Source organism: Scleropages formosus, chromosome 20, assembly GCF_900964775.1.
Source record: "Scleropages formosus chromosome 20, fSclFor1.1, whole genome shotgun sequence".
In the NCBI taxonomy this organism is placed as follows: domain Eukaryota; kingdom Metazoa; phylum Chordata; class Actinopteri; order Osteoglossiformes; family Osteoglossidae; genus Scleropages; species Scleropages formosus.
The window spans coordinates 1-285462 of NC_041825.1; the positions used below are offsets into that span (position 1 = coordinate 1).

Below are 285462 nucleotides of genomic sequence, written 5' to 3' on the forward strand. Positions count from 1 at the left end.
ACTGCGGTAATGTTCTGTGCCACACACGCAGGACACAACCTTGTGTCGCTGCCTCACCGTTACTCCTACTGGTATCCTGAACATTCTACAGTAAAAGCATGGTACTCTTCCGTGATGCAGGGGTACCAGGAGACAAAGTGGATGCTGCAGGTGCTCCTTGCACTTGGCTCCATGTTTTCTTTGACACTCCGGGTTCCAAAAACAAGTTAAAACTTTTCAGAAAACAGCAGCTGATGCCGACTTCTTCACTGACTTCCTGCCTCATGTATCTGATATTCATCTTTTATGCGCGCACACACACGCACACAGATACAGTATATATATTTATACATACAGATATATTTGAGTAGCTTTATATGTTTACCACAGTACTTCCCCGGAGTGCTGTACACAGTGAGCTCTTTAATTTAACCACGATTTACGCTGCTCTCTACCCTGTTCCTAACCAGCCCCAAATACAGTATTTATGCAGCGCTGTGCTGTACTGAAAAATGCTCTTTCGTTCTTGACCCTATTCTGTACTTTTACCATGTTATTCTCAGTGTTCTACACAGGCCTCTTGTCACCCCCCCCACTCCATGCCACACTCTTCTCCTTGGTCGTCAATGCTCTAAACCAGCTCACAGTGCCACACGTGTCCCACAAACCTCCATTTCCTTCCCATTCCTATTAAAAGAAGTGTGATGCGATTGGCTGACGCTGCGTCCCTGTGCACCTCGCGCTACGGTCTGCCGCATGTGGGCCTTCACCAGGGAGCGAGGCTGTTCGTCTCGGCATGCTGGGAAATGGCACACGTTTCCGGGGCTCTGGACCAATGGGCTTCCCGATCTCCTGTCTCGGGATCCGTTCACAAAAGGGGGGGTGGGGGGCACTGAGTGTGCATCACACGAAACAGGATACATGGCTTGTAAGTACGGTAAAAATGTGAACAAGGAGCTTGAGGCATAAAGTCATACATGCTGCAGTTACCGTACATCCCAGAAGCACAGATGCATACACACTTTCAGCATATTATTTCATGGCATGTTTGCTCTTTGTTATTCTCCATTCACAAGCTCCAGTGTACCATGGGTACCGTGGTATTATTGGATTTTAGTTCAAAAGGTGGCAGTGCTCACCTGCTCCTGCCTGTAGTAACAGTCCTGTTTTGTACACAATACCATGGCTGTCTGAGTACCTGTGCACACTTAGGTTTATTCATGTCGTAGAGGTGTTTCTCCGAATTGACGTACAACTCCGTAAACTCAAAATGTGTTTCACCAAAGCACAGAGAAATAGGTACAGACACAGGACTCACAAAGTACAGTGACTTAGTCCAAAAGAACAGTTTCTGCCAGCCTGAGTTTTTTAACAATTGAACAGATAATGTACTGAACGTGTATGGAGCAATTAAGGGACAAGTGGGTCCAAAAGAGATGGGTTTTGACATTCTTCCTCAATGCTGAGAGGGATTCAGTAGTTCCGAGTGAGGGGGGAGGTCATTCCACCACACTGGAGCCAGAACTGAGAGCCTTTGAGCTTATGAATTTGGACCCGTTGTATGTGGGACCGGCGCCGAACAGAGGTGGAGGAGCAAAGCATCTGGATGTGGCGTAGTGAGCTATCAGGTCTTGTAGAAACTGCTGAGCCAGATCTCTTGATGCTCCTGTAGGCCTGCAGGACCTGGTCCTTTGAGTTATTCCTCCTTACTACTTACTCTTTCAGAAGACACCTAGTAAGAAGGAACTTGAGAAGAAGTTCCACACATGTCCAAATTTGTTCACTGTGTGTGGGCTTGTGGTCGTGTGTGTTGTGTTTATTGCGTGTCGGGGGAAGTGACCGTGTGTTCTTCACGTGTATGTTTGGAGAGGGGTACATGTGAGGGTGGCCTTTGTGTTGCAGCGAGATGGAGCCAGTTTATGGACCACAAACTCTATAAGAAACAGCAAGGCCTGCCGTTCTCTGGAGAGCACGGCACACACCCAAACACAGCTGCGTAGTTCTGCTTCGTTCTGGCAATGTACAGATTATTTTTTTTTAATTTTTTTTTTTTTTTTTACAACAGCCAGAGATGCTTTCTGTTGGCGGTGTGTGCGTGTGTGTGTGCCTCTTTGGCTGTGCTTTTCACTGCAGTAGTGTCAGGGAAGAGACGCTGAACCCAGATGAGCCCCGGTCCTGGTGAGGAGGAGGGCTTCGGGCTCCGGTTGTCTGCACGGACTCTCATTTGCATTTATTCACTTAACTGATGCTTTTCTCCAAAGTGACTTAGTGTTAAATTACTCTCATTGCGTGTGAGATACAGAGCTGTGTAACTTTTACCCTATGAGATCAGGGTACTACAGCAGGAGGCGACAATGGGACCCTGGTCCTTCAGGCGCAGTGCTGTAGTAGTTTGATCGTTGGTGTTTTCACAGTTTTGTGCACCAGAAACCTAAATACGCCAAATGAAGTTCGGCAAATAAGAAATAATTTGGGGGCAAACATCTTTTGTGCTGCTGCAACACTTCAGACAGGGCTGAGCAGCGCAGGGGTCAAATGAGAGGACACAGACTAAGGTTCTTCTGCTCCGTCAGATGCCAGAGCTCCTCATCCTCGGGTCCTACTTTCAGCGCCGGCATGCAATTCCTGTGGAGTCAGTGCACACCTAGTCTCATACCGTGTAGATGAGGTGCTGCTGTGGTACACCACCAGACGTGCGAAACGCAGCCACAAGGGTTTATCTCCTGGTGTCACCTGTCATATGATACCTTTCTACTATATCTAATTATTCCATAATAGACTTTGAGATCAGTATATTTTGTCTAGCGAAGTATTTGTTTTATAGAATTTCTGACTAAGCACAGTACAAAGGGTGTTTCACATGGAATCCAAAAATATTTATATTTGAACTTTGCAAAGAATGAAAGTCCTTGTTCCTTAAACCATTGCAGAAAAAGGTACAGAAAATATAACGTACACAGTTGGACACATGCCTGGGTGTGATAACTGTGGCTGGAATTCGGAAGATGCTCTCGATCAGATGCAGATGTGCTTTTCGGCTGTGGACACGGTTTCAGGATGACCATCAGCTCTCCCAGGGCCACAGCTCTGTCCTGAGGGTGGAGAGGGTATCTGGGCAGGCATCCATTTGCACCGCTGGCATGAGTGCACGCCTTTAAATACTACGCCTTGTTTCCAGAGAAAGTTGGATACATTACATGATTTTATTCATTAGTTAAAAATGAAATGCTTGCAAAAAGCTTACGTGCCAAGACTGCTTACCTCTGGCACTGTGCACACTGGTGTATGGTGTTTGTACAGTATAGCATGTAGCACCGACTGTGTGCTGTATAAACACATAAACTGACCGCTGAAGGACCGCATGGACATCCTCGCTAAAGGGAACTAAGGATGAGCTGACCATTGTGTAAACAGCTAGGGATGGAAACATGCAGGGTCGCCCTTCCCCCTCCACATGGAAGATATTGAAATACCATCATTGCGTGCTACTGTAAAAATTATGTGGAAATGAGGAGCAAATGGTATAATTACTAGGAAAGGACATGGACCACAGGACACGAGGAAAGACGATCCACAGAGCTGGGGGTACAGAGGAAGAAGAAGGTGGCCACCGCAGGACCACGAGTGGTGTCGACACGCACACTACAGAGTAGTAAAGCAGACGCAACGCGCTGCGTGCGAGTCCTTGGCCGGAGAACGGCCCCCGTTCCCACAGTAGCTTTGCTCGGAGCTCTGTGGCCGAAGGCATGGAAGCGGGTCGCTGCCAGTCGTTTTAGTGATCAAGTCTTGTAGTCGTTTCTCTATTCCAAAAAGAGAGAAACTTGCCAGCCGTAGTCGCGTTTAACGAAAGAGCCGACACACAATTTAAGCGCAGCGAAGAGACGGCCCTTACTTTTGTTCGCTGTTCTTGGAGCTCCGTTTGGCAGGTGATGTTTGTTTGTGGTTTCCACCTCGTCCAAGATTTTCAAAGCTCCTTTCCGTGCCGCCTTTGTCAGCACTATTTGTTATAATATTGTCACTGTGAGGCAGGTCTCGCTTGTGCACCAACAAGAGCACCAAGAAGAACACTCTGCGCATCAGTGGTGATGCCATTTGGGCTTTTCCACGCCCCGATGCTGCGGTGCAGGGACTCAAAAGCTCGCAATGTGTATGAACCAGTACCAGTTCCTCAGGCATAACAATGTAGCAAACTGGTTAAAACAGCGAATCGGATGCTTCGAAACAGTCTGGCCAAGAGCTTCAATTGCTAACACATGTCTTTTATTCTTAACAAGTACGGCGCAATGGAGCGAAATGCTTAAACTGGCACGCAAGCTCTGCTTGGAGACCCCCCCCCCCCCCCCCCACTACGGCCTTGGCTGTAAACTGTTTAAAAGAAAGAAAGAAGGAAAGAAAGAAAGATTTTGCTCCCATTGCCCATCACAGTTCCAAATACAACATTGTGATTCCTGTGATTACGCTTCACTGTTTGAGGTACAGCCACAGTGCTTTCCACACCGTCCAAATTCAGCAGCTGCGTGACCATCGTTCCGGGTTAAAGGGAAGCAGCAGCATCTGCTCCGATGCCGAGAGTGGAATTTGCGAAGCTGTGTCCGCTTCGAGGACGCAAGGAGTAGGAGTGAGCGAGGACATCGCTGTCCGTTCGGCAGGATGGGCTGGGTGGGCACATGAAGGAAAGGAGTCGGGGCTGTAGGTGGAGGGGCCTCTCTGTTCGGAGCTGGAAGGAGGGCCGGTCAGCCAGTCCACGCGACATGGTCGGTTCCGGTGCCACAGCAATGGTTTCTGGGGACTTGGGTGAGACTCGATTCGACACCCCTTAGACTTCTACTCTAAAGTAGTAAAAGTAGATGTACCTACACATGTACTTGTGTGTGTGTTTTGTTCCGTATGGGTTAAAAAAAATTTGTTCTACATATATACAAGTACACTTTACAAGGAAGAGAAAATAGTTTTAATGTGTAAATATAACCTTGTTTTTTATGCAGATACATATGATAAGACACAGGTAGATGGGCGCGCACACCGTCTGAACCGCCCATACGGGGTCCCGGGGAGGTGGAGCCTAACCTGGCAACACAGGGCGTAAGGCCGGAGGGGGAGAGGACACACCCAGGATGGGATGCCAGTCTACCGCAAGGCACCCCAAGCAGGACTCGAACCCCAGACCCACCGGAGAGCAGGACACGGTTCAACCCCCCGCCCCACCACGCCCCCCCCGCCCCACGTAGACGCACAGAACGCAAGGTTACGCTTTAATGATTGCAAACGGACTGAAACCTAAACTTATTTCCAAGGGGAACAGATAATTTTTCATTATTTAGTGTGTGGAGCAGCAATTCATTTCAGAATAAATGTTCCATAGAAAGCTGCAGTATTTAAGGACGCAGGGCTACAAAGGCTCATACCATGTTTGCGCAGCATACAAGGTGGCAGATCCTCAGTATTGTCATCAAATTATTATTATTGAACAGGTTTTTTTTAAATGTATTTTTCCGTTTTTGCAGCAAAATGCAGAAGCCCCACATGTGGACACCCCCAGGCGAGGGCCCAAATTCGCCCGAGTCTAAAAGCTGGAAAGTGTCCACAGTCTGTCCACTCGGTCCTTTTGCGGCACTTTCCATGCCTGTGCCCTGACCATGTGACACTTTTCTTTTGCACACAGACACTATCCCAAGACCTCCTTCACCAGTGTGGCCGACACCCCGGAGAACTTGCGGCTGAAGCAGCAGAGCAAGATGCAGAGCCAAGTAGGTTTGGGGCCGTGTCCTCCTGCCTCCGCCCCCCCACCACCACCATCCCCGCTGCAGCCATCCAAAGCAAACAGTAGCTGCCCTGTTCGGGGGGGTCGCCTGTTTCAGTTGAGCGTCCGTTTCTCCTTTCCTTCTCTCCTTCGCTCCTCCCAGCAAGGTGAGTCGTGTCCCTCTTACTCCCTTTTAGGGACCTTGTCTCCCAGGCTGGACACACACTTTGACCTCCGCTCTGAAAAACTGGCTCTCGTCTTCACTTTTCACTTCCTTTTCACTTTTGCATCTGTTTTTCTCTGAGGCTGGAAAGGAAAGTGTTTCTGGAAGTTCTGTCCCCGTTTCGTCTTTCCGAAACACCATCGCTCTGCATATATTTCTGTTGCTCTCGAAATAAGCGTGCTGCCTCGCTGCTGCTATTGTCCCAGGCACGTCCGTCCATTTTCACCTTTGTCTCTTGTATGTGTAGGAACAGGAAGTGTTTTATTTCCGGCGCATTCTCGGTTAAGTGCGTTGTACCGCGACGCTGACCTCATTTCCTGTCCGGTTGCACCTGCCGCTGCATCTGTAGCCGCCTGCCTTCCTCGTTTCCTCTTTGTGCCTCTCGGAGACTCTGTCTCGTTGTCGGGCAGCGATGCGCCTGGTTAGTGGACTCCGCTGATGTGGACGGACACACGCACACACGCGGACACACACGCACAGGAGTCTGTAGAACTTGAGCCACGCGTGGAAACACACACACGGTGCAGTGCTTGTTGGTTGCATCGCTGCACTCGGTTCGACGGGACACAATCCCACTTTGCGTTTCCGCTGTTCCTCGTCCATGAGCTCCCGTCCATCATCGCTTCCAACTGTTCTGCGTTTCTCTTCGGCCCAGTAAATTGTCCCGCAGAGGACAGCAGGGCAGACAAGTGTGACCTGCACTTTTGTGCACGCCTGCAAGAGTGCAGCACTCCGCGCTGTCGAACCCGCAGCGCTTACACGCAGGATGTGTACTCTGCACAGTAGACTGTGCCGCTTCGTCCTGCCGCTGTCATGCTCACTGTCGGAGACAGACGTGTGTGTTTGGGCGAAGAGTGGAAGTGCTTGCAGTTAAAATGTGAACCGAAGTTGAAAAGTGCACCAAGGGAATCCGTACGATTCGGTGTCATGAGAAACAAAATCTAGCGAGGTTCTCAAACCTGGTCCACATGAGCCGGAACAAGTTCCCACATAAGGTCATATAACTTCTGGGGGAAAATGTGTCTCGGCATTTCCCACCGTTCAAGTGAACTTGTCTGACACTGGCATCTCACTAATGCACTTTGCAGTGTCTAGTTGTGACTAATGCATATTTCTAATTCCTGCTGGGACGCATATTTTCTACTTCTAGCAGCAAACCGCAGCAGAGCTACAACCATCACTTCTGCAGCGAATGTGGAAAAGATAGTAACCTGCATTGATGCATTTTACATATTTTAATACTGGCCAAAAAAAACTGTCTTTTGATGATATCAGTACAGCTCTAATCACTATTATTAATGTTCCTGTTTCTCTGGGGACATGTGCTGCCAGTGTGGAGGGGCCTCTGTCTTTGTCAAGGGGGGGTGTCCCTCGCCCCCCCACCCCCCTTGTTCCTTCAACACTCTAAGAGATTGAGTGAGTGCGAGCAGCAGCACCCTCTCTGTCTCTCCTGGCAGATGCTGAGTCGGACAGGCATGTGACCCGCAGTCTGAAGGACGCTGTGGTCGAGGCCTTTCGCCCTGCAGCCCCGGCGAGCTGTTTGGTCAATACCTGGTAAAAAGATCATTAGCTGCCCTTCCTGCTCCTCAGCCACATCCGTGTACACCCCTGCAAACAGAAACACATCGCTCTCAAGGAGTGTAGTCCAGCAGCTGTACCGGCTCTCAGTTCCCCTCATGTCGCCATGGCAATGGTGTCCACATGCACCCCTGGTATGTGTGTAGCTGTTGCTGTGTGTGTGCATGCATCACTTGTGACGGAGCACAGGCAAAGATACGCTGTGCTGTCCCACCTCTTTGGCTGGAAGTCCTGCTACAGGAAACAGTGTACCGTCACTAGAGGACCACTTCCTTCTAGGGCCCGCCCACAGGCCCCTTGCTGCACAGTTTCTTGTGGGGAAAAGGACGCCGATAAAAGGGTAAAGAAGGCAGTACTTTATCAATCCCTGCAGGGAAACTCGATACACAGCAGCCAAACACCACACAGACAGCTACAAACTACAGTTGTTACACAGTGTAACAAAGGTGCACCACACATACATGGACCATAATGTGTGGGTCACTAGTGCAGTAACTCTACACAATGTACTGTAGTCACTACAGTCTGTTCTTTGTGTCAGTCTTATTGTCGACCTCCCAGGAGGGGATAGTTGGCGACGGTTTGGGGATGCTGGGCCACCAGCCTGGTCAGAGACAGCTGTAGCTTCACCCATCAATTCACCGTTGAGTAGCTCAGCAGTGCAGAGTAGCTCAGCGATTCTCCTTCATGGGTACAACAGCAGGAGACTGTAGAAAGCGCAGCCTCCTCAGCACACGCCCAGTTCCCATTGGCCGCCCAGGCTGCTGCACACATGTCCTCAGCCAGAGTCGCAGCACAACTTCCAGGGCAGGAGCGGGTTGGCAGCGCGTCAGCTGGAAATGTCATCATCGTGGTTCTCCAGTCGACAGAGAGGGGCTATTGGCTTCCCTGTCCCACGTCGTCAGCACAGCATCCCGTGTCAGCAGAACAGGCTGTTAATGCCCCCCATTCATGTTCGCGCTGGACCGCCGAGTGCCACCCACATGGGCCCTCGCTGTGAGCTGTGGTACTCACAATTGAGCTAATTGTGGTGAAAGAACGCAAGTGACGGCTATTAAGACCGAGCGTAGTCGGAATGGCGCAGGAGTCTGAGAAGCTGTGAAGCACTTCTTTGTTGTTGCATGCTGCTCCTTACGTGTGTGTGTGTGTGTGTGTGTGTGTGTGTGTGTGTGTGTGTGGGTGTCAGTGTATCTGTATCAGAACCATAGATACTGAAATTCACATGTATCTGAGTGGGCCGACCACATACCGTGCAGCTGTAGGCGGCGGGGGGGGGGGGGGGACTGCATTTAGACACACTGTGGGGTGAACCACACATTCACAAGGTGCTGGTTTAACAATGAAAGGAGCGCCGCTCCTTTCACCCTCTGCTGCAAAGTGCGCTCTGAGAAGAAGTACATGAACCGTCGGTGACACGTTTACTCATATTCGGTCTCTCTAAGCTGGTAACACAGGACCTGTATTTACTATATTCCTCAACATGACTGTCTGGATTGACTGTGCTGTGTGCATGGGAGGCGCACGCAGGCTTCGTGCAGCTCGCTTCATGTCCATGAACATGGGTTCGTGCTCTGTTGACTGGGCGCTGATGTCATTTACCGCGTTTGCTGCTGTGTTACAGGTGCTGTACAAGGAAGACTTTGAGAAGAATAAGGGCAAGGGCTTCAGCGTGGTCGCCGACACACCCGAGCTGCAGAGGATCAAGAAAACACAGGACCAGATCAGCAATGTAGGTCCACACTCCCTTTGCTGACCCACTTTCATTTGGTCCGTGGAGCTTTTTTCTTGGCACGTCACACCTCCGTGTTTCCAAAACCGCTGCATAGTCGCAGAATGAGTGTATCGAGGTGCCGGGAGTGCGTACAACTGAGATGTCTCTGAAAATAACCTACGAAGAGAGAGAAGATGCAGATATAGCAGAGCGAGGCAGCTGAATTGGTTGAAGTTTTGTTCCTGGACGCTGAGGGGGGTGCAAGCAGGGTAGACTTTACCACATTTCCCTGATGCTTCGTTGTCACTGCAAGACAAGCTGAAGTCACGTTCCCTGCGCATAACACAGTGCAAAAACGTAACAGATTGGTTGTTTCACACACTGTGGTTCAACAGAACGAATTAATGCTGCTAAGCGACTTTTTATAGAAATTACCAATTGGTGACCAAAGGTTTCTCTTACTTGCTCAGAACTTACCACCATTAGATCTGCAACTTAAACGTGATACATCCACCTTTTCCACCGCTTTTCCCAGAGCCCAGATTGACTTGAAGTGTTGGGGGGATCTGGGTTGAAGGTAATAGGAGATAAGGAGTGATATTCCAGTTAATCTCCAGATATCTCCCAACACCTCTCCAGGTACTCTAGAAGAGTGCTGAATACCACAGTTTTCAAGTGGAGGTGGAATCTTAGGGAATTTTTGAATATGGCACAGATAATTCACCCCGACTCCAACCAAGTGGTCACCGGCTGAATTTGCGCAGCCCTGTGGTCCAATTTCGTACATTAGGTAAAGAAGGAGCCCAACCCATCTCTTTGAATTGGGAAAGGCTGGAAAGTTTCATGCGAGGCGCTTTATCGTTCTTGACAAATCTAGAAATGAAGACATAAATTTTCATGAAAGGAAACAAAGTAAAATATTCATCCAAACAACATTAATTCTCCCAAATAATGTCAGGTGCAGGCGGTCCATGCTGCCAGTTCATGGTGGGCATCGAGCAGGTGATTGAGATCATAGGTGAGAAAAATTCCCTTATCCATAAAAGTGGTGCACAATTTAAAATTTGGAGTATTTGACTCAATTGCAAGTGATTTAGAGAGATTTTATAATGTGAAAGTTAGCTTGAATAGGATGCTAGCTTTAGAAGTGCTACAACTGTTTCTGGGTTCTTCAGGTACAAGAGTACATTGTCAGCAAAAAGGGAAATGCAGTGTTCCTCTTCCTCTTTCCATTCTCAACGCCAGAAATAGCTTCATTGCTCCTAATAGCCTCTCCCACAAGTGGAGGAAGAGGTCGACTTGCCACAAGCGCGTTCTGCCATTTGCATTAAGTTGTTTGCTCGAAGGTTTGGAGTTTAAGCCCAACTAGGATAATAAAGATATTCAGCATCTTAAACATGTTTGAAAAAGCCAGTGTGAAACTCCTTTCTGCTCTGACTCTGCCGGGTTTTCCTTCGAGACAAATGACCAAGGCAGACGCCAGCTTCTTATCCGTAGCAAAGTAGGGCCATGGTTTGGATCCAAAGGTTGCAGGTTCAAGTCTCACCTCCAGCTTTAGTACCCTTACCCTAAAATGCTCCGGTTAAGTTACCCAGCTGTATGAATGGGTAAATAGCTGTAAGTAGCTTAACAAAGCAAGTGGCTTTGGAGAAAAACATCAGATAAATGAATAAATGTAAAATGAACAGCTAACTAGACAAGTCAATCAAGTCTATTGTCATGTCTTTGTTGCACACGTGGACGTGGCCCAAGTACTTGTGCCTCCTGCAGATGGTAAAAGTTAAAGGCAAACTAGGCAGTAAATACACAGACAGTAAATACGACACCCAATAAAGAGACAGTGCTATAACACTGAAACACATACAACAAGACAATATGTGGAGAAACACACATCGGGACAGTGCAGCTGTATGTATGTATGTGTGTGTGGGTGTTGAGTGACCTTATGTCTTGTGGGTGGAGACAATCCCTGAGTCCTGTAGTGCGAGAGCTCGTAGTTCGATACGTCTTGCCCCGAGGGCAGAAGAGAGAAGAGGGTCACCGAGGTCTTCTGCACTGCCATTTGCCTTCCTTAGGCAGCATCTCTTGTACCTTGTTAAGCAGGCAGCTGAGTTCCAGCGCTGTTCTGGCCTAATCTCAGCACCCTCTGCAGTGCTCTGCCAGCATGTGACGCAGCTGCTGAGGATGGACTGCGCAGTGCACCTGTAAAAGCTGCTGGGCAAACAAGGGCACCTTTAGACTTTCTGGAGGTGTCTGAGGACTGACGGTCAACAATGCAAATAAGACTGTACACAAAAAGAACATGTGTGCCAGGAGAGAGAGAGACATCACGTCGACATGACGCTGAAGAGTGGCGACAAGTGTCACAGTTTTGGTTACAATTTTCAACCAAACTAAAGGGTGAGAAGGTGGAGAATTTTATTTTTTTTTTTGTCTTTCTTTAAAATTACACTACTTACAATGAATTTGTTGTATCTGGCACTGTAAGTCATCTTAGGTGTTTAAAAAAAAAAAAAAAAGGGGTGTTTGATGATAACACTGCAAACTTTTTATTGGAAGTAGCTTTGGAGGAAGCGTCTGCTAGGTGAATAAACGTAAACGTAATTGTGGTAGCGTTCCAAGAGTGAGGGATATGACCCTGACTCTTAAGCGTGATGTTCACTGCTGCCTGTAAGACTTGTTTTACTTTGCGTGTTCAAACTTGTACAGCTACAGATAACACTAGTGGCCAGGGAACACAGTGCTGTGGAAGGAGAGTGGATATGAACTCCCTCTGAATTAGGCTGAGTGATGTGTATTCCCCACTCTGAACAGAGGACTGTTGAGGGAATGATGAGTAACTTGATCTCTTGTGCTGTAATTATGGAGCAGATATTGTTTATGATCAAAAGGGAAAAGAGAACCACCCAAAGCAGCGGGGACACGGAGACAGGACCACAAAGCACTGTGTTCTCACCATGGTCCTGTGTCCTGCAAACTCTCATTGAGAACACTTGACAGGTGATGAAATACAATCATAGTTAGAAAGCCTTTGTTTGCGAAATGCTCCATTCTGTCCCAAGCTGTATCCCCCACTCTTGGAACTTGGATTCTCTTACTTTCAGTTTTATCCATGCATCCATTTTCTTGACCGCTTGTCCTGCTAGGGTCGCAGTGGCAATAGGGAGAGCAGAGCAGCCCAGACCCCTGTCTCCGCATCCACAGCTGTTCCCAGGCCAATTTGGAGATACGATCCCTCCGGCGGGTCCTGGGCCGACCTTGGGATCTCGTCCGAGTTCATCTTGCCTGGTATTCCTCCAGAGGGAGGCGCCCAGGGGGCATCCTTGCCAGATACCCGAACCATCTCAACTGGCTCCTCTCAATGCGGAGGAGTAGCGGATCTACTCCGAGTTCTTCCCGGATGTCTGAACGCTTCGCCCTGTCACGGAGAGCGAGTCCCAACACCCTGCAGAGAAAACTCATTTCAGCCGCTTGTATCCGTGATCTTGTTCTTTCGGTCATTACCCAGTTTATGACCAGAGGTGAGGGTAGGGACGTAGACCGACCGGTAAATGGAGAGCTTCGCCTTATGGCTCAGCTCAGCTCCCCCTTCACCACTACATTACTGCTGCCGCTGCTCCCAGTCTGCAGCCGATCTCACGCTCCCTTCTTCCCTCGCTTGTGAGCAAGACCCCAAGATACTTAAAGTCCTCCACCTGGGGCAGATTTTCTCCGATAGTTGGCGCACACTCTCCGGTCCCCTTTCTTAAAGATAGGGACCGCCACCTCAGTTTGCCAATCCAAAGGCACTGCCCCAAGGTCCATGCAACATTGCAGAGACGTGTCAGCCACGACAGCCCCACGGCATTCAGGGCCTTAAGCAATTCTTGGCAAATCTCATCCACCCCCGGTGCTTTGCCACCGTGGAGCTTTCCAACTACCTCAGGGAAATGGACTCTGACAGCCCGGAAGCCTCTGGCCCCGACTCCTGTAAGGGAGGCATATCTCTCGGGTTTAAGAGTTCCTCAAAGTGCTCCTTCCACCTCCCGACAATGTCCTCATCAGAGGTCAGACTTTCTCCACCCTTGCTGAGCACAGCCTGAGCGAAGCTCCTCCGACCCCTTCTGAGCTGCCGGATGGTTTTCCGGAACATCTTCGAAGCCGACCGATAGCCATTTTCCATAGCCTCTCTAAACTCCTCCCACACTCCGGATTTTGCTTCTGCAATCGCGGCCGCTGCTGCCTTTTTTACCTGCTAGAACCTATCTGCTGAGTGAGGAGTCCCCAAAGCCAACCAGGCCCTAAAGGCTTCCTTCTTCACCTTACATTTACAGCTTGATGGCTTCCCTCACTGCTGGTATCCACCAGTGGGTTATTGTGACTGGCACCAACAACCATTTGGCCACAGCCGTACCTGGCTCCTTCCACAATGGAGGTTTTGAACAGGGTCCATCGCACCCGACCCCTATGTTGGCCCTTGCGGGTGGTGGGCACACATGGCCCCCCTTCCCACATTGTCTTTTCGGGCTGAGCGTGGCCAGGTTACGTGGGCTGCCCGGCCACCAGGCGCTCGCCTAGGAACCCTACCCCCGGGCCTGGCTCCAGAGGTAGGTGCTGGTGACCCTATTCTGAGCAGGGTAAATGTTGTACTGCTTACTTTTTCCATGGGGATTTTTGGATCGTGTTAGTCTGCATCTTCACTCCAGATCTGTTTGCCATGGGAGACCCTACCAGGAACATATTGCTCCTGATGATACTGCTCTGGAGATCCCTATATCACGTAAGCCCTTCTGCTGCAACAAGGCCCCGATCCAGGAAGGGCTTTCAGTTTTATAGAAAGACAAAAGCTCCTCCTTTCATCCAATTCATTTGCTGAACTGAGATTTAATAACAGTAATGAACCTTTGGTGCGAAGGCTCCACAATGTCCTCCTGAAAATCACCAAACTGCATTTGTTAAAGCCAGGTTTGGCTCCAGTAATGTACATTATGTTGTGCCTTAAATATTATAAATCTGGTTTTTTTTTCCCCTCTCTTGATGCAAAAAAGGCATTTGACAGCATATATGGGTAATAAGATGTGTAATAACTTCATAAACCAAATTAAGCTCTTATGTTCAAACCCTTCAGCGCAAGTGAATACAAGCACGATTCCCGTTGAAGAGTTTCTCCCTTGGAAGAAGGTGACGGCAAGACTGCCTCTTCTCGGCTTTGCTAGTCACCATAGTGAATGGAGCCATAGGAGCACTAAGGACGTACCTGGTGTAAGAGCATGAGGAGGAGGACTGTCAGGTTTCTCACTGTGCTGGTGATGTGCTTTCATACGTGAGCAATCCTGAAACTTCACCTGAGGCAGTTTTATAGGTGATAAACTGTTATTGTAAACGCTTGCGTTGTAAAATCAGTCTCTCTAAATCACTTGGCTCTGCAGCTGAATAATCCTCCTAATTCCAGTTGACGTTTTCCACTTAAACGGTCACTTAAACTGGCTTCAGATATCTAGGAATTTTTGTTACTACTGATCTTCCAGATACCAGCTATTGATCACTAGTTAAGAGGGTAAAAGAGGATTTACTCTTGTGGACCTCAGCCTTATTCAACTTTTGGTAGATTTAATGTCGTCCGAATGAATGTTTTACCTCGCCTGCTATACCTATTCCAAAATATACCCTGCTAGCTGTCGGCTAACTTTTTACATTACATTAAATTAGACACCTTGGTTTCTTGACTTGTCTGGAACGGTAAAAGACCCAAAATGAAACTCCGAGCTGCGTCAAGTGAAAGCGAAGGCCGGCGCCTCGGTACCGAATATGAGATTTTAAACACGACTGACGGTTCCAGGCCGGAGCGGATTCTCTCCGGGTGGCCGTGGAGTCGGCCTCGCGCTACCCGAGAGCGTTAAGGTCTCCGTCTTTATCCGAAACGTTCGTTGTATTCGACACGTGTAGTTTGGAGATGTGCGATTTGATTTGCGTGACGGCTCTAAGGAATTGCGGAATGGCTGGACAGCCTTCTGGAAGTTACTAGAAAGCGCTACGTGGCCACAGCTGCGATACACTGTGATAGCTCTGTGTACGTGGACATTTCTGCAGTCCCTCAGTGTACAGTCTCTACCTGTGCGGTGGTGTGACCCTGCGCTGTTCGTGAATTAAGAAAAAGAAGAAAAACGCGGTTAACGTTACCACGCGGCAGGTCTCGTTCGTCCTTAGACGTCACGAGCGAACGTCAAATAGTAAGGTTGATGGTACGGCCAAGTCGCACGTTGAGGACTGTGTGGACGCTTTGTCTCGGAACAGGTCTTACTGACTGCCGAACGGTGCTGTTGCTCTTGGCGCTGCACGCTGTCATCGTTCTGATGAAAGTAGTAAGGCAAATTGTCTTGCTTTGCTTTACTCTCCATTGCTTCTACCATCACAGTACACCACGGGTGACCTCAATGTGCTGTCCGCAGTGGGGGGGCACGGTGTTACATGGTGTTACCATGTTACCCGCTGAGACATGGCGTGGAGTAGAGCTGAGTGAGCGACCGAACGAACGAACCGGGTTATCCCCCATGTTCTGTAATACGTTCAAAAGGAGGAGGAGGATCTTAGTGCAATAAAATGTGGTCCTAGGTGTGGCTATGTGTTTCCTCTGTGAAAAATTCCTGGAACAGCCCCCCCCCCACCCCCCTTTCCTGCAGGTATAGGTACAGACCTGCCTGTCCCCAGAAGGGAAGAATTTTCTGGAAAAGGGACCCTATAGTTACAGCCCTTTCGATGTGGGCTGTTGGCATGTGAAGAACACATCATGTCTACTCCATAGCGCAGCAGTGTTGTTCCTCTTGTCTTTCCAGAGCTCTCTGTGTGTGACAGTTGCTCATTGTTTCCCTCGTAAGCGATTCAATGGCTTTAATGACTGCCTGCGCACGCACACGCGCAGCCTTCACCGGACAGTGTTTTCACGAGGATTACTTGTGTTTTCACACATTCTTCTTGTGAAGTGAGACATTGCCTCGCTGCTATTTCAGGTGCTTCTTCACGAGGTGACTGACTCACGCTCGCTGGGATGTGAGACTCATGTGGATGAGCTCTGACTTGTTGCCCCACCCTCTCCTGTGGTCTCTTACTCATTACCTGTTCGCCGGGTCACATGGTGCTCATTGGCAGCGCGGCGCCACGTCATCCCCGGCGCTCGTGTCCTTCTTCCAAAAACGGACTTATGTGCTGCACTGTACCTAATAAGGAAGGAGTTGGGTGTGGGCGTGGTGGTAGGGGGGGCTTGGGGCTGCTGGGAGCTTGAGTGCCCCCTGCTGACAGTTTCATGGAGCTGCGACATCCGTTAACGTGACGGTTTTTTTTCTTTGTTCAATCAGAGCTCAAGAGTTCGGGAGTGAAAATGAAAACAGGTTCCCTGGAATCCTGCAGCATGCGTTTGTATCAACGCTCCTTCTTGCTCTGAGGCTTCAGTTCGGTCCAGAAGGTGTCGACTGCATCAAAATCTCTCTTGACTCTAACGGTGTACAACCGTACTATGGCACGGTGTCGCTCGGACTGCGGGGCAGCTGAAAAATACGCCGAGTTATTGCTTATTAGGGAGTGTGAGCGTGTGGTGCCCGGTGCCCAGAGTCGGTTCTCCTACCCGAGGTTTACTCGACACCTTTGTGTTGCAGATTAAATACCATGAGGAGTTTGAGAAGAGCAAGATGGCCGGAGAGGTGCCTTCCCCTCAGTCCAATGCCTATCCAGGTGCGTTCCCCCCACCACCCAACCTGCGGACTTTAAGCGGGTTGCACGGATCTGCAGTGCTCGACGCAATGGAGATCTCCTACTGGAAGAGCGGCGATTCCTCTTCTCAGAGGACATGTGAAAATATTAGAAAGACGCACGTCGTCCACGTGCTTCTTTCCAGTTCGCAAAGCACGTGTTTGCGCAGCGCTATCACTTGAAGTGTGGGAATAGCCTTTGGGAAGTCGGGGGGGGGGTGTCCTTCCGGCATGACTCCTGCTGCCTTTGTGCCCCCAGCTTTTCAGCAGCAGCCGGCAGACGTTCAGAACTACCACGGCGGTGCGGGACCCGAGCCGACGCGCCACGCCGCCGCTGCGCCCCCTCCAAGCACCGGGGTGAGATGCTCTCTCTTTGCGGCGTGCCGCCGAGCACAGACGGACAGGCACTTGGCGTTTGCGCACAGCGCTAGTTAGGAGCGTCACTCTTCCTCGTCTGCAGGACTCGTGTCCATTTACATTTGTTGTACTGTGCTGTGGATGAGGCTCCGCACGCGGCGTGTCTAACTGAGCATCTGTGTGCAGAAACGCTACCGGGCTGTGTACGACTACATGGCGGCCGACGAGGATGAGGTGTCCTTCCAGGACGGCGACGTGATCCTGGACGTGCAGCAGATCGATGAGGGCTGGATGTACGGCCGCGTGGAGCGCACCGGTCAGCAGGGCATGCTGCCCGCCAACTATTTGGAGGCCATGTGAAAGACCGGCGGGGCGGGGCAGGGCGGGGGTGATGTAGCGGTTGGGGTTAGAAATGGCGAGAAGAGCGCCAGAGCGGTGTGTCATCTCATACAAACACACATTCCTTTCTGTTTTGCTTCTTTTCCCTTACCGAGTTGTGTTTACGTTCAAAGGGCGCCACCCACTCCCAGCTATCCTGAAGCTCCGCTTTCGCCGCACGCTCCCTCCTGCCGAGTCTTCGTCCGCTTCTCTGTCTGTGTCCTTGTTCACCTGAAGCGCAGAGTCTCGAGTGGAACTTATGGCTTAGGTGACGCACAGTGGCCGCGAAGCGCCTCCCTCCTTCCGTCTGTCCTTTTCTCTCGCGCTCCTCCGAAATATAGGAAACGCCCACATACGACATACAATGGCAGAACGCAACCCGCAGCCTTCGCTTGTCACTCTCTCGCTCGTTGTCGTGGTTTGAGAGAGCCCTTAAAGTGGCGCAGCAGGTTCGAATCCCACCTACTGCTGTAGTACCCTTGAGCAAGGTACTTTACCCTCAGCTGCTCCAGTAAAACTACCCAGCTGTACGAATGGGTACCGCGTAGGTGGCTTGATGGAGGAGAAAAGCGGACGTCCCCTGTGCTGCATTCCACAGCTCTGTGGCTCTTAAACAGTCGCTCTGCACTTTCATCATTGGACATCGTCGCTTCGCAGTCCAGCGTCCCGTTTGTTCCCTTAAGCAACGAGAATGTGCTCTCGTCTGAGGGATCTCGTCGGGGTCGCGATCCCTTACCTTCATCGGTGCCCGATCTTTTCCAGCAGCAGGAGCACCTTAGCGTGACGGCAAATCGAAAAACAAAATCTTTCCAAAGTGTCATTCCGTGGGGCGACCGACTTCTGCGCTCTGTCCCTCGCTGCCGAAATGTGCTTTTTCTCAAACTGTTTTTTTTATTTGTTTAAAAGCTCTTTGCAGATGTACAAATGTTTGTCAATCCATATATAAAACATTCCCTATGCAAAACACACGAGTGCATTTCTTTGCGTCTTTCCTTCTCGTCAGTCTGGGGATCATCGGTGTGCTTTGGGCAATTAAACCTGTTTTTTTTTTTTTTTTTTTTTTGAGGTTCTGCTTGTGCGGCAGCAGCAGCATCGCGTTCCCACTTGTCACGTAAGGCATGTTTTCCAACAGCTCGGTTTGTGAAAAGTGAATCCGTCCAGCGTGAGGCGCGCAGTCCCCTTCAGAAAGGTTTGACAAAAGGCCTTTGATTACCGAGTGACAAAACCAACACTCGAGGCCACGGGAGTGCGAACCGACCAGCGTTGCACTGGACGTTAACTGCAGCTTCACGATCCGCTGATGTATGGATGAGTGACCCGGTGTAAGTAGTGCATCTAGAAGTCTTGCAAGTTTGTGCGCCACCGTTTCTGACCGACAGGAGCTCCCTGCGAGGCGTGCGGTAAAAGAGGTATTTGAGCCATACCGCGTTGTGTCCTCTTTATGCCCCCCCCCCCCGACTTCCTGTGCGCACGGAAGGAGGACGCAGGCTCTTCCGGAGACTTTGAACATTTTACAACAAAGTATATCTGAAAAAAAGAAAGATCGTCATCTAAAAATGACCCCTTTGTCTCACCTGCAAATTTATACGCTACTTAAACTGTACAATTTCAGTTGCAGCAGCTGTGCAAAAGCTCACGGGGTCACACGTATTGGACTGCGTGCTCACGGCTTCAGGAGAAGATTAAAGGACACGGAAACAAGGGATAAATCTCATTAATATGCCAGTGGGATTTACAGGCTAATGTTTCCGAGGTGGATCCACACGCGGAAGCGAACTCGCTTTTGCTGCTGCCACGTGGTCATTCTGAACAACGTGTCACTTTGGCGCCACCACGTGGTAGCGGTGAGAATTAGTCAAGACTTCCATTACCATACTTTTTACCGCGATGCGTTAAAAGTGCCAGCTGACTGCGTGTTAGGTGTGGAAATTAAAAATAACGCAAAAGTAAATAATAAAAGCAAGTCGTCAGTGTGGGAATCGCGAATAGAAAAGTCATAGGTTCGAATCCCACCTCCAGCTTGAGGCACTTACCCAAAGTTGCCGCAGTAAAAATGAGCCTGCATACAAATGGGTCACGAACAGTATGTGGTTTACCCTGGTAAGTGGCTGTAGAGAAAAGCGTCAGTTCAGCGGCATGCTGTACCCTGCTGAGCACTTTCAGTTTCACACACAAGCTGAAGAAGGGGAAAGGAAGACACCACTGGAGCAGCAACTGCGACACGAATAATTCCGTCTTATTAACTTTTATGGAGTTGAATCCACAGAAAAAAAGAAAAAAGGAGTTAAACGTGACCTTTTCCACATCCGCACTCGGGTGAAACACGAACCGAAATTGCGCGCTATTTTCCTTTTCTCCACCAGGTGCACATTTGCGACATAGTTTACCGTTGCCATGGCGACAGTGAGGGAGGCGTGCAAACATGCTGTACTGGTGCCAGTCACTCATTCAGTCCCTCAGTCCCTCAAGCAGCGGGAGAGCGAGCGGCTCAGTTAGGCGCCCGTGTCCGGCGTCCCGTCCGGATCAGCAGCGAGAGGGGAACGCGGGGGCCCCGGGTGCGAGCAGTGACATGGAGGAGACGTTGCGTTCGGGCAAAGCGCCCAAGAGCCCCGCGGAGCACAAGACGAGCGCCATGAGCGTCTTCAACGAGCTGCGTCTGGAGGGGAAGCTTTGCGACGCCGTCGTTAAGGCCAGTGGCGTGGAGTTCAGGGTCCACAGGGTCATCCTTTGTGGCTGCAGCTCCTACTTCCGGTGAGCTTTGCGGGGCGTCTGCACCGGACGCGGCGCCCGCTTTCTCCCGGCGGGGGATCCGGCGCTCGGCTGTGGCGCCCGGACACACCGGTAGTTAGCGGTGCGGAGAAACACGGCGTCCTCCGTAGCGTCACTGGACACTGTGCACTAAACGCTGTACAGTATAAACACTTCACACTGTGCACTATAGACTAAACACTACACACTGCACAGTATACATTCAACTTATGCATTGTGCACCGTACACTACTTGTAGCAGACGTCCCTTTAGGCAGGAGTTTCACGCAATCGGGACATTTTCCGCTTAAATTCCCGCGGAAGCTCAACAGGAGCTCAAGGCCGCGAACCTCGGTCTCCGCGTCACCGAAATAATTCCTGTGGACGGAGAGACGAGTAAATGGGCGAGTGAGTGACGCCGCTGAACTGTCCCGCAGCGCTCTTTTCACCAGTGACTGGTGTGACACTCAGATGGCCGTGTACAGCTTCCCCGGCGTGTCCCCCGAGGTGATGAGGCTCATCGTGGAGTACGCCTACACGTGCGCGGTGCCCGTGACGCCCGACAACGTCGAGCGTCTGCTGGCGGCCGCCGACCACTTCAACGTCATGGGCGTCGTGCGCGAGTGCTGCCGCTTCCTGGAGGGCCAGCTGAGCCCCGACAACTGCATCGGCGTCTACAAGTTCGCCAGCCTCTACTTCTGCCCCGAGCTGCGGCAGCGCGCCTACCTCTTCATCCTGCACCACTTCGAGGAGGTGGTGCGCTCCTCCGACGAGTTCCTGGAGCTCGAGGCGCTGCAGCTGTGCGACATCATCGAAAAGGACCACCTGAACATCAAGCGGGAGAGCGTGGCGTTCGAGGCCGTCCTTCGCTGGATCGCTCACGCGCCCTCGGGCCGCAAGCGCCACATCTCCCTTCTGCTCTCCAAGGTGATTGACCGATCGCGGCGAAACGACGGCGTCCGCCTCCGGCCCTCGAGAGGCCCGTTCTCGGTTGCTCGTTGGGTCGAGGCCTCGATGTAAATGTTCCGCGTTCGACAAGCGAGCGTCGGCGGTGAACCGGAGAGGCGCTGCCGTTGGTCGGAATGATGCTACATCTTTACGTGCGTTTGGCACGCCTTTACTCCGCAGACACGTTTCTCCACAGCGACGTGCGGCGAGTTACCCAGCGTTTACCCGACACTGCGGTCGTGGAGCCCTTTGTCCAGCAGAGCAGTGTGACGCACTCATTCACGCACGTGCACACGCGCGCCATGAGCAAGTTAGATTGCCCGCATCACGTCTCCGGACTGCGGGAGGCACCCGGAAGAAACCCACGTGAACGCGGGCAGGAACATGTACGCTCCGCGCAGACCGAACCGGGATCGAACTTATCTCCAACGGTGCAGCGAGGCGCCAGCGCTACCCGCCGTACCACCTTACACTAGACACCCGGAAATGTAACCCGGAGATGCGACACTGCCAATGTTCAACTAAAGCATGGTGTGTGCGCGTGTGTGTGAGAGAGATGCTTTGTTCCTCAGTCAGCAAGCGCTCCCTCCCCCTCTCTCTCTCTCTCTCTCTTCCTCTTTGCTCAGGTGAGACTGGCGCTGATGGACACCAACTACTTCATGAATAACGTGAAGAACAATGAGATGGTGAAGCACAGCGAGGAGTGCAAGCCCATCATCATCAACACCCTCAAGTCCATTTATCACCTGACCACGAACGAGACGCGCGGCTCCGACTTCCAGAACCCTCTGACCCGGCCGCGCCTGCCCTACTCCGTCCTGCTCGCCATCGGCGGCTGGAGCGGCAGCAGCCCCACCAACGGCATCGAAGCGTACGACGGCCTCACCGACCACTGGCTCAACGTGACGGTGGAGGAGGAGAGCCCCCGAGCGTACCACGGCGCCGCCTACCTCGACGGCTTTGTGTACTGCATCGGCGGCTTCGATGGAGAGGAGTACTTCAGCAGCGTGCGCAAGCTGAACCCCGTGACGCGCACCTGGCACCAGGCGGCCCCCATGCACTCGCGCCGCTGCTACGTCAGCGTGGCTGTGCTCGAAGGCCTCCTCTACGCCATGGGCGGCTTCGACGGCTACGTGCGTCTCGACTCGGCGGAGCAGTACGACCCCGAAGCCAACCAGTGGACGGTGGTTTCCAGCATGCACGAGCGCAGGAGCGACGCCAGCGCCACCACCCTTCGCGGCAAGGTAGGTCACGGCGCGCTCGGCCCCGGTCCACGCGAGCGCCGACGCCTCCGTAGATACGGAGGAAGCAAAGCGCTCTCGCCCCGGCCGCTCCGCGTGGCAGTGTCGTACAATGAGTGGATTTTGCGCCGAGAGAGAGAGAGAGAGAGAGAGAGAGAGAGAGCCCCATCCAGGGTGCGTCCTTTGCCCCACCACACGCGTTCGAGATGGGCTCCGGACCACCCCGCCCTGCGTTAGGTCGATCAGTTGTCAGTAACAACGGATCAACAAAATATCTGCTGTCGACCAGCAGTGAAACGATGTCCGTAAAAAATTGAGGACAAAGTAAATTAGACTGAGGGCTGAGAGCGTAAGGAAGACTCTTGAGTGTTTCCTTCTGCTCCAAGGTGTACATCTGCGGAGGCTTCAATGGAAACGAGTGCCTCTCCACCGCCGAGCACTACAATCCCGAGAGCAACCAGTGGACCCTCATTGCCCCCATGAGGAGTCCCCGTAGCGGAGTCGGGGTCATTGCGTACGGAGAGCAGGTCTATGCAGTGAGTACCTAATCCCGCAGGCCTCCGACGAGCAAAAACGAAAGTGGCGCGACGGCGCGGGGTCCGAAACGGGATTCCTTCGCCTAAGAACACGTGGGAATGTGGAGAAGGCAGCGATGCCGGGAGCGATGGCTGCGCGCTCGCCCTTTAAACTGGTGCTCGACCCTCGTTCTCTCCCAGGTAGGAGGCTTCGACAGGGCCAACCGGCTGCAGAACGCTGAGGCCTACAACCCGTTGACCGACAGCTGGCGCGCCGTGCCCACCATGTTCAACCCACGCAGCAACTTTGGGATTGAGGTGATGGACGACCTTCTCTTCGTAGTGGGAGGCTTCAACGGCTTGTACACCACCTTCAACGCGGAGTACTACGACCAGAAAACGGACAAGTGGTATAAAGCCCACAACATGGGCATCTTTCGCAGCGCGCTCAGCTGCTGCGTGGTGCCCGGCCTTCCCAACGTCCACGAGTACGTCGTCCCCAGGGACACTCTGCAGAGTCCGCGCAAGAAACTCAAGCTCTCTACCTCCCACTGCATGCTCTCCATGTGACCGACTCACTTACAGCACAACCCTTTGAGCTCGCAATGAAAATAAACCATCCGCGTCAGTTTGCATCATGGGAAATGAGTGCAGGATTCTGGATGCGTGCTTATTCCTCCAAATGGCGCAACCGCGTGTCCGGAATCACTGGGCACGAGGGGGGTGCGTGCACCCTGGATGGGATGCCATTCCGTCACAGGGGAGTCATACATTCGCTCACATTCACACGCTACAGGCCATCTGGCATCACCAGTGCATCTGAACTGCATGTGTTTGAACGGTGGGAGGAAACCGGAGCACCCGGAGAAATCCCACGCACACACGGAAAGCGCACAGCTGGTGTCCCGCAGGGCCCAACGGTAGAGTATAAACGTTTCCAAAACAGTAACAGTACCAATAAACAAACTAACAGTGACAGCACACGGGAAGCAGTGTACAGAACTGGTAAAAATGTTTCTAAAACAGTAACATGATGAATTTGTGTTGTTTTTTTTTTTAATAATAAACTGGGGAATATCCGGACATCCTTTGTACCCTCTACTTCGGTCCAGGCAGTGCAAGCGTTTCCGACGATAATGGTACTTGCTGTCTGCAACGTTTCAGTAGCTTCGGCTTAATTACTACAGAGGAAATTACCGTGGCAATTGGCTCTATGAAAGGTACAACCTGTCCTTTAGACCCAGTCCCCACTAAATTACTGAAAGCCGCAGTTTCCGTGCTTGCAGAACCTATTGTTAATATTAATACGTCGCTACTAAATGGCTGTGTTCCAAAAGGTCTTAAAATCACCATTATTAGACCTACTGAAGAAATCAGATCTGGACTGTAATAACCCATGTAATTACAGACCCATCTCCAATCTACCGTTTTTATCCAAAATTGAAAAATATCTTAATCATAATATATATGATTGAGAAATTTCAATCTGGTTTCCGCACTGGTCACAGCACTGAAACGATGCTCAGATGTGTTGTTAATGATATTCTCACCACTTCTGATGCTGCTCAGATCTCTATTCTTATGTTACTGGACTTGAGTGCTGCATTTGACACTCTAGACCAGGGGTGTCCAAACTACGGCCCGCGGGCCAACTGCGGCCCGCGGGTCAGTTTTTATTGGCCCGCAGCAAATTCTGAAAATATAATTGAATATGGCCCGCACATGGCGCTTGAGCTCAACTCTGTTGCACTTCTCAGTTTCAACACTAGATGGAGCCAGTCACAGAAAAGGTGCTTCTCCACTAAACAAAATTAAGCAAAGAAAAATATTTACCACGAGTCACCAGAAATGGCAGCACCGAAGAAACGCAAGATAGCAAGTGAGTGTAGAAGATTTCAAACACGGTGGGAAAATGAATATTTCTTTAAAGAAGTGAGGTAGAAATACACACAGTAATCATGTGTCAATATGTCACCTCCTGTGTGTGGCCCGGGCCGTTGCTTATTTTTCTGTATTTGGCCCTCACCAAAAAAACTTTGGACACCCCTGCTCTAGACCATAGTATCCTACTGAGTGGACTTGGACACCTGGTTGGACTGAGAGGTACGGTTCTGAAGTGGTTTGACTCGTATTTAGCTAACCGTGAACAATTTGTACTGAAATCTGATGACTGCACCCCCTCCATCTCAACTACGGTTCAGTATGGTGTGCCTCAGGGCTCTGTGTTAGGTCCATTACTGTTCTCACTCTATATGTTACCATATTATTTGCAAATGGTGTGAATTTCCACTCATGCCAATGACACAGTTATATGTTTCATTGCATCCTGATGATCCATCACATGTAGTGTGTTTCACCAGTATAAAATTATGGATGAGTAAAAATTTTTCCCTGTTGGATGGGAAGCTGTCATTTGTATCTCATGTAAATGCTTTGACTAAGTTGTGCTTCCTTCAGTTAAGAAGCATAGCTAAAATGCAGCAATTCCTTTGTAGACGGGATTCTGAGAAACTGGTTCATGCTTTTGTTTCCAGCAAGCTGGATCACTGTAATGCTTTGTCGTCAAGTTGTCCGTACCAGACTGTATCCAGGCTACAGTTGGTACAAAATGCTGCTGCGCGAACTGTCACTAGAACTAGGAAGTTTGACCATATAACACCGGTACTTAAATCACTGCATTGGCTCCTGGTCACATCTAGAGTCGATTATAAAATCCTACTTTTGACATATGAGGCAGTACATGGCATTGCTCCTGCATACCTTTGTGACATTGATTCTTATGTCCCAAGACGATATTTTTGTTTATCTAACTCCTTTTGGCTGTGTTCGTTTTCCCCACCTCTAAGCCACTGCATATTAAATTTACTTGTTTAAGTTGCAAATTACTATTTCTCAGTGAACACTGTCTCCCTATAAGACCTGAGGAGGCCCACCGGCGGTCACAGACACACCCCATGCCGACTAAAGATGATGAGCAAATGCCATGATGCCTTTCCTCCAAAGCGATTTCCAATTAACTGTTTCTCTAATTCTTTTTGAGATGTATGTTGCTTTGGAGGAAAGCATCTACCGAATAAGTACATGTAAAAAGCTTTAACTTTATTAGTTGAAGGAGTTTCAGCAGGTTGTCTGTGATTCATCAAACTTAAGGTAAGAACCTCAATTAAAAGTACAGCAATAACAAGAAAGGGATATGAACCAACAACCTTCACCCTACAAGTGAATAGCTGTAAATGCAACCTGAGCCCATTAATTTGTGAATTTCTTTGCATCACCTTATGATAAAGCCACAAGTCAGTTCATTTTCTTCCATACGTACCAACTTCTAGAGGGAGCTTTAGCAGCTCGATGTGATGCAGATAGTCAAGACTGCAGCTCTCACACCTTCCGACTAACATACAAAATTAACCACAACCTTCTTTATTAAACTAGAGTTTCATTTGTACATTTGTTCAGATGACACACAAGCACTTAACAGTACTTCACATTAAAATCAAGGAAATAAAAAAAGCATTGTCTTCCAAAAAAAATCTAGGATTTGTACTCTGATCTGCCGAGCGCAAACACCAAGGAGCAACAGGAAACATGGAGAGGAACGCTTCTTGGATGACAGCGTAACTCGGAGAATAATGGGGGTGACACTCACCCAGAAGCCATACTGACAGACACAGCCTTCCATGTTCCCTAAAATAGTGTGGAGTGCTTTCAAGGGCTGTTTTCATTTACCTGCTGCATCATCTGAATGGCTCATCCACCAAAGAAAATGTAGTTTCTCCCAAAGTACTTTTATTAATTTACTGCATCAGTTCAATTAGTACAATTAATACTTTAATACTTAAAAGAAAAGGGGAAAAAAAAAACAGGATGCCGATATCCCAACTTTGTTCTGCGTTCACATGGGGGGGCGAGCGGGGAAAGGCAGAGAATAAAAAGCCGTGAATCTCCTGCCTTACCCACAAAGTACTCAGTGCTCCGTCTGCTCCTGGTCCCGGTCCCGGGCCGTATCCAGGGGCCTCGACACAGAGCAGCACTTTTCCCAGCACCCCGACCAGACGAGCTTGATGGCACTAGCAACTCAGTATGGTTTATGCACGATTTCATCTTCACTCATAACAATGAAAACTTCTGTCCAAGTCAGCATCTTCTCTGGCATGTTGCACACACTCAGACCACAGAAACACTTATATGGCTATAATCTAAAAACAACATTCTCAGTTTTCATATTGTGAAGGTCTTCATTGCACTGTGTGGCGGACAGCTGAAAACAGATTTATAGAGCCTTCTTTGGAAGAGTAAAAGAATAGATTCGTAGTGCCAGCAATGGCAGCGAGGCCAACTAATTGGTAGTGAACAAGAAAACAGGCAGCTTTGGGCACATGAGCAGCACTAGGGTCTATAGCACAACTGGCTTCCAAAGACATTAGTACACTGAAGACCAGCTCATAAGCAAAAAAGAAAAGAAAAATTTTGCCCTGCTGCAAATGATGTAGTCTTTGGGAAACAAAATCCAAATCACCACCTTATAAATATCCCTCTGTAGTGACAACCATTCTGGATCGGACTCGTTTTGGTACGTTTCTTCAACTTGCACCTTCAACTGAACTAACAGGACAAGGATGTTCTTCAGGGCTGGGTGGAGAACAACAGCCTTTGTCCTCCAGTGTCACAAACCCCCTCCCTTTGCAAAAAAAAAAAAAAAAAAAAAAAAGAGCTACAAGGGAAAAGCAGTCATCCTTGGCCTTGTCACCGATGAGAAATGGTCCCATTGACATGGTTACATGGACATGTGTTCCGGAAGGACATACGAAATGTCATCCCAAGGATGGCGGTACAAACCCTGCTTAAGTCTCTTCTGGTCAAGGTAGTGTCCTGGGGGCAGAAACATTGATATTATGGAAGGCTTTGCTGTTCTCCTCATTACAACTGGGAGTTTGACATTTTCACGGATTAGAGAAGACGACGACCGCGCTGTCTCACCAGTGTGAAGCGCTCTATGAAATACAAACAAATGACCAAAGTCTACATATCCTGTGAGCGGTACTTTTTTTTTTTTTTAAAAAGAAAAAAAAAAAAAAGTTCCCAAAATCACAGGAGGATGACGAGATATCATAATTCAGTAAGTCTCGAATCACAGGCTTGAGAAGATTTCCTGTTCCTCGATTCAGGGTACAGACAGTGCGATCGTCCTCGTGAGACTCACCAATGAATCCCATGCTGCGGCCGAGGACAAAAATTCCATTGAGAGCACCAATCTCCACAAACTCATCTGCCTCATCCCTGCAACACAGATGGTTAAGACTGTCACTCAAGGCCAGAAGTGATGACACTGGTCTGTTCTCTCTCCAACACAAACTCAGACACTAAGGAGTGCATGGACCGAGAAAAGAGACACTGTACCTTGTGAAACCCCCGCACGTCCTGAGGAGATCCACAAAGGACACCCCTATTAAGCCATCTACATTCAGGATGAGGTTTGGTTTCTGCGACAGAATCAGGTCATTACAATTGTTGAGGAAAAATAAGCAAGTTTTCCCACATATGGTGTCTCCCAGACATTGACTAATGAAGAAAATGAAGGTGCTCTTACCTTAGAGGTGGTGATCTTCTCAACATCCAATGCATAGTCCAGCAGCTGAGTAGAAGGGAAGTGCTGCTTCACAAAGTCTTTGAGGATCTGGACTCTCATGTCCGGGTTGTTGATCTGAAAACATGCAGGTCACAAAACAACGTTCAAAGCTTCGACAAACGTTCTACGAAACATACCATGGTATGCAACGCAATCCATAGACAGAACAACTTTTCATGATGATCACATCTCGGTGTTTATTGAAGAGCAACGATGCCGCTCCAAGACAAAAGCAGCAGCAGTTTTACAGTAACAGCCTACTCTCCACAAGTCTTTACGCATGGCATATGAGCTGAAGTGCACGTTTCCATAACCCCAGTAGGCTCACATGTGACAGGTAAATGGGAAAACGACATCAGCATGACACGAAACTCGTGTCGGCTACATTCCACCCCCAGTGTTTACTGTTTACATATTCATTCCATCATGGAGTAAATGAGCTGAAGTTGAGGTAACGCAACTGAGTGCAGGAGTTTGTGTTGGAACACACATGACAACACGCACAACCTTCAGCTGTCCCACATGCGTCGTGCTGATTTTATGTTATTTTTACAAGATCCCTATTAACAAAAAAAAAAAAAAAAGAGCATGCAGGGTGAGACGAAGGCACGTATGAAGTACACTGGTGGTCATGAGTACTCCAGGCAGTGAGTGTAAAACAAACACTAATACTTGATAAACAGCTTGCCGTTATAAAAAGTTTCAAAAGAACAAACATACATACGGTCCTGCACGCACGGCTACCATAAAGGAGTCACTTATGTTCAAGCTGTCCTCACCTTTCCCAAGGAAAAGTCCTATATTTACTGTAGTATTTCTCCATTTGTTATGAATTTAACATGTTTTAGAGTGCGCCAACATTTTTAAGATTGTTGCTACAATTGGTAATGCTTTGGTTGTAAACTTGTTCACGTCTCCCGCAGTCTGCCCCCACCCTGTTTTTACTGTAAGTCCTTCTACTGCATGTTTTCCATAACATGATATTTGACAAGAACACATCTATCACATTACAGCAGGAAAGAGTATCTGACAACACATCATATTCCATGTGACCGAGTGAATACTGAGGAAAAATCCAGCAATACTTAGAACCCTAGTTATCACGATTAATGAGGTTTAACCTCAATTTGAATATTGTGAATATTAATACGTTTATTTGTGCCATGTTAGGTTTGTCAGCTCAAGTAAAGACACAATGATGTGGTGAAAGGAACTGCGTTGGGGATTCTCACCGATTTCACCCTGTGCCCAATGCCCATGATCAGCTTGCCATCCTTCTTCATCTTGTTGACAAATTCCATGGGAAGCAGGCCACTATCAAATGCCTTGCTGAACTGCTTGGCTGCAGCATCAAGAGCGCCTCCAAAACGGTCACCCTGGAACAGGCCATTCATCAATTCATTTAACTCGGCGAATCAAGAATGCCCCTAAATCGTTGTATGTATAGCCAAATTAAGTGAGAAACACACTCCCTGTTGTTGCACGGCATCCGAAGCGGTCAATATAAGGATCATTAACAGATTGCACCACTTCAGTTGCCACCTTAAAAGGTAACGTTTGCTGTGAATCAATGGATGGTTGGTCCATTTCAAGAACTACAAGTGTGGAGTGTACAAAGAGTGCCAGATCGGGATGAAGAGTAAGCAAGCGCTCAGCATTGCCAGGTGCTCCCAGGGGCCACAGCACAAAGAAAGAGGCGTTCACGAGTTCAAAAGGACAAGGGCCAAAAAGTACGCAGCTGAGCTTGTGCAATACGACGACACTTGCCAATAAGGCTTTCTCCATTAAAAAAAAAAACAAAACAAAAAAAAAAAAAAAAAAAAAAAAAACTGGCTCTTCAATCTGACGATGACTGGGAACAGCCAAGGCAACAGCAAGAGCCTGGCCCTGCTCTGCGTGGCACTACTCACAAGGCCTGGTTACACTGAGGAAATGAAGGAGGCTCATGAGCACAGTGAGCTGAGAAACCACCTGAAATCCCACTGGAAATGTCATCAGTGAACAGATCTCAAAAGGATTTATAGCAGGATTGAAAACATCCCAAGTGGCAATCCAAATGGAAGGAGAGAAACTACTGCAACACAGAGCACTGTGCTCCAGAACCTTTTGTACTATTGTGAAGTAGCATCTCAGCTGTACACTGTTGAGAGAGAATCACTACTGCAATAGTGGCAAAAGGCTGCGGAGCCGTTTGCAGTGCGGGGAGCGGGTTCCGGCGAGGACCTGACGGGGAGAAACTCACAATGGTTAGCAGGCCTGAAGTCAAGCTGGAGATGAGGTCCTTTCCAGCACGGGCACAGACAATGGTGTTATGGGCACCAGAGACAGCGGGGCCATGGTCTGCAGTCACCATTAGACACATCTCGATGAACTGGCAGGCATATCGAGGTAATCTGTGACAGAGGGAAAGGGCAGGACCAACATTTTATGCGTGCAGGATCTCATACGTGTATGTATGGAGAAAGGGCGAGGAGATTACAAAACACAGGTCATCAGTCAAGACTGCTAGCCGTCTGAAATTAAAGGCCATAATAATGTAAATATTTAAGTGCCTTGACATCCTCTATGTAGGTACTCTCAGTGCCCATCATCTATTTGGCTTTGACTCTAATCATGCGCTGACCAAAAGAAATAGGCTACACTAGCACTACAAAACAGCACCAAGACACATGATCAACCTTATTTTTAAGTGAGTTGTTCGGCACATATTCCTTCACTGATGGACTGAATAGCCAAACTGATGGAACGTCAGATTCTTTTACCTTCTCTGGAACCAGAGGAGCCCCAGCACCCCTCCAAGGCCCATCTCCTCCTTGAAGACCTCTGTGATGGGCATGCCTGCATAGATGAGCTCCTGGCCACGCTCATCACAGATGCTAGTCATGAAGGAGGCAGGCTTGCGGATCAGACCAAGCTCCTACACCCAAAAATAACACTGGCATCCATACCATGGTTCACGTAATACAGCAACAGTTACGCATTATGCATCACACACACTGAACTATTTACACAAAAAGAGTTTAAATAGGACGCACACACAACATGTTCGGCGTTAAGAGAAAGCAGACTACACCGCACCCACCCTCGCCCAGGAGTAATCCATGGGTACTGTCGGAGGGGGCACCTCTTGTGCAGGGACAATGATTCCTTTCGCAACGAGGTCATCATAAACCGTTCTAGAGAAAACACAAACACACAGCAGAATAGCGCATTACTGAAGGTGATATGCAAATCTGAGGAGAATATAATTACATTTACACACATTTCAAAGGAACTCCTAAAGAGCATTAAGCTGTGAATTTGCATTTCATTCAGTGTAGACAATTAAGCAGAGAAGCGAGAGTCACATTATACCACTTTGCCAAGTGTTTCTGTAAGGTCAAGAGCAAGGGAGAAGACTGTGGACATGGACTTGAATGAAGATGTCCCCCAATGTCTGCACATGCTTGTCTCCCTGAGCCACATGATTTGTTGCATGTATTACTTACTTAATTACATCTCCCAGCTCATCAAAGCTCTTAGGGACAAAGGCTCCAGCTTCCCTTAGGGCTTGGTTTTTGGCCACAGCGGTTTCAGACGCCTGATTGGCACAGGCCCCAGCATGACCAAACTGTACCTGAGAGCCACCAAAAAGAGGCCAACAGGGTTAACAGCACTCAAAGTGCCTTTTACAGTTGCATGAAAAGCTCCTAACATGTGATCTAATCTTCATCCAAGTCATACTAATAGACAGTGTACATAAGACATTTAACAAACATAATATTTAATATTTCCATATCTATATTGAAAAAAATGGTTTAGACAATCAAAGTAACTGACAAAAAAAGTATGATCCTGCAGAATAATGAGAACTTGAAGAGAAAGTAATTTGAATCAGGTATTGCAATCAGTGAGTCAGGCATTCCAATCAGGTTAGATGTACTGCTGTTATTTTTAAATACATAAAAAAAAAAAAAAAAAAAAAAAAAAACAATTTTGGTTAGTGCTCTTCAAAATAGAATCCTGTTGAAGTGCAATATAGTCCAATCGAAAGAAATTTCAGACCTCAGAAGAAGAATATCCCAGAATTATCAATAAACTGAAATGGTTCTACAAAGAGGAATGGTGTAAAATTCCTCATAACTTTTGTGCAAGTCTGATCGGCAGCTACAGGAAACATTCGGTGGAGGTTATTTCTGCTAAAAGATGCTGTACCAGTTACTAAATGCAAGGGTTCACATAGTTTTTCCAGTCTGGACTGTGAACGTTTAAATGTAGTGTATTCAATATTAAGAGGAAGTACAACTGTTTGTGTTTATTATTGTGAACCAGTTGAAGATCAGATTGATTAATTAATGCAGAAATCCAGGCTTCATGAACCAAAGGGGTCACAAACTTTTCCTTTTTTGCAGCTCTATGTCTTAATGACTTTGAAATGCTTACCCAGAGTGACTTATGAAACACTATCTATTCCTACAGCTGGAGGTTTCGCTTAATCAGATAAAAGCAGCTAATGTTTGATGATACAGCTGTTTCCTTCAACACCACCCAGTAGATTTCTACTATAAATTTTATAATTCTGTCAGGCTTTAGAATACTAGCGATGGTAAGAAACTAGGTGCTTCTGCCCGACTTCACAACCTGCTGGTCTAACACTTACCTGGAAATCAGTACCAGATTGTTGACAATCACATGAGCACATACCTCTGAGGAGAACATGGTGGCACAGGTCCCAATGCACCAGCAGACTACAGGCTTGGTGATCCTACCCTCCTTGATGCCCTGACAGATCTTATATTCTTCAGTGCCACCAATCTACAGTGAAAATAGAGTCCAGCCACTGAGAGCACCGCAGAGTGACAACATTTGCTCAGATTTAATCAGTCTTCATTGAAATAAATAGTTAAACACTGCTTAAAGACAAATAAATAGTTACATCATGGATCATCTTATTACACAGAGCGAAAGGCAGTCCAGAACTTGATCTTGAGCTTACAGAATTTCGCTAACTAGCTATTGATTTTTATGGTGAGTTATTGTACAATACTCACTTCACCCAGGACAACAATCATCTTCACTCCAGGAGTGTCCTGATAGCGGAGCACGTGGTCCATGAAAGTAGAACCAGGGTACCTGCAGGACAGAAGTAATGAGTTAATCACTGTGTGAAAAATTTTCCTTCACTATAAAGGTACTTGTATCCAAAATGGTTTAAGTGCAACTTGCACTGCATTAAAAAAAATTCTGTTCCGTCAGGTGACAATGCAGCCACAATGAATTCAAGGCAAACCTTGAGCAGAAACATTACTCACCTGTCTCCACCAATGGCCACACCCTCATAGACTCCATCAGTGGTGAGAGAGATAATGTTGTTGAGCTCGTTGGACATCCCCCCAGAGCGGGACACATAAGCCACACTGCCGGGGCGATACAGCTTGGAGGCCAGGATGTTGTCCAGCATACCTCCTGTGTTCCCAATCTTGAAGCAGCCAGGCTTGATACCACCTACCTGTTCAGAGTGAAACACGCCATGTCCCACTGTTAGAGGTTTCTTGCTAGCACTGTGGCATACTGGAGAGCCGTGTGTCCTTGACCCAAACAGAATGTCCGTCTTGAGCTCTTTATTAATGCACATACTGACACTGATCTTCAATTCAAGGTTCTTAGGAATTAGTAATACCCTTGAGCAAGCTACTTACCCTAAAACTGCTCCAGTAAAATAATAATTGTAAGTAGCTTAACGCTGTAAATTGCTTTGGAGAGAATAATGAAGTAATGTAAATGTAGTAATAGGCCCGCCATGATGATGATGCAAAGCTGAGGCTTACCGTTGCTGGGCCAATGATGGTGACACCTTTCTCATCTGCAGTTTTGATAAGTTTCCTGGTCTGTGCTTCTGGGATGCCCTCTGCAATAATGGCAATGGTGTGTATCTGGAGAAACATTTATGTTTTAATAAATATACATGTAGCAGGCACAGGTGGCAATTTAGACTGAGAACTGAACTCCTAAAAGAATAACGTACAGAGAACTGGGGAAAATTAAAAAGTAGAAGCAACAAGGCCATGCACGAAGAGTTCCCAAAGGCTGCCCTTTTCACCTGGGGGTACTGCATGGTCTCCATGGTGCTGTCAAAAGCAGATCTCAATGAGGCAAAGCTGATGAGCACATCCACCTCAGGGTGTTTCTTCATGGCATCCCCCATGTTCTTGTACACCGGCAGTAGAATCTCTTTGTGGCCCCAGTAAAACTTCTGTTTGTGGTCTCCACTAAAACAGACATGTTGGAACATTGACTATCACTAAAAAATGTGATGATGATTCAAACTCAGAGCAGTAAACCCCTGACAGCTGTTGTCGTCCATGGCCAGGAATGATGACTGTTGTGCACTAATCACCAACACCAACCACTCATAATACAAATGTGTATGACCCTAACAAGTCCTAGACTAGTTTAGGTCAATTTATTCCATCAATAGGGACTTCAGGTTATGAACAGTAGCTGCCAGATTCAAAGTGCCCAATGAATGCTTTAACAACCACTATCCCATCAACCATCTACTTCAAAGTGCAAACAGCAGGACTCCTTCAACAGGTAGTGAACCCTAGAACCACTTACGTGAAAGGGTAGACCATGGCTGCCACAGAGGGCTCATCGCGAGAACACACGTAGTCGAAGTCCAGCATGCCCTGCACTGCCCGCGTCTGCATGCCCCATATGATGGCTTTTGTGTGCCTGCTGAAAAGTGTGGTAGCTTTTGCTGTATGGATGGAGAAAGAGAAGACCAAATCAAACAAAGGGAACAACTCCACATACAGTACTGGGAGTAAGTGCACAGACCTTGCTCACACCTCTCCAAGGCCAAAAAGCAGCAAAAGATGCATTTTTTTTTCTTCCCAAAACACCGTCCCTATGTGATCGATAACTGTACGGTATTTCTTTCCTTTAGTGTAAATGCATTCAATATCTCAGGTGTCTGTCAAGGAAAACAAGAAAAAAAAAAGAGCCAAGGCAAAGGGATAGAGAAACACAACACACAAAAAGTATCAAGGAGGTCAAGGAGATATCCTTGGCCAACTGGCCTCAAGTTCCAAGAACTTATGTTCTTCAGCAGTTCAGGTCCCTGATTAACCAAGGTATATATCTACAACAAATTTATATAAACATAAGTTAGGGGATATACCCATCACAGGCAGTTACATTCTTGAGAACAGATTGCACAAAACCAAAAAAAAACCCCCTAACAGGAATAATCCCAAACACGCACACAAAAGTCTTGTTCCTCCATTCAAAGGGCTCAGCTTGAACATAATTAAGATGCCCAAATGAAATTAGTCCTCAGCCCTTATCTGGAGGAAATGCGGAAAAAGCTTATGTCAGAAAGTTAGGTTATATGCATATGTAGTGTAGACAGCCAAGACTCACAGTGTCCAATTTAAGTGGGATGGAAATGCTACACACATGACCCTTCCTCCAGCTAAAAACTGACCCACTCTCAATTGAGTATACATACATGCTACAGCAACATCGCCAAGAAAGAAAACATGGACATGTATCTTTCTGGACTGAAATTGGTTGAGCAGAATGGGACGGGGTAAAGAACGAACAAGAGTGGCTGCGCCACGATGGCTGACGTTCCACTAAATGGAAAGCTGTGCTGCACATCACTGTTCAGTTTCTTTCACTCCATCAAAATTTAGTGCGACTGGCCAACTGAAGGGTGTCCCATTTCACTTGAAGGTCTGGGCAAGATCAACCTGTGCATTCACTGCAGTAAATGTGTATTTTTTTCCCCATGACAAACCTCTCTTTAGGGCAAGAGGAGTCATTAATGGCATCATTTAGATTTAGTGCAAGTGAATTAATGGGGCACACACTGAATTGGGCACAGCTCATACAAGTGTAGCGTACGATGAACGTCAGCCACCTTGGAAAGTGCCGAATGGCACCAAAACACGAAGGAGCAGCAAGGACCACACAGCAGCAGCACCTTAGTGAGGCCTGAGGGTCAAAGGTCAGCTAAGGCCTTTCCTACCTCCAGCTTTGTCTGATGAAGCCTGTTGTTCTGTAAAATGACCAGGCCACAAAAAGACAACACAAAAGTAGAAACAAAGTTTAAATAAAACAGGTAAAACTTAAAAAAAAAAAATAAAAATAAAAAAGCAAACTGTATATATAAGGGAGTAGCAGGTTGCACTTTGAGGACAGAAACAAAATTTTGAAAAGGCAGAAAACTGTGCTCTACAGACACTGATACAGGGACTTTGCAATAGTCCCCTAAACATATAGCTGCACATCACAGCACAGAAAGCAAAGGCGCAACAAATTTCTCAGCACACACACTAAACAAATAATGACAACACACATTTAATAAGTGACCGGTGAACTGAAAACTCCCAGGTTGCTCATGAAGCACAAAGAGCAAAAGTGATGCTGAAGCTGAGTACAAAACTGACCTTCGGCATTTAGAACACACAGTACATTAGATCACACGTGATTTCTGCCTGACATAACAGACTTATGTAAACTTGAACCTGTGTTAAAAATACCGAAGGGTCAATGGCAGAAACTCCAAGCGACGGTTTTTGTTTTTTTTTTTTAAAAAACTGTGCATGTTAACACAGTTGCCACCATGCAGTGACAAGGGTGACATGCAAAACAAATGAAACAAACACGCATATAAGATACATTTTAATTATTTATACTGCATCTGGGTACATACGGTGGCTCAAGTGCATGGCACTACCGTTTCCCAGCACCAGGATGGTGCAAAAGAATGCAAGCTTTTATTTGTGTGGGGTTTGCATGTTCTCCACGTTTGGCAAGGTTTCTCCACAGGGATTAACAGAGTATGATTATGAGCACTTGTGTACAGTAATGTACTGTGTTTTATTTATGATTTCATATGTAGTACTGTGGCCAGTTGTGGGCCAGACAGATGCAGGAGAAGTTTTTTGCAGCAAAATGGGGTTTATTTGCAAACAAAAGCCAAAAAACCCTATATGGAGAAAATTACCTCCTCAGCGTGAGGAACCCAGAAGAACTAAAACAATCACAGATGAAGCCAACAAAACCCCAAGAGAAACGGTCCACATATCCCCACCCTGGACCCCTCTCAGAGAATCCATCTCTTCCCAGTCAAACTCCCCCAAACAGTCCTCCCAAATCCTCAGACCAGCTGCTTAAAAAAAAAAATAGAGTCTTTGACAAGTGACAGCTGTTGGTCCTTATCGCTCCACTAGGCCTGCGATGGGCCATTAGAAACTGTTCATCAGGAAGATTCCACCTCTTGCCCTGGGATGCACCACCCACAGAATTCATCTATAATATATTCATTTTACTGTATACTCAATTTTTTAAATACTTCTATACCTGCAATATACAATACAGTAGGGTACATCGTTAATACTGTAATTGGTATGTTATTTTTTACACTGTCAGAAATTGCTAGTAATGACAATTACAGTGTGTGATTAACAACTCCTCAGCTATAAACACACACACACCCTTAATGGAATTTTTAATGATCCTTTTACATACAAGCAGTTCATTGTTTAGGATTTAACAAATTTTCATTTATTTTTATATATGCGCGCGCGCACACACACACACACACACACACACACACACACACACACACACACGTCCCTAAAGCTGAGGACCAACTGCCATGATGGGCAAGACATAACTTGATTTCCCAGTTCACAAAGGTAACATACAGCAACGATACTACTATTATTAGTTGTAAACCGACTTAAGTCATTTTTAGTCTAAAATGCCCAGGTGGGGGGTTTAGCCACTGGTACTTGGACCCTGGAGGATTTTCTTCTCCCTTGACTTTCAGCTGGGAGTTTCCGAAAGGTAAAGCGCGGAGGTTCTTGGTTCAGGCTCCATTGGACAGTGAGGGACACATCATTGTAACTGAGCATTTTAGCTGACTTGTGTGCTTACCTTCTATATCTGCTGTGACAGCATTCTTCAGAGACCAAGTAGGGCAAAGAGCTTACAAATTTGATCATGAAAAGAGAGTCAATGTCACAGAAAGGAAGAAAAACATGAAATGGGCAAATGGATTGGAGGGACAGAGCAAGAAAGAAAGGGCAAACTGAGGGAGGAGACAGTAGGCAGGAATTGGGACAGAAAGTACCGTCTATACAAACAGAACCAGGACGTGTGTGCGAAGGGTTTACATATGTGATTGATGGGAAAGGGCAGCAAGTGCTTCTTTTTGGACTGGTAAACAGAATAAAACACGTGTATATTCCATCAGGAGACACTTGCTGCACAGCCGCGTTCAACAATCAGATTCAAAGCAGTGTGAAAGCAAATGCAGACAAAAGTCAAACAGACCCTGCTGTTATGTGAAAAGCTGGTCCCCGACATAATGACCTCTGTTCAGCTACACTGCGGTGACTTTAGACTGATAAAATGTGCTGTGAATGAACCAGTGAGCAAATGAAGGCTGTCAGAGCAGGGCAAGCAGCACTTTGCCCTTCTGTTAAAAAGAGAAATCCTACCAGACATATTTTCACATCAGGGAATAAAAAACTGAACTGCTAGTCGGGGAACAACACAGTGAGAAGCTACCTGGTGGAACCCCAGGCTTGGACTTTTTTGCAGGTGTAACCTCACTGGGTGGACTGGACTCAGAGAAGGAGGCAGTCCTGGTGGTGGCTGGAGTCTGGAAGAGAGACAACCGTTGGAAAGAGATAAACACAAAGCCAGCAGTGAACTAATCTGTGCAGTAGGCCACCAGTAGTGGACCTACAGAAAAGTGTTGCAATCAGGAGAAAATCACAATTAGGTGGGGCCAACTAGACAAACGAGAGAGAGCGGGTAGCACTGCTGCCTCAAGGGTGCCTGGATGGTGCAACAAAACGTGACTTTGATCGATGTTCAGTCTGCATGCATGTTCGTGTTTGCATGTTCTCCAGCGTTCATGCAGCTTTCCTCCCAAACACATGGGTTTGGTGCTGTTTCCTCATGATCGTTAATGAAGCTTGACTACTGTGTGATTTCTGCACTGTGCCTGTATATGTGTGTGTGGTTCTCATTCTATCAAGTATTAGAAAAGAAATGCATCTTCTCTCACGAACTTCATCGTGTACACCTCTGTTCCCAGGAAGTGGCATTATAACAATTAAGATGCTATTTATGACACACTTTTAAAAGCAAACACATTGCTACCTCATCATTACACACAGGCCTATGCCAAATAGAGCGGGACAAACATGTGTGAAATTCCTTTTTCAGGTGCTCTTCAGCAAACGCACATACCGATACACTGGTGCTGGAGTTGAGCAGGAAGTTGGCTGTGTGGGCAGCCACAGGTGGTTGGTTGGGGATTGGTCGATGGCCCAGCGCCATGCCAACGATGGCGGTCATGTGTGTTTCAGTTCCAAACACATGGATGGGGATCCCAGTAGTCTTCCCTGATGAGTTAAAGCATAAATGTTAAGAACTGAAAAGGAAATCAAGTTATGTGGATTTCAGGCAGTGACACGGTATATTCATTCATTTAAGAATCATCATCATCATCATGACCCAAAGGACTTCAACTACAGAGCAATGATGGATGTTTTGGTCATCAGTTTACCACAGCTGTGTCCAAACTTTTTTGGCAAATGCTACAGTAATTATTATTGTGCCACAAGTGTAAAAATCAAAGTGACATTCTGACTCTTAAACGTCAGAAACCGAGAAACTTACTTATTGAAGACTGTAACCAGATCAAACACGACTACCTGCTTTAAAAAGGCAACATTGAAAGTCTCTGGAGAAAAGCACCAGCTAAAAAAATACATGTATACGTTTGTCATTATTAAGTCATTTATCTGACATCTAGATATAGCACACTTCTCTTGCCAGACATCATTTTCCTAAGAGTCTAGCAAAAGAAACTTGTTACCTCCAAGTTGGGCACACAGGAAATAAACACTGCAATAACAACATTGTTATTGACTGGTCAATAAGGAGAACCAGTGTGTCGTGATGAGCCACTCAGGACATATCAGAAACAGCCAGGAAACATTTTTCTTTGTGTCACTCAGTACCTTTAGCATTTCCAGCACATACTGTTCTACCATATACATAGGAAGAGCCCTGTCTACAGAGAGCAGCTCCATTGTGGGCTCCTCTGTCACTCAACATTACCCCCACTCAATGTGCCTCTCACCGCGTGGTTCAACGCAATGTATTTACGGTACACACAGTATAATGTACACATCAATCATTTACAAATGTTCTTGTGTGCCACATGATGTGAGGTAACAGTGGCCCATGGACTGTGGGCTGGACAGCCCTGTTCTACCATAACTGAACTTGGACTCAAAGTCAACACAGAGACAACCTGTACTTCCATACAGTGATGTAGACTCTCAGGTTGATCATTGCACCCTTTACAATAGCTGACTCACCTACTTCTCCCATCACCCTTAGTCCCTCCTGGTAGTTGGGGCCACCGCGGCGCACAAAGATGGTGACTTCATGCTCCTTGAGGGGGCCCTGGTAGTCCTTGATGGCGTGCACAATGCCCTGCGTAGAGGGAAAGGAATAATCACAGTGAAGCAAAGCCTAACCCAAGGAAACAGTGGGCTCTACACAAAGACAGCTGTAGCAAAGCACCTGAAAAGAGGCACTTCAACACTGCTACTCTTACCTTGAAGGTAGCCGCCACATTAGTGAAGTTAGCAATGCTTCCACCTATGATGAGGACTTTTCCTGTTAAAAAAAGAATCATACAGATTTTGAGATTAAAAACCTTGGGTGTGTTATGGTCCATTTATTACCATGAAACACTGGCACAGCCTGTAGCACCAGTTCCACACAGCTCCTGGGCTGGGATTTTGACTCTGGGTTTGATTCCACCTTTGCTGCATGAAGTCTGCAGGTTCCCTCTAGGTTCGCGTGGGATTCCTTCCGCAGCCGAAAGACGTGTGGAAGAAGGCAACAGGAAAACACTTTGCGCCCTCCTTACCTTTGAAGTCACACAAGTGGTTGTCATGAGTTCACTTGCAGCTACGGCACTTACCTTCCCTTCCCTTCATATGTCTGTGTCCTAGCCATGCAGGAGCAGTGTCTCTCAGCAGTAAGTCCGTTTACACAGTTTAACTCAACTTTGCATTTAACTGCATGATGCATCAACTTCAAAAGCATGGTATTCTACCCTTTTACCCATCTGTTTATCTGCAAACCACACAGAGGAAGCGGGGATTGAACCCACGTCCTCTCATAGCACCCAAGTGCTGAGACACAACAGTGCTACGTATACATTTTTCATGTTGCACTACTTTTTCCCCTTATACTAGGCATCATTGTTGGTTTTTGTGGGGTGAACTTGATGGGGTTTGGACCAAATCAAAATTCTTCACCATAATAAATAATGAAGCAGTCATTTCATTGTGTGGTTTTTTGAGAAAAGGACCAAATAACGGGATGTGTATAACTAACTCAATAACATAAATCACAGAAACACCTTTAACAGCATGAAAATACAGGCACAGACAGTGACTGTGTGAATTTCTGTATATGAGAACAGTGTAAACCAAACCGTCTAAATGTTTGTGTGGTGTTTACCGTCTCACACCCTGCACTTGTTGCTCTACAGGGTGGAGTATTCTGCTTCCTAGACTCTGGACCTCTGCAACCCTCCACTGGACAATGTTTGAATGGAACATTTAAAAATGAAGTTTGTTAAATGAGTGCAGCAGTTCTGATAAAGCCCACAGGCACTCGAACCACGAGCAGAAGTTATGCTCTGGGAATGAGAAGACCTACCGTCCTTGTGCTTTTCCCGGGTCATGAGGGACAGGATGGTCTTGGCATAATCGTATGTCTGCTGCTCACTAGGTGCCCCCGAGTACTCGCCGTAGTTGGCCAGCTCATTCACACCACCCAGATCGCAGATGGTGTCACTGCAGAGCGACAGCAATTCAAGCAGCGTACAATCCGTCAAGCTTGATCGAAAAGAAAAACCTGGAGTCTTTGCTGCAAAGTGAAGTTTAATGGACAAGCATTTCTAGCAAAACTCACAAGAATCCAACAATTATTTCCTTGTTGGGTTTTCAACACATTTTACTTTTCCGTTTGGTGGCAACTTGTCCACAAAAGAAGTTGTGCAAAATTCTGCAAAGAACTTTGCACAGAATTATTACGATGAGATGTTCACCTGAACCAAATTTTCAAAAACCTCCACAGAAGGAACCTCTACATCCACAGGCTCAACACTCAACAAGAACAGCAGCCGTCACTATCACAAGCCATATGAGCCCATGACAGGGCTCTGCTGCAGTAGGTGTACTTCCCAAAGTGGATGGCTGGTTCCTTCCCTAAACTCCCCATGGCAGATCCCATGTTTTTTTGCTCAGTCAGAGGATCAAGCTATGACTTACAAAAAGTTTAACGATGCATTTCTAGCATTAGACAGAGCAAGACCAAGGTACTTAGTCCGTCAGATTGGAGAAGGACCTTAATGTTTCACTTTCCATCCAGTCATTACTCAGAGCCACTTTTCATCAATGACCAGAGTGAGCAGGTATGGAAAATGGGGAGTAGAGGTGGCAAAATGCAGTTGTAAAACAAAAGTGGAGCAACACAATGTTTCAGGAAGAAAGCAATTGCTCTGCATCATACCTGTAAACGACAGATGCCCCTCCTCCAGCCACCATGGTCCAGATCCTCCCACTGGGGTTGATGAGAGTGAGCTTGAGACTTGCGCCACTCTTGGCATCCAGGTCAGCGATGTAGGCCTCCTGCACACCAGTCACACACCAGCATCAGTACCCATCTCAGAGCAAACATGGCGCATGCAAACAGATCACATGGCCACTTGTCACACCGCATTGAAGTGATGTCAGCAAAGGGCAATGAAGTGTTCAGAGAGGCACCTAGAGACCCGAACATCGAGTGTGACTCTCAACCCCTGCGTGTCACCCTGGCTAAAGAGAGGAGCACCTTCAGTGAGAGTGATCCAGCTGTGCTTTTCCAGGGAGGTCATTTCCTCCATCCAGTCACCTTTAACCTTCACAAATGCTCAAGCTGTCCAAGTACCAGCACAACTGAGCTCTCAGTACTCTACTTGATTTGTTTGCATCCACAGTATTTTTGCCATATTCTTTCACTGCTGCACGTTTCCAGTCTTCTGTCCTATTTGTGTATATGCTGCTGCAGCCCTGTGCATCTCCCTGTGGCATCAATGTTTTTAGTCCAGCTTAGCTTCATGTCTGCCCACATACAACACTGCATAGGAAGTTGGAAAAGCACTGTTGGGTTGTGGAGAGAGATTGGGGGGAAATCACTGTAATTTCTCAATCTCTACTGTTGCTGGCAAGGCTGTGGAATCGGTACACAAAACCTTCAACTTTGACTCCATTAACCCAACAGTTGCTTCCGACTCCAACTCCACAGCACTGATCACCGGAGGCACAAGCAGTCGTTTAAAATCTCTATCGTTCAACTTAATCACACTTCTCACTTCTAGAAAGTCAACTGGAAGAGAATATGTCCAGGCAAATGATATTTCAACCCTTTCTGAATATTTCAAGTAAGCCCAAAATAACTGCTGAACTTTCAGCTGTGAGATACCAAGAGACTCACTCCATCTTGTCCAGTTCAGTGTGTCTGCACTCAAGGGTGGACCAGCAGATGCCACAGAGGAAAACCAGAGCAAATCATTTATCTTACTGTTACTGTAGCACATGTCACCCAGTAACTAATAGTCTTTTCTGTGGGGCAGTATTTATGGCTGCTGTTGACATCATGGTGCAAATTGCACACAGCATCTAGTGATGTGGAACACAGACGAGTCAGCAGCAAGAGACGCTGGCAAATACAGGTCACACACTTTTATTGATAAATCTAAATACAATAATACAAATACAATAAATGTGAGGGAAGCAATATAAAACAAAGATGTGTAGAAAATATTGGTGAAAATCTAAAGAAAAGTGTCAGCAGGACACCAGTCCTGGACACTCAGCTGGAACACCAGTGGCATAATAATACTGCTATAAAGCTTCGGTTACACCTGGCACTAAAGTTCAATGTTAAAGTAGCACAAAATCACTTGTTACTCGATATAACACACAATGCAGGTCTCACCTCAGGGTACGCCTCTCTGCCAAAGGGAGGGGGGAACTCCACGTCACCCCACTTGGCCTTGCACACGTAGTCCGCAGTTGCGTCGATCTTGGCTGCCATGTCCAGCACATAGACGCAATCCTCGGTGACCACTGACATTATTTACGTAAGAGAAATTAAAATGCAACATTATTTGGCTATAAACATTAAAGTGGACACTAAAGCACTACTACATGAGGCTCTGAAATCACTGCAGAGGTCATTTGTTTTCAGAGTGAGCAGCACAGTAGAAGGTGGAACCCAATGAAATGTATTTGTAGTTGTGCAAGTAGAGCACAACCAGGCACAAGTGAGACTAAGAGCTCTCAGACATCCCACTGGAATGCTGTGAACATTCGCACCAATAGTTGTGTGTGCGGATCCCGGCTCATTCGAGATGGGGACAATCCTGTCCGTCCTCCTTAGAAGGCGGGGACATCAAAGTCGGGGGCTTAAACCTCAATATCTGGTGCAAATCCTTAATAGACTTCAGAAATGCACACTCCTGCACAGAAAGGGGCAATTAATTAATTAAGGAATTATTCATCATGTTCTTTCCTTTACATCCAGTTCTCAAACTATTCAGCTGCTTTGGAGCAGTTTTATCACCAAGTGCTGACATTCATATTTGGATTTAACTTTACCCTTCGTTTGCTTTTTAAAGCAACTCTGACAACAGACCATGCTTTACTTTAAAGCTGTAAAGATATGAGATTCAGCAACAAGATGAGATATTTAGTCAGAGGCACTCCAATGGAATGACGAAATCCAGGAAACAATGCAAATGATGTTAAAAACCTAATTAACTGGGTTCTTTCAGGAGATGCCATAATAGCATTTTAATTATGGAGTCGTTTCAGGTAACCGACGCTCAAGGGAAGTGACTTTTTCTCGGTTTTTGCACGTGTCACCGAGCCTGGAATACTTTGCTCCATGAAAGGTAAAGGAGAGACATACCCAAAGGGTTTATCTCCAGATATGTGAAGTACAGGTCTTCGTAGAAGTTGAAGAGTCCCACTAGGAAGCTGGCTAAGACCCTGCAGGAAGACAAGATGGGCAGGTTAAATCAAACACTCCAGACACAGGCACTACAGCCAGTACATTGAGTGACAAAAGGTAACCTGACATTGTTCTTTATCACTGAGTCTTTATGTTCCAACTAGAGACAAGTAAACATTTCTCATTCCTTCATTTTCTATTGACAGGTAGGCTTACATGTACATTTATTCACTGATCATTATTCATTTTACAGGACAGGAGGACAGATTTGGATCCAGACACATGACTCTAGATCCTTTTCAATAACAAATTAAGATACCATTACAGCGTTGATTAAATCATGTTAGGCCTTATAAAGCCAATCCCCAGTCAATTTGATAGGTTCTGCAAGAACAGAAATTATAGTTAATATTTTAAAATCTGGTGGCAGCAGTGCTCTTCAAAAATGAACTGTACTGAACTGAGTCGAGACAGTTAAACAGACCATCCGAAAAACCACTTCAGCCAACCAAAAAGCAACAGAGAGCCTTTACTTTACATTATTTCATTCATCAGACGCTTCTCTCTAAAGCGACTTACAGTGTTACGGTACTTACAATTAACCCATTTATACAGCTAGGTAATGTTACCGGAGCAATTTAGGGAAAGTACAATGCTCAAGGCTACTACAGCTGGAGGTAACATTCAAACCCGCGACCTTTGGGACCAAAGGGAGCAGCTCTAAACACTACGCTACCAGCTGCTCCCATGTCCCTAGGGATATGGGTTTAGATCGGCTGAAAGAGCATTATTTTCCAGCTAACTGTATTTCCTGGGTCGTTTACAAGAGCCGCTCATTCACAGCCAGTGTCGGAAGGGCTTTTCTCCAGAGCCAGTGTGTCCGAGAGCCTCCTGCTACCACCCTGGAACCACACAGGAAGCAGCAGAGGGCATGTCTTCGTTTTTCTTGTCAACTTAAGCCTTTTTCTTGGATTTTGTCTTTTACATTTAAAAAAGGCATGAATAAATGAGAGAAAGGAAGAGCTGCCAAGGTCCAAGCATCTACTGCCTTGCTCTTATTCCAGTGCGACTTACTCTCTCTTATGATCAGGCACATGGGACAGCAGGTGGCTTTTCAATGCGCTGCTTTCCAGCTTCTGGTCGACTCCCACCAGCAATCTCTGCGCCTTGGCATCGACGTCGCCCACGTCCACCCCACCCTCGTGGTGGAAAAGCACATGGTCGCCCTCCCGGGTAGCAAAGATACACACATAGAACTCCTCCTCCTGAAGAGATTGCAGAAGGACATCAATAAAAACAGTGAGGAACCTTGGAGAATAGCAGAGAATATATGCGTTTTGCTCCAGCCTGCAGGCGTTCGAAGGCCGATAAATGCACTACCTTAGCGCACTCATTGTAGCTTTTCCTCTCGACTCTCCTAGCACAGAAGTTAAGAAACAGTAAGGGAAATACTACTGCTCCGGGCAATATGCAAGTTACCCAAGAGGAAAAGACAAAGGATTAAAAAGCCATAATGCCTAGACAGACATGAAGGGAACTCAGCAAGGACAGTCACTCCCACAAGTAGTGTGACCAAAGAGGAGGATGGGCAAAAGAAAAGCTGAGCACAAGAAGCTTACCTGCTTGTGGGCTACAAATGGCTCGATGAGGAAGTTCTTCAGGAGGCCTTTGGCCTTCCCCACCTGGGGAAGAGAAGTCATGAAAGCTGCAGAAAGAGGCTCTTTGTCGCTACCATCCGTTGTGCCGAAACGAGCGTTCTTTCTCGTCGCCCCGTCCTTTCTCATTTCTCTTTTCTACACTAATACTTCTCTTTAAGACACAGAGACTTCTACAACTTTTGCAAATGACAACTTTATCTTTACCGAGTTCACACCCTGCGACTTATTGCGAAAAAGCCAAATTTAATAGATTAAACTTCACAGCACAGCTTTAAACCCTGAAGCTGAATGCGATTTTGAGGAAGTCTTATTTGGAGTCACACTGCTGGCAATAAGGACAGAAAGAAAGGGGTGGGGGGAAGAGAGAAAAGAACCGCTATGGAAAAACACTCCTGTGAGAGAGTACAATTTACTGGCAAGTAAGCGAAAGGAGTAAAGTGACTCTGGAGCTCCAGATGAAGACAAGAGCTGGAGGAGGGCAGAAAAACACAGACAGAGGAAGCTGAGTGAAGTATGGATGAGCAACTGTAAACCAGCCACAAAAAACACATGCAAAGTCTTTGAAAAAACAAAATGACAGCAAAAAGCATCTAATTTTCTATAGCTATAACTCAAATACCGGCTATGTGTTTTAATGCCACAAAACTAAGAACTGTGACACAAGGAAAGTTGAGAATTTACATTTATTAATTTAGCGCATTACAGTTACTTTGATTTACTCATTGCTGAGTAATTTTTACTGGAGCAATTTAGAGTAAGTACCTTGCTTGAGGTACTACATGTAGCAGGAGGTGGGAGTCGACCCTGTGGTGCTCAGATCACTACAGTGACCAAGCCGACTCAGATGTGGCTGAGAAAAGACATTAATGTTACTGTGTGGACTTATTACACTGGGGACAAGAAACACTGAACCAAACTCTGTGTGCGCGCGTGTGTGCGCGCCCTATAAGAGCCTGCTAACGTGCCTGGAGCAAACAGAAGTGGAAACACGCTGTAAGCCACAGAAATGCATGAAAATGGGCTTTAGTCTTGCAGAAAGGCACAGGGACCCATATAAATAAACAGTGAGAAGAAGAGAACCAGATTTGCTCTCTTTTCCCAGGGTGACCACACAGTTTGTGTTGCACCATAGGACATATGATATGTTAGAGTCCTAAATCGTTAATTTGCTGACTGCACACTGACGACGGTTGATATTCCGCTGGCAAGTTTATAGACGTATGCTGGCTGTTAATGTCAGTAATACAGAACAAACTTTCCATGCATTTACAGTTACAAAGTGATGCAAAGCACAGAAAAGCAGGTGCTGCACTCAGCCAATTACGGGGTAACCTGTCTTGTCAGAGATGAGGGTAAAAATGACCTGTTAAGGATACAGACTTCACCAACAGTGTCAGTTCTAGCAAAGCTCACACAACACACACTGACACTTGCCAACTTGACAGCACAGAGCCCACAAGAAGCCCCGCGATGGGGTTACAGCGCTGAAATGGTCCAGGTTCTATCTACTCAGCGACCTGTTGACATGTCAAGGAGACAGAGACTCAAACTGGAAGACAGACTGCCTGCTCTTGCCCTTGATGGTCGTGCAAAAATTTCTCCACATACATCATGCTGCTCGTCCGCAAGTGTAAGAGACACACAGCGGGACAAAGCAAATGAGCAAGTGGCTGAATCAACAATGAAGATCGTGCTTTGAGGCAATCATTAGCCGGAAGTTATCTGCGGTTGACTTCACACCTCACCCCACCCCATAAACAGGGATGAAGACTCCACTGGATTGGGCACCAGCAGAAATCATGAAGAGATTTCATCCAAGGCCTCCACGTATTATGACCTTAACAGGAAACTTCCTTTTTAATTATCTGGGATTGCTGGTACTGCGTGAGCCAACGTCGTCACTGTCGTCTCATTCCAACAGGACTCGATGACGATCCCCCATTCACTTACCACGGTCTCCTTCATGAGGTGTGACTTGAGCCACTCCTTCACGCCCGTCAGGTCGAGGTCAATGCCCACCAGGCCCAGCTTCCCCCGGCGTTTGATGAGCTGATCTGGCTTCACCACCAGTCGCTGGATGGCGCCGTGGCAGAAAACACCAGTCACCATGAAGACAGTGACACACACAGAGGTGCTAAGTAAAAAGTGGTCATCACTCTGACTGCCACTTAATGAGTATGTTTTCCAAAGGTGTGGCTGCATTCTACCATTTAAAAAGGAGGTTTGTGGGGTACGACTATAATGGCGACAGTTATTATTCCGTTTCCAGCCAGTTTATTATAAGGTCCTCAGCACCCATTGAGTACAACACCAGCAAGAGCATTGGGGGGAGGGGGCTCAAGGGATTAATTCAGGCACCTAACCTGAGTTGCCTGGGAAACCTATGACATCGAATATATGAACAGAAACTATGACACTTCAGATAAACACTATTATAGCAATAAAAAAAAAAGAAAAAAAAAAAAGTCTCTCTCATCCCTATATTAAGAATGTTTCATACTCACACGATCATGTGCGAAGACATAAGAAAGAAAAATGCTGAAAATCTTCCCACACACACACACGCACATGTACGGGGGCCTCGAACAGAGCACAGGCAGAGCAGAGAGCCATGGTGGGCCTGCCGTACCTCAGCGAGGAGCCACGGGTGCTCCTGGGTGAGGCGCTCCCAGTCCGTGTCGCAGCCCACCCGAGCGTACTTGAAGCGGTTGTGCAGCGCTGCTGACGTGCAGATGTACTTGTAGAGGAGCTCCTTGCCCGTCTGCTCCGAGATGGCCTTGGCCGACATGGCGTGTCTGCAAGAGAACAGGGCGACATTACAGATACGCCGCTGTGCAAGAAGCGAATGGCAAGCGAGCGCCCTTCTGCCTGCGTCCCGAAACCTTTGCGGCTGACGCGGTGATACGAGAAGAAAGCCAGTCTCCCAAAGAGAGGAAGCACCGGGTCAAAGGCAGCACGTAGCAGAGCAATTGCGGGAGGAGGGATGAGCGCGAGCGCGCGCACGCGGCCAGAGGGAAGGCTCCGAGATGAACAAAGAGGCGCTATTATCAAGTGCGGAAAGGCAGGAGCTCACCGTAGTGTCCTTGGCCATAACAAAAAGCTCAATACAAAGACCGTAAAACAATATGAAAGTGCAGGACAGGTCACCAAAATAGAGTCACTACTGGATTATGGAAGGAGCTGCTTCGCCCTTCTGTACAAACACTACGCTTTGTCACTGTGACACCGAGTGGCCTCTTGGTGCCTGGGCATCCGCACTTCCAAAACACTTTGCTTTGTCATTCTTGCCGTTTCCATCTTTCTAGGAGTTGATGTGACAGAAATAAAAAAAATTAAAATTAAAAACAGCGCCTCAAACTGACACATATCAGGGAAATCATGGCCAATCTTGTCTGGGAGGGACATTCACCTACAGCTTGGTAGGAGTCGTGCGCCTCGTCTTCGCCTGCCGACCGCAGTGGGACAACACAGTCACCCGAGAGCCATCAAGAGCTCTTTGGTGATGCAAGCAGAACCGGCACGGTCACAGTAACCACACCAGTGTAAATGGCTGGGTTACAAACGCAGGCCACTGGCCTCACGAACACACGCTGCATTTCCTCAAAACACACCAGTCACGCATTTTGTTCCACAAAAAAGCCATGGAAATGTTGCTTCATGCAGTTCAGCTCACTTGTGGACATTTTGACCTGCATTTGTTCCTGAGGTCATCTGCTGTGTCACAGTACTCATCTGCAGGATGTACAAACACGGGCACTTCCCCCAAAGCTGTGGCTACACCTCCGGCCCATCTCTCCAAACTGGCCACGCATGATGTTTCCAGACTGCGCAAGACAGAGGCTGCTGCTCAGTTGAAGCTCTCAGACAACCAGCAAGAGCTTCGCAATCTACGATCCAGTTAGTTTCGTCCGCCTCCTTGTCAACTTGTCCTCCAGCCGTCGCTACACCCGTCAGTCCCTCCATGCAGCTTCTTGCGTCGCTGAAGTCGCAGCAAGGTGCAAGAAGTTCACGGCTCTGGACCTGACGGGAGCAGGGGAGGCCGGTTTTCTTCAACACGAGGTTGCAACTACTTGACACTGACAACTGCTTCCTGGAAAAGACGTGAGATTTAAAAAGTGAGAATAAACACGTTAATCACACTAAACTGGCTGAATTGTTTTAGATCAGCATAAAAGCTCACCCTTAAAACTCACCATTAACCGAACTCATGCATTTGTAACAAAAGTTGCGCATCGGTGTTACCCGCTGTTAGACCACCATGGAATGAGTGTCCCCCCTCAGCGAAGGGCTTTCATACACTTTGAGTCGTGTCATTCACCGAAGGAAGCGTTCAACAAAGACCGACGAACGACACCAAGCCCAACGGATCGCACACAAAGCAATCAGTCCGGCTGGTGATCGATCACCAAACATCTGCTGCTGCGACCCGCTGACCTGGGAGTGCCAAAAAAGGGCCGTATTCCTAAGGAACCTTGTGCAAACACAGAGTGACACAGCTGCCCTACATCCCTTAATACCGCAGTACGTGCGAAGCGCCACTTTTTCGAAAGGCATCTTCTTGGGAGATTTTTGCAGTACAGAAAAGCACTTGAGTGCTGCGGGTCAACTTGGACCTGCAAAGCAAACAACGTGTGTGTTGCCGTCACGATGCACGATGATCCCTGCACGAAAATCCGTGTTGGAGCGCGAGCTGAACCCTCGGGGGTTTCACAACATCCCACAAGTAAGGGAAGGCAAATGGAACTAAGGAAGTCCTGAACCGGGGGTCTCCTTTCAACAGATCCTGTCGGAAGACCCCGGGAAATCTGTGGGTTTTCCAGTTAATTTCCCAGTATAGGTTGGTATATTTTCTGTGAGATATTGAGAGTACCACAGTACTCCTAATCCCATTTCTCCAGTGCACAGCTGGAAAGCATGAAACAAACACACACACACACACACACACACACACACACACACACAACGTATGCATGAACACTACCTTAGAGGAAGGGCAAAACGGTACCGTCTCTGCTGTGCTGCATGTTTGTGTGATCACACACCCTGCCAAGGAGCAGCGCTATTAATTCACCGACACCTGAAATGTTCACTCGGACACTGCTCCTTTCCTCAACATACTCCGTTCTTCCATGCCTTAATGTCAAGCTGCTTTGGAAAGCTGTAACGGAAAGGAGCCCGAAAGAAGGTCGCACGGCAGGAACCGCTCCATCCCCCACAGGCCGTTTTCACTTGTCCTCACTCTTGCAAGCACTAAAGCTTCTAAAGTGCACTTTTCCCAGCATGGAGTCACAAGCTTCTGCACCTCTGCCTCTACGTAGATGCGACACACATTCGGGCCACAGAGCACTCTTTGTGCTTGAGCGGCTCCAGCACCCTCCGCACACAGCTGACCAAATATGACCAGAGTCTAGGATACGAGCTTCCGAGTCACAGTAACTCCACTTGACAAGGAGTTTCGCTTAACATGCCTTTTGTCTTATGACAAAATTGACAAATGGAGTTCCAACATGTAGCGCGAGCGTTTGCACACACACGCATATATAAAGGTCATTTAGATGCGCTCAAGTCTCGCCTGCCTGCACCTCCCTCACTGGACCTGGGAAGATTCCTGGATGCTGAGCGTCACAGGATGTTCCTAGGGACACCGCAGGTTCCTTTGTGCGCAGCACCTCTCCAGTCATTTTCAGAGATTTATTGGAGGGATGCAACCACATACAAGCTTACTGGACTGGCTTGAAAGCGGTAATGCAAAAAAAAACCTTTAGCAAAACATTTCTCGCCAACTATTCTCTTGTTGAATCACAACCCAAACTGCGCTCTTACAAAACGTGGAATAGAGATTTATTTTAACGCTGTGGTCGACACCTGAAGGTCCCCTAGTAAACATGTGGACGACACAAGTGTTCAAATCCCTGCCACCTGAAACACTGACATTTTGCATCACAACTCCAGTGAACTGTGCAATACCTGGACACCCATCTGGAAGTTACGAGGAAGCACCGCACAACCACACTTGTGATGCACTGTAACCCTTTGAGCCCTCGCTCACCTATGGCACGTATTTCTCGGCAATATGTCTCACAAAAGATTCCTTTCCCAATTACTGACATGCAGCACAGAGGGCAGTAACCCTACACTGGGCTTGAGTAAACATCACTGTCAGTTCAGTCATGCGACATAACAACTACAGTTGAAAGGTAAGCTGGCAGTAGGGCTGTGCCCATGGAAACTACCAAAACAATCTCAGCTTCACACTAACTCCATGGCTTCACCGGCAAGGCACAAAGCACAAGAGCTCTGTTCAGAGCGAAATTTGGAGAGAAAAGTGCAGCACCAGCAGGAAACAGGAGCCATGTCAGCTCCCGAAGGTGAGGAGAGGTGAAGAGAGGAGAGGAGGGTTGCGCTCGTTTTCTCTGCTGCCTCTTTACACGTTCCGCTCAGAGGTCTCCTGGTCCCACCAAGAGCTCGGCCCACTTGCGGATGCAGCTTTCAGCGGCACTTAACAGAGCCAGTTAGAAATCATTACAGTTCAAACGCTCGTGTCGCAACAAAGCATGGCTCACCTATACGTTTGGCCTAAAAGAGGAGGAAAAGCGTGAGGAAATGATGGTATGGAGGTACAGAACACTTCAATCAGGAGTGTGCAACTGTGGGATGCAATTCTGCAGATTTTAGAAACTATCATAACATGTGTGTGACTGACACCTGAAACACCAGCAGAGCAGAGCAGAGCTGAGCTGAGGTGACATGAGGTGAGGTGGCATGTAGATGCACTTATTGAAGATAGCACTTTAGAGCTGAATTACTCCAGACTGGCACATCCTGCTGGACTGGAGCAGTTCATATGCACATCCTGTTATAGGGGTGTGAGAACAGGGTAAACCAGGCTGTCGCTCGGTAACCTTGCCGCACCCTTTCGGAAAAGATATGCACCGTAAAACTTACCTGGACATGAGCGCAAACAATGAATGATGCAAGAAAAATGTGAACTGGTTATCCATTCAGAGTTTAACCTCCTCAGTTGGACTTGACATTCTGCAGGTCAGCAGAACTCTAAATTCAATTTTTGTGAAATTCAAGGAACAAATGGAACGGGGGGGGGGGGGACACCTCACATGATGTTCAACACAATTTAATGAAGGAATTAGAAAGTTCCTTAGAAAGATCAAGTAGCTGTGCGATGCTTACACAATAAGTTACTACCATGGAGAGTGAGAGAGAACATTGCAACACGAACCAAAGTGCATCGCATCATTCCTAGCGCTTCCCGATGTAAGACGAGAACAGGCTCCTCTAAATGTACCAAACCAGAAGTGAATGAGAAGGTTTTCCAATAAAAGTGCTTGACACGCACACGCGCACGTGCTTTCAAGCGTCACTACGTCTTTACCAGGGATTCGCTCACGCAATACATTACTCAAAGTTTTGGAATAGTAGAGCGAACCCCGAAACCACCTGCATTCGGGAACCGGAACGGCAACATTTTTCCCAATGATCCGGCCAGTAACCGTCGCCGTGAGCGCCGTACGCGATGCGTCACAAAGCTTTCAAAGGTAAAACAGGTGCGAGATTTTAAAGTTTTGGTGGAATCTTTCAGAATTTGCCAAGGAGAGAGAAGTTTGAGGAGCGACCCACCTCTTATTCTAAGGCACTTGGCAAAATGTTGGTTTTACAAACATCGCTAAACTAAAAACTTTCCACATCACATGGTTCATACGGAAAGAAAACTAAAGTAACTGCACTTTAGAATCACGGCTCTGCATCTAAGTGTCTCTTTCTGTTAATGTAACGAACACACCGTCTTTCCCAGGGACGGTTACTTACACACGTATACAGCTGGGGAATCTTAGTTACCGGAGTAATTCAGGTAAACACCTTGCTCAAGGGTACTAGAGGCCAGAGGGGGGATTCGAACCTGCAACCTTGGGGTTTGGTCCAAAGTCAGGAGCTCTACCACTACGCTACACCACACAGTACCGGCAGCTGTCAGACCCAGAGTTGGTGTAAAGATGATGATCACGGGTGTAAATATCATCATGATTAGGCACTATTACTACTACTACTAGTAGGTTAGCTAGAGTCTAGAGAGAGTCAGTGTGAGCTCGAAACTTAGCGAACGATTCCCACGATCATCATCATCATCATCGTCGTCGTCGTCGTCGTGATCATGCCATGGCACCAGATGACATGATGATGATGCCGGTACCGAAGCGAAGGAGCCCCGCCGCCGCCGGGCGGCACAGACACAGGAGGAGCGACTAGTAGGACAGGAGCGTGGAGGACGACACGACGACGGCGCGCAGACGGGAGGAGGAGGAGCAGCTCGACTCGAGCGAAAGAAACGTCGACGACACTCACTGACTGACTGACTGACTGACTGACTGACAGGGCTGAGGGAGCGAAGCGAGACGAGGCCCGGCCGGCGGCGGTCGGTGCCGGTCGTTCCCTTCGTCGGCCGCTGACGGGAGCGACACAGACACGCGGGACGGGGCGGCCGGGAGACGAGAAGCAGCGCGCGCAGAATTCAATTATTCGCACAACTCGGTCGGACACGCCGCCGCCGCCGCCGCCGCCGCCGCCACCACGGTCGCGCGGCTCTGCGTCACGCTTCTCGTCATTGATTCGCGGGTCCCGACCGATGCAGAACTGTGCGACACAAGTCAGTCGGACGCAAACAAGCCAAGGCCGTTCTAATCTTACCTTCGCGAATCAAGAGCTCCGCACCGACCGAGTAGAAGGGAAGGAAACGCCTCGCGCTCGCGCCGCTGCCCGCAGAACCGGCTCTTCCTGCCGCTGATCCTCCTCCCGCTTCTCGCCTCGCGTCCGCTTCGCTCTCCTCACCGTCTGACGATGGGGATGCTTGACCTTCGCGCTCTGCCATTGGTGCGGGGGAATCACGTGACCGCCGTGCGCCGTGACGCCCGCGGCCACGTCAGTTAGGCGTGGTGTGCGCGTGGAGGGAGCGTGTACTCGGCCTCGCTCCTTTACCCTGGACGTGGGGGGGTGAGGTGGTGTAACGCGTCCCTCGAAGCGGATGCCGCAGCGCGCTGACTTGACTTAATAAACACGTCAAATTTGAAGGTGAAATTGCTTCTCATTTCTCGAAAACGCCACAAGGTTTGCGGTCGAACGGTTCAGTGCAAAGAGACGCTGTTCAGCCGGTGGTTAAGTCACTCATACCACACTTGAGACTAGTCTAGTCGTGTGTGTGAGAGAGAGAGAGAGAGAGAGAGAGAGAGTGTGTGTGTGTGTGTTCCACTGGATGAGTGACCCACTGTAAGTAGTGTATCTAGCAGTGTAAGTCACCGCGGTAAATAAATAAGCCTTAAGCCTTAGGTGTGTGGACTGATAACACTACATAACACAGACTCTTTGAAGGAAAAAGTGCCTGATGATGATTAAATCAGTGGCGTAAAAATGTGAGCACGAGCCCAATCAGTCACTCTCCCCTCACTCGTCCACTGTCGATGGGGTGTTGCAGAGTCGCCGCTGTCCGGAGCCTATCCCGGAAGTATAGAGCGCGAGGTTGAGGGTGCCACACCCCGGATGCGACTCCAGTTCGGCGCGCGCGCACACACACTGGCGGGGGGTCGAAACCCAGTTCTCATTCGGAATGTGTTGTGCGAACACGTGTAACATTTACATTACAGATTAATTCATTCATCAGACACTTTTCTCCAAAGCAACTAAGACTGAACACCATGTGGTGTTACCAGCCCACGCCTTTTTACCAGGGTATCGGACACTGCTAGACGCACTATTTACACTGGGTCACTCATCCGTACGCCAGTGCAACACACACACACTCTCTCTCTCTCTCTCTCTGTCACTCACACACTAAGAACAAACTCCCAGTGTTCAGCGCCACCTAGTGGCCAGTCAGGGTGCAGGAAGAGAGCAGCGTCTGCTGCACGTGTCCGCGCTCAGAAACACCCTTGACCTGATTGTGAAGGCAGCCACTTCCATACTTGAGATGTGCACCTCCAGGTCCTTGACCTAACGCAGTAAGGAACGGACGAGCGCGGCGAAGGCCGTTCGGCGCATACAACGTGCCGTTGGACGGTCCGCCTGCTCATCGTGTGGCCGGAGGAGGAGGCCGGTGGGTGAGCAGCGGTAGGAAGGTTTCAGCCCCTGTCCGGCGATGGGCTCTTTGCCTGCGGCACCAGTGACCGAAACCCCTCGACATGCTGACGCGTCACAGGTAGTCGCCGCTCGGCCGATGCCGATGGAAGTCATCGCAGGCCGAGGGCAACGGAGCGAAGCTGCGAGATCTTCCACTCTGATGCCGAAAGCCGTAGGGGCCGTTCCCTTGTACGAGGCTGGTGCGGCGTAGGCCCCTTTCCAGGTGTCGCTTGGGTCACCGACCGCAGCGCAGGCTGAAGTAAATGTCAAATACAGCGCGGGTCTCGTCGATCATATCCATCTTGTGGCGAAGCGTTTCTGTTCTAGTTGCGGCGGAATCTTCCGGAACGATAACGTCCGCATCCGCAGAACAAGTCAGAGGTCAGCGAGGGGTTTGAGGAGCATGAAAGCAGTGTAAGCTGTCGCTGCCTTGGTCACCCAACCTCAAGCCACCTGAGCACAGGTGAGAGATTACGGAGCAGCGTCTGAAACAGTGTTTTCCACCACCATGAGAACACCCTACCAAATCACTTTACTGCAGTTTTTTCAGTTGACTTATTTAGCGGGAGCTTTTCCCCAAAGCAACCTAGAAAGTCCAACTATTTGCAACTATTTTCCCCATTTATACAGCTACGTAATTTTACTGGCGCAATTTAGGGTAAGTACCTTGCTCAAGGGGTGCGGTGGCGCAGTGGGTTGGGCCGCAGTCCTGCTGTCCGGTGGGTCTGGGGTTCGAGTCCCGCTTGGGGTACCTTGCGACGGACTGGCGTCCCGTCCTGGGTGTGTTCCCTCCCCCTCCGGCCTTACGCCCTGTGTTGCCGGGTAGGCTCCGGTTCCCCGTGACCCCGTATGGGACAAGCGGTTCTGAAAATGTGTGTGTGTGTGTGTGTGTACCTTGCTCAAGGGTACTACAGTTGGGATTCAAACCTGCAACCTTTGGTTCCAAAGCAGCAGCTGTAACCACTGCACTATAGCTGCCCCTCAAGCTTCTTTTTGGCTCTCACCTCTTTGAAAAAACAGAAACAAGACTGAAGCTGAAATACTTATTACATGATGTATATCATTTTTTCCCTGCTTGTTTCCTTGACTCGCAGAACCAGACTAGAACAGACATTTATACCGGCTTTCAAAGCCATTCTCTGTGACTAAAGCAGCTCATGAGCATTTGAAATGCGAAACGCCATGTCAGTGTTAATAATAGTGATATCTTTACCACTCCCAAAATCCTTCCCACTGACATCACGCATGAGCTCTTTTCCATAATGAAGTTCTCGTGAGAAGCAGGGAGTGTTATGAAATATGTCATTCCAAATTTCTTTCAAGGCCTGGTTACTAAACGCTTTAGGCTCTCACACCGTACAGTGATTTACAATTTTACAGCCATGGTTATGGTAATTTTTCAACCACTGTCCTTAATTTGGGAAGTGGACAAACTGTTTACCGCAACACATTTTATCCACATTTCCAAATAATTACATCTTTCAGGCGGCCGCGTACCGTAATCAAAGCACCGCTTTCCGTGCAGCTCCTCTAAGAATCTTTGAGCCGAATATCTACAGATAGCTCAAGTGCAACAAGTCATAGTTGTCAAGCGGACTTTTCTGATTCTGTACATGATTTTTTTGAACACATTTGTTTTTGCAGGAAGCGCTGTAAAGGGGCATGTTTGTCAGAGCCTGAAAGTTGCGTAATGAACGTGCCTAGAAAGGTTCCAGCAAGCTCTTCTCACAGCCTAACGTTACTCAGCTCTTCTGCCCCCATTTCCAGCTGTGTGAGAAGGTGGCTCATTGTCCTCCACTGTTTTCTCAGTTGGTGTGTACAGAGGATGCGCTATTTCGGAGTCCACATGCTCAGTCAGCGATATTCTTTGTGCTGCACCGTTGGCACCGCCTTCCCATTTCCCAGCTTAATCCTATCTTATTGCTCACTCACCAAGACTTTGTTTTTGCTGCTCTTGGGAATAATTTTTATATTTTGCCAAAAATAACAAGGAAATGTGCATAGTTATAGTTGTGGGGGGGATTTAAATCAGAAGTGGCCCCCTCAAGGGCCTCAGTACTACAACCAACTCACAAGTGCACAAGTCATTGCTACCTAAAGGAAAAATAACTGCATTTCCACCTAAAATTCATTCACTTGAATAAAACATTTTAAAAGCACAACTACATGAACATCATAATTTTATCTCCAGATTCTGACTCTACAAAACTCAAATCTTTTGACTGCTACACTAATTAACAGTAATTCCAGAGTGTCAGTGTGACTCGAGAGAACTGCAGTAAAGCTAAGAAATACGGTCATACAGAGTCATGTCACTGGCCCAAGGGAGGGGGGTGCCAACGTGAAAAAGGTTTGCCATCAACTCTGGGAAGTGTTAAATGAGGAAGAGCACTCCTTAAGGGTTAAGTTAGTCGTAGCTCCTTTGTGCTACATGGGATGATCTGTTAAGTTCGAGTAGCACTGAATGTGATACATGGAAGAGTTTGTCGTACACTCCTTTAAAAGTACAACTTACCTACCAGTACAGTCCATAATCCACATCCCAGTTTTGTTGTACAATTTATGAAACTTTTCTCCAAAGCGACTTACAATTATTTACCCATTTATACAGCTGGGTAGCTTTACTGGAGCAATTCGAGGCAAGTACCTTACTGAAGGGTACTACAGGGGGAGGTGGGAACTGAACCAACCTCAAATGCAGAAGCTCTTACTGCTGTGCTAGATGCTCTACCTGTATGCACAAAAATTTGCACCCGTCCCTCAGAGGCAATGAGGACAATACTGCTCATTGCAGGTTGGCATCTGAGATCACTGACTGAAAGCAACATCCAAAATAAAGATGAGAAATATGATTTAAAATGCTCCAGTCCGACAAATCTGAAGGAGACGTCTCACACTTATTGTCCATCGTACAGAAGAACTGTATTTCTTGGTAGGCAGAGGTGACACATAAAAACAGGAATTACACAGTTTGTACTGGAGCAGTGCAGAAATATTTCACCCTCAGAACCAGCTACAGCCTTTATTTGGAATTGCATCATGCAAAAGGTGTACAAAGTGCTACTATATAACACTTTACAGCATGTGCAAGGTTTAAAGAAAAAAAGTTTTCGGCTAAGTCAACACCGCTCTAAAAAAATACAGTGACAATAGCAAACTTTTTCACAAGGTCAAAACAGCCTCCACAGTCTGAAACAAAGAACCCCACAACCTGTCATCACCCCACGATGTGCAGGGATGAGAACACAACTTACCAAAGTGACATGGCGCAAACGGCCCCTAAACAGGGCATGAAGTACCGTGATGCCTACACCACAATTCCGTGTTGCGATTCAGCCAACACAAAATCATAACAGCTATACTGCAGTCTCACTAAAACCAATTAAAGATGACAGGAGGGGTATGAGGTGCTAATATGGTAAGGATCTGGGGAAAGGGTAGTGAGATAGCTCTGACTCTACACATTGCTAAAGGAACCACTAATTCAAGACATTTTTGGTTCTGAAAGTCCATGCTGGAGGTGCTGCCCTTTTTAGTTACTTTCCTCAACAAGGCTGGAAACCAACTCCTCCCCTCACCCCAGTAGATGAGTGACAAGTACATGCAGCACCTACACCTCAAAGCTGCTCAGCCAAGATATCCTCCCACTGCATTACTGGATGATGCACTTCTTTTTCTTCTTTTCCTCTCCCTCCTTCTCCTCCTGCTCCCTGCGGCCATAAAAGCTGGAGAAGCATGCAGTGGCTAGGAAGGGCTCACGCAGGCCCAGTACCCACATGCCTTTGCCAAAGTAGGTGAGCAACCCGAGCTCTGAGTCCTGCACAGTCTCGCCTTCCTGGCCCTGTTGCTGCAGGCGCACGAGCTCCAGCAGGTCCGGGCCCGTCTGCAGCGGGTCCACACCCTCAGCGTAGCTCAACGTGATGTGGGCACTGCTGCCCTGGGATACGCCTTCCTCCTCTGCATTGGCTGGCCACAATTGCAGCTGCTCCTCAGTGAGGGTCACTGTGGCACCCAGGGTGCGAGGCGTGACGAACAGGGCACTGAGTGTCAGCTGGGACACGCAGCCATAGCTTTCTTTCACAGCCTGCATAAAGCACATGAGGTTTGGGCGCAAAAATTACTTCCCTTGTTGGTGGCAAGGAGAGATGTGCTGTTTGTTCATAAGGAAATAATATTTTTTGGCTCAGAAGAACAGAGACGGTAAAATATTCAGGTAGAAGTGCATTCTGTTGCATCTCAAAAAACTCCTTTCCTCTAAGACAAGTAAGTGTGACTATCTGAACCATGTAACAAGGAAGTCCTTGTGCATACATGTCATCTGCTGGCCTCCTTGTCAACATACACATGAAATTCTTCAATATGAAAACCAATCTGCTTTTGTAAAAACATACCTAATGTCAAACTATTCAATAACACATCTTCATGTCCTTACACCCAGCACACAAGTGTCCAAAATAGTGCACTAACATGCACTCCTTCAGAACACCCCCCCCCCCCCCACACAGATACAAACACACTCAAAATCATTAAGCAATTCATCATGGTGGCTGTCAGTAAGGAGCTGGAAATGGAGGAAATTAGCAAAACTCAACTTTTATCAACTTCGTTGGTGCAAAAGACCCTCCTTTCTCCACAAGTTGACCTGAAGCAAGTTTATATGCAAATAAAATGACAATAGTCCTCATCTACATCTACTTACCTGATTCTCTGCATATTCTTTGGCACCATCAGCTTTCCCATACTCACAAAACTTTGTGGTGCAGTGCAGCATGCCTTTATCATGAAAATGCTCCTTCAGATCTATGTCTTTTTCTGCATCTTCTTTAACTGCAATATAAAGCACATCATGTAGTCTCAGACTGACTTGCTCACTTGAGTTCCAGACTCAGTAATGCCATCTTAACAGTTCAGGCCAACTATAGCAGTTAATATGGTTTGGACCACTTAGTGCCAAATCAACATTCTCTGAACTGATTTACTTACAATCAGTTATATTTTTCCTGAAGGCCTCCAGGCTAACTAGGGTTTTGAGGAAGTTGACTGCAATGCTTCTCAAATTTTCCTGGAAGGGGTGACACACAAACCAGCCAAAGAAGAGAGGTAGTGATGTCTCCTCAAGACTGGTCTTCAAAGCCTGCATTTGGTCTTTGTTCAGCCCCCTTTGACTTTTCTGGACCAGCTGCTCTATGTCTTCACTCCATTCGGTGCGAGGTTCCAAAAATATTGCACAGTATTGGTGCTGCTCTGCCAATTCAGCCAATCTGGCCAGCCGAATGGGAGTGTGGTTAGTGTCATCCACCACCACCACTGCCATGCCAGAGGTTAAGCAGGTCAACACTGCTTCATCCAAGGCCTTATGGCCCTCCTCTGATGTTCCGTACTTGTCAGGTTTGATACCGTAGTCATCAGCACTGACAACAGAACACAATTCCTCGTAATTTTCTTTTATTGTACTAGCAAGATGGCTCTTTCCACTGCCAGGCAGGCCTTTCAGCACGATGAGTGTACGGGACACGCGTAAAATTGCCTTAGCGGTTTCTTCTTCAAGAAATGCAAATGAACGTGAGCTTGGAATAGCACATGCTGAGGTCTGCTGCTTTTCCACCTCCTCTTCCTTAGATATGTGTTCCTGTTTATCATCTTGACCTACTTCCTGCTCTCCAGTTGCCTCTGTTTCTTTATTTTGTCCAGGCTTTGGCTCTACCTTTTCTACCTTCTCCTGTATTTCATTCCACTGTTCCTCAAACTCAGGAATTTGTTTCTCATCCTCTGAAGTCTGTCCTTCCTCTCCACGGTTCTGCAGTTCCTCCTCCTCCAGAGTCTGTCCTTCCTCTCCACTGTTCTGACATTCCTCCTCTGCCTCTAGAGTCTGTCTTTCCTCTCCACGGTTCTGCAGTTCCTCTGCCTCTAAAATCTGTCCTTCCTCTTCACGGTTTTGCCATTCCTCCTCCTCCTCCTCCTCCTCTAGAGTCTGTCCTTCCTCTTCAAAGTTCTGCCATTTCTTCTCTTCCTCTAGGGTCTGTTTTTCCTCTGCACGGTTCTGCCATTCCTCCTCCTCTTTTTCCCTGGAGGAATACTGTTCCTCCTCTTCATTTAAATCCTGATTTTCATCTGTAGGACTTTGCTCCTCCACCTCCTCAAAATTGTGATGTTTCTCCAACTTGGGATTCTGTTGTTCCTCAGGCTCCAGCTCAAGGATCTGCTCTTCTTCTGGCTGCCACTTTGCTTCACCGTCATCTGCTTCAGCATCTGATTCTGTTAATCCCTTTGCCTCTTCTACCTCTTCCCCATCCTCTTCATCTTCCTCATCTTCATCCTCCACCATGTATACCTGCACCTTGTCCTCTTGCTCCTCAGTTTCCGGCATCTCCTCCTCAGACGCCAGCTCCTGCTTCTCCAAGGTGCTACACACTTGCTCCATCTGCTCTGGTTCCATATCCTTCTTTCCTCTTCTGGGCTCAACAAACAACGTGTGAAGAAGCACTTTTGCCAGATGTTAATTTTCCTACAGTGTAAACAAACAGTACAACAATCCCTTGTAACATTTTCAGTATGTTACATAACACATGTGGTTTTATTCACAGCTCAGACTGTCCCAACTCATCAAAATTAATGCTGTGTTGTGTCCGAGATTAAACAAAGAATCAATAGAACACAAGTTTCAGAATTCACACATTTTAAACAAGCGGTAACATCCCCAAAGGCCAGACAGCTGTCCGATCTGGGAAATGACACAGCAGTAACAATAAGTCCTGCAAAATGGAGATGCACAGGTAGAAAGAAGGTTTTATAAGTGTTAAAATAAGGACATCTCTGGGATGTCCATTACAAAATAAAAAATGGGTATACTTTGTACATAGTGGCATCAACGTTAAATCAGACTTGGAAAAAAAGGAAGAGCACTAACCCTAACCATGCCGCAGGCAGAGAGTGAGTGTGTGCGTGTGTGTGTGTGTGTGTGTGTGTGAAACAGTGAGAACAATGAAAAGAAGAAAGACGCGGTGTGTGTGTGTGTGTGTGTGTGTGTTGCTGCACGGAGGACCAGCCGGACAAACGAGAAAACAAAGAAAACGGCGAGTCATGATGGCAAAATTCACTAAACAAGAAGAGAGCAACAACGAAACCCTGACAGAAGAAAGCCTCCTGTTCCGAGGCACGGCAGAAATTCCGCTAATTAATTATATATATATATATATATAAAGAACTGAAGTAGGAACACCTGAGGTAATAAAACGCCTCAAGAGCTGCGCACGAAACGCCACATACGAGCTCGCGGAACTCGTCCTCGCGCCCAGCAGTCGCGTGTCCCCTCGCTGCTCCACTCAGCGAGCGCTTCTGGCGAGGCGCGCGGAACACACAAGGTCTCGAGCCGTAGCCGCCGCTCCGAGTTCCGCTCGCGAGGCGAGGCGAGGCGAGGCCAGGCGCTCCGGCCCCGCCCACCCCCACGCCCAGGAGCGCGAGGGCAGCTCACGTCTCGCGTCGTCCCTCGCGCATCCCTCCTTATGAAAGTAGTTAATAACGACGTTCTTACTCATACAGTACTTTAATAACAAGTAGTTAGTAATACTACTTGTGTGAAATGTGGCGACGTTGATTGAACGCGTCCGTTTCGAAACTAAGCCTCGCTTGAGAAAACCCGTAGGAAACTAAACGCGCTTTAAGACTTTGTGGCTGTACGATACTATTGTTGTTGCCAGAGAGTTATGTTTTAAATAGCAGTAATTGCGACGATTAAAGCTGGACAAACAGGGTTTTTTACGCCGCCCCCGAAAAGGTTTTAACTCCACGAACCTGCTATTTACAGCAGTGAGTGGCGTAATAACCTGTCGGGTAAATACATGATATTAGCTGTAGACCAGTGGAGCTTCGCAATAATATATTTGTCTGTGTGTCTTGGGGGGGGGGGGGGGGGGTCTGCTCCTGTACTGGTTAGGCCTGTGCTCACATGAGCACTAAAGAGCGGTGTTTACCACAGTGAGAGCTGTGCTCACGGTGTTCAGTCTCTACTTGTCAGGGTTGTGTAAGCGAGACACTGTTCAGCGCCAACAGGGCGTTTCTGTGGAAGAACTTGCAGACGAGGTCCGAAAAGCTGAGTTTGGAGAGATGAGGTCCGAAAAGCTGAGTTTGGAAAGATGAGGTCCGCAAGCTGAGTTGGGAAAGATGAGGTCCGAAAAGCCGAGTTGGGAAAGATGAGGTCCGCAAGCTGAGTTTGGAAAGATGAGGTCCGCAAGCTGAGTTTGGAAAGATGAGGTCCGAAAAGCTGAGTTGGGAAAGATGAGGTCCGCAAGCTGAGTTTGGAAAGATGAGGTCCGCAAGCTGAGTTTGGAAAGATGAGGTCCGAAAGCCGAGTTGGGAAAGATGAGGTCCGAAAGCTGAGTACCATGCTCAGGTACACGTATGGTTTAGAACACTCCATGCCTCTCATTTCAGAATTTCCCACTTTCAAATCCGAGCACAGAACACACTATGATGATTGCAGAAATATTAGAAAGGTATAATTGTTAATTGTTGGAATAAGAATGTCCTCAACAAACCAAAAGATTGTTTTACGCCTACATTTATTTTCTTTCCTCGTTACTCATCTCAATGAGATGACATGTGTCTGATTTAAGAGTCCTGCTGGCACACACTGACTCAGCAGTGTCCTATTTCAGATGTTGTTCTCTCATTTTTAACAGTGTTTGTTCCAGCATGCCACACCTCTTCAGTCTCAACTAACACTCACTGAGCTCGCAGGAAACCCTGACACATGTGGCCTCCACTAATAATGCAAAACCAGCAGCTTCTCGGGAGAAAAACTTTGGAGGTAGATTTTTAATTGACAAACATCTACAACCAGTGAAAATGTTTCACTATAAACAGTCACACATTTTGACTGGTTAAGGAACATGAACTATTTATTACTAATTTATGCACCTTGAATTCTTTCAGAAACTGTAAATTGCAAAGGTGTCTAAAATCACACCAAGAACACAAGCAATAATTCAGTTAAAGCTTAAATTAGGGCTACGTGAAAATAACATGCAGGCTTTGCCTTTCACTTAGTGCCGAAGGAAAAACCTGTCACTGGAGATCATTTTGCTAATCTTACTTATGTTTACCCAACTGACAGTAATCTAGAGCCCTCTGCAGCACAGCAGACCAACATGCCTGATCCACAATCTCTTTCGTTTACAACACTGCAGTATAGAAGCAGAAACAACAACAAACTAAAAAATGGAGTAAAAGTTGAGTATTTATTTTCTATTACTAAAATAACAAGGAAAAGGTACTTTGGAGCTTCCGGCATATTAATTATAAAAAGGTGGTAACAACACTTTACACTGTACAGTATTAGCTTGTCACACAGTGGTAGGCACATGGCAACGATGAAGCAGATGCAACCTCCCGCAGTGTCTCTGAGCCCGATCATCTCCCGTTCTAGATGACAAAATCTGCATCTCCTAAATGACCCACATGAGATGAGTTGTGTTGTCATGCAAGTTGAACTGGTGCATGATAATGACAGCACACATACATTTATCCTCCCTCTCACAAACACACACACACACACACACACACACACACACACACACACACAACTGAAGAGTACGTTGCATCGACACATTTATGGTACTTTGGAATCCTCGGTGCAACCAGGATAAGACAAAGTTCTAAACAGATTTGACAGCAATTTTCCTGAAAACAAAATAAAAATGAAAAAAGTGGGACTGTCAGTGGTTTGTCCACACTGGGTAGCTGTGTTGACATGATGTACACTGCATATTTAAAATAAATACATATTTATATAGTATATATATAAAAAATTGAAACTAAAAAAGATGAACCATCAGTACAAATAAGCACTTTACATTCCAATGAAATGTGCAATAGAGAGATGAGACAAAGAAAATATTAGACAATCTGCAGAGTGAGGAACACTGTTGAGGTAAAGGCAGGAACTGGACATAACCGTCAACTGCCTGCGACACCCTGGCAGTCATCTCGATTTTTATCGTTTACCTGCCATTTCCCAATGAGCACTCTTCATGATCACAACCTGACGACGAAATTGCATTCACAAAGACGTCCAAGGCTGATTCTACATAAGTCCGATTTCACTCTCGTTTAGCTCAATATGTACAAGTTGGACATGCGTACGTACCATCTACATCGGTATTCTCCTTGAGTCTGCAGGCATTAAAAAGGTCACAAGATTCAAGTTTTTGCATTTCTTCCTCTGCATACTTTGTCTGTGCTACTGAGTTGTTCAGTCAAGAGTTTCCTTTAGCACCAATGAGCTGCTGACGACTCTGAGCTGGACTGGGATGTACAGTTCAGCCACAAATCACTACTTAACATATTTTTGGATCCATATTTTAAGAATTAATCATTCCACATGTGGTTTTTTAGGGAAACAAGAAAGCAAATTTAAGTTGCACATAAAACAATATTAGGAAAATTCAGTTTGAAATGCTAAAATTGTAATAAAATGTTTTTTTTTCTAATTATAAAGGAAGTGTATCAGTATTTCCATATTCAGATGTATTTAGGTTGATACTTGTTTTCACATGAAGGCATCCATTTGACATTCCACTGAGAAACATCAAACATATTAAAATGAGATTGGGGAGGTGAATCCATAATGTCCTTGACACATCTACAATGCACACTTGGACCTTTCACTTTAGCCAAACTGGAAAAAGAAATTTCCTGGTCCAGATGCTGGAGAGAGGAAATATAAACAGCGGTCAGCATTTAATTACATATTCCAAATTGCAATTAATGTAAAATTAGAAATAGAAAATAGTAAATTTGTCATATACATACATGAACTTCCTTCAAAACTGAAGCCTCCAGGGCCTCCAAAGAATGCCCTGAAGATGTTGTTGGCATCAAAGTCTGAAAGAGATCACAATTTGTGTGGATTTACAGCAAGTTTTTGGAAACCAAATATTGAATTCACTGTACAGCTAAGACAAGATAAAGCCAAGAAATGTAAACAGGTGAACTGAGATAAGAACTGTAATTAAATAAACCTTTTCAACAGCAGACTAACAACAGCTGCTCTGATTAGGTCCCCAAACATTTGCCTCAACAACAGCAGCTGAAAGCCACTGAAAATACTGACCCATATTGATGCCATCATCCTCCAAGTCATGGCCGCTGTCATATCTTGACTTTTTCTTGGGGTCGGACAGCACAGTGAAGGCCTCACCCACCTCCTTGAACTTCTTCTCCTCCTCCTTCTGCACTTCAGGAGTGGCTGCACTGTGGCGATCTGATATGGGGAAGTGCGATATTCAGTGCTCTTGCACTTTAGACATACTGAACACTTGAAGACGACCATAGTGCACCTGAACCCTCAGGAGTACGTCACTTGGACGTGGATGGTCTACAGATTAAAGCTGATGACCACAGTTAAAACACAAAATATCACCGTATATTATTTATACAGCATTTAGTAAAAAAGCGGTACAGGACAGGACAGGACCAGCTGGCGTGAAATTACTTGCTCTCTTCTTTGCCAATATCAGCCCCTCCCTGTGGGAGGGATACTTCTGAACCAAGCGATGGCTGTCAGGTTGGGTAATCACAAAACCTATGGCTGACAAGACATAAGCGTGGTCAATCCAACAGGGAAACACGGTTACAGCGGTCAGTGTACCTGGGTGGTGCATAAGAGCCCTTTTGCGGTAGGCCTTCTTGATCTCGTCCTCTGTGGCATTCTTGCCCACACCCAACACCTTGTAATAATCTTTCCGTTTGCTCTTCTTCAGCTCCAGCTGGGCATTTTTTAGGAGATGTTTGTGTTCTACAAGGAAGGAAACAAAGGAAACACTGGAGTTGAAACGCTAAACCAATCAGAGCAGGGAAATCAGCTGAACACTTCAACAGAAGCTACTGGAATATTTATTAAATGTGTTTCAGAAAGACCAGTAAGATGTATTCCTAAACTGGATTTACAGATTATCACAAAGTTGTTGCTTTTCTTTTAAGCAGGAATTTAATTTTATACAGGTCACTGAATGGGCCTGACTTACCCTTTGTCTTCTCTGTCTGATACACCTTTTCATAGTCACGCACAGCTTCCTCGTAGCTTTCTGTGTCCATGTAACTAAATGTAAATTTAAAAAAAAAAAGTCAGTGTTCCACTGTTTTTCGGGTCCCATCTTTGAAAACAAGTCAAGAATGATGACAACACAAATACCTCAAGTAATAATTCTACAAAATTAAAATGTAAAAATACCATCTGAACATGTAACTATTCGCATTTCTGTACAAATGAAAGAACCAGTTTCTAACCACTGCGCCCTCCGCAGGTAGGCCTTTATATATGTCTCATCCAGCTTAATGGCGTTGGTGCAATCTTCAATGGCTTGCTCGATTTTCTTCAGCTGTGGAAAGAATGAAGAATGGGAAAGGGGTTGGCTCCCTCCTGGGGCGCGTCAGTGAGTGGCTGTATGGGTAGAGCTGCCAGAGCAGTTCTTACACGCCTGCATATTCAGGGCGGGCTGCACAGCACTGTTTCACAATGTGCCAGAGCGACGCAAGCTTGCTGGGAAAAAAAACACGATAGCTGCCTGAACAGAGGGGGGGACGATAAATCTGGGGTGGGGTGGCATAGTGTGTGCTCTTACTCTGGCAGCAAAAGACCGAGGCCTCACCTTGGAGCCCACCGTGGCCCTATTGCAGTAAAGCTTGGCGTTGGTCTTGATGTTGTTGGAGTCTATTGTCAGTGCCTCGGAGTACAGCTCATAGGCAGACTCGTAGTTCCCCTCCTTGAATGCTTGGTTTCCCTCCTCCTTCTTGGCCTTCAGGGCTTTGGCATTCTGAATTGACCAAAAACATAGCAGCACAACCATCCTGGGTAAATATCACTGGACAACTTTAGCATGTGGCTGTGAACAAACACAAACATTCTCAGCAGAACTGCCACTACCCAGAGGGCATATCTGTGTCCACGGCATGACTGGCCACATAATGAGCCAATAATCAGCAAAAGGCCAACACAAGGTTCAGAGTTATAAGTCATTCTGTTCCAATTTTTGTCAAGTTTTATGGAAAATTATAGCATAAACCGCAGAAATGTAGTGTTTCCCCGCTTTATGAAGGTAATGTGTTCCTAATGTGAATTCTCCGTTGAAGACAGTTGCTATCAGCTTCAGTGGTAAAAATGTGCATGTTCCTAAGCCATATTTGTGGAAAAATATCACTACATCCCATTAAAAAGGACAGTTACTACAATAGTTCACATTAGTTATCATAACACAACATAATGAAGCAGTTTCCTTCCATTAACTGCACTGTAATAGTGTATGAGTCTACCTGCACTCATTCTGTTCTTTCACACTTAAGGACCATTCAGTACCTGATCATCTCCTGTTCTAGATGACAAAATTCACGTCTCCTAAATGCACATACATGAAATGAGTTGTGTTGACATGAGAGCTGAACTGGTCTAACTTGAATGGGCCTCTCTCGGGGTTTGACTGTATTAGAGTTTGTAAGGCAAGAGCATAGAAACGTGGTACAAGACCCTTCACTACAGCACCAGGAAGTGCAGCGGTTGACGTGGATTAACATTCAAAGACTGCAGGTTCATGTCATAGGAAGCACACAGCTGCTGCAGATCATCCTTCAATTGAAATGCTTTAGACAAAATATCCATAGTGTACAGTGGCTGAAGTGTAATGCGCGTGCTCTGCGTCGGAAACATGAAGCCACACACCACACAACAAAAGGAGCACTAGGAAAAATGGATGGTTTTTTCACGCAGCGGTTGGAGCACTGACCCTGCAGGCAAGCCGGGCCTTCTTGTGGTCAGGAGCCATGCGCAGGGCCTGCACAAAGAACTGCACCGCTTTGTCAATGCAGTCCTCATAGTAGAGGCACAGGCCACGCACATACAAGGCGTCCGCATTCGTCGAGTCCACCCGCAGAATGTCGCTGCACACAAAAGAGCCACCAACATGTGTCAAGTCAAAGAGGAAGCTGGGAAATTGAGGGCAAGGTTCTCTGGGGTTCTGCAGACTCAAAGATACAAATGGTGGTGGTCTTTAGGGAGTCAAGTTTTTTCCAAAGCAATCAAGCAAGTATTTTATGACACCATGACTGCATTTCCTTGCAAAGCAATCGCACTTTTCTTTTGTGCTAAGTAGTGTGTTTAGCAGTGTAAGTCACTTAGGTGAATAAGGCGTGTGGGCTGATAACACTACACAGAGTTCATTGGAAGTCGCTTTGGAGAAAAGCCTCTACTAAATAAATAAATGTAAACTATTTTTCATGCCCCTCCTTGGAGAAGAACACTGAATACAAAGGTATGAATACAAAGGGCAGGCATGTTATGATTTGTAAACCATTTCTAATTGTAAAGCTTATAAATCTTTATGATTGTATTACTGAAGTAATTTGGTGAAGGGTAAATGAGGGCCCACAGGAGTGGTACCTGGCCACAGATTGAGCTTCAGGGTAGCGCCCTATCAATGCCAGGCATTCCGCCTTAAGGATCTTGAAGCGATGACAGGCAGACGCGAACTCCAAGGCACGGTCCATACAGTAGACAACCTGCAAGAGGACAGCAAACCAGAATGACACCACCATCTCAGTTCTCACATTTGCTTCTGCCCCATCACTCAAAGCATATCCAGGCAAGCTTGACCAGCCGAACAAGCAAATACTGTTTGAAAATGTACCTTCCGAAAATCTCTCTTTTCAAAATCCAACTCTGCCATCTTCTCGTATTGCAAAACAGCTTCGGCGTTCTTATGCTGCAGTGAAACGGAAAAACAGGAACGCTTTTACAACATGCAGCAGGGCAGGAGTGAAGGGCACAGTAACCATGACCACTTTCCTTGTGCAAAGTGGAGTGGAGAACCCTGTCCTCAGGAACCACTGAATATTCCCTCTTACTCTTAGTAACTTGGCCTTGGCAGGAATTTTTATCCTTTTATTTTCAAACCTTTCACAGAACTCACTAATTATTCAGCCATAGAAAATTTTAGAGAACTGTCACAGGAATCTCAAAATAAAAAAGTAAAACATTCAATGAAATTTTAGAAGAATTAAACATCGACAAGTTATTGCCAGGCATGGTTCACCTCCTGCTGTGCCTGGCCATTGTCAGGCTCCAACTGGAGAACTTTCTGGAAACAGCGACTGGCAGCCATGGCGTTGCCCAAGGACAAGTGGCACTTCCCCTCTCGCAGATGCCCCTGTCATTAAATATCATCTGTTTAATGCCCCATAATTCAGCGCTATGGAAAAAAGTCAAGTAAGGGCTGTGATGCTCATCACTTCAGACAATTCAGTCAAGAAAAGCCTACCAGTCACGTGAGTGACAAACTCCCACAGCTAATAAGTTTTTACATAGCTTCCTTAGGAAATGGGTTCGGGAGAAACGGCAGATAAGAAGGAAGCGCTCTTTCCTGTTATCTCATTTATCACTTTCATTCATTTCCCTTCATTCACCCCTGGGGTGCTGTGTTTCCCTCTCCCCGACCTTCATAAAGCAGTCATCCAACCGCACAGCCTGCTGGGAGTCCTCCAGTGCCTCTCTGTATCGGTTTAACATCATCAGGGTGGCAGCTCTGTTTCCATAGTAACTGGCGTTCTTAGGGCATGCATCTTGACAAAAGACATGAATAAGAACATATAAGTCTTAATGAGAAAAGCACCAACACAAATCATAAATTATGTTTCCGGAATCTGACTTTCTTGCTCTACTAAAGGTATCTGGGTTCCTTGCCATTTTCACTACCAGAAGTAAAAGTCTGCCTTTTTTTTGTTTTAATTTTAAATTCACACTGAAATTGAACTAGGTTATGGTTAGAACAATGTTGCACATAAAAACTTGTTTAATTGTGATGCGTGCTGAGGAAACTAGCTTTGTGAAAAACAATTAATTGTTTTTCCTAGTTCAAAACAATTTTAGAATCCTATGTACAAAAGAACCCACTGGAAGAGCTGAGTGTTTATTACTGCAGTAAGCATCAAAATATAGCACAATTTATATACAACCTTTTCCTTTATTTTACACTTGTTACATCCCCATCCATCTATGACTGCCATAAAAGGCTAAAGTAGTGGGGTTCCACTATACAAAATATTTACCTGGAGGTTGCCAACCTGTTTAAAACCAAGTATCCTTACCTATGGCTTTTGTGTAGTAGTTAAAAGCTTCATAGTAATCCTTCTTATTATAAAAGGCATTCCCTTGTTCCTTGAAGCATTCTGCTTCCCTGAATGGTGGAAGAGGGGACACATAGAAAAAGAAAGAAGAGTTATACCAAGCAGAAATATCTGCCCAACTGATGGGCAACAGGGCACCTCAACTGGGATTGACATGGATGATGACAAAACGTGATTTACCCAAAATGAAAATATGGAACATGTGGTGTTGATAAAGATACTACGTAACCTGAAAATGACCAATGTAAGTACCCACGTAAGGCCTACAATAAATATCAAATTGCTTAAATGAGAAAAAGTGTCAGAGCACATGCTTAACACATTAAATTTACTGCAGACTTGGATGAACTATATAAAGTAGCGCAATTTATTGAAACAGGTAAAGGAAAAAAACAATTAAATCCAGTAAAAGAGGAAGAAACAACAGCTGATATATACCTAATGGTACACATTAAATTTATGAGATATTCTGGAAAAATATAACTTCAATACATCTATTTGTAGTGCACCTTGTGTATAACTACAATGAAACTTCTGACAAGTCAAACTAGTCGCTCATAAGCACCTCTTGGTGAAAGAAAAGGTGCCCTAAAAAAACAACAAAAAAAGAAAAAAAAGAGTAAGTCATGGAATCAAAAACACCTCCTCTTACTAGAAGAAAGAAACACGAGTGAAAAGGATTCTCATGCAAGACACAATCACAGTGGTATAACGACATGTTAGCAAGAGAAGAGTAATATATGTACTGGACTGTACTACAACTGTACAATACTATATCACTGAACTATATACTGTACCATACTAGTATGGACGACACAGAGTACTATACTGAACTGGAGGACTGTGCTGTACGAGACTGTACTGTACCATTCTGTCCCATTCTGTACTACTGAACTGTGGGCCAAGCTGTACTGGACAACACTGTTACACGTCACGTGACTGTACTGTAGTGGACTCGGTTATGACGTCATGCCAGCAAGAAGTTCTTTATTAACGGCGCGCGCAGCGCACGTCCAGAGTCCAATTTTCACCGTCTTCTTTCAAATTCAGGTTACGACGATGTCTTTTAAAATAAGTAAAGGATATTTGTGACGAGTGGTAAAGCCAGTTTATGAAGCGAAGCGAAGCGAACACGACGCCGGCGTGTGACGCCGGTGACGGAGCGGCGCTGAGTGAGCGCTGTGAGGCCCGCAAGTAGCAAGAGACTGAGCGCCAAACGCTAGAAAAGAGTGAAAAGACGGACTTCCGCTGTACTGCAAATAGCAGGCAGCTCAGCGAACGCATCGCTACAAACAAAACCCCCAACACTACGACGTGTGTAGATACCTCTCCATGTCCTTCTCCGTCACCACTTGCAGCTCCGACTCCATCGGCACCTCGGTATCAACAGCAGCCATGTCCGCGCGGCGGGCGGAAGGAACGGCGACACTTCCGGGAAACCCCTGAAAAGGAATATCGCAACAAGAACAGGAGCATAATAATAATAATAACAACAACACTAATAATAATAATAATAATAATAATAATAATAATAATAAATAGCAATTTATTAGTTCGAGTCCCCCTTGGGGTGCCTTGCGACGGACTGGCGTCCCGTCCTGGGTGTGTCCCCTCCCCTTCCGGCCTTACGCCCTGTGTTACCGGGTAGGCTCCGGTTCCCCGTGACCCCGTATGGGACAAGCGGTTCTGAAAATGTGTGTGTGTGTGTGTATTATTATTTTTTTATTATTTGAAAAATCGTGTTTATCGTGCCCTGCCCTCCGAGCCGCCAGGGGGCGCTATGCGCCACGGACACTCGCACTCGCAGCTCCACTTCCAGTGCGGAACAACAACACAGATCTGTAAAACGGAAGCTGGAGGGGAGGTGGGTTCGTATGGACGCTTTCATTTTAATCATTAATGCAACATCTGTAAATTGTTTTCACAGCCTCACGGGATGTAGAGACTCGCCGTGTGGTCTGGGGAATGTGGTGGGAGAGTCACCGAGTCAGTCAGTGTGAGCGTTAAATCGGACACACGGCGGCTCCGCTCGACACACACAGTAAATTAATTTAACATGATCCGATCGTCGTGTCGCCGTGTGTCGGGAAACTCACTGCACTCGACTTGACAGTTGACTGGTACTATTGTAAAAATACTTCTGTAACTACTGTACTGTACTTCTGTTACTACAGTACTGCCGCGTAGTACTGTAAAACAAAGCTAGTCCCAGTCCTGTGTCAGTCAAGTACGGAACTGGCACACAACTGAACTGACCTGTCTTCCTCGTGTCGCGTGTTACTAACACACTACTCACTGTGTTGGTAATTTGGTATTTTTTGTGAATGATGTGATGACATTGACGTGGCACAAGCGCGGATCCGGTCCAGTGTGTACAGGATCATGATGATCATCATGTTTATCTGTTTGTGTGTGTGTGTGTGTCAGTGGCGATGGGTAAGAGCTGTAAAGTGGTGGTGTGCGGCCTGTCCGGCGTGGGCAAGACTGCTGTGCTGGAGCAGCTGCTGTACGCGAACCACGCTGTGGGTGAGTAACACAACGAACAGAATAAAAAGAGAGCAAAACTAGCGGAACGGAACCGCTTGAGGCCACAGACAGGCCCGTACACTGCAACACTGCAGAGCAAGCAGACCGAAGACCGAAGACCTGGAGCTCATGCATGCAGTTACAAAGACTCCGGAAACTTGTTTGCTTTGAACAAAACAGTTGTGCTCAAACAGACAAAGTGTCAGCGTCGCAGTGAGACTTATCCTCACAAAAGCGTAAGAAAAACAGCGTGTTGACCAAAAATATTATAAGAGGAACGTGAGTTGTTGTGACTGCATCTGCCCCAGATTTTTGTTGCACGCTGTAACGCTATCCTTTCTTTAGTTGTGCTCTTGCGTCTCGTAGCGAAGGTGGTGTTTTTGTGAACGTTCGTACGATGCGAACTGAGTCAACGCGATCTGTCTCCGAAGGCTCCGAGCCAATGGAGACCTTAGAGGACATCTATATCGGCTCGGTCGAGACCGACCGGGGTGTGCGCGAGCAGGTGCGCTTCTACGACACCCGGGGCCTGAAGGACGGTCAGGAGTTTCCACGCCATTACTACACTTTCGCAGATGGCTTTGTGCTCGTCTACAGCATTGACAGCAAAGAATCCTTCAGACGCATGGAGGCACTCAAGAAAGACATCGACCGCTTCCGTGACAAGAAAGAGGTACGTTGCATAAGGAAAGGAGGAAAACCTGGTCGAAACCTGGTTTAGACCCTGCTGTGCTCTCCCTCCGCAAGTGCCAGTGTTCATAAAAGGTCTTCCTCAGTGGATAATTTACACATGGAGTGAAACACACTTTTACTCATTCAGAAAATATCCAGCACCCTTCAGAACCCGCAGCATTCACAAATATTAATATATTAAATGAGCCTTTGAAGTAGAGCCGCTGTAGAAGCTGTGCTGTGCTGCACTGGGTCAGCCTTTTGCCGAGGTCATGGATCCTTTTTGGACTTTTTCATCTCAGTGCATGACAGTAACATTCCCCTCAGTATAAAGACATCTTAATATTTGACTCTAGTAAGAAAAACAATTACTCTGAGGGGTTTGTGCTTTGGCCCACTGTTGTATAGACGCTGGCTAACGCAGTTTTGGACAGGTGACCATTGTCGTGTTGGGCAACAAAGGGGACCTGCTTGACCAGAGGAGGGTGGATGCAGAAGCTGCCCAGCACTGGGCCAAGACAGAGAAAGTGCGTCTGTGGGAGGTGTCGGTGGCAGATCGGCGCACTCTCGTCGAGCCCTTCGTTTACTTGGCCAGCAAAATGACCCAGCCACAGAGCAAATCCACTTTTCCACTGAGCCGCAACAAGAATAAAGGCAGTGGTTCCCTGGATGTTTGAGCGGGCTGGCAGCAGTCTGTGAGAGTGCAGAGTCACTCAGCTGCTCTCTGAAAAGATGCACTAAATGCATTGACTGATTGACAGATAGGCATAAACACAGTTACAGTGCAGTTAAGAGGCACGTGGAAGGACACACCCACATTTGTGTTATTGACAGCGTGTATGTGGTGGACACTTTAGCGCTGTGTACAACTCCAATACAAGGAAGAAGCATTAATGATACATTTTATCTAGGGAGAACATTAGTTTGATAAATAAACATTGTGTCTGGAGATAGAATAATCACATTATTTAAAACTGTACTTTTAAAGTTCAGGGTCATCTCAATGATTCGGTCTCCTTAGTGTTCCAGAAATATCATGCTGTCAAGAAACGAGGGGATTAGCAAAGTAAAACAACTAAAGTAAATTGAGACAAAAGAAACGCTTTGATTGCTGAAAAGACTGCTATTCTATTACTTAACTCTGTGAAGTAGTAGTTCCTTGGAATTAGCTTCAGCATTTCCCTGCCTTCTTTCTTTGAGTAATAGAAGCATTATTGCTGTAAAAATATATTACTCCTTTGAGGTTCAGTGCTACTTTAGATCACCGTTACCAGCTGCTGTTTTTCATCAAGAACTGCTACAGTGGTGTTGATTACATTCCTGTACTTGCATGTATTTATGGACAATTTCAATTTATGTCACATGAGAATTGCTATTGTTACACTAATGTATAATGTATACGTAGCGAATTGTGAGTCATGTGAACTGCTCTACAGTAGTCAGGATCTGTGAATAAAGCAAATATAATTTCATATTCATCGTGTGTTGAGAAAAGATACCTTTTCCACTGGAAATAAAAGCAGTAAATAAATCAATAAATTGTTAATGCCTGCTGATCAATTACAGTGCAATTAAGGATATACAGTATATTTCCATTTACTCCTTGACCAAGTATGTTCAAGTTGTTTTTTTTTTCCGAAACATGCAAACTTTTATATACAAAAAGTAATTGGGGATAAGATGAAAAAAATCATTTAGCAAAATTATATAAGAACAGCTTAAAGGAAATAGTTTCAGGATATATTGGAAGATCATTTGTCTTACAAGTGACTTGTGCAGATTTTTGCAGTGACAAGTGTAAGGACTTGTCAGTGACTTAATGAACCTCACTGCTAGATGTACTACGTTTCACTGTGTTATATGGAGCTGAGTACGAAGTTGGATTTTTCCCTCATGGACAATGAGCCTTGACTGCACCAGACTGAGCGCAATCCAGCCGCTTTACTACCAAACAATTCCTCCCCAGTGTAAAGATGAACAATGAAAAGACAGCATTTGCAAGAAACCATTTTCGCTCAGAGGCCACGTTCACTCTTTATTGTTCTGCGTCTCAGCCATCTCATCTCATCCTCTCCCCTCCCCTCCCCTCCCCTCCCCTCCCATCCCGTCACGACTTCTCTTTCTATCGTGTCGAAACATCTTAACATTCCAAAAGCTCTAAGATGGGACAGATGGAGATAGGCATGGAAGGACGTAAGGAATGATGATTCTCATGCTTTTCTGGAGACATCAGACAGCCTGTAGCGGCCTCATTAATGCAGAAATATGTAAATAGAAGTAGCTTTCCGGGTGACTCACGCATTTGATTTCATAAGCAGCGTCAGTCCCCACTCGCTCAAGGTGTCGCACGCCGATAAGGGGCTCCTTCCTGCCTCTGCGCCATCGCAGTGATTCGCCCTCGGAGGGAAGGCGACTGCTGAACGACAGGGGGCAGCCTTGTGCCTCTGCTCCCATCCTCCAACGCGCCTTGTAACTGCAAAAGCCGTGAGCGCCGTAACGAGTTGCTCCAATTCTCTGCGTTGCCGTGAGTTTACATGGAAATTCTGCACAACCTTTGAATCAGGCCACGAAAATTGGAGCCTGTGATCTCGGGGAGAAAGCGACACGACGGCCTCATGTCTTCCCTGACTGATGACTGAGAACAAAGTCCCCTGCTGAGGGCCGGCCGGCCGGCCGCCGCCGTCCTTTAGCCTCGGAGGCGGACTCGGTTGGTGCAGTGACGGTTCGCGAAGAAACAGCTGTATGGGAAGCAAAAGGTTCCCACTGAAATGCAGGTGCGGCGAGACGAGTCGAGTCGCCTGAGATTCCCTTTCCTCGTGAGCGGTGGCAGCGCAGGCCCTGTCCCTGGAAGGTCGCCCGCAACACCTCATCCGGCTGCACCTCAACAAGATCAAATAATTGCTACGTGAAAATGGGGGGGGGGGGGATTTCTTGGTGGGTATAAATGGAGGAGAGTTTAATGTCGGTGGGGTGAATCTGAAGGCACGTGGCAGAAGGAGTCCGGCACCGATGCGACACGACACAAGTCTCCCTGATGTCCCGGGGCGGGGGTGGAGGGGTCCCGGAGATCACCGTGTCCTTCCCGACTCCCACAAGTGATCCATAATCTCCCAGAAATTGCCCTGTTAAATTCAGCAAATTATTAAATTATAGCGCTGCGAGAGGAGGACAGCAGGCAGCGTAGTGGTTCGAGCTGCCGCCTTAGGACCCAAAGGTTCAAATCCCACTTCTAGCTCTAGTACTTACCCTAAATTGCTCCAGTAAAATGACCCATCTGTGTAAATGGCTAAATAATTGTAAGTTGCTCTGGAGCAAAGCAGCAGCTAAATGAATAGATGTACATTTCTTCTAACCCCCAACCTCAGATTTTCAAAGTCTACAAAATTTTTACTTAAAATGGGGGGCCCAGGCAATGTTTTTTTTCCCCCAGAATTCCTAGCTCGGCCCTGGGAGGAAGGGACCCTTGTGCTCGGTGAGTCCGTGGCCCCCGGCGACACAGGACACGGTGACGGCTAGACACCACGTCCCAGTGAAGCATGACGTGAAGACGATGAATTGGAAGCTCAGTTTATTCTTCCCTGCGGCCCCTCGAGTGCCACACTCAATCTCTGCGCTCCACATTACAGCTTTAACAATAAACGCAACTTATCAAAATACAGTTTGTGTTCTTTTCACCGTTCTCTTCTTTTGTTACATCCAAAAATTGTACAGAGAAACATTACAAAGGTTATAGAGTAAAATACTGGCCAAGACCCTGTACAGAATGTAATAATTTCTTATATTTATTGGTTCTTTCCCTTTAATATTCAACTTCATAATTTACATTTTGCTTTGGATCAATACCATTTTCAGGAAAAATATGACTCATGTCCTTTTATTTCCAGTGGTTACTCACAGTGATTCTAGGCCCATGGGTTGCGGGGTCGGGGGGGTTGATGGGTGCAGGAGCTCAGAGCATCTTCTTCATCCGTCGTGAACAGAGCACGAGAGTCATTTGCAGACATAAATCAGAAGAAAATGCTGGTAGCTGTGCTTTGGAACCTTTATCTAAATTGTTTTCATCATTAGTGCATAAAACAGTGAGTCTGCAGAGCTGCTGACCGGGTGCAGGGCAGTGGGGTGGGGTCCCATGGGGTATGGTGGGGTACAATAGGGTACGGAGGGTACAATGGGGTGGGATACGGTACGGTGCGGTGCGGTAAAGCACACGCAGCCAGAAGGTTCCCTCCTCCTCCAGTGTCTGTGGGCAGTGTCAGCCTTTCAGTGACCTCTTCATCTCAGACGAAGCTCCACAGCAGCTGCCACTGAATGTTAAAATTGAAGCTGATTGTACTTTCACAGTTAAAACACAGTTTCTTAACAAAGATTTAATGTCAGGCTCTACTTGCAGAGATTTAAAAACAAGAAGAACAAAAAAAAACTAGAACCTGAAAACACACAGTGAACTGGAAACAGGACTGGGAACCAGCAAATTACAGTATCATTTATTGCCATGATCGCATTATTAATAAACCTTTTGGCAAAGAGTGCGAAGTAAGAAAGGAAAGGAATCAGTAAAATGACCGTATGGTGAAAAAGCTCCCGAATTTCACCGCTCTTTTCTCTGCCACCACAAGGATGTTTATTTCACACTGAAGACGTTTTCTTCTCTTTCTCTCATGGGAACAAAACAAAGGCACCAGGAGATGGTTACGATGAGACAAACATGAACGGGAAATAATTAGCGAAATTTTCCATTTTCCTCACGATGAGTAATGAAAAGATGTCGATGTGTTTCACTCAAGGCGCTCGGCCCCTCGCTCGGTTCACAGATTTCATTTTTCATTAATAACTCTTCATTTCATTCTGGATACTTTACCGACGCAGAGTCATACATATTAAGTACATTTTTCAGTGCTGCGAGGGCAGGGTGTGTTGGTGAAGAGCCGTGGTAAATAACTCGTAGCAGCCGGGGCGGAAGGTCAAGGGTAGAAGGTCGAGTCCCTGCGGCGTTGAGTTGTGACGAAAAGGTGAGTCGCACTTGATGATTTATGATCCCTTTGCTCCTATTCATGTTGTCACTTACAGGCCTTAGAGCGTGGCAGTTTCCGTGTGTGTGTGTGTGTGTGTGTGTGTGTGTGTGTGTGTGTGTGTGTGTGTGTGTGTGTGTGTGTTTTCTCGAGCTCCTCCGCTACACAACTTTTACTGTAAGGTGAAAATGCAGGAGCTTCTGGGAGACTAACTGCTAGCAATTGAAGCCCAAGCGCACGTCCCTGTTGTTGTTATAGATATTAATACGGCCACGTGCAGTTACGACTACTGCCGTTATCCATACCATCGTGTCAGGGACACACGCTTCGGCACAAGTCGTTCCGGCCATTTAGCCACGTTGCCCCTTCGTGCAGTGGCTCGCTGAGACACGACCGAGGAAGTAAGGAAGGAAGGAAGGAAGGAAGGAAGGAGGGAGGGAGGGAGGAAGGAAGGAAGGAAGGAAGGAAGAGGGATGGATGGAGGAAGGAAGGAAGGAAGAGGGATGGAGGAAGGAAGGAAGAGACAGGGAGGGAGGGAGGAAGGAAGGAAAGAAGGAAGTGGGAGGGAGGAAGGAAGGAAGGAAGGAAGGAAAGAAGTGGGAGGGAGGGAGGAAGGAAGAGGGATGGATGGAGGAAGGAAGGAAGGAAGGAAGGAAGGAAGGAGGGAGGGAGGAAGGAAGGAAGGAAGGAAGGAAGGAGGGAGGGAGGAAGAGGGAGGAAGGAAGGAAGGAAGTGGGAGGGAGGAAGGAAGGAAGTGGGAGGGAGGGAGGGAGGAAGGAAGGAAGGAAGGAAGGAAGGAAGAGGGATGGATGGAGGAAGGAAGGAAGAGACAGGGAGGGAGGGAGGAAGGAAGGAAAGAAGGAAGTGGGAGGGAGGAAGGAAGGAAGGAAGGAAGGAAGGAAGGAGGGAGGGAAGGAAGGAAAGAAGTGGGAGGGAGGGAGGAAGGAAGAGGGATGGATGGAGGAAGGAAGGAAGGAAGGAAGGAAGGAGGGAGGAAGGAAGGAAGGAAGGAAGGAAGGAGGGAGGGAGGAAGAGGGAGGAAGGAAGGAAGGAAGGAAGGAAGGAAGGACGAAGGAGGGATGGAGGAAGAGGGAGGAAGGAAGGAAGGAAGTGGGAGGGAGGAAGGAAGGAAGAGAGAGGGAGGGAGGGAGGAAGAGGCATGGATGGAGGAAGGAAGGAAGGAGGGAGGGAGGAAGGAAGGAAGGAAGGAAGGAAGAGGGATGGATGGAGGAAGGAAGGAAGAGACAGGGAGGGAGGGAGGAAGGAAGGAAAGAAGGAAGTGGGAGGGAGGGAGGGAGGGAGGAAGGAAGGAAGGAAGGACGGAAGGAAAGAAGGAAAGAAGTGGGAGGGAGGGAGGAAGGAAGAGGGATGGATGGAGGAAGGAAGGAAGGAGGGAGGAAGGAAGGAAGGAAGGAAGGAAGGAGGGAGGGAGGAAGAGGGAGGAAGGAAGGAAGGAAGGAAGGAAGGAGGGATGGAGGAAGAGGGAGGAAGGAAGGAAGGAAGTGGGAGGGAGGGAGGAAGGGAGGAAGGGAGGGAGGAAAGAAGGAAGGAGCAGCTCCGAGGAGTTCCATTGAGAACATCCTCGCAGGTGACGACATATGTGGCCTCCAGCTCGCTCGGCTCTACAAACTTCACGGCTGTTCCCTGTATTTGCTGCACACTCATCTTCCAGCTCGACGAAAAGACGTCACCTCAAGCTCCAGGCTCCGCGCATCTTTGCAATTAAATGAGCGAACGCAGCGATGGGGGGAGAGAGAGAGAAAGAGAGAGAGAGACGGAGGGGGAGGCGGAGAGGCACAGAAAAGAGTCGCAGCCCCGTTCTCCCACACTGATCCCCTATGGCTTTAAGGAGGCTCTTTTTGAACGAGTTCACTTGTCCAGGATGCAAGTGTCCATGAACCTCTGAACCCCAACGGAGACCTGAGTCACGTGAGCCACGTGAGCCACGTGGTCACTTCAGTCCTTATTGCTGAGAGGCGTCGGAACGGAGCGAAATCACCGCGGTAACGACGCTGCCCGAGGCGCCTCGTCGCTACCTGAGCTCCTGGCCTTGCGTGTGGGCGCCGGGCGGAGCCCCGTGCACCGCCGCGGCCCTTCGCCGTGGGGAAGGGCCGCGAGCGCAGAGCGGAGACGGACGTTGCGCGAGATGCGATCGGCCGCCGACGTCGGTCACGTCGCCTCCGCGTCCTTCCTCTTGTGCCTTCCTTCCCGACGGACGTGCCGTTATTCACAAATGAAGACAGATTAAAAGCACCCGGCATCCTGTTCCAACATGTGTCTCTAGGTTCGCATCACTCTTGAAGTTTCTTCGAATGACGGAAAGACCTTTTTCGCCCAACCTGAACACGTACTGTATTGGCTTCGTCTACAGTTCTCTCGTAAATTTCTATTCAGTCACAATAAAAATAAGTGAAATCTATGTTTTTATCTATCAATGAATGTATGTGTGTATCTCTCGCTCTCTCTATATATACACTATATACAGTTTACATAGATAAATCCATTGTTTTGGCCAAACTTGTTCACAAATTGTTGTATTGTTGCGGCCTGTGGATCGGGTGCGTGCGCGTGTGCGTGTGTGTGTGTGTGTGTGTGTGTGTTGTCTTGCAAGGCTTCACTGGTGGAACCAAAAGAACAATTTATTGAGCTATGAAAGAACACGTGGCCTATAGGGAGAGCACGGTCATAGGGTTTTAACCGTTGCAGAATAGCCCATGTCTCTGAAAGGCCAGAGGCGTGCATTCACACTCACGCACACACACACAAACACACACGCACGCACACACACGCGCACACAGAGTACATGGGGGCGCACGCCGCCGTCTCAAAGACGCTTCTGAGAAAGGACGGCGGTGCTGTTGTAGGAGCCCGACTGCGTTCGCTGGAACCTGCAGGAAGGACGTTGCACACTGAGGACCAGAGCTGCGCGTCCCTGCGTTACGACACAGAGATTCTCCGCGAGCCACGTGTTACTGTCGGGGAGGCGGAGTGTCGGCAGCCGGATGCGTCCGAGGCTCTTTTAGTAGGAACGAGTTGCAAACGGAACTCAGATCAGGTGGAAACGCGCGCGGCGCATAGCACGGAAGGGAGCGTCGAGGTGCGAGTGCGCGCGGACCGCCCGCTGGACAAAGAGCGTGGCTGTTTGGCTGAGCCCCATCGATTGCTGGTCCTGGTACTGGTGTCCCTGCAACGTGTAGCAGGGCTCTGGCCCAATCCCCCACACCGGACGCACGCCGGCTGGCTCGCCGGCCCGCGGTCGCCGCTCTGCCCCAGCGGCCACCTCACCGCACAGGCGTCAAGTAAAGGGATCCGATGGGCCTCGGCGCTGCTGTGGCCGCGGACGGAGGTTCGCTTCTAGCAACATCTAATCACAACATGAGCGCCTTGTGCAGGTCTTGCCTCCATTGGCTGGCGAGAGGACCGAGGGCGCGCGCAACAGGTTTCGCTCGCTTAACTAGAGGAAGTGTGTGAGAATCACCTCCAAGGTATGACGTAACAGGGTGAGTACAAGCAAAGCCCGCGAGATGGGATGTGCGCGTGCGTGCCTCCGAGTTCGAGCGTCCTCCTCCGCCCGGCCGCACGGCTCCTCCTCGGTGCCCGGCTGCTAGTACGGGGAGAAGATGATGGGGGCGTGCGTGGCCCTCAGGGGCCCCGGGGCAGGCCGAAAGAGCGCCGGGCTCAGCAAGGGGGTCTGAATGAGGCTCGTGGTTCCGGCTGGGTGGCGCAGGGCCAGCGGGTTGGCAGCCATCGTGCACAGCGCGGCGGGACTCAGCGGGCTCGGCAGGAAGCTGGCGGTCAGGCCCTTGGTCAGCTGCTTCTGCAGGGCCAGTTTGGTCTGCAAGAGAGCAGGGCGGCCATGAGCCTTAGCACTCACGGGGCACACGCGCTCCCGGCCGCCCGCGCGGCGTTACGGCAAAGACGTGCGGCCAGCGTGGGGCTGCGGAGAAACGGCTGCCGCGGGCGTGCCCGACCGACGCGGGAGGGGTCCCGCCGCACGGCCCCTCAGCTTCCCAGACGGGAAGACGCGCCGCCTCGGGACGACGTGCTCCGCCGCAGCCCGACAAACGTACAGTTGCAAGAACAAGTTTGTGACCCTTTGGAATGAGCTGCATTTTTGCATTAATTACTTTAAATTAAAACTACAGTAAAATGTGGTCTGACCTTCAGCTGGTGAGAGGAAGAGACAATGTGCAGAAAGTAATGAGATAGACAACTGTACCGAGTTGCCTTCGCACACACGCGCACACACACGCACGCACACACACAGTGTGCATGGGGGGGGGGGGGGGGGGGCTCTGTCACTGTGTCACTTGTTCAAAGGAAGAAAACCCTTCACAGCTCCTGGGCCAAGAGAGCCGAAAAAGGCGACCCGGCGGTGCGGGGGGAACGAGACGGATTCGCCGAGCCCTTCCTGTGGGAAAAGTGTCCGAACACAAATGAGATTCTCGACGCCACACAACACTCGCGAAGAGAGACCCGAATACGTCGCACGTGTTTGTCCAACTTGTCTAATTACGGTGCGGCACGGCGTCCATCTCCTCGGCATCTCTGCCCAGGCTCCGTTTCGTCCAAGCGCCACGTGCTCTCTGTGACTGACATTAACGGTCTGCTGGCCACCGTAAGGGCTTCTGGCCCAGCGTATGCTGCGAGAGGTCACGGACCCGGTACAGGTCAACTGGGCGGCGCTCCGAGAGCGTCTCGGTCCCCCAGGCCTCACCTGAGGGCAAAGAGAGGTGAGGCTGTAGGGGCTGAACACTTTCTTCACGGCGCACATCACACCGCTTGTGGAGCCACTCCTTCTAGCGCTCTGCAGGGGGACAAGGTTGGAGGGGAGAGGAGGGGAGAGGAGGGGCAGGGTGTGAGAGTGTGTGTGGACCTGCAAGGGCAGCACGCTGCAAGCAGAGCGACAGTGAGAAATTTGAGACTCTGGGCTGTCGCTCGGCTGTCGCTCTTCTGTCCACTTCCTCCCATACAGGTGCGTACTGCGCGTGTGTGTGTGTGTGTGTGTGTGTGTGTGTGTGTGTGTTTACGCATGCAGGGCACTCACCGCTAAGAGGGAGCTCTGTGGGCCCTTGCTGTAGGGGCTGAACTTGGCCCTGGGAGGTTTTCCTGCCAGACGGTCCTTGTGCCTCCTGCTGCCGATGTGCTGGAAGAGTGACGGTACCGCGCTTAAACCCTCGACGTTCCACCATAACATCCCCCGTCGCTTCGTACCGACACGCTCACCCGAAACCACAACGAGCGGCTTCTCGTCGCGTCGTCCTTCCGGTCGCTGTGCTGAAGCACTCTGTTTAAGGACCGTCAGCCCTCACGCCCCCATGCTGCACGGCACGGACACCTCACGCTCCTCTTTTAGTCCGCATCCCCGATACCTCAATCTCAGCGACAACTCGGTGTTGTGCCGCTGCAGGACTTTCTTCCAAAAAAAGTACCTTAGCGGAAGGCGTCCGTAGGGACGGAGAACACTCACGCCTGTCTGACGAAGGCGTGAGTGTTCTCCGTCCCTACGCCAGACTCGAGCGGCCTTCACGTTAGAGTGCCCGCGGTGCCGGGGAACAGAGGGAGCTCTTAGGGTAGTAGTAACATCAGCCATCGCGATAATAACGATGATGATGATGATGATGATGACGACAACGATGATGCACACTGGGTGCTTCTGGAGTGTCCCTCACGCACAGCAGTCTAACTCATGGCAGTGGTGCGATGGGGGCTCATGTGATCTGTCAGTCAGAACGAAGAGCGTTTAAAGCAGCGTGCCGCCGGGGGTCTTACTGCTCACTCTCTGTTTCCACGTGAGTCCCGAGAGCAGCAGCAGAGTCGTATTTTCCAACAGGTAAGGGCGGATAAGTCAAAATAATAACAATTTACTAAACACATCCCTTGAGAAACATATCCCCGTGAAATTTACTATGATTTTAAGTGTACTATTTAGAGAGTCCCAATAAGCAGTGTGCTGTTTAAATGAACCCTGCAGGAAGCCTTACATTGCATTGCATCATTTATTTTCTTTGCAAATTTCTTCAAAAGTGTTATGTTTCTCAATTATAGGAATATTCCTGGAGCAACTGCACTCTGAGGCCGTGGGGTTAGCTACCGCACACCGTAAAAACCTTGCCAGCTACAGAAACGCCAAGAAGGAAACTTCATGACATCTCAGCTCTTAGGGATGCCTGGAGAAGCCTTGTTGGCAGCCTATGCCCTAGGAGGGGTGGAAGGCATAAGAAGAAGAAGAAGAAGAAGAAGAAGAAGAAGAAGAAGAAGAAGAACTGCACTCTGAAATCGACTCCCGGCCGAGTCCAGACTTAACGGCCCATCGCGGCGCCGCACCCACCTGCTTGAGTTGAGTCTCTGAGTTGACGTTAATCTCGCACAGGTCACAGTGGAAGGACTTGCTGAGGCCGCGGACGCTGCCCTTGCCGCCCAGGCGTCTGGTCTTGCAGGCCACCCGAGACGACACGACCTTGTTGCGGCGCCGGGGCTGAACGCTCTGGCCCTCCAGCATGAGCTTGTGCTTCGACCCTGAAACGCCACAACCACCGTGCCGTTCACACACAACAAGCGCGCGAAGCCGTCACTGTCACACATCGGGGCCTTGAAGGCACCGTCCGGGGCTTCCTAGCGTCAGCCTCTGCCTTCCCGAACGCAACCGACTGTCCTCCCGACTGCACTCGTCGGCGTTCAAGGGCAGCTGCGAAACTTGCCTCCAGGATGGTTATTGAGCGACTTTACCGTAAAGTAGCAAGAAACATGAGTGATGAGGTCACCGTACAGCACAGGCACACTTTCAATAAGCACACTGGAACTTGACATGAGGCGCAGTGAAGGAGCTCGGTCATACCACTGTTGTGGGCCTCCAGCTGAGAGCAGGAGTTGACGGTCACTTTGCACACAGGGCAGTGCAGGTGCTGTTTGTGCTTTCTGGGGTCCCTGTCCCCCTCCGCGCGGGGCTCTCCCTCGCTTCCGGCGGGCCCCCGAGAGCCGGGCTCGATAGCGGGAGCGGGAACCTCGGCGGCGCCGCTGTCCGACGCGCACTCCGACGGGTGCGAGGCCGGGGACTCCCGGGGCGACGCCGTAGTCGGCGCCTCCAAAGATGAGCTGTCTGGCGAAGGCGTGAGCGCGACGCAGCTCCCTGGGCTCTCCTTCAGCCTAGAGGGCTCCGACTTTGGATCCTGGTCTGGGGACAGGGGGGACTCGGTCATTTTGCGAACACATGGTGCCACGGTGCGCTGGTAACGCTGCTCTTTGCTGCTACGCTCAGACAGCTCGCACAGCTCACGCATCCGAGTCTCTCCTTCCGTTGATGTAACGACATCCTCGCGTCGCTCCCTGTGGAGAAAAGCATCTGCTACATGCAAATATAAATGCAACGCCACCAAATGCTGCACAACGTCTGTAATGAAGTGAAAGAAACAGTCTTGTACCCAGCCATGGTCCACTCAGACCCGTGAGCTCACAGAAGGTACGGGACACTTGAACGGATCTGCGCGTTTCACCTTGAGCGGGACTAAACCAGTGCAGTTCCTGTAGGACTGTAGAGCAGGAGCGCAGAGAACTGCTGTAGGAGCGTCCACCAATTCACAGCGTTTGTTCACCGACTTGTCTCAAACTTGCGTTGCGCGTCACGCTCTTCTCAGTTTTACATCTCGCTCGGCTCTGCGATACGAAGGAGGACAACGAGCTCCCAAAGCTCACTTATTAAGAGCAACTTTGCAGGCTGTGGCCGGGCACGTAAGCTCCGGCGGTTCCATTTCCCCCGTCCCTGGGGATGTGCGCCCTGGGATTACCCCGTGTGCCTCTGCCTCCAGAAATCCAGTGCGCAAGAGCAGGAGGTCACCCCCACGGCCCCCAACAACCGCAGCGGTCGATTGACTTTTGGAGTCCATTCGTTACGGAGATTAAGGGTTGGCCTTCTTCGCCCTGCGTGTAAAGGCGGAACAGAAATACGCCGAGAGGAGAGTGCAGTGGTACCGCGGTACCGAGAAAGGCACACCGGGCACGGGGACTGGACTCCGTCTCGTGTTCGAGGAAATGCACGGACCGAGCAGCCGGAGCGGAACAGGACAGAGTCTGAAAAGAGGAGAAGCCGGGAGGAGGGAGGAGAGCAGAGGCTCTTGGGCAAAGTGGAACCTCTGTTTCCAGGCGGGACCCAGGTTTCCGGGGATAAAGTGACACCAGACAGCGAGCGAATATGTGCACTAAGTCGGCCCTTCGACCGCATTTCAGGTGCTTTACTGTCTTATGGAGAGAACTCTCGATTTAATTCCTTCAAAGATCAATTAGAAACGGGTTGGTCGAATAGCAAAGGTCACTTTAGCTGATTTTGTGATTTAAGTCACAAACGTAGACAAGAGATGGTGAAGCAGAGCAAAGGCCTTCACAGCAACACGTGTCCTACCCTCACAGAACTCGTATGCTCTTTTAAACGCGAGAGGGAGAGATTATTTCCCCGCCTGCAATGAGCCAAAGAGCTGTGATTGCGTGGCGCGCCGAGGTGTCTGCAGGCCCAGACCATGGGACCACGCAAGGAGCTCCCGACCCACCGCTAACTGGAACCGGCATCGAGCTATCGCCTGTTCATCGCGATGCGGTGAAGGGCCAGGCTCCTTGTGGGGGTTGGGAGTGAACCCATTATTTTGGGTGCAGAAGGCGGTGGGATGATCGACGCGTCATAGCGAGCCCTCGCTTCCTGGGTCCGGTCGCCCCGGGATGCGGCGCACAACGGTGTCGGCTGTGATGCTGACGTGATGTGGAGCTACTTTCCAGCACCAAAGGCCCAGAATTCCACCGCTAGCTGAGAACACCGAGGACACATGATGGCTCCTCTCATAAACTGTCCTTTAGTCCCGTCCCATGTAATACGGCCCTTTGTCACCATTTACGTTGTTTTTCCGTCGAGTAAAACACCAAAGACACTTTGGGTGTTTTTACGTGCAAATGTGTCAAAGAAAGGAAATGAATGACAAAGTTAGACGTTAGAAGAGCCTCGAAGGTGTCCTACCAGAGGATGAGCACTCTAGATCAGCTCTCCTAGGAGCACAACTTCAACTCTTTGTTGATTTCAGATACGTTCCGAGAAGAACCATCCATACGCACTTCTCGGGATGTTTTTGTTACCCTGCTTGCGCTGATGTGCCCTAATGATGAGTGTCAAAGTTCTCAAAATGTCCTAAAGGTAACATGCAACCGGCCGACAGGGAGACAGGGTCGGTACCGCTCTTCCCTCACTGTTCCCTCACTGTTCCCACAACGTACCCGCACCGTTCCGATGTTGCGATGTAGGTTTGAATGGGGCTCAGTTTGTGTGGAGTGTCGTGTTCCCCCCAGAGACGGGTATTTTAGGTGCCCTGCTCACTCTGTGACGTTTCACTGTATTTTTTGGCTACCCTGCAATGGAGTGCCGACCCATCCAGAGTACCACCCCCTCCGTAGCCTACCACCTCGTTATTCCAAGATAGGCTCTGGACTGCCGGGACCCCGACAAAGACAGGAGTAAATGTGTAGCTACGGCTGCTGTGAATGCAATAAAGAAAACTACTTTAACAGTACGAGAAAATGGTGGGAAGGAGCTATAATCTACATTGCCCACGTGACCAGCCACTCAAAGGAAGACTTGCTACATACTGTAACGACCCGCGTTACTGGTATTTAGGTGAGGAGATGTTTTGTGTAAATAGTTGCATTGTGGATAACTTGTAAATAGCGTGTGTAACCACTGGGGGCACTTAGGGAGAAAATGATGGGGTGACTGTGTCTGCCGGTGTGTTGAGAGAGAGACGGGGGGGTGCCGAGCAGGCTGGGAAGGTTGGCTGTAGGCACAGGTCCTGGAGGAAACGGGGTCCTTGCGCAGAGAGCATTATATTCCTAGTGTCGGTGTTCGAATAAATCATTCGTGATGAATGCTGCCTCCGCATCCTTCTTCGCCCCATCTGAACCCATGGCGCCGCGCGCCCCAATACTGTATGTATGTTATTCTAGCAAACACTGGACCTTGGAAGAGCTCTGCAGAGTTACTCGACATTTCTGTTGCAATCCCATCAGCAGTTCCCTGTCTCAGATTAATTTCAGGTTTTGTCTGCGTGATGTTTGACGTACGGATGAGTGAGCCATCGGAAGTAGTGTATCTAGCAGTGTAAGTCACCGCGGTGAATAAGGTGTGTGGGCTGATAACTCTACGTAGAGTTCGTTGGAAGTCGCTTCGGAGAAAAGCGTCCGCTAAGTGAATAAATGTAATGTAAATGTAAATGTACATCAAATTCTCCAGCTTTAATTTGGAATATGGCTGCATTGCAAAAGCGGCCCTTTCAAGCACTGCCGCTGGAACGCTCTGTCCCGTTGCACTTCATCATGAGGCAAATTACTCTATTGGGTTTTTAAAAGGTCGCTCCTCTAGCCAAATTGCCTGGGAACGCTGACACTTTTGTAACATAAAACTAGTTCGTTCTTATCTCCCTTCATTCACTCAGTCCCTTTTTCAACTCCTTCTCTCTATTCCAGATCCCATTTAGATATGTTTCACTGCAGGAATGTCGGACTATTGCACTAAGAAAACTAGATTTGATGTTAAGAGTAATTTTTTGCTCTTTTGTCAGGATTTCAGACCCAGTTACAGGGGGCACCTGGCAATACGTAATACCTAATTTTTACCCGTTCTTTTCTGCCTTCGCAGTCAGCTGTATGCATTTTTAAATCTAGCATCTGAAGAAAGCAAATGATTTCTGCAGAGAGAAAGAACATTTCTGATGAAACTTTGCAGAATATTGCTGGTGGACATGAACTGAGAGTTCAGGTGATACATAAAGAATTGTCTTTTTTCAAAGGAGAAGTTCTGAACCAAAACCTCAACGTCCACAACACAAATCTTCCTTTCACGGCAGTTTCCACTCAGCGATAAACAGGTGAATTAATCGGTGCATAATGCTCAGGTGGACAGATACGTTGTTCTTGGAGGATTTCACAAACGAAGAGCTTGTGCAACACTGATATACACACGGATTTATTAAATGCATTTCTCCAAAAAACAGACTGACAGCAACAACAGACCCCCCTCCGACCATTCTACTAAATTACCCTGTTAGAACTCCTTCCGCCGTAATACTAATCCACCACGACACCTGTTGCAGGCTAGGAGGTGGACGACAGGTGCAGGAGGCTGAGGGTTGCAATCATCTTTGTGGGGAATAATGCCATTGTGCCTACAGACAGCAATATCTCCATGTGATTTCCCATCACACCTATATACAGCTTTTCCATATAATTGCCTATGAAAAGTATTCACCTCCTTTGAACTTTTTCATGTTTTATTGCATTACAGCATGGAACTATGATGTATTTAATTTAATCTTTTAAACTCATCAATGCAAGGTACTCCATAATGTCAAAATGACAACAAAAACAGACATTTTACTAAATTGAAGATGAACAACAATTAATTGAACTAAATTGGAAATAATTTAATGCATAAGTATTAGAGCTACGGGGGTGCGGTGGCGCAGTGGGTTGGACCACAGTCCTGCTCTCTGGTGGGTCTGGGGTTCGAGTCCCACTTGGGGTGCCTTGCGACAGACTGGCGTCCTGTCCTGGGTGTGTCCCCTCCCCCTCTGGCCTTACGCCCTGTGTTACCGGGTTGGCTCCGGTTCCCCGTGACCCTGTATGGGACAAGCGGTTCTGGAAATGTGTGTGTGTGTGTATTAGAGTTAATAAGAGATAATACTTGGTAGGACCACTTCAGCACACCTAACACTGAAATTTTTGCCCTATCTCCTTGGGAACTTTGCTGAAGTTGGATAGGGACCATTCGTAAAGAGCAATTTTTAAGGCAATCCACAGATGATTGGTTGGATTAAGGTCTGGACTTTGACTCGGCCACTCTAGGATATTAAACTTTTCGGCATGTTTTCGTAACAGGATTTTGCTGTACTTGACTTTGTAAATTTTTTCTTCTGTCTTCATAAGTTTTCCAGTCCCTACTGCAGAAAAGCATCCCCACAGCATGATGCTGCCACCACCATGCTTTATTGTAGGGATGGTATTCTCAGTATGATGTGCTGCATTAGGTTTGCACCAAACATAGGACTTAGCATTGAGGCCCACAAATTCAAGAATCTCCATCCAAATAGTTGAGTCTCTCACATGCCTTTGGGAAAACTCCAGCTGAAATATGATATAAGTAAGTTTCTTTCAAAAAGAAAAAATTCTTCTTGCCACCCATCTGTGGAAGTCAGATTTATCAACAGAGTGTATGCTATTGTTTTCTCATGCACAGTTTCTTCCATCTCTGTCATGAAGGACTGTGACACGTTTGGAGTGGCTTTAGGCCTCCTGATGACCTTCTTTACTATGCCTCTTGCTACTCAGTTTTGGAGGACGGCCAGTTCTGTTTTTTATTTAGTTTTTTATTTTTAATCAAGTTAGTAAAATGTCAGGATTTTTTTCACTTTGACAATTTTTGTTAATGAGCAGCAAAACTTCTTAGTTCAATACATCTCTGCTCCTTGCTGTAATACTATAAAATTGTAAAAAACCAAGAGGGTGAATACACACACACACACACACACACACACACACACACACACACACACACACACACACACACATTTTCAGAACCGCTTGTCCCATACGGGGTCGCGGGGAACCGGAGCCAAACCCGGCAACTCAGGGCGTAAGGCCGGAGGGGGAGGGGACACACCCAGGACAGGACGCCAGGCCGTTGCAAGGCACCCCAAGTGGGACTTGAACCCCAGACCCACCGGAGAGCAGGACCCGGTCCAACCCACTGCGCCACCGCGCCCCCATGAGGGTGAATACTTGATATCAATATTACATGAAAAATAACCAGATCTGTCTCAAGTCTTTTTCCCTGCCATATATTCATTTCATTTCAGCATTCAAAGGCAGATTTGTTTACACTTGGTCCTCAGACATTATGCCCTTAAGAACTTTGGGCTAAAATGTATAACTGTGTCATCACTGGCTTCCTATAGCTGCCCATATCAAATTCAAAACCCTGGTTACTGTGTACAAATGCATCAATAGAACTGCTCCCGGCTATTTACAGGACTTGATCAACCGGTACACCCCAGCCAGGCCCCTTCGCTCATCTACTTCTGCTCGCTTGGTGGTCCCGCGCACGAAAGGCAAAGCTCGGAGGTTCTCGGTTCTGGGTCCGTTGTGGTGGAATGACCTTCCCCTGTCACTCAGAACAGCGGAAACTCTGTCTGTTTTCAAGAAGGGTCTGAAAACCCACCGTTTCCAGATCCACTTTGCCCAAGATCTCTTCAGATCGTCTATGGTGTAACTGTTCACGCATCATAACTCCAGAAGCATCCCCAGATACAACCTTTATTCAGCCATTACTCTGGTATTGTTCTGCTCATTTGTGTATCTTATAATATTTAATTAAAAAAAATATTGGTATGAGTATTGGGATTTGGGGGTGCGGTGGCGCAGTGGGTTGGACCACAGTCCTGCTGTCTGGTGGGTCTGCGGTTCGGGTCCCGCTTGGGGTGCCTTGCGACGGACTGGCGTCCCGTCCTGGGTGTGTCCCCTCCCCCTCCGGCCTTACGCCCTGTGTTGCCGGGTAGGCTCCGGTTCCCCCGCGACCCCATATGGGACAAGCGGTTCTGAAAATGTGTGTGTGTGTGTGTGTATTGGGATTTGTCTGTGTCTTATGCACCTACTGGATCGATGGACCTCGGTGCTGCAAGTGGTAGGGAACAAACTAGGTTTGCTTGAGACTTTCATGTCTGCAGCTATGTCTCCTTCTCTCGCTCAATGTTATGCATAAATTGTACTTTTGCTGAGATGTACGTCGCTTTGGACAAAAGCGTCTGCTAAATGAGTAAATGTAAATGTAAATGTAAATGTAAATGTCATCATTCGCTGTCCACACCAAGATCAGGTAGCTCTTCCCATAGTCACAGCCACTCTTAGCTTCTGTGGCAGATGTGGGAAGTCGATACGCCGTACCACCGGAGCATCCTCGACCCACACATTCAGCCTGCTGCTTCTTTCACAGTACCATCATTTACTCCCCAACACACACTCGTACACACTCAACATCACAACCCTTCGAAGGCTGGTGTTTCCATGTCTTGGCTCCCTGAGATTTCACACTGAGTTTCTGGCCGAATCTGTCCTTGTTTGTTTCTAAAGACACACTTTTAGGTGCTCGACTGTGGCAAGAGGAAAGACAGTTAAAAATAACAAAGAGTATGAGAAATAGAGAAGATGATGGTAGCGAGTAAAGGCACTGGAATAACAAAGAGTAAGCAATAAGCAAGAAGTTACTTTCAGGAAGGCAGCAGTGAAAAGCTCAGATTTAGAGAAATGGTAAGTTTGCGATGATCACAAGGAGGCAGTCAGACAAGGTGAGAAGGTTGTAAACTCTCTGTCAGTTCTGAACTAGATTCCACGTAACGGGATTTGGTTTTTGAAGCCCAGATCTCAGTCGGCTTACTCACTTGTCCCCTCCATGCCATCCATCAGCGGGGCCAAGGCCTCCGGGACTCCCACCTTCGCCCTCTCTCTGTCCCGCTCTCTGTCCCACCCTAGAGATGCACCCAGGTTCCGCTGCTTGTTCTTCTGGGCTTCCATAGCCTTCAGCTTGCGGGCGTGCTTGTGGCCCTTGTAGTGCGCCTCTGCCTGGTTCTGAGGGGGAGGCATGAAGACAGAGACAGCGGCACAGTGGTTACTCTCTCTCTTTGCCTGTGGTTCGCAGTGAAGTCTGACTGTGAGCACCGCATCGTCCTCAGTAATGGACTGGTATCTCGGGTGCTCCATTCCAGCGCAACATTAATCTGTGCGTTGTAATGCACAAACGTGCAAATATCACTTAATGTTCATGAATCTTAAATAAGCAACTCATTGACACAAGTGTTACGTCAAATACAGACATATTGATGGGTACAATACAAGAAACAAGATGTAGTGAAAAAGGATCCAGTTGCTATCTCTAGTTGGCAGGAGAGCAGCCAAAGAACATACTCAAATTTCCTGTGTCTGTTCAGAGTTCCTTAATAACATCAGCAATCTACCAGTGGCCTAAAGGTTCCTGGCAATGCTTGGGATAACTGGACAACCAATGTTCCTGTAAATATCATTTACCATTTTGAGAACTGAGACCTGGACTGTGGAACGTCACCAGATCCCCAGAGCGCAGGTCGGCTGCTCTTCTCCGCTTGTGAACTGTCTAATATTTCTTTAAGTTATAAATTGCGAACAATTTCTTCTTGTTGAGCATTGTCTCCCTATAATAAGACCTGAGGAGGTCGGCCGGCCGTCACAGACGCACCCCATGCCGACTGAAGATGATGACCAACTGCCACGATGGACGAGACGTACCTTGTTGAGCTGGGACACCAAGCTATCGTACAGCAAGAACGACATTATTAGTTGTAGAATGCCCAGGAGGGGTGGGGGGTGGGGGGCAGCCACTGGCCCTCGGACCCACAGAGGTTTTTTCTCCCTCAATTTTCGATTAGGAGTTTCTGTTCCTTTCCTTTCCTCCGTGGCCAGTACACATACTTACAGCTTAATTGTAAGTGCATGGATACAGCATTTCTCTGGTGTACAGTCACTCACTGTCCTCTTTCTTTGTTTCTTTGCCTAGGCTTATGTCTTTGTTCAGCGCTCTGTCACTGCGTGAGAAGAGCTCATTGAAAATACACTGAATTGAACCGAATTGTGCAGATTTGGCCGAGAAGGACCGGAGCAGGGTGTGTGTGTGTGGCCCAAGGGGGCCTGACGAAGCCCAAAATCAGTTTCCATCCCACATCACCCTTAAGCTGAGCAGGTGCTGATGTTAAGGTGTTAATCCCCCTGATCATCTGAACACAGTTAGCGTCTTAATCGTCACCTGTTCGCATGTCATTTGCAATGATGTGCAGGGCAACCCGGTTCGGGGGCCTTCGGCGCACAGCTTGGGAAGCTCTGGATTGGACTGTGTATCCGAGAGCTTCTGGTGGCTGGATCACGCGAACGCCGGCGGGGGTTTCTGCGCTGGTGTCGCCAGGAGAACGGGCAGGAGCGCGAGCCATAGGTCCTGCCACAGTAGGACACGCGGGCACACACCATCCCACGCGCGAGCGCGGTGGGTGGCTGGGGGGGCTGGGCCAAAGTAAAGGGCAAACGGCAAAACGCAAGCGGCACGTTGCTTTTAACCCCCGGCAGAAGCTTTTACCCTCTCAGAGGGGCCTGCTGGGTTGCACTGACACTCAAGCAGGAGACACGGCAGGAAATGGCCTGGTTTTTTTGGTGCGGTACCAGACACGGAAGCGGAAGAGAAATCATGGGCTCGTCGCGTCACATCAATAGATGCAACAAGTCTCCTCTGGCTCTCACAGCTTCCAGCTTCCTCTAATGCATGGGACAGAAGGTGAAGAGCACAATGAGCAGAGAGATACACCTTTCTTCTTTGTGAGCTGCGGTACAAGTGGTGTACAATGCAAACCAGGCATTGCGGACCCAGCGGGCAGGTGGAGCGCTCAGCGGCGTGCATGGAAACAACGTGATGGAACGGTCAGGAAAACAGAGCTGTGAATGTAAACGGAAAAGAAAAGAAAAGAAAAGGAAAGGAAAGAAAAGGAAAGGAAAGGAAAGAAAAACCCGTTTTGGTCGAATCACAAAAGAAGCCCTTTGCGCAAGCGATCCGGACAGAGGGGATCTGCTCGCTGCTATAAGGGCTCAGACCCAGACGGCCGTAGAACCAACAGCAGAACTGCACCTTCCCCACATGGTGGTGGAGACCGAGGGGTTTCCCCCCCTCCCCTCTCTCTCTGTCACGCTTGTCCGTGTGCACGCTTTGTGCCTCGCACGTTTTGGAGTTTACTTTAATGTTGTTATTTCATCGTGAAGACAGCTGTGTGAAATATAAGTCATCCATAGCTGCCTACAAGATATTAAATGAAGAGCTTCCATTTTTTTCCGTGTCCGTCTGGGTTTATACACCTTTCTTAGGAATCCACGTGAGGATCTGGCCTAACTGAGTACTCATTAGCCAGATCGTTACATCTCACACAGCTGGGCGTCACCTGCTGGACTCCGGGAGTATTTTCACTCGGCCGAATGTTCGCGCTGACAGCTAAACGCACGTCCACGCGGCGCACGCGCACTTTGGCCGTCGCTTCCTCCAAGAAGCCCTCGGTATCATGAAAAGCAGCCAATTTGAAGAAACCGAATAAAACCGAAAACCTGGCAGAGGAGCTCAAGGGTTCGTTCCCAGGCGCCGGGACTCGGAGCGGCGCTCCGGAAATGTCCCGGCGTCCTCTGCGGAAGACGTCCTCGGCCTTGGCGAGCCGACGCTCGCTCTTGGCGTTCGGCTCTGCGTTTTCCTAGCAGAGAACCGAAAGAACACGCGCACGTTCCACCGAAAGCTGCGTTTGCAGGAACGCGCGTGAGAGACGTGTTTTCTCAGACGGCACGAGTGAAACGAGGGGCTCCGAACCGCAACTGCGAACTCTGCGTCGCTCCACCTCCGAGCTCTTCGGTGGAACGAGATGGTGCGAGATGGTTAAATGTGCGCCAGCGAGAGGTGCGGGAAATATGTTTCAAAGACGATGCGTAATGAGGGAGGAGGGCGTGTGGCGTTAATGAAACTGGAAGATGAAGCACGCGGGGCAGCAGGGCATCATGGGAACGGGGCAGCAGGGCATCATGGGAACAGGGATGCCACCACTTTAGCTGTTCCGCACACGGGGGGGGGCCGCAGCCTGATTACGCACAGGACGAAGCCCAAGGCCGAGGGGGCGGCGGCGCAGCGGCAGCGCTGAATGTCAGCGAGCACTAACCATTCAGCAGACAGTCCCCCCCACCCCCCCGCCACACCCTCCAACCCTCCAACCCTCCACCACGCCCATGAGTCTAACCTCACCGAGGGCCCCTCACCCGCACGTCTGCTCCCCCAGTCAGGGCTGCCGGCTTCGCTGCGGGTACATGGAGAGGGGAGGGAGAAGAAGAGGTTAATGGCGTCATTGCAAGGTCAACAGTCGCAGGCACACAGGTGAGAGGCCCTGTCCACCGAGCGTGATGCAAACCACACGACTGGCTCCACGAGACAGAAAACGGAAGCAATGAGGACGAGACACGGAAGCTGCAGGGTCACCGGTTGGTGGCAAAGGGGCTCCTTGTCATCGAGCACATCGAACACGTCCGCACGTCGCGTCCAAACGTTGACCGGCGGCCATGCGGGCGCCCAGGGGATTTCACACGCGTCCGATGAACGTGTGCAACCCCAGAAGAAGCACGCGGGAAGCCCCCGCTCATCCGAAGAGCCGCGGTCCCAGAATGCTCCGGCGTGCGGACGCGTGCCGCATAAAGGCGAAAGCGGGAAGCAAAGAAGCGGTGTAAAGAGCCGTGAGACACGCTCGAAAGAGGAGCTCGTTGAGTTGACGCCGCTGGACTAGTGCAGCACCGCTGCTTTTGAGATGAGCAACATCTCAAAGGCCTATAAATGGCATGCAGTTGTGTTGACACGCAGGAAGAAGAGAGCAACCTGGAACATATCATTAGCGGCCGAACGGTGCCTTGAACGCGCGCTCAATGAGCGCTGGTTCGAGGACGAGTCTCAAGTGGTCCTGAGAGGCTACACAGGGGAAGTCCTCCGTAAACGGCCATGACGCACCGTTTACAGTCCTCATTTTGTACGTTATAGTGAAAAAAGAGCCCACCGTGGTGCTGCTCACGCGTCTCTTTATGCCTCTTTGGCCACAACGTGTACACAAGGTGGTTGTGACTCTGCTTTTTTATTCAACGTTCATGGCATCAAAGCGGTGGGAATTTGGAAGGTGACCGACGGCGTCTCGACTTACTACCGATGATAAAGACAGCGGAGTCTCCTTCAAGGGCACGCCTTATTGGAATTCCCTACATTTTTTCACCAACCATATAAATGCAAATTAGTAATAAAGTCACTTATGGTACAAATCAAGCTGAAATTAATAGAATTTTCTATTGCAACTGCAACAAGGGTTTTTTTTTCTTAAGAAAGCGTGTAAGAGAAACGGATGCAAAATGGATTAATTTGTTCTCAATTTGTTTAAAATTACGCAGTGCGACGACAGGCATCATGCTTTTTACGTCTTTTAAGCGGGTAATGGAGTGATACGAAGACGTGCCGTGCTAAGGGTGCAGTGCGCTCAGCTCAACGCCCTGCCGCACAGTGAACTGTTGCTCCTTTCGTCTGTTGGCATCTCTCGTACCTTTGCAGACTAGACAAGGAAACAACAAGAACAAAATGAACTTAGTGCTGAAACCCACGCAAACACGCGCCATGACACTCCCTCCACCACTCGTCACTGAAGGGCTCACTGGGTGTCCCCAGTCCTTACCACGCTCTGCTCTTTCTTTCCATCACGCATCTCTGTGGATGTTTCGTCTCAGGATCTTTTTGGATCTTGAGATCTGCAGCTCAATCTCTGCAGATGAGATTTTGTTTCGCTCACTGTATTTTTTGGGAGTTTGTTCTCTTCATAAACAAACAGGTGACAAAGTCCTGCGATTCCATGTCAAGTGGTACCCGAGGACACGTCTTCCTCAGACCACAAGAGCAGTGCTTGCAGTCGTTGACCTCCATCCGTTCACAAGGGTACCAATAAACACTTGATTATGGGGCCTATTTGTGTTGAACAATAATTTCTCAAAAGAAAGTCTCAACTTGGGCTTAAATTTATCTCCTCTTATACAGATTAATAATTTGTTTATGTACAAACTGATTATTTTCTCTGTTCTTTCGCTGGTTTTCATCTCCGTAACTAGTCGACGTATTCATTTTCCAAATTAGTTTTTCTTTTTCATTTTGTTCTACTGACAAATCGATTACTCGTTTGCATTTTGCGGCACTTCTCGTGCTTCACGGGAAAATTGTACTCGCTCACCCTTAATTCAAAATATTGTAATCTCCTGCCCTACTTTTCAACACGTGCACGTGTTCTCGATTTCCGTCTCTGTGCCGCTGACCCAGGCCTGCTGCTGTTAATCGATAAAAAAGAATAAAGAACGTTCCAGAAGGACGACCACACCGTCGATTACATTCCCGGTACGTTCCGAAGCTGTTAGACAGTGGAAAACGAAAGCGACGTGACAGATAAAATGCAATGATGCTGCAAACAGCGGTCAGCAGACCCAGGGACACACGTGACGGGACAACGGGAAGGGCAAAATGTGAAGACGGAGACACATCAGCCAGGAGGAAATGTGACAAAGGAGCAGCGAGAGGAAAACCAGGCAGGTTCACTGACCGTAGAGTTGAAGCGGAGGTGGCAAATGTTACAAGAGATGATCTGCTTCTTTTTGAGGGGCTGCGGTACACCAAAGGTGTGGTTAATCACAGCCTTCTGCACGGGGTCCATCTGTAGGAGACACCAAGAGCGGCACCGCCGGTCAGATCCCTCGTCAGCCCCGTGCGGCTTCGGCACCGACGTTCTTTCGGTGCGTCCGGTTCGGTCTCGACGTCGTCCATCCGACACGGTCCCTGAGCCGCGACTCTCCGAGGACGGAACTGAACCCAGCCGCGGGCTGCGGGTAGCACACGGTTAGAGCTGCTGCCTTTGGACCCGAAGGCTTGAGCCTCACCTGCGGCTGCGGTACCCTTGAGCAAGGTACTTACCTTAAATTGCTGTGGTAAAATTACCCAGCTGTATAAATAAGTAAATCATTATAAGCTCAACACTGTGAGTCACTTTGGAGAAAAGTGTTGTAAACGTAATGTCTGATGACATCATCGTTGTCCTTTACCAGGGAAGGATCCGTTAAGCTCAGATGCTCAGGTCTACATACGTTGTGTGAGTTTAATAATGTGAATGAAAGTTGCTGTTTGGATTTAAAATGACACCACGTTACGGTGTGTGTGTGCGTGCGTGTGTGCGTGCGTGCGAAAATAAGCAGCTCACTGGAAATGCGCCCAACCCGTCAATTACCGACGCCGGTGAAAATCAAGTGATTTTACTTTATATTGAACAAAGGAGGGCAGAAACACAGAAACACAGAAACACACACAAAGTGCGTGACTCAGCAGCCCTTCAGCCTCAGCGTGATCTTCACCGGCTGAGATGCACTTTGGGTCCAGAGCTGTTTTTCCCACACAAACTCCATTAAATTCAGAGCGATTAGCGGAGCAGCTGAACACACCGGAGATGCGCTCCTCACGTCCGAGCTGCCGGGTGACGGGGTGACGTCCCCGCGTTTACCGCGGCGGCGAGGCTCACGAACGCACGCGGAGCCGGTCCTCGCTCGGCACGGCGGCTCAACTTTTCCGCCGCGCCGCCGTGGGCATCTCGGAGGGTAAACGCGAACAACTCTTTGTTTTAGGACTTTCGACAATGTGCCCTTTGTTCACGTGTGTGAATGCACCCATTGTCGGGGGGGCATTTTCTTCCGGAGGAAATTACGTGGCGGCCGGTTGCTTGCCCGGCAGAGACGCGTGATTGAGTTTCAGAAGGTTTCTTCGGGGGGCTCGCGGCGCTGGACGCCATTCGGGTAGAGAGACAGGTGCATTCATCTTAGCGGCACGTCAGGAACGAGGGGGCCTTTATCCGACCCGGGAAACAGGAGCCCCGGAGACGGGAGCGAGGGCCGGCGCCTCGCCTGCCGTGATGAACGACGCGCCTGTGTGTTCCGTGCCCTTCCGTCCCCCCAAACACGAACACACGCATGCGCACACTCACACACGCACACACACACACACACACACACACAGAGCGAACTGTGGTAAAAGCCCGGGGCCTGTGCTCCCCATTGTGCCGCTGTAAAGGTTTAATTAGCTGACGAACCAGTTCCCCTCCGATTCTCATTTCGATAATGTGGTGCGGCAGGAAGTGGATCTGTGTCCTCGGGACACGTGGAGAAGGAATCGGCGCTGCTCTGGGAGCAGAAGTCGTGAACATGAGGACTTTGGGAGCCCAAGCAGCCGCCCGCTGATTTTGAGCACCGGACTTGGCTGGTTGAATACATACAGCGAGGCTTTCAAAGAGCCTTATAATGGAGCTGTGTGTCTCCTTGCTGAACCCCTACGGTCTCCTCTAGACTCTGGGTTGTGTGAACCGCGTTCCAGCACTGCTCTGTAGCCCTTCCTTCTCCTTCTCGTTCCCTTCAGTTCCCTTCCCTTCCCTTTCTTTTCTTTTCCTTCTCCTTCTCCTTCCCTTCAGTTCCCTTCCCTTCCATTTCTTTTCGTTCTCCTTTCCTTCCCTTCCCATCCATTTCCTTTCCTTCCCTTCCCTTCCCTTCCCTTTCTTTTCCTTCTCCTTCCCTTCAGTTCCTTTCCCTTCCCTTTCTTTTCTTTTCCTTCTCCTTCCCTTCAGTTCCCTTCCCTTCCATTTCCTTTCCTTCCCTTCCCTTCCCTTCCCTTTCTTTTCCTTCTCCTTCCCTTCAGTTCCTTTCCCTTCCCTTTCTTTTCTTTTCCTTCTCCTTCCCTTCAGTTCCCTTCCCTTCCGTTTCCTTTCCTTTCCTTCCCTTTCTTTTCCTTCTCCTTCCCTTCAGTTCCTTTCCCTTCCCTTTCTTTTCTTTTCCTTCTCCTTCCCTTCAGTTCCCTTCCCTTCCGTTTCCTTTCCTTTCCTTTTCCTTCTCCTTCTCCTTCCCATCCCATCCATTTCCTTTCCTTCTCTTCCCATCCATTTCCTTTCCTTTCCTTGTCTCAGGCTCCTGAAAGCGAGAGGAGAATTTACCCGAGAGCGGATGAGGCTCAGTGTGAATGTGTGCTGGAGGAGTTAGAGGCTGCAAGGCTTGAGAAGCAGAAACAATCAAGTGATGTAACAGCTACTAAAGGATAAAGAAAATGTACTGAGTCAAATGCGTTGCGTGCGTGTGTGTGTTTGTGTTTGTGCTTGTGTTGTGTGTGTGTGTGTTTCTGTGCTCCATTTTCAGTGCACAGTTAGACTTGTCATTCATGAGAGCCTGTTCTCAGCTGAGGGCCAAGAAGGAGCGAGGGGCAGGGCGAAGGCAGCCTGCGGCGAGTCGCTCGCCTGCGGTGGGAAGCGGAGGAGCCGGTGGCGACGCACACGGTCACGCGTGGGTACAGTCTGCCCGCACAGCTCCGTTTCCTGCGCCACTCTAACACACCCTGTGCATTTTGACCCTCGGCGTCCCACGGAACTCCTTAACCGCTGGCCGCGGTGCACAACGGGACGGCGCCGCACACAAAACTCAAATATCGGCGCTTGCGCTTCATTTAGCGCCAGTTCCGTTCATACGTTTCCTTTGCCATATGGCCCTTTGCCATCGATACCTGTGCCGGTGTTTCATAAGGAAATACACAGCTTGCTCAGTTCTCCTTAGATGTGGCAGTTGCATAAAATATAATAAACAAACTATCTGTGGAGGGTGAGTTTATGTTCTTAAATGCAGATTTTTCAAGACTACAAAATAAAATCACTCTACAACTTACTGACATTTATTCATGCAGTTGACACTTTTCTCCAAAGCGACTTACAGTATTAATGTACCTACAATTATTTACTCATTTACACAGCTTGGTAATTTACTGCAGCCAGAAATCGAACCTGTGACCTTTGGATCCAGAAGCAGCAGCTGTAACCACTACAGTAGCAGTGAGAGCGAATAAAGAGCAGTGAAAAGGTGCACATCCAGAATCACACACACCGCACTTTGTTTCGCTTTCTCTTTTTCCTCTTACATGTTCTTACAGCCTCATGTGAGCGTTCGCTGCCCCAGCCGCCACAAAACTTGTTGCCCCGTGATGGAAAACTGCGATGCCGTGATGCCGCGATGCTGCGGTGCTGCGGTGTACGGTGTAACGGGCCTTCAGGAGGAGCGCTGCTCTAGGAAACCGTAGCCCACCTTCGTTTACACAAAGTACGATTTGCTATTATTCCACCCTGTCGACACATTTTACTTCTGTTATTTATTGCCCGCGGGTTTGACGTTTTCCGGAAATATCTTTCTCGACAAACTCGGGCACCGGGGTAAACGTGTGTAAACTTTGCGTTCCTCACGACTCACGTGCGAACCCTGCTCCTACCAGCAGCGGCGCTACGCCAGAGGTGCGCGCGCAAATGAGAAAACGCGGCGTGGCGCCGGGGCGCCTGGCACTTCGGGCGGCGGGCCCACGGAACTCACCGCGTTGAAGTTGGGGAACAGGCTGACGGGGGAGGAGCCGCCGAGACGAAAGGGGAGGAAGCGCTTGAGGTCCAGCTGTGGCTGCAGGGGGCGTCCCAGGACGGGCAGGGAGGCCAGCAGGGGGCTGTTTTGGCCAGGGCTACCTGTAGGGTGCAGAGGGAGAGCAAAGCGAGCGTGAGCACGAACTCTCCGCTGCAGCAGAGCGCCGACGTGTCTCTCCGAAAAGCGGCCAACCCGTTTCGCTCCTCCCCAAAGACACTCCGGACACATCGGACACTGGACTCACGCGGCGTGTTTCTTCGGGGACCGTAAGAGCTTTCGGCTTTTGCCGACACCTTCCGGCTGCGGAGACGCCCCTCGTCCCACTCGCTGTGCCAAGTCAAGTCCTGCGGGCACCGGGAATGTACATTTCCCTGTTCCGTACTGCAGTTTGGTGCTTGTGGATGAATGTGTCGCATTGCTCTGAGAACGGTAGAGTGCGGGGCACCGGTAGGTCGAGCGCTTGGCTCGTCTGGGCGATGGGCTCTGGGGGCGGAAGCAAATCCAACGGTGAAAAGCAGCGTAACAACAGGTAACGGCGCTCAGTGGGGTGATGGGTCCCAGCACACCCTTCGGGAGCAGGAAAATCCCCCAAACCGTGCAGCTCGGCTTTATTGCTTCCAGTATGAGTTTAGTTTTTTGGCAGAAAACCCCCACCCCCCTCCCTCCATTATTACTGCCGCTCTGTGGGACCCACGGTTTCCGCAGGCTGTTAAACGGGGGGCGAGGGCAGCTCGATGCTCGTTCTCCAGGGGATGTGTCTCTGCAGAGCCGCGCAGTTCAGCGGGGTCCGTAGAACCGACGCGCTTCTTCGCTCCGGGCTGCAGTCCGCCCGAGGGTTCGAGCGGAAACGAGTCTCATCTTTCCTCTATCGGCTTCGGCAGACGGGGGTGAGCGAGACGAAGACGCTGGCCGACGACCTCGGTGACGATGAAGACTTTAGCCGGACTGCAAAACTGGCCGAGGGACCTAATGCTATGTGACAGATAGCTGTGCTCCGCTCAGCCGCAGCCGCGTCCCAAAATAACAAGCAAGGTGCTCTGTAATGTCACGTCCCCCTTCGCAGCCAGAGCCCTGGGGCAAACGAGCCATGTGAGAGCGACTGACGCTCTGCTGAAACTTCGATCCTGTTTTCCTTGTGGAACGACGATAACAAACCATTACATTCCAGAAAACGGTAGTCAGAGCTGCAGTACTAAGAGCTTTATGGCCTGGTTAAGCGCTAACTTGTGATTTTGAAAAATTCCTCGTACTCGTTCCACGACGACAGGACATTACAGAGGATAAACATCCCTCCGATTTGGCATCACTTGATTTGTACGTCCCCACGAAAGGTTCGAGAAGACACGCCAATGATGGAGGAGCGGTGCTGAGGGTCCATGCAGTGATGGGTGACCGGGCAGCACCGGTTATTGCGGGATTCAGAGGGAAAGCGTGGAAGGACAGCCAGTCGGCCGCCGAGGAAGAGGCACGGACAGGAGACGGTGCGAGGCTCGTCGGTGCCGCGTGGAGGAAGCGAACCTGCGATTCTAATCGGCCGAGATCAGCGTTCTGGGAGCGGAGACCAGAGGACGGGAAGGACGTTGACGTCCTCAGCGTGTCCTCAGCGTTACGTCTCCTCTGTCTGCAGCGGCAGCGGCGGAAACGTACAGGAGCACAGATCACGACTCACGACGACTTTGTTTTCCATTTTCGCTTTGCTCCGATGATGAAAACACAGCCACGGTGTTTTTGGCACTGACCCCCACCCCCACCCCCACCCCCCACGTCTGCTCTAATCACACCCCAGCGAACACAGGGGCCCAACGGAGAGAAGACGGCACGGCGGCGAAGAGCGCCGCGTATTTTGGGCAGGGGGCGAGAGCGGTCGGGGGGGGGCTCTTCCGGCCCCGCAGCCACAGCTAACCTCCTTCCATCACATTGCGTGATCCTCTCGCCGCGCAGGGCCCGTCCCTGAGACTTGCACCCCCGAAGCACCCATCAGGCCACGCATCGGCGAACCGGCTGCTCATCCCGACCTCCAGCAAGCAAAGGGCACAAAGGTTAGCGGGGGCCGGGGGGCTCGACAGCGCCAAAGGTCTGCACCGCGCCACAGCGCGATGTGCAGCGACGGCCTTCACGCGGGACGGAGCCGCGGGACCGAAACGACTCGGGTCTCAGGACTCAGGACAAACGCACAGCAGAGCGGCGAGGAGGACGTCTAAACATGTGCGGCGTTAAATCAACATGCAGGCAGTTGCCTTCCGGTTATTTCTCTTATCGGGGGGGTTGTGTGGGAACAGCCTGCGAGGCCCCGGGGAATTACTGACCTCCCTGCTGCTTGACGTAGTGAAATGCGGGGGAGGGGACGGGCGGCAGGAGATGGGGGGGGCACCGTTTGCTCATTTGAATTTTGCCGAGCCGCACAGGGGCTATTTCTGTCTCTGACCGCCGGCGTGTGCCGCCATTCGGCCGTTAACGCCCCCCCCCCACCCCTCCCGTACACTCGTTCGGTACCGAAAGAAGTGCGTAAGAACAGAAGAATCGGGGTCGCGGTGGACGAGGGCGGAAACGCCGCTTTCCTGTCCAAACTCTCAAACTGACGTACATCCCGGTGGACATCTCATCAGCTCTGCGGACACATTCCCGCGGACGCGCCGGGCCTCCGTCGCGAGAGCTCGCGACATCAGGGCAAAGTGAGAAACGAGGATAAAGACAAGGTTCGCGCTCTGCTCCGCGTCACACTCTATTAGCGCAGAGCAGCCGAACATGCGGTGACTTCTGGGAAATTTAAAGGCTCGCGTGAGAAGCACCCCCAGGGTGAGTGCGGCGCTGAAGGACGACTTCCTCTCTGTCGAACTGCTTTCAGAGCAGAGCTCGGTGCCTCGTTCATTCTCACAAGCGGCAGCCGGTGTGAAGAAGTGACATGTCGGTGAAAGATGGCGTCGGCGGCACGGCGCTTTGATACCGCATTAATATCGAATAACATGTCGAGGAAAAGAAAGGGAGGAAGGGAAAAAAAAAGGGCACTCTCGTCTTCGGCGGAAGGGTTTCTACTCGGGCCTTTTCGCCGAGCATCTTCACGGAGATGCTACCTGAGCTGAGTTACCGAAGGAAATGTTTAAACGTGTTTAAACGTGTTTAAATGTTGCCGATTTCAGCAGTAAGAGAGTCGAGCAGGAAACGGATGCGTCCACGAGGAAGCGCTGCTCACCCTGCACATGACACTGTTCGCACAACACAAGGCTTCTCGGGCTCCGTTCAGGAAGCAGCAGCAACAGGAGCGTGTGGACGAGCTGAGAACGAACGCTTGAACGTCAGGTCTTAGGTGAGCAGAACATCGAGATGTTAAATCCTTCATCCGGGTAGTCGACGCCGTGCGGCCTGGTCCACTGGAAGGAACTCGAACAAGTTGATGCGCCACAAGAGGGGAACATTGGAGCACAAACTCAAGAGCTGCACAGCAGCGCTAAGTGAGGACCGCTCTCCTGCAGCACCATGACCAGGTACAGTCTGTCAGGTCCACCAGCGTGGGGACAGAACACGGTGCGGCCTGCTGGTGGGAAGGTCGGGTTGCGCAGTAAAACCGGTGCCGGTTCAGGGCTCCGGGTGATGGTGAAGAAATGGTAGCGGATGGTCGAATTAGGAAGACGACCGAGACTTGCATCACCCTCAGAGAGAGAACTTTATGACTGGACGTTCTCCTGCCGGCACAAGTCACCTGGTCGACAACTTACAGCCAGAACCCTTCGGATGCCAGTCGGAGGAGGTCGATGAGAGCAACGAGATGGAACTGGTGGATCAGCGTCTCTCAAAAGTCTGGAGGAGAAGGTGCGTTCGGTCTGCGCCGTACGGACAGATGATACGTCCGGGATACGTTGAGGTGGCCGCCCCCCCTAGAAAAGCCCTAATGTCCAGTGCGTGCTTCTCCGGCACTGATGTTAACACCAAGCATGAGGTCTGTGACACGCCCAGGCTAGGGGAGAGGGGGATGGTGAGGAGTAGTGATTTTACCCCACTTGTCACTAATAATCGGCCCTGTTTTACCCCGTCTTCCCGGACAGTAGGGAGACTTAGGCGGGAGCTCCAGACGGACGCCGGACCCGAGAGCCCGAGGAAACGCAACCCCGGACCCTGAAGTCTAGGCGCCCGCACCAAGAGCACAGAAGAGCGCGGCGCAAACACGAGAGAGCACGGCTACCCCGTGCACAGGTTCCCCTTCATTGACGTGTAAATAAAAACGTATCTTCCTTCACAAGCTCCTTTGAGTACCACTCTGCAGCTGGAACCATTCTGTTGCTTTTGCCAGAATAGGTTTAAGAAATGAAACACTTCTTGTTCCTAGATATTTGTTTCCATATTAATTTTGCATTATTCCCTTTACTCCCTCCAGCAAACACTGGTTCACAGGCATTATTTATTAGGAATGTAATTTACTTTGACGTCAGCCCAGTTATACAAACATACCTTTAACACATGTTCTCTACTAATATTCTGACTTGTTTATTTTCTGGCAACATGAAACACTTTAATGAAAGTGATTATCAGCTTCAGAGGTGCCCTGGTCTCTCCAAACAGTTGAAACATTTGTTTTAGCAGTAGCCACCCAAATATTTTAATATGGTAAATTTATTAGAGGGCAAACAAACTCCAGGAAAAAGATTGCAAACATTAAAAAACATATAAAATCAATGTAACTATATGCAGCCTTTTAGATGGAGAAATAATCGTCGAGCCCTGAATGGGTACTAAATTCTGTTAAGTAATGAGTTTATCTATTATTCATTAAATGGGTAAATCATCATAAACGGCGTAACTTGAAAAGTGCCACATAAGTACATTTGCTCCCTGACTTATGAACTTTCAGGTAACAACCTTTTCACAAACAGAGATTTCTTTAGTGAAATGTTTATTTTGTCCACAATAGTGAGTCAGAGTTTCTCCAGCTCTCCGACAGGCAGCGAAGAGCGCAAACGGTAAAAGCAGTAAGTACGTTTCCAGAGACCGTGTAAAAGAAGCACACGGAAGGCGAACGGGGTGAACCGATGTTACGGCTTCTACGCACACAGCTGTGAGCCGTCAGTGAAGCGCAGCTCCTCCGCCGCCCTCCACCTCCTAGTCGCACCGCCGACTGCGCTTTTCATGTCTGAGCATCAAGGCAACTGACACAACTGACACTGTTTTTAAAGGTTCCCCTCCTTATGCCTTTATTTCCTATCATGATGCTCGTATGAGTTTCATGTGTGAGCTCAAAGGGGGTCATGGAGCTGCAGATGAGCACCGACACCCTGCTCTCGCTCTGCAAAGGACTCTTTACTGGCCTTTCTCATTTACACCGTGCCGTAAATACTCCTGCCGGGGGCACAAAACGCTCCGAAAGCGCCAGTCGTCGCGTTGCCGGCGAGCAGCCGAGCGCACGAGTCTTTCCGGCTCATCGGAGGGAAGGGAGTTGCTGTTCTGCGGCTCCCCCGTGTCACCGGAGTGCTGACATTTACCTTTATGTTTATTCGTGCATCACACGCTCTTCTTCAACGCGCTACTGACGTGCGACTGCGAGTAAACAAGTAGTAAACAAAAGTGCATTTCACCGAGACAAAGTCCACTCGTTCACGTCCACATTTACATCGATTCATTTCGAAGATGGTTTTCTCCACTCACTGAGCCCAAAAGCACCGTTTCTGCCGCGCTGCACACATGGCACAAGTAGCTGCCCGCAAACTCTCAGTTCCAATAAAGCACATAAAACAATGGAAAGTACATAAGAAGCTCCATGCAAAGCATCCGGGTGATTTTTGTCAGGACATCATGGCATTCTACACTTTCACGTTTAAAGTGCCGCTGAGCACCAGACACATGAAAGCTGCTGGAAAAGCTCATTCTGAGGCGTGGAATGAGCACCTGGCTGAGCGAAACGGCCTGGGACGTGCCGGAATGCCAAAGGACGAGGGCGCGACGGGAAGCCTTGTTCTGCCCTCAGCCGCTGAGCAGGTTCCACACAGAGCCCATCAGCTAATGGAGACGCAACGTAGTCGATGCCGAAAGGGAAAGAGTCCAGAAGTTGCGCGACGAGGATGGAGTTACAGACGGATGGATGTCTGTTTCGATTTACATTTAGCTTACAGTCGAGTCGTTTTACCGGAGCAACTGAGGGTAGGTTCCTTGCTCAAGGCTACTACAGCATTGGGTGGGATCCAAACCAGCAACCGCTGGATCCAAAGGCAGCACCTCTAAACAGGACGCTACCGGCTGCCTCATTCCCTGCCCAAGTGGCGCTAGAGCTCTTTGTGACGACAGCGGGGACAAGGAGACTAAAGGAGACGCTGTGCTAAAGCCAGCCGAGTTAACCGTTATTTGGTGCCGCCGGTGGACGAGCCGTGTCAGCTACGGAGGAGCAGCTCCGCCTTCTACAGGGCGTCTTCACATTGAGGTTGTTTCACACAACCCCGCTGGAAAGGAGTTGGGAAACATAAAGTGTCCCGGATTCCGAAAAGTGGTGTTTGCTGTATTGGGACCCATGAGCCGTAGCGACTCGTCGGCGAAACGGCAGCAGAGTCCTGTAAGACGCTCTGGACGTTACAACAAGGTGCCACGGAGGTTCATGGGTTCCGCTGTCCACTGCAACGTGTTCATCTATCTATCCGGGGGAGGGAGGGCTACACCACACCACACACCACACCACCTGTTTCGCTTTCACTCCAGTTCTTAGCTCACAAAGGGGTTTTCACACAAAGGAGCTCTAATCCAGATGTGATTCATGTACACGGATTAGTGCAGAACTGGAACAACCGAGCAGGAGCTCCTTCGCCTCACTCTGCTGCCCCTTAACCGTCATTCCGGTTGTCGACCCGAAGGCCGAGGCTCAAAATGGCGCCACCTCACATCTAAGCACGACGTCGACTCCCCTCGGTGTCACGTTGCGGAACACGTGCAGAACTGCAGCGCGAGCCGCTTGTCACGCGTGTGTCTTGTGTGTCACACTGCGCCGCGCCGCACCGCCCAACTGGGTATTAAGTGAGGGATTAACGCGCTGCGGCAATTTTCACCCTCCGCCGCTTCGCTCCTGATCAGGCACACTGGGTGTCGAGTGGCGTCCCACACATGTGCCGCCACAGCCGACGGGGCTCGCAGAACAACCGCGCTGACGCCGCGTCTCCATCACTTCGAGGGTCGTGTCCTGCTGTAGAGCAAAGGGATAAATCTCAGCATTTCACTCGGTGTGGTTTATGCGAAGAGTGTGACACTCGCTGCCACGTTTGTGCGCACACGTCCCGTATTTGTGCCTTCGTTCACCACAGTGCTCATTAGACGAGGGGGCCACCAGGAGGGCCTCATTCGGCCCCCCTACCTCGGTCTAGCGCCGGCCTTCCTGAGGCCAGCAAGTGAAGTGAAGAACGCCCCCTGGCGAGCACTACGAAAATGAGTGGCATTGTACGGCTCGGCCCCCACTGGGCCGAACACCCGACTCGGCACTGCGCACTGCACACTGCGGCGCCATGAACACCAAACACTGTCCCAGCATGGCCCCCCACCCAGCCCTTTCGCTTAAAATGTACTGAGGAGCCCCCACAGAGCTGAGCAAACTCTGTGTGTGTGTGTGTGTGTGTGTGTGTATGTGGGGGGGGATTTTTATCGCAGTTAAAGTATAAGAAATCCTCTCCCTGTTGAGTCGTAACTTGGGGAATGACTGTTCATTTGGCACTTTTCATGTTAAGCTATTTATGATGATTCACCCATTGACTGAGTAATAAGTTCAATTACTATAATTGAAAATAATGTTCAAAAGGATTTAGAACCTTTTCACAGCTCTACAATTATCGATATTTCTAAATATAACAGGAGACACAGGCTATACATTGGAAGCTACTGTACATCCATGTTTGCATTCTGGCTAAAATGTCCCCACGCGCACGCACACACGCACACACACACACACACACACACAAAAACCCTTATTGACACTCTGCTTCCCTCATCTGGTGTCCAAATAAAAGCTCTCCTTATTGTAAAAGTATGTCAGTAAATAAAAAAAAAAATAAAAAAAATAATGAGTTTCCAAGTCAGAGGTGTGCAGTTCCGAAGAGGTCACACAAACATCTTTAGACCGGAGGACTTGAGGACTCACAGTGGGAACTAAATGTGACTGTGACTGTAAGAGACAAACAGAGAAACTGGTCTGGATCAAGATGATGAATTTAGTGAGTAAAGTTTTTTAAAAAAGCACCAAAACGAATGAAAAAGCGAGAAAGAGCCTCGTGAGGTCAAGAGGTCGACAGCATGGCTTCGACACCACACTCAGCTGTGACTGAATGGCCACTGAAAAAGAAAGACTCACATGGGACCTGTGACTGATGTCGCGGCCCCTGAGCAGACGACTCCCCGCCACGTAAACCCACAATGCCGACAGGGATCAATGACCGATTGGAGTCGGGACCTTCAGTCATAGCGGGACCGGTGGCTCTGGCTAAGGAACAAGTGGCTCTAAACACCATGGAGGCAGTAGTGAACTGTGTGAATGCAGGCCTCTCTGTGCAGACAAACAGACACACACACACACACAGTCTGTTCTCAGCACACACAAACACACACTTATTGTTACCCGTGACCAGCGCACAATTGCTCTCATATGAACAGCGCTGTGTGCTGAATGGCCTCCCAAATTTGTGAACAAAGTGGAACTAATAGAGCGAGACACCCTGCCAGGACGGCAAATTGGTGATCTTCAGCAGCCTACTGTTCTCCATTAAGAGCATTTGGCTTCGAGCACCGGAGAGCACAGGGACTCGCACTGGGGGGGGGGGGGGGCGTGGATGTCGTTGTCCCCATGCACAAACCAAGGTACATTAGGCGAAATTAAACAGGCACATTCCCTCAAACCCATCCCTGCGGACACACTCTCCATTAGGTTTTTTACACCGCAGCGTTTCTCTCGAATTAGGTTGGAAAACCTACAGGCAGAGAGAAAAAACAGCTTTGAGTGGAAAAGATTAGACGGTAACAAATGATCCAACACCGAAATCTCTCTGCACTTAGAATCTCGCCTTGGCTAATAGGATTACTGTGTTTTCCAAGCCAATGTACCAGAGCCATCATTTCGGTGCACTGTATAAAAAGAGATAGCACAGCGCATACAGTATTTTATTGAAAATAAAGCAGCCTGCTTTCCACACACACTCTCCATTCGCTGTCTTTCACTTAGAGCAACATCTAAAGAGGGAACCGTCAGAGCGGCGGCGTCGAGGACGGCTCTCTGAACAAGAGGTGGGCGAGCGACGCATCTCGAACCCTCATCTTTCGGGGTTCCCGGTGCCGTGGGCCTGCAGGAGCGCAGCGAGCGACCGGGCAAGCAGCGCTCTTCTCCCGGCGCCATTATTACGCTCCCGAGGCTCTGCCACTGCCGCTTCGGTGAAGTGCAACACAAAACACATAAAATCAATAATAAATAGATAATAAAAACATAAATGGTTGAAATGAATAAAGCAGCAGAATGAACGACAGGGCAAATGTAGCCACCTCTGAAAACAGTGAGTTGGAGGAGTTGGGGGTCCAGTCCTTACGCTACAATTGTAAATGTTAAAAATAATTGAGGGGTTATTTCAAGGGGGGAGGGGGGGGGGTGAAAGGCAGTGTGTTCCTCCCCTTGCGTCGTTCAGCTCGCCGGTTGCTACGTCACACTCGCTGTGGCAGGAATCCGAAATGGATCTCCATGATCTCCGAGGCCTTCAGGAGCCCAAGAACAATCTGATTGTGTCACCTTTTGTCTTGGCTCAGCTCCTTTTATCCAGCTGTGTTTTGTTGGACTTGCCCGAATCTGCACAAGGGAGAGACGGAGGGTCTTTCTGGTCCATGACTTGTGAGTGTGTGGGAGGAAGGGCGCACACTCAAGATTGCACCTAGAGCCTGCACCGCAGTGCAGTACCACCTCTTAGTAAAAAGTACAGGAAAACATTCATGTTGAACAACCAACCAACCGCAAGAACCGCCTGTCCCGAGCAGAAGCCAATCCCAGAGACGATGGGCGGGGCAGACACACCCTGGACGGGACACCACTCCATCGCAGGGCCACAACTAGGTACCCAGGCCCACAGCCAGGCAAAGCAACTGGAGCAATTGCAAGGGAAGGACCTTGCTCAAGGGCACTACAGCCAGAGGCGGGGATCGAACCAGCAACCGCTGGAGCCAAAGGCAGCCGCTCCAAGCACGACACCACCGGTCACTCCTCAGATTGAGAGAATGAAAGACAAAACCAAGAGCTGTTTAAACTTGATCGATATGTTGCCTTTGGAGCACCAACAATGGTAAAGACCGTGACACAAAACTGCAAAAAAACAACAAAAAGAACTGTAAAAAACATGAAAACTGATAAAGGAAACAACAGAGAGTGTACACCTACAGTGTTTAACATAGTATACTATTCAAGAGTGCTCCCAAATATAACGTTTAAAGAGGCAAGACTTGTAAGTGTACATTAATTACTGGCCTTTTGCAAGTTATGCATCAAGACAACATTATAAACGTGCCAGTACGTACATTCTGACAAACTAATCATGGCCCAGCGTTCAAATTTAAACAATGAAATGTATGTCCTGGAGAGACAGACCTACATAAGGAGAATAAAGCTGAACATGAGCAGAGCGGTAGTGGAGCGTTGGCGAAGCCCAATGGAAACCTCAGCGAATGTTGTTCTCCTTCCGCTGGCAGCTCTCGGCCTTTGCTGCACTTGCGGTGTCTCCTAGCTGGAGCTCGAAAAGCCACTTTTGACGTTTCTTCTCCCGCTGAGGCAGCTGTAATGAGTTCTGTCAGCCGGGAGCCCGGAACACAACCTCGGGAGCAGCGGAGCCCATCTGTCGCGCAAAGACGATGAGCCCTGAGCCACGTACAAACAAATTGCCGTGTGCCTCTCGGCGGCCCACCGGGGAGTCGGGGCTCATGGAAGAGCGACGGTTACGATTTTTAAGATGATGCCACAGAATCAAAGATATTAATGTGAGCGGATGCTGCCGATGGCCTGTAATGGATCCGTCGTGGCGTAACGCGAACGTCACTTGAGCGACAAAAAGCTGACAGTATGATAAACAACAAAACGAAGGAACGATGTGCAAAATCGAACATTGTACAACATATTTGCTCCATCAGGGAGGGTGTGGGGGAGTTATGATGGACAAAGAAAAATCCAGGACTCTGCTGGATTAACATGTTATAAGGCCTGATATCGTTATTTCATTGCTCTAAATGTATTAAATTCTCGTGACGACAGCAGTGTAGTCTATCGGAAATTCGCCGTGTCTAGCTGTATGGTATAGCCTCGTACAGTAGGGTACATTACAGCTCTGTAGTCCTCCTCTCAGCTGTGAGAGGGCAGCCAGCGGCACTTGGACCCCGAGGGATTTATGCTTCTCTCCTGCCTTTCGGCATGGAGCTTTTTTTCCCTTTCTTCGTGGCCTTTGGGCTCACTTTCAGCTTTAATAACTAATATAGTTATTATAGCCAGTAAATGTATAGCTAACCTTTCATCTCTGCTGTTGCTATGTCTCTTGATCCTTTGTTCGGAGCTTCGTGTCACTGTGCGAGAGGAGCGCTCTGCGAGATTGAACTGAACGAAACTGAGTTGAATTTTTAAACGACGACTTGTCAGATCAAGCCGTTTTCCAGCCAAAGCTACTTATATCTCTGAAACTATAACTACAATGAGCGCTTGGTTTGTGACCCAATGAGAATCGATATACAGTGAGCTCTTCTTCCTCTCATCACCAGGCTTTCCTTCCAAATAGAAGCGTGGTTCTGCTTGGATCACAAATCTCACGGCTGATATCGACAAATTTGAGGCACCTGGAGAAACGGGACACATTCTTCCTGCACTTCGCCGCGGTTTTTTTTTGGAAGCAACGGAAACGAACTGGGTCACAACAATACGGGGCCAGTGAATACAGTGAGAAAATGCGAACACAAATACAGGTAAGTACTCGGCGCAGCTCAACGTCAACAGCCCGATGATCTACGACGGTCCAAATGCATCGCACGGGCTTCCTTCGAGTTTTCACTTTTCTTTTGATTCTTGAGTCAACCACATGTTTGTCAGGGTACCAGGTGTGGACCACCAGGGATGAACGAATGCTGCGGAGTTTTTGCCAAACACACCTGTCTCACACCTGCCCCAGTGAAGGCAGCCACTTACAGAGACCCTCCTGGCACAGGTTTGGGATGCTGTGCTATGGGGCCCGCGGTAAATGTCCTTGGGTATCACGTCGATCGAGCGCTCGGCACGCAGCACTCGTGAATTCATTCCTTGGGTAAACGGAGTAATTTTTGTTGTATCATTTTTTCCGATTAAATATTATCATTTATGGTCGAGTGCCACAATGCATAATTTGTGACACACCATTAAGAATCTATTAGCAGAGCCTGGATGCTGGCGGGCAGCGAGAAAGCTTACCATGGTAAAGTCCAAACCGCACACACATCACACATTTTGGGACCTCAGGCCAGAAACCGCTCAGGTGTTTATATGAACTGACCAGGATTGTTTTTGTCCTGCAAACACCACTTATCGAACCATATTGTTTTACATGACTGTTTTGCATATATCGTGTGAACGCAGGAAATGTGGGACGTTGCTCCTTGTGCTCTGTATGCATGTTTTACTCAATATTTTTATAACAGCTGTCACCTTCTGTCACTTTACTCTGAAAAAATATCATCTAATCAGGTAACATATTCCCAGCATGTTTTTAAAGTTGAAGATAAAGAAAAAGGGCCAGAAACTGCATATGCTAATGTTAATTTTAGAATGCTGCAAAGTCGGTCTCAGTGGAGGTAGCTCTGAAAATCACAGTCAAAAATATCTATTGAGAAAACGTCGACAATTTTACAGCGAAATGCACACCAAGTGCGTTACGGGGAATCCGGGAGCAGTGGGAGCAGGGAATGGCTGAAGAAAACACGGTACTGTACTGTAAAAGGTACTGGCCGCTACATTGTTTGCTTGAAAAACACACTTTATAGCCACAAAAGAAGAATTTTTGAGCAGATCCCAAAAGAGACATTTTTAAAACGCATTTCTGCGGGGCATCGATGTCGTGTCTCTGCCCTCCGGAGGGTCATCGAAAGGAACATTTCACGTGATGCAGAAACACCACAGATTCTAAGGAGAAAAACGTCAGAGCGCAGCAGTGCATCATGGGTGTTTGGGGCGACACCGCTAGCGTGTTTTCTTTCTGTTCCGAGCTCCTAGTTCGCGAATCCACGTGTGTTCGGTTCGGGCCGACGCTGCTGATACCGTGAGACCAGCGCTATTGTTGCGACGCCTCTTTCCTCTGCAAAAAAAAAAGAATATATATATATAGGGGGTGCGGTGGCGCAGTGGGTTGGACCACAGTCCTCCTCTCCGGTGGGTCTGGGGTTCGAGTCCCGCTTGGGGTGCCTTGCAACGGACTGGCGTCCCGTCCTGGGTGTGTCCCCTCCCCCTCCGGCCTTACGCCCTGTGTTGCCGGGTAGGCTCCGGTTCCCCGTGACCCTGTATGGGACAAGCGGTTCTGAAAATGTGTGTGTGTGTGTATATATATATATATATATATATTATATACGTACTGTATATGTGTGTATGTATGCAAGAATGTGATTCGCGTTTTAAAAATACACGCCGCTTGCATGAAAAGTTGCAAAAGCTCTCACTGAGCCGCTTGCGGAGTGAACGAGAACGCGGAGCCCAGAAAGAGGCTCAGAGGGGCGGTCGGTCCTCTCCGCTGCCCCGCTGCCCCGCCGCCCCCTCCTCGCGAGGAACGTCTCGCTCGCCGCGCACGACTCCTTCCAGCTGGCGCTGTTTCGGACTCGGTGTCGGACGGGTTTGGGGCCCGACGGAACGGCCCGCGGTGACCCGCGACACCTCGAACCCCCGAAGTGCCACCTCGGACGGAAGGATTCCACCAGTAAAGTGACCGGAGCGCCGACATTAAATGACCTCACGCTGACGGTCATTTTCCGTTACCGTTACTGTTGGAAACCAGTATGTCTTGGACCCGAACACCGAAGTGCTTCTTACTCACCCGTTTTCCTCTACGAATGAATGACGTCCTGGACGCGACCAGGTGGGTATAAACACCATGTTGCGGAAAAGTAAGGACCGGCTGTAGTGAAACGAGGTTCTTGCACCACGCGTGCGACAGTTCCGGGAGCGCACCGGGAGTTACGGTCGGACGCACTTCCCGTTACACTCGATCCCACGACACCGGAAGTCCGCACTGTTACGTTATGTGAGGTAAGCACGCGGGCGGCTGGTAGCGTAGCGGTTAGTGCCGCTGCCTTCGGATCCAAAGGTCGTGGGTCTGATCCCCACCTAGACCCGTAGTACCCTTGAGCAAGGTACTTACCCTCAGTTGCTCCGGTAGAATTACCCAGCTGTATAAATGGGTAAACAAGCGTAAATAAACTACCATTGTAAGTCGCTTGGAAGAAAAGTGTCAGACGTGCTGCCCCAAACATACTTATGACGTAACACGTGAACAAATGCAGTGAGTGCAACATACCTGTAACAGGTATGTACTGTAGAGCAAGGATGCACATTCATAGATATGAAAAAGCACACCTTGGACAGCTCAGATGCAGGGCTTGTAAACACGTGTTTGAGGCCCAAAGTGTGTAGTGCAGCCGTTGGGAAAGTAGCGACGATGAGAAGAACACCGGAAACCGGCGACCTGAGTGTCAAAGAGATGCTCAAGAGCTCCGCACTCGACGCGGTTCCTTTGGAAAGACGCCCCCAATGGGACGAAACAGCCCGCAAACACGCACGAGGAGTGTATTCGGAGCCCAGAACAGCGCCCTCCCCGCTGGTGGCTGGAGAGACCCCCCCCCAGCAGCTGCTTGTCACCCTGCTGATGACTGTCCGCTGGGGGGGGGTTTTGCATGGAGAAAGACACCTGTCAGGAAACACCTCCAGCACAGAGGTTTCTTCCTTCCTGCCAATTAATGCTGGCAACTAGCATCTCGCACGTGAGGTTGGCGAGAGCGTCTCACGTGTCCTGCAGACCACCGTACTACCCTCCACGTGTCGAACGATATTTCTTCATTCGGGCTTAAACGTGACGTACCGCCACTGGCAGTTTTGCGCAAAACGTTCCTTCTCTCTAAATTTTGTAATCGTTTGCGGACGTGTACCGGCAACGCTCCGGCGCCGGTCGAGAAAAGGATCCGTCGCCCCGCTGCCGGCGTGGACTCGGCTCCCGTCTCCCGTCTCCCGTCTCGCCCTCGAATGCGGGACACAGATAGGGAAGCTTATCTGTGGGCGGGCAGGCGTGCGGCTCGGCAGACGCCTGCGATCAGGAGTCCGAAATAGAGCAGAGCTACCTGCTCGCGCTGAGATAAGAGGAGCCCCGTCGTTCCCGGCGACACTGAGCGCGCGCTGCTTCCTCGCTGCTCCTTCACTGCTCCCTCGCTTCTCCTTCATTACTCCCTCACTACTTCCTCGCTGCTCCTTCATTACTCCCTCGCTGCTCCTTCATTACTCCCTTGCTGCTCCTTCATTACTCTTTCACTGCTCCCTTGCTGCTCCTTCATTACTCTTTCACTGCTCCCTCGCTGCTCCTTTGTTACTCCCTCGCTTCTCCTTCATTACTCCATCGCTGCTCCTTCATTACTCTTTCACTGCTCCCTCGCTTCTCCTTCATTACTCCCTCGCGGCTCCTTCATTACTCCTTCACTGCTCCCTCGCTGCTCCTTCAGTACTCCTTCACTGCTCCCTCGCTGCTCCTTCGTTACTCCCTCGCTTCTCCTTCATTACTCCATCGCTGCTCCTTCATTACTCTTTCACTGCTCCCTCGCTTCTCCTTCATTACTCCCTCGCGGCTCCTTCATTACTCCTTCACTGCTCCCTCGCTGCTCCTTCAGTACTCCTTCACTGCTCCCTCGCTGCTCCTTCGTTACTCCCTCGCTTCTCCTTCATTACTCCCTCGCTGCTCCTTCATTACTCTTTCACTGCTCCCTCGCTGCTCTTTCATTACTCCCTCGCTACTCATTCGTGATTCCCTCGCTGCTCCTTCACTGCTCCTTCATTACTCTTTCACTGCTCCCTCGCTGCTCCCTCGCTGCTCCTTCATTACTCCCTCGCTGCTCCTTCATGACTCCTTCACTGCTCCTCTGCTGAATTCTGAACGGACCGCGAGAGGGAAGAACAGCAAGCAGGTCATTCCAGTGATTCCAGTGATTCCAGTGTTTGTCTGGTGTCAAACTCGCACTTTGTCACACTGCTACAGTAGTGCTGAAAGCTGCTGCCTTTGGGCCCAAAGGTCCAAATCCCACCTCTGGCTGTAGTGCCCTTGAGCAAGGTACTTACCCTAAATTGCTGCAGTAAAATTACCCTGCAGTATAAACGGGTAAATACGGTAACCGTGGGTAGATGAACACCGCAAGTCGCTTCGGAGAAAAGTGTCACGTACATGAACCAACACCACCGAGGAGGGAAAGTGAGCAGAGAAGCTGCAGTGGCGCCGCTACGCTTTTCTTAGTGACTTTGATCCACGAAGAGCGTGAAGAGCGAGTCCCTCCACCGCCCTCCTCCCTAACGATCCAGTTAAAGGCTCGGGGTGCTGCTCTTCAAGAGGACCGTGTTCATTTGGCTCCGCTGACGCTACGGTCGGTGTCACAAAGGACTTCCGAGAATGTTCTTCCACACGATTATTTCAAAGGAGAATTCTTCCATCGCTAACAAAGTAAATGCGGGATATGAAATAGCGAGTCGAGAGCTGCAGAAATTTTCTTGTTTCAGCTGCTCTGTAATAAAGGCCCAAAGGGGAGCGCGGCTCCGGACGGCTGGCGTGACGCGCCGGCGACCTCATCGTCATCAAGACCACGCGCACACGCTTAGAGACCCTCATCGGTGACATCGTGCGAAAAGGAGAGAGACGCAAAAGATGCCACCTCGAGGTCCAGGGGCCTCGGAGGCGAGTTCCGGGGGACCGTGCGCTCGGCAAAGGGACAGAAGAATTTTCCGGAAGAACGCGGCGTCGGCGCCGTGCTAATCTTTTTCAATTACAACACGTTCCTGGGAATTTTCCTGCGGCCCGGCTGGTGCCGTGCCCGCTGACCTCGCGGTTGTTCGAGAAAGACCTTCGTTACCGGAACGCAACCGAAGGTCAGACCTTCGTCGCGAAGAGTCGCGCTCCTCTTCGGCCCGAGCGGCGACTCTCGTGCCGACGGCAGCCGAGAGCCAGCGGACCCGAACGCCGCTGCGTTCTCTGGCGGCCCGGTCTGCTTAGAGGAGCGAGGCAAAGGGCCAGCGGAGCAGAGGGAACAAAAGGTCCATCGGTGAGAAGGCGCGGTACAGCAGTGGCAGCAGAACGTCGTCAAAGTGCCCTTAACCGTCAAAGCGTGGCTCTCGCCGAAGAGAGCAGAGTCGACCGCAGGGCGACGGAGGACACGCCGGAGGTCACCGGGGAACCTCGACCGCTGGGATGCGTGCGCTCCGAGCCCCGGGAACGCTGGGAAACGCACACACTGTGCAGCCTGCTGCCGTCCTCAATAGTTCAAAGTTGGGGTTCTCGCCCTCAAAACTCCCTTTTTCAGTCATTATGATCTCCGGTGAAAAGAGAGCAAACCTAAACGTTTCCCTAAATATTGTAACCGAGTGCTTCAAGAGGACAACGTGAAAGCGTTTCCATTCGGAGCCTGAGGGAGACGAAGGGACGTTTGGCGACGTCCGCGTCATTTCTTCATGTCGTCGCGCCACGTGCCACTTAATCCAATAATCCCTCCAATGCGCTCGGTGATTCTGCCATTTGCTCATTTATTTTGTCTCTGCACTTTGGAGAATTGCGAACAAAGACGGTCTTGATGAGAGCGCAGCTAAAGCAGATCCCCGAGAGCACAGCGCTGCTCTCAGACACACACAATATTACAATATGGCACAAGGCCGGAATAATCCCTTGAAATGAAACGTCGCTTTGTCCACGTGCCTAAAAACGGGCAATCGGAGGAAATCTGGAGGAGCGCTTTTGCCTGCATGTTGTGATACGAGATCCTTGCTTCTGTAGGAAAGTGAAGTTCCATTACGTGGGGAACCGTGTGCGTGCGTGTGTGCGTGCGTGCCAACGGAGACCTTTTACATTAAATATCATATCACTTCAGCGTGGTGCCAAAAGCAAAGCGCACAAACATGTCCTTGCGCCGCCCCACAGCGGAGCCCCACTTTCCCTAAACCTCAGCAAAACGTCACGCTGAGTCGCAGCGAGGGGATCGAATTACATTCTTGCTTACGGAACAAATAAGCGGTCGCTGTGCAAAAAATGACCTCTCCTAAAATTGTTTAAATCACCAAAACAAAAAGCATCTTCATAGGATACATAGTTTGCAATGTTTGCATCTCGTGCCCTTTATTCAGTGACCCTGCCTCATGGCCCATCTTTCCAGGATAGGCTCCGGGGACCACGGCCGTGCGCTGCACATTATTGACAACCGATGGATGGAAGTGCTAGTGAATTTTTTTAAAAATTATTATAATAGCTTCGTCTGAGGTTTTTACGGAACACAACCTGGCGGACTTGTTATTCAGCTTTTCTTATTTTTTTATTGCAACCTACAGTATTTATAAAGATGACTCTGGCTTTGTGAACAAATGGTGCGCAAACACCTTTGCGGTGCCACTCATGACTTTGTGCAAAAGTGCACACCTGAAGGGCTCCTTCCGGTAATTTCCCCTGCAATTATGATTTCTGCTATTTACATCTGAGGTGCGCAGTGAGACGAAAAACTCGCACTTAGACACGCGAAGAAGTATTTCATCTGCGTGCGTGCGTGCGTGCGTGCGTGCGCGCGTGACCAGTGCGCACATCGTGGTGTGATGCGTGCAAATGCCGGGAGGTGTGAGATGGAGATTCGGGTCATCGCCGTCACCGCACTCGAGGTCATTCGGATTGCGTAGAGGTCAAAACGCACGGCGGCCCCCGGAAGGGAACGAAGCGCCTTTTATACCTTCGTGTTTTGTTTTCCCTCGCGTCGCAGTCCTTCGTAAATTCCCTTTCTCTCTACGGACGAGGGCAAAAGGAAAGCACAACGGATTGTTCCCTTGCGGTGTGTGAACTAGGCACACCGGGAGAAGCGGATGCACGTGGCGGTACGCGCTTTGTGGTGCCGAGGCACCGAGGTGAGCGGGACACCTAGGGTTAGGAACAGGAATAGGGGTGAGGGTTTACGGTTAGGGTTAGGGCTAGCTTTAGGTTAGGGGTTAGGGTTAGGGTCACGTTCGCTGTCGCCCTGGATCGCGCGTGTGGGAATCGTGATTCTCACCAGCGCTCTTTACGTTTGCGCTCTGTGCGGGACCGCACTAACGTAAACAGCGTCCCGCCGACCGGCGCGCTCGTTGTTGCGTAACGGGGCCGAAGGAATCGAGAGCATTGGATTTTTTCAAATGATTAAATTAAATAAAAAGAAAAAATGAAGCCATCTAAAACACTAATTTAATTTTTTATTTTTTATTTTTAAAACTCATCTTTTAAAGGGGTAATTTTTCTAAATTTAGTTTTCATTTTTTTCTACAGCAGATTTAAAAACCTTTGCTCTCGATTAGTGTGTGCGGATGGAGTTCGGACGACCGCGCGACCTCGCGACCGCTGCTCTCGGGACCACCGGAGGAACTCGGGACTCGGGTTCATAACCGTTCCCATTGACCCCGCAGCGACTCTCCGACTCCGACGCGCTGGTCAGGACACCTGTGGTCCACGTGAGCGAGCAGCTTTGGACCCAAAGGTTGCTGTTTCGAATCCCACCTCCATCTGCAGAAGCTCTGAGGAAGGTACCGTACTTACTCTACATTAGGCAGCTGTATAAATGGGTAAATGACAGTAAGTAGACGAACACTGTCGGTCGCTTTGTAGAAAAGTGTCAGATAAATGAGTACATGTGAGCACTGCACTCGTTTCTAGGGCAAAACCAACATGCAAATGAGAAGGTGACGCAGCGCACGCTGTGCTTCCGGAACCTTCCTGTGCATCAACGGGCGTCGCCATCATCAGCAACGACGACAACGGCGGTGCTAACACCAGGGCGTTTCACAAAACACGGTGCAGGGGACAGAGAACGTCTGGCACGCAGACAGATGTCGAGCACATCACCCCCCTCCCTCCATGTGGCTAAAGCTCCTGCTGGAGGGGGTGGGGGTGTGCGCCACGCTGGCTCCAGGACCGTAGCGATGCGCTGAAAAAGAGCTCGATGCTCGGCTCGTTCAGTCAGTCACCCCCTCGGAAAAGTGTCTGCGTGACGTCTCGGGTTCGAATGACATCGGGTGTAAAGAAATACATTCATAACAACAATATTACATATATATATACTGTATACATAACTGACAGCTCACGTTGACAGGGAAGATGCTGAGGCAGCGCAGCGTGCGGTCGATCGCGAGAAAAAGGCCCGGTTTAAACGCATCCCCCCCGTCGTCCTTCCCGGAAGGGGCCGAGAGGCAAGGCGCTTGCGGAACAAAAGACGGCGCTCCAAAGATAAACGGACGCGGAGCGGTCTCGACGAAACCTGCCGGCGGGAGCGTCCGGAACGAAAGGAAGAGGCACCGAGGCCTGGGAGAGCTCGTCCGTGGGAAGAGCGGCTCGGCGGCATCGCGCTCTCGCCCGTTCGATCCGCCGCGAACGTCGTCCGGGTGGATGAGCCACTTCAAAGGGCCCCTTTGTCACACACGAATGTGCAAAATCCTCTCTGCGCTGGAAGGAAGGGGCTCAGCGCCTTGCCAGCGAGGAGTTAATTCCTCTCCGAGGCAGGATGCCATCTCACGTCGCGGGCTTTGTTGCTCTGCCAGCGAGTTAAGCGCTCCGAGGGGACGGAGCCGAGCCCCTTCCTTCATCCCTCACCGCAGGTGGGTCCACCGTGGACGGGAAAGAGAGCAGCGTGCGGAGGGACACTCCGCCGCGCCCCCCCCCGTTCGCTCTGCCCACGGCTAGACGTGGTTTGTGCGCCAAGGGTTCGCCTGCGTCCGCCGGACCTGTGGCCCAAAAGTCCGGCAACAGGAGCGTAGCCGCGGGCAGTGGAACGCTCCAAGTCGCTAAAGGCGAAACGAATGCGGACAAACGTTAACGTCTCGTCTCGCGTCGAAGAAGCCGCCTTCTGTCTTGCGGGAAGGCGCGGAGGAGGCGGTTTGTTGGGCCGGTCTGAGAGCACCGAGAAGAGGCCTCAGGTAGAGCCTCGCTCAAAGAAACACGACTCTTCCCCTCTCGAAAGGTAAAGTGCAGAGGACGGTTTGCTGCGTGATGGAATCAAGTCCACCTCCAGTGTAACCAACAGCTCCGAGTGGAGCACAAATTCCTGAGGCTGGAAAACAGTTCAAACCGACGCCCTCGACGCCCTGCACCCTGCGCTCATCCAGAACTCGCGTGGGACCGGTGGCGCCGACGCACGTCGAAATACGTCGAGTTCAAAGGCACACGGGTTCATTTCTAGGGTGTGTGTGCGTGCGTGTGTACGCGTGCGTGTGTGTGTGCGTGCGTGCGTGTGCGTGCGTGTGCGTGCACGTGCGAGCGTGCACTCACGTTAATGTGGATCCCTCGAAAGGCCGGGCTGCTCATATGTTCACCAATTCAGGCTCTGAGCTCAATGCTCCAGATCTTCCAAGTTCATGACTGAAAAGTGGACGTGGCGATAAATATATTGACATCATACTGCGATTATGCTTCAGCTACCACGTTATTTACACGAGAGGAAACGCCACGTGCGCCTTTCGTTTTTTTACACTAGCGAAACGGCTGAAGATGTTAGCGGTTCCTGCCTGCAATCAACTGCAAAACACACTCTTTTGTTGCCGTCCCGCTCGCAGACGGAGCGGAGATGACAAGTCCGCTCATTTCCGAGCCGACAGCCTCGCGCGCTTCCTTCCCGGCAAATCTGCACCACGCCGTGGTTTTCTTTCCGGGTTACGTGCCGCACTTTACCATAAGCTGGCAAACGTGGGCTCTGGGCATTAAATTGTGCGATTTTGCAGCGACGCACAAGACGTGCCGAGGAACACGCAAAGGCGGGACGATGCTTGCTTTGCAAAGAGGAAGCACACTTCTTCCTACCTGGGTTTACCTGGACCTGCAAGTCTTTTCATAAACTGGACCTGTGCGTAAGCTCCCCGCTATGACGACGTGTAAAAAGTTAATTATGCAGCTTAATCGCTCAACTCATCTGTGCGTTTGGTTCTGTTAAAAACATCACGTGAAGCTATAATGCATCACAAAATTTTGCTCTAAGACTTTATTTTCAATTCACTTCTATTTCTATAGAACGCTCTTCTCACACAGGACCCGAGCGCAGAAGATGGACTCTCGAGACAGAGCGCATATAAAGTACGCCTGCAGGTAGAAGGTTCCCTATATATTTAGTGACTATAATAACTATACTAGGTATTAAAGCTATGCAGTAAAACAACTGGCAGCTGAGGAAAGGAAAACAAAGAACTCCCAACCAGAAGGCGAGAGGGAAAAGAAAAAAAAACTGTGGGGGTCCCAGTTCCAGTGGCACCCCCACCCTTCTGGCCTTTCTAGGCAGGACGGAGTGCCAGTAGTAACACGTAACAGAAACACAGCTGAACAGACTACGGTGACTAGAAGCAAGTAAGCCGATGTCCGGGTGCAGGTCCGCTCGTCTCGTCCGCCGCGGAACGCGGTCGTTTTCATCGACACCTCGTACAAGGCCGCGTCTCAGCGCTCCTCCGTTCTGGGACTAGGCATCAGTTTATTGCCTCCCACTGACATGAAGTAACACCGATAGTCAGTCTGCTTTAAACGAGTGAAAATAAACACATAACGTTCACAGCGGTCCCCTATTCGGAGTGCCGCGTTCCGCTTTATACTCACGACAAGGTGCCGTGTTCCTCCTGTGCTTCAGGTGCCACAGGACAGTTAACGTGGAGCAGAGAAAGGATGGCAAGTTGGGGAAAGCATTAAAAAGTGTTTCGCCTTGAAATCCCACATGTATGTTACTAACGTGAGGATGGACCTAATTTATCACATGAACGTGTTGGTCAGCATCTGGTCAAATGAGCCTAAACGTGAAAAAAAGTGTAACAGTAGACATGTAACTCTGTCTATTTGCTCGGTAGTTTCAGTAAAAGTCTCAGATATAGCTACAATTAATAATTCAGACCGATGAAAATATTCCAGCACAACAGGCTTTGCTCCCCCACCTCACTGACACCCCTTCTCCCGTCTACCTCCCACCTCTGAGTGCATTGTTGTGGTATCGAACAGCCTGAAGCAGAAACACAGGCTGCTTTCACTGCAGCAAAGAACATTTTAGGAAATAGAATGGCGGCAAAAATAGACTTAAACGTAAACAAATGGGGAATTTCTAACATGGATGTGTGTGACACCAGGTACACATGGTTTTCAGCTATTTACCAGTGTACACCTGTGGAACGTCTAAACGGAGACCAAGGTAAATACATGTACTACTCACACCAAATGGGCTCCTCTAGGATGGAAGGAAGGAAGGAAGGAAGGAAGGAAGAGGGAGGGGGAAGGAAGGAAGGAAGAGGGATGGAGGAAGGAAGGAAGGAAGGAAGGAAGGAAGAGGGAGGGAGGGGGGAAGGAAGGAAGGAAGGAAGGAAGAGGGAGGGAGGGGGGAAGGAAGGAAGGAAGGAAGGAAGAAGGAGGGGGAAGGAAGGAAGGAAGGAAGAGGGATGGAGGAAGGAAGAAAGGAAGGAAGGAAGGAAGAGGGAGGGAGGGGGGAAGGAAGGAAGGAAGGAAGGAAGGAAGGAAGGAAGGAAGGAAGGAAGAGGGAGGGGGAAGGAAGGAAGGAAGGAAGGAAGGAAGGAAGGAAGAGGGAGGGAGGAAGGAAGGACGAGGGAGGGAGGAAGGAAGGAAGGAAGAGGAAGGAAGGAAGGAAGGAAGGAAGAGGTAGGGAGGAAGGAAGGAAGGAAGGACGAAGGAGGAAGGAAGGAAGGAAGGAAGGAAGGAAGGAAGGAAGGAAGAGGTAGGGAGGAAGGAAGGACGAAGGAGGGAGGAAGGAAGAAAGGAAGGAAGGAAGGAAGGAAGAGGGAGGGAGGAAGGAAGGAAGGAAGGAAGGAAGGAAGGAAGGACGAGGGAGGGAGGAAGGAAGGAAGGATGAGGGAGGGAGGAAGGAAGGATGAGGGAGGGAGGAAGGAAGGAAGGAAGAGGAAGGAAGGAAGAGGTAGGGAGGAAGGAAGGAAGGACGAGGGAGGAAGGAAGGAAGAGGAAGGAAGGAAGGAAGGAAGAGGGAGGGAGGAAGGAAGGAAGGAAGGAAGGAAGGAAGGACGAGGGAGGGAGGAAGGAAGGAAGGATGAGGGAGGGAGGAAGGAAGGACGAGGGAGGGAGGAAGGAAGGAAGGAAGAGGAAGGAAGGAAGAGGTAGGGAGGAAGGAAGGAAGGAAGGAAGGACGAGGGAGGGAGGAAGGAAGGAAGAGGAAGGAAGGAAGGAAGGAAGGAAGAGGGAGGGAGGAAGGAAGGAAGGAAGGAAGAGGGAGGGAGGAAGGAAGGAAGGAAGGAAGGAAGGAAGAGGGAGGGGGGAAGGAAGGAAGGCCCAAAGTCTCTGTCTTTGCCTCTAAATGAGTGGCGAAAGAAACACATGACACACACGGTGCGGAAGGGGAGCTGCAGTTCGCTGCGCTCCGCTCTCGAGCGCTAAGTGGGTGAAGAGACTAAGCCGGCAAGACAGGGTGCGAGGCTTTAGGCCCCCATTAGGCGGTGGGACACTATGAAGGAAATACGCACTTGTCTATCAGCTCTTGAAGGTTGAAAAAAACCGCTCTTCTGCTCCATTTGTGCACTTTGAACAGTTTATTCTAAGGAACGGAATTCATTCCAAGGGGCTGCTGTGCAGTAACAAGGTAAGGGACGAATGAGGACACGTCTCAGCTTTTGGACAGGCTACAAAGGTGTGCATCAGGGAAGGTACCGCGCTACTGGGACCGTGTCGGCGTGAGAAGATGTGTTGGGCCCAGCGGAGCTCCTCTTAGAGGCCTCAGAAGGTCCCCTACTTCGGAAGGCCCACGGGCGCCGAGGAAAGGTCACAAAGGTCATGCGTCTCGTACCCGGCGCACCTATTACGTCCCCCCGGAAAGACGGCGAGTCTCGCGCCGCCGTGTGGATCCAGGGCTCCTTTCTCTGAGGAAACGTCTGAGCGGAAGGAGAAGGGCGGCGAGGGCCGAGGGAACTCGGGGACGGAGGGAGCGACAGGAGCGTGTTCGTGACGGGAGGACATTTTGTCCTTCTTGTGTCAACGTGGAAATGCAAGAGAAGGGGATGGAAGCGTGCACGCGGCGCACGCGGCGCACGCGGCGCACGCAGGCAGAGACTTGGACATGATCATGATGTTTTAAAAGAGAGACGAAGTAAGACACGTGAATTAATTCAGAAATGTTTCCGAAGCCGCGGGGTCCAATACAGCACCGATACGGATATTATGTATATAATAATAATATAATGTATCCAAGTTACAGTTACAGTATCATGATGTATCGCCAGAGCTTCTCTACTATATATACGCGGCTAGAAGCGCACATCGGCGCGCGCACTCGTCAGTGACCCCAATAGCGGGGGGTCCGTGTGGCGCCACCGACGGAACCGACAGCGTCCCGCCGCTGCGAAATCTGTCTCCGCGCGCGTCCCGTCCGACTACGTGTGTGTGCGCGCGTGCACGCGGCGCGCTCTTACCCAGCAGCATGGCGATGATGAGCGGATCGAGCTGCGGAGCCTCTTTTCTTCTCCCTCGTTCGCCGAACCTCCGAGCGGGAAGAGCACGAGGGCGAGAGCGCGCGCCCTCCTCTCCGCGTGTCCCGTCCGTCCGCGTGCAGCGGCTCCCGTCTGCGGTCGGTGAGAAACGCGCGCGAGTACGGCGGCTCCGCGTGCGCGCGAAGTACAGTGGGATGTGAGAGAGAGAGAGAGAGAGAGAGAGAGAGAGAGAGAGAGAGAGAGAAAGCGAGGGCGACACCAAAAGAAAGAGATACAAAGAGAGAAGAGAAAAGAGAGAGAGAGAGAGAAAAAGAGAAAGAAAAAGAGAGAGAGAGAAAGACAGACAAATAGAGAAAAATAGAAAGAGATTGAGAGAGACAGATACAAGAGCGAAAGAGAGAGAGAGAAAAAGAGAGAGATACAAAAAGGAGAAGAGGAAAAGGGGAGAGAAAGAGAGAGAGAAAAAGAGCGAGAGAGACAGATGGGGGAGAGATGCAAAAAAGAGAAGAGGAAAAAGAGAGAGAAAAAAGAAAGAGAGAAAGAGAGAGTGAGAAAGACAGACAAATAGAGAAAGATACAAAAAGAGATGAGAAAAAAGAGAGAGCGACAGAAAAAAGAGAGAGATACAGAGAGAAAATCAAATCAAGAGGAAGAGAGACAGAGACTTTGACAATCGGTGACGGACAGAATTTTTCAGATATATTTATAAATGTATGATTATTATCTTTCTTTTCAGAACAGTCTTTTTGTAGAATTGTTCACTCAGTGCTTTGTCTGTACAAGTGCAGCACATCTGCCAAAAAAGCAAAGTGGGGGAAGCGAAAGACACACGGAGAGGACGGAGGACAGAGAGCAAGACGTGTAGCGAAGGGCCTTGGCAGCTGTTCCCTCTCTCATCCTTCCTTTGTTTTCTAATCGTTCTTTTCTGCCTTTTTCTGGAGGATTTCGCATGAGAATCCAACGCTGACACTCTCGATGGCGTGCATGCGCGGTGTCCACACGGGACGGCACCCCGGGAGAAGTGGCCGAGATCGCGGCGAAACCGCTTTGGACACCATGTCATGAGGACACACCGAACGCCTTCATCTAAAAAGGGCTTCTGACGCTCTCGGTTTTCACGTTATTGTTTTAAATCCCTGGAATTTAGAGGGAACGCACATGAGAACACGTCCCGAACGCTCTACGCCGTCTCAACACGGACACCGAGTTTAAATGCGTAGTTTGCAGCTTCAAAGGCGAACGTTGGCACTGAAAGGACAAAGCTCCTGTTTCACCATCGTACAGCGCAATACGTTGCGTGACATTTTGCACAGTTATTTCATCCGTCCTTAATTCCTCTCTGTCCTGCGGCTGCTTCCCATCTGCCTCCGGAACTCGTGTCTCATGTCTGTTAGAGGAACCTTTCGGGGACCCAAACTCTGGAAGCGCAGAGCAGTCTTCCTCCTCGTTTATCCTTTCCGGAAGCCGTCGGTTCGCTCTTCACGAGAGCTTGTCTTCGTTCCCTGTCCAGAATGATCTCCTTGCTGGATGGCGCTGTGGATCGAGGATCAGTCACTCCACCGAAAGCGCCCTTCTCGCAGGGCCTGAAGCTCTTTCTTTCTGCAGTCAGCTCTTACTCTTCTCAGTCTGTCTGCTGCACGGACACACTCGACCGCCATATCTCGCTGACCCGTCCGGAAGCCCTCGGGATGAAAAGATCGTGAGCGAAACGGTCCGAATCCTTCGTAGGAGAGCGATCTTTACAGGGCATCTGCTGCGGCTCCTTCTCCTCTTAAAGAGGTGTTCCGCAGGGATCCGGCGTGCGCTCCTTACTCTTCTGCGCGTATGCCTCTTCTCTCGGCCTGGTCGTGGTCTCTTACGGCTTCTCCAACCTCCTCTAAGCACACGTCACGCTGCTCTTCCTGTCTTCCGGTCCGACAGACACCGCTACGCGCTTGTGCATTGCGGCGCGTCTCAGAAACCTCGGCCTTGCACGGCGGATCATCATCCGCAGCTCAGCCTCTCCAAACTGAAGGAGCCCATCTCCCCGCAACTGCCGCTGCTGCTCCTTCCTCCTGTCGGGAGCTCTCGATCAAAGTGGGCAGTTTGCAAGATCGGGTCATGACTCCAGTTTGCTGGGAGAGGCAGCTGTTACTGGGCAAAATGGGCAGACGCCTCCGCCGCAGCATTTGTAGATCCCGGCAGCTCTTTATACCTCACTCGGCCTAGTTCCTGGTCCGGGCCACGGTGACGTCTCAGCAGGTCTACTGCACCACCCTTCTGTCTGCTCTTCTTGCCTTTGATCACATCTGCAGCGCTCATGTGGAATGTCGTACCCGACCTGCGAAATGTTCCCATGTGTCCCTCTCCTTGTCCTTTTCGGTCGACTTCCTGTGGCTCTCCATGTCATTTTCAGGACTCTGGTTTTGACCTACAAGACAGTCAAAGGGTCAAGGCATACAGGTGTCGTGTGTGTGTGTGTGTGTGTGTGTGTGTGTGTGTGTGTTGTGTGTGTGTGTGTTTCTTTCCTTGTATCTCGCCCCTTCACTCATTGTACACGTTTCTGTCATTGTTAGCGATGCCGTCACCACCTGATTCAGTCCGGGTTCAACCACTTTGCAGAAAGACCCTTTAAACCTGGAACAGCGGCACAGCGAGTAGCGCTGCTGTCTCACAACGCTTGGGTGGTACAAGAGGACGTGGGTTTGATCCCCTCTCACTCAGTCTGTGTGGAGTTTGCGTGTTCTCCCTGTGTCTGTGTGGGTTTCCTCCCACAGTCCAAAGACATGCTGTTCAGGTTCCCCCATAGTGGGGAGTGACAGAGTGTATGTGTGTGTGTGTGTGTGTGTGTGTGTGTGTGTGTGTGTGTGTGTGTGTGTGTGTGTTCCACTGATGTATAGATGAGTGACCCAGTGTAAGTAGTGTATCTAGCAGTGTAAGTCACTGCGGTGAATAAGGTGTGTGGGCTGGTAACACTACATAGAGTCCAACGGAAGTGACTCTGGAGAAAAGCGTCTGCTAAATAAATAGCTGTAAACGTAAACCAACTTGTCCAGGTGAAATTATCCAGCTGTATGAAGCAGAAGGTTCCTTCAGATACATGGTCACCTGCTCATGTCCTCAGAGGAGACTCTTGACGCGCTGGAGAGCAGGAGTGGAGCCCACTCGAGGAGGCCTGGCGCAGTGCCGAGCTCTTCTGGAGACGCGCCAAAGCACATCTTCAAGTGTCCATAAGCAGTTAATTACACAGTTAAACTGCTCTCTCTGGGCTCTCGAGGGGCACGACTGGAAACGTTCGGTCTCTTTAGCACAGCACTCGGTAGCAGCTGCTGAACCTCTGTGTGAGGAGGCAGTGAAGCAGTGGACCTGAGAAGGTGAGAAAACATCCGTGTGACACCTGACGTCAGAAGGACAATTTGGAGCGGGTACTTGTAGGTGATGGAGGGCTCGTGAACGGGGTTCGAACCCGTCCTGAAAGGAGAGGGAAAGGTCCGCCGTGTCGTGTCGTGTCGGGGGAAGCGCTCCGACTCCGGCCCCTTGTGCGGTGAAGTGCTGCTGAAGAAGAGCAACCCGGAGCCCTCGGTCCCTTGACTCATTTACCATGTTTCCATTACTAGCTGCTGGCTCTGCGCAGTAATACAACAGTGCAGGTATCTTTGGTGGAATGTTGGACTGGAGCCGTAGCACTGAAATTCACCTTGATTCACAGTGAATTTTACATGACATGGTGACAAGGCTGCTAAATGCGGTCAAATCCCGACAGGGATCAGCTGTATCATTTTACCCCTTTCAAGGAATTTCAAACACCTGCTTCACCGCAAGTGACCGAAATGCATCGAAAGATGAAGCACAAAGAAACGTTCCGTCAAGCGGCTTCAATGTCGGCATCCGCTCGGGTCCGGGGGGAGTTCGGCACGGGAGCGGCGCTCGAGGTGTGTGTTCGCACCAGTGGGGCTGCAGCGCGTGGAGCTCCCTCTCGCTCGGCCCAGGAGGCGGCAGCAGGAGAGCAGCAGGAGAGCAGCAGGAGAGCAGCAGGAGAGCTGACTTTGGGATGAGCACCAACCCCACAGACCACTGGTGCGTAGTTTCAATGCCCGATTCCAGAGCTCCTGCTCACCCAGAGGACTCCATCCATGGCGGCGTGAAGGTGTCCGGAGTCACACGTCACTTTGGAGAGAAGCGTCTGCTAAATGAAAACTTGAGACGACGAGCCAGACTTTGCCGGTGCACACGGTTCTCTCTCACGTGATCGTTACCATCGTTGCTGGTGGAGGAAAACACGCCGCTGACTCTGCTCTCCGACCACGTTCATACGTTCACGCACGTCAATTTGAGGCTTTTCAAACGTCCTCGTGTTTCCAGGAACAAGAGCTCTATGGACCCAACGGGGCGACGGTCCTGCAGGGGCTGGACGAGGCACCGTTCGCTCGGGAGACGCTTGTTCTGGCCACGTTGCGCCGAGTTTCCGCCCCCCGTGTGCTTCTCGCGGACACCTGGCGAGCGTCACTGCGTTTTCGTGCCGCTCCTCCTTAAAGCTGCACTAAAAGGCTGGATTGTGACTCTGGTGGATCCTGTTCCCTCCTAATTCAGTGCCCGAAAAACATCTACTGTGACTATGGGAAGTCGAACACCTCCCCCCCGCCCCCAAGTCACATGCGGCACGCAGTGCAACAGCAGCCCTAAAGCCCTGGCGGTGTTTCCGGGTAAAAAGGAACATTTGCACGCAACACGCGATCGTCGCTCCGACATGGACGCGTCGAACAGGCACGCGGCCACACGAGACAAACCCAGGAGCGAAATAAAAAACAGCTCTTTTCTAAGGCCGGTCAGAACAGGCCTTCAAGCTGGGCCGCACCTGCCGGAGACGCTCGGGCAAACCCGCACCCCACCCCACCCCACCCCACCGCACCTGAGGCTACGCGCCCCGGCCGATCCCTCCGTGCCGATGATGGCAGCTCCCGGAGATGGTGGCATCTGGCGATTAATTACGGTAAACGCGTATCCGCCGGCCGGCTTTCCTGCCGCGTCGGACCGGGACGCGACCGGAGGGGGCGCACCCGACGGCCGTTCGGCCTCCCGCGTAAAGCGGAGCGTGGAGCGTGGGGTGGGAGCAGAGCGGATTCAAGTCCCTGTCGCACGCTGTCACGCCTCCTCAGCCGGAACGATACGAAGCGCCATGAATAAATAAAATTCTGGCATCTTCCGTTTGCATCTGCAAAACAGGAGATGGTACATTACCCACAGATCTGACAGGTGAAGGGCAGGCGAAAGGGCGCAGGCTGCACATCCTCGCAGCTATTTTCGATCGCTGTTTATTTTTTACCGACATTCTAATTAGGAAGAACCTCCCACTGCCCGTGCAAATCACTAACATTTAGCGCTAAGAGCGTTAGCGGGAGGAGGAGCGACGCCCCCAACCGTGTGCTCTCAAGGTTCAGGTGATGCCAGCAGAATGGAGGCCACGTCCGCACGGCAGGGACAGTGTGTGTGTGTGTGTGTGTGTGTGTGAGAGAGAGAGAAAGACAGAGTGCCACGTCTCTCAGCACCTCCCCTCTCCTGTGCTCATCGTTTCAGTTCAGTTCAGTTCAATTCCATGTATTTTTACAGAGCTCTTCTCACGCAGTGACACGGGGCGCTTTAACACAGGCATAAGGCAAAGAAACAAACACATCAGATAAAGAAACACAGAAGACAGTTGAACCTTCATCCTCCTTCCATCATCTTTTTCAAAACTGTTTATTTCTACATGGCAGGTGGCCTCCATTCCTCCATTCACACCCCTCGCTCTCAATTAAACATATACTTTTTATTTCCATACGCCGCTGCTTTATCGCCACCTATCACTGATGACGGATTGTCCCTGGCTGATACCGAGCCTGCGATATTCTTTATTTAGTCCTGCACTTTTGCACGACAACAGGCTGGATTTTGCAACAGACAGAAATATCAACTGAATATCAATTCGATTTATTGTTATAGCGTGCTATTCATATAGAGCGACACAGAGCACTGAACAAAGGATCAGAGACATGAACACCTCTAATATGCTGGATACGACCACTACTATGCAGGATAAGACTACTAATATACTGAATATGACCACTAATACGCCGAGTTCGATCGATAATATGCCGGATATGAGCAACGATGGAAAAACAGCAATTCCTGTACAGTTTGCGCTGATCATCCTCCGCTCTTCCGTAGCGCCTCTGTGAACAGTGACCCTTTAAATGCAGCTGCTAGGTGCAGACTCTCACTGTACTGCAAATATCCACAGTGCAAATATATGCAAATATAAAAACCTGGTAAAGTTTATTTGCAAATCACAGGTATAGTAACCCGGTAAGTAAATGGCACCAGGGATACAAAGTGACTTATGGGATGTTAGTCTTCACAGATACTTGGGGGTGGGGGATGGATTTGTCTTAGCTGGACACGCCTTCCCCTCCCCTCCCCGTCCCGTCCCGTCCCGTCCCGTCCACTCTTGTTAGGCCCACGCCATCGTGTTCGTCGTAACTGACATTTGCCGTGAATTTTGTAAGGAAACAAAGGGCTGGGAGCGTTCACGCGGTGCTGTGAAAATGCTGGAAAATGGGGATTAATTAAGATGCGAGTTGGAGCCGCACGGGCGGGACTCCGCTGTCCGAAAGCTGTCGCAGTTCAGTCACGCTTGTCTGCCGGAGATGTTTCTGAGGACTGTTTGCAGTTGGTGAATCGATTTTGCGCATATTGGGGCTGTTCATTCTATCGTTATGGTTTTATTTCAGGCTCATATTTCTGGTCTTTCTTCCCTTTATCCTGCTGTTATACTTATTATTTATATTTATTTCCACCCCCAGCATATTGCCATCGCCGTGTGACCAGCACAATGAACTGCTGCCATCCGCCCAACCTCTCCGTCCCTCTCCACCGCCCCCACCCCCCAAATGGCTCAACACACCTCACCTCACATACCACACTTCTGCTTAACAGGTTAAATCTCTTCCTTTTGATTGCCTCTACGCTTCCCTATTATTGCGCATACGGGAAGGAAACTCAGGAGAAGATCCGGGTCCAAACTCATGGCCCTTTGGCAAGACTTCCCTCCACGACAGGATGGAGGGAACAACTGAAGGTTCGCGTCGCACGCATAAGGAACCTCCGGTGCTCCATTCGGGCCTGGAAATGTTATGAGTCACCAGGCTGAGACTGACTTCATGCTTCATTACATAAAGCACATGAATGCCTGATTACGAAAGTGCTGGAGAAAAACCAAACTCGAGAATTCAGTATTTCAACCACGTATATACAGTTTGTATACACACACACATATAAATACATACTGTATATACACATATATATATATATATATATATATATATACGACAAATAAAAGTCTCTGCGAAACACAAAATGTATAGAAAATGAGAGTACAGGACACTATTAGTACATGCTATTATTTTCAAACACGGATGGTCTTGTTAACATTATGCAAAAGAGCAGATGCCTACAGACTGATTTTAAGCTGGAATAATTTTCAGTGCTGCATTCGGTTCCACATCCTGGTCCATCATGTGAAAATGATGCTTTATTGAAACATGACAGATAATGAGCAAATAGTGACCATGTTAGCAGCTCACTTGAAATCTTTTGCCAGCCATGAAACACGCACACACACACACACACCACCTGGAAGACCATCATAACATCATACACGACAGGAAGCTGAAAAAATGTGGCCTTGGCCAAGGACTAAGGAAAACGAGGGGTTTGTAAGAGTGCCAGAGGCTCTTCTGGAAAGCGACACAAATACGTAGAGCACAGAGACACACACGCGGATGACACGTCGCTTGGTGTTTCAGTTCTCTTTCCATATTGTCCTACACCGTCACGTTCGTTCTTCTGCAGCCGAAAGGCTCACAGGATGAGGAAGGATCACGCATTCCTGTGCACATCCTAATGACCTTTCTGCAGCGATTTTGCTACGTCTACAGGCTCTTCTGAAGCTCATCCGGGTGGATTCTGCCGACCCACAAGTGCACTGTTTGCAGTGCATTAAGTACAAAATGGATGGGAAGCACATTGTGGGTGGTGTTTTCAGGTGATCCCATGACCAGAGACACTGCTCGGAAACACGTCTTGTTGCTGTGCGTACGTGTCTGAACTTAATCACCTTCAGAGAGTTCACAGTGTGACAAGGGTCGGTCGAAGGGTCTTCGGCACATTGTGTTCCCTGACAACTTGTCCGAAGAGCCTTCAGATCAAAGTTGAACATGGATGTAAAATCTGGACAAAGTCCTAGAAATGTCTCCTGACGGTGAGCAGCACCTTTGATACAATCGCTCTTCACATTTATTTATCAGACACTTTTTCTCCCAAGTGACTTCCAATGAACTCTTGTGGTGTTATGAGCCCACACACCTTAGTCACTGCAGTGACTTACACTGCTAGATACACTACTTACACTGAATCACTCATCCATACATCAGTGGAACACACGCACTCTCTCTGTCACTCACACACTATGAGGGAACCTGAACAGCAGGTCTTTGGAGTGTGGGAGGAAACCAGAGCACTCAGAGAAGAGCATGCAAACTCAACACAGACCGAGTGGGGATCGAACCCACATCCTCTCATACCACACAGGGGCTGTGAGACAGCAGCACTACTCGCTGTGCCACCCGTTGTTTACACTGCCACCCAGGACTCTTGTGCAAAGTTACACAGTTTCCATTTCCAAATAAGTAACTGCGATTTTCCCATGCAGGGTGAGGACTGCGAGGAGCCCGTCCCAGAAACACAGGGTTTGAGACACCAGCAGCGAAAACAGGGATAAGCATTGATCACCGCCCGCCCCCCCCCCCCCCCCAAGTCTGACGATTCTGGATTTTTTAAGGCCAGTAGTGATGAATTCTATACACCTTCTGCGAGACGTCCGGCTGCACCATAATCCTGCTTCCGCGGCAATGATAACACCCCTGAGCAACGTCGACGGAGAAATTACGCTAAACGCCGAAGACTTCGGCACGTGAACGGTAGCGTTAGAGACAGTTTCTTTGTGTAGGTATATAGTAAAAATCAATGAACAGCAGTACTTTAGTAAAGATAGTATATTGGAATAATACCACGGTTTTGCTCCTGGTTCAACGGTAAATTTTGAAAACGAAGAAATTGATGAGGATGATGAAAACAAACCCCACGGCAGCCGAACACTGGAAGCTCTTCTAGAAGATCACATCCCAAGTGCTCTTTGCAATGTCTCACACTGTTTATGTGAATAAACACCAGCAGCCAAGTGGTCCTCCTGTCTTTCTGCCCTGACTTCAGCGACCTTTGACCTCTAGTGCACTTTCATCATTTCTTTTGCCACTAAGGCCAAAGCTGAGCGAGAGAGAAGCCAAAAAGCCCGTTTTACCGTGAGAGGAAGCAGGATTTCAGAGGCCTTTGGACTGCGGTGCAGGACATTTTCGATTCACTTGATGAACTCGGGATAAAAGGCTGGTTGTGCATGAAGGGAGAGGAATTTGGCAGAAAATACCGTGGGATATTTCCTCTCACGAGCAGGGATTACTTTACCGCGGTACCGGTGCACACGCCAAACCGCACACGTGTGAAGGCGGGTGCCGAGCGCTCGGCCTGTGGAGGGAGAGCCACAGGACCGTGGTGTCCAAGAGCCACCGTGTGTGTGTGTGTGTGTGTGTGTGTGTGTCGGGCCCTTCGGGGACAAGGACAAGGCAGGGTGTCCCGCTTCCTGCGGTGCCTCGCAGTATGTGTGCCCTGTTCTTGTAAGGCTCCGCAGCGAGAAGCAGGCGTGCGAGCGCGCACCGCAGCGCGCCGGTCGAGCTCCTGAAGGTCCGGCACCAAGCGCCCGAGACTGGAGAGCAGCTCCACCCGCTGGGGGACAGGCGGGGAGAGCAGACGACACCCCGCACACTCTGCGCTGTACATTAACACCGACACTGACTCGGCGGTAGACGAGGACTTGGACAAGGACACTGGCGCCAACTTGAAAAGGAACGCGAACGACGACGACGAAGGCAGAACGTGATGAGTCATATGAGCCATACGAGCAGCTGTGACTGTGAACCAGGACTCTGTCCTGACCTGTGACCGAGTCCATCGTGGACAATGCGTCACATCCGCGGACGAGCGCATCCCCGACATCCTTCGGTCCCCACGTCGCTCAGTGAAGGTGGACGGAGACGCTTTCAGGGTCCTTTCTACCAACAGTGTCGCCACGCAAGGGCCCTTAGCCCCTCCCGCTGAGACGCAGGAAGTGTCCTGGGACCTTGGACACGTTGCACTTGTTCTACTCTTGAACTGTCCACTAAAACTATTGTCTTCTCTAATAGTCTGTTTTTTGGTAATTCTCCTGTGTTGATATTTGACTTTATTTTGCTTGGGTACCACTGTGCGCCTTGTCCTTCGGTGTCGGGTTGAGCTGCTGGGTGCGAGGCTGTCCCTGCAGGGGCTAATAAAGTAATAAAGATGTTGACATTTACATGGTTTACGTGGTTTACGTGGTAATGTCACATGTACGCTGAGACTGGATGCTTACAAAAAGAAAGACAGAGGAGAAAGAAACCGGAGCTTTACTTGTGAAAGACGGCGGCAAACGTTTCAGCGTGCGGGCACAGGCACGCACGCACGCACGCACACGCACACACACGCACGCACACTTGATGCTCCAGCCTGAAAGGAAAGGCTCCTGCACCTGGTACCCAATACCCACAAACTGCTGTCCTCCTCATACATCACTTTCACGTTGCTGTTCAGTTCAGCAATTGGCTCCTGTGTTTCTGTCTTTACAGCTTTTCTCTCTCCGGCGACTTGGCAGCACCCGTTCCTCAAAGCAGAGAAATATTGCATATATTTATTTAATATTTATCAATATGAGATGAAAGTATTCCCATATAAATCACTTTAATAACGGTAATGGTACTGTGAATAATTTAAGCAGAGTGTGTATTCCAGTCGAAACACGGTGCTGGAAAATGAATTTTCTTCATCCTTTCTCACTGACGGACGCTGCCAGCGCGGTGCAATGCCAGAGTACCGGTGCGGAACCCGAACCCGCGAAAGGGCTTCGCCTCCGCGCTCCTGCCGAGCCTCAACGAGGGACTAGAACCCACGCGTTCTGTGGACAAAGGCACCGCGTTCCGCGAGAAGACGCGGCGTCTCCGTCTAGAGCCGAGCGTCTCCCGAAAGAGACGGAGAAGAGGGCCGAGGTTTGCGCGGCACCGGGGGGGGGGAGGTGGATGGACGCGGCGCGGAGAGGGGAAGCGAGGACTCCTTCTTGCGCGGAGTGTCGAGGGGCCGCGGTCGGGTGTGTGGAACGCTGCTCTCCAGGCTTTGAGTCTGGGCCCGCTTCTAATCCCTCCAGCGGGCACAATCTCGCCCTCCGCAGGCCCCCGGCGCGCAGACGCGCCGCTAGCGGCCTCGCCTATAATTATCCTGCTTCAGGCCCAGAGCCAGGCCTCGTGCGCCGGACCTTTCGGGGACGTCCTAATCCCGTTATCGGCCCAAACACACGGTGCCGGACCGAGCGATTTGGGAGCGCCGAGGAGCGGAAGCAGGGCGCAGGAAACCGCGAGCTGTCATGTAATACGCAGCGTGAGTTTACACCGCGCGCAAAACCCGAACGGGCCAACGGCACACGCTCACGCACGGCGGACGGCCCTCCGCCCGGACCGCCAGCCCGAGCCGCGATCCGCACGCGTTCGCGTGGAGACGAGCGAGTCTGGAAGCTGCTGCTCCTTTGAAACGTCTCCCAGCTGCATTACGTCCTATTAAAATCACTTTGGTTTTCACACACGCTTCATTAAGGCGAATAAAGGGGGCTGCTCTCCCTCGAGGGGGGGAGTGTGTGAGACACGATTATTGGGCGCAATTTCAACGCTCGCTCTTAAATTAAATGAAGTCCTTTTAATAAACTTGGCTTGTCCTCGCCTTCTCAAGCTGTTGTTGTCAGTCAGTCCTCGGGAGCCCTGGAGGACGAATGCGTGTTTGTCCCTGTGTGTGTGTAACGCATGACAAACTGTCACTGTCCCTCATCCTACCGGTGCCGCCTTTGCTCCTGCAATAGAAGAAAGGACAGTGAGAAGGCAACATGACTGCTGCCATCGGAAGGAGAATGTGAGAGGAGAGGAGAGGAGAGGAGAGGAGAGGAGAGGAGAGGAGAGGAGAAGAGGGAGCGGAGCAGAGCGGTTAAGGAGCTGCACTGGACACTGAAAGGCCACTCTGAGGGACACAACCTGAACTGAGCGAGACAAATAGCGCGTTGAAAAAAAAAAAGGGGTTCAGTTGGTGTCAGCGAGGAGGTACTGCCTGTTGGGAAGAAGGCCGAGGCGTGAGGGTGATGTACGTTACCACGGTAATTTGATGCACCACCTTATCTAGAGCACGACTCTTGTTATTCAGTCACTTTGGATTAAACTGTCGGTGAAGAGCAGCGAGAAAAACAAGAGCACGAGTAAAAACTAGAGTGACAACGTGACCAGAGGTGTGTGTGAGGTGCAGCTGAGCAAAAACACACACACACACACACACACACACACACACACACACACACTTTCTTCACTTGGCTCCCGCATCACGGACACACTTTGGATGTTTTATTGGCGGATTTTGCAGGTATTAATCACGCTTTATTTTTAACGTGGCTCCGGGAGCCTTATTTACACACCGTATCAGAAAATATAATCGATAGATTCACCCAAAAGGGCCGCTGTAATTTTCGGCTGTGAATTGTGCCAATTCTTGCGATGTTCCTCTGTTACAGCAGCCTGGGCTTCTGCTGCTTTTCCTTCTGCCCACCATAAAAGCAGCAGAAAGAAAAGTGGACATTCGTCCCACTTAGAGACGGCTGGGGCTTCAAGAACATGTTCCCCCCTCGTCCCCGATACCGCCGGCCGGCCGAGGTTCCGCTGCGGTCAACCTGGGTCCGCATCCCGGTGCGGGAACCGCTCACGTCCCCCCGGTGATGCTACAGGGACGGCGAAGAGGAACATCACCGTCGCGGCACGAGCCCCATTTGCCTTTTCCGCTTGTGGGTTCCTGGTGTCTTCAATATGGCATCAATTAATAAATGTATTGTAAAAGGTAAGCCTGTCTCTCCCCAAGGTGTGGACGCGGGACCAGCACGACGCCATCGTTCCTGCACCCGAGCGGCTGAAGCCGGAGGAGGAGAAAGATGCCTGGTGGGCGACCTCAGAAGACACGAGGCTCCTGTCTGCAGGACACGTGTCCACGCTCATGCTGCGTTGACAAGCGAGTGTCAGTCGACACAGGAGCTGTACGAGCGCGAAGAACGCGGAGAAAACGACCGTCGTTCGCCTTCTGAACACTCATCGTTTGGGATTCACAGTGACGACTGACAACAGCCCGGGACTCCCATCGGGACGACTCTGCATCTCCCGCCTCACTTCTCCCAACCTCCGTCCAGTTGTCGCCATCCTCGGTGAGAAAGGTTCGGTTCACACCCCATTCGCGGTCCCCGCAGCCCCCAGTTCCATGGCAACGAGTCGCACTGCATTACATCTCCTAGAACACGCTAAGAACAGGCTAAGCACACGCTAAGGACACGAGGTGCCGTCCCGGATCCCTCTTCCTAGTTCGTCGCTCCGACGGGAGAGGATTTGGTTTCCGTCTTGAACCTGCAGCTCCTCACTTTCCACGGCGCAAACCGGGCTCCGGACACCGCTGAGAATGACACCCGGGGCGTCTCGATGGGGCCGCGATCCAACAGCCCCACGGGCCGAAAGCGCCGGCACACTCGCGGGGCGTCCGAGGGCCCGGCGAGACCTGATTGCAAAGTAAATTTAAACGTTTATATAGCTTTATGCAGCCATTTATCATGGAGTCGGAGACCTCTTGGCTCTTAGGGCTGCCTTTGCCTCGGGCCTCGTGGACCTGGAGCGTCGCAGGATCATATCTCGTAGTCAGAGGGCCCTTGATGACTGAGAGGAGGAGTCAAGGTTCGAATGCTCCATCAAAAGCATGGCCTCCGAGGGACAGGAGACACACAGCGACGTTGCAGGGAAGGGCTCACACTGAAACCGAACGCCTGCTCACACTTGTTCCACATGCTACGCTTGATGATAATAATAACAGCAATAATAATGATAACTATTGCAATAATAATAACGACCCTTTTCAACTGAGTATAGCGCCACTAAGCATCCAGAGAACCTGTCACCCGCCCCCATCGTGTTGTTTTTCCAGCGGCACTTTTTGCACACCCTCTCCTGCTCCCCCTCCTCATGGGGGGCCTGAAAGCCTGGAATTATTTCCAGCTCAACTGGTCGTTGTGATACTGCTCTTAATTACATACCAGCATAAACCATCAGTGTCCTGTGACACGGGACCTAGTCATGTGAGCTGGAATTGGGAGAGTCCCGGCACGGCAACAGGTGCCACGGAGCGGGGGTTGGCGGGGGGGGGGCGCATTCGCTCACTGCTGCTTAACACCCAGCGCCCCCCATGACCCTTGCTGAAGAGCGGCGCTTGGGCAAGAGCTCGCGGTCCAATGGGCTCCGGAGTGGCTCTGCGTCGTAATGTTTACCTCGTTTGTAAGGCAGCAGGTCTTCAGCATCCTAATAATGCTTATTATTTAATATATTACCCATTTTACAATTTATTTTTCAATTTCAGTGACAAAATTCGGCACCTGTAATTTCGGCGCCCCCGTCGATTGCCCAGGTTCATCTACCTGGAAAAACAGGTCCTGGTGCCGAGGGTACGGAGTACTGGGTATTGTGCACTGGATACTGCGCACTGCCTGGGTGCCTCGGTGGGAAAGACACCTGGCTGGAATGCTGAGGTCAGCAACATCATTTGGTTCACTGGAAATAACGTTTGCTGCGTGTGCCAAAAAGCCCTCACGTCACAAAGGGGCAGTGAAACTCGGTTTATCCTTAAAACCCAAACACGACTACTTTTATTCCTCACGCTATGATCTTCTCCCTCTCTGACGCTCAAAATTCCTTTTCATTTCATGATCTTGTGGTGCCCTGCAGGTGTAGGGGCAGGTACTGCACTGTAAACGGTTGTGATTTGCACAGGGGTTGCTGGGTAATGAAAACAGACATCCCACCATGAGGGGGACACCAGGGTGGCTGGTTGCACTGCAAAGGTGGTTTGGACAACGAGCTCACGGCAGAGCGCAGGGTGCTGTTCGTCCTCCCCGGCTGTACCCTTTTGTTGTTGCCTAGTGATGTAAGAGTACCCGTACTACGGTACTCATGCGTTCGTCTCTGTCCCCCGATTCCATAGCTCTGCTCGCTACGACAGGTTCGTTTAAAGAACTCATGAGTGATTTTCCAAGAAATGACCAACAGACCCACTGCCGTTATGTTCTGCTCCGGTACCGCACCTCTCTGTAGCTACAGAGTCGCGCACGTTGACATCCGCGAAGCTGTAGATTCCACGTCCCGGAAACATTTCACCGGAGACCCAGCGCAACACTCGGCATTTCATCAGCGCATGAAAATGACCAGTCATTACGAGCTCACACAAAATCGGGTCACCACGCTCCGCGTGGTGCCACAGCGCAGACAAACGCCTACCTACGTTCCCCCGTTGCTTCCCGCTGCTCATCTGCTTGAGCTTCTTCTGGTGCGACTTGCCGTTGTAGTGTATCTGCGCCTGGGCCAAGGAGTTCAGCTGGACGTTGCACACCTCGCACAGCATGTACTTGTTGTGCTTCTTCTCCCGCCTGGACGTGCGCTCCGGCCCCTCCGGCCCCTCCGGCCGCTCCGACTTCTGGGTGTCCGAGCCCCAGCCACGGCCCTCCTGGCACCAGCCGTCCTCTGCCAACTGGGCCGAGCTGCAAGGTCTCCTCATTCCTGCACGGGGAGGAAGAAAAGTCAAAGGTTTCCATGGAATTTTTTTTTTTACCTTGTCGTACTGTTCCTGACCAGGGGGACTAGAGCAGTAACAGAGTGGGGTTCGAAGCAGCAACCTTCAGCTCACAGTCCACGTCAGGAAGTTCTCTCACTTCAGAAAGCTCTGTTAATCCGCTGTTATTTCGGAGAGACGGGTCTGCTAAATAGATGGCTGTAAGTGCGAAGAGGCAAAGTATCTCCAGCGACCGTCGAAACACTCATCTTCATCAGCTGCAGCCGTCCTTCCGCAGCGCTGAGGGCTTCCGGAGGTGGGCCAACGAGTTCTGCCACGCAGCCACAGGGAGGCAGAAGTTCCCTGCTTTGAGGAGCAGCTCTAGTGTGGAGCCCACTGCTCTTTAAAGGTGCCATAGTTTCACATCGTGTGTGTGTGTGTGTGTGTGTGTGTGTGTCTCCATCACAAAGTATGCTGAGACACACTGAGACTCAAACGCTTACTGGACTGGATACTGGACATATCTATGTTCTATGCACTATGCTCACTGCACACTCCCAACCAGCCTGAAGGGGGCGCTAGCTATACCAGCCCTGATTTACATTTTACATTCACAGACATTCATTTATGGACACTTTTCTCCAAAGCGACATACATCTCATAGCAACTACGATGCGTTCATTACCTTGGGAGAAAGAGACGTAGTTGCAGACGTGATTAAGTACAATCAATTTCTTTCACCATATGAACCGACATTCATCACACAAGTAGCTGCATAAAACTTTACCGGAAAAATCGACGATTCCTAATCAATTTGTGGAACAATGACAAGAGAACTGAGCCCACAGCGGAAACATTAATTCAATAGAAACTTCTCTCCAAAATGACTTCCAATGAACTAGTGTTACCAGGCCACACACCTTATTCACCGCGGCGACTTACGCTGCTAGATAGACTCCTTACACTGGGTCACTCACCCATACATGAGTGGAACACACACACTCTGGGTGAACCTAAACAGCATATGCTTGTACTGTGGGAGGAAACTCACTCAGGCAAACTGCACGCAGACCGAGGGGGGATCGAACCCATGTCCTCTTGCCCCGCTAGGTGCTGTGCCACCGTGCCGCCAGAAACGAGCCTTATTGGCGGACACACGTAGACCTAAGAACTTTAATAAGAGAGACACGACGGCTGGTCCCGGGTCAGTCGCTTAGAAGGCGCAATTATCACGTCATTTTCAACGAAGAAACTGCACCGACACTTGGATCTGGATCTGGGCCTGAAACTTTTACCTTTGTAAAAAGTCCCACCGAATCTCTACTGACCGCGAAGAGCAGAAATTAAGATAAAACGCAATTAAACGAGAGAACGAGAGTTTCTGAAACGCATCCTGCTCCGTTTCGTAGGAGCTCTTATTGCACCTTTCAGCAGTTGCCCACATTCTCCGACGCCCGTTCTGCGCAGAGGAGAAAAATGTTTTGAAAAGAAAGGGGAGAAACGGCGAAGAGTAAGCGATCCGAGCGCAGCGCTTCTCGGGAATGTACTTGTGCTCTAGTTCATGAGCGCAGTCGGGGAAAAGAAGGAACTCGACACACCCGCCCATGGAGCAGTATGGATGGAGAAGTACTTTGTTGATCTCCGGGGGAAATTATTCTGCATACAGCAGTACATAGAGAGAGAGAGAGAGAGAGAGAGAGAGAGAGAGAGAGAGAGAGAGAGAGAGAGAGAGAAACACACAGATGCCACACAAACACAGAGCAAAAAGTAAAGACAAAGTACTGCTGTATGGAAGTATGGGCTCATACTGGGGTATTTCTCAACGTAACACGGTAAGATTGTGAAAAAATGCTGCGTTCCAGTCTTATAGGATACCTGTGCTCTTGGGGAACGGTCACCAGGCACTGACCAGTGGAAGCCTGTGGAAGCCTGCAGAACCCCCCGGAACCCCCCACTACAGTGTGTATGTGCCTTGAATCAGACACAGAAACACACAAAAAAGTAGAAGAGAACAAAAGCTTCTCGGGCGACACAAAGACGTCTGTAGCGCAAACTGGCCTTGAATAAGTCTCCTCTAAATCCCTTTCTCACACACACACACACACATACACACTTTCCACTTGTTCCCTCCCTTGTTCCTCCCACTCAGTCACCATGTCGCCGCGTTGCGACTCGTACGCGCACTTCCAGCCCTTGATCACTCCTGGCTAAAGCTGCCTGTTGCTGTTATGGCTGTTAAACGCGTTACGCTCTGCAAGAAATGATTTTTTTCTCACTTTGAGATGTTCCAGAGTCAGCAGGTCACCGATTTTGACACACGTGGCCCCGATCCGTCGGCCCAACCGCGACGCACGTCGCCGCCGTACGCCACGTGCGCACGGTAACTCGGCGAGCGCCGAACCCTCCCGCACAACAGACCTCCGTCATCCACATGGGACGCAGACCGGCAGGCGACGCACTAAATGGACAGTGAGCGCGAGCGACACGGTGACGGTTCGCCGCACGACGAGGGAGAAACGCGCGGCTGAGGCTCGTAAACCCTTGGAGTTTCGGTCGCAGATATTCAAATGATGTATTATTAAGCCTCGCGTTGCGTCCTTGGACGAGACGTAGAGCGGAGAGACAGACCTGCGCTTGACGCTCGCACCGAGCAGATGAGCCCCCCCGCCAGTCAACGGGTTTCGGCGCCGAGCGGCTTCGCGTCCTCCTCTAACCTGCGGCCGCAGTCGTCCCGGCCAGGCGCGGAGCCGCGTGCCCGAGCTCCCGGGTTCTCCCGGCGGCCCCGCGCTCCAGCAGCGTTGCGCCCCGACGGAAGTGCACCTTGGCTCTACTCTTCGCCGCTCTTCACTCTGCAGGGGAGCCGCCGGCCACGTAGCGCACGTGTGTGTACGTGGGCGCCAGCGCGGTCACTTGTGTGTACATTTCACAGACAGGAAGAAAGAAGTCTGTGTGTGTGTGTATGTGAGGAGCTCTACTGCGACACTGTGTCAGAAGCTGTAACAGAGTGAAGAACTCACCTTTCGCCCTGTGTTTGGCCTCACCGGCGGTGTTGGCGCTCGCTGTCGGAGGAAAACTGCGCGTGCGCTAACGGCGCTGCCGACGCACGAGTCACGCAGGCAGTACATAGAGAGTGTGTGCGTGTGTGTATGAGACTCCTCGTGGACCTTGGCCCTTCCCACGGACCGTTACAGAGGTGTGCGGACGCATCTTGACGCGACGGGCTTTTGGAGGAAACTCGCAATGACTCACTTTCCTTATCGCAGGTTCTGAGGACTCCCAGAGTGACCACCTGTCCATCTGTCCTCTTTGCCTTCTGGCTGGACGCTATAGTTAGCTCTGCACACGGGTCCACATGCACCGCATTCTCTGTAGACCACGAGCGCTCAGAGCTGGGACTGGACCAAAGAGCCATGAGCAGAGAGGGATTATTCAGACAGGCTTACACTCGCGCTACAGCTACATTAATGCGGGTGCACACACACATGCGCACACACACACACACACACACACACACACACCTCAGCCCTGCGTGGAGTTCCACGGCCCATGAAACTCTTGTTTGGACTTCACACAGGTGCCATTTTACTCTACGCACATTTTGCAGCTTATTGCAAACTGTCACACGATTGCGTTTCCGGACTCAAGTTAACCGCGGTACTTTCCTTGTGTTTCACTGCCTCTTTAACAGAGTCCTGCCAAGTCCTGCCAGCCCTTCAGTCCCGGCGTCTCATTGTGGGAAATTCTTACGTATCTATGAGATCCCTCTGATGAGATTCCCAAAGAAAAAACAAGAATTCAGAGTGCACAGACAGAAGAGATGTCCGTCCAAACAGTCCAAGGGCCTCAAAGCAGAAGCACGATGGAGATCAAACTGGAGCTTGTAGACAAACTGCTGCAGGTAGCAGAAAATGAGAGACTGACCTCCTGATATGGACACAGCTCATGGATGTCACTGTGTCGCTGGCCTCTCCTGCTGGCTCTGCGAGTTGAGGAAATGGAAAGATCACCTAATAGCGGCATGTCTTGGACTCGCCGGCCTGAGCTCAGAGCCCTTGAGTGACCTTAACTGGCCAAAGGAAATGCACATCACACAGAGCGTAGTGTCTTGTTCCAATGCCTATTCGAGCCATTTCATCTATAGGTACCACTCATCTACACCGGTAACCCTCAGCTCACATCATGTGCAATTTGAGGCAATAAAAACGAATGGCGGATGCCCGTCGGCCGAATTATTACACCGAAACCTGACGTTTGGTCTGTCTGCTGTACGATAAAATCGTCTCGTTATGCTGCTGCAAGGTGCTCTATTCCAGTTGAGCTGAGATCAGCTCGATGTTGCAGAGCACTCTTGTCATTGGAGGGTAAATCAAGGCTGCTGAAAATTATCCAGAGGTACAGATATAACGCTTGTCATTAACAAGAGAGTAAAGCAGCTGGCAACAGCGGAGAGGAAAACAAAAACCCCAATCAGAGAAAAAGGGAGAAAAGTAAACCACCGGGGATGCAAGAGCAGTGGCTGCACAGCCATCCTGGACATTTTACTGCGGTAACAGAGGACTTCTGGAGTCACAACTAAACTACAGTCCACGGATGCCAGAGCGCTGCTTCAGCTCCGTAGGGATGGTCAGTATTCTAGTATAAAAGTAGCTGGGTCTTCCGTTCTTCCCTCGAGACGGAAGCGGACAGCTTTGGAGTCTTCGGTTTCTTGGCGATGCGACACGTGGAATAGCCTTCGTTTTGCAAAACAGCGGAGACGTGTTTGTGGAGGCGGCGCTTTCGTTTTGGCCATTTCAGAAGCCAGAAGTGAACTTCAGGAATGCCAGTACTGTACATTAACACCCCAGGGAAAGAATCTATTTGCCGTCTTAAACGGAATAATACAATAGCCGTTTGCAACATTAGTAATGATGTCTTGGCTACATTTTTTAATTCATTCAATGGTACCTTGTTTAAAAAAAGCAATAATTCTTTGAAAAACGTGAAAATTTCACTGCGATTCCAAACACCGCCTATGTGCCAGTGTTACACGGTCATTGTAACACGCCGAGGCGGCCAGGAAGGGGGGCGGAGTCCGCGGTGAGCCAGCCGCAGCTGGGACTAATTACAACCTCTATTTCTTCCCCCGGACCCGCCGGCGAGGGTAAGAGAAAGACGGAGGAGCAGAGAGAGACGGAGAGCGACCCGAGACAGCCACGAGTACAACCCCGATCCCGATCCCGATCCCGACCACGACCACGACCACGACCACGACCCTGCCCTCGCCACCAAACCCGTGGACGACGCAGTCGACCCCTAAACACCGCCCTGGTCTACCGGTTCCCGGTTCCCCGTTTCACCCCCCTTTCGTCTTCCTCTGCACTGCCCACAATAAAAGGCGCCAATAGGCGAGCATCTGACCTGTTCCGCCTCCTCTGTTACAGGCAAGTTTCCTGCTTTCAGTGTCACTCTGAGCAGCAGCATCGTCAACGAACCCCAGGCGTTACGGTCCAACTCGGACAGTCCGTTTGGCCTGAGAGAAAGGTGCGGAGCAGCTTTTCCACATCTTCTCTAGACAAAAGTGCTTCACTTTTCCTATATTTCTTAGCTGGAGGAAAGAAGACTTTGGTGACGCAGCAACGCGGCAGCCGGACGGCGAGTCGCACTGAATGAAACAACCAAGATTCTGATTTTCTGTGTGTTTATATGATGCGGCGAAACAGTTTTGTGACTTACGACAAAGGCGAGTTACGACAAGGTCAGTGGAATGGAAGTCCAGTGGAGGACCAGCAGTACCTTCATGCCACTGTATTGTCTGACACACACACACACACACACACACACACGCGCACGATATTGTTTTTCACCTGCACTCATATAACGTATATATATATATATATATATATATATATATAGGCCTATAGATTGTTTCTAATGCATCTCTCGTTTCCCTCGGCTGATTCTCACGGGAACTTTTTCTGCCTTCTTCCCACATCCAGTAGATTTCAATGCAGTTTAACAGATGGGAGTTTCGCTGAACCCCTCATGTGCACATACTTTGCCAGGTGAGGATCTGAAGCTCATTCGGACGAATTTAGTAAAGGCGTTAAGAGGTGCGAGACCGAAGCCGGTCGGGCAGCTGGTGCCGAGGGGTTAGAGACGATGAGCGCTGCCCGACAGCCGCGGTCCGCGGAGGGGGTGTCGAGCGCTACGGAACACGGAGCCGCGCTGCAGAGAGCTGCTCTTAAGGGATACGGGAGCAAATAAAGAGATCCGGCTCTTCGGGGAAAGGTCTCCACGCGTCACGCTTCCTGCGGTGTGCCGGTCCATAGAAAGCAGCGGCGCCGGGAATGCGTAGCTGCCCCGACACCCCGCGGCTCAAGTGCCCCCGCTAGAGGTGTCTCCTTTCACCGAGCCCTGGGCATGGAGCGCATGGACCCGACCGCAGCGCCCGTCAACAGCTCGCAGCTGTCTTGACCAAACAAACAGGATGATGAGGGAACCACGAGCGGCGACGTTCCTTTCTTTCTCTCTCACCCGCCTGTTCTCGAGTCTGTCTGTCCACCGGACGCTGACGTGACATTAGTCTCCGTAGACAAGGTCAGGGTGTCGAGGCTTCGGCGACGACATCCTCCGCTTCTTGGAGTCATCAGCTCCGTCACTTAAAACCGTTTAAACTGGGAAACACATTTGAACATTTTGGCAATTACAAAGTTTCTTTGAGACGACCCATTTCGCCAGTGTCCGGTGTCCGGTGTCCGGCGTCCAGCGTCCAGCGTCCAGCCTGAAAATACAGTCACTTCACTACTTTTGAAGCGATTCGAGCAGGAACGGATTGGGAAGAAACATCAGGCACTTGGCCCATCAGCAAGACGGTTTCACAAACTGTAACTTCTCCATTTGTCCCTCTGTTAACGCAGCACTTTCACTACGTTCTGTCCACATTTCGCACATACATGTGAAGGGTACTGGAGTGAAAAGAGGCCTTTGGGCTCCCTCCACATAGCCTGCGTTTGAATCGTTTGGGGAAGAAAACTACGGGTGATTAACCGCACAGCTCTCAGGAAGGCGCTCAAGCAGAGCGCAGGTAAAGAAACAGGTGAACAGACAGAGTGCGACTGCGCGTGTTCGCAACGTGCGCTAAACCCCGTGCGTGTGGGGGGGGTCTGAGCGCATGTCTGCGCCCGTGACTTCGTCTCCCCGGGGAGGATTAACGACGCCGATAAAGGAGACGGGACACGTCCTCATGCCCGCGGCTCACTGAAGGCGGCAGGTGTCGAACGTTGCGTGAATGGAGTCGCTCAACATCCCGACTGACGATATGGGCACATTACCGGGCTCGTCTCGCTCTTACAGACGCTCTCGGCGAATCAAAGCCGAACGGCGAAGAGCCGTTACTGAAAACCGACATTTTACAGTGTTTCCATTTCCACTTTATTCATTTGCTCAAATTAAAGGGCCGTTTCCTGCCGTTGTAGCGCCGCATCCCAGCAAATGAGTTCGAGGAGCAGATCAAGCGGATGGAACCATAGAGAAACGGTAAATGTTGTCGAAGGTGCAGCTAGAGAGCAGGAGAGGTCTGTTAGGGTTCAAAATGTGAACCTTTCACAGTATCACTTAACTGAAATTGCCTGGAATAAGACAAGCGATAAGACAAGACAGCTGGGGGGTGGGGGGTCTACCCACTTCAGCGAACACTAAAAGTGGACCTTTTCGATGACGTAAAATCCAACATCGCGACCTTTGTCGCTGACCCGACACAGACGTTCAGACACAACATTTCGCATAATTGCAAACTCAATGCGCCGAAAATATTAATGGGCTTCGGAAGCCTCAGCAACACCCGAGCCGTGCGGGAATCCCGCGGTGAAACCGGCGTGCCGGTGCCTTCCGGAAGTCAGCAACAGACAAGCCCTCACTAAAAACAAAATAAAATAAATAAGAAAACGGAAAATATGAATAAGTCTGGCCGAAAGCAGCTGTCGTCACACTTTGGCTGCGAAGGGCATTCCGTTGCTTTCAAAAGCTCGGATTTTTTTTGCCATTATACATTTAAATGTACGTAATATACGAGTCTTCAAGAGGTTCACGAAGAATTCAGAAAACCACCCTTTTCGGACGAACTATCCGATTTGTCATTTATTTCACTTGTTCTCCCCACACAGATGAAGGTGCGAATGTTTGTCGCCAAGGTGATGCTCTGCAGATGTGTGCAGGTGCTGGCGGAGAAGCGCGAGTTTCAATACTGGGAGTCACTTTAAATCATATTCATATTTCGGACAGACGGCTGTGAAAACGGAAGTAGGAAAACTGCTCAGATCCTCCGAACGCCGTCAGTCTTCAGAGAAACTCGCATGACGGCAGAAGAGCCGTGCCGAACGTTGCCGAGTTTCCGAGGAGCTTGGATTAGGATAAAAACGGTTCCACGCTATTTTTGAATGACGTGACACCTCAGCCACAAGCTAGAAATTTAAGAAAATAACATTTAAAATAAAAAATGTGAATTAACATGCCCCCCGAAGAAAAGGTCTAAAGTGGAGCTACTTTGGAGCCGCTTGAGGTGCACGGTAACAGCAGGACTCTTCCTGGACTCACGTGAGCTCGCTGCGGTATCGGAGCAGCGCAAGCGCTCCTGCCCCGGGACCCAGAAGCCTCCGGTCGTGGAACGCCTCGTCGGGCGTGAATGAAGCGCGGAAGACGGGAGGCAGAATTCTCTCCGCGTGCACGCGTGTAAGACAGCACCTGTGTGCCAAGCAGGTGTGAAACACACCGGCATGGGCCACGCGCCCTCGCTGTTCAACAAGGTACCGCGTCTCGAACGGGAACCGAGCCTTTCGCGTTGCTGCGGTAGCGACTCTGCGACGTCATCGAGCCGCTTGGAAGGGACACTGAAAAGCGGAGCGCAGAAACTTGACACAGAGGATTCAATCAATTCATTTTATAAGTTTTCCCACCAAAGTTTAGTTATTTTTTGCAAAATGGCTACTTAGTTGAGCCACGTTACTTAAACTGTTGTCCCCTTTCTTTCTTTAAGGCTCATTAGACGCACAAGACATCAGTTCTTGACCTTTACTGCCTCCTTACAAGAGACTGCAGTTCAGCCAGAGCCTGTGATGGACCATCTGAGCTACACTGACCTCTGTAGCTCCAAGAGACCTGAGAACTTCCTCATGTGAGCAGATGATGACGGACGGGTAAAGAGAGGCTGGTGGAACAGGCTGGTAACTAGAAAGGTGTCATAAAATTTTATTCTTTCGTTTGCTTTCTTCATTGTCTTGGTTTCGCAAAGCCTAAATATCACTTTTGTTTTTGAATTATGAAGCAAAACCTTAGAAAGTGACAACAACTAAACCAACACACTATCCCTCTGTTAAAAATTAGTCATTAACACATGTTCTGATTGATTTTAGGATGTCAATATCCAGTTACAGGCACATTTATTCATTTAACCAACGCTCTTCTCAGAGACAGTACAAACACAAAAGTAGTTGCAACATGTTCAGTCCATTGTCGTGATCAAGAAGAACCGATGAGTACGACTTGTAGGGAAAGTGAAAAACAAGTTGGCATCCAAAGACCATCATCCTTTCTTGAGCAATTCTCAGGGACAGCAGGTATGAAATGTATCATTACATTTATTTAGCAGATGCTTTTGTCTAAAGCGACTTCTGAACTTTATGTCTGTTATCAGCCCGCAGACTTTATTCACCGCGGTGACTTACACTGCTAGATACACTACTTACACTGGGTCACTCATCCATACACCAGTGAAACACACACACACACACACACACACACACACACACACACACACACACACACACTCTCTCTCTCTGTCACTCACACACTATGGGGGAACCTGAACAGCATGTCTTTGGACCGTGGGCGGAACCCAGAGCACGCAGAGGAGAACATGGACACTCCACACAAACCCACGTCCTCTCGCACCACCCCGGCGCTATGAAACAGCAGCGCTACTCGCCCATATAGACCCCATATATATACACCACCCCAGGTATATTAGTGGTCAGAGTTTCAGTCAGAAGGTATTGGGTTCATGTCCCTGTTCTTGGCGTAGTGCTTGTGCCGAGTTGTTCCGGTGACATCGCCCTGCTGTAAGAGTGAGTTCAACTCTCACTCAGGCTTGGTGTCCAAACTGAACACGGTCGGTTAACTTGAACACAGGTATCAGCTAGATGTGTAAAAGTGAAACCTCTAAGAGAAATGGTTTCTCTCTCCAGACTCCACAGAGAAACTGCTTCTGTGCAAGAGATGCAAGTCCTCCCGTCCTGGTGCGTCCTGCCAAGAGGACGAGCGTGAGGAGGACAAACTGAAAACGGGGCCTCTCCGGGCCAGCTTTGACCAGGAGATGAATAGAACCTCAGCGGGGCTCACAACAGGGTTCTTAATGGAACCCAGCGAACCCGGTGGCCTGAGGAGAGGAGGAACGCACACCGAAGCAGCAGGGATGTGCGAGCGTCCCTCGGGCACCGTCGGCGTCCAACAGGGACTCAACGTCTTCCGCTCTGCTGCGTCACACAGCTCTCGCTTCACCACGACGATATTCTGGGGCAGCAGCGCAGCATCTGTTAACAAGTGTTAGTGAACGGAAAAGATGGAAACGAAGCTCACGGGGACCTTCGGCTCTTCCGTTGAACGACGGACACTTCGGTATTTTTGCTGGAACCCACTGGAATATTAACTGTCACCTTGAACAATTAGCGTCTTAAGGTTTAACACTGAATCTTAACGAATATTTGGTTTCGCCTTCACATTTCTGGCCTCGGGGGTTTTGCGCTCACGACCTCGCAGAGAAGCGAGAGGCGAAGGGAAGCCGCCAGCGCTTCATCGTGAACAGCAGCTCGGGGCTAAAGGCAGAACAAGTGTTTTCCGCTCCCACCCCGCTGCTGCTGCCAAAGTTCAATCGCAGTCATAACATGTTTTGCAGGAAGAACGATTTTCACAGAAACACCCATTAAACAGCTCGTAGTAATAAAAACAGGTCAAATGTAATACGACATCTTACATTAATGGTTTTGCACAATGTAGGAAAGATAAAAAACTGAAAAAACCATCCGGTGCAGCTTTGTGGAAAAGCATCGGCTAAATGAACAAGTATTAATGGAACCGAGTCGCTGCCGCGTCTCCACTCTGATATTACTACTCATTTATGTTACGCAACAACACAAAACGTTCTTGTTAAATTCTGATTAAGTCGGTGGCGGATTTGCGGTAGGGAGAGAGGAGGTGAGGAGACAATCACTGTTTACGTGTACAGCTGGCGACCAGTGACACCGGTTCCGTGGTCATGAAACCACTGGGTATTTCAGCGGGGAAATTTCCTCACGGCACTAGAGCGGTACCAGGAAGGGGGTTCGAACCAGCCACCAGCAGGTTCTGCTTCGTGTCCTTCATATGTGAGCTGCTCTCGTGGTGCGCTTTGAGCCGTCGGTCCCGCTGAGCGACGTTCCAAATGGACGTTTGGTCGACCGAGCTGCTGCTGCGGCGCTGAACAGGAATCCCGAGTTCGGCCGGTCAGCTGCCAGTTAAAGCTGCACTGCTCTGGATCAGTAAGGAATCGGTACTTAAATAAAAAACCTAGATGTACTTCAGGTATGTGAACGGACCCCCCTCCCCCCATGTGTTCCCAATTTGTCCCTAGTGGTTTCCTGTCTAAAAAGGTGTGTTCAAACCCCTTCGGCTATGAGCAGAGTCTCTGCAACTTGTCTCACCCACAGCAGCAGCACAGAGAGGATCCAACTGGTCCGTACGAAGACCAAAGAACCACTTTAATCAAGAACCAGGAGTCCGGTTTGGCTTTTGAGTTTCCTCACAGTGAAAGCAAGGAGGACGGAGACGAGACCTCAGACCCAGAAGCACTAAAGCGACGGTGGTTTTATGCTTTATGTTAGGGACAAGCGGTTTCAGACAGTCTGTGTGTGTGTGTGTGTGTGTGTGTGTGTGTGTGTGTGTGTGTGTGTGTGTGTGTGTGTGTGTGTGCGTGTGTGTGTGCGTGTGCGTGTGCGTGTGCGTGTGCGTGTGCGTGCGTGTGTGTGCGTGTGTTTGTGCGTGTGCGTTTCCATTACTTTCAGGTTCCAGTTTAACTTTAGTCTGTGAAAAACACTGCCGTCAATCACGTTTCTTCTATTAACTCACACCTTAGGCTTACAGGACTCCAGTGAATATTGGAGAGATTTTCGTTGTCCTTCATGCTGACATATTCTTACAAATTTGATTCTGCAGAAAGTGGCTGGAAATGTCTAAGCAAAGATGCGAGTGCTGGAAGTGCGTCTCCTGTACCAGATGGACGCCACTGTGTTTTGTCCTCTACTCTTGAAATCACAAGGTACAGGGGAGCTTTCGTGCCGAACACCAAACAGAGGTAAAGGACCGGTATTTAACATCGTCATAAGACGTGGGGAAGAAGAACTATTGGAAGCAGCTCAGCGAAGATGATGTTATAGTACATAGTACACAGTGCCCTGGTGACCTGTTACATTAATCATTTTATCCTAATTGGAACGATGGACAAGAATTACCTATTGAATGGAGCCAAATAAAGGGCTCTTGATGAATTACTCTTATTTAGGGTGAAAAAGATTAAGAACTTACAGATGGGGTTAAGTGGCTTTGATGGGGGAAAAAAACCTATTTGCAGAGGCTTTAAAGAGCACAACTTTTCACCAAGCTGCTCCTCCAGACCAGTAAGACTCCTGACATGATGATCCCACAACTCCTGCACTCCTCAGGACTGCAGTGAAATGACACAGAGCTTATTTCAATCTGGCCCCCCTTTCAGGAAGGAGATCTACTAGGTGCCCCTCGCACCTTCTACCAGCATCACCTGTCTGGGAGCACGAATCTGTGTGTTTAAGCTTTGCAAAGGTGAGCGTTTCTGTATGAGTTCCTCTCACATGTACATTGTTGCTCACGCTGCCAATACCGTGTTATTTTCTCAACAAGTGGCCTGGTTTAAGTAGCGGCTGGTGATCCGTAGCGGCAGCGGTTGCGGCAGCCTCTTGGTGCAAAGACTTGGGGTGCAAAGACAAGGGAGTCTACGGAACAAGGCCACCGGTACAGCTATCCGCAAGGGATCATGCGTCCAACATGTCGGCCATCAAAATCTTCTGCAGTAAGTGAGCCATGAGATTTCGCCACCGCAGGAGACCTGGCCGCTCTCGCTGCTGCAGTAACCTGGTCTATCCTCACCTGCCACACCTTCCATCTTGCCCTACTTTCTCCATGGAAATGTGGAACTGCCAGTCCACTGTGAGAAAGGCTGACTTCATACCAGCCTACGCCTCCTGGCCCTAACTGAAACCCGGATCACCCCAGACAACTCAGCCACACCCAGCTCTCTCCACTAACTACTCCTTCTCGTTCCTCCGGCAGAGGTGGAGGCACAGGCTGCTCATCTCTCCCCGGTGGGAATACCCTATTCTTCCTCTTCGCCTGCATGATCTGTCCTCCTTTCAATGGAATGCCGTCTCTATCACTGCCCCAATCACTCTTGTTGCGGTTGTCCTTTATCGCTCTCCTGGCCCTCTTGGCCGCTTCCTGGATGACCTTGACATCTTGTTGAGCTCTCTGCCAGGGGACAACTTTCCGCTGATTCTCCTGGGTGACTTCAACCTGCATGTCGATGGCATTCATGCAAGCGGCCTTCTGTTGCTCCTACAGTGCTTTAACCTTTGACCTCTCCCTGTCCCAATCCCCTGCTACTCACAAAGCAGGCAATTGTCTTGACCTTGTATTTTCCCGCAACTGTGGCTGTCCCGTTCTCTCTGTCACTCCACTGCATATCTCTGACCATTTCTTCATTTCCTTTCAACCCTCCCTCACCACTAACTCTTCGTCTCTTCCTGCACCCGTTGTCACCTTTCGCCGCAACTTAAAATATCTCTCACCTTCCCGCTTTGCCTCTGCTACGCTGTCCGCTCTCCCTTCTGCTGCACAATTCTCAGATCTATTTACGGATGATGCCGCCAACACTTTCCCCTCTGCCCTGTCATCCACCCTTGACTCACTCTGTCCGCTGTCTTCTAGACCAGCACGCCCCATTGCTACCCCATGGCTGTCTGATACGTTACGTGCTAACGGGACCAAACTGCGGGCGGCAGAGGGAAGATGGCATAAGTCCAAAACTCCATCGGACCTGGATGCTTACCAGTCACTCTTAGCTGCTTTTCAGCCTGCTGTCTCTTCAGCTAAAACCTCCTTCTTCCACAACAAAATACAGTTTGCATCCAAAAAAACCACACAGACTCTTTGCCACCTTCTCATTCCTTCTGTGTCCCCCGCCACCGCCGCCTCCTCCTCCCTCTTCTCTCATTGCTGAAGACTTTGCTTTGTTTTTCAGAGACAAAGTCAAAGCAATCATTGATAAATTCTCACCATCAACCTGCCCGGTTCGCGTTGGACCTCCCTGCAAAGCTATCCTCTCCAACTTCAAGCCACTCTCTGAATCTGAAGTTGCTGACCTCCTGATATTGCGCAGAGCCACCACCTGCTCGCTTGATCCGATCCCGTCGTCACTCTTTCAGAACATTTCCCTGCAACTCTCCTCCTTCATCTCTTCTATCATCAACTCCTCGCTCTCCTCTGGCTGTTTCCCAGCTGCCTTCAAAACTGCTCTAATTTCACCTCTGTTAAAAAAAGCCCTTCCCGGATCCCAATCTGGTTGAAAATTACAGACCGGTCTCTCTCCTCTCCTTCCTGTCCAAAACCCTTGAGCGGGCAGCCTGTGATCAACTGTCCGATTTCCTCACCCGGAACCATCTCCTTGATGGTTATCAGTCTGGTTTCAAAGTTGGTCACTCCACTGAAACCGCCCTTCTGGCGGTATCTGACGCTTTCCAAGCTGCTAGAGCTGCCTCTCTCTCCTCGGTGGAGTGGAAGTGCACCCCCTTCCTGGGGCTCAGAACGCCCTGACACGAGGGGTCACTGAGGAGTCCTCACACATGCGCTGTCGGTGACGTTCGAAAACACAGTGACCTCTGCCCCTCTTGAACAAACCACATTTGCTCTGCCTGGCTTGTGACCTAGAATGTATCCTCATCCCCCCCCGGGATTCAGAATGCAATTTAGTTTTAGAAGCACAACTGGACCGAAGGCCGGTGCCTGCTCATAGGAACCTTTCGGTCGCTGTAAGAACAAGGAACCCCAGCGATGCGACTACGGCAGCTGCTCCATTGCAAGGTTTGTCCTCCAGAGTGAAACTGTAGTGTCACCTCCCTTTGCCCCTGTGTCCCCACCACAGATGAGCCCAAGGGGCAAATCGCAAGTGTCACACAGCTTTGCATCCTCATTGCACGGATCCCAATTTCATACCAGGCACAATTTAATCCCTCTTGTAATTGCTTATGGTCCCTGGTGAAATTAGTTTAATTGGTGGGATTAAGTCGCTCCTTCGGAGGGGGGTGGTGGGGCACGATCCTGTTCCCTGCTTGGAAGTGCTCCAGAACAAGGGCTGTCTTTAGTCCTGCTCGGCGTTCCTGCCATGGAGCTTTCCCAGAACCTGGGAGAAAAAGCAAAGCTGAGCTCCATCCCAGGAGGGAAAGAAGTCAGAGCCCAGTTTTACGAAAGCAGCTGCAAATAGCGGAGAGCGTCGTGTTGACGTGAGCTCAAGGGCCGCAAACGCAGAGTCAGAAGCACGTGAGCAGATGTCCGGGAAACATCAACTGCATGGAGAGACGTGGTGGGACCCTGTGCTTGTCATGAAAGCTCATCCGTGTGTCTCTGTGTTGCTGCAATAAGCTCTGCTGAGACAGAAACATTCGCTGCACGTCTTCATCATCCCTCCGCAGAGCATCCATTCCGCGGGTTAGGGTTAGATTAAAGGGCAACATTTGTAACCCCCAGACATTCCATAGTGGTTGTAAATCAGAAGCATAGTCACACGACATAGAGGTCCGTAGACACTTCCAAGAAGCACCATCAACTTGGACGGCATATAAAAGACGGCCAGTGGGGTTGGGGGGGGGGGGATCCAAAACAGAACTGACCAGGGAATCAATGAAAGTTAAATGTTTAAAGTGAACCTGATTGGAAAACAAAACTGGAGAGGGGAACAGGTGCAGTTGTTGTGGGTCCTGCAAGAAGATCCACACTGCAATGGAAATGTGTTTAGTGAAAATACAGTTTTCATTCAACACACTCATACTGAGGCAGGGAGTGACGAAAAGTCAACGACTCGTCACATGTGAGACGTTCACTGTTCAGCCAACAGACCCAATGAGTGACATTTGTGTCCTAAATACCAGAACTTTTGTTTAGGACACGGTGTCCATCATTACTGAAGTGTTCCTCCGTAAAAATGGACCTGTCCACACAAATGTGAACTGTCACTAATAAGAGCTTTTCCTTACTGAGCGTAGCAGCAACAGTAATAATACACTACTTTTACACCTTTACATACATCTTTGCATTTCTAAGTCTTCTAAGCAGTGATTGCAGCCAGAAACAGGATTTCGACTAATAGCTAGTACAGTTACAGCCCTGTGGCCAAAGCTCATTAGGAAAAAGAGAGAAAGAAGGTAAAAAAGTAGTTCTTACGGTACGTTTGTTGGTCTGGTTGTTCGGACGGAACGTGACAACTGGTGCTGCAGCGATCGCTGAAAGCAGGATCGTTTGGGGAGCGCGCCATCAGCAGAGCTCCAAGTGTGCAGAAACAGAGCTCAGCTAATGCAGAGCAGACGAACCAGCAGGGCATAGAGAACAGCTAAGAAATCCGACACACACACACACACACACACACACACACACACACACACACACTCCCCAATTTAAACCCGACTAAAACACTCTATTGCTCACAAACAGCGAAGCACAGGAAAATAAGGATATAAGGATAGAACATGTAGCTTAAGATACTTTTCTCTTGTTCCTGCTCCATGTTCTAGTGCTATAATATTCAGTTAGATCTGAATCCCTCACATGACAGCCGGCCGTTTTAAGGAGGAACAGACCGCTGATCTCGTTTGACACTTATTCCAATATATTCTGGAAAAAGTCAGATATTGAATATGAGGACACCCCTAGACTCGAAGACCGGTGTTTCCCCCCTTTGGGAGAAATCAGTCTCCTACAAGGACCTGGAGAAGTTTTTGTCTTCTCCTACTTATGAACAGCCTCCATCACCCCCTTCTTTACTGCATGTGCTGCCTACTTCAGGTGCCCCAAAGCACTTGTACGGGATTAAGACCTGCCCTTTGACTGGGCCATTTTATAATCCTCTACTTCTTTGCTCCATCTGGTTGGTCCACTTATGGTCCAGCTTTAGCTTTTTGAACGATGGCCTCATATTCTCCTCAAGCGGTACAAAATGTGGAATTTACAGTCGACTTTCTGATGGCAAGCTGGCCAGGCCCTGAGGCACAAAACAGCCCCAAACCGTAATGCTTCCACCACCATGCTTTACGGCTGGCATGAGGTTCTTCTTCTCAAATGCAGTTTTTGGCTTTCGCTACTCGTGACATCTGGCACTGTGGCCAAAGAGCTCTACCTTTGCACCCCCATATCATATTGTTCCAGTAGTTCTGATCTCCACGTAGGCACTGTCTGGAAAACATCAGTTGTGCATCTCTGTTCTTTTGCGTGAGAAGAGCCCCTACCTTTCTGACATCAACAGAGGGCAAAGAGCGCAGTGTCTTTCGGAGCATCACTCCTGGAGCCAACAGCTACCTGTACATACCTTCATGTTGTTCTTGGGTTCTTGGAGACCTCCTGCAGTACCTTTTGGTCAGCTCTTGGACTGAATGTGGTGGGACAACCTGGATATGCTGCTACTGGTTTGAAATGTTCTCCATTTCCAGATGACCTATCAGACAGTAGAGTGATTTACATGCAATGTGTAGTTAACTGCTGCAAAACCCCTCCCAGATTCATGGGCATCAGCAGCCGTTCCCCTGAGGTGCTCAGCTCACACTTCTGAGCTACACATGATGTGGCCTCACAGCTCAGCTGCTTTTAATAATAAAATAAATGAATAAATAAATAAATAAATCAAAAGACCACACTTTTCTGATGTGTCGTGTTCATTTACTCTCTAAACGATACTCTCATCATTTGTACCTGTTTTGGTGAACCTAATTGTAATTTTAGCCATTTGATTCAATGATTGTGGAGGGGGGGGCTGTAGCTACTGCTGTGTTCTGCAAAATGAAGGTTATTAACTGTTACATTTAATTATAATGACTCTTTCCAGGAGCTCTTCTTATTGACCGACTTGTGACACTATGGCCAAGAGGTGTGTACCAACATCTTCCAGAGCCCCGGATCCCCTTTGCAGACTCCAGCTTCCAGTGATGATTCGCCGCTAGAATGCACACCCGTCACCTGCTCTAAATCACGGGCCTCTTCATTAGTTCCCTTAATGAGTCCTTTGCTATGTACACTTGGCGCTCCAAGTTCAACACTTGACTCATGGCTGTTTCTACGTACTGTGGGCCTCATTGCAAGAACACAGCATCCAGTGGAGCTGAAGAAAAAGGCAAAGCAACTCGCATCACTATAAATAATGAATGTTTTCACTGCTGCTCTTGGGTGATGCCCTCGCTGGGATGTTCAATAGCTCCTAATACTCTGAAAGATCTAGAAGCCCTGGCAAGCTCCTATCGATGTCTTTATGGTGGGTTCACATTCTTTATTTGGCCCTCAGTGAAACAGATGAGGAAACTCCAACGCATTGCAAGGTTTTGTAAAACCATTTATCACTCAATGCCTAAACAGTCATAACAATAAATTCAAGTGGGTTTTTACTGTCACTCCTCTATATCGCGTCTCTTCAGTGGAATGAAATGTCATCTCTCCAAGACCCTGGTGGTGCAACGCAGGACAGTACGCAGGACTACACACACTGCAAATACACAACAGCGCGAGACGAGTGCAGGACAATAAATATACAGAAGACGACAGCAGATACGCAGGACAGTAAATACACACATGGGCTGTGAACTGTAGCTGTTTCGTGATGCTCAGTAATAGAGTATCAGTGCGCTGCGTGAGGGTACGACCGCTCTAATGCTGTACACGCAGCCCACGTCCGGTGATGCCGTGTGATTTGCTCCTTTAAGGAAAGACGGAAAACAATTTTAACTCTTGAAGGGAGTTATGAGTTCGAACTCTAGCTTGTCATGGGTGAAGATCTCCAGCCCAGAGTCCCTGAAGCAAACAAGCTGTCACACATCCATTCAACTATCTGACTAAGATGTAAACTCACTGTGTGGCTGCTCAAGACACAGCAGCAGCAGCAGCAGCAGCAGCAGCAGCAGCAGCAGCAGCACAACACATTTACTTCTACATGACACTTTTCTCCAAAGTGCCTTCCAGTTATTGCCCCCTTTATACAGCTGGGTAATTTTACTGAAGTAACTTAGGGTAAGTGCCTTGCTCCAGGGTACCACAGCCAAAGGGGGGATTTGAACCTGTGGATCCAAAGGCAGCAGCTCTAACCACTACGGTACCAGCAGGGCCAGCAGAAGAGGCTGAACACGAAGGTGTCGCTTGACACAAATTGCAGTGCGACTTCCTCCCCCGCACCTCGCAGAAGCCCTGGACTCTTCTCCCTGCTCAGGGAAGCAGAGATTTCAGCCGACTGGCTGTTCGGGCGAGATGTTGTCGATATCTCGGTTTGAGCAACATACAGACTTCAGATGAGAAAGATTCCATGAGGTGCAGAGTGTGATGAGGGTTTGCAAACACGCTAACATACAGTTCACCCGCGGTTACAGCTCTTTTCTCCCTTCTCCCGCAGCAGCAGAGCACAGAAAGGAAATTAACGAAAAACAATGGGTGACAGGGCGCTGCTTCAAATCATTTACATCCCATCATTTCAGTCTGTCGGAGCATGACGGAGCTGCTCTTCCGATGTGCACAACTACGTACTCAGGTCTCAAGTTGGTGCAATTCGTGGCTTGGTGACACACCAACAATTCGTGTATCCGTGGCACAAAAATGGGCCAATTTGTTCCGTTTTCTCACTTGCCGCAGCTCTTCCATGCGTCCAAGACACTGTAACAGTATCGCTAAGAGGCTCATTTGAAGACGTGTCTAATCTTTCACATGAATCATAATTAGATGTACGGAAGGGTGGGAAGGCAGCAGAGACGACAAGTGTGTTAAATGTCCGTAGCTGACACCCCGATGACTGGAGAAAACTTGCAGGAAGCCTCTACGTGAATGTGAACGTGAACGTGAGCATCTTGGGATGATGTTCTGTGTTAAAGAAAGTCGGCTCATCACTTCGCGTCTCTCAAAACGTTCCGATTATCTTCATGCAAATATGTAAACCTCAGGACAGGCACGCGCTCTCGGATTTACGGCTCCGAAATTCTTCTCTGAGCTGCCGAGAGGTTCGTCGTCGCAAAGTGATGCTCGTGCTTTGAGGGAGCGCTCGTTGGGCAGATTCACCCATCGAGGCTCACAGCGATGCTGTCGCTCTCAGGTTCCCTCCCTTTCCCACCGACTTGGTGATTCGGGTTCTGGGAAGCTCCTTCCAGCTCATTTCTTCAGTTAATGGTGAGAGAACCTCCTCCGTGATATTGATTTAGGAAGCTCACATTTGCATTGGAATGACCACGTGCCCATACTTTTAGAGAGCTCGTGAGCGGAGAGCTCACTGCCTCACGCATCCTGTACCATTAGGGCCTCTCCGGGCTCATGACTGCAACATCATCGATGGGCCCGTGAAGACAAATATCGATGTGCTCAACAGCATTCAACCCATCACGGGCGGAATGCAGTGCTCATGTGCGAGCGACGAACTGCACGCTTCCGCAAGCAGGATCGACAGCCACTTGGTGTTGCTGTACAAGTGCTCCGATGACGGGGATGCCTTTTAGAAATTGTGGACGAGCCAAAGAAAAATTCCATTGCGTAGCTGAGAAGATGAGAAGAATCACTGGAAGCGACCTCTGCAACAGCATGGAGGCGACGGACGCAGTGAGGGCAGGTTGGCCAGACAGGAGTCCGTCAAGAAAATTCTAGAATTATGGCAAAAATTCAGGGAGTGAGGCCTTTAGCGTATTTCACTTACAGCCACAAGCGCTGCCAGCGAGAAGGCGCTGAGAAGAAGAGAGGAGAGGCCTTGGGGTGAAGTGCCGGTACCTTCTTAGCACCAGTACCAACATGGCGTTAGAGAGCCGTCGTGCAGTAGAAACAAGGTCGTTTCCCACGCTGCGCACGGACCGCCACAGATTAGCGTCCCTTTTCATCTGCACACACCGCCTACCGAGCAGCAACACTGACACGCACTTCTGCCGCCGCAGAATGAGAGAGAAATACGCAGAAAAGAGACCACGCAGCCGGAATACACAGATTTACTGGCCGAGGAGCTGCCTGGGATGATGCTCGGAGCGCTCGCCGTGCTTTTGTGTCTTTCGCCACTATCGCCCAATTGCAGCCCGTCGCTTGGAGCCCAGAACACACAGCCCTGCCATCCATCTGCTCGCGTGGAACCGAACCAAGTCTGCAGCAGTTGTGCACCTGCAGCGTCCGGGCAGGAGCAGAGAGGACCCCGAACACGCTGGAGAGCGTACCGAACACGCAGGGTAGAGCACGGTACGCAGCCCTGGGGCCTTTACAGCGACCTGCGCATGAAAACCTCGAAACTGCTGATAGCAAAGGAGTGCAGCACTTTCACATGTTACACCGTGAGCTTAAAATGTTTTATTAGAGGCAATAAAACCTGATCCATGAACGTTTGGATAACAGTACATTTACTCTCAAATGAAACCATGTGAGGAAGACAATATCGTGTGTTAACGGAACGTGTTTTACTGGGTCGGGCAAATTCTGCTTTAGCAGCATGGGTCTAAAACGGTATATGAGGGGAAAAAAGAGCATGGAATGATCCCACATGAAGGATTCATCCATACATCAGTGGAACACACACACACACACCCTCTGTCACTCACACACTGTGGGTGAACCAGAACAGCACGTCTTTGCACTGTGGGAGGAAACCAGAGCACCCGGAGGAAACCCACGCAGACGCAGGGAGAACACGCAAACTCCACACAGACTGAGCGGGGATCAAACCCACGTCCTCTCCCACCACCCAGGCTCCACCCCACCGCTCATACAGTCCTTCTCCTTCACCTACTGCCTGGCAATGTCGTCACTCCAGAAGCTCCAGAGTTCGGCCGCAGTCCAGAACAGAATCTCTCTGATGTGTTTTCCGCCAGCGGACCAAGACAGAATTACCTGGAAAACATCTCAGCTGAAAATTTCTCTGCAGTGCACGGCAAAAATGTGCACTTCCAACGCCCAAAGTACACGTCCCTTCCCAAAGCATCTCCTTACAGAGACACTTGACATCTATTTGTGATGTATAATTCAGCACTTTCCTTTAAAAGCACACAGTCTTGCCAAAAGATGTGGAACTTATTCATTCCCTTTTTTCAAAATTACTACTGAATTGTTCTCTTACGAAAGCATCACAACATTGTACAACGGTTGTGCAACCCAGAAGACTGATAATGTACATAATTTTACATAAATACATAATAACCTTTTATTGAGCCACAGTGAAAATACGGGTTAAATATGTATTTACTTTAGTTGGCAGCTGTAAGTTAGGAACTTGTGCCCCTCGTCTCTTCCCCGGTGAAGGATGCTGTTAAACTTATTTAAAAAAAAAAAAAAAAAAAAATCACGGTGAGAAAGTGGTCATAGTTTGAATTCATACATTCATGTTGCATTTGCTGTCCAGCGATTCGCGCTGAAAAGCGCGCAAACTACGTGTCACACATTTCACAGAGCTCCGGTCACACTAATAATTAAGTGCTTTTTCCCCCGTGGAAACATTTACGCCGAATACAAAGTGCAGAGCCGCACTGATGACTCTCACCAAGCGGACGGAGTAGAGAAGAGAAAAACACTGAGATACACGTCCGCTTTCTGCTGCAGCCAAGTTAATCACCTTGACCTTTCGCCGGCGTCTCCACAGCGTCTCCAATCGCAACACGGACAGATTAACGGGGGCTCTAGAAAACTCCAGAGCACACGCTGGCTGTGTCAGCGTGTTTGGACAGGCGATGATCTCCTGGCGCTCTGTCACGAGGGCCCCTCCGAGGTCCACGCGCTCGCCGCCTTTCCGTTTCAATTACGGGACGGTCTCCGCGGAATCCAGCTCTCGGGAGGTAACGGTCCGAGGAGGAGCGCCGGACTCCGGACTGCCGGACTTCAACAAACCAACGGGAGAAAGAGGGTGGAAACGGAGCTCTGAGCTGCGTCCAGCGAAAAGAAAAGGGTCGGGTCGTACATGGCAGGAGCAGAGCCGGCTGGAAAGTAGCACCACGTTCTGTACACACGCACGCAGACACACGCAGACACACGCAGACACACGCACGAGGATGATGAGGACACCCAGCAGGCCCGATGGCCTGTAGTCTCGCTACAGCCACAGCATAGCCATTCCGTTCACCACTGCTGCTCACGTCCTCAAGAGGACGAAGCGCTTTGAAAGTGGGGACGCACTTTGAGTTCAGATGAGCTGTAAGTGAGGTAAACGCACAGTACGTGTACACTTCACCTACACTGTAAGGTCAGTCACTGGTTACTGACACCACTGTTGACCTCGTGTCACAGTGAGCCGTAGGAGCCCCTTCCTGCTCGGACGTCTCTTTACTCCGAATGACGCGAGTCTCCTCGATTCAAGGTGCAAAGTAACTGAGAGTTCGTTCTGGCGCCGACAGGGAGCGCAGAGCGCCGCAGCGCTTGGGGTCGTGTTTCTTTCGCTCTCGTCTCCAATCCCGTCCGCTGGTGACGCCACCGAGAGATGGCGACGGTGGCACGTCCGTCTCAGCCCAGCACAACCCCCCCGTTCCCTCCGAGCCGACGGGCAACGGCCGACGGGCAACAGCTCACCTTCTGCAGGTTTCGAACAAAAAGAGCAATTTGACCGCAGTGGATGTGCTGTGAGCTCAGTGACAGTAGGGATTGTGGAGGTCATAAAAACAGCTTCCGCCTCTTTCCTTTCCCTTTCCCTTCCCCTCCCTTCTCCTATTCCGACTCCTACTGCTACTCCTTCCCTTCCCTTCCCCTTCCCCTTCTCCTTCCCCTACGTCTTCTTCTTCCCTCCCCTCCCCTCTAACTGCACGCTGCTGGAATTAAATGAAATGAGTAGAAAATAGGTCCCGGAGGCAAATCGCAGAAGTACTGGAACTCCCATTGTTGTCAATCCAACTTTAAAACAGAGTAGTCGGTGACCATCACCGCAGTAAAGATGGTTTAAGGAAGACAAGTGCTTCCCTTAGCATCACTGCCAGTTCCCGTGGAGCCAAAGACTAGAGAAATACACTGCGGGTTTCATGGTGTGTGTCTGCGATCGACAAGCAACCACATGAACTGCATTATCTCTTCTATATTATTATACAAGTTTGCCAACAGCAGGATCGATTGCCATTTATATAACAGCGGGAAATGGGGGAGATAAAAAAAAAAAAAAAAAAAAAAAACTCCTGATGTAACTAAGGAGCGAAAAGAGAATAACCCGGTACAAACAAGGTAGAGCCAAAAGCCGGATGGCTGCGCTTACAAAGATGCTCCCGTTCGCTCCGAAGAAACGACATTCAGCTGAGAAATGCAACAGGCAGCAGCCATTAAAAGTCGTAATGAAGGGGAATTCGGTCCCTCTTCGCTGTCATCTCCAGATGAGCGAGAAACGAGACAGGAGGTGCGGAGAACAAGATGCAGAATGGAGGTTCACCGAGGACGTCGAGCCGAACGCTTCGCTCACCGTGGAGAGATGATCCACAGGGACGCAGTAGCGCATGGACACCGCAAAGGAGCCGGCGCCTGGGAACGAGGGACGGGGAGGGGGCCACGTGCTCTCCCTCATTGCAGTGGAGAATCATTCCGTTCCTCTTCGCATGAGTGAGTCAAGAGTCGAGGGACAGGCTGCAAGGTGCTTCAGGCTGTTTGGAGCGAATGAAGATGAGTCCTCTGTGTGGGTAACACGACGGGACAGGACAGGACGGGACAGGACAGGACACCAGGGGACAGGACGGGAAAGGACACTACAGTACAGGACAGGACGGGACGAGACAGGAAAGGAAAGGACGCTACAGGACAGGATGGGATGGGATGGGACAGGACAGGACGGGACAGGACAGGAGGGGACAGGAAAGGAAAGGACACTACAGAACAGGAAGGGATGGGACAGGACAGCAAAGGACAGGAAAGGACACTACAGGACAGGACAGTACAGGGCAGGATGGGACAGGACACTGAGCTCGCTGCGGCAGGCGGTGCCATGCAGGTGGGCTCCACGCGCTCCCAGTGGACACGATGTCTGACATGGGTGGTAATTCTGTGCCCCGGAAGGTGGAGGTGCATTCAGGGCTCTCTGTGCCTCCACTAAATTACTGCTGCGATTTAATTTGCCAGATGTACTGGAAGACAGACGCTACTTAAAACTGTACCAAGGGATCCGAGGCTTTTATCTGACGCTTTTTTAAATGGTGAAACTTCTGAAAGTGTGTCCTTCCTGCCACGAAGAAAAACCCCCACTCATCAGCTACCGCCAGACTGGAGTAGCACACACACACACACAACGGGGGAACCTGAACAGCATGTCTTTGGCGTGTGGGAGGAAACCAGAGCACCCAGAAGAAACCCACACAGACACGGGGAGAACATGCGGACTCCACGCAGACCGAGCGGGGATCGAACCCACATCCTGTCGCCCCACCCAGGCGCTGTGAGACAGCAGCGCTACTTGCTGCGCCACCGTTCCACCCATAAACACGGTATGTGAGACATATTGAGTCAGGACTCGAAACTGCTACAGATTCAAGCGAAAGTGCAAATCATCTGATATTCTTCTCTGACCCAAAATTATCTAGCAACATGAAATGTCATTTTAACTTGGACACTCACAGATTTTCCATCATCCACGGGGCAACATGTCAAACTACTAGAGCACAAACGTACCGAACTGCGTGTTGCTGCTTCTCTTTCACTCAGCGAGTCTGTTTGTTGTGGGACGGTGACTGAAAGAGCACTTTTCACCCCCACTGGAGCCACTGCTACGCAGCTTGTGCTGCTGCCGCCACGGCACTTTCTGGCCAGCGACAAAAGGGATAATATATCGTAATATGAAAACAAACTGAATTGAATTGAATCGAATCGAATCGAATCGAATCGAATCGAGAGGGGGGTGCGATGGCGCAGTGGGTTGGACCACAGTCCTGCTGTCCGGTGGGTCTGGGGTTCGAGTCCCACTTGGGGTACCTTGCGAAGGACTGGCGTCCCGTCCTGGGTGTGTCCCCTCCCCCTCCGGCCTTACGCCCTGTGTTGCCGGGTAGGCTCCGGTTCCCCGTGACCCCATATGGGACAAGCGGCTCTGAAGGTGTGTGTGTGTGTGTGTGTGTGTGTGTGTGTGTGTGTGTGTGTGTGTGTGTGTGTGTGTGTGTGTGTGTGTGTGTGTGTGTGAGTGAATCGAATCGAATTCTCCTCCTGTGTCTTTCTGCTTCCAGAAAACGTCATGAATCACAGGGACTGAGCAGCAGCAAAGGGGAAGCGAAGTGCCTTCGAAGAGCCGGAACGTACGGCGAACCGGAGCACCGGTCGAGCCGTCAGCCGCCAAGCGCACGGCCGTCGCTCCGTCGCTCCGGCGCTCGGCGGCGTCCGAGGCCGCAGAGTAGCGAGTGAAATTTGCACCACGGCTGCAGTGTATGGAGAACAGAAGCGAAGGGAAGGAAAGGAAAGGAACCAAATGTTTCCAGTTCACCTTCAAAGCAACAGAAATCATGCAATTGTGCCCCTTTTGACGTGAGTGATAAATTAGGATTTTTCGCACCTGCTGTGCTGGACAGGCAACCGAAGAGCCCCCTCACTCCTCAAGAGGAACCACTATGTCTGTCATCAACTGGTTTCTCAGCTTGCACCAATCGATGAGAAAGAGCAACGCCGCGTCCATGTCCCCCCCCGGCTGCGTCTTGGGCGTCTTTGAGAAAACCTCCCATCGCTGACAGCGCAGAGCAGAAGCCCTGAACTGCCCCTTCCCTTCTAAGCGGCTTCAGCGCCTGAATTAAAAAGCTCTGTGACCGTAGCTGCGGATGAGCGCGACAAAGAGTTCCTCAGCACCATGTCAAATCGGGGTACAGATTTCTAGGGGAAAAAGGAGGCGCAGCGGAGTGATGCTGGGGGGAGGGATGGATGGGGGGTTTACGATGACTCGCGGTGCCGATGTTGGGCCCCGAAGGCTCGGCTCCACTGACTACTTCTGTAATAGGAGCACGGCGCAAACGCATCGCAAAGAAACACTGAAACCCAGAAATGACGCCACCAGCACGAGGCTCACGAGAGAACTAGCGCCGGAGCGTCTCGGCTCCGGAAGCCACGAGCAACCCGGCCGATTTCTCCTCCGATTCGCCACAAATCGCAGCTGCAGACGAGGACACGGAGGTTCTAAGCCTAATAAGCAAAGAGAACAGTTCCGCGATGCTGCGTCACCATGGCAACGCCGCAACGCCAAGCAGGTGCGTATGACCAAGGGCTCCAGGGACACGAGTGTGTGGCAAGGGGGTGAACCGTCTTGGGCTCGAAAGCACTTTGTTTTTGCACTTCAGTCAGTGGGCGTTTGCTGTACCAGCGCTGCTGTTCGGAGAAACCTGGGAGCAGAAGGATTAACGCAAAGCAATATTTTCCATTTGCATGGAAACGTACACGCTGTAATCGGCTCTAAACCCACCTTAACAGGTGAACCGAAACATGATGTATAGCATTTTCAAGACAGAACGTTTTTAAAAATTTCGGGAAAAGATTTACTGTGAGCGCACGAGCTTATTATACTGTACGAGTGGCCCTTTCGAGCACTGGATACATTTTTAACGTATAAATGAAAAAGAGCGAAACCCGCACCACGGTCTCTGTTGTGCCCTCGAATGGAAGCGTTCAGCTTCGTGACCTAAATCGCAGCTTCTCTCGGCGGTCGGGAGCTCAGATGTCAGGGTGCGTGCGCGCGTGCCCTGCGCTGGGGCCGAGAGCTGGTAACGGAGCACTAAGTTCTCCCAGACCTCACACACTCACACGCTCACGGCTGTGTGTGATGATGATGATGATGATGATGAAATTCCCCCGTATAAAGCGAACCGAAGAGCACGCTGCCCGTGTCACGTGGGGTCATGGGTTCTGCGGCCCCTCTCCCACCCGCCGCATTACTGGGAGATCCTTCCGCTTCCACACGTGTGTGTATTTCACCTGAGTATTTTCTTAGCGTGTAGAAGCACAGTTGATGTGGAAAGTAACGTCTCGCCGTTGTGCGGGACAGGTGCGGTTGAGCCCCTATGCACACCTCTCTCACACACCGATCGCGACTCACTGGCGCTTCCTCCATGGGGGGGCTTCTCGTAAACGGATGGCTAATGAAATATTAATTGACTGATTTTCTTTGCAAGCCCACCTACAGACTGCACATCAAACCATAACTCGGTCAGCACTTCTGCAGATTATGCTGCTCTGGTGTTTGCAAAGGGGGGGCGTTACTGCACCGGGGTGAGCGGACTGGGCTCCGGGGTCCTGCTCTCCCTCCACGAGCCTCGGCACGGCGCCGCTCCCCCCCCCCCCCCCCCCTCACACACGACAGCAAGCGCGCTCATTGGCGCCGAGACTCGAGCAGAAAAATGTGCTTTTCCAGCGTACGCAACACCGAGGCATAAAGAAACACTTCCGTCGTCCTTGGACGACCCCACAGTGCCAGCGACCCGCCTGACCGGAACCCCACTTCGCCACGCCGCACTTTGAGATGGGGCCCGACGGTCGAGGAAATTAAGTTATTCTTGAAGAAACTTGTCGCACCTTGAACGTCTCATTAGGAGCGTTACCTTTCTGGGGCGTTTTATACAGATGATGAATTTTAGTGTCTCTAATGTTAATTGTATTAATTGTCCACAAGAGGTCATCGGGAGTGCGGTGGCGCAGTGGGTTGGTCCAGGTCCTGCTTTTCGGTGGATCTGAGCTTCGAGTCCTGCTTGGGGTGCCTTGCGATGGACTGGTGTCCTGTTCTGGGTGTGTCCCCTCCGGCCTTATGCCCTGTGTGCTGGGTCAGGCTCTGGTTCCCCATGCCCCATATGGGGTGAGCGGTATGGATGGACAGAAGGTCATTGTGGACAACAGGCCACGGAGAGCAGAGCACAGCTGGTACGGTCTCTCCGAGGAGCCGCGATGTCCGAAACGGCTCCTTCCGCTCTTCACGGACGAACTCTGGCAAAGAGACGAGAAGCTGCAGGAACGGGGATGGTGCGATTGGTGCGCATGCACACACTTTGCCCTCACCTGCCATAGCTGACGGGCACAAAATGTGAACTCAACCTTATTTGTGCATGAAAAGAAGTGATTTGTAACAATTTGACATATTGGGCGACTGAACCAGGCCCTTTCTGCAGAGTGACCTTAACCACTTATGCGGCTCTTCCTTCACCGCATTCTTTCAGGTGAAGTACCTGGGCAAGGGGTATAAAACGCAGGACTGTCGTCATACTATGTTTTAACCGTGTTTACGACTCTTTGAATTTTACTCCTGATAGGGAACCCTTGATCACGGTACTTACCCAGAATTCATAGAGTAACAAAACCCTGCTGAATAAATCACAGGTAAATCACTGTAAAGTTGGTTACAATTGCGGCGTCATTAGGGCCGATTAGTTACCCAGTGCGGTAAGTCATGGTGTCGCCCCCCATGGACCTGCAGACCATAGAGAATCCTTACTCGTGTTTTTTACACTAGTGTTACTCTAAATAGTAATTCCCATCTATCGCTGAATGTAACGGCAACAGCGGTGGCATGAGCGACTAGCAAAAATAAAATGACACCTTTACATGACAATTTCATACACACAGCATAAATGTATTTACATTTACACAGTTTCATGTGGTTAAAGTTCACTTTGGCGGCACCAGGGCCCTGATGGATGTGCTGGGGAAACGCTTGGAGCTCCAGCTACGTCCTTCACCGCACACACTTTGGCAGTGCGACTTGACCAATGGGGCACCTCATAAAAATATACCCTGAGTGTAAGCAGGGTAAGGGTAAGGTAATACCCTGCCAGCAGTAGCCACACTGCTCATTTACTTCAATATTTATCTAGTATTTTTAGCAGCGCTGTTCAGCTGCTGGAACTCGGGTTCCAGAACAACACGCAAGGGCTCCGTTTCTTCTCTCTCGTTCACGTCTTCGTCCTTGTGACCCAAACGGTTACTTTTTAGCATGTTTACAAGGTTTGCCAGCAGACACGTGATTCAGTGCTGGAATAAAACTGGACAAGGGGGCACTTTAACTGAGGATATGCAGCTGATGAGAAACCTGGATCAGAAGTGTGTCTCTTTCTGGAAACATTACGATTTCCAGCATATTTACATGCATTTATTTATCAGACACTTTTCTCCAAAGCAACAAACATGTCATGTCATTGTCCAAATCGCCTGTTCCACACAGGGTCGCGGGGAACCGGAGCCTACCCGGCAACACAGGGCGTAAGGCCGAAGGGGGAGGGGGACACACCCGGGACGGGACGCCGGTCCGTCGCAAGGCACCCCAAGCGGGACTCGAACCCCAGACCCACTGGAGAGCAGGACCTGGTCCAACCCACTGCGCCCCCCATAATAACAGCAGCAGCTGTATATTATTAGTTTCAGTTTCGGGCCTCAAGGGACACATCCATTATTTCAGCTTTGAAACTAATGGTAATTACATGCAGTTCATGAGAATTCAGCTTACAGGTGATTTTTAGGCACAAATTGCCTTTGAAAGGCAGGGAAAGACATCAAGCCTTGTCCCTTGCAGCCTTGTACTCTGTTCTTACCACGATCGGCACCGCATCGCTGTCACCCTGTTCCGCATTGTTTATTTGTGAAATACGCGGAGGGGTGTCATACAGCTCTTATGTCACAAAGATCCAAACAGACCGACCTTGCATCAGAGAGCTGGTGGCAAAACTGCCCTGATGATTTTGAAAGTAGTGTATCTAGCAGTGTAAGTCACCCTGGTGAATAAGGTGTGTGGGCTGAAAACACTACGTAGAGTTCATTGGAAGTTGCTTTGGAGAGAAGTGTCTGTTAGATAAATAAATGTAAACGTTCCGGAGCCCAGAGCAGCACAGAGAAGGAAGGAGCCAACTGTGCACTTCAATAACTGCGAGCCTGCACCCACTTGAGCTTTACGTAAGACACTTGCGGAGCAAACAAAGGGTGTAAATGACTTAATGGTTTTACTACTTCTGATGAAAGGATCTTGCCTGCTGTGCAGTTAAACCCAGTTCCTCTTTTACTCTGATTACCATGGGGGTGAGTTGCCCACCCAGATAATGAGGTCTTGACTTCTGCTTGCTAGGAAAAGCAGGTAAAGGGATGGATGGATGGATGGATGGATGGATGGATTCACAATGTGGCCCACTAATCAGTGAATAACGGTCAAGGGTTGATGCACAAGTCAGTTTACTTCCCCGTATCCTCACTTTCACAGACACGTGCAAGCAGGTGACCGAGGCTCCGTTCGGAGCCCTTTAGCCAAGTGGAGCCAACCCCGAAGTGCAGGAGAGCGCAGAGGTTTCCAGCTCGACACTTACGGACCTCGGCACCGGGCAAGAACCACATTCGCTTCATGGTCATCGATACCTCAACGGCCACATACAGACCGAAGCAGCAGGTTAACATTCCACAAACATAGCGCACAATTCAGTGGAAAAGGGTCATTAGAAATATCAAACTGTATAACAGAAGGATATTTCAGCAGGGACTCAACCACCTACTGGGTACGAGAGGAATGAAGAGGTGGGAATTCACGTTTTCATACCCTTTCAGACACAGCGATGAGGTGCGTAAGCAGAGTTGTAACGCTGCTGTAACCGCTGGGAAAACTGCACACGACGCGTCGCTTTCAGACAGCAGCGCGCTGCCGACACGACATCCACAAAGTGCTGTGCGGAGAACGGTTGTGCTTCACGTGTTCCGCCGGAGCATGAGCACAGCTGCAAAACACGTGTGGCTCCACTAGTACGTGAAGGAAAGTGTTTATACAAGTCAGCGTGTTAAAGTCTACGTGCACATTACTGCAGCCGCACCAGGGGCACAGAACCAGCTGGACTCGTGTCCCGTTCGTCCACGTGCCGAGAGTCTGGCAGGGTGCGGTCGGGCAGCGGGTTTGACTGGGTCCTGCTCTCTCTGGGTCTGGGGGGTTTGAGTGCTGCTTGGGTCGCCTTGCGATGGCCCGGTGTCCCGTCCTGGGGGCGTCCCCTTCCCCTCCAGCCTTGTGCCCCGTGTTGCCGGGTTAGGCTCCGGCTCGCCGCGACCCCGCTTGGGACAAGCGGTTCCAGTCAGCGTATGTATGTGTGTGCACGCGTGCCAATCTGCCCCCAAAATAAAAAACAAAAACCCAGAAGATTATAGGCAACTGCTCGTATGGGACTGGTCTCAGCAGCAGTAAGGGCTCGGTGGCATCTCACGCAGCTCATGTTGGTCACCACACCCTGCGGCACACACTGTAATTGTTCTTTCCCTCCACCTCTCTGGGGTTTATTAGCCTCCAAGTGCAGCTGCTCGCCCATTAGACGAAATCAAAGTGAAAGAAGCGGTTCCACGCTGCACTCCAGCATACTTTCCAGGCAGCTCATGACGCTTTTAGAAAAGTGGCATCAAATGGAAAACTTGGCACCAAATTGGCAAGTGCCACATTTGTCAGGGCTGGCGCTTGACTACTAACTACTCCGTAAATCCTGCCCGGTGGAGAGGCCTCTAGACGCTTCTCGATGCTCTGGGCAGCTTAAAGCATCCTGGAACTACTGTGCATGACATTCATCATCATCATCATCATCATCATCATCTGTTTCACAGTGCTTTCTGGAACCCAGGATGGCCGTGTTCCTCCAGATGCCGCGTCTCCAACGTTGTGTCCACGTTGCATGTCTTCAGCTGCCAGGTCCATGGTCTTCATGGTCAATCACTTCTTCAATCCATTACTGTACACGACGCTACAAAAATTAAGCCACATTGTTATTCTGTCTTCTTTCAAGTAGTCATTATGCCGCATCTGAGATGATGTTGCAAAGCTTACTTTTTATTTACAGAGACCAAAAAAATAAAAAACTAGAGGAAAAGCACTTTGATGGAACTTGAATTGAGGTAACAGATTTATTATATCGACTGGAGCGAACAAATATGATGATCACTTGGCTTTACTCTGTACTCCACGTCATACTTTCAAAAGACCTTTGTCACGTCTCCCGCTGCTCAGGTGCCAATTGAAAAGAAACGGTGCCGAGAGCGCGGACACAAAACGTACACCGACGCGCGTTACTGGAAAGACGTCCAGCCCATGCAAGGTTGGCGGATGCCCACTGGACAGGACAACGCAAGCTGGAAGTCGCCAACTACGTTCAAATCAACGGATCACCCCAATGCCAAGCTGAACTGGCAAGCGTCCCGTTTGCTTGATCTCTCCCCTGACAACATGAGCACTTCAACACGGACTTGTCAATAAATCTTCCCCCGCATCGCTGTCCTAGGCCACCAGGAATCAAATGTTACAGCCAGCCACGTTTAAGAAACCCTTTACAGCAGAAGGGCAGCAGGTGGCATCGTGGTCAGGGAGAATGCAAAAGGTACATAATGAAATGACCCCGAACGAGAGCACAGGAAGCGAAGAATAACGTGTCAAAGCAGGGCGACGCGGGAGTAGGGTGGGGAGTCCTTCAGCGTCACGGCGCCCGGGCTCTTCGGACGTAGCCGAGCGCCACACGCTGTAGACGTGACGAGTGACGTCGTTGGCCGTCTCTTTCCAGAATGTGAACACAAACGTCGCTCCTCTTAACTGACCTCGTCTCTCCAAGGCCATTTCGCAAAAGAGGGCAGTTATACATGCAGCGAATGAAGACCGTATTGTCGACGAATCGTTTATCATGGATTGCTGCGTTTCCGGCAGAGAATGTACTCTTTAGGGCTGAAGCTCGAGGGTTCGGCAGCAGGTTCCGAGATCCCAAGAGCCCACCTTTCAGGTGGTTAGGTTGAGCTGTGCCACCTGTCAACCTGTCTGTCATTTGCACACTAAGTCACAGTTACATACTGATGTAGGAAGCTGGGCGACACGTTCCCAGGAGAGGATCCCGACCTGAACACGGGAGCCAACCCGCAAACGCGCACCTTCTCACGATGCGCTCGGCACAGAGGTAAGGAGCACGAGCACCAGCGTTCACCACAGATCCGTGACGGAGCGCGCACACCGACTCGGCCGATAGGAAGAGGAGCCTCGTATCCCATCCTGTACAGTCCGGAGTGGGAGGGATCGACCTGACCCCCCCTCACCCCGACTCCCCTCGTGTCGCATCCTTGCCCAAAGCCGTAACTCCACACCCTCCGCGCTTCATGGCTCCACCACACGACCCAGCGTTCCACCTATTGCCCTTGGCACAAACCACAATAAAGTCTGCACTTGGGCTCACAGCAAAAATGGGTTTCCGAGTGACCCTGGATGCTGGCCGACTTCCACCGCCGTAGTTTGATCCAGGCTCCTTCGACTGAGAGCGCTAATAAGTACATTTCGGCGCAGGAACCTTCAACTCCTCCTCCCATACACACATCCTCTTTCAAACGTCAAACGTCTGTGCTTTCAACTTTAAACTAACCAAAGGGTTTCATCAGTCGGCTCGATCTTCATGCCTTTCACTTTCACCCACACGGTACTTCGCCGATCCGTATCGTACGACACGATCCGAGCCGTGCAAATTGATTTCGGAGGGAACGCTCTGCCGGTGTCCTGCTAATGCGTTACCCAGGCGATATATTAAAACACACAAATGAGCTCCAGTACCCACTCATAAGTAATGGATCGCCGTCATGGAGAAAGTGTTTACTAACTAATCCAGAGTAGAAAGTGCTCTGTGACAGCTCAGTAATCCCACCCACCTCATACCGCGGTGATAGCATTTACCTCTACACACCTCCAGCTCCTTACATCAGCCCACTGAGGCAACAGCTCAAAACTGAGCACACGGAATTTCAGATGAATCACTTTGCAACTTAATCCCCCCGTGCTGCGCATGTGATTGTCAGAGGAGATTAGAGAGGATTTAGGACCAAAGACATTTTTTGGTGAAGTAGTGAGGGGTAAACAAAGACCACATGGCCACCTGCGCACACTGTGCATCAGCGCACTTCTGCACAACGCCTTAAATAGTCAAAGGCTTGACTACCCGCACAAGTATTGTTCCAAAGAGACGGCGAGAGCCGCTCGGCCTCCGTAATGCCTTTTTCACCGAGAACGCAACCATCCGAGCTACGTACCTGGAGGGCCCGTGAAAAGGGTTCCGCTAGGGAGGACAACTGAACAGCCCCTACATGCATCTGGCGACTGGAGTTTTCCAAGGACGGACACCACGTGGACGTTTGTGACCGACCGAGTTTGTTTTCAAGAAGTGCTTCAGTGGATTTTGTAGCACCAGAATATTTAGTCTTTTTTTAATGGCAAGGTCTGCACTCCTCTGGAGCGGGTGTCTGTCCCCTCTGTTGAAGCAACACAAATATCTCCGCCAATATTCGCATATAACTCCGTCCAGTAGCACTGCTAATATGTAGTTAGGAAACAGGTTACAGCACTAGTAAAATCCTTATTGCTCCATTCAGAAGTGCTACATACTGTATACATACCATCAACTTTCATTTCTCTAATGCAGGGGCAGCGTGGGGGGCAACAACGGGTGGCATGGTGGCACAGCGAGTAGTACTGCTGTCTCACAGTGACTGGGTGGTGCGAGAGGATGCGGGTTTGATCCCCACTCAGTCTGTGTGGAGTTTGCATGTTCTCCTGGGGTGCTCTGATTTCCTCTCACAGTCCAGAGACATGCTGTTCAAGTTTACGTTTAGCAGACACTTTTGTCCACAGCAACGTACATCTCAGCAAAAGTACAATTTACGCATTCCATTGAGAGGAGACACAGCTGCAGACATGAAAGTCTCAAGCAAACCTAGTTAGTTCCCTAACGCTTGCTGCACCGAGGTTCATCGTTCAAGTAGGTGCATAAGCCACAATTCCTGATAACCCACACCATTTTTTTTTTTTTTTTTAATAAACATTATAAGATACACAAATGAGCAGTACAATACCAGAGTAATGGCCGAATAAAGGTTGCATCTGGGGATGCTTCTGGAGTTACGATGCGTGAACAATTACACCATAGATAATCTGAGGAGATCTTGGGCAAAGTGGTTTTTGGGTAAAAGGCGGGTTTCCGGACCCAGAACCGAGAAGCTCCGAGCTTTGCCTTTCGTGCGCGGGACCACCAAGCGAGCAGTAGTAGATGAGCGAAGGGGCCTTGCTGGGGTGTACCGGTTGATTAAGTCTTGTAAATAGCTGGGAGAAATTCTATTGATGCATTTGTACACGGAAGCCAGAATTTAGAATTTGATTCAGGCAGCTATAGGAAGCCAGTGCAGAGAAAGGAGTAGAGGAGATACATGGGAATGCTTTGGCAAATCAAACACAACTCGTGCAACAGCATTGTGTAGAAGCTGCAGAGGTTTGATGGCAGTAGCAGGAAGGCCACACAGCAGAGAGTTGCAATAGTCCAGACGGGAAGTCACCATGGCCTGGACAAGTAGTTGGGCGGAGTCAGTAGTGAGGTAGGGACGGATCCTGCGGATATTATGCAGGATTTACCTGAAGGACCAGGCTGTGGCTTCGATGTGCTGAGAGAAAGGCAGACTCTTGTCAATCGTTACTCCCAGACTCTTAGCCAAGGATGTAGGCCAGATGAGCGAGTTGTCCAGTTTGATTGATAGATTGTGACACAAGGACGGGCCAGCTGGGAAGTAAAGAATCTCTGTTTTCGGAGAGGTTGAGTTGGAGGTGGTGATCATACATCCCTGAAGAGATGTCCGACAGGCAGGCAGCAATGCGTGTGAAGATGTCTGACGCACCAGGTGGAAAGGAGAGAAAGAGCTGGGTATCATCAGCATAGCAATGGTATTTGAATCCGTGGGAGGCTATGACCAGACCAAGAGAGGAAGTGTAGATGGAGAAAAGAAGAGGCTCCAATACCGAGCCCTGCGGAACACCGGTTGAGAGAGGCAGAGGGGAAGAACGAGTGCTCCGCCAGACCACTTGATAGAATCTCTCAGGGAGGTAGGACTCAAACCATCTGAGTGCCGCACCTTTGATCCCAAACTGGTTAAGAGAGGAGAGTAGAATCCGGTGATTTAGTGTTCCCCCACAATGTGTGTGTTCCACTGATGTATGTATGAGTGACCGAGTGCAAGTAGTGTATCTAGCAGTGTAAGTCACCGCAGTGAATAAGGTGTGAAAGAGGCACAGTGAGAAGGATGTAATTAATGGAACTTGTCTGAAATTAAGGGGGGTGTGGTGGCGCAGTGGGTTGGACCGCAGTGCTGCTCTCCAGTGGGTCTGGGGTTCGAGTCCCGCTTGGGGTGCCTTGCGATGGACTGGCGTCCCGTCCTGGGTGTGTCCCCTTCCCCCTCCGGCCTTACGCCCTGTGTTGCCGGGTAGGCTCCGGTTCCCCGTGACCCTGTCTGGGACAAGCGGTTCTGAAAATGTGTGTGTGTGTCTGAAATAATTCTGTTTCAGCTCCATGAGGCTCCTCGCATGCGGTGGCCGTGTCAGCAGTGCACTAAGAGCGGGAGGCAGGTAAGTGGAAACACTATGAGCTTGTTGTAAAACAAAGCTTGACATCTGCTGGGGAAAATGGTTTTCGCTTTAATCTACATGATATCGGAGCACGAAATGGTCTTTTTAATGTGTTCATTCTTACCTCTGTAGTTACACTGCGCCGCTTAGCCAGGGCAACACACTTCCACTTGGCCAAAAGGAACCAAAGGACACGTTGAGAACATTTCTTCTATGCTCCTTAGGCCGTTATGCTAAAAAAAAGGGAAGTGAAGACATTGTGTGTCGCCCACCCCCCGCCCCACCACGTTTACTTTCAACAGCAGTGCATGAAAAAATATACACATAACTGTGAATGGCAATCAGGGCACATGAAGGAAAGAAGGAAAAAGAAACAGAGGGCGGCACCCGTTCGCCAGGTGAAGAGAGTGATTACATTCTTTCCAAGAAAAAGAAGAAATCCATACCTGAGGACACCTTCCCTTCCTGAAAACATTACAATAATGACATAGCAGTCAATTTTAACACCACAGGACTATAGGACTTCGGGGTGTGAAAAGTACACCTTGCAAAGTTAGTTCATCTCTTTGGTGTCAGCAAGGGAAATTGTTTACCCAGAACCGATCGATCTATCGATCACACAGCAAACACGCCACTGAACAGACACCACCTTCTACATCTGCCAGTGCCCTGAACTTCTATATGTACATATCATTTGTGGAAACACACAACAACATATCAATAGAAAGGACTTAATGAGGAATAGGGCACCCTTTGCCTTCAGAAGAGCCCCAGCCCTTCTTCACGCTCACACAAGTCCTGAGCTGTGTGTAGAAGGATGTTGATCCGCCGATCTTCAAGAAGAGAACCTGCAGTTCTTTGATGGAAGCGAGAGGTGGAAATCTACCGTGAACTTCCCATAAAGGTTCAGCGATTCTTACATCTGGTGATGGGGAGGCCATGGACACCCTTTGAAGCCTGGTGCTCACCAAACCACTCGTAAATTAATTTAGCGGTGTGTATGGGGGACATTGTCATCCTGGAATATGGGAACTTCACAAGGAGCACCTCTGTCTGTCAGTGAGGATTCACTTGTAACTAATGTAACTCTTTCCTAATGCGCTTCCTCCATGCTTGCCATGTGCTCTCTGCACAGCCTCCACAGGAACCTCTGATGAACTGACCCAAGGCAGCCTGCTCGTGAAGCGATGAAGACACTCGTCCTTGTGTTATTTGGGCATCTGCAGGACTTCTCTTGTGCAGTCAGCTTGAGAGGTATTGGCACCTTCGATGAAACTGAGCAAAAATTAATGTATGAAATAAACACACAGAATGAGTCATATATGGGCTCAAACATAAGGGAAAGCTGTAAATTATAATAAACATAATACAGATTATAATAAACTACTACACTACTCCTGTAATGTAACAAATGTTGACATACATCTCCAAAAAAATATTACCAATAAGGTGATCAGGAATCTCCAATATTCTGAGCTTTATGCAGCTTCTTGTGTGATGAACGTTGGTTCATATGGAGGAAAGAAACAAACTAACTGCACTCAATCACACATCTGTATCTGTAAGTATCTCTTTCTCCTAATGTAATGAACATGTTATATTTTCTACGAGATGTTCGTCGCTTTGGACAGAAGTGTCCGTTAAATGAATACATGTAAATGTTTAGAGAGGAAAAAAAAAAAGAAGATGTTAATCTTTTTTGCACCGGCAGACATACAGTTCATGTTTGGTGACGCCCCCCCAGGAGAGGATAACAGCACTGAGTCTCTCCTTATAAAGCGTGACAAGGTGGGACACAAAAGGACACTTTGAAGGACCTTGGGGGGTAGGGGGTCTCCTTCATTGAGAGCAACTGAAGATCCTTGACAGTTTTAGGTTGGATCCTGTGGACTGACCTCCTCACCTGACCTCAGTAGTATTCAAGTGCAGACACTGCGATAACCACCAGCGGACAAACACTCATCTGGTGTCCTGCTCCTTTCTCTGTACATTTTCACTGCATCAGTTGAGCTCATCATACAGCTGTGGCAGCAACGAGACCCTTGTCCAGCTTGACTGTCAAAATGAACTGGACAGAGGAAAAGGAAGAGCCAGAGACATTAGTGTCATTTCTCACTCTTGAGGACACAGCTGACGGGGAAAACCTTCCTGCTGAACAAGTCTGGGGAAAATTATCGCACTCAAGTTGTTGCATCTACGCCACAGCTCCTGTGTAGACAGGTCTTGTTTGTGGAACACAGTGGGTGCAGGGTGTCAAACTACAGTAGAACTGAAAATGCCCTATAGAACACAGCTAAACTTGTATTCGGCCGCATTTCCTGTGTTTCTTGCTAAAAACTTGGCACTTCGCTTCCAAGAATCAATTTTTCTACCAGCAAAAGTAGTGAGAAAAACGACGAATTAAAATTACACCACTACGTGCAGCGACTCACCAGACTTTTCTCTCTATTCATAGACGGTAGTAACAAATGAAGTGAAAACGGAGGAAAGGGAGCAGTAAATGACACTTCAGCGATCGTCTCTCTGCGTTACTGACCAGAACCATGAAAACAGTGGCGTCACAATCCAGGGTGCGACATTGTGACAGGGCTGGGCTCAGGGGTGGATTTCAGAAATCTCTTCATCGTGGTTAATTTAAAAAAAAAAAAAAAAAAAAAAAAAAAAAAAAAAAAAAAAAAAAAAAAAAAGTTAATAATGAACGGCGCGCTATGAACAGTTTATATGTATGACTTAGGAGGACACGTAGAGAGAGTAACAGTCCTCTGGACAGCGAAGCAAGCAGCATAAAGAAAGACACGTCAGGACAACGGAGAGAAGAGGGGTAGCCAGCAGAGTCCACAGTTTGTTCAGAGACTGTTGTGTCCACAAGGAGCAGAGAGCCCTGAATGCAGGACACTACGCTGATGTCAAACATGAAGACAAGAGGGAGAATCGTATCTTGTCCAGCTTCCAGGGACCTTACACGCTTACTGGGAGAAGTGACAGCGAGAGAGAGGGTGACAGCGACACGCAGTTAGAGAGAGCGCAGGGCTGTGTTCATTCGCTCCAAGCAGCAGCGAGCAGAACTGACAGCACCACCTAGTGGATTCCACACTGAAATAAGTGTTTGCGTTTGGCTGCCGGAACATTCTCACGCGTGCACTTTGCAGATCGCTCCTTACGTAAATGCGAGGAGGAAGCAAATCATCAATATTGATAGTGCTGGACATGCAATTACCAAAATGCTGTGCAAACGCATACGCTGGCCGACTGTTCTGGCCACTAATTCCACGAAGAACGGGCATCTAAAAACACGGAAGCAGCACGAGGGACAATTCACTTGAAATGAACATAAGGAAAAATATGATCGATGCAAACAGAGTGAGATAAAGTGCTGGCGAGCTGATGTGCAACGGAGGGAACGTCGGTGAGAGGGATGCACAAAGAGCTCCAGAAGAAGGCCGTGCTTCCGGTGAACCGCTACCTTGGCGCAGCTTCTGGAAAGTAGATCTCCGTGGGGCAGCAGGCCCAGCACTCGCTCGAGCCTTGTGCGCGAACAGCGCCGTCGTTCTCGTTTGACTCAGGTCACCTGCACATTGCGTCCTCTACGCCCCCCCCCCCCCCTTTAAGAAGCTCCTCTTTAACAAACTTTGCACTTGCTGCTCCCGTCAGTTGCTGCAATTGGTAGGTCGGTCACATATGTGCACTCTGCCCAGAGTCACGATCACACTAAGAACTGCCCTGCAGTTCTGACCTTCTAGGGACGCAATTCCAGCCTGCTGCTGTCCAATCCATGGCTCCTCTTTTCCTCTGCTTTGTCGCCATACTGCTGCAAACCAGCTTCGACTCCCATCTCCACTCTCGGCAACAAGCACTTTGTTACCAGTGCCGGCACTACGAGGGACACCAAAGTGTGTCTGTCCCCAATGGCAGCAACGGAGGGCTTCCCACTGGTCCGCTGCACGGCATGTTTTTAGACTGGGTCCCAAGTGCAGCACAAAGAATCGTAGGAATTCTAGCAGTTTCACAGAGAGAGAAATTTAGACGTCAACAGTCATGCCATGGCCAATGATATCCTGGTTGGGTTTCCTGTGCTGAAAGACCCAACATGCCCATCACCGACCACACGTGTGTCCATGTGCGCTGTGACATGTGCGGCATACAGACGTGTTACTTGTGTGAACTTTAAATCCTGAGCACTCGACGCCAGGTTGTGGTGCCAAAACAAAAAAAAAAAAAAAACACTTGTGTTATTGCGCGGTTAATATAAATAGGTAAAAATGCCACACTTAAAAGTCCTCTCAAATGTAGCAAAGGCACGGTCAAAGGAGAGCAACCGGAGCTGCAGCAGTTTCCACAAGACGCCAAACAGTGGCTTTTTCACTGCAAGCTTCAGTGGGGCCCTTTCACGCTTCCCCCCTACTTTTCGGGGGATTTTTCTCAGGTTTCCATCACAGATGTTCCGCTTGAGCACTTCACAGCGGTACTCAGTTTACCTACGCCTGTAAAAACAGCAGGAGGCTCTTTGTACTTTAACGTACCATACGCAGCACTCAGCACTGTGAGGAAAGAAGAATCTGAGCAGGACTCATTTTTCTTTATCCATCAAAATCAATATTTATGAACAATATATATAACACATACAGTACAATGTGTGACAGACTGGTGTCTGGTCCAGGGTGGACCTGCCTCACACCCTGTGCTTCAAGGACAGGCTGCATCCCCGAGGAGGACACGTGCTCTTCGACTACGAGACACGGCCATCATGACACCCTACCGTTGGGCACGGGAACACAGGTGGCCCCTGTATGTGGACTTGCTCTCACCGTGCTGAAGGCATCACCTGACGGGAGCTAAACGCTCCAAACCAAACCCCTCCAGTTAGCGTGTGCTTCACCGTCAATCTCACCCAACAGTTCAAGACAGATCTCAGAGTCATCGGTAGAAACAAACACCTCCCCAAAAAGTAATGTACAGTGAAATCACGAGTGGATTTTCACAAGAAACTTAAAAGCAAGACCCTCCACGATTGTTTCATGTTGCCAAGGTAATGCCTGGTGGCCTTGAGACCTGTGAACCGTAACAGGGTTGGAAAGTTCATGTCAGCAACGGCTCGACCTGCTTTTCTGTGCGTAACCTTCTCTACCCTTATAGGCTACTGGTAGCAAAGTAAGCAATACATGGGAAAATAGCATACTGCTACCATTTAATACCCAACGAGTGTTGTCACCATAACAATACTACTACAAAAAAGAAATAACTGATATGCATTTTTTCCCGAAAAATTAAATCCCATAGTGGCCGGATGAACGACTCGGCGCCAACACAGAGGTCACATTCATCTGTGTAGGTGCGTTCGCCCTGTACCCGTGTTCACTCACTAATGAATGCGGTGACACACGTGTAGCTGGCAGTATAGAAACTCAAACACGGATGTGTATCATCGCTCAGACTGCTCCCGTCTAACTCGTGTGATGAACACGGTAGATGCTGTGAATGCGTTCAAGTATTTTTCACAAACAACACTTTCCACAGTGAGAGCGAAAGCTGAGCTCCCAGGAGTGTAAACCTGCGAGGACTTTTCAGTTGGCACAGCAGTGACGGCAGCAGACTGTGGAAAACGCTGTAATAATGCAGTGATTTGCTCAACCGCACTCCGGTCCAAGTGTTCTCAGCTTCACACAGCTGTTCATACGTACCCTAAACAGGAAACCGTGGTAATTAACATACTGTTTAGAGAGTAATGCTGTAAGCTCCCCCGCACCTGTAAACCTGAGTGGTTCCGACTTGCCTTCCTCACACACTGTGGACAGACCTGCTGATGAACGCTGGTGACTCACGCAGGGCAGACGAGAGCTCTTGTTGCAAAGTAAACGTAAGAATCCAGCCGCAACAACTCAACTGGTGCGAGCAGAGTAACTGTCCACCATTAATACTGCGCCCTTTTCAAAAGGCAGCAGAGCAACAGTACAGACTAGATGACGGAAACCATCTAAAGACGCACACATTTTGCCACTTTCAGCGACACGTTGAAATATATCCTCGTATTTTGGCTCCTTTCCTCCCAGCTGACAAGGTCTGTGATCCCAACTCATACGACTTGCGCCGTTCCTGCACAAGCTCCTCATTTGTCGATGAGGCCGCTCTCCTTCAGCTTGAAGTAGAAGAACTTCTCGAGCGTGTTGGCGCACTTGCAGTACTCGCTGTCCGGGGGGTTGTACTCGCGGCAGTTGGTGATGATGCGCTGCAGGTCTGCGATGAACAGTTTCTTGGTGATGTAGTAGCGGTTCTTCAGACGCTCCGTCATGGTCTTCAGGTCTGTCCAGCGGGCGAGAGGGATACCGATGCTGTGAGGAGGCTGAATGAGGATGCCAAGGAGATGCCAGAAGAGCGAGAAAAAGAGCAGCAATATTCTTCAACTCACCGATGGGAAAGCGAATTATTTCATAGTAGTCTGGAGCTTCTGCTTTCTTCACGGGCTCCATGAAGGGCCAGGCATCTGGGTGTGTCTGGAAACAAGAAATTACTGTCGTTCACCCATTTCAGCTAATGGATTTCTATAATTTTTCTTTCTACAAATACATATATGATTTTAATTAATGTATTAAGACTATGGAGTCAAAAATGTCTGGACTGGGACAGGAGTCAACAAAACAAATCATTTGTACTTTTTTTTTTTTTTTTTTTTTAAATTGGCAACATTTAAAATGGTGACTATTTTGCCCGAAAAGATGTAGGGGGAAAAAAGCACCACACACAGTGAAAGGGAGCTTTACAGGGAGGTCTGAGGGACAGTGCTGGACCAAAAAGAGGGCGTTTTCACCACAGCAGTAAGCATTCTTACCTTAATCTGCGCAAGCAGGTTTTTCAGCATGTTATGCAACATGTCCGGGTCTTTTAACTCCTTGCTACTAAAGACGACAAAACGTTTTTGCAGATTTAGAGGAACATACGACGTGCAAGAGGACACTGTACACAAAAGGCATCCAACAGCACGATTAAGGTTTTAGAGGCTCCGCCCCCAGCCACCACTGCTCCTAGAAAGCTTGCGAACCGTGTTCAGCTACAGTCCGTACAGACCAGCTCGCTCACCATTTGTCCTTTGCACTGGGCTTCCATCCAGCTTCTCCTGCGCAGAAAGGAATGACGGTACATGTGAACACGAGGCTGGGACACTAGAGAGGGTGGAGCGGAGGGGACGGGGGGAGACGTACGGATGCCAGGAATGCTCTCGACGGGAATCTGCCGAACGCCTTCTTTGAAGCACGTCAGGCCGGGGTAAACCTTGCGAATTTGATTCTGCTTCCTGTCGATCAGCTTCTTTACAATCTGAAAGTGAGCGTCAACAGGACAGAAACCGGAAACCCGTAGTTCAGCACCCAAAGGCTCACGAAGCGCGGCATCTCGAAGAGAGCACACAACTCAGCAAAGACTATAGTCACCTCTTTCTGCTTCTTGATGATGAGAGAGAGCTCTGTGTAGGGGATTCTGGGATTGAGCTCACACTCCATAAGCGTGGCACCTTCGTAGTCCTTGATGTAGCCCAGGTAACGGCTCTTTGGCACTTTGATGTCTTTGGAAAAGCCCTGTCAATCACAAGGTCACACACCATCACCACTGAGCCAGTTCTGGGTGAAGGGAACATGGCAGTGCAGCGATTCGCCCTAACCGGATACCTGCTTCTTGAAATAACCAATGGCGTACTCGTCAGCGTAAGTGAGGAAACAGAGGATGCCGTGCTTGATGTGGTACTCCTTCAAGTGATTCATCAGGTGGGTACCGTAACCCTGAAAAGATGTGAAAACATCTTAAAACAGGTTCGTTCCACAGAAGGACAAGGCGACAACTGCAGCAAGTGAAAGAACCCTTTGGTACTGGACGGCACAAAAATGTCTCAGTAGCAGCTCCGGACAACAACCTTCACTTGTTCATTGGACGTGACGGCACAGAAGACGATTTCCGTGAACCCCTGAGTAGGAAACATCCTGAAGCAGACTCCACCGATGACACGCCCATCCTTGATCAGAGCTAGTGTCTTGTGTTTCCTGTGGAAATGTTGTAGGCAGGCAGATAAATAAACGTGCACAAGTACAAGATGCTTTTGAGCCAAAAAACACTTAAATGGTCGTATTACACTGATTTAGGGAGCCGGGCATTTCAGAAAGTAACTCCATTAAGGAAGCTGTCATCATGAAAACAACATAAAAATGTCTGATTACACTTATTTTGTCTCATGCAGCTGTAATAAGACACAAATATACACACTGATATTCAGTTAAGATACACAATACAACAGTCACACTGCAAGAAACTCCCACTTGAGGTATACAAGGTACTCTTTAACATTTTTTGGCAGTCAATTTCGATTTTGTGCATCTCCCATCATCTCTGTGGGGTTCAGGGACATAATGAACACATGTGAGAAATGAAGTGTAGAACAAGACAGTACAGGACTGACATAAAAGAAGTCATTCCCCATCATACTACTCCTGCCCAGAGTTGCCTGCCCCGAATACAAATCCCATAATTCAGTGTGAGGCCAGCATGGAATAAACACTGATAAGAACAACACCCACTGGACTGCATTTAAAAAACATGCAGCAGTAGCTCAAAGTTCCACAAGGAAACTAATTTAGTTTTCTTCCTCAGCACCACCGAGGTGCCCGCGCGCGCGCACGCGCACGCACGCACGCACGCACGCACGCACGCACGCACGCACGCACGCACGCACGCACGCACGCACGCACACACACACACACACACACACACACGCAGGTATGCTGTGTTTGTGAGCATCTGTACAGCATGTGGTGCGTAACACAACGCTTCCACAGAGGTAAACAAGTGCAAGGAGGCAGACATACTGTATTATGGAAGGAAGTTGGACCCCAGGAAGTTTGACCATATGACACCGGTACTTAAATCGTTGCATTGGCTCCCCGTCGCTTATAGAGTTGATTATAAAATCCTACTTTTGACCTATAAGGCAATACATGGCATTGCTCCGGCTTACCTTTGTGAGATCATTAATTTTTTTATCCCATGTCTCCATTCATTAGATGCAGGTTACCTTAAAGTACCTGTGATCAATAAGACCTCAGCAGGAGGTCGTGCCTTTAGTTATAGAGCACCTAAACTGCGGAACAGTCTACCAGTTACTGTCAGAAATGCCCCATCTGTTTCCGTTTTCAAATCCCGACTTAAGACTTATATGTTCACTCAGGCATTCCACCTCGTAATGTAATTTCACCTGCACTGGTTGTTTAGCACCTTAATAAAAATGCATATTAAATTTACTTAAGTAACAAATTACTAACTCTGTCCTATCTTCTCGTTGAGCACCCCCTCGCTACATAAGACCTGAGGAAGCTGGCCAGTGGTAACAGACGAATCCCGTGCTGACAGAGGATGATGTCCATCTGCCATGATGATCGAGACGTTCCATGCCGAGTCGGGGATCCAAGATGCCAATGTTTACCAACATTATAATTACTTGTTAAACACTGGCTTACAAAATTGTTACTTTCTAGAATGCCCAGGAGGGGTGGGCTACCACTGGCCCATGGACCCCCAGAGGTTTTTTTTCCTCCCTCAACCTTCAGTTGAGAGTTTTTGTTCCTTTCCCTGGTGACCAGTAGGTATAATTATAGCTTTATAATAAGTTCTTAATTATGGTAGCCATTAGTCGACTGTCTTCTTTGTTTGTGTCAATTTTTCTTGCTGTATGCCTGTGTTAAAGCGCTCTGTGTCACTGCGTGAGAAGAGCGCTCTATAAAAATAAAAATAAAATATTACGCAGTAACTGGTGGAGGAAACTGAGCCCTTACTGTTAACTAATGAAGTAACTGTGTCCGTTTAAATGGGGGATCTCGAGACACTTCAGCACAGACTGGTGTCCACGCTAGAGCTCCAGAACACAACAATTACCCCCAGTGATACAAATGGTGATTACTTCAGCGATGAAAGTTCGTGTTACGAAGGTTTTTCAGGATGACATTACCTTTGTAAGGTGGGGGAACGCTGTACATCATTTTACCTTCTTTGGCTATTACATTTTGCTTGGCAGTAACCGTGAGCCTACAGCATAATTTGTTTTGACACACTGCAGGTCGTTCAACAACATTAACATGTTTAATACTTTGCGATTAAAAATTTTGGTGTCAATTTTATGTGCTGAGTGTATTAAGACACAGCAGGACGGCATCAAACGTTTTAGAATAAAGCTGGAAATAAGTTGACTTAAGTAGCATACAGGGGTCCAACAGGCACCTACTGTATAATTAATGACTGATTTTTTTCAGGGAAACAGCAGATTGTGTGGCAGCGCAGTGTGATCGACACTTCTGAACATACAGTACCACATTATGAGCTTCACCGCAAAGCAGAATCCCTCCTGTGGTTTAAGCAGATGCGCTCTTCCGCAATCTGTGTACACAAACTGTGACCAACAAAGCGAAGATGTGGCAATCTTTCCCAGCCGGAGCGGATGTTCCAACACCCACCAGGTTGTACTCACGGGTCAAACACCAGCCTGGCGATGTACTCTTTGGGCATACGAGGCAGCTGGTGGGAAAAGACATTCTGCAGGCCCACCAACCACATGAGGATCTTCTTGGTGGACTTCTGTGACAGCGAGTTCCCGATGACGTGGAACTCGATGATGCCCCGCCTCTCCTCCAACCTGGCCGTCTCATCTCGTGCCACATTCGCAGACAACAAACTTGTCTACGAGACAGAAAACATCAGAAAATATCTTTGCTTTTGCAACAACTGAGCAGGAGACTGAAAAATAAGACAATTAGTCGACGTGTGATCATTGACTATTTGACCCATATCAAACCTACCTCAGGGCCCAGCATGGCGGCCGGGTCAGTAATGGTCATCATGACCTCATTCACCAGTTCCATTGGGATGTCGCCCATCACACGAATCTTCTTGGCATCTTCCAGGGTCAGTGCTTCTGGGAGCTTCCTCTTTTCACCTGAAGGACAAGAATAGTGTTGTACTGTGGCTTTTATGTAGCACAAGGTGAGGGTTACACTACATGATCCAACACGAAGACATCTTCCAGCCTCTCAAAGTGCCCAATGTAACGTGAAGAACTGAGTTTGGGGTGTGCTTGTCCCCTCTCTCTGTGTCTGAGAGTCTGTTCTCGCATGAGACAAGAACACACTGCGTCAGCAGCCCACTCAAGCTATAAGGAGCTTCATGCTGAAGGGCCATGTCCATGCTCTAACGGTTACGTCTGCCATGTAATTCAGCTGTAAATATTCACTTTGGCAAATAAGGTGTGTGGGCTGACAACACTACATAGAGTTCGTTGGAAGTCGCTTTGTAGAAAAGCATCAGCTAAATAAATGTAAATACATGTCAGGCCAAATAGAATAACCACATTGTCTGTGTCAAAATGCAAAACATGACATGGACACAAATTCCTTAATCCACGTGACCTCCATCCCACAGCAAAAAAGGTTGCAAAATGGCACAAGAAAAAAATTTCAGTGTGGTCTGACCTGACATGGGCTCTGACCCCATGATATCCAGGCTGCTTGAGGAGGAGTTGTTGCCAATGTTTTTGGGGAAGGAGGGGGTGGCCGACAGAGAAGCTGAGCCGACAACTGCTGAGCACAGGACACACACACACACACACACACACACAATTAGCTGAGCACAACAGGGATTCCTGTATTGACTGGCCATGACACTTGGAGTAAATCCATTGTCATAAATTCAGACAAACTTCTGAGAATATCTATTCTGACTCAGTTCTGTTGATAACAAAAGAAAGTGCATTAGGTTATTACCTATGCCTTCAAAAAAAAATAATATGAAGCTCCCTGAAAAGAACGAATGTGAAGTTTATACGCACACACGCACGTGCACACAAAGAGTGCAGGATTATTTGTCAAGTCACCTTTCTGGTTGCCAATCTGTGCTCCCTCTGATACAGGTATGGTGAAGTCCACCTCCCAGATGGGTGAGCTCTCGCCGTAGATCTCCTCCTCAAGCATGGAGAGGAATCTGCAGCAAAAGGTGCTCAGTTACAGGACGATCGTCACACTCACACACACATTCAACGGTGCCTCCCTAATTGCTCATAACTCCCAGCTTTTGACTGTTGATAAACTTCTGACAACTAAAGGCTTCAACCTTGGTGGCAGCAGTGACAGAACCCCACCTTGTTGTAGCACTCTTTACCCTAAACTTGGTGTAGTAAATGTACCCAGCTGGGTAAACAGATGAATCGCTACAAGTAACTTCACGCTGTAAGGAGCTGTAGAAACAAGTTTCAGCAAAAAAAAAAATACATTTAAATGTGGCACACATGGACAGAAAAAACATCTCTAAGAATAATGTCTGGAACACTTAATGCTGTAAATGCTTCCAAAATGACATTTCGCTGAAAGTTCTCCTTACAGAAAGGAGAAGAGCTCCCCCCATGCCAGTCATGAACCTTCCAGCAACGTGGAGCCAACTGATTTCTTGGGGTAGTTACTTGGGAAAGTGTGTGAGGATGAGGGTCCGTTTCTCCGGGAGCAGCTTGTCCTTCTCTGTGCGGAACTTCTCGAGCAGCTGCCGGCGCGTCACAGTAAAAATGGACTTGAGCAGGCTGCGGCCAAACACCTGCGTGGTGTCGAAGCGCGGCAGGCTGTCGTTGCACTGCGGGATGTGACAGTAGCACAGCCACCTGGGCACCAACGCAGCGACAAAACACGAGTCAGATGGTGAAGGTGACCTGGTGACAGCACTCGGCGGCTCAATGTTATTCCCCATGCGGCCTGTCCACTCGTTTCTGGAGATATCTTCAATGGCACAGTACAAGACAGCCACTCCTACATCTGACGGGAAACATTTGTGGAAGTGCAACTAATGAAACTAAACAAAAAGAATACAGGCAACTCTCGATTTTCGAGATTCAAAAGTTTACATTTTAAACTCGAGACCTGAGTTTTGGCTCTTGGCTTTCGATACCAAATCTTTGATTTCCAGGGGAAAGGGGAACTAGTATACTGAAATTTATCCGAAGCATGTCCAATTGTCAAAAAAAAAAAAAAAAGTAATGTGCTACTTGAGTGAAGCGGAAACGCAGTGATGTAGTTGGCACTAGTGTACGAGTGGCCGTTTTCTGTCACTTTCCTGTCTTGCGTTTGCTTTGTTTCCACACGTTTGTGCAGGTCCAGTGCAAGAATGACTGACAAGCCTCCTCATTCCAATTAACTTCCTTGTTTGTTCATTTTAAATTTTTACCTGCACTTGTTTTCTTTAAAATAAATTTTATTACTAAACATTTGGAGCTGTCTACTGGATATAAGGAAAACACTATTTGTTACTGAAACATACTGCCTACTGCCTAGGTGGGACAACTGGTAGCTTAGTGGTTAGAGCTAGTGCGTTTGGACTCAAAGGTCGCAGGTTCTATTCCCACATCCAGCCATCGTACCCTTGAGCAAGGTATTTACTCTAAATTGCTCCAATAAAATTACCCAGCTGTATAAATGGGTAAATAATTGTAAGCGACTTAACATTTTAAGTCATTTGGGAGAAGAGCATAAGCTAAATTAATACTAAACGTATGTATAGAAACATACCCATTAATGGCCTCATTAAGCATTTGATAATCGTGACATGAGAACTAGCAAACCACTTCCATTCCCCGATTGCCTTGAAAACCACGTGAGTGGTCGCTATGAGCCGAAGTCAAGGTCTGCTAAGTGTATAAATGTAAATGTTTAATATCCTGCTGAAACGATGGATTGTAACTATGTGAACCCTGTAGGGATTCAATTGCCTTATTCTTGTATAAAGCATTAAACTTATGAACTAATGTATAGCACCGGTAATGTGCTAATGTCACCGTTGAGGACGAAGCAAGATGCAGAGGGTGCAGGTCACAGACCTGGTATAGTTCACTTTGTAGGCCGTGGTGTCTTCTTTCTGACAGCGCTGGCGAAACTGACGCGGTGTCTCCAGCTTCCAGTAGTTGAGGCACAGGAGGAACATCTTGGACAGCTCAAACATGGTCTGCCTCTCTCTGGGCGGCAGGTGGCTGAACTTGTACTGCACAAAGTTCAGTACTCCCTGAGGAGGCACAACGGTGACACCGCTGACATCACAAGAGATGTGCGAGCACAGCCATTTATCTGCACGCGCTCTTGCAGATCCTTCACCTGCTCAATGTTAGGCTTCTCAAAAGGTGGGCTGCCCAGGGACCCCTCCACTACAGGCCAGCTCATCTGCAGGATGCACTTCCTCAGAAGCTGATGAGGAAACACAGTAAACCTAGTTAGATCTTGCATTAGCGAATGTATCAAGCAGTACAGTGCAGCAGTTTATAGTGAGGTGGATATCAGCATTTTTGCTGCTTTGAGTTTAAGATGCAGAAATCCTGGTTATACAATGAGGACAAGCGGCCTGCTTCATCACCAGACTTGAACAATGAGGAAGGTGAGCCGACTGCACCGCACACTGCTCCGGGAAGCTCCAGGTACCCACCTTCCCAAGACTGTGGTACTCGGTGTTAAAGCAGAAACACAAGACAGAGCTCGGGCAGCACTGCCTGTACCTTAAAGAGGTAGAAGTACACTTGCTTGGTGTCTGTGTCCTCCTCCTTGTGAACAGACATGAAGAGATTCTCCACATCCACCACCATGCCGAGCAGACGGTTGATCTCCTCCTCCGAGACGTTCTCCAGGTGGGAGACATGTTGCGCTGAAGACGGGGAACAAGGGGGTGTGAGATATCAAAATCTATAGGCTTCTGCGGTTAGAGTCAACTGACTGGAGGTTTCGTTCTTCTGGATTAAACCGCGTATGGGACACTGGTTCCAACGTTTCACTTCTCTTGCTGGAAGCATCGTCAGGGTGTAACCACATCTTGTGGAGGTTAAATGTGAAATGGAGTGTTTGACGAGGGTGGGTGTATTTACGGGCGGGAACGGGGTCGGAGGTCGTAGCGGGTGGTCCTAATAGGTGGTCCCCGCTGTCTCTTCCCTTTGCGCCGTTTCCTTCATATTACAGGGCGGCTCGCTGAACCGAGTTTTAATGAGAGGCGGTCGGGTTGTTGTCGGACCGGCGCGAAGACTTGAAATGAATGGTGTCCAGGCACTTGATAGTCTGAAGCCCTCCTCTCGATTGAAATTGTCAGGGTGCTTCTCTATCTCGATTGCCTCCCTCACTATGCAGGGAAAATGCGTTTTATTGGAAGACATGGTCACAGATGAGGGGCAAAGTATCCGTGAAACAGTGCAAGACGCGGCGTCATGTAGCGGAGACCATCTGTACGTGTATTTTACATGTACATTTATTAATTTTGCAGATGCTTTTCTCCAAAGCGACGTACATCTAATAGAAAATACAACGTGTTCATTAGATTGGGAGAAAGAGACACTTAGATGTAGATGTGTGATTGAGTTACAGTTCAGGTAGTTTCTTTCTTTCACCATATGAACCAATGTACATCGCACAAGTAGCTACATAAAACTTTCAGAATATCGACGATTCCTGATCACCTTCCTAGTAACTTTTCTGAGATATAATTTAAATGCATTCATCTAAAAATATTTTGTCAAAAGCTACTAAAACACTGATGGATGAACACAGAACATTAACCACGAGGGAGCTTTGCATCCAAGAAGGAAGTGCAAAAGCTGGGTGTAGACATCTGGTGAGCTCAGTCTTACACAGAACACACAGCACATGGAGAGAACACAGCTCCTTTAACAAAGTGAAAGAAAGAAACACTGGGAAAGTAAGGAGAGCAGACATTTCATTCGGGAACCCTACACATGTAAACCCTCTGCTCACCTCAAGAGCATCTGAAAACATGCCAGGAGATCGAGAAAATCTGTATGTGAAAATATCATTAAACTTAATATTTTGCTGGCACTAAGGACAAAGGAGGTTTTAGAATCAAACATGTTTGTTGCAGGCACTGTACCTCTCTGTGGGACCAGCATCATCAGTAGTTCAACTAACGTGTCCAATAATTGACTTCACATGTTGTGCACTGCAGAGCGATTACGGCACTCTGGAACATCCACGCGTAGCATGCTGAGGCCGCCTGGGGAGGGGGCGGAGACAGGGGGCAAAGCAGCCACAGCTGGGGCTGATTTCATCCTCTATTTCTTCCCTGGTGCCCAGCAATAGGAAGAAGAGACCAAGGAGGAGAATCCGATCCCGATCCCTGAGACGACACCTGTGTCCCGACCGACCCGACTCTTCCAGCCCCCCCGACCAGCACGGAACCTTTCCCTATCTGTTCCCTGCTCCCACTTTCCCATCTCCTTCCTTCTCCGCTGTCTAAGGCAAATAAAAGTTCACAGCAACGGGTGACTGCATCTCCTCCTGTTTCCTGCCTCGTCTATTACACAATGTTTTGCTATTGCTAAATGCTTTGGAACAAACATTGCATTTTGTGGGCGTCCATCGCCTCAACTGCGTTCGGACCCTGGGTGCCGTTTCCCACCGGAAAAGGCATTTCAAGTGAGCGTTATGTCCACGTCGATGCTGACCCCAGGTGAGCGCTGGAGGCAGCAGGAGGTGTGTACGGCCTCAAGGTTCACGTACCGAGGGTGTGTCCACAGCTGCGGCAGAGTTCGCTCAGGTTGGCGTCCTGCTGCGGGAGGTCGACGCGGGTGCCGGAGGGGGGATTTGGGTTCTTCCAGCCGTTGCACTTGCAAGAGTCGCCGGCCTGAAGCAATACAAACACAACAGGAGAGTGAGTTACAAACACAAAAATTATATGGAACACGACGCAGGGCAGTGCTGCCTGGGTGAGTCACAAAAGTTGCCGGTGGGCTGAATAGGGAACGGTTGGGCAGCCTGAAGGTTGCTGGGTTGAATTCCCACCCCTGCTTCATCGAGGAACTTATAGCATAAAAATCATTGTGCTGCAGACAGGGGTAAATGCAAGTACTGCTCTAAATGCATTCATCATGCAGCAAAGCAACGCACCACTCAAAACTCTAAGTGTAAACGAAAGTGCATTTCGCCAACAGAGACACATCGATGCAGACGCACGACTCTAAGCAGCACCAGTTCGGCCGACATCGCCGTTTAACGTGGCAAACATTACAGTGGAAGGTGGTTCAGAACTGGTGGAAAGGACACTGTCTGAAAACACGTGACATTAAGAAGAACACTGCATGAGTAGCAGCACAGAGAATTGAGGAAGTGCAAAGGTGTGGAGTAGATAGAAGATCCAGAGAGATGAATGTGAAGGAGACCCTTCCTGAATGTTGAGAGGGATTCAGCAGTTCTGAGTGGGAGGGGGACATCGGCCCAACGTGTCATCGGAGCCCAAACCGAGAACCTACACACCAGATCGCCAAGAAGCGGCCAGAGGCGGAGGAGCACAGTGCTCCGGCAGGGCTGGGGGGGCTCATCGGCCTGGTCCTCGAGCTGCTGCTGGGGAGCAGATCCATGGAGCACGATAGGAAGAGATTCGCAGTAGTCTGGGCGTGGTGATCACCGTGGTCTGGAGCAGGACTTGTTGTGTGTACGGTCTGTGTGTGTGTGTGTGTATACAGTCTGCTGTGAGGGAAGGAGGGGCTAATCCTGTAGCACCGAACGGGGTTGTGTGCGGGCGCCATTGATCGCCAACACACACACAGTTGCTGGGGTCCGGTCGCAGTGTCGAGGACGAAGGGAACGAGGGGGGAGCTGGAGGATGAGGATGAGCGGGAGCGGGAGCGGAACGAAGGGAGACGAGACGACGAGACACGACACAGACACAAACACAAACACAAACACAAAAACGGAAACGCAGCCGCGCAGCGCCGCGGTTCGTACCTTACACGCTGAAAACACTCCCAGTTTCTCCAGCTTCTTGGCCCGGGGGAAGCCGCGGACCTGCGCTTTCTTCTGGCTGGCCCGCTGCTGCTGGCTCAGTCCCGGCCTGGCCGGGTCCACATTCCCGGGACCCGACCCGCCGGCGACACCGGCCTGGGTCTGTAGAAGGCGGGCTTGGGAGAAGGTCTGCGCCGCCGGCTCCGCCATGACACTGTCTCTGTCGCTCTCTTCGCGCAATAAAGTTTGTTGAAGCTGGCAGGGCGCATGCGCGAAGCGGTGTACTCTGGGTAACGCTGGCACTTGTTCAATGAACAAAAACAAAACATTTTATGTGTTTTTCTAGTTTTTTTTTTTACCGTCAAATATGTATACACTGTCGATTTTAAACTCGCTGAAATATGTATATTTTAAGAGGACGGAAATAACAGATAAGCTGCAATAAGTCGCTCGATAAAAGAAAAAGGCAGCGGTGCAGCTGGGACGGAAAGTAAGACTCAAGAGTCAGAAAGTCGTTGAAGAAAAGACACGTTTTTCTCAGTCACTGGCACTCGAACAAGGAGGTGAACTCAGGGTGCGAATATTGAAACACGTCGCTACAAAGTCCTGTCCATCACGGACCGCGACTCTGACCCGGCCTCGTACAGCAGCAGCCAGGTCACTCGGTTGGAGAAGCACAAGTTTAAGCAGCACTGCAGGCCGCGGCTCCATCAGTTGCGCTTCAACACAACTTCATCGTTTCCGTCCTCGTCGTGCGGCTTCTTCTTTTCATCAGCAGCAAAGTTTCTTTCTGCCTCTCCGTCCGTCCTTGTGTACAACACTCGTGTGGCCTTTCTTCAGTTCCACGGTTGCGTGCAGTGTCACCAGTTTACCAGCAGGAGGTGCAGTATTGAGCGAACGCTTTTCTATACCACCATGTTTATTGGTAACACACACACACACACACACACACACGTTCTCCTTAGAGTCACCGGAGAGGCAGAGAAAGAGACAGACACAGCACTGGCTGGCAGAGCTCACAGCAGCTGCTGCTCCCACAATGCCACTTTTCACCTGTACTCTTACTAGTCACTAGTCACTCAGGTCCGTAGTGACAACCACAGCTGAAAACAAAATAATTCCCTTACGGAAGAAAGAAACAGTTTGAAAAAGCTCCAGAATTTAAAAATGGAGCCAATATTCAACATGAGATGTCTAAAACCAAACTCAACAGTTAAAAAACTGACAATATGTATTATATATGTAAGGAACTGTATTAACAAGAACAAACTGTTGATTACAAGTCATAAGAAAAAAACACAAATTACATATACAGAAAAATTATTTTTCAATATTCAGTGGCAATTTTGATCATGAAAACATGTTGCTTCATTTTGTACAGTGACTCAAGACACAACTGAATTAGTATTTATAAAGGAACAGGGTGCAGAGGCTGCAGGTGTGTCTGTATATGTAAGGGAGGAGGCCCTGTACATTCTCCTTCAGCTTACAGTAAGTACAAAAATGCTCCAAACAGAACAACGGTGAGCATTTTAAGGCTCTGTTAAGGGCGCCTCGACATTTCCTCCCTCCTTCTGACTTGCTTTAGTCTCGGTGACGCCGGACCTGGACGCTCATCTAGTTGCCTGCGCTACAGCACTGGCCGCTGCGGTGCTCAGGGGTCGCGTCCTGCAGGTCCACCGCACCATGGGCTCGGCCTCCCGGCCCTGCTCCCCCCTGCGGCTCGCTCTTCGGCAGTTTCTTAGCTGCAGAGAGGCAGACGCACAAGAGAAGGTAATCGTTAAAGGAAATCTAATTCTTTTGTCACGTGAGAAATACTCTGAAGGTTCTATTAAGAACAGTAAGTACGCAAAGGACTGAAGCCACAGACCCGTTCAATGATAAGAAAGATGCTTCTCGAGTGCCAGCATAATGTTTCTGGAGCGAAAGCGCATACACACACTCCAGACATACATTCCGCAATTATATTTTGAAAAATGATAACGGGGAGTACACCTGTGCAATGCAAGGACAATCACCTTTAAAAAATGTAAGCATGGTTCAAAAACTGCAGTAGTTTTTTGTCTCGTTTACTTTTATTAAAAAATTGTTTGTCCAGGCACCAAATTTTCAAACAGCGCCATAGAGAATTAGACTTAAGAAATAATAATGTGCTGTGTACAGTTTACAACTTTAAATTTAAGCTGTAACTTCCATCCATACATCCATCTTCCTCTGCTTATCCGGGACCAGGTCGCAGGGGCAGTAGTCCAAGCAGAGCCCCCCAGACTTCCCTCTCCCCGCACACCTCCTCCAGCTCCTCTGGGGGAACCCCAAGGCATTCCCAGGCCAGCTGGGAGACATAGTCTCTCCAACGTGTCCTGGGTCTGCCCCGAGGCCTCCTTCCAGTGGGACATGCCCGGAACACCTCACCAGGGAGGCGTCCAGGAGGCATCCGGAACAGATGCCCGAGCCACCTCAACTGGCTCCTCTCGATGCGGAGGAGCAGCGGCTCTACTCCGAGCTCCTCCCGGGTGACTGAGCTCCTCACCCTATCCCTAAGGGTGCGCCCAGCCACTCTGCGGAGGAAACTCATTTCTGCCGCTTGTATCCGCGATCTCATTCTTTCGGTCATGATCCAGAGTTCATGACCATAGGTGAGGGTAGGAACGTAGATCGACCGGTAAATTGAAAGCTTCGCCTTACGACTCAGCTCCTTCTTCACCACAACAGACCGGTACAATGACCGCATTACTGTGGACGCCACACCGATCCGCCTGTCACCCTGCCGCTCCATTTTTCCCTTACTCGTGAACAAGACCCCGAGATACTTAAACTCCTCCACTTGAGGGAGCAACTCCCCACTAACCTGGAGGAGGCAATCCACCGTTTTCCGACTGAGAACCATGGCCTCGGATTTGGAGGTGCTGATTCTCATCCCCGCCGCTTCGCACTCGGCTGCAAACCTCTCCAGTGAACGCTGTAAGTCTTGATTCGATGAAGCCAACAGGACCACATCGTCCACAAAAAGCAGAGACGAGATCCTGTGGCCAGCAAAACAGACACCCTCCGTTCCCTGGCTGCGCCTAGAAATTCTGTCCATGAAGATAATGAACAGAATCGGTGACAAAGGGCAGCCCTGGCGGAGTCCAACATGCACCGGGAACAGGTCTGACTTACTGCCGGCAATGCGAACCAAGCTCCTGCTCCGGTCATACAGGGAACGAACAGCCTGTAGCAGTGAGCCCCGAACCCCATAATCCCGAAGTACCTCCCACAGGATGCCACGAGGGACACGGTCGAATGCCTTCTCCAGGTCCACAAAACACATATGGACTGGTTGGGTAAACTCCCATGAACCCTCCAACACCCTAGTGAGGGTATAGAGCTGGTCCAGTGTTCCACGGCCAGGATGAAAATCGCATTGCTCCTCCTGAATCCGAGGTTCGACTATCGAGGAGTCTCCTCTTCAGTACCCCGGCATAGACTTTCCCAGGGAAGCTAAGGAGTGTGATCCCCCTATAGTTGGAACACAATCTCCGGTCCCCCTTCTTAAAAAGAGGGACCACCACCCCGGTCTGCCAGTCCAAAGGCACCGTTCCCGAGCTCCACGCGATGCTGCAGAGGCGTGTCAGCCAAGACAGCCCCACAACATCCAGAGACTTGAGAAACTCGGGGCAGATCTCATCCACCCCCGGAGCCTTGCCACCAAGGAGTTTTTTGACTACCTCAGCAACTTCAGCCAGGGTAATGGACGAGTCCCCCTCCGAGTCCCCAGCCTCAGCTTCCTCTACGGAAGGTGTGTTGGAGGGATTGAGGAGATCCTCAAAGTACTCCTTCCACCACCCGAGGACATCCTCAGTTGAGGTCAGCAGCGCACCACTTCCACTGTAAATAGTATTGGCGGCACACTGCTTCCCCCTTCTGAGTCGCCGGACGGTTTGCCAGAATCTCTTTGAGGCCGACCGAAAGTCTTCCTCCATGGCCTCACCGAACTCCTCCCAGGCTCGAGTTTTTGCCACGGCGACTGCCAGAGCCGCGTTCCGCCTGGCCCGCTGGTACCCATCAGCTGCTTCAGGAGTCCCATGAGCCAGCCAGGCCCGATAGAACTCCTTCTTCAGCTTGACGGCATCCCTTACCTCCGGTGTCCACCACCGTGTTCGGGGATTGCCACCGCGACAGGCGCCGGAGACTTTATGGCCGCAGCTCCGAACCGCCGCCCCGACAATGGAGGTGTGGAACATAGTCCATTTGGACTCAATGTCCCAAGTCTCCCTCGGGACCTGGTTGAAGCTCTGTCGGAGGTGGAAGTTGAAGACCTCTCTGACAGGGGCCTCCGCCAAACGTTCCCAACAGACCCTCGCTATGTGTTTGGGCCTGCCAGGTCTGTCCAGCTTTTTCCCCTGCCATCGAATCCAACTCACCACCAGGTGGTGATCAGTTGACAGCTCAGCCCCTCTCTTCACCCGAGTGTCCAAGACATATGACAAAGATCAGAAGAAACGACTACAAAGTCGATCATCGACCTCCGACCTAGGGTGTCCTGGTGCCAAGTGCACTGATGGACACCCTTATGCATGAACATGGTGTTTGTTATGGACAAACCGTGACTAGCACAGAAATCCAATAACAACTCACCACTCGGGTTCAGATCAGGGAGGCCGTTCCTCCCAATCACGCCCCTCCAGGTGTCACTGTCGCTGCCCACGTGGGCGTTAAAGTCCCCCAGTAGAACAACACAGTCCCCAGTGGGAGCACTTTCCAGCACGCCCCCCAGGGACTCTAAAAAGGCCGGGTACTCTACACTGCCGCTAGGCGCATAAGCACAAACGACAGTGAGAGACCGTTCCCTAACCCGAAGGCACAAGGAGACGACCCTCTCGTTCACCGGGGTAGACTCCAACACATGGTGGCTGAACTGGGGGGCGATTAATAAGCCCACACCCGCCCGCCGCCTCTCACCCTGGGCAACGCCAGAATAGTGGAGAGTCCACCCTTGGTCGAAAAGAGTGGTTCCAGAACCCAAGCTGTGAGTGGAAGTGAGCCCGACTATATCTAGACGGTATCTCTCAACCTCCTGCACTCGCTCAGGCTCCTTCCCCGTCAGTGACGTGACATTCCAAGTCCCAAAAGCCAGAGTTGGCGCCCAAGGTTTGGGTCGGCCGGGCACTCGGCCCCGACCACCGCCCAAATCACAACGCACCGGCCCCTTACGGCCTCTCCGGCAGGTGGTGAGCCCACCGAAGAGCGGCTCCACGTCTTGGCTTCGGGCTGAGCCTGGCCAGGCCCCATGGGCATAGACCTGGCCACCAGGCGCTCGCATGCAAGCCCCCCCCCAGGCCTGGCTCCAGGGTGGGGCTCCGGTGACCCGATACCGGGCGGGGTAAACAAGAACCTTGATTTAATGGTCATCATAAGGGGGTTTTGAACCGCGCTTTGTCTCTTTTGTCACCCAGGACCTGTTTGCCATGGGAGACCCTACCAGGGGCATATAGCCCCAGGCAACATAGCTCCTGAGATCATTCAGGCACTCAAACCCCTCCACCACGTTAAGGTGGCGGTTTGAGGAGGGGAGCTGTAACTTTAAAAAGAAAAAAAAAAAACATGTAAACAAAGTCACTCTTCAGCCAATTTGCATGTTCTCAATTCATGAAAGGTTGCTTTAAAAAGAAAACAAACATCATCCACCCGAAGACAGTATAAACACCCTACATGCGCTTTCCAACATCCGGTACCAGAGGGCATCCCCTCGTAACGTTTACCTTGCGTCCATCAGTACTGAAGTACAACTATGGCTCTTGTCAATGTTGGCAGTGCTGTACATCGCACTTGACAGAGCCTCATCTCAGCAAGAGCACTTTGTGAGCTTTATGTAGCTCTTCCAGTAAGAGAACTGCCTTCTTGGGGTGCGTCATGAGAAACAGCACACAATTTTTCAGCAAGTCTCTCGTTCTTTATTTGGCCAGGAGATAATACAGCACAGCTGTATGAAATGAGCAAAGCAGCAAAGCCCATGTATGGCTCAAGTGCACCTTCAAGCAGCTTCTTGACAGATACTAAAACTTGGCAGGTAAACAAGCTATATTCTCCACCCTGTTGACGACTTGTTCTCTTGCTTTTGTTCCCAAGTTACGGTACACGTAGTAAGGCAGATGTCCACACGTCAAACTGCAAACATCATTTTGGGAGACAAACATCTCAGGAAGCGACTGGTACCTGAAAATTCTGTTAAAAACAGTTTCAACTTTCTCTCACTGAAGTGGTCAAAAGCACTGTCTCTCTGTCTTGGGTTACAATTACTGTTACATCTGTATGTAACCTGTGCAATCAAATACCATGATACAGTACATTTTATTACCTCTAAAATATACCATATGTTACAGATTTTATAACTAACAATTGACGTGTGGCTTATTAAGATCGCTTTACTGTAAGCAGCATTTTTTTTCTCAATCTTGTCCAAAGAGCCGTTTTCAATACCGCGGGAAAACAGAGTTGAATTGTACATCCTGAACTGAACTGGGCTCAACTAAACTCAGTGCTATACCCTTTATTGGACATCCTTTATTTTAACTACATCTTCATGTCGAGCTAACTGGTTGGTTTGGTAAGAAAAATATTTACTAACAGCCCTCACAAGAGCTATGGTGTCATGTCACGGTATGACGTGAACACTGTACTGTACCTATGGCCATAAAGATGTCGTTCACGTTCATGGCTGTCTTGGCCGAGGTCTCCATGAAGAGCAGGCTGTTGTCGTCTGCATACGCTTGTGCTTCCTGCAAAGAGTCCACCGAGTTAGACTAGAGCTCAACTCAACGCACCTGCAAATAGTAACATGTTGAACCTGAATACCAATATTAAATTGTTCTAAGTGGATGCCATCACCAAGAGTTCGAGAAGTGGAACCACGTGATACTGGAAGTCAGACCGGTGACCCATCCGAGGCCCAGAGACCACATCCCCACTGTGCAGTAAATGTTTACAGAAGGTTGTCGAAGCCATCATTCCTAAGACAGGTAACCTGAGGTGCTGCCCTGGAACACACCTGTAAGTCAACCTCTCTCTTGCTGGCAAGGTCAGCCTTGTTGCCGGCCAGGGTGATCACGATGTATGGGCTTCCTTGTCGCTGGAGCTCCTTCACCCAGTTCTTTGCTCGTGCAAATGAGTCCTGGGAAAACAGTTTGTGCTCTTAAAGTTTCCTCCAAAAACATGTGAGTGCCAAAGGACAACTTCCAGCTTCACTTGGGAAAGGGGAGTGGGGTTCCGCTACTATCCTTTCTGGTGCTGTACTACATTTGTACTACACTTGTACCACTGTTTTGCTGGCAGTAAAATCGCCACTTTCTCAAAGTGCTGTTGTGACAATCGTCCGTCACACAGCAGCAGCTTCACATTGAGCACAGGGTAACTAAGTGGTAAAAGTTGTGTCTAGGGCTTTACGGGCCAACCGGGGAAGATATACATGCTGCTAGTGCACACGTCTTACGCATGTGGATGTGTAGCGTTTCAGCATGTGATAAATCGCGTTTCCTTTCGGACATGGAGAGCTTGAACAAGTCACTGCTAACAGATACAAGGTGAGGGGTTACAGGTGTAACAGAGCCTGTCCCCTGCCTGAGTGGAGGCTGCGCGGTACATACCGCGTTAGTGATGTCGTACACCACGATGGCCGCCTGGGCCCCTCTGTAGTACATGGGTGCCAAGCTGTGGTATCGCTCCTGACCAGCCGTGTCCCAGATCTCAAACTTCACGGTTGTGTCGTCCAAACATACCGTCTGTGTAAGGAAGGCCGCTGGACGAGGGAACAATGGAAGAGCAGAAGTAAAATGCTGTACCCAGACAGGCACCTCCTTTCACTTCACTGAGCTGTTTGTGTCCCGTGGGAACATGATGCTAGCAGTGAGGGCATGCGCGCGCACGCACACACGTGCACATGAAGAGCATTCTCCTTGTTCTTTCTACGAGCACAAGGCAGCACCAAGCAGGATCTAATGCCTGTCTGCAGCCCCCATCTCTTAGGCTTAGGAGCTCAGGGGCTGAGTGGAAATTCACCTCTCAAATGGGGCATTTCCACAGAAGAGTGTAAACTGCTGAAAAGCAATCTCTCTCACACTCTCACACACACACACACACACACACACACACACACACACACACACACACACACACACAGCAGCCCAGAAGTGTGTGTGCAGACAACATGTACCCACACTCATGTACCAGGAAGTTGTGAAACTATGGCAATGTACCATGTGCACCAAGGAGGTGATACTGGAACAAGGGAACCGCAGAGTGTGGTGAGTCTCCTCTGGAACCTCAAGAAGCGCGCAGAGCTCGGAGCAGCTGCTTTTCACACCCGAGAAGAGCACTTCGGTAGCTGGAAGCTTTATGTGATCTAAGGGGGTCCGTGTGGGAAGTGCAAACCCCTGCCCATCTACCGGGGCTTTCCTGCGCACTTTACCATGTCTCTGTGGAACTGGGCTGAAGGCAAGGACCTTCCCTTCTCTGCTCTCCCTGAGAGCTCTCTCAAGGGTCACCAGAGATTACAGTCCTCCATGGAAGGCGAGCAGTGGAGCCTCCGCAGAGGAAGTGAAGCTTCTCAGGACAGATGGGAGGAGAAAAAGACACATGGACTGCTGCTCCTTTTTCAAACCTTTACTGATCTGTGACCGAAGGTCTTGACAGCCCACAGTACCTGTCCTCAGCCTCATCTGTCCCATGTGGTTGTGAAGGGGCAATAAGGACACCTGTGACTTACTGACTCTGAGCAAAAGCACTTCATCTCGTTAATCCCTCCAGTAACGTCCATGTGGCTTCCTGTAGCCGACATTCTTATTCTTCGCAGTGCCAGTCCATCGACCAGCACTTCCCCGTGTCTCTTGAGATTATTGTTTTTTGCTGTCATCTATTTGCTTTTGCATTCGTAAACCTCATGCTGCTCTCCTCTTGCTCACCAGTAGTACAACTAAAGATGCATCTCGTCAAACGTTCTTCTTTAAATCACTACAAGGAGACAAACTGTAGGTATGTACATCTCCTGCATGGGAACAGCCCAGCACTGACTAGGAGCAAACAAAAAATGGGAAACAGAGGCACAAGTGTGAAAACTTGCATCCAAATCGTTTTATTTCAACTGCTCCTGTGCAGTAAACACCACTGTCTACACAGGGATTCAGTGTAAACAGAGTCACAGAGAAGACAACAAGGTGGAATGAAAGAATAAAAAGATTCTGTTAAAACTTGTTCATTTTGTTGACCTTTTTCAGTCCCCCACATCCATCTGTCCCCGTTCAATAAACTGGCGTACGAGGTGACCGGTGAGACACGTTCAGAGCACAGCCCACTGTTCAGAGTCACACCTCTGATATCCAGGTATGAAAGATGTGAACATCTCAGGCCTCCTGACTGCTTCCAATCAGCGAAGGATTTGTTGCACTTGATCCGCACCAAAGGAACATCCCCCAGCAACATCTTCCGTACACCCCAGAGCACAGGATAGCGGGTCCATTCCGGGTCCACAAACCTCATGCAGACCTGGTTTGGAAATTCCCACGATACCTCAAATGTCTTTACAAGGACAAACATTTGCTCCACAAAATTTGAGTCAATATCGGCTAGAGGCTCTTCTCCAGCACCCTGGTACAGCCTTTCCCTGCGAGAGCCAAAGGCATCATCCCTCCGTACTTAGAACGTAACCCCAGGTCCCGAATTTCAGACAGGGAACCACAATTTCCCAGGACCTGGGCTGAGTTATTACATGCTACGTGTGTGTGTGTGTGTGTGTGTGTGTGTGTGTGTGGGGATACATCTGGCCTGTTTACCTGTTCCACTGAAGTGCATGACCACTGGGCAGATGGACACATTGGTAGAACAGCGCTACCCTGGTACACTGACTGATTCATGGACACGTTCATGATAGATCAGTGGACTCAAATGGGCACCCTAACACTCACCTCCGATGGTGCTCTCCTGGTACTCTTGGAACTGACCCTTGACGAAGCGCAGCACCAGGCTGGACTTGCCCACTGCCGACTCCCCCAGGAGCACCAGCTTGAACTGGCAGATCTTGTTACCCCCCGCAGGCCCGTTGGATCTAGCCTGTCCTCCCCGACCTGCCATGGAGCTGAGCAGAGGCTACCCTGGACAAAAAGCCTGACAGGGGATCAGGCCAGATGCGATCGGTGATGGGTAAACTTGGCACTGGAGGGCCAGGCTGGGCTTCTCCACGGGGAACAGGTGCTGCTCTGGGGAAGCTGGAAGTTACAATTAAATTGGAGCAGTTATAAGCCTCTGATGCATACAATATTTAATTGCTAAAATATCCTGGTAAGCACATGCAAATACAAGGAAACACATCCTCAGCTAACATGATTTCACAAAAACCAGGGAGACCCACACTGTTTCCAACAACACAATCCAAGGTCTGATCATTTGCTTTCACGTGGTACCAATGAAGTATTTGCGGTGCTACGTATGCGTGTGCTCATCTGCCGCTGTGTGTGTCGTACTTTATTAAATGGCTTTGACTCGCAAGACCTGTGTTCACTGCTGGAAGTTCATGCTGAGTGTGCAACACAATGGAGTGTGTGTCGGGTGCAAGAGTGGCCAGGCAAAGGCTAAACAAAGCAATGTTTCTTTGGCCAACAGGAAGACTGCATAGTATAGAGGGGACAGGCTGGAGACCACAATGCCCTCCCAGACATCCTCAGCTGTGCCAACCAAACACTAACAAGGAGCCGGCAAACGTGGTGATTCAGTCTTGGTCCTTTGTGTGTGTGCCTTTAGAAGGGATTCACTGAGCACCTTAAGGGTGTGGCGCTCACACCAGAAGCACTCAAATCATGCCGCCGTTTCAGCCCTAAGCCCTAGGCAAGAGACAACCATGAGGGAATATGACTGCATTTAAGAGCAGCCAAGTAGTAGCAAGAATTTTCTGGGGACAAGAGTCTAAAATGTGGTGGTAGCGTGACGGTGTGGGGATGCTTTGCTGTCTTGGGATCTGGGCGACTTGTCATAACTAAAGGAACCACGAGTTGTGCCCTGTCTCAGGAAATTCTTCAGGAAAATGGTCGGTCTCATAATTAATCTAAGGCAATCAGCAAGACAATGATCAGAAACACAAAAGAAAGTCCACACCAGAGTGGCTGAAAAGAAGGTAAATTAAAGTTCTGGAGTAACTCAGTCAAAGTCCAGACCTAAACCCATATCGATGCTGTGGCAGGAGCAGTTAGTTCATGCTCAAAAACCTACCAATATTTGTGTGACAGAGGAAGTCCGCCACAGTTAAAGGTCTGCAGGAAACTGACTTATTCCTTCCAAACAGCGAAGGTAACTGGGTGCACACACTCGGTCGCCTAAATTTGTGGTTTCTCATACATAAAATGCTAAACATGTACAAACACTCAAATCAACCTCTATTATTACATGTTTGTGAGTGTTTCTGAATTAAAACATTTTTTCAAGGAAGAGTGGGCTAAAATTTCTCCACAGTAATGTAAAGGCCAGGTACTGAATTATGGAAAGTGTTTAGTTGCAGTCATTGCAGCTAAAGGTGGTGCAACCACTTATTAAGTGTAAGGGGGCTTTTACTTTTTCCGCACACTGCCAGTTGGTAAGAATGAAAGAACTAAAAAGAAATGCATCAGTTATTCACTCCTAAATGAAAATATTTAGTGTGAAAAACTTTGAATAACACAGGAAACCAAAAGCGAAACTAAAACCGACAATTTGTACAAGGAAATTGCACCATGTGACCAGCTTTCAGTTATTTTTACTGTAAGGTGAACTTTGTTCAAGGTCATAAAGAGAAAATATTTATGAAGAAACATTCACTGCAGGCACTAACATCTACGAAGCACATGTTTTCTCAAGAACTACTGCTTCTAGAAAGGAACAAATGCTGGCCTGAAGATGAACTTTGTTTGGGTCACCATAACCGCAAGTTTAACAGTCCCGCTTTCTGAACCGGAACATTACAGCCCTGAATGTTTCGTCAGACACGCTCCCCTGAATCCATACTGAACATGACACAGATGTTTTGTGTTGTGGCAAAAGAGCGCTAATTGTGAAACATGGTGCCCTGAGATTGCGGGACAGGCTCTGGACCGTCGTGACCAGGACAGGGTTAATGAAAGTGAGCTAGTGGGTGCGCTCTAATATCACCAAATGCAAATGGTTGTACCTTGGAGTAGGACTTTGAGCACAGTCTCCTGTACGCTCCGAGGAACACGGACCCTGCATTGCTTTGCTATGCAAATTCCTTACCGTCGTGTGCTGGACCGAGACTTCCAGGAACCGCGGATTTTGAACTGGTACTACAAGTGGCCCTCCAAGAACATGGTATAAACAAAAAGCGACAATGTTTTCTCAATGCTCAATGGTGTAATCTTAGAGTAGTTTAAGCCTTATGAGAAAAAGCTTTTTCACTTAAGTTAAAAGGGAGCAATTTCCACAGTTTCATTTAGAAGAGGCAATAAGTTCGAGGAGTGATGTGGGGAAGTAAGGTGAGCTGAGCTGACTGACAACCAAGGACCAAGTGTGCAAACCGGTAAATGTGCTCATTCCTCGGACCATGTGATGGCTGATCGTGACAGTACAGACCATAAACTCCTTGTGCTTGAGAGCCTACAGCAGCAGAGAGTGAATAGCAGGGTTACTGACTGCTGACTGCTACTGGATAACAGCTCGATGTCGATAGTACTTGATATCGCCAATGACTAAGAGCTCGATGTTTATAATACTTGATATTGCCACTGGGTAACAGCTCGATGTTGAATAATACTCGATATCGCCACTTGATAATTGATGCCACTTTCCACAGTGGCATCCCATCTACTATTCTACCTGGGTGACAACTTTTACATAAAGCTCTGCATGCAGGAGAACAAGTTTCAGTTGAGAGAGATCAGCTGTGATCCCCTCCCTTACAGAAAGAGAGCTGCTCCTGCAGCAACGTCTGCGACTCTCAGGAATGCGCCGTGAAGTCCGGCAACGGCCGTTTCAGGGCACCTCGCTGGCCTGCGTCCGCCCAGCTGCTCTGACACTGAATGAGCATCCCTGCAGGAGGAGCTGCTGGATGTTCAGTGTAGTAAAGTAACAACCAATGAATACTGCTAGGACGCTGCACCATCACACGTCACCCACCCCTCCGTCTGCTGCCAGCTCCACTGAGCTCAAGGTGCCCGCAAGAGCTCTCCAAAGCACACAGCATCTCAGAGCATGGCATGTATGTCAGCAGCACGCACTGATCAAACGCTGATGCGCGGAAGGGCCGGAGGAGCCCGTATGGTCGTGCTCAGAACGGACTTTCCGCTCATCTGTACAGCATAAAGGTGACGCGCAACCCTCAGAGGCTGGTTTCTTGCACTCCTGCTGCACAGAGCACTTCAGCTGACTGAGGGTGTGATTTTTCTGTCAGACACATGGGGGGAGGGGAGGAAAAGGCCAGTTTTTGACATTACAAAACTGGGAGCGCTGATTGACTGAAGTCTGTCATTCCCTCAGCACATGGAAGCCAAAACCTGGTCCTGCAGATACATCCTGCATAATATCCGCAGGATCTGTCCCTACCTCACTACTGACTCCGCCCAACTACTTGTCCAGGCCATGGTGACTTCCCGTCTGGACTACTGCAACTCTGTCCTGTGTGGCCTTCCTGCTACTGCCATCAAACCTCTACAGCTTCTACAGAACGCTGCTGCTGCCCAAGTTGCGTTTGACTTGCCAAAGCGTTCACATGTATCTCCTGTACTCGTTTCTCTGCACTGGCTTCCTATAGCTGTCTCGATCAAATTCAAGACCCTGCTTATTGTCTACAAATGCATCATCAATAGAACTGCTCCCAGATATCTACAAGACTTGATAATCCGCTACACCCCAACCAGACCCCATCGCTCGTCTACTTCTGCCTGCTTGATGGTCCCGTGCATGAAAAGTACAAAGGTTCTCCGTTCTGGCTCCGCTGAGGTGGAATGACCTCCCTCTCTCACTCAGAACTGCTGAATCTCTGTCCACATTTAAAGAGTCTGAAAACTCACCTCTTCCAGACTCACTTTGCCCATCACCTCTTAAATTCATGTAAGGTGTAAATGTTCATGCACCATAACTTTAAGATTATGCGCAGAAAAACCTTAACAAAGCTACTCCTGTAATGTACGTAAACATTTGTGTATCTCCAAAAAAAAAAAATAGGAAGGTGATCAGGAGTTGCTGATATTCTGAGTTTTATGCAGCTACTCGGGTGATGAACATTGGGTCATATGGTGGAAAGAAACAAACTGTACTTAAAAATCACACCTCTGCATCTGTCTCTCTTTCTCCCCCTGTAATGCACAAATTGTATTTTCTATGAGATGTACATCGCACAGGGGCACGGTCGCGCAGCGGGCTTAGCCGGGTCCTGCTCTCTGATGAGCGTAGGGTTCAAGTCCCGCTTTGGGTGCCTTACGGCAGACTGGGGTCCCGTCCTGGGCGTCCCCTGTCCCTCCAGCCTTGCGCCGTGTTTGGCTCCAGTTCGTCGCGATCCCACTCGGGACAAGGAGTCTCAGCCAGTGTTTGTGTATGCGTGCATTGCTTTGCAGAAAAGTGTCTGCTAAATGAATAAATGTAAACAGACACCTTACAGGTCCCCGGTTGGCTGCTTCCTTAAATAGTACATGCCAAATACCAGTGTCTTACACCAGAGGTGATGGCAGAAGTCTTGGATAAACCACAACAGCCCAGAACACAAAACTTTGTGAGGATACACACTGGGACCTTGCAATACCAACACAAGCCATGCCCTTTTCCAAGTTACATTTTCTGTTTATTTTTTTAAAGGCACTTCCTTCAATACTTTATTCAAGAACTTGTTGCAGAGCAAACGTCATCAGCATTTCTGCACAAAGTCCTTATGTGACAGCAAAACACACCCAACCGAAGCAGGGACGCGAGAGTCCAGTCGGGCTTCCACAATAGATTAGTGTGAGCTGCTTTTGACGTGACGATGAGTGCTGTACAATCGCTGTTGGACTAAATCGGCAAACACTACAGTACGTGTTAGAACACAAAGCACTGTCAACCAATTCTGTACGCTGCTACCGGAACACAAACTGAGGGTCCTTCGAGAATCGCGTCACTTTTATCAAAGTGTCTGCTGAATGTTAAACTTTTGATTTGCGATTCCCTTCTTGTTACATTTTATTTAAAATGGCTAGCAGGAGGAAGTGTGAGCGTTCTCAGCTCCTGAAAAGAAGAAATAGAAGGCAATAGATTCATAAATGAAAGTAACAATAGTAGCGCAACACAAAAATACAATTATGATACTTTAATGTACTTATATTTTTCCACAAGTATTATTTTAATATGAATAACATCTAACCATTCAGCTGACACTTTTCTCCAAAGCAAATTAAGCTACTTACAACTATGTACCCATTTATACAATGGGTAATTTTACTAGGTCAATTTAGAGTAAGTACATTACTCAAGGGTACTACAGCTGGAGGTGGGATTCAAACCTGTGTCCCTGGGGTCCAAAGGCAGCAGTTCTAAGCACTACACTACCAGCTATCTACAAAAGAATTATGCATCAATATCACAGATGACGTGAAATTATTGAAAAAATATAACAAAGCCTTTTTACACAACATAATATTCATTCATGTTAAAGCTGTATATATCCTTAGAGTTTATATAATACAGAGGCAAGGAAAGAAAAGAAAGAACCTTTATTAATCCCAGCAGGAAATTCACTTTGGTTGCATCAACATACATATGATATATATGTACATACATACTGCACACACAAAGTAACAGGACATGTAAATAATTACCAAGATACATAAGTGAATGAATTGACAAATATGTTTAGATGCAAAAGGAGGACATGTGTGGATTGCTATGAGATGATGAGAGAAGTTCAGGTGCTACAAGGTGTGGTGGGACACAGGGCTCATTGACCGACCACACCACACACACCCCTCCGCACCCACCTCCACCCCACCACAGGCAGTGTGAGGACTGACTGTAGAGCCTGATAGCTGCTGATAGAAATGACCCCCTGTAGCTCTTTGGAACGGCACAAATGCAGCAGCCTGATGCTGAAACTGTTACTGTGTTTCACCCCAGGTCTGAGTGAGCCTTCCTCATTAATAATCTCCTGTGCTGATGCTACTCAGAAAGTAAAGATGACTCTGCTCTTTCTTGCACAGGGTCTCTGTTTTGCATGTCCATTCGAGCCTGTTGTCCAGGTGCTCCCTCAGGTACTTGTATATCCCAACTACCTCAACCTCCATTCCTTCAATCCTCACAGGGCATACTAAACCCTTGGGCCTCCTGAAGTCCACCACCACCTGGTTTAGCTCATCAGCCCAGTAACATTCACCTTCCACAGAGCCTGCACTGGTCTGTCTGTAGCCAGTGATGGACTTCAGGCTCTTTCAGACCTCTCACACATCACTTCTCCTCAGAATCTGCGCCGGTTTCGTCCTATAGGTGTCCTTTGCCTCCCAAATTCTTGTCCATAGTTCCTTCTGCACCCACATAATTCATTTCACATTTACATTTATTCACTTAGCAGACGCTTTTCTCCAAAGCGACTTACAGTGGATACCATGTAGTGTTACTAGCTAGATACACTACTTACAATGGGTCACTCATCCATTCATCATTCCTGTCACAACTGCCCAAAAAGGCTTTTTTTCTGATTCAGTTCAGTTTTACAGAGCACTCTTCTCTTGCAGTGACACAGAGTGCTTCAAGAACATTAAAAAGAACCTTCAGGTTACATGAGACTCAGGATTTGTTGTTAGGAAAGCAGTGATTAGTTCAATGCAGAAGGTGATGTATCCTGTCACACAGTCCACCAGTCTGTTAACATCCTCCACATGTGGGTCAGAGAGAGCATTCTGGTTACTGGTCCTTAGGTACCCTTAACCTTGCTCTCACTAGTGTTGTACGTCACAAACTGAGCGTGGGCAGAGATGAGGATGGAGTGACAGAAAACAGCATTAAATTCTCCAGAACTGGAATCAATACAATGGAGTGGTGGGTCTGAAGTCTTGATACGGTTGTGTGGATGACACCACGTGCTGCTTCTGCGTTGGCTGAGGGCAGTGTGCGAACAGCAAACAGTATTGCGGCAGAAAACTCACGTAGGAGATAGCATGGGCATATACTAACAGCAAGCAGCACAATGCCGAGGCTCCAGATTGATTCCTTCGCCGTAATGTGGCCAGGGTTTTACCATCTATTGTTCACAAACGTGGTGAGCCTGCCACCTTTCCTCTTTCTGCTGCCCCGTGTGTCCCTGTCATCCGGTAGGGTCTGGAACAGAGGCTTCATGTATGGGACACATTCATGTAACCATATCTCCATAAAGCAAATTACATTGCACTCATGGTACTCCTCTGTGCCCTCCTGAAAGCTGCCAGTTCTTCCATCTTGTTAGCGAGTCACAACACTTAATTCCTCTCAACTGGCAGCAGTATATCAGCTATTCCAACAATATAAACCATAAAAGCACTTGCTCCAGATGGGCTGTAAAGGTTTCAGGACAACTAATGGAGGAAGACTATCAGAGTGGATTCCAGTAATGTTTCGGATGGTACAGGAAAGCAGGTCACGATCAGGTCATGACAGGAAAGCAGAACTCAAGACGAAGCCAAGCTACTACCAAGGTGTTGCAAAGACCATGTTCTACAGCTTGTTGGAGCTACAGGTTCAAAAACAGGCTCAGGTACATAACGTGCATGGCAGCTGGACAATAATCACTAACAAGCAACCTCCAAATACAGACTTGAGATCAGTTAATCAGATGAAGCCTAATTCAACATTTCATGTGTCATAAAATGTTCTGCAATGTCTCATTAAAAAATTATCTGACAAATCTTTGTGCCCAACACAATGCCTTCACATTTTGATGAAGTCATAATTGAGCAAGCATCCAAACTAGTATGCTGCTTGTTTCCTTGTGTCTTTTATTTTCCATCTGCACAGATGACAAGGGGGTAAAGTTTGTCAATGGAATGGTGAAATGCTGAAATCGGAGTGCAGTCCAATAAACAAGGCATGTGAAAAAGATAATCAAGAGAATCCCCATCCTTGCCATCAATTATCCGACATCTTTCCACATTTTTCCAAGTCAATGCTATGTTCTGATGAGAGAGGGATCAAATATGATCCTCAAGAAGCAAAGCAGACTGGACAACAATTCTGGGACTGCTTATTAGCACCTGCAGACAACTCTAGGTACATTACGAGTACGTTAAAATCAGACACTAACTGGAAAGTCCCATAGAAATACATCCACAGAGTATGATATTTTTCACATAGTAATAATCACCTTAGAGCTGTGACACAAAAGTCCCATCTTCTATATGGCCCAAATGACTGGACATACTTTACAAAGCTGTATAAAAGTTAACAAGCACACTGAAGACTATCATTTCCTCCTCGCTTGCACAACTAGAAAATGACCTGAACAACACAAGCTCATTCCACTGAACAGGCTTCGTTGTCGAGTTTGCAAGAATTCTTTTGCTACACAGAAGGCTCAAAATGAAACAAAGTAATAGATTTATTCATAACTTGAATGGTCAGAAGACCAGTGGTTTCCAGCAGGATACAGGGTACCAACTGCTGCTGGGTGGAGAGACTACGCAAACGCCAAGCCTCCTCTGTCCGGGACACGAGATGTAAACGCAGGCCACAGCACTGTAGGCAAGAGTAGAGTCGTCGTAATTCAAATGGTACACAGCAACACTTAATTACTCCAGGACTAATGATGCTTAACATGTAAAACCTGAACATTAAGGAGACATTAAATTTTATTCAAGGAAAAGAATGACAGTTCTTAAAAATGTATTACTCAAGATATATACATTTACCTATATACAACAAAATAAATGCACGCTACTCATTAGTTCTGCAACTGTTTAAAGTCTAAGTATATGATCATTATAGTAAATGTTAGAGTGAAATAATGGATGCTCAGGTATTAATCTGAAGATAATTTATGTAATTCTTTTTTTCTATTGCAGGTATTCCTTAAATAAAACAAAATTTCTCAACCTAATTAAGAAATGAGTTCTCAGCTGATGCTTTTGTCATTTGTGTTGTGCGGCAAACTAAATAAACAGCTCAAACAAGCAAAATCAAGAGGTCAACTACAATAAGACAGAGGATACTGCAGCATTTGTTTGAAACCAGTGCTAGGAATTCTGATCAAGATTGCTATTCTTGCAATACTTCTTAATTCATTCAAGCATTATCTATTATTGGATGTCTGCCACAGAGTCACGGTGCTCCAGATGTATAGGATGCAATGGTACACCTTGGATGGCACACCAGTCCATCACAGGGTAATCAAACACATGCTCATACACTCTGGTTTTCATGTAACAACCGGTCTCCAGTGAACAAGGAAAAAAGATCCCAAGATGCACTTAATTTTTAAACATATGGCTCCTGCATGTTGACTTATTTGTGGTTAAATGAACAATGACAGTAATTTTGTGTGGACTACATGAGTGTCAGTAATACCCTTACACATAAAATGACATAACTGAAAGAGAATGCATATTCTCTTCCATGCCACTGTGCACAAGTCTTAAATTCTGATACGAACCTGTGTTTGTAACACTAAACTTTATGGTCTAAACTACAAAAATTCTGCTCAGCTAGTTTACCAGTCCCCTATAACACCTCTTAAAATAGAATGCATAAGCATAAAAGAAATAGAACACATAACCACACACTTTCAATTTCACAGTTTAGCTAAAACATTCCGCACTGACATCATAAAATAATTTCCCAACTATTCTCCAAAGCCTGTGGTCAGGATGTGGTTACGAGTAATTCCAAGTATAAAAGGCCCAATGCTAGAAGCTGTATGCCCCCTAACCATAGCCTGCATGTAATAATCTGTCTGCAGAGTCTGAAAGGATTAAAATAGCCTGAACAGAAAATTATGACTACCACCCAAACACCAAGTAAAGATGATTATGTCCAAGGGTTAAAGAATCACAAAAATGACACACAACTGCAGAACAAACACATTCCAGCCTCCATGTTATTCACAGAAGTTTTCCAATGAATTTGAATACATTTTACCTTAAGAGAACCAAGGAGGAAGCTGAAGGGCAGCAAACATTCTGGACTTGCATCTGAGGGTACAAACCACGCTACCTTCTTCCCAGTATAGCAAGGCTTCACTAGACCTAAGCATGACAGAAATTGTTTTACTAAATGTTAGGGGACAACACAGCATTGCCAGCACATATACATACAGGCTGTAAACTCTCCAAAACCGGCCTGAAAGTATCAAGACAAATCTATTTTCTACTGAGAGAAGAGATTTAGTGAAATCAGTTCGCAAGGCTGAAAACGTGCATTTTTAGCCAAAAATATGATTCACTTCGCATATGAAAAGTTTAAAATCCATTTGCAATTCCAAAGCTCAAACTCTACTGAAGTTTGCAAGGTGTGTAACTCTGCAGGCTACAACTATGCAGTGCAAGCGTGTAAGGTGGAAAGCAAGGAAGGGCCTCATCTGGTCCGGAATGAGGTACCGTGTAACTGAGGATGTCAGAGAAATAAGTGAGTTCCGCCACAACAAAAACAAGAGAAAAAGATGAAGTCTGTGTTGAACTGGTGAACGGGGAGCAACTCACCCTCAGCGACAACAGCGACGGTGACAGGGACACCATCAACGATCAATACACACAGACTGTCTGTACTGAAAGCCAGTGCACGTGAGCGCAGACTAGTGACCAGTAATGAACGTCATCACTGAACAGGAGCAGGTGACCAGTATGAAAACAATTAAAAATGATTAAAAGCTAGCGACCAAGCACACATCAATGAGCACAAGTGAGCAGTAGTGAACGCTTACAAAGTGACACTAGTAGTGATAATTACAAATACTAGGGAGCGAAGATAGACACACAGACAGACAGTCACAGTGTTCATTGATTCTGAACGTTTACTGAACCCCGCCGGGAAATAAGCGCTTAGGCTCTCGGTCCGAGGACCCCGCCGCGCGCCGGGCGTTTCCTGGACCTGGACCTGGACCTGCACCTCGACTCGAGCCCACCTTCCGAAGCGAAGGCTTCCCAGCCGGCTGCTGCTCTGTCACTAGGAAACACTGTCACCCCATCATCATTTTCCCACAGTCTCGCCAGTGGTTAACTCTTTCTTAACTTAATTACATTTTTACGGCAAAATCCATATGTTCTGTATATTATACTACACGATTTCCCGCTCAAACACACACACACAGTAACGCGACAGGTCGTTACAATAACTGTCAATTATGATCAATAATAGTACCATAAGTTACGGTTAGTGAGCAATAATAAACATTAATAAACACTAGTGACCAGTGTGATGAACATTAACAGCGACTAGTGAACAATGTGAACATGACAACTAGTAGTAGTAATAACTTAACTGAACGACAGAATATTATTAATTATAAATCAGACAACAAGCGGTCTGAAGCGATTTACGTCGACTTTCTTATTATACACCTGGAGCGCACTGAGATTGGACAAACACAGTGTTACTGCTTACCGTGCTACGCTGGAAAATAATATGTGTTATTTCCAGAGAACATGAAGCCGGATTCGCACACCGACTGTTTTAATATTTTGTTATTAAAACACTTTTCACGGCTCTCCGCAACCACTCAGAACTAGCCAGGGCCCCGACTTCCGCCCGGTTAAGTCCACTTCCTGGACCGCCCATTTGGTAAGAGCCTGTCATCATGATTGACGGCCCGAAGGACCAATGGGATCACACTCGCCTCCCCATTTGTTGATAGGCGAACGGCTGCAAATGGACTTGGTCGCGTGGCCATCGGAGAGAGAAGTCCGCGCGAGGGCGACGTTATTCGTTCGCTCAGCTGTCGTTGTTTTCCAGGAGCTTCTTTGCCCTGTTTCCCTCACTGCAGTACATGATTTAACTTAAAATGTTATTTTAATAACATGTACCTTTTTTTCCAAATTTAATTTAATTTCTTAAATGAGTTATTACAGCTAGAGATGAGGTTTTTATGGGACCATCAGCAAACCAGTGATGTTCTTGTGGTGACATTAAGCTTCTCCTGATTCTGACCCGGTGAGCAAAGTGACAGGCTGAATTGGGACAGAGTTGTGGAACCCGGGTCGAGCCGTAGGCCGAGAACCACCCGACGGGTACGGCGAATCGTAGCCTTATTTCGTGCTGCGCGGATCCCTCGTCCTGAACGAAGGACAGTGGACAGAGGTGTCAGTCCATCGAGCGAGAGCGGTGGACAGCACTAGTGGACGCAGTGCGGCCATGTGAGGCGCCGTCGGAACACTTGAGTTTGTCGCGAATGGGGGGTACCTGGCCGTCGCCGGGAGGCGAAACACTCCTGCTAAAGGTTCGAGCACGAAGGACCTCGAGCAGCTGGACGCGCAGCGGCAGAAAAGCGTTCCTGCGTTTCCCGGGAAACGTCGAGCTTCTCGGCCTTCTCCCCACTTTCACGGTGGCAGGTAAACTCCGCTCAGGGACCCGAGCGCAGCCGAGCATCCGTCGTTCACGGTGGTCCGGAGCCTGTCCCAGGGACACAGGTAGAGCCTGGACGGGACATCAGTCCATGGCAAGCGCGCACACGCACACGCACACGTACACGTACACGCACGCGCACAGAGCAATCGGTCACCAACTCATCCGAAATATGTCGTTGAGCTGTGGGAGGAAACCAGAGCACCTGGAAGACACCCATGTGCGGACCCGCGGCCCAGGACCTGCGAAGCACCGGCGCTACCCGCTGCGCCAGTGTGGTGCGCACTGTACTGACAGTGTTCCACTGGCCTACAGCTTAAACGTTGCTGGAGGACCCTTTGTGACGCTCAGAGGTATGAAATATGAAACGTTTGAAAGATCGAGAAGGTTCTTCTCTGCCGCAGCACAGGACGCCGCCAAGTTATGTGAGACCAACAGTGAGACGCTCAATATGACTGCTGATGTGGTTCCACGAATCCAGCAGAGGGCAGCGTTACTTAATAGTAACAGCAACAACAAAAAACGAAGTCCATGGTGGAGCTTCCTGGACACCTCTGTTCCCTGGGCTGTGCGAGTGCGAAGGAGCAGGGTGACTGGTTGATGCTCCTTGCTTGCTTCTCTTTTCAGCTTGTGTTGGGTTTTCGTGCCTTTGGTGATCTTGTTTATTCGTGAGCCTATATGTTGTCAGTTCTGCATAGCTGCTGTAATGATTGTTTTTAGTGATTATGAACCACAGGTCTCCTCATTTCCCGCAGACTCCTGGTCACTTGCAGAGCCAGATGGGCTCTCGTGTGTCGCCGCAGGCCATGTACTCCATGATGGTCCATGAATTTTTGCTCCAGTTGCCCCCTAAAAGGATCCAGGGCGCACAGTAGCCATGGCGATCAAACAAGCGGTTGGCCTTTGAAATGGAGCCTCGTGAAGCATCATGTTAAGTGTCCCGTCAGCCCGTGTATGACAACGTCAATCTCAGTTCCAGTTTATTTTACATTTACATTACATTTATTCATTTAGCAGGCACTTTTCTCCAAAGCGACGTACATCTCAGCGAAAATACAATGTGTTAATTACATTAAGAGAAAAAGACAAACCTAGTTTACTTTCCTCTTGATGCACCGATGTTCATCGCTCGAGTCGGTGCATAAAACACAGGATAGATGAATCCTGATAACCTCCTACTGATTTTTTTAATAAGGTACACAAACAAACATTCACAATAAATGCCGGAGTAGCGGCTGTGTTAAGGCTTATCTGGGGATGATCAATATTTTACTACTAAAATAATAAAACTGCTCTTCTCACACAGTGACTCAGAGTTTTGCAAAAGGATCAGAAACATAATATAAATTCAGTTCAGTTCAATTCAATGTATTTTTATAGAGCTTTTCTCACGCAGTGACACAGCACTTTAACACAAGCATAAGGCAAAGAAACAAATACATCAGATAAAGAAACAAAGAAGACAGCTGACTAATGAATACCATAATACAGTACTTTTATAGAGCTATAAATATGCCTACTGGCCACGGAGGGAAGGAACAAAAACTCCCAACTGAAAGTTGAGGGCGAAAAAAACCTCTGGGGGTCTAAGGGCCAGTGACCAGATCTGAGCAGCATCAGAAGAAATGAGAATATCATTAACAACACGTGTGAGCGCTGTTTCACTGCTGTGACCAGTGTGGAAACCAGACTGAAATATATTTTCAAATATATTATGATGATTAAGATATTTTACCATTTGGGAAGCTATGATCTTTTTTAGAATTTTGGATAAAAATGGTAGATTGGAGATGGGTCTGTAATTACATGGGTTATTACAGTCCAGATCCGATTTCTTTAGTAGAGGTCTAATAATGGTGATTTTAAGACCTTTTGGAACACAGCCATTTAGTAACGACGTATTAACAATATTAACAATAGGTTCTGCAAGCATGGAAACTGCGGCTTTCAGTAATTTAGTGGGGACTGGGTCTAAAGGACAGGTAGTACCTTTCATAGAGCAAATTAATACGGTAATTTCCTCTACAGTTATTACGTCGAAGCTACTGAGGTGGTGCAGACAGCTAATATTATCATCATCAGAAGTGCTTATGCTGGCTAAGACCGAACTAGAGGGTACCATGGATTTGCGGATATTCTCTAATTTATTATTGAAAAACGACATAAATTCATCATTAGTAATGTAGCAGAAATACATTATCTTTGTGTTTACCAGTTTAAGTAAGCGATGGTATTAAACAGGAAGCGAGGGGTCTTCTGATTTTCATCAATTAACTTTGCGTTCGGACCAGGCTGCATAATAAACGTTTAATTTAGTTGAACGCCATTTACGCTCTAATTTACAACATTCTAACTTTATTGCACGAGTTGATTCGTTGAACCACGGCGAGTTTCTTACAGTTCGAATAAGTTTGGTTTTTGGTGGAGCCGCAGAGTCTAGGGCCAATTTTACCACTGTACTATAATCTAAAGCTATTTTGATCAATATCTTCGCTAGTTCCAAAATCAGAGCTTTCATAATCAACAATTTTAGCAGTAGTATTTCCATCAACATGCTGCACGATTTTGGTCTTACTGTGCTCGGACGACACTGGCAGGTATAGATCAAAGGTTAATAAGTAATGATTGGAAATTGTCTTGTTTACAGGAATAATATGTACATGATGAACATCTAAATAAAACGCCAGCTGGACATTAAATTGCTACAGTAACTATATTGGTTATTAAAGCTGTAAAGTAACCCAACTGCCCCCCAACCCTCTTGGCAATTCTTGATAAAACAATCTTCAGAACGACTGAGAAGCAATGGTGAGGGAGAGGAAAGTGCGACACGAGTCCATTCAGATGCCGCCTTTTCATCACATGTTGACCCAGTGCTCTAGGATGTACTGAAAGGCTATCAGTGCTGCTTACGGGCAGCAGGGGGTGTGATGAAGGACCTTCGCAGAGCACCGTACGCAGTTGGGGCCTCTTAGGCTAAATTACAGGGAGCACATGTTCATTTCCTCTCTTGCCCTGCCTCCGAGCAATTATATCTGACATACTTGCAAGCATTATTTTTTTTTTACACTCTTGCAAACCTAGTATTTAGGCCAGATATGGAGCTACTTGACAGGCCTTGCCCCGTTGGAGGCACATGTGATACTAGTGGCATTTTTAAAGTGAAAATACTTTTGGGAATGTGCGCTCCATTCCAGCTGTTTCCTGCAGCCGTATGCATCCCCTGCAGTACTGCGGTGTTTCCCATGGTGCTCCTCATCAGCCACTTTGTTTCCAGCAACTCAAGCTCTCATTGCAATCCTCGCAACCGTTCAAGGGCCTTAGGTGAGTCAGGCTCCCTTTTCATTGAACGACACTTGATTGGGGGATAGATTAGGAGCACAAGGTGGACTGGTGACCTGTTTGGGTTCAAACCTCTCTCAGTCTGCAAGGTGTGAGGTGCATCTTCTCCTTGTGTAAGGGGGGCCCCTGTGGGCATGAGACAGAGACAGAGACAGAGACTTCACTCACTGTGATGCAGCCTCTGACTCTGTGCTTCTGGGATGGGCTCTGGACCACATGGCCCTGCACTGGACAAGCAGTTCAGGATAATGAATGGATGGAATCAGGATCAAGGAGCCCAGAGTTCAAGACACTTTGACCTCCAGACACAAATGTGACGATCGCTGTGTTGGCACAGAGTCCAACCCGCTGTCCCTGGGGCTCCCCTGAAAGGACGAGGTAGTAACAGAATCTGCTTCTGATGCAGCTGTCTACGGGGGGACTGTTGACTTTGGTAGAATGTGACCTAAAGGAATCGACCGGATAAGAACGGCAGCCTCCCAATGTCCTTGGCTGAACTATAAATAAAGGAGCCACAGCTTAATAACAAAGTACATTTTTAATTTGTTATCATAATTAATGTTACATTTCATTCAGCATGCTTGAAAGCTACAGGATAGTGAGGAACATTCAGAGTAATGATTGCAAATTTCATGCGAATTTCTGTGCAACCATGTGGGACTAACAATTACTTACGCTGTAGCCCTACTTGCTTATACCCCTTTTCGTACAAAAACTATTACATCGAAGGTAATTGTTAGTAATACATTCCGAAGGTACAAGCACTACACTCTGGTTCATGGAATAGATGAGAATGTGTCAAGTATGCAGACGTATCAAGAGTTGATAGTACTGAAAGATGAGTATTTGCGTTGTACAGCAAGGGACACATTTTTCTCATAATTGAGGTCATTCCATGCATTGAGGCTATCAGCTACTGCTTTTGTGCACGCACACGACACCTTACGGTAAGGTTCTCTCCTCTCTACAATGTCTGCGGAGTGCACTATAGCGCACAGGCTTATTTTCCATGGCGAGCTTTTGAGGAGGAATTAAAAGGTACTTGTCGTGCAAGAAGTTCCCCCCATTAATACAAAGCTACAGGTGGGGCTGTGAACCTAGGGGATGCTGGCAGCTTTTACTGGGGACCAGTGAAGATGAGATGGGTGAGCGGCGAAAGTCAGACACGTGTGTTGATTTGTAGACGCCTCCATGGCATTAATAACTCCTGTGCGGACCCTCTTCGGCTGCTGTAAAACAGTGCGCGGACACGCGGCACTGCGGTAATGACTTCTGTTCAGCAGTTTGCTGAAGTAACACACCTTCACAATAACCGAGTAATCTCTTTGTTTTTTTATTAATTCAGTGTCTGCTAATAGCAGTTAAAATATCGTTTGGAGGGTAACATTATTTCAGTATGGTTCACGCTTTGACTATTATTGTTGTACCAAACGACATTTAAAGATCATTCCAGAAACTGCACTGCAAACTGATTTATGTGAAATACATACAGTACATACAGTATATCTAATTTCTGCTTTCTTTGCTTAATATTTTGTTGGCAATTAAATAAAGGTTTGATATGTAAATAATTTTATTAAGAAACCTACACATGGTAAGATAACTCTAACTATTGAACTAGACAAATACTTGCTGAATTTCGCATTTGCACAACAAAGGAACGTTTTGTTTTTTTTATGTATTTTATGACTATTTTTGTGTTTTTAAATAATTACATGGCAAATGAAATACCATATTACTAAAATTCTGTCTTGTCGAGGCAAATGTAACAAAACACATGACACTTTGTCACTGGCACTGCCTTCCCACATTCACCAAATTGGCCTGCAACCATTTTTTACGCTGTTTGCCGAAGGCCGCTTTTGGTAGAGCTCTACTTGGAGAGGCCCATGTTTAACCAGCTGCTGTATTTCTTGTGCCCAACACAACGAAAAAAGTGGAGGAAACAATGCATGTCTGTCTAACTCCAGCTGAGTTGTTTATGAGACTTTGTTGTGCTGCTGAATCAACGGTATGCAGGACACAAAGGAAATTCCAGAGTGCTTAAACACTGTTTTGAACAGCCATTATGTGAGGCCGTTGTGTTTAGGTGATATGAAAATTATATGGGATCGTTTAGGGGGAAAATGAAAAGTGTGTTTATTGTTTTACGAAACTGTAATTGGACAGCTAAGGTTTTACCGAAGTACAGTAGCAGTTTTCTGCACCGCAGCCTGGTATATATGTAGCGATCATACTGAGAGGCCGGTCAGAGTGTGTGTCGTATCCTAGACGCTAAATAGGGTGTTTTTTGCAGGAGATCATGACCAAGAACGACTTTGCATTAAAGCAGCGCACATCCCCTGAAATGGCACGCGTGTACCAACGCTCTGTGGAAAAAAGGAACTCGTCGAGCTGACAGATTACGGGGTGATTTATTAGGCGTCTTGACCGCTCGCTGCCCTTGAATGAGCTACACTTCCACGCTCACATGGCACCACATCTTTAGCCACCGAAAGGCTGTGAAAGTACACGACCACCACCGATCTGAATTCGTAAAAGAGGATGCGTCCAATGCATCACACGACGCCCAGTCGGGACAGGATTCATGCTTGGGCAGCAATGTGCCTTAATGGTGGGACGCGAGCACAGCATGCTGGACAGGCAGAGCAGTCAGCACAAAAAAGACAAGCACTACGGAGCGGGAGCTGACTGACGTAACACTTGATGTATAACTAAAGTGTTGACATAACGCAAATTTTACAACAAATAACGCACGTGTTTACAGGATATGGCAGCGAGAGCTGAGTCCCAATGAGGGAGAGAAACGATGTAAAGTATCCAGCACCAGTTTGACATGTAATGTGTGCTGAAGTATCTTAGCGGCGCCATCCGCACGTCCAGTTTCGGGATTCACCGCGGGTTTGCTGGTGAAAATGCGGTAGCCGTACGGCATTCTGACATTAAGCGGTCCGAGCCGCTCATTGGGAAGTCCGGTGTGCCCAGTAATAAAGGGAAACCCACCATGTGCTAGATCACTTCTCAGTGAGAAGCGTTCAACAGATTTGTATAACATCTGTTAAGAAGGCAAACGGCTTCTTTATCAAATTCATGTAGCTACTGTAAAAAAGTGTGTGCTGATAAAAGGCGACTGCTTGCTGAACACCCTGGTTAATGTTCTCCGTACATTCGTGGCGCTTTACAACGTAAACAAATTTCAGATGGACACCTTTTCCTTAGGAAAAACGAGAATCTTTACCACGGCATAGGAAAGATAACATTAATAAAGAGCGTTTGTGCGATACAGTTGAGGCGAGCTGTACAAAGGGGCAAGGAGGCAGATGTGAGGAGGGTGGCTGTAACTGTTTCACATTCTCTTCTCTGGCTCAGAAAGCTGTCCAGCATTTCAGTTGTGGGATCATTTATTCCTTTTTATTTTTAAATGAAGTACTTTGGTGCATCAAAGGCAATAAAGCTCGTTCTGATTCTGATTCTGATTCAAAGACTGCCACTGAAATGCACCGACTACGAACAATTCATTTCATTAGAGCTAAATGGATGTAAAGTGTCTTTTCGAAAAAAGCTTCAACGGTTTCCTCTTCATTTACACCTGCAGACAATTAAAACACTAAATGCAGACATTTGTTTCCACTAGGTAGCATAGACAGTACTTAGTGTCCCAGATGTTACCGATTGCGTGCATCTCTAGATACCGGATAATCAGATGAGACACAAATTCCTCTTTCTTTGTATTTAACCTATACAGATATATAGAACAATGTAAGTGGGTGGTGTAATTAAGATGCTTTTGCATAGAGGAGCTGCAGTTCTACCTGAACCAAGATCAAAAAACCCAGTGAACATTAGAAAAGAGCACATTTTTAAAGGCTGGAACAATGCCTGTCAGAGATGTAAACTCCTTGGTTCCCAAGGTCCAACTGGAGGTCAAGGATGAAGAGCAGGCCCTGTCCTAATGCAGCTAGTCAGTAATGTCCAGACTCCAGAAGGGCTCCGTGTCTAATGTCTGAATGCCAATGCTGGAGCGCCGCGACTTTGGGGTCTCACTGTCCCTCCTCTCGAGAGACCCTTGCTCACTCAGCAGGCACTCCATGCTGATATGTTCAATTCCAGCAGAGTCACCCAATGAAGGATCCGTGTCACAGGTGTCCTGCCTGGATGGGCTAGAGTCCTGGGAGGTGACTGATGACTGACTCAGGACAGGGGTGGATCCTGACAGAGAAGAGCAAGGTGGGTGAGCGTCCGAGGGGTTGCACGTGTCCAGGAGGTGAACAGGGCCCGAACTTGCCCCTTGGCCACTTTCCTTAGAGCCTACAGAGTGCAACAGCGGTATTGTGGACAGATGAATGTGGGGGTACCCACCAGGCTCTGTTAGGGAGGAGTGGACAGAAGTCGGGTTGGTGTTATAGCTGACAGGGGGCTGGTGAGCAAGGCTCAGGTGGGAATGACTGAGGTTCACAGGGATGCTACCAAGGGCAGCGGTGCTCACTCCATGCCCTGCCTGTGGAGTAGGACCAGGGGTAAAGCATGGTGTTTTCAGGCAAGACCTGGGGCTTGACAAGTGGTGCAGGTGTTCTACCAAGTGGCAGTTCTCCACCTCCACTTGTTGGCACATGACTATTCCTGGGGATTGGCTGGTGCTCCCGTGGGATCCTCCGTAGCTCCACGTGCTTCCAACATGATACCCCAGGGGCTCCAGGCTCACGGGTTCGTGGTGCAAATGGAGGCCAGGTGCTACATTGTAGGCCATGCTGCCGCTGGCCGGAGGGTTGGAGACCATATGCACCCCGTAAGGGTACGTGGAAAGGGTCGAGGTGTAGTGTTGCACAGCCATGTGGGCCTGCAGAAAGTGTATCATGTGGTGAAGCTCCTTGGTTAGCTGTGACACTTCCTGGTTCAACTGGCTCATCTAAAGCAAGGAATACAGGGGAGATAAGACATTTCTCATAAATCTTTATGGAAGGAGTGAAAGGAGGATGGATGAGCAGGGATTTCGTCAGTGACTGGGCATCCCTTATTCCACATCTACGTAATAGACCTATTTTCTATTGAGACCCACTTCCTATTATCGAAGGACTTTCAGTATGAATGTGGAAGTACTGTGGAAGATCCATGTTAAACATTGAAGTCACTGTGAATTACACGAGGCAACCAAAGGACATACTAGTACACCTATCTGTCATGCAGTAAATCTTTTTCAACTGAACTCTGCCTTTTGCACTTGCTGAACCTCATTCAATACTATCTAGCTCGTATTTTAAGCATGGCAGCACTTTCTCTTGTCCACACTCCCAAAATCCCACCCCTAAGCAGTCCTCCACCTGGCACTCTAGAACTATGTCAGGAATGGCCCATTTTTAGCAAACCGAAACCCCAGAGGGAGGGCTAGAGGAAGAAATAGACAGAGAGAGAAAGAGGGAAAGCAGAGTACAGGAGGAAGACGATGGGCAAGGGAAGGGACAGGGGCCAAAACGGCTTTTTATAAACATCCCTGTGTCAGCACTCCTCCTTGGGCTGCATTCCAGGAGAATTACACGTGCGCTAAATCACCACCCGATTCTTTCAGACTCTGTCGTCCTTCTACATCCAGTAAATCATAAAGTACTTTTTCAGGACTGATCTAGAGACCTAACAATGCCCTGTAATGATGACTCACTCACATATTATTAGGGTGCATCACATACACACTAAATAATACAGAATAATGTGCTATTACAAAAGATTTTCTGAAAGACAGAAACAGAAACCCTAAACACCCAACCCTTTTTAGAAGAGATCAGTGGTCTGTGATAGGTACCCCCAGGAATTATCAAGAGAAACGCAGACTTTCCCCTCTCCCTTGCGTTTCCCAGGATTTGCTCACTCTCAATCCCTGAGTGCTAAACCCTTAGGAAAGAACAGATCTTATGATTTGTGTGTCATTTGCTTATGTGATGATGCTGCTCCAAAGGATGCCCCTATGTACCTCTTTGTTGAGTTGACAGACGCTTTCTCTCACCTCTTCCGTCTCCAGGAGTAGCGTGGCAGTCATCTGACTGGTGTCTGCAAGGCGTCACAAGACAAGGGGAGGATTAAGGTAAAGTGCATGGGACTTTCTGCCAACCCCAACCTTCTGTTGGTACTACATTATTTAAACCATTGGAAGAAGCATTCCTCTTGTGGTTCACTTCCTGTCTCACATCCATGGCATGCTGACGTGGAACGGAAAGAGCCATCAAGAGAATTTAAGCGACAGTTCAGTGCTCCGAGGCACGGCGCCACAGTGCAGGGTCCGGGCTCCAGGTGCACCGATAACTTAAGTTTACCGAGAGCTGAGCAGCTGCACAGTCTCAGCTTACCTGCAGCTTGGCTGCTGTCCACCAGGAGGTCCCCACTGGCTTTGTCGCCACTCCGTTCCGTACCGAAGTGAAATGTCTGCCCGTTGTCTTCAATCCCATCAACAACTCTGCGCAGGGGAGGACAAGGTGGAGTTGCGGTTAGCAAAGGCAGGGGACACATGCGGCTCCGATGGGCAGCTTGAACTCAGAGAGCCCGAAAGCAGTCCTTGGAGCTGCTGGCCTCTCATTGCAGCTGCTCTGTGTCCATTGTCTGGGCTCACTGGGCTGAGTCCAACCTGCTCCTTTTACAGCCTGAAGAGAGGCTTACCTGTGCAAGTGTGGCTGATGTTACAAAGTCCAGTTAACCTCGTGTTACCCAGCACTCCAAGAAGGCACTCTTTGGTACATGGAGCTCAAGGCTTCGAATGTCATGTTATATATCAAAATGTGTGCAATAAACAAACCAATAACAATACAAGCCTTTCAGTCAGTGTTTAAATGAGCCTTTTACACTAAATGGACTTCAATAGACTGCAGTGCAATACCCGAGTACTGTATCACATGTACTGTACAATGTACAATGAATAGAGTACCATAGATATAAAAGATGTATCCAGTTTGGTTGAGGGGCTATGCTGTCCTGTATACAAACAATGTGCTCAGAGTTACTGACTAGAATATGACATGTATACAGTACATACTGTGTACTTTTTAATTTAGGGGACGGCTGATGCGGGAAAGTATTCCCTTTGGTTTATTAAAATATACTTCATTCTTTTTGTACAAAAAGTATCTATCTATCTCCTCCGTGAACCGCCACCTTATCGTGGTGGAGGGGTTTGAGTGCCTGAATGAGTCCAGGAGCTATGTTGTCTGGGGCTACATGCCCCTGGTAGGGTCTCCCATGGCAGACAGGTCCTGGATGACAGACGAGACAAAGCGCGGTTCAAAAACCCCTTATGACGGAAAAATCAAGGCGTCCGTTTACCCCGCCCGGTATGGGGTCACCGGGGCCCCACCCTGGAGCCAGGCCTGGGGGGGGGGGCTCGCATGCGAGCGCCTGGTGGCCAGGTCTATGCCCACGGGGCCTGGCCGGGCTCAGCCCGAAGCCACAACGTGGAGCCGCTCTTCGGTGGGCTCACCACCTGCCGGAGAAACCGTAAGGGGCCGGTGCATTGTGATTTGGGTGGTGGTCGGGGCCGAGTGCCCGGCCGACCCAAACCTCGGGCGCCAACTCTGGTTTTTGGGACTTGGAATGTCACGTCACTGGCGGGGAAGGAGCCTGAGCTGGTGCGGGAAGTTGAGAGATACCGTCTAGATATAGTCGGGCTCACTTCCACTCACAGCTTGGGTTCTGGAACCACTCTACTCGATCGAGGGTGGACTCTCCACTATTCTGGCGTTGCCCAAGGTGAGAGGCGGCGGGCTGGTGTGGGCTTATTAATAGCCCCCCAGTTCAGCTGCCATGTGTTGGAGTCTACCCCGGTGAATGAGAGGGTCATTTCCCTACGCCTTCGGGTCAGGGAACGGTCTCTCACTGTCGTTTGTGCTTATGCGCCTAGCGGCAGTGTAGAGTACCCGGTCTTTTTAGAGTCCCTGGGGGGCGTGCTGGAAAGCGCTCCCACTGGGGACTCTGTCGTTCTACTGGGGGACTTTAATGCCCACGTGGGCAGCGACAGTGATACCTGGAGGGGCGTGATTGGGAGGAACGGCCTCCCTGATCTGAACCCGAGCGGTGAGTTGTTATTGGATTTCTGTGCTAGTCGCGGTTTATCCATAACGAACACCATGTTCATGCATAAGGGTGTCCATCAGTGCACTTGGCACCAGGACACCCTAGGTCGGAGGTCGATGATCGACTTTGTAGTCGTTTCTTCTGACCTTCGGCCATATGTCTTGGACACTCGGGTGAAGAGAGGGGCTGAGCTGTCAACTGATCACCACCTGGTGGTGAGTTGGATTCGATGGCAGGGGAAAAAGCTGGACAGACCTGGCAGGCCCAAACGCATAGTGAGGGTCTGTTGGGAACGTTTGGCGGAGGCCCCTGTCAGAGAGGTCTTCAACTCCCACCTCCGACAGAGCTTCAACCAGGTCCCGAGGGAGGTGGGGGACATTGAGTCTGAATGGACTATGTTCCGCTCCTCCATTGTCGGTGCGGCGGTTCGGAGCTGCGGCCATAAGGTCTCCGGTGCCTGTCGCGGCGGCAATCCCCGAACACGGTGGTGGACACCGGAAGTAAGGGATGCCGTCAAGCTGAAGAAGGAGTTCTATCGGGCCTAGCTGGCTCATGGGACTCCTGAAGCAGCTGACGGGTACCGATGGGCCAAACGGAGCGCGGCTCTGGCAGTCGCCGCGGCAAAAACTCGGGCTTGGGAGGAGTTCGGTGAGGCCATGGAGGAAGACTTTCGGTCGGCCTCAAAGAGATTCTGGCAAACCGTCCGGCGACTCAGAGGGGGGAAGCGGTGTTCCACGAACACTGTTTACAGTGGAAGTGGTGCGCTGCTGACCTCAGCTGAGGATGTTCTCGGCCGGTGGAAGGAGTACCTTGAGGATCTCCTCAATCCCTCCGACACGCCTTCCGTAGAGGAAGCTGAGGCTGGGAACTCGGAGGGGGACTCGTCCATTACCCTGGCTGAAGTTGCTGAGGTAGTCAAAAAACTCCTCGGTGGCAAGGCTCCGGGGGTGGATGAGATCCGCCCCGAGTTTCTCAAGTCTCTGGATGTTGTGGGGCTGTCTTGGCTGACACGCCTCTGCAGCATCGCGTGGAGTTCGAGAACGGTGCCTCTGGACTGGCAGACCGGGGTGGTGGTCCCTCTTTTTAAGAAGGGGGACCGGAGATTGTGTTCCAACTACAGGGGGATCACACTCCTTAGCCTCCCTGGGAAAGTCTATGCCAGGGTACTGGAAAGGAGAATCCGACCGATAGTCGAACCTCGGATCCAGGAGGAGCAATGCGGTTTTTGCCCTGGCCGTGGAACACTGGACCAGCTCTATACCCTCACTAGGGTGTTGGAGGGTTCGTGGGAGTTTGCCCAACCAGTCCATATGTGTTTTGTGGACCTGGAGAAGGCATTCGACCGTGTCCCTCGTGGCATCCTGTGGGGGGTGCTTCGGGATTATGGGGTTCGGGGCTCGTTGCTACAGGCTGTTCGTTCCCTGTATGACCGGAGCAGGAGCTTGGTTCGCATTGCCGGCAGTAAGTCAGACCTGTTCCCGGTGCATGTTGGACTCCGCCAGGGCTGCCCTTTGTCACCGATTCTGTTCATTATTTTTATGGACAGAATTTCTAGGCGCAGTCAGGGAACGGAGGGTGTCTGTTTTGGTGGCCGCGAGATCTCGTCTCTGCTTTTTGCGGACGATGTGGTCCTGTTGGCTTCATCAAGTCAAGACTTGCAGCGTGCACTGGGGAGGTTTGCAGCCGAGTGCGAAGCGGCGGGGATGAGAATCAGCACCTCCAAATCCGAGGCCATGGTTCTCAGTCGGAAAAAGGTGGATTGCTCCCTCCGGGTTAGGGGGGAGTTGCTCCCTCAAGTGGAGGAGTTTAGGTATCTTGGGGTCTTGTTCACGAGTGAGGGAAAAATGGAGCGGCAGGTTGACAGGCGGATCGGTGCGGCGTCCGCAGTAATGCGGTCATTGTACCGGTCTGTTGTGGTGAAGAGGGAGCTGAGTCGTAAGGCGAAGCTCTCAATTTACCGGTCAATCAACGTTCCTACCCTCACCTATGGTCATGAACTCTGGATCATGACCGAAAGAATGAGATCGCGGATACAAGCGGCAGAAATGAGTTTCCTCCGCAGAGTGGCTGGGCGCACCCTTAGGGATAGGGTGAGGAGCTCAGTCACCGGGGAGGAGCTCGGAGTAGAGCCGCTGCTCCTCCGCATCGAGAGGAGCCAGTTGAGGTGGCTCGGGCATCTGTTCCGGATGCCTCCTGGACGCCTCCCTGGGGAGGTGCTCCGGGCTTGTCCCACTGGGAGGAGGCCTCGGGGCAGACCCAGGACACGTTGGAGAGACTACGTCTCCCAGCTGGCCTGGGAACGCCTTGGGGTTCCCCCAGAGGAACTGGAGGAGGTGTGCGGGGAGAGGGAAGTCTGGAGTACTCTGCTCGGACTGCTGCCCCCGCGACCCGGCCCCGGATAAAAGCGGAGGAAGATGGATGGATGGATGGTATCTATCTATTGCTCTCGAAATTTTAGAGTGAACCATAGTCTGGTCCTACAGCAGTAGAGTTGGCCCCACACCTAGAGGAGTTGCCCCGTACCTGGGACTGAGGTCCGGGGGGCCGAAGCAGTTGAGCGAGGGAATGAACAGCTTGTATTGTTTGCGACCGTTCCCAGCCTCGGTGTGATTGGGGGTGTTAGCGGGCCGCTGATTTGGGTAGTTCTGGTTCTCCTCCTTGCGCCTCTGGCTGGGGGAGGGGCTACGGGCCCGGCAACCACGGACAGGCGAGCGGCAGCGGCGGAGTACATTGAACTGGCGTAGCTCGTCACCCAGGAGGCTCCCCAGGGAGGTTCGGCGCACAGGACTGCTCAATGTGGGAACCATCAGATTCCTCCGAGACCTGGAGGTTGGGGACAGGTGGAAGTAGTCCTCGTGTTTGTCCTCCATCTGACCTATCGGCGGGAACTTGCTCTCAGGGTGGGTGCCATGGTCTATGCGATGCTGAGCAGGAGAGAGAGCCAGAATGATTTATTACTGGTCTTCACAAAGGCTACGAGAGCTGCAGTGTTTCTGAGTTTTTTTTCAAGTAGTAAAATGTAAAAGTAGAACAATATGTATAGCTGTGTGCTGTTCAATGAGCCAGAGTTCCATAAATGACTGCTCTGGTATCTGGAATATATGTCAATACCTTAGATTTCCTTTATATTTATTCATGTAGCTGACACTTTTCTCCAAAGCGACTTACAATATTACAGTTACAAGCTTACAATTATTTACCCATTTCTACAGTTAATTTTTACTGGAGCAATTTAGGGTAAGTCTCTTGTTCAAGGGCACTACAACTGGAGGTGGGGATCAAACCTGCAACCTTTGGGTCCAAAGGCAATAATGCCAACCACCACCCTACCAATAATAGGGGTATATTTATGTATATATAATATATTATTAAATGTAGATAGTTTATGTATTGCATATTATAAATTGTATATTATCTAATATACTGTATAACCTTGTATTTTGACACAAAACGCATTAAAACAAAACAATTTTGGCTCATTACATCCTATTGATAATATTGCAAGGATGTTGAGTCCATCTTGGAACATGTTTGACCTTAGATAAGATTTGATCAACTAAATTTAGAAAAGCTCCTTTACCCCGAAGCTCTATGCCCCTCTCCCGCCTGCCCGCAAGCAAGTTCTCTGTGGGACGTTCCTTATTTTTTAAAACTCAGGGAGGCAGCCCTAGTCTGCGGTTTGCTGTGATCAGCTGGCTTAAAGCTGCCCCTGACAATAACCACTTGTCCAGTGCAGGGTCACGGTGGTCTGCTCTATCCTAAATACAGTGTGTGACAGAGTACAGCCCTCCTACATTAACGGTGTAATCTGTTTTATAGACACCGATACAGTGTATTCAGACCCCTTTACTTCCTCATTTTTTATGTTGAAAAAAATAGTTTAATTTTTTTTACCCTCATTAATATACAATCTACACTTAATACTCCAGAATGACAAACCAAAAATAGAATTTTGGAAATTCTTGCAAATTTATTAAAAATAAAAAAGTGAAATATTACATTGATATAAGAATTCAGAGCCTTTACTTAGTACTTAGTTGAAGCACCTTTTGCAGCACAACCTCGAGTCTTCTTGGGTATGGTGTGACAAGCTTTGCACACCTGGATTTGGGGATTTTCTGCCATTCTTCTCTGCAGATCCTCTCAAGCTCTGTCAGCTTGGATGGGGACCATTGGTGGACAGCTATTTACAGGTTTCTCCAGAAATATTTGATTTGATTTAAGTCCGGGCTTTGGCTGAGCCACTCAAGGACATTCATAGAGTTGTCTCTAAGCCAGTCCTGTGTCATCTGCTTTGTGCTTAGATTCATTGTCCTGTTGGAAGGCAAGCCTTCCGCCCACAGTGAAACTGGAGCAGGATTTCATTAAGGATATCTCAATTTTCCTCCATTCAACTTTCCAGTGACCCTACTTTCCCAGTCCCTGCCACTGAAAAATAACCCCACACATGATGCTGCCACCACCATGCTTCACATTTGGGATGATACTGTACAAGTGATGAGTGATGTTTGGTTCCCCTGAACATGACACTTATAATTGAGGCCAAACAATTCCATCTTGATTTTATCAGACCAGAGAATCTTGTTTCTCACAGTCTGAGAGCCATTTAGGTGCTTTCCTGCAAACTAAGAGGGTTTTCATGTGTCTTTTACTAAGGAGAGGCTTCCGTCTGGCCACTCCGCCACAAAGCCCAGATTGATGGAGCGTTGCATTGATTGTTGTCCTTCTGGAAGTTTCTCCCATCCCCACACAGGAGCTCTGGAACTCAGCCAGAGTGACCATTGAGTCATGGGTCACCTCTCTTACCAAGCCCCTTGTCCCCCAATTGCTCAGTTTAGTCAGGCAGCCAGCTCTAGGAGGAGTTGTGGTTGTTCCCAACTTCTTCTATTTAAGAATTATGAAGGCCACTGCATCCTTGGAACCTTCAGCGCTGCAGAATTTTTTTGCAGCCTTCCCCAGATCTGTGCCTCAACACAATCCTGTCTCTAAGCTCTGCAAGCAACTCCTTTGACCTCATGGCCTGGCTTTTGCTCTGGTACACATTGACAACTGTGGGGCCTTCTACAGATAGGTTTGCACCTTTTCAGATCAGGTCCAATCAATTGAATTTACCACAGGCTGACTCCAAACAAGGTGTAGAAACATCTGAAAGATAATCAGTAAAAATGGGATGCATCTGAGCTACATTTTAAAGTGCTATAGTAAATTAATTAATATAATAAATTTCCAAAATCATGTTTTCACTTTGACATGGAGTATTGAGTGTAAACTGATGAGGGAAATGACTTTAGTGTGTGAGTGACAGGAAGAGTGTGTTCCAGCCACACATTTCAGGTTTTAGGGATAGCTGTCAGCGTGGTAGTTGGAGCTACTGCCTTTGGACCCTAAAGTCGCAGGTTCAAGCCTCACCTCTGACTGTAGTACCCTAAAAATGCTCCAGTAAAATTACCCAGCTGTATAAATGGGTAAATAATTGTAAAAAGTGAAGGGGTCTAAATACTTCCTGAGTGCAATATAGATCAACAGACATTGCAAAGGACAGGAGATAACATGAAAGGTGCTTTGTCAAGAGCATGTCTGATGGCTTGATGGACAGGTACAGCTGGGTTTCACTGGTGTATGAATGGAAATTATAGCCATGATAAATCACACATGTGCTGAACTTTTGCTTGATTTTACAATTACATTTGTCATTCTGATCACTTATATTGACCACCAACACCAAGGAACACCAGAACAGGAGCTGTAAATACAGTGGAATGAAGATGGCCCCACACTCCTGTTGTGCTCCTATTCTTAAATGTGTTTTACTTCCAGCTAACGTCTGTATAAGCAAATGAGGTGCATTTTCTCTCCACAATAGAGATATGTTTTGGAAAGTCAAACAGTAAAGAAAATATCACTTAAATTAACTAAACAAACTAGGAAATGTTTGCATCTTTCAAAAAAAAAAAAAAAACTGCAGCTGAAGTGTTCATAACACGAGGAACCAGTGTTGTTGCATTACTCGTCACTGGTTGCCACCATGAGTTCAGATCGGGTGTGAAGTACAAAGGGAAATGTAATGGGGAAACAAGGACATGAAAGCAACAGCATTGCTGCATAACTTACGTGGGGGAGCCTCGGCGACCGTGAAAACCTTGTCAAGCCCTGAAGAGACAGTGGAGGAGCACTGGATGAGCAGAAATGGTGTACACAAGGGCACAAGGACACGAAGACAACGATACACAGGTGTTTGAGGCTACATCTCAACAAATGAGCAGTTTAAACACATTTTCATTGTGAAACAGCTCCTTTGCCAAAGCTGACAGAGCTGTTACCTGGTGGTAAAGGGCTCTGTATGCAAACAGTTCCAAGTGGACAGCAGAGCAAAAAGCTCAGCTTATGCTGCATTGAGGGGAACTTGGCGAATTTCAAGCATCTAATTACCGCCTGGAAGGAAAAGCAGCACAAAAGCGCAGAGGGAGGTTCACAGCCCACTGCGTGACCCCAGGAAGACCACATTTTTCTGTCAAAGGGGCCTGTGGTGTAAGAGTGATGACGATGAAGAAACTGAAGGCAAGGAGCATCACATTACTGCTGCACTTGTAACACAAGCCATTTTGTTTATGTTTTATTCAAGCTAAAGTATGCAGAAAAGGATGTGTGGATGAAATGGCTCAGTAGAAGTCAAAGACTCTCGAGAGCCCTGGTAGAGCTGCGTTATTTTTCATTGTGGAGGTCCTAGTCCTTGAACACCTGTTGATCCAAAAAAAAAAAAAAAAGATGTCCACTCCAGTGTTGTACCGTCGCAATCCTGCAAATGAGTTTCGCTTTATTACAGGCAAAGAGGTGTCACACACAGAGCCGAGAGATTGCCAGGAGTGGCAAAGTGACCCTCAAACACATTCTACTGCGGGACAGAAAGTCTGCACAACTCTCACACAGTCCTTCTTTGTCTTCTATTGCCACATGGTATTCTCAGCACACGGAAGCATCCGGAACATCACTGCTGGTGACCTGAACGCTAAACACCATATTATCATGCTTCTGGATGATCTGCATTTTCTGAGAAAAGAGAAAATAATTATAGTTTAAAATAGTCGAGGCCATCATCCTTTTGCAGGCCTATTGTGGCCTGACTGTCAGCTGTCAGCTTTAATTTGAATTCTCTCTGCATTCGGAAGAAGTTGCTTCTTTGTGACTTGCACCCATTTCCCACACACATCCCATGGCAGGGGAATGATTTCTTTTGTGCCTGTCGGCTTGAGAGGAGCAGTAAAATCAGGGTCCTACACAGTGACAATTGGCGAATTCTGTAATGGGAACGGTATCAGAGACAGATGAGTGGCTTATCTTGAGTTTTCCTCATAAGCATCATTACATTTCAAATTCTGTAATATATTTCTATTATGAACAAAGGGACTCTTCAGATCCTCTGTCTTAGCAGGATGGCAAAAGTAAGTAGTGCGAGGTATGCAAGCGTCAGGAGATGTTCTGCAGAAAGAGACTCGTTCCACACAGGTCTGAGAGAAAGAGGCAGAAAAAATTCACACATTGAATCTGTCCAAATTGTCACAATGGGGGACACTGAGGTTTTGATAAACAAATGTGTGCGAGTGCGACTCCCCTGCGATGGCCTGGCATCCTTTCCAGGGCAAACCCTCACTGGCCTAGTTCCCTGTGCTCCTCGCATAGGCTCCAAACCACCATGACCCCAATTGGACAAGTGGTCAATATCACGTAGTGAATATGGAAGCAAGTGAGTGGGTGGGAGAGAGAGTAAATGAGGTTCTCATGGTTGGAAATATGTGATTGGTGCATTAGAGCACAATTTATTTTACTTATTTTCCCTGGAAGCATTTGTTTTCAGTTCTCCGTGAGACTCGGCTCACTTCAACACCCCACAAGCTCGTAAGCGCCTTCTTCCTTTTGCGTTCGCCCCCTAGAGGCGACCATCCAGCTGGGGCTCTCGGGCTTCAGCTCTATTTCCTCCACAGCATTACAGCATGAAACACACCTGGTTTAGCCATCTAGACAAGCGGAGGACAACATAAGGCCTGCAACGTATTACAATACAATAGAGAGGTAAAGAGAGCCGCAATAAGCCGTCCTGCGAGAGACAGTTGGAGAATCATAAAGGTGTATATTCTCTTCTGCCAGTAAGGTGTCTCTTCAGCAGGGCGCTGGGGGACAAGCACAAGAAGGAGAGGCAGCAGGTCATGAACAAGGCTGGAGGCCAAAAGTTTCAGAGCTCGCATGGGTACGAGAGCACAGTGCCCTTTGACCCCAAGCCTGACCCCACACCCCTTCCCCACATTGTATGTCCTGTAGTGAAACCAGCAGCTTTCACACACGCGTCTCCCTCTTTGCCTCCAGGGCTTCGAGCTTCTAGCTTCCCTTCACTGCTGGGGTTCTGTGGTTTCAGCCTGATTGAATGTGTCAGTATGTGAACCAAAGCATGAGTACACACATTTTTTGCATTCTGCATGTGAATAAACCAGTGTCACAAGTGCATTTGTGTTTATGCAGTGGAGGACGGCAGTGGTTAAGGAAACAAACATCGAAATAGATGGTTACTGCTGTCATGCCTCTTCTGTTGTATAAACAGGTAAAATGCTGTTATGGATAAAATATCACATCAGCAGCAATTTTTCATGAGAAATAATGTGTCATTGTGTGGGCAGCAGTTGGCAACGTACTGGTAAGAGCTGCTGCCTTAGGATCCAAAGAGCGTGGGGTTGAATCCCACCTCCAGCTGTAGTACCCTTGAGCAAGGTACCTACTCCAAGTTCCTCCAGTAAAATTATTCAGCTATATCAATAATTGTAGGTAGTTTAACAGAGTAAGTCACTTTTGAGAAAAGTTTCAGATAAACAGATTAATGTAAATGTGTGTGCAGGCCTGCTGCGTAATCTGCACCCAACAGAGAGGAGTCGTGTGTGTGCGAGCGTCTCAGAGCGAGAGAGCGAGAGAGAGAGAGAGAGAGAGAGAGAGAGAGAGAGCGCCTCACCTCGGCCTCGCTGCCCTCCCTCAGGTTGTAAGTGAGGCTGTGGTGTATGTCGGCTGTGAAGCGGCTCGCGTACTCGGGGTACAGCTCCAGCACCTCACGCAGTGCTCGCACACTGATATGCTGCAGGTCACAGTAGGTGAGGGCCTTCACGTCTGCATTGGTCTTGATCACCTGGTCGTGTGCAGGAAGGTCTGCCCCAATCAGGTCGCCCTTCCCTGGAGCAAGAGAAGGTGATCACAAAGTGAGGAAGCAGCTTCAACCTTCCATTCCCTGGGGGACCACCAGCTCTCACAAGGAATCGGGAAAACTGTATATCTACAGTTTACTGTATCTATACTGGTATCGTTATTTATTGGGTGGCACGGTGGCACAGCGAGTAGCGCTGTTGTCTCACAGCGCCTGGGTGGTGCAAGAGGATGTGGGTTTGATCCCCACTCAGTCTGTGTGGAGTTTGTACTTTGCATAGAAGCGTCTGATAAATGAATACGTGTAATATACATATACCTCCTACTACAGGCACATTCTCAGATGAAATATGAAATATAGCTTGTTTTAATGTGAATAAATCTTTCACTGTTGTTGGTGCTCAAGGACATGAATGTGCAACTTGAAGGTCAAAGTTTGAAATCCTAATTGTGGTAGAGCAGGGTACTTAACCAGGATTTCTACACTAAAAGCATCCAACTTTAAAAATGAGTTAAACTATTAGCTGCTTTGGAAATCTCAGCTTGGTGTAATAATGAAACATATACAATACTTCAGTGAAGTTGTTTGATGCAACTAACTGGTGGCATATTACAATGACATGTTTCTTTTATTACACATTAATTTCGCATTAACTGCAGAGCAGTGGCACAGGGGGTAACATTGCTCTGTGTGTGTGTTTGTGTGTGGCTACCCTGCAATGGACTGGCACCCCATCCAAGGTGTTCTGCTTCTAGCCTAGTGCCCACTGATTCTGGGACAGACCCTGGGCTGCTGCTACCCTGGTAAGGACAAGCGATCGAGCAAAGTGAGTAGGAGTAATTATGCATTAAAGCTAAGCTTTACAGGGAAAAAATGTGGCGATCCCAACTAACCCAAGATGGCCAGCACCATGCCGTCCTTTAGCACCTCCAGAGAGCCGGAGGAGACAAAGTAGTTGGCGTGCAGTGCATCCCCATGCCGGATGAGGTACTCCCCAGGAGCGCAGAAGGAGGTCTTGATGTGCAGCGAGAGGGAGCGCAGGCAGCCCCGACTGGCTGACTCAAACACCGGCAGCTGTAGGATGTCTTTGTTGAGATGCATGGCGATGTCGGCACGCAGCTCGTCTGGGAAGTCATGAAGGAGCTGGGGGTTGCAAGACACAGATCCTACCTGAAGCTCGTAGAGACCCAAGTGGAACCCACACCACAGTATTTCCAATGCTTCCTCTTACTTGGTCAACATGAAGAGAACTTGATGATGATGTGCATGTGAAATACATCTGTCTCGAGGAAAAAACTGTTTCAGTGAGGTACTTGAAGGTAAAAGCATAAGCATGAACACGAGTGAATGAATTAAACTTGAGCAAGAGGGGAGAATCAAGACCCGAGTGCAAAAGGTCTGCCAGAAAACCAGAGGAAATTAACAAAATAAACAAAAATATAGGTGTTTTAGAAACATTACTCAGATGATATGACAGACGAACAGGCACAACTGATATTGAAATGCAGGAAGTTACTTGTTTGTCATGTAGTGTTTACCCTGATACCGCCGATAAAAAGTAGAAACATCATAGATTCTCTGCACATGTCTTTTAAAATCAATGAATGATGAAAATATTCACCCAAAAACCAATTGCTCAGAACCAAAATTAAATGTGCGTTAAGGTTCAATACTGCATCATATTTAGGACATATGTAGTTTGCGTTTATTCATTGCCCTGATGCTTTTCTCCAAATAAACATACAAAGTTAAGCTACTTATAATTATTGACCCGTTCATACAGCTGGGGAACTTTATTGGAGCAACTTAGGGTGAGTACCTCACATAAGGGTACTAGAGTCAGAGGTGAGATTCGAACCTGCGAGACCAAAGGCAGCAGCTCTAACATCTGTGCTAGCAGCTACCCTCTCTTTGACAGTCTGTTTCAGTTTTTGACATTCTTTCTGGAAGATATTATTCGAAGAAGAAGACTCTTACCTCATTGGCGTCGATGCCATTGTTCACCGACCAGGTGGTTTGGAAGTACTCCAGCATGCGCTGCTTGAGTTGCTGCGGCAGCCTGTGCACTCGGATGAAGTCCTTCAAGTCTTTCATGCGTGTGTGGTACAGCGAGCGGCGGGAGTACATGCGCTGGATGATGGCTGTCACGTTGCCAAACACCACTGCGTGCATCAGGGCTGTGGAAGACGTGTCCCGGTCAGACCGTGAGGCAACCCGTCTCACCTGTCCTTTCAGTCACCTGCTGGTCGGGTTAGGGCTGCCGTAGGGTCATTAGCTACATGTTCACATTGAGGGAGGTCAGTTTCTGTCTATGAATGCTAAAAATGCCTGGAATCTTTTGAGATTCGAATTTACTACATGGAAAAAGGGTTAGATTGTTTTCTGTCAAGAGAACAAATTCATATGAATAACAATGAAAAGCTGCACATCCTACATATAGAAGGAGGAAGGAAAGACAAGAATGAATGAATGACAGCAGAATGAAGTGGCCTTTGAAGGCCAACTATATTTAGGGCAAACCTGAGGAAAGGGGCAGTGCTGAGAGAACCAGGAGAAGAGGATCACGTTTTGTTCATAGCAACAATGGGAATTCCTTTGTTTGCTTGTGTTTGCTAAAAGACAAGTTGTGTTTCAGGTCCCTGAACTGTATGAATTCAGTTCAATTCAATTCAGTTCAACCAACCAATCTCAACAACCGCTTGTCCTGAGGGGAGGTTGTGGCGAGCCAGTGCCTCTCCCGGAAACACAGGGCGCAAGGCTGGAGGGGGAGGGGGACGCACCCAGGACGGGATGCCAGTCCAGCGCAAGGAACCCCAAGCAGGACCCAAACTCCAGACCCACACACAGGGGACGCCGGCCAAACCCGCCACGTCGGCATGCCCACACGCCACCCCTCCCAGTTCAGTTCAAATCAATTTATTTTTTGAGGTCTCTTCTCACAGTGAGACCAAGCGATGAACAAAGGAACACCTTTAAGCCAAAAGTACCCCAACGTCATTCTTTTTAAGGCATCACAATACTGCAAGTTAGATGTACTTCTTCTAAAAAGATACATTTGCGCTGTATTTCTGCGTTGAAGAAGTAGACATTTTATGACACATTTCCCCATAAACACATCTCTGGGCTCAAACCGTCTCGTTTGCAGTCTAAGGCTAATAATAGAAAATAAATAATTAATATAAAAATTCATACTTTTATAGAAATTAAAAGCACTACAATTAAAAAAATTCACTGCTTGGGGGTATAAAGAAAGATTTGTGCTGTGGGTTCAAAAATGTACCGTCCTACAGCACAAGTGACACAGCATGCTGAGGTCTGCATTCTAGGTGCCTGGGAAGAAAGGACTACTATGTTCACTCAGTTCTGAGCCCCTGAAGCCAAACCAAGTGATGGTGGTGTGGCTCCAAGGCCTGGAAAGTCTCCGCTTCACAAATCTGCGGTCTCGCAATAAAATGTGAAAGGACAAGACTCACCTCCAATGAGCATGGTGCAGATAGAGAAGATCTTTTCAGCATCTGTGTTGGCACACACATTGCCAAAGCCCACACTGGTGAGGCTGCTGAGGGTGAAGTAGAGGGCGGCGATGTAGGCATTGCGCAGTGAGGGACCCCCAGTCGTGCTGTTGGTGTACGGGGTTTCCAGCCTCTTCCCTAACTCATGCAGCCACCCTGGGGCACGGACACACAAACAGATAGCACTAGATGGCTGGAAAGCCTCGGTGGCAGGGCTAGGAGTGCGTGTGATGAATTTCCCAGGACCCCCCATTCTCCAGCACTTAAGATGTCTGTTGATATTTAGCAGAGTCACATTCACGTCAAACTCATATAGAAATTAATGCTGCTCATGGCAACCTCTGAGGCCTCAGGAAATCGCATCAGGAGGTCAACATGACACTGGTGGGTGTAAGATTGAAAAGCACTTTGGATGAATCATAAACTGTCCTGTCTTTCAGCCCACAGTCTCAAGCAGTGAGGGAGCCAATGAACTGCTGGAATCAGCGTTCAGAACGCCTGTCATGTCACCATTAACATAACTAAAGAAGATATCTCAGAGAAGAATGAGGTTCTCTTAAAATGAGAAAAGGCCCTGTTTGAAACACCCTTGAAAGCCCAGGAAATACACAGGAAATACCCTGTGTCCAATGGACCCGTGTCCAATTCCTCAGTGTTGCACAATGGTGATCCAGGTTAACTGGTGGCTGCGATTAATGCTCAAGGGAAGGTGGGGAGAATTCTCTGCCACCTGGATGTCAACAAGGGAGACTATGTAACTTATTCACATCTCGCTCCCTCTCTGCTTAACTGAACAGAGGTGATGGCACCGTTAACATCGACAGAAGCTCAGAGCCGCAGGGACCAAGAGTGCATGCAGGAGGAAGTGTTGATCCTGGAGGGATCTGACTTCGGGACAAAAAACTTTTTCTCTCGATTTAATGGAGCAAAGAGATGGGAAGAATGCTTCCAACCCCCAAAAAAAACATACAATGCACTACTTAAGGATCCAATGGACTGTTGAGTCATGCCAAGACGATCTTTTTCTTATAAACGTGAAGTGAGCAGAGATGTTTGGAGGAAGTCAAATGGATGGATGTCTGAATTCTCTGTAGGGTTTTTCCTTGCCAAGCAGCACGACCCCTTTTCCCATTTCTCTGCCGTAGTGATGAACACTTTAGAAAGCTAATTTGGTTGGGATCTCTGAGTTTTTTCATCCTCAAGCAGCAATCCATTCTCTTCCCCTTATGCTCTGGTTACAGTTCTACATGTACAGCAAGCTGTCTTTGTCCCAGGAGAGAAAGTAAAAGAGTTTCATAACTGTGGGGATGCAAAGCCTTTAGGAACTCACCGATGTCCCAGGTGACGGGATCATTGCTCTCCATCTCCTTGCGGCCAATTACATACCAGATACAGGCCATCCAGTGGGCCAGCAGGGCAAACATGGACATGAGCAGTGTGAGGACCATGGCGCTGTACTGTGAGTAGCGGTCTAGCTTCTGTAGCAGCCGCAGCAAGCGCAGCAGCCGCACCGTTTTCAGCAGGTGGACGAGAGACGTCTGCAGGGACCAGTGCACACATGGGCACGGGAGATCAACATCGGGTAACATGTTCGTGTCCGTGTACCTCAATTCTGAGAGCCAGGGAACCATCAAGACGACCCAAATTTACCTAGCACCTACGTTGGGCATTGAGGTTTAGCTACAGGATGCACTTACCTTTCTACTGTACCCCTATGCGTAATAAATTGTCACAAAATCAGTTAAAGTGTCTCCGAAAAAGTTTTAAAAGCTGGTGGGAAATAGTTTTTTGTCCACATGGAGGAAAATGTGGGAAAGTCGTCATATTTAAAATCATCACAGGAAGGTAAGTCGCTCTTGCTCTCATCTGTCTATTTAAATAGCTACGTATTACTGAACTGTATGTCAGTTAAATAAAGTGAGAAACTGACATACTATATTGTGAGAAAGAAATAAATCTATGCAAAGAAAAAAATAATGAAAGTGAGTTATAAGTAAGAAGGTTAAAGTAATGTGCGTTATAGTCCTTGTGCTATTGCAGTGTTTTGGTTGTTCACAATGTGGTAGCGATACGTTCGTCACGTACCACGGTGATGTTAAAGGCGTACAGGAGGTCAAAGGGCAGTGCTGCAATCAGGTCCACAAAGAACCACGTTGCCGCATAGTGGATGCAGATGGACCGGGAGTCATACACCACCTGGCCGGACTGACTCACGTAGGTAGTGCGGAAGTTGAGGATGATGTCTACAGCAAATTGCACTTTGGTTAATTTAATTTCACACAGTAGTACAGTATACAGTATTACACAGCTTGCCGATGATAGGTCAAATATAAAGGGAAATGAGAGTGAGTTTTCCACATGCACATAAAAGCAGTACATTTATTAACATGTCACGTACTTTAAGTAATGTGTATTTTTAGTTTTGTGCTTCAAGTAAAATAGATGAGTTTGCCAGTGGTCAGTTTTACTCATAGCTTTTGCACATGTCCCCATCTGTATAGCCTAGGTTTTGATAGCATTACCCTTTACAAGAGTGGATCATTAAACAACAAAAACCACAGAACATCAGGGTCCCTCAGGGGGTGTGAACCTGCAAACTTCTAATAATGAGTTCTTACTGTGTAGGTGGGCCTGCCATCAACCTTGCTGTCCTTCTACCCAGACTCACTCACCTAGGATGAAGAGCATCTCCACAGCAATGTCACTGACAATAGTGCTGCGTGACGTGGTCTCCAGGTCATCATAAGTGGTGAAGCACACGTTGTAGGGCACAGTGACTGCCACGTAGAAGGTGGCCAGCAGGATCATCCAGTCCCACAGAGCCTTGGAGATACTGTAGTGTAGCAGGATGAACCGTGACTTTTGCACCGCAGCCACCTTGTACTCCGGGAGGGAGGGTTTCTCAAACACGTCCTGCAGGAGACATGTACGCCAGTCCATCAGTGCCTTTTGTGTGAATGTGATGAAGGAGAATCTTGATGGGTATCAGACTGCTTTTATATCAAGCACTTGCAGGACATCTGATACATACATACATTTGAATACATGTTTCTTCAGTCTTTAGACTTCGTGCTAATATTTCAGAAGCAGCACCAAACACCCAGCTGTTCTATTAGTCACCTAACACATTTGAACCCATCATATTAACCGTACGGCTTCTGAAAATGTCTACTGATCTGAGCTTGCATCTTTCAATGGCTTTTCTGAGAACAAATTTAAAGCAACGAAAATAAACATAATGACAGTAAGCATCAGGTTATTTGAGGAACAATGCCAAAAAGGCAGAGGTAATCATCAACGGCATAGTTTGGCATGACAATAGTACATTAGTATTTCAATGTGGAGACGCTCAGCCCTTGCATGGCGTTAATTTACATTTATTCATTCAGCAGATGCTTTTCTCCAAAGCAATGTACATCTCTTGGAAAATACAATTTGTGCATTACATTACGAGAAAGAGACATAGCTGCAGATGTGTGATTCTTGAGCACAGTTAGTTTGTTTCCTTCACCATGTGCACCGATGTTCAACGATGCCACAAAGCAGTGTAGCTGGAACACGTTTCCACTTGACACAACACAAATACACTCCGTTAGTGAGCTTCCAAGGCTTTGAGTTGGACTGCTTGGGAGTACAATCTTCAGAAAGCTGAGTGGCAGTCAAACACAAAAGGTGAACACACCCCAGCTGAAACCAAGAGGTTTACTCACTGGCAATTATTCTACTCTATTGAGCTGCTCGGTCTTCCGTTATGACAACAGTCTTCTAGGAGAAAAACATGTGGTCATAGTAAGAACGTAGCACTTTGCAGTAAGGAAGCCTTTCTCTGTTCTCCAGGTATCTTCTTCTGGAGTCCAAAGATTTTTGCCTCAATCACTGACATAAAACCCAAGAGGAAGAAGAAAAGGGAAGAGGAAACATCTAAGCACGGTGTGTTAACCTGGTGGTCACATGATGTCTGGGACAGTTTAACAGCCTGGCTGGACAACTTCTGCACTGCTCACCGCTGCAGATACTTATGATGGGCAAAGATCAAAATTTGCCATTTGCAACTCGGCTGGAGTTACACAATTTGGTCGGTTTTCTAATCATCTGGTCAACAGTGACCATCAGGGCAGCAGTGAACAGGGGTCAAAGTGACCCCCTAATATCAGATGCTCTGCTTCTTCCCTGAAATCCCTCAAAAACACAAACAGAAGGAAACTCTTCGGTTACAAAGAGGACAAAGTCCATGGCAAGGCTTCTTGAGCTGCTTTTTTCCATAGACATCAGCAAAAAGCAAACGTGTCCATCTACGTGTCCGGATGCTTTTCAAGCAATGTGTCTTGTGTTGCCCTATTACTTAATTTCTGTTTTCTGCAATCAGTTGTTCATGGAAAATTCTTTGAATTCTTGAGTACAAGACACATTCTGTGTAAAACGGAGAATTACTCTCAATCTTTCTTTCTCGTCGAAATTGTGGACGCTACAGGTGTGCTGAAAGGTTGGCTGGGAAAGTAATATGAGGTTCTTTCAATGATTTGAAAGAACACCGAAAGCTTCAGACTCCATCCTCATGGTAACATGCTCACACTGCATAAAAAGCAGGTCAAGACAGGCGTGCTCATTTGAAAATGGGTTACTGTGGATGACACCAGAGTGGAGGGAGGCTGCGCCGCAACGTGGCTCTGTTCCCAAAGAGGCCCTCAACCAACGGCTATTGGAATAAAAAAACCAGGCCACAGAAGCCGTCATTCCACAGACTTCATCTTCATTTTGATTTACATACAGCTCTGTGTGGTGCTGATGTGGCCACAAGCCATGGACACATGAAGCACAGCAGCATCACACACTGGGCAGTCTTGGAATTTATCACAGCACCACATATAGTATACTGACATTAACATTTATTCATTTAGCAGACACTTTTCTGCAAAGCAACGTACATCTTGTAGAAAAGAAATTCGTGAATTATATTGCACTCTAAGTGTGGCGAAAGCCAGCCTACAGATGGCTGTTCTTTTCTTATTCGCAGATGCTACGTCTGGGTCTCCTTGTCATGAGCCTCTGTGGCTCTCTGTCACATCGTTATGTATTTACTACCTGCTGCGTTTTATACACGTGTGTGACTGAGTGAGAGCCAACAAGGCTGCACTAACATGCCTTGGATCAAAGCCATATGTTGTAGTCTCAACTTTACTTTTAGTTGTCAAAATTACAGTACGTAGCAAGCGCAAACATCACAGGAGTGGTACGTAAAAATACACACTGCAGTACTCACTATAGTTCTGAGAAAAATTTTGTGGAATGATCTGGATTCTCCACGAATGCCTCCGAAAATGTAATCTTATCTAAATGATAAGTTATTTAACAAAAAACACATGCAACATTTAACACTGCCATATGTTGAATGAACAAATGGTTTATTTAGTAACTAGAAGTCAATAACCGCAACCACATAATGCATGTATGTGCTGACCAGGCCTGTGCGGTGCTCCGGAGGTACTTTGGCCCACTCCTCTGCACTTCGTATCATACCGCAGAATGGAAACAGGAATGAAACACTGCCATGTTACACAACCACATCCTTCACCAATCTTAAATTTCTGACAAGTGCTACTGTCAATACTAAAGACATCGTGTGTTCTCATTTGGACTGGGGACCATGTGTGTGTCTCTCCCCGTCCATTGGTTGCTCAAGGCTTGGCAGATTTGCTTTCCCTCGACCGAAATCACCTGCAGTCTAATTCAGCCCCAATTCTGATCAAATCCAAGTTAAAAAAAAGAGAACATCCAAGAGCATTCGAGAGCTGATGACTTTGTATGCAAGGAGATGCTACAGAATGATATAAGATGTCGACATGGACATGGATGAAGTCAGAAACAGGGGAGGTAGAAAGAGACTGTTCTAGAGAAACTGATACAGAAGGATGGGCGAAGACAGACAAAGGGCTAAATATAGACAGAGAAACAGAAAGGCGAAATTAAATGGAATCAAATGTACACATACACATAAATAGAGAACAAGAAAGATATGTAAAGAAACACAAAGAAAAAAAAAAAAACACTTTGTGAACACACACCATATTCAGAACGCTTCTCCTTGACATGACAGACTTTGGGAAAATATTTCTTATTTAATGAAAATGATTGAAATTAAATTCCTGCCTTTTAATGAGACCCGGTGGGCAAAGGATAGAATTGTTTAACGTTCAAGAGGGTTACTCGTCCATGAGACCTGCATGTGTGCGTTGTAAACTGTAAGCAGTTAGAGCATGAGAAGCTTGATATGCTATCCTTTTGCCGTTCCTTTCCACCCTCCACTCTTTTTCCTGAAATGTGCTGTCATGTCAATGGAACAATATTGACACGTCTTTTGTTGTTTAACGTTCACAGAAAAACACAAGAAAAAACCATGCTCGTAGCTTTTCGGTCTGAAAAGGGGTCAGAAAGTCTCAGCTGCACACGGCTCTTTCCGGCGCACCGCTGGAGCGACCTTCTCCCGTCGAAAAGTTTAACGGGGAGAGAGCGCAGGTGAGCCGAGAGGAGCCCTTGGCTCTTTGCAGAAGTTTAGCTCTTCTTCACTGTCAGGTCAACAGCCGCATTGCGCCGAGTTTCACCAACTGGAGTCTAGCGGAGCTGAGCAGCTTGGCTAAATGCACCCGCATAACGGCCCCCTGCATCTCGTAACATTTTTAAAGATTCGATCCCCACTCAGTCTGTATGGAGTGGGGATGTTCTCCTCGTGTCTACGTGGGTTTCCTCCGGGTGCTCCGGTTTCTTCCCACAGTCCAAAAACATGCTGTTCAGGTTCCCCCATAGTGTGCGAATGACAGAGAAAGCGTGTGTGTTCCACTGATGTACGGATGAGTGACCCATTGTTAGTAGCGTATCTAGCAGTGTAAGTCACCGCGGCGAATAAGGCATGTGGGCTCATAACGCTACATAGAGTTCATTGGAAGTCATTTTGGAGAAAAAAGTGTCTGCTAACTAAATGTAAGAAACAGTAGCAAAGAAAATTGCTGAGATGTACAGTATATCACATTTGGAGAACAGTGTTTGCTAAATGAATTAACGTACATATAGATGTGTTAACCCTTTCATTCCAGAACAACGCATTATTAGGTCCTTATGAATAACACGCCATATGAGTTACATCCATAACGAACACACGTTTCCATCCATGTCTTCACTGCCATGTCAAGAGACACTTCGTCCACACCAGTAAATCTGGGGTGTTTCTGTATACCTGCTTCACTGTCTGCCTTTTCCTGGGGCCTCTCGGCCTCAATGTCAGTGTGGGCGGGGGTGACATTGCGGCTCATTTGCAGCACTGCTACACTATCTGCTTCAAGGTGAACGCAGAACTGCAGCACAGATGCAGGCCACACTGGGGTGTTTTTTGTTGTTGGGCCAGCTCACCTGCCCCCTTCACCCCAACCCACCCCACCTCTCAGCCAGAGGAACAGCCCGATACCAGCCCGCAGCCCTCGGCGGCCAACGGCATTGCTAGGTCTGAGTCACAGGCCCTGTCCCATCTGGTGTGGTAGACAAACACACAGAGGAAACTATTAGTCAAAGCAGAGTGCAGAGGACACTAGTGGCTAAACAGGAACGAGTGGAGCTGAGCCCTTGCTATACACATAATTATGTGTGTGTGTATATATATATATATATATATATACACACACACACACACACACACACACACACACACACACATACACACACACACACACGACTTATGAACACATAAAGACTTGTATGGAAAATGTGGGAAAAGACCACAATACACTTATTTGCCTTTGTGAATTAGAGCCCCCCCCCGAGCAGAAATAATTTTTTTTTAGCAGAGAGAAAAGCAGAATTAGAGGCATATGAATGATCTGATGGCCTATTTCCGAGTGATTAACCATGGCTAAGAATAAGAGCAACACCAGCTGCAATGATGCACTCACACAATGTCACACTTGCACAAAATCACACTCCGCTCCTGCTCCCCCCAACTACCGTCTGTGGGGGGTTTACCACAGTGTGTACCACAATGCTCCTACCTGTCCCCTCTCAAGCCTGGGTTCTGAGACTGTTTTAGGGGGATAGCACTGCTGGAGCTCACGGCTGATTAGTACTTCACGCTTACATTAATTTTTCTGATCAATATTGATCAGCCAGTCATACACACCGTACTGTATGTACACAGTACATTACCGTAGAAGTCCTTCAAGCGATTTAGTTCTTAGACAAAGTTTAGGAGAAACCTGGAACAAGTATTTCCCCAAATAGCCAAATCCACATGAAGAATTACATTGTCCATGTAAAAGCATCCTGCATCTTGACATGAGCATAGTTTCATGCAGAAGTTTGGGCACCACTGTCCAAATTACATATTTACTTGATTTTGTAAGTGAAAAGTAGTAAACTGCTGCAGGAAATGGTGGGGGGAGAAAAAAAAGACTTTCAACGGTTAATGCACACTATTTCATGAACTTTAAGTGCACCTGTGTCCACTGCTGTGGTGTATCCAGCACAAGTGTCTTAGTCATGGGTGCAGTGACAGATACTGCATTTTACTGTTCAGTTGAAAGATCAGCGATCCACAACACATGTCTCTATGCAGCTGCTCCATCTGGCAGCTGATCCTCTGCCTCTCCCAGCAGAGAGCATCTCTTTATAGAGGCTCAGCAGAGATATGAGGATCTTCTTAAGCTGTGTGTTTTTGCACAAAGTGTAAGGAACTTACTGGCGGGCGGTGCTGCTTGGGCGTTGGTTCGAATCCTAACGGTGTGTCGAATTTGCATGTTTCTCAGCGTCTACGTGGATTTCCTTGGGGTGCTCCGGTTTCATTTCCTCAGTCCAAAACATGTTTCACATGAATTGATGACCCTTGTGTGTTGCTACCCTGCAAAGAGTTGGCACTGTGGGTGTACCTCGCCCTCCCAGCCTCGTGCCCAGTGATTACAGGAAAGGCTTCAGACTACCACAGGCTTGACCGGGAGAAATGGTTAAAAGCTGAGTGAGCAAATTACTACAAGGAACTCATCCTGTGACCAGTTAGTCTGAGGATGGTTCCTGCAGCCAGACAAGGAACTTTCTGGAAGCTAGTGGATGGACGGATGGTATTGCCCACTCACGGTAACGCTTGTCGGCTTACTGTGGCACACACTCAGACTGGGCTGGGTACCAGTGCCCTTCTGGACCAGTACTCACACTGCTCAGCTTCACTTCGTTCTTGCTTCGCCTGGACAAGTGGCTGCTCAGGTGGTAGAGCACCGTGCGCCCCCTCCGCCGGGCATCTGTGAAGCGCGAGCCGCTGCTGTTCCTGCACCGCCTCCTGTCCTCTGGCACACGGAGGGGGGACAGTCAACTCCACTGGCCAGGGACACACGTGTCACCTCAGAACACCCCGCCGCACACAGCTAGAGCTTGCGGAGCCACATCACCGTGGCAGAAAACCGCAAGGGTCGCTCCCAAGCGCCATTCTTGTACAAGAGGTGTTAGTCGAACCATAAGCAGTGCAAAGGCTAAGAGCGGCACTCGTCTCTTCCTACCTTCCTTTTTGCTGCTCTGGTGACCTTTTCCACGAGTGTTAGTGATGTCCTTGAAGGAAAACAGGAAGAGCACCATCTCGCCCTTCTCGTTCTTGATGGGCACGATGTCCAATAAACACCAGAAGGAGGTCCCTGAAGGGCGAGAGCAAAGAGAGCGCGACATCAAAACTCAATCGTGTTCTGGCAGCGTGCAACACTGTGGCCGAACCATGAGCCTGACTAAACACTTAGCATGACGCCTGTTTTTCAGAACTTTCTAGTTGCTGCTGCCGCATGTTTCATAGAAGTGCACTCACTTCCAGATTCACTAAACATTTAGTGCTTTGGGTTCAGACCCAGAGGCACAAATTCACTGCAATGAGTGCCATTTTTCTTTCCCTCAAAATCATAAGTTGATCACAAATAACACCACAACCACTGGTGGGGTGGTAGTAGTAGCAGAGGGCATCTTAAGGCAAAAAGAGGACCTTTATTTCCAACCCTCAACGCAACAGGGTCACAGCTGAATGACAGGAATGGGAAAGATGTTTGTCACTCGCTGTGTGCAGAGGAGTGCCTCATCTAACCGGGTCCCTCTTAGTCACAGTGGGGTTCTGTGCCGGCTGCTTGAATAGGTCCAAACGCAACCGGCCCCAAGACTGTTCTCTCGCTTTGCTTGCCTCACTCAGCAGCACAGAGCCCCCACCGCCACACACGAAACTCAAAGCTCTCACTCACTCGCCGTCAATGAACACTTGTACTGCTGCAGGGCCATGGCGGTCCAGAGCCTAGCCAGGAAGCTGGGGTCACAAGGCTGCACAACAGGGACCAGAGAGCAACACAGCAGCACGACCGGGCCTTACCGTTCTTCTTGTAGAACTGCACCTCGGCCTGGTACTCCTGTCGCCCCTCAAGAGCCTTTTCCATTTGCTGGGCCACGTGCTCGCTGGTCTCGGCCCCATACAAGAAGCGGCAGGTGCAGTTCTTCTGCATGACCTCCGTGCGCACAAAGCCCGTGAGCTCGCAGAAGCCGTCCGAGCAGTAGACGATGGGGTAACCGCGGTGCCCCTGCGCGTTGCCCAGCAGGAAGTTGCTGTCTGCAGAGGGCAAAGAGAGAGGGCAACTGTTTCCAAGTAGGTTCTCCTTCTGGGAGGATGTCCAGCAACCGTACAGTAGTGTGTGTGTGTGATGATGGGGGGGTCCCCATAATCCCTTGTGCGTGGGGACTTCTGTTACATAGGTGTTTTGAGTGTGTTCTAGCAAGTTCTCATGGTATGCTTAAGGCTTAACGATCATTATATTGATTCTCGCCACACTTGTTCTTGAAACTGCACTTATTTTCACTGGAATTGTTGGCTCCTTAGTTCATGTTACTCATGTTTTGCCAACGTTGACAACGTTGTTACCAACCAAGCACTGCTGTTTCGACACGTTTCCCGATCTCAGGCCTGTTGCTGCTCGTCCGTCCCAAATCGCTGCCTGCTTTGCAGTCTTCGGCAGACTGGTACAAGTGCACACTTCTTACATCCGTTTTACCCCAAACGGCGATTGCTACAGCCCAGCCGCTGCTTCACCATGGTTCCGTACCAAGGCAAGTAGTAAGAGCACCGTTGCTCCAAGAGAAAGCTGAACTGAGGCATTTCTCCAAAATACACTGAGAGAAGGTAAAAAGTACCACATGATTTGAAGCTCTGAAGTGAGTCAAGCTTTTTAACATGACTGAACCACTTGCAATGTTTTGCAACTTAAATATATATAGTCTTAACTTAGGGGGAAAAAAATAATTTAAAAACATTACGTGAGAGTGAATTTAGCTGACACACTCGACTTGTTGTTTTGTCTAAAGTAATTTTAGCTACACCACAGACGGCGTTTCTTTGTACAACGTTCATTCCGTGTCCGGACGGGATTCCGACACCGACGAAAAGCAAAAGGACCCCCCGTGCAGTGAATTTATAGCAAATACGAGTGTATTATAACTTATATAGGTGCAGAGTGTAAACTAAAGCACAGCTACGATGCCCAACGAAGAGACCCGAAGGTGAAAAGTAAAACAAGGATCTGGCAGCAGGACTGGAACACGGAGGCGTGACGAAATACCGGACTGGAACGCTGGCCCTGGACTGGAGCACAAAAGATAGGAGTAGACAGGAGGGGCACGCGGGACTGGACCAGAAACACCCGAGGCCCAACCTGTGTAACCAGGAACCGCCAAGACAGCGCAATGAAACACTCCTTAAGAATCCACAATGTGTGAGTGTGGCCTCCACCGCTTACTCTTTTTAGACCTCACTAACCACCGGATTGTGAACAGGTGCATTGGCCTGGGCTGGTGGCACTGAGTGGCGCCCCCACTGGCCCCGAGGGGTATTGTCCCTGTGGGTTGCGACAGGTAAGCTCCCCGTGAGTATTTACCTGTCCATAAAGGTAGGACATCTGAGCGCAAACACCTTCATCAAGGTATTGCAGCAGGAGCAGCAATTTGAACTTGTGTACTTTGACAACAAGATGACTAAGTCCACTAACTAGGGAGGTGTTAATGGGTAAACTGTACTGTATTGTCCCAAGTACAACAGAGCACAGTTTACCCAGTAACACCTTTCTCAACAGCGGCAGGACTGGGATTTAGACAGACAACCTAAGGGTGCAAGTGACTGTCCTAGAGTGCCACACTGCCCTCTGCCCCATGATTCGAAAACACACACGCACATCACACACACGTACACACACGTATACACACACACACGTACACACACACACACACACACACGCACACAGACAGATTAACACTGTTCAGGTAACAAAGAAATGGAAAAGGTGACATAGTTGAGATGTTTAAAATGCAAAGAGAGGTAAAACACTCTAGGGGGAGCAACATTCTGTGAGCTCTGTGTACTTTTAGTCCGTCAGTCTGCCGAAAGTCCTGCTTGTCTCTCCAGGAAATTACTCCTTTAGCACATCGACATCACACCGTGATAAAGCTTCGCTGGCTTCACTGCAACTTCCATAGCTTGTGTATTGAGCTGCATAAATGTTGTCTGACAGCTACTTGGGAAACACTCCGCTGCCCATGTTGACATGTGTGTTGTGGGTAGAAAACACACAAAACTCTCCAGCTTACAAGAGAGCAACAAGGGCGACCGCCTCTGCGCTACATGTCTCTCGAGCGGCGGTGGTGGTGTGCGTGAGAGCCGACGCTGAGCGCCTTTGGCAGACGATGTCGACACACGTGTGACATGTAGGCGGGTGTACGGCCAGTACGTGCTGTCAGGTCAGGGTTGACATACAGCACATCCGGAGCATGTTCAGGCTGGAGAACCCAGACATGAACCGATTGCTGCTCTCACAGGGATCTGAGGATTAGTGTTAGGGTTAGTCTTGGTCTTGGTTTTAGTGTTAGTCTCAGTGTTAGAGTTCGTGTTAGTGTTAGTCAGTGTTAGTGTTAGATAATTCACCAAAATGAGATAAGTACAGAGATACTTCTCTGTACTGCCATTGCTGAGCATCACAGTCTCATCACAGAGCATATGGCGTATTAATTGACATATCAATAATATTAATTGACATGGAGAGCATGGTACTGTAGAGGGCACCATGGGGCCTCACAGCACCTTGACTCTGCAGATGAGCGTAGGTTCAGTCCTGTACGCTGGTCTGTAAAAGAGTGTGTACGCTGTGCTCATGTTTCATGTGAGTTTCCTCTCACACTGCAAAGACATGTGTTTTAGTGGATTGATGGCACTGAACTGCCCATAGTGTGAATGTGTGTGTGTGTGTGTGTGTGTGTGTGTGTGTGTGTGTGTCTTTGGTGTCCTTGGTGAGTCTAGGGCTCCCTGAAGTGCCTCCTGGGACAGACTGTGGATGAGCGCAACCCTCACCGAAATTGCGCTCATAGTTACACATTGATCACGTGGTGAGTGTGTCTTGGCTGCTCGAGAGACGTGCTCATTAAACGTACATCATTACTTTGTTTAGTACACATGAGTACATACCAAGGGGGGCGCGATGGCACAGTGGGTTGGACCGGGCCCTGCTTTCCAGTGAGTCTGGGGTTCGAGTCCCGCTTGGGGTGCCTTGCGACGGACTGGCGTCCTGTCCTGGGTGTGTCCCCTCCCCCTCCAGCCTTATGCCCTGTGTTGCCGGGTTAGGCTCCGGTTCCCCGCGACCCCCTATGGGACGAGCGGTTCGGAAAATGTGTGTGTGTGAGTACATACCAGAGTAAGCAGTGGCCCAGGAGGAGATTAAATGTAATCTGAAAGGCACCGTGGTGACTTGAGCGAGTAGCGGCTCACGTCTTTTGGGGTGCGGTCACTTTGTTAGACCACGTCCTTCAGCAGACAATGAATTAGTGCTGTGCGAATGCTCCAGCTGCTCATGCGCACAGCAGCATATCAGTGGTGAGTCAAACAGCAGAGCATAAACTCTTTACTTAGTGATAAATGTGGTGATATATAGTATATTGCAATAACTGTGAAACACAACATTGAAAATAATTCTTGTACTATATAAAATTGTAACGAGGGGACAGCTAGTACTGTAGTGGCTAGAGCTGCTGCCTTTGGACCCAAAGGGCACAGGTTTGAATCCCACCTCCAGCTGTAGCACCTTTGAGCGAGGTACTTACCCTAAATTGCTCCAGTAAAATTACACATCTCTATAAATGGGTAAATAATTGTAAGTTGCTTTGGAGAAAAGCGTCAGCTACTGTAAATGAATAACTGTAAATTCTCCTGGGGCCAATGATATGATATGATTTGCTGGATTAACGCTGTACCTCGACGTCCACTTGTCCATACAGCAGAACATGATCTTGTTCACAGAGCTCTCTTTGTAGCTCATGTGTAAAATGATGAGAATGTAGTGCACCGCGGTAAGGCACTTTCGAAGCCGAACTCAGGCTGTCGAAAATAGGCCCCGACTAGAGGCGATATTGCAAGAAAGAGAATCGGCCCTTTCAAGTGCGTCCGCCATCAGCGAGAGGTGGGAGCTCAGATGTTGGCTCCTTCTGGAGCTTCACGCGGAGCTTCACACAAAGTTTTCGTTTTCCCTCCTTTACCACTCAGCTGTCGCTCAAGCAAATGAGGCAGACAATGAGCTCTCTGCGTGAGCCTCAACCTTCGAATGCGGGCGCGAGGAGCTCCTTGCCACACTTCAGCTGTGCATCACGGCCCACGTGGGGAGAAGAACCTCACGCTGCCTCGTCCTTGAGACAAGACCCACCGAACAGGCGTCACGGCACCTGCGACCGCTTCTGCCCGCTGTCCTTCAATCTTTGAGGCGCCGCTATACCAACACTGGAGCCGACGTTGTGCACGTGCGCTTTTCTCGAGCGCTGGCGCTCTCCAGGCTTTCAGCTTCAGAAGTAAGACTCCCTGCCTGAAAGGTGACTTTTCAGTGTGGTTCCACGTTTTATTTCGTCAAAGCTCTTCGCTGCAGGTCCCGGGTGGGGGGGGGTTTCTCTCCAAACAAGAAAAAGCTATTAAAGAGGGTTTTCACATTTTTCTCCAGCAGTGGAGGCCCCCAGAAAGGTGACACTTTACACAGTGACATTACTTCTGTGTAAAGGTACGTAAGGCTTTTGAATTTTTCATTGCGCTTTCTGCCTGCTCTCACTGTAAATGTGTAACTGTCTCGAACCCGAGAGCTGCTGAAGAAGCTGCCTTTGCAATGACTCTTGCGCTCTGTATTCTCGCAGCTCCGGTGCATCTTGGCCCAAAATGAGGAGAAGAAAACACTCGACTCTGCCGGGGACTTACGGCCGAAAGGTTCACCTTCCGGAAAATCACACATTTTCTGACGTATGAGCTGTGGAAAATATCACGCTACAATTACACATGATGTAACTGTGGAACCCATGAAGAACCCAGAAGCTCATTCTACAGGATGTGAGACAAATTCCAAATTCTGCTGCTTTGCCAAATTCCGGTAAAACTGCAGAGCCCGCAGTGGGGAATTGTGCAGTTCCTTTGGAAAGAGATTTGGGAGGAGATACAGTGCCACCTTTACCGTGCTGGGGACGGTCTCACCACATCCCAGAGCAGTGCTCTGGAAGGAGGAGGATGGAAGCAACCTGACGCCAAGAAGAGGAAGGAGCACAACGCCACAGAGAGCAGGCGAGGAATTAGGGTTTAGAGGAAACCACAAAGAAACGAGACTGATCTCTTCAGCAGCTTCTCATGTACGTGGGATGCCGGAGGACTCAAGAGAGCACCACACTGGCTTCTCCATTCGAGAAGTTCCATCTGTGACCCCTGAGCAGTAGCTTCTAGGAGGAAGGCAAGTGGAGCACCCGGGTAAAGTTGTCAGCTGACAGGTTCAACTGGTCTCCTCTCCCAAACAGCGAAGCACCAGGACTTTGATGCTAGCGGTGCCTCTCAGAGAGGAAGTTGCCACTGAACTGGCAACAAACAGCCACCCGGGACTTGGCTGCGTGAGGAAGAGCCGCCACCACACCATTACCTTGACAACGGCCGAGGGAACGGTCCGTGATGCCGGCAAGCTGACAGGTGTGTACACCTCTGCTGTATATGTGGCACTGATGTAATTTCAGAGCATACCATCAAATAAGTTCCGAGTCGCAGCTGAATTCCAGTTTTCGGCACCAAACCTCAGTCCAAGCGGGGCTCATGTGGAAGATTCCACGTTCCAAGCGCCGTGAATGTTCTCTTTCGATAACCGAACGATTATGTGGCGGCGAACCACGTCATTGTGAGCGTTGTGCATGTGCCCACGAACATGAGTCAGAATACAGGAGGAGAGAGTAAACGATGGCGCCCTTTTCCCATATTTCACCTCACAGTGTGATTTGCCTCTCGGACGCAGGGCAGCAGGAGACGCCGACATGCGACTGGTAGCAGAGCTCATGCAGCCACGCTAACGAATGTCACTGCAGAGGAGGCTTCACCCCAAGCATCTTCTGAGCGTCCAGCCGAGAGCAGCTCCGAGCTCCTGATCAGTGCTATCCCTCCGCTGCTCAGTGTTGTCTATAAACAAGCGCTTTGCATGACCAACCCCATCAACGTGGATCATCATCAGTCCTTCTGTAATTGATCGCTATAATTTGACACTTGCTGATAACGTTGTTATGCACATTAGAATAACTGGCTGGGGCTGCAGACATCGTCTCCGTATCTTGGAATCCTCCTCCCTCACACACTGGAGACGCAGGCGCACCCACCGAGTCGCTCCGTTCCCTTGGGCAGCAGGTAGCGGGCAGCGCGCCGTCACACCGCAGTCGTACAGAAGCACGTGGAGCACCGAGTTTCCATTTTGCCATTGTTCGGCACAGCATCGCCAGTCTCCGTGTTGTTCTGTGCGGCAGCTGTGTCTTAATGGGAGAGAAAAGTGAAAAGGCTCGTTTCACACGCTAGCAAAGTGATGCAAACAAAGGCGTCGTGCGTCCAGTCGCTTTGGGAAAATCCACACTCAAGTGCTACAGGGGAAAGTTGCGCAAAGGAAAGTTCCATCTTCTTTCCAATTGATTTTGCTATGCTGACAGTTGGGGGTGTTCAGCTTCATTACTGCTGCTCGTGCAGCTCCGGGTTCCCGGTACGAGGCCTACAGCCGCCCTGCTCGGCTCTAAGTGGGTCACCAAGCGGCGAGTCCATACATCACCGTTTAATAATATCTCACTGCAGCTCTTTCCGTCTTACTTTCCGTTTGTCTGTGGAGCACAGCTGAGAACCTTCAGCAGCTGAAAATGAGAGATGGGCAGCAAATGGAAAGGCGCTGAAACTCCCCCCACAGCCGCGCTCGTCAAACCTGTGACGCACTCAGAGTCGGTGGCATTAAGAAAAGAAACATTCCGCCATTCGCTTCCAGAGGCATCTCTCTGAGCACCAATTATGTAAGTGATTAATTAGGGACAAATAGTGCAGCAAGGCCCCAGAGTGAGGATGGGGGACGGGGGGCACCAGGTCTCACGTCTGACAAACTTTGTCCGATTGATCATCTGAACCTCTGACACGAACCTCAGGGAATACAAGTTGCCTCATCCCTTCCTGGGCTGCATCCTTGGCAAACATCAGAGCAAGACTTTGAAGAGCAGCTTCTCTCAGAAGTCACTGACCATCCAAAAAAAAGAGAGCAGCTTCTGGGCAGCAGTTACGCCGAAAAGGGCAATGAACGCGCATGTCCTCAACGCCTGTCCCCCGTCACACAAGCTGGACGCTCGGCTTCAGTGTCCCTCTCCTCATCACAAACCCCGCGAGCAAAATGCAAGGTCACGTGGAAGCCTTAATCCGAACGTGAGCGTGTTACAGGTCCCGGGTTCGGTGAGAATGGGTTGTGAAGCCTAGCGGTCTCGTACAGGCAGTGGCTCCGGGAACTCCTTTGGAATCAAGAAATCATACCTGCACTGCTATGCATGGAAAATATATGCTAAACAGGTAATACTTTCCAGAGGCTGTTAGAAATGAGGGGACATCAGACTCTCATTAGACAGAAATGGACAAGTTTTTCCCCCAATGGTGAGCTTTTACAGCTCTATTAGAGTTTCTGAGAACCGTGTCACGTGTGGTCCGTCAGTCAGGTTTGAGAACAGATGCGTGCGTGTCTTTTGCATTCGGAACAAAGCATGGTAATTGACATGCTGATTAGACCTGTTTTGAGGTTTTACTCTGAGCTCCACAGTACTGTATTTAAAGAAAACTCACGCAGTGCTCTTGAGAAGAACCCGAAAACACATACTGACCATGGGGGGCGACAGGCCAGCTGATGGCAAAGTGGGTACAGCTCCTGCCTACAGCTCTGAAGGTCGCACGGTCAAGTCCCCCCTACTGCTCCAGTACCCTTGAGCAATGTGCTCACTCTGAACTGCTTCAGTAAAAATTACTCAGCTCTGTAAGTGACTGAGTAGCTGTACGTGGAATAACATTGTGAGTCTCTGTGGGAAGAGGCGTGGGCATGTGTGTGTGCGTGCGTGTGTGCGTGTATGTTTGTGCCAGAGTGAGACGGAGTGAGAGACAGCTTTCTGTGATGCGCTGCTCTACCTGGGACAGGCTTTGGAGCAGAGTGAGCACCAGCGGGATCAGGACATTGAAGCAGGATGAAAGGATGTTTCCGGTGACCTGTAAGAATCAGCGCACTAATAAAATGTGTCCCTTCACACACATCGGCGTGGAAACGACTTCAGTCCGTCCACAGAACTACTGTCCGTTTTCTCACACGTGTCTGACCGTGTGTTAAACTGCAGTTGGGTGTTGTGAGCTGGCTGGAGGTGAGGATGTGGTACCAGGTGGGGCAAAGATCACTGGAGAGCCCCTAACCCTAACTAGAACACCCCCCCCGCGCCCACCCTGTGCCACTTTCGCATAGCAAAGAGCCGAGTTTGAAGGCAGCCGCTCCGAGGCCTGGGGAAGGGAGAGACACCGCCAAACGGGCGCCGGCTGAAAGGAAGGACAGAAGCGCTTGGAATTAGAGTGCAATGTTTCTCTTGGCTGCGGGTTCCGGTTACGGACCTTTTTTTATTTGTGTAAGAGTTTCGTGTCTTAAAGGTGCCTCACCCCAACTGCTAGTTATGCTTTTTGCCATAAAAGCCCTGTTTCTGTGCTGCTGAACTGTCAATAGCCTCTGTTCCACCTATGTGGCCACCCCCGCTCCACAACTGGCAACAGCATTAAGAGTATATATGCGTGGTGCAGTCAATAAGTTTTAAGACCGGATACCGGGAGATGGCTGTAGTTACAAGCCTACAAGCCAACAGTATAGTTTTGCTATGGAAGTCACTTCGCCTGCAGTAAGTAGAGCTGCTGTTGGCAAAATGAGCAGCACTTACATGACACCTAACTATTAACTCTAAGAGTAAACACAGGAGAAATGTTTACAGCCAGACAAAGCAGATGACTAATATATTAATTATTTCTAATTAAAATTCTTTTCAGAAAAAGTGCATCATTTCTTTAGTATGTGAATTTTTTCTCACAATTCCATTCACTTGGTGGTGATTATAAAAAAGAATAAGTGAAGAAGCCCAAAGAGACAAAGTTCACGCTGAGGTCTTGGAAGAGAAGGGTATAGAACAGCAGAATGTGTCATCATTAAAAATAAGCAAACCCTCACAGCTTATTGGGGGCGGGGGAAGACCTGAGCCACTTTTCCCCAAACGGGGCCGAGGGGATTCTCGGCTCATCGCAGAACACACCTGCTCTTGTGCTAGAGAAGCTCTTAGCAGACCACCTGGCTGCGTGGCCAGAGGGGACAGGTCTTCAGGGTCTCCCATTTTACCCTTGTTCAGGATACATTTCACCTTATTTAGCCCCCTTACCTACACTGTGAAAACACTTGCAAACTGTCCATTGACTCCCTCTGTGATACATGTGTGACTTTATAGCCTTACGGTGACAATGTAAAGCAGCATGTGATCAACACGCTTTATACTCCACCTTCCTTCTGTAGATCTCTTAGAACACAGAGCGATTGAAACAGATGGTGACAGCAGGGGGACTGGAACTGGGGTCGCAAGAAAGGGACACTGATATCTTCACACACAGCAGTGGGGAACCTGACTTAGGACCTTTCTCTCCAGTCCACAGCACTCAAAACATGGCCCACGAGCTCTATCTCCAGTTGCAGAAAAAGTCGTCTCTACAGACACTAGAGTGCCCACATCATTACTCGAAAGAAATGTCTCGTGGCCTCTGCGGGTGGTGGTTCCCAGGTGGGTTGTGAAGGATCGTGGTGGACAGCTCCCCACTGCCTGCTCTGCCTCATGAAGGCTAATGGTCAGAGGATTTGGGAAGACTCTTGGGGAGAGTTGGCAGGGAATAAAAAGGCTTCCTGGAGCAGGACAGCAGTTCTGATGTTCTACTGACCACTTTTCTGTTGATGTTGCCTGATTTGTGTTTTCTTTATGCTGTGATTCAAAAGGCTCACATGCCTGTTTTGTTTGCTGTCCTCGTGCCTTCATCCACCCATGTGGCCACCTCTGTACCCTCGCACCTTCACAGTAAGTCTCGCTTCATAAGAGCGGTAACTTAGCATGATTTTAGCTCATATGAGCCTCGACTTCCCTCAGAAAAGATACACGTGTTCTTCTCAAATGCTGAGAATATTAAAGAAGAATAATTCATTTTAAACATTTTACATTTATTTTAAACATTTAAATTCATTAAAACATTTTAAAGAAGAATAATTTTAATCTCAGACAACAGTGCTTCTCTCGTTCATTTTAACCTCTTGCGTGTGTCGTTGCCTCTTCCTGCCTTTTTGAGGTAGAATGAAAGCATTGCATTATGTTTTCTCCTTTGATCACTTTATTTGTGTGTTTGTTTTATGAATTTGTTAGCCATAGGTTATGGCTCAGCTACAGACTTTTGAAGAGAGCCCTTGTGCAAAATCGGGAACATGCATCTTAGTGGAGTGCCCATTCAAAACCGCATCCAAAAAGTCAATGAGGCCTCTTTTGTCACGCGCACCTTGCCCACACCTGCCTCTCATCACAGTAGCACGGGATAAAAGGACCAGCATTCCATGCCTGCTTGTGGAACCTCACTCGAGCGACCGCAATCCCTGTGTGCACCTTGATTCCTGACAATTCACAGTTCCTGACTTCCTGGTTACCAACCTTTGCTGCGTCTCATCGTTCACGTCCCTTGTCTCTCCCACGAAACCCCAAATGCTCATCGCCTGACCCATGCCTGTCCTTAACTACTGCTTTTCGTCTGACTCTTTGGCTTTGCTGATACTAAATGGGACCCGCGATTGGGTCCTATCCACCATTGCCCTGACCTCCCTTATTCTGGCATGACATCTATAATATGAATGACAACAACTTTTTTGCAAATACTAAAAATCAGCATGAAATAAAAATTTGTGTTATCAGGAGATGTCACTGAAAGATTAATTAATGAGCAAAGGAGAAGGTTTATCCAAAAACCCCCATGAAAAAAGTAGACAAGAGAACGTTTACCCTGCCCGGAATAGGGTCACTGGGACCTACCCTGGAGTCAGGCTTGGGTGTAGTGTTCCTAGGCGAGCGCCTGGTGGCCGGGTAGCCCACGTAACCCGGCCCGCCTCAGCCCAAAAAGACAATGTGGGGGGGCCATGTGGGCCCACCGCTTGCAAGGTCCAACATGAGGGTCATGTGCGATGTTTTTCAGGCAGCAGGAGGAGGCAGGGTGACGCGTGTCGTCATGGCCCCTCGTGGCAGAAATTGGCTCTTGGCACGTGAAATGTAACCTCACTGGGGGGGCAGAACTGGTGCGGGAGGCTGAGAGATACCAACTAGATATAGTTAGGCTTATCTCTACTCACAGTGTTGGCTCTGGAACCAAACTCCTCGACATGGGTGGTCTCTCTCCTACTCAGGAGTTGCACTGGGTGAGAGGCACCGGGCAGGTGTGGGGATACTCACAAGCCCCCAGCTGGCTTCCATACAGCTGGAATTTATCACGGTGAACAAATACTGTCCCCTCAATGTGACTTAAGGTCTCAGAGAAGAAAACTTTGTTGTGTGTGCTAATGCACCAAACAGCAGTTCAGAGTATTCGACTTTCTTGGAGAGGGTGTGGTGGGATTCTGGACAGGTCCCCACCTACAGACTCCATAGTCCTGCTGGAGGACTTCAATGCTCATGTTGGCAATGACTGGGAAATCTGGAGTGGGGTGATTGGGAAGAACGGCTTGTCTGATCTAAACCCGAATGGCGAAGTGTTATTGCACTTCTGTGGGAGTCATGGTTTGTCCATAACAAACACCATGTTCAAACACAAGGATGCTCATAAGTGTACTTGGTACCAGAGCCTCTTGGGCTAAAGGTCAAAGATCGACTTTGTAGTCCTTTCATCTGACTTGAGGCCACATGTTCTGGACACTGGGGTGAAGAAAGGTGCTGAGCTGTCAACTGATCACCATCTGGTGTTGAGTTGGATCAAATGGCGAGGAAAACTGATGGACAGATCCGGTAGACACAAGCGTATTGTGAGGGTGTGCTGGGAACGACTGTCAGAGGGGCCTGTCCGGAATGATTTTAACTCACACTTCTGGGAAAGCTTCTCTCATGTCTTGGAGGAGGTAGGAGACATGGAGTCTGAATATGTTCCAAACATCCACTGTAGAAGCAACCAGGCACTGCTGTGGCCAAAAGCTTGTTGGTGCCAGTCATGGCAACAATCCAAGAACCCACTGGTGGACACTGGTGGTGAGGGAAGCCATCAAGCTGAAGAAGGAGGCCTTTAGGGCATGGTTGGCTCTGGGCACTCCTGACGCAGCAGATAGGTACCAGCAGGCAAAAAAGGCAGAAGCAGCTGTGGTTGCAGAAGCAAAATCAAGAGCATGGGAAGAGTTTGGAGAGGCCATGGAAAATGATCATCGGTCGGCTTCAGAGAACCATCCGGCGACTTAGGAGGGGTCGGAGGAGCCTCGCTCAGGCTGTGCTCAGCAAAAGTGGAGAAACTCTGACCTCAAATGAGGACATTATCGGGAGGTGAAAGAAGCACTTTGACAAACTCTTAAACCTGAGAGATATGCTTCCCTTACAGGAGACAGGGCCAGAGGCTTCCAGGGTATCGGAGTCCATTTCCCTGGTGAAAGTCACTGAAGTAGGTGGTGAGCTCTACAGTGGGAAAGCACCGGGAGTGGTTGAGATTTGCCCAGAAATGCTTAAGGCCCTGGATGTTGTAGAGCTGTCATGGCTGACATGCCTCTGCAATGTTGCATGGACCTCGGGGACAGTGCCTTTGGATTGGCAAACTTGGGTGGTGGTCCCTATCTTTAAGAAAGGGGACTGGAGAGTGTGTGCTGACTATTGGGGTATCACACTTCTCAGCCTCCGTAGGAAAGTCTATGTCAGGGTGCTGGAAAGGAGGCTCCGGCCGATAGTTGAACCTCAGATTGAAGAGGAACAATGCGGATTCCGTCCTTGCCGTGGAACAGTGGACCAGCTTTTTATCCTCTCACAGATAATTGAAGGGGTATGGGAGTTCGCTAATCCAGTCTACATGTGTTTTGTGGACTTGGAGAAGGCCTATGACCGTGTTCCCTGAGAAATTCTGTGGGAGTATAGGGTGCTGGGTCCACTACTGTGGGCCATTCGGTCTGTGTACACATGGAGTAAGAGCTGTGTCCACATACTTGGCATTAAGTCAAGCCCGTTCAATGTGGGTGTTGGACTCCGCCAAGGTTGTGCTTTGTCCCCACTGCTGTTTGTGGTTTTCATGGATAGGATATCAAGACACAGTCGAGGTCAGGAGGGCATTCTATCTGGGAGTCGGAAAGTGATATCTCTTCTTTTTGCGGATGATTTCCTTTTGGCACCATCACACGGTTGCCTCCAACACACACTAGAAGGGTTTGTAGCTGAGTATGAAGCAATTGGTATGAGGATCAGCACCTTCAACTCTGAGTCCATGGTTCTCTCATGGAACAGGATGGCATGCCCCCTCCAGGTAAAGTGAGAGAATTTGCCCCAGGTGGAGGAGTTTAAGTATCTTGGGGTCTTGTTCACAAATAAGGGGAGAAAGGAGCGTGATATCAGGACTAGTAATGCGGTTTCTGTGCTGGACTGTAGTGGTAAAGGGGGAGCAGAGTCATAAGGCAAAGCTCTGTATTTACCAAACATTCTACATCCCTACCCTCACCTATGGTCATGAACTCTGGGTAATGACCGAAAGAATATGATCGCGGATACAAGAGGCTGATATGAGTTTTCTCCGTAGGGTGTTGGGACTCTCCGTGAGAGGGTGAAGAGTTCGGACACCTGGGAGGAACTCAGAGTAGAGCCGTTGCTCCTTCACATTGAGAGGTGTCAGTTGAGGTGGTTCGGGCATCTGATGCCCCCTGGGTGCTTCCCTTTTGGAGGTATACCAGGCAAGACCAACTGGGACGAGGCCCAGAAGTTGGCCCAGGACTCACTGGAGGGATTATATCTCACAGCTGGTCTGGGAATGGCTGGGGATCCCCCAGGCTGAGCTGGAGGAAGTTGCAGGGGACAGGGGCAGCTGGGCCTCTCTGCTCTCCCTGTTGCCAGCGCTACCCTAGAAGGCCAAGCAGGCAAGAAAATGGATGGATGGATGAAGGAGAAGGTTTAACATAAGCAATAAAGAATAGTGCTGAACTGAAAAGGTCTTTCAGAGGAGAATTCCATTACCCAAGACAGCTCATATATGCTATTATACTATACTGTGATAGATATGGGAGTGCAGCAGGTTTGGCCTGTGCCTGCTCTCTGGAGGGTCTGGGGTTCAAATCCTGTTTGAGGTGTCTTGCAATGGACTGGCGTCCCATTCTGGATGTGTCCTTTCCCCCCTTGCACCCTATGTTGCCGGGTTAGGCTCCGGTTCACTGTGACCTCATTCGGGACAAGCGGTTGTGGACGTTGTGTATATGATATAAGCTGTATACTATTAATAGAGAGCCAATAGCAGCCATGTACATGTATTTATGGGGGAAAATGTTCTCTTTAGTGGCCCAGACTGTAAGAGCACAGAATACCTTACAGTTTAAATCGATAGAGTTCTGGGGTTATGTTGTGCACTGTTAATTGACTTTTTCATACATTCATTAAACTCCATAAACATTCATAATGCACAGTCATATTGACCTCAGGGAAAAGATGATCATAAGTCCATTCACATTTATTTCTACAGGATACTTGCACTGATACCCACAGAAAGAAATTCACTCTGATGTTGCCATTACAATGGTGGGCAAACAAAGAGTTTCATCGTGTAATTTGCTACACAATGATGCTCTGCTGAAAAGCAGAAGGGCTTAACAATAAACATCCATGGAAAGCGTTGATGTTTTAATTGTGTGATCTCACTTTTTCTGCTTAATGCATTTCTTCTAATGACTCTAGTTCTTCTCAGAGTAAGATTTTGTTCGGAGAATATAGGTCACATCATGTGGGTCACATGAGGACTTTCATTCCCCATAATAATAAATAAGTGAATAACACTTAGATCAGCACCTTCTTCATCCCTGCCTTAAGAAACAGAAGTAACTCATGAGAAACAATTGTGAAATATGAGCTGGACTACATCCGGTACAGCGATTAAGAGACACTGTGCGGACTTTGCCTAATTCGTTCCCTGGGCTCTTGCTGCAAGACATTTGAGACCCGAAGCATAACAGTGCTTCACGCTCCTTGAAGCCCAAGAGAGCGGCACACAGGGCTGCTGCTGAGAAAGCTGGACTTGGCGGCTGTGGAGAAGCCTTGTGTGTGAACCCTGGTGCTGCCGCTTCAGCCTCTCCTTGTGCCCATTGGCGCTACTTGCACTCGTCCCATGTCTCGTCTGTCCACGCGGGTGGGAACAGCAGAAGAGTTTCTGGCGGCACTTGAGCACCACTGAGGGATGTGGTCTCCCGGGCAACCGGGGGTACCTATTTTGAGCCCCGGGTTTTCTTGGGCCCCTGCGACACACTGCCTCGGGGGCTCGGCGCCCACCAACCGGCCTGGCGGACAGCCGCAGCCTTTCGACCAACAAAAGCACATATGCAAACACCTTGGAAAAGAGCAGCAGCCTTCCTCCTAAAAAGAGAAGCTTTTGCCCTGAATTTTAAATGAATCCATGCAGAGATGGTGCATCTAATAAATAAGACACAGATTGTTTCTGTGGACTTTTCAGGAGGGAAACATAACAGTGCAGTCATTCAAAGCCAAAGGAAGAGGACAATCGCACTCTACTTGACAGCATTCATTTATAATCATTGAACTTATTAAATTAAATGACCCATTTTATTGAGACTCATGAGGGAAGGAGCAGAATTAATTTAAAGCTGAAATAATATGTGCTATGATGGATACAAATGAACACAGGAGACTCCTGCAACCTCCACTTAGTAGGAAAATCTATTTTGGATATTTCATAAGGTTATTTCAGAGTTTATTTTCCAAAGCCTGCCAAGGCAAGTGCTGCTTTTGCCTAATTCGTTTGCTGGGCTCCTGCTAAGTGAAGAGACCCTTGATGACTATACGCGAGGGTAGCACATCCATGATGCCCACTGCACTTTTCAATTGACACTCGTTTTGTAAGACAATTCAGGCATTGGCAATATAAGAATAGATTTTTGTCCGAATTCCTCTGTGAGGTTACTAAACATAGTATCATGTTCCTGTTCTGCCAGTCCGAAACAGGTTGTGTGCGCCAAACACGTCCAAATGAGCACGTCATCACAGAATAAAGGCAAGGTATTTAAGGAGATCTGGAAAAAAGTCTTCCATTTACATGGTTCTGTGATTTAAATCAGCCTTAGTTTTGCATTTGTGTCTTTTCACAAACCCTGACGCCTCATCAATAATTACAATGATGTAACTGCTGTCAGGTTTCCAGCTCCAGTCATACAAAGGGGCTGATTAATGCAAAGGAGATTATTGTGCTGATTTATAAAACTTTGTTAGATATGTTTAAACTAGTTTGACAAATCTTCAGTCAATCATTCAATAAACAGCTCCGTCAATCTCACAATTAATGAAAAGCTCGGCTGGGACCATCCCTGAAAGCGACTGGCTCAGCCTGCTCAGGTCACTGGGTTCGAGTAAACCTCCCATAGAAGGACAATGGACATGTGATGATGGCAATGAAGGGAAGCACATGCAGGGGGTCCCAAGGGGCAATCATGAGCAATACGTACAGTTTTAAGCCGTCTCCAGCCTATACTTAAAAACTGTGATACGAGAAAACAGGAGAAAACACACGGAAGATGAAAAAGGCATACGGTACATTGTCAGAAACGAGGTACCTCGTTCTCAGCTCCTTTCATTCACTGTCATTCACGTGTTTCTACATAACAAATCGTTCAGGTATGAACAACATGAACAACAATTTCACCAATGTGCCGAGGGAGGGGTGAGCAGCAGCACAGTGCCGTTCAGTCGTTGTCGCTGTAGGCTTTTGCGTCGCCCTGAATCGCCTCTTTGTATCACGTAGCTGTGGGCCACGTGCTGAAAACACCATCTGCTCCAGGAACGTCAGAACGTTTACACGCATGCAAGTCACTCCTGGGCACAAAACAAGCGATGCAAAACACACACAAGCAGAGACCTTCAATAAGCCTCTCTGGGGACTGAGACTGCCTCGTGCTTGTGGAACTTCTGCTCTTTTCTGCACCAATATGCAGCCAAAATGCAGGAAACAGGACGAACATTGAGCCTTGCAGTATTGCTACATACTGTGACTACAGAACCCAAAAACAGCACAAAGAGACCAAAGCAAACGCTTTGAGTGCCTACAAATCCCAACGAATCTCATGACGTACTGGTTCTAATGCCATGACGTTTTACAAAGTGTTGATAATCTGCCACGCTTTATCACTATAATAGAGGTAATATAGGTGGTGAAACATAACATCACTATGAGTTCAGATGCGGTCGGTCACCACGCTCAAGTTCCTTCTACACACTCTTCTTCCGTGGACCACGTGGTCAAACACAGCTGACTCGCACTCTAAGGAAGTTCTAATTCAAGTCTGTCAATTTCTTGACCGCCGTCCATATTTCCTTGAGCCCCTTCTACTGTAGGTCCGTGACTCGCTCAGCTTTTACTGTGTCGGACCGTTTGTCCACCTGACCATTTGTCAGTGTCTCACGCCTTGTCTGTGTCACTCCATTAACATTTTTTCAGTCTTCCTAAAGTCTTTCTAGTTGCAAAACCATTAGTTTGCCGACAGACACGCAGTTCGTGGGGAGAACGTGGGCCCGTCAGTCCTTGACTTGAAGCTGAAGCGCAGTTGGGTCAGGCAGCAAGACAATGATCCAAAATAAACGAGCAAGTCTGCATCAAAAAGGCTGGAAACATGAAAGAAACGCAAGTGCTGAGAGCACAAGAGCTACTAGAGCATTGCTGTAGAGCTGCAGGCCCATCTCCTCGTGTATGAGAGACACTTTCACTACTTGTCTCAGGACTGTTACTCCCCCACTTCTTCATGTCTATCACAGCCACTCCAGAACTTACAGAACAATGTACTTTCAACTCTTCCCACATTTTACCCCATTTTACCTCGCTGCCTGTACCGCATAATCAGTGACCACTGGCTCTCTGTTTGACACTCGTCTCCATAATCTATGAGCCCTGACCTCTGGACAGAAGGGTGAGATGTCTATTTTTCGAAGAGCAGTTTCTCATTGTATCGCCGTACTTCCGAAGGCCTGGTAAACTTCAAAGCGCATTACACTAAATACCCTGCAACTCTTCCTTACCCTGAGATGACCGCACTGAACGATAAGCGATGCCACTGGCAGACTTAAGTGTACCTTTGAGTGCAGTAAATATTCAGTGTAGCTGCACAAACAGAGCAGTTTACAGCGGTACCATCTGTATGACACACTGTACATTCAGTACTTCATATTGTCCACATCACGAGAAGCCTTTTCCATCTTCCAGTGTAAAGTTCACATGAATCAGTGTGAGGCATTTGAAATCCAGCACTGCAACAAGAACAAACGAACACAAACACACCAATACACACACACACACACACACACACACACACACACACACACACACATCCCAAGCGGGGTCACGGCAAGCCGGAGCTTAACCCAGCAACACAGGGCACAAGGCTGGAGAGGGAAGGGACACACCCAGGACAGGATGCCAGTTCATCACAAGGCACCCCAAGCGGAACTCAAACCCCAGACCCACCAGAGAGCAGGACTCACTCAAACCCACTGTGCCACCACATCCCCGCAACAAGAACAGCTGAGTAAAAATGCTTTCATGACGTGCAAACGTGTCTCTAGTGGTAGATGTTTCAGCTTTTTGGGCTTTTAACTGAAACAGTTCGTTGTCTTTTCCTCCTCTGCCATGGTCATATTTTCCCAAACCATTAATGTGTGGCTCGAACCACACTGTGCTGCTCCTTGACTCATGTATGTTTTACCGGTGAAAACACAGGAAGTGTGAACTAACGCCTGTGGGCCTGTTTAAGGTCAGCGTTCTTCTCCTGCGCCGGGTGGTCCTACGTTACAAGGCTTGGCTTCCTGAGGGGCCATGACTCTTGTACCCCAGGGGACCTCATGCATTGATCAGAGTTGCCAGAGCGGGTTGGGGGAGAGCACACACGTCAGAAATCAGATGGACGTGCAGTTCTGGGGACTAAGAGCGCACAGCAGAGCGACTCATTTGCAGTAAATATGAGAGCACTGATGGTTTACCGGGGCTTTACGATGCTTCAGCTCCCCGAATGCTCCCCCGTGTGGCAAAGTGCACCGGTATCCTCCCTTGATTAAAAATGGCACTTGGAGCACCATGTGGCCCTCGGGAGGGATTAGATGTTATTTCCTGAGGTTTTTGTGCAATCATGGTTTCACAAGGACTGTGTATTCAGGGGTTCTGCGTTCTCACACATTACTGAGCAGCTCTGTCTGGCTTACATCGTGTTTCACTCTTCTCCCGTGTACCATGGTGTACCGTGCTCACTGCAGCGTGCCACTTCCATACACACTGTCACTCAAACACCTTTCCTCTGACAAGTATCCCCTTCAAGAAAGGGCATTGTCCTTGAGGGCTTCAATACCACATAGATTCACATTTTCAGTCTGGGACTGAGGCAACAGTACAAGCATAAGCCAACCAAGCAACCACCCACCCACCCAATGTCAGCAGCCACTTGTCCGAGAGTGGGGGAGACACGGTGAGCCAGAACCTATCCCAGCAACACCGGGCACAGGGGACACACCCAGGATGGGAGACGAGTCCATGACAGGGCACCCCAAGCAGGGCTCGAACCCCAGACCCGCTACACAGCAGGCACCGGCCAAAACTCACTGCGCCACCACACCCCCACGAACATAAGTTTAGATCAATGTGTTTAACATGTAAATTGTAAATTATGATCAATAAATTAAAAGTTATATACAGTATCATGATTATTTATGTGTGTGTGCATGCGTGCGCGTGTGTGTGTGTGATTTCCTTGTAGACAGCGAATGAAACATCAGTGGAAAGGGGATTTGAGGTGGGGAGGAAGGGCATATGAGCACACCCACATCACTTGCACAGACAACAAGGAAAATTATTGCATCTGGAAACTCATTTATGTGTTTTTTATACTTGTTTACGTGACCTTCTCATACTAATAGAAGCTGTTAAGTTTGTACATTTGTGTGTGATTCTTTAATGAAAGGATCTGGGGTTGGGTGGGACTTCAATTATTCAGAATTATTCTCAGTGGCTATTTATATGACTATCTGTATGAACATGGAGAAATTGCTGCTTTTGATTAAATTTCATTGAGTTTAGCTCTGTGATTCGTTCCTCTGTCAATAGAATATTATACACACACACACACATTTTCTGAACCGCTTGTCCAATACAGGGTCGCGGGGAACTGGAGCCTACCCAGCAACTCGGGGCGTAGGGCCGGAGGGGGAGGGAACCCACCCGGAGGTGACCCACCCGGAGGGGACCCACCCAGGACGTGACGCCAGTCCGTCGCAAGGCACCCCAAGCGGGACTCGAACCCCAGACCCACCAGAAAGGAGGACCCGGGCCAACCCACTACAATATTATACTTCTGCGTAAATATAAGAAAGGCTGAGCTAAGCAGTTGTTTTCGTGCGCAGCACAGAAGGAATGTGTTCCATGAGTATGTTTTCAGGGACAATATTGCAGTGCTCAGCAGCAGCAGCAGCGTCATGCCCCTCACTGTAATTATGAAATGAATGTATATGTGAGCAATTCACCAACTGTTTAAACTGTACCATAAAACACATGGAGAGTCTTATTTTTATTATTATTATTATTATTATTATTATTATTTGAGATCACCTTCCTCTTAGAGCAAATAATTATGAAATGCGTGGCAAGGAAAAGACAGAAGTCAATAATGCTCCTGTGTGCTGTCATGTACCCTGCATACAGAGCACAGTTCAGCAGAACGTGAGAGCGATTCGCCGCGCTCCACCGCCGTACCCTGGTACACGACGCGCCACTTTGTGTCTTTCTGCTTTTTGAGGGAATATTTATCATAGTGATACTCCTCAGGAGACACTTGTGTGTTCAAGATCAGCTGAATGTGTTGGGCGGCACCCTGTGTGTATCTCTCACGGAGCACTCTGTCCCTCCACACACACACACACACACACACACACACACACGCAGGGGACACAATCCCAAGGTGAAAATCAAAGAAAGTTTATTGTGCTGTAAGCTACTACGGCAGAAAAGGAAGAAAACAAGAGGCGAGCCACCCCCTGGGCGTGTCTCAGCTGGGGATTCTCATCTCCAGTGATTTTCGCCTTTTTCGTTGCCAGGTACGGAAGAAGCTGTGGTGCCGACACAAAGGTCACAAAGTGCACTATTCGGCTCCTTTCCAACAGTTACTGTGACAAAGCTGTGGTGAGTCAATTGTGTCCGCGAGAAGATGCCACGAAGGCGCCACCAGACCAGCGTCACGTGGAAAAGCGTGTGAAACAGAACGACTGAACGGACAGTGGCCGTGTGCACAAGTGCTGTGTTTCAGCAAGTCGATGCTTTTCTCAACACCAGTCATAGCGCAAAATCTTTTCACTGTTTTCATTGAGTCTTGAAAGGAATTGAAGAAAGTGCTCGGTCCCACATGGACCACACAAGACAAAGACCTTCAGCAGAAATTCGCCGGACGCTGAAATGCACCAGTGCACCAACGGCACACGAAACGCGCCGACGAACGGGAGCAGAAGTGGCGCCCGAGAGCCACCGGGTGCGAAACTGCACATTGACAGAGAAAAAATGTCAAATGCCAAGTGAGGATAACAGAGGGAGAGGAGATGTGCGACCGGGGCTCCCGTGTACTTACGGGTACCATCAAACCTGGTGGCGATGGTGTCCAAGAAGGTGTTCTGAGGGGCCAGGAGACCTTTCATCACTGGCATCTTGACTCGTGTTGAGGAGCACTGCCAGGTCCTGCACGGTTAATCCATCCTCCGGTTGCAGAGGTGCGGGGGGGGGTCGGGTACAGGTGTCAGACTCGCTAAACTAAACTTGAAAGAGCTGGCCTTTCCGGTGAAGCCAGCGCTGGACATGAGTTCATTTCATGCCCGACCGCGGGTCCTTCGGCTCCCTGCGCAGTGGAGACGAGTGCAGGACAGGAGAAACCCCGGGACCCAGCAGAGCCAGCGAATAAAGAAGCCTGCCATCGTGACGGGGGTCCGCATAACTGCCATCTCTGGTGCTGGCCCAGTGCTCCCTCTCCGCCTCCGTCTCTCCGTCTCTCCGTCTCTCTGCCTCTACCTCTCGCTCTCCATCTCCCTCTCCCTCCCTCACTCTCCCTCTCTCCCTCCCCTCACTCAGTCTCTCTCCCCTGCGGTTGGCAGAGCAGTGTGAAGCAGAGCTGCACCTTCTCGAGCGTCCTCAGTGCCCCCCCATCTCTGCCAGCGAGGAGGGTTCACAACTCGAGCTTCTGTGGGTGGAGGACCGAACACTCGTGTGGATGATGCTCCGAGGGAGAAGACCTTGCCGTCGCCAACAGCGTCACCGCTACTCACACATCTCTGGCGAACAGATGATGATGGACGTGTCATTTTCAGGAGCTCATATTTGTGTCGACTGAAGTGCTGCAGAGAGCAAAAACTGTGAATTTCAGCCACATCTCATTTTTCCCGGGTGACAATAGAGCACATTCTGTTCTTTCAGCAATGTGTGAACTTACACCCGAAATACCTCGAACGCTGAACTTAAATCCCGCGAAGCGGTGAACGCAGCAGCGCAGATGTTACAGTAGCGCAGCACACTCACTGTAACAGCTTGTGGCATGAGGCCCGAGAGGTGATGTGCGCTGGGGGGCGGGGGAGGACACGACTGACCGCTGCTCTCGTCGGAGCAGGAACCGGAGTGGAGAGAACGTTTCCTAGTAGCGAAAGGAGAAAGAGGAGCTGTTCCTCTAAACGTGTCACAGTGTGTTTGCAGCCCCGGGTCACTCCGTTCATTCAGCCTTTGACAGGCTCAGTGCGCCAGCGCTCTACTGTGTCCGCTCCCGTTTGGCGGGGGGCGAAGGGACGACCCAGTGTCGCTGTGTGCTCTTTGCCCCGCTGCTCATAAATGCGAGCGTAATGGAGCCCGCAGCCGTAATTGAATCGATCCCACTCGTGTAAGAGGAGTCGTCACGGTGGCCGAGGACGAAATCGCCTGCCTCGCACCCGTGGCCACGGCTCAGCAAGAAACATCAGCTGCGATGGCGCCCTGCCTGTAGAGTCTCTTCCTCCACCTCCAAGCGCACCCGTTCACATGCTGTGCGGTGTGTTCTTCTTCATGCGCTCAAGCGCAGAAGGGACTCAAAACACGCCAGTGACAAGAGGGCAAAAATACATTGTGCATCGAGACACTTGGTAAACAGAGCTGCACCTTACAGGCAGGGCAGATATGTTCTTAGGTGAAAAAACATAACAGTTCTCTTGGTTTAGACTAGTTAGAGGCTGAAAATGTGGAAATGCGGGGGAAAAAGTGCTTTTCCTTTCAGCCGCACTGCGTTTAGCACACGTGCATTCAGAGAACCGCTGTGCCACCTTGACCCTTCTGCAAAGTCGTTTAAATAATATAATTGGCACTAATATGAAATAATTACAGTGACTAATATGAATTTCCTGAGAAGAAAAATCCCCATTGCTTTAGAGTTATTTCTTTTCAGATGCTCTTTCTGTTCTCCTCGAGTGCAATTCAGTGAATCAGGTGCACTGTACATTTTTTTCAGCTCTGAGAAAACACTCAACGTGCTGCTCTGCTCATCTCTCTCCGACGATGGATTGCTCCAGGTGGACAGAACAAGCCACAATTTCTTCCGTCTGGACTACTTGTTCTGCTACAGAGGCAGGGAAAATGCTGACAATACAATTCCACACAATTCCCCACCGGAGCGCTACCACTTCTCCCATTTATCAACCTCGAGTTCCGATTAAATCCAAGCTTCACCAAACGTCCATTATGCCCGTGTTCCTCCCTTCTCGGCATTTAACCTTAAATCTGACCAACCACACTTCTGAGAGGTAAATCTGAGCTGAACTTGAGCGCAATTATAGTTTTGGGGCACAGCTGGAGGTCTCCAGGGTTACGAGCCCACTGGAATTCCTCAAAGCCAAGAGGTGACCTTAAACGTCGTACGCATAATGCATGTAGCAGAATAACAAGTGAAGAGGAGAACTCCTCAGTGGTGTCACATGGTAATGAGCTTCATATCAAAGTCCCCCAGGTGGAAGACAAGTTATATGTGCTCACATGGCACCAGAAAGTGAGAAACAGCCTGTTGCCAGAAACCTGCTTCACTGTGAGGTGCCATTTAGATGAGTAGCTACAGGGCAACATCTGTCTGAATATTTTGGAGCTGCTGTCTGGAGGGCATGTCCAACTTCACGGCACTGAAAGTTTCTTTCTTTTCGCTTGGGAGTTAGCTAAAAATAAGAAACTTCAAGCATTTACGGCCCAACTTCATTTTTGTGTATATTTGTGTCTATCGAGTAGGCCTGGGGGAATTTATTTCATGCACACCTGGGCTACGTTTTTTTATTTTTATCAAAAAAAACCAGTTTTCACCTATTTATACAATGGTGTGAAATCACTGCAGCAATTCTGGGTAAGTGCTTTGCTCAGGGTTACTACAGCAGAAGCTGAGATTTGAACCTGGTGAAGGACTTGGTTGCCTTTGCTTTCTGAGGAGGGTCTGGTCCGTTGGAGTGCGTAGATTCAGTTCAATTCGATGTATTTTTAGAGAGCTCTTCTCACGCAGAAACAAAGAAGACAGTTGACTAATGGCTACCATAATACAGTACTTTTATAGAGCTATAAATATGCCTACTGGCCACGGAGGAAAGCAGCAAAAACTCCCAACTGAAAGTTGAGGGAGAAAAAAAACCTCTGGGGGTCCAAGGGCCAAGGGCCAATGGCTGCCCCCCCAACCCCCCCGGGACATCCTAAATTATATAAGACATCTAAGCCAGTTTAATAACTAAGTACATAAAAGTGGGATTGTTGCAATATGGTATCTTGAATTCCCAGCTCAGCATCATACGTCTCGTCCATTATGGCAGTTGGTTATCATCTTCAGTCGGCACGGGATGCTCCTCAGCTCTTAAGTAGTGAAACAATGCTCAACAAGAAGAAATAGTCAGGAATTTATAACTTAAACAAGTAAATTTAATATGCTTTGGTATAAAGGTTATAGGGGTGTGGTGGCGCAGTGGGTTGGACCGCAGTCCTGCTCCCCGGCAGGTCTGGGGTTCAGGTCCCGCTTGGGGTGCCTTGCGACGGACTGGCGTCCCGTCCTGGGTGTGTCCCCTCCCCCTCCGGCCTTATGCCCTGTGTTACTGGGTAGGCTCTGGTTCCCCGCGACACCATATGGGACAAGTGGTATAAAGGTGGTTAAAAACAAACACAGCCAAGTGAATTACATTTCAAGGTGGAATGCCTGAGTAAACATGTAAGTGTAGATCACTGCTGGAGATGTTCTACCAGTTGGTTGTTGCTGCTGCTGTCTTTCTGCCCTGGATGCTGGAGCAGTAGCATCAGCACAGCAGATTAAGTTAATGAGGAACAGTCACTCAGACCTGGGAGTGAAG

General features: G+C 48.9%; 10 protein-coding genes and 1 long non-coding RNA gene across 20 annotated transcripts; 4 read left to right on the top strand and 7 right to left on the bottom strand.

Annotated features, from left to right (window-relative positions):
• Window positions 1-5636: 5636 nt before the first annotated feature.
• LOC108919699 (LIM and SH3 domain protein 1-like) lies at window positions 5637-18653 on the top strand (the record flags this gene model as incomplete). The annotated part of the gene is made up of 5 exons (XM_029246849.1): window positions 5637-5726; window positions 9142-9249; window positions 16860-16935; window positions 17212-17309; window positions 17496-18653. Coding segments are annotated over 5 exons (546 nt in total), but the record flags the coding sequence as incomplete, so codon positions are not given.
• Window positions 18654-20195: 1542 nt separating this feature from the next.
• On the top strand, window positions 20196-24402 carry LOC108919513 (kelch-like protein 10). Its single transcript, XM_029246898.1, has 5 exons — window positions 20196-20438; window positions 20873-21362; window positions 22010-22627; window positions 23011-23160; window positions 23341-24402. Exons 1-5 carry the CDS (start codon window positions 20257-20259, stop codon window positions 23707-23709), a joined length of 1809 nt encoding a protein of 602 aa, XP_029102731.1. The 5' UTR covers window positions 20196-20256; the 3' UTR covers window positions 23710-24402.
• A 2503-nt stretch (window positions 24403-26905) lies between these two features.
• On the bottom strand, window positions 26906-56376 carry LOC108919709 (ATP-citrate synthase). 3 transcript variants are annotated; one of them, XM_018727928.2, is made up of 29 exons: window positions 56218-56376; window positions 50147-50312; window positions 49468-49590; window positions 47479-47541; window positions 46934-47124; window positions 45818-45897; window positions 44843-44973; window positions 43376-43494; window positions 42521-42657; window positions 41403-41464; window positions 41161-41278; window positions 40022-40176; window positions 39332-39425; window positions 36780-36809; window positions 35363-35504; window positions 34845-35013; window positions 34573-34677; window positions 34057-34253; window positions 33796-33877; window positions 33449-33559; window positions 32254-32381; window positions 31848-31941; window positions 31528-31682; window positions 31008-31158; window positions 29998-30141; window positions 28727-28840; window positions 28537-28619; window positions 28340-28416; window positions 26906-28008 (listed from the first exon to the last, which is right to left on the bottom strand). In XM_018727928.2, the coding sequence occupies exons 2-29, from the start codon at window positions 50303-50305 to the stop codon at window positions 27914-27916; spliced, it is 3309 nt and encodes a 1102-aa protein (XP_018583444.1). In that variant the 5' UTR covers window positions 50306-50312; window positions 56218-56376; the 3' UTR covers window positions 26906-27913. The 3 variants fall into 3 exon arrangements, with proteins under 3 accessions (XP_018583444.1, XP_018583462.1, XP_018583453.1); XM_018727937.1 differs by lacking the exon at window positions 36780-36809 and having other exon boundaries at window positions 27914-28008; XM_018727946.2 differs by lacking the exons at window positions 45818-45897; window positions 46934-47124; window positions 47479-47541; ... (1 more) ...; window positions 50147-50312; window positions 56218-56376 and adding an exon at window positions 45223-45612.
• Window positions 56377-60539: 4163 nt separating this feature from the next.
• Window positions 60540-65488, bottom strand: cnp (2'',3''-cyclic nucleotide 3'' phosphodiesterase). 3 transcript variants are annotated; one of them, XM_018726662.2, is made up of 4 exons: window positions 65431-65488; window positions 62623-64144; window positions 62339-62466; window positions 60540-61723 (listed from the first exon to the last, which is right to left on the bottom strand). In XM_018726662.2, the coding sequence occupies exons 2-4, from the start codon at window positions 64073-64075 to the stop codon at window positions 61292-61294; spliced, it is 2013 nt and encodes a 670-aa protein (XP_018582178.1). In that variant the 5' UTR covers window positions 64076-64144; window positions 65431-65488; the 3' UTR covers window positions 60540-61291. The 3 variants fall into 3 exon arrangements, with proteins under 3 accessions (XP_018582178.1, XP_029102354.1, XP_029102353.1); XM_029246521.1 differs by lacking the exon at window positions 65431-65488 and adding an exon at window positions 64906-65075; XM_029246520.1 differs by lacking the exon at window positions 65431-65488 and adding an exon at window positions 64859-65075.
• A 1352-nt stretch (window positions 65489-66840) lies between these two features.
• On the bottom strand, window positions 66841-75334 carry LOC108918929 (dnaJ homolog subfamily C member 7-like). Its single transcript, XM_018726574.2, has 14 exons — window positions 75136-75334; window positions 73771-73859; window positions 73121-73245; window positions 72720-72833; window positions 72315-72389; window positions 72068-72186; window positions 71415-71568; window positions 70287-70451; window positions 69925-70016; window positions 69663-69736; window positions 69287-69433; window positions 68750-68899; window positions 68449-68520; window positions 66841-68343 (listed from the first exon to the last, which is right to left on the bottom strand). The coding sequence occupies exons 1-14, from the start codon at window positions 75204-75206 to the stop codon at window positions 68306-68308; spliced, it is 1485 nt and encodes a 494-aa protein (XP_018582090.1). The 5' UTR covers window positions 75207-75334; the 3' UTR covers window positions 66841-68305.
• Window positions 75335-75487: 153 nt separating this feature from the next.
• On the top strand, window positions 75488-78553 carry nkiras2 (NFKB inhibitor interacting Ras-like 2). Its single transcript, XM_018727472.2, has 4 exons — window positions 75488-75673; window positions 76237-76335; window positions 76767-77008; window positions 77442-78553. Exons 2-4 carry the CDS (start codon window positions 76242-76244, stop codon window positions 77682-77684), a joined length of 579 nt encoding a protein of 192 aa, XP_018582988.1. The 5' UTR covers window positions 75488-75673; window positions 76237-76241; the 3' UTR covers window positions 77685-78553.
• Window positions 78554-84944: 6391 nt separating this feature from the next.
• On the bottom strand, window positions 84945-131927 carry LOC108919078 (zinc finger protein 385C-like). The gene is made up of 9 exons (XM_029246542.1): window positions 131734-131927; window positions 106080-106222; window positions 102248-102358; window positions 96476-96662; window positions 88855-89190; window positions 88348-88535; window positions 87064-87162; window positions 86734-86823; window positions 84945-85851 (listed from the first exon to the last, which is right to left on the bottom strand). Exons 1-9 carry the CDS (start codon window positions 131741-131743, stop codon window positions 85621-85623), a joined length of 1395 nt encoding a protein of 464 aa, XP_029102375.1. The 5' UTR covers window positions 131744-131927; the 3' UTR covers window positions 84945-85620.
• Window positions 131928-189798: 57871 nt separating this feature from the next.
• Window positions 189799-203141, bottom strand: LOC108919072 (histone acetyltransferase KAT2A). 4 transcript variants are annotated; one of them, XM_029247049.1, is made up of 18 exons: window positions 202924-203141; window positions 201700-201823; window positions 199698-199843; window positions 199303-199392; window positions 199032-199213; window positions 197631-197822; window positions 197049-197155; window positions 196648-196752; window positions 195979-196115; window positions 195651-195859; window positions 193053-193179; window positions 192811-192921; window positions 192577-192720; window positions 192349-192463; window positions 192227-192263; window positions 191979-192042; window positions 191559-191643; window positions 189799-191452 (listed from the first exon to the last, which is right to left on the bottom strand). In XM_029247049.1, the coding sequence occupies exons 1-18, from the start codon at window positions 203128-203130 to the stop codon at window positions 191259-191261; spliced, it is 2376 nt and encodes a 791-aa protein (XP_029102882.1). In that variant the 5' UTR covers window positions 203131-203141; the 3' UTR covers window positions 189799-191258. The 4 variants fall into 4 exon arrangements, with proteins under 4 accessions (XP_029102882.1, XP_029102880.1, XP_029102881.1 ...); XM_029247047.1 differs by having other exon boundaries at window positions 191979-192045; XM_029247048.1 differs by having other exon boundaries at window positions 196648-196755.
• A 1119-nt stretch (window positions 203142-204260) lies between these two features.
• Window positions 204261-224612, bottom strand: LOC108919841 (ras-related protein Rab-5C-like). Of its 3 annotated transcripts, none has more exons than XM_018728148.2 (8): window positions 224455-224612; window positions 223976-224026; window positions 222994-223100; window positions 212856-213155; window positions 210543-210694; window positions 209948-210070; window positions 209585-209678; window positions 204261-204665 (listed from the first exon to the last, which is right to left on the bottom strand). In XM_018728148.2, exons 4-8 carry the CDS (start codon window positions 213019-213021, stop codon window positions 204538-204540), a joined length of 663 nt encoding a protein of 220 aa, XP_018583664.1. In that variant the 5' UTR covers window positions 213022-213155; window positions 222994-223100; window positions 223976-224026; window positions 224455-224612; the 3' UTR covers window positions 204261-204537. The 3 variants fall into 3 exon arrangements, with proteins under 3 accessions (XP_018583664.1, XP_018583659.1, XP_018583650.1); XM_018728143.2 differs by having other exon boundaries at window positions 223554-224026; XM_018728134.2 differs by lacking the exons at window positions 222994-223100; window positions 223976-224026.
• Window positions 224613-232400: 7788 nt separating this feature from the next.
• On the bottom strand, window positions 232401-281790 carry LOC108918937 (potassium voltage-gated channel subfamily H member 4-like). Its single transcript, XM_018726585.1, has 16 exons — window positions 281715-281790; window positions 259862-260095; window positions 259020-259151; window positions 258679-258809; window positions 252165-252405; window positions 251578-251735; window positions 250823-251030; window positions 249454-249648; window positions 247958-248157; window positions 246874-247123; window positions 245795-246009; window positions 242914-242952; window positions 239326-239726; window positions 235089-235195; window positions 234716-234792; window positions 232401-233659 (listed from the first exon to the last, which is right to left on the bottom strand). Exons 1-16 carry the CDS (start codon window positions 281788-281790, stop codon window positions 232712-232714), a joined length of 3612 nt encoding a protein of 1203 aa, XP_018582101.1. The 3' UTR covers window positions 232401-232711.
• Window positions 232912-235037, top strand: LOC108918947 (uncharacterized). Its single transcript, XR_001964878.2, has 3 exons — window positions 232912-232980; window positions 234764-234826; window positions 234960-235037. It is a non-coding gene; the product is annotated as an uncharacterized LOC108918947 (long non-coding RNA).
• Window positions 281791-285462: the final 3672 nt, after the last annotated feature.

What these genes read in the sequence shown, in the direction of transcription:
- LOC108919513 (XM_029246898.1), top strand. Translation starts at nt 20,257, where the DNA reads ATGGAGGAGACGTTGCGTTCGGGCAAAGCGCCCAAGAGCCCCGCGGAG. An exon ending in GGCTGCAGCTCCTACTTCCG is followed by an intron (nt 20,439 to 20,872) that starts GTGAGCTTTGCG and finishes ACTGTCCCGCAG; the next exon opens with CGCTCTTTTCACCAGTGACT. An exon ending in ACGGAGAGCAGGTCTATGCA is followed by an intron (nt 23,161 to 23,340) that starts GTGAGTACCTAA and finishes GTTCTCTCCCAG; the next exon opens with GTAGGAGGCTTCGACAGGGC.
- LOC108919709 (XM_018727928.2), bottom strand. Translation starts at nt 50,305, where the DNA reads ATGTCGGCCAAGGCCATCTCGGAGCAGACGGGCAAGGAGCTCCTCTAC. An exon ending in GGGGCATCTGTCGTTTACAG is followed by an intron (nt 42,658 to 43,375) that starts GTATGATGCAGA and finishes GTCGCTCTGCAG; the next exon opens with TGACACCATCTGCGATCTGG. An exon ending in TTCATCAGACAAAGCTGGAG is followed by an intron (nt 35,505 to 36,779) that starts GTAGGAAAGGCC and finishes CCATCCATACAG; the next exon opens with CAAAAGCTACCACACTTTTC.
- cnp (XM_018726662.2), bottom strand. Translation starts at nt 64,075, where the DNA reads ATGGAACCAGAGCAGATGGAGCAAGTGTGTAGCACCTTGGAGAAGCAG. An exon ending in CAGGAAAAATATAACTGATT is followed by an intron (nt 62,467 to 62,622) that starts GTAAGTAAATCA and finishes TTTATATTGCAG; the next exon opens with TTAAAGAAGATGCAGAAAAA. An exon ending in AAGAATATGCAGAGAATCAG is followed by an intron (nt 61,724 to 62,338) that starts GTAAGTAGATGT and finishes TGCTTTATGCAG; the next exon opens with GCTGTGAAAGAAAGCTATGG.
- LOC108918929 (XM_018726574.2), bottom strand. Translation starts at nt 75,206, where the DNA reads ATGGCTGCTGTTGATACCGAGGTGCCGATGGAGTCGGAGCTGCAAGTG. An exon ending in TGGATGACTGCTTTATGAAG is followed by an intron (nt 72,834 to 73,120) that starts GTCGGGGAGAGG and finishes ATTTAATGACAG; the next exon opens with GGGCATCTGCGAGAGGGGAA. An exon ending in TCAGACAGAGAAGACAAAGG is followed by an intron (nt 69,434 to 69,662) that starts GTAAGTCAGGCC and finishes CCTTCCTTGTAG; the next exon opens with AACACAAACATCTCCTAAAA.
- nkiras2 (XM_018727472.2), top strand. Translation starts at nt 76,242, where the DNA reads ATGGGTAAGAGCTGTAAAGTGGTGGTGTGCGGCCTGTCCGGCGTGGGC. An exon ending in GTACGCGAACCACGCTGTGG is followed by an intron (nt 76,336 to 76,766) that starts GTGAGTAACACA and finishes CTGTCTCCGAAG; the next exon opens with GCTCCGAGCCAATGGAGACC. An exon ending in GCTTCCGTGACAAGAAAGAG is followed by an intron (nt 77,009 to 77,441) that starts GTACGTTGCATA and finishes AGTTTTGGACAG; the next exon opens with GTGACCATTGTCGTGTTGGG.
- LOC108919078 (XM_029246542.1), bottom strand. An exon ending in GGATGGCATGGAGGGGACAA is followed by an intron (nt 89,191 to 96,475) that starts GTGAGTAAGCCG and finishes CCCTGTCCCCAG; the next exon opens with ACCAGGATCCAAAGTCGGAG. An exon ending in GCTGGAGGCCCACAACAGTG is followed by an intron (nt 88,536 to 88,854) that starts GTATGACCGAGC and finishes GTGGCGTTTCAG; the next exon opens with GGTCGAAGCACAAGCTCATG.
- LOC108919072 (XM_029247046.1), bottom strand. Translation starts at nt 203,130, where the DNA reads ATGGCGGAGCCGGCGGCGCAGACCTTCTCCCAAGCCCGCCTTCTACAG. An exon ending in GGGGTCAGAGCCCATGTCAG is followed by an intron (nt 196,116 to 196,647) that starts GTCAGACCACAC and finishes CTTGTCCTTCAG; the next exon opens with GTGAAAAGAGGAAGCTCCCA. An exon ending in CCGCCATGCTGGGCCCTGAG is followed by an intron (nt 195,860 to 195,978) that starts GTAGGTTTGATA and finishes TCTGTCTCGTAG; the next exon opens with ACAAGTTTGTTGTCTGCGAA.
- LOC108919841 (XM_018728134.2), bottom strand. Translation starts at nt 213,021, where the DNA reads ATGGCAGGTCGGGGAGGACAGGCTAGATCCAACGGGCCTGCGGGGGGT. An exon ending in TGTACGACATCACTAACGCG is followed by an intron (nt 210,071 to 210,542) that starts GTATGTACCGCG and finishes CTGTTTTCCCAG; the next exon opens with GACTCATTTGCACGAGCAAA. An exon ending in CGACATCTTTATGGCCATAG is followed by an intron (nt 204,666 to 209,584) that starts GTACAGTACAGT and finishes GCCTCTCTGCAG; the next exon opens with CTAAGAAACTGCCGAAGAGC.
- LOC108918937 (XM_018726585.1), bottom strand. Translation starts at nt 281,790, where the DNA reads ATGCCAGTGATGAAAGGTCTCCTGGCCCCTCAGAACACCTTCTTGGAC. An exon ending in GCAGTTCTACAAGAAGAACG is followed by an intron (nt 259,152 to 259,861) that starts GTAAGGCCCGGT and finishes CTCGCCCTTCAG; the next exon opens with GGACCTCCTTCTGGTGTTTA. An exon ending in GGACAGCAGCCAAGCTGCAG is followed by an intron (nt 234,793 to 235,088) that starts GTAAGCTGAGAC and finishes GACGCCTTGCAG; the next exon opens with ACACCAGTCAGATGACTGCC.